This window comes from Pezoporus flaviventris, unplaced genomic scaffold (genome assembly GCF_033815535.1).
Source record: "Pezoporus flaviventris isolate CSIRO_AGI_PZ_B2104156 unplaced genomic scaffold, CSIRO_AGI_Pfla_v1 ptg000036l, whole genome shotgun sequence".
Lineage (NCBI taxonomy): Eukaryota > Metazoa > Chordata > Aves > Psittaciformes > Psittacidae > Pezoporus > Pezoporus flaviventris.
The window spans coordinates 17229997-17501765 of NW_026892584.1; the positions used below are offsets into that span (position 1 = coordinate 17229997).

Consider the following 271769-nt stretch of genomic DNA (forward strand, 5'->3'; position numbering starts at 1 on the left):
CTGATTCTTGTGTCACTGTTAAATATCAGTCTTCTTTCTGGAACAATTGGGAGTATTAACTGCTTTCCTTTTGGTTGTCTTAGACTTGGCATGCTCTGCTGTTTTGTAGACAGTGTAGACGCCAAGTCTGGCCAGCATCAGGCAATTACAAGAAGTTCAAATTAGATAGGGACAGAATTTTAAGTAATACTGTTGTTCAATGTCTGAAGAGTTTGAACTGGGATTTTATTTTAGTGAGATTGCATAATGTTTGTTGTCAAGAAAATATTTCTTAGTAACTTTCAGTAAATAAAGCTACTTTTCTTCTAAGCTAACTGTCCTTAGGAGAAATATGTCAAACTCACATGATCAATTTATGAAGCAGCTCATGTGATTAAATGTTCATTAAATCTGTGTTTTTCCCCTTCCAAATATTTATCGTGTTTGCAGAACAGCTGAATGTGTGATTTCTTTTTTATAATCAGAATAAATTGAGGGGGAAAAAAAAAAACCAAAACAGAGTTAGAAAAGCTGCAACTTTTTTTTTTGTTTGTTTGTTGTTGTTTTTTTGTCCATGTATTACTTTTCTTCTTCTTCCCCACGTTTTATTTCAGACTGCTAGCTCTGAGAAATACTAGTTTTGCATCTTGTTAATTCTACTTAATTGTCACTGTTGCTAAACTGCATTTGATTAAAATGTGTTTAAAGCCTTTGATACAGGTAGAAAGAATATGACATGTTTTTCCGTATTTTTATTTTTTATGCAGAACTGCTGCTGTTTGGTATTAACATTGTTTCATTGAGGTTGTGTTTTTTTTTTTTTTCTTAAGCAAGCATTTGTAAGTGACAATGTATCTATTGAGTATGCTTTTGTTATTTTAGTCTCTTTAGATCCTCTCCTGACTTTTTAAATATTAAACTTTAGCATATACATCAAGTACAAAAATGCTACAGTGGCATAATGGAGACAGACGTCTGGACTGCTTTATAGCTGCTTTTATCTGTATGTAGTTTAGTATGCTGAGAGTGACATGGAAACCAAGACACACTCCATCAGTGTTCTGCACTTTTTTCATTTAGCCTTTATTTTGAATGTACACAATAAATGGGCTTTTAGTTATACCCTTTTTTTAAACATCTCTATGCAGACTGAATCCATTTCTTCTTTGGGAAATGCACCTGTTTGATTCTTTGTTGACTAGGGCTGCAAAATAGCAAATGTATCTGGAAGAAAGAGAGGTAAAAGAGGTAGGAGTGGTATTGAGTTTCTGCTGTCCTAAGACCTTTCTTTTTAACTTAAAATCATTTCTGAGGGGACAATGAGATTGAAAGAAAAAAATAGAAAAACGCTGCACAGTTGCTGAATGTTGGTTGTAACAACTGATTTTATGAATAATGGTGTGGCATAAAATGTAAATGAGTTAATTGTGGCTGCAAATAGCAGGCATTTGCTGTCATACAAAGCAGGAGAAAATTCTGAGGTCTCTGAAATCTCTTATCTGAAGCTCTGTCATTCTGGCAGGCTGATGAGCCAAAGAGAATAAAACCACAGGCATGCAGAGGCAGTAGTCTTGTGCACAGTGCCTTTGATGGTGTGTTGGTGGAATAATTTGGCTAAGTATTGGAAACATACCATGTGAGAGCTAAGCTCTCTTGACTTCGAAGGGGTTCTGTCTGCCTATAGAAGCAGTGCATCTGCTAGTAACTGTTTGTTTTGATTCTTCAGGTATGCATTCAGTGTCTCCACAATCTTTCACCCTGTATAACTGATACATACAGATACATGCATCATGTCATTATATACTAATTATTTTTTTTTTGTCACAACACTCCACTACTAGCCTCACTTAAATGAATGGCTGTATCTAGAGTTATTAGTCTTATAATAGTATTCAATGCCATACACACACATTCTTCTCACAATCTGAGTGTTTAGTTTGCATAAGCAGTCATGCTAATTTTCTTTTTTTCATAAGGGTTTGATGGTGTATTAGCTTAACGTAAATCTGTTAACATGTAGTATATGCCAAACAGTAAACTTTTTAAAATATCATTACAAATAAATGGTCTGTATAAGCATTAGAGAATGCTTGAAATATGCATGCTTGTGTTTTCATACTACAGTATGTGAATCAAGTGATATTTTTTCTTGTATTCCTTATTTTCAAAATTTAATTGCCAGAGGTTCTTTAATTCCCTTCTTATACTCCAGCCTGACAGAGAACCTCAGTATCAACATACTGACAAAACTGATCCTACTAACACCCTTACCATTAGCAGTGTTTAAGTCGTGTAAATGCATGTTCATTTCCAGAGAGATCGTCTGCAGTAAGTTTTTTGTAACATCTTGTCTGCTTTCTGCAAGAGTCCTGATCACGTTCCCTTCCCCTAAAGATAAGTAATTTTTCACCCTGTTCTCAGAAATGTGCTAACACACACTTCTGTTGTAAGATTAGCTTCCTTCTTGTTGAAAATCAGGTCATGTAATAGCAAGAGTTGGCAGCACTGTGAAGCCTTATACATTCAGAATTTTGAAAATTACAAAGCTTTTCTGCTGTCCTTTGCAGTTCTGAATTATTTAATCAGGCAGAAAGCTATTCTGGCCAAAGTTCATCGTTTGGGTGAACTGAAAAATTAGACTTGGTAAAATTTGAAACAGGCAAATTTGTATTTCTGATTAGAATAAAATATTTTATATTGATGCATGACAAATGGATTGCTAATGTAAACTGTACTAGCTTTTTTTGAGGTCAAGATTTATGTATAAACCAAATTAACACAATGCAGTATAATATACGTTGCAGAGACAAAAACCCCACTCTGCTCAAAAAAACTCCATCCAATCAATTTTATAAACACATTCTAATATAGAATCATAGTATCATAGAATAGTTAGGTTTGGAAAGAACCTTAAGATTATCTAGTTCCAACCCCCCTGCCATGGGCAAGGACACCTCACACTAAACCGTGTCACCCAAGGCTCTGTCCAACCTTAGCCTTGAACACTGCCAGGGATGGAGCATTCACAACTTCCCTGGGCAACCCATTCCAGTGCCTCACCACCCTTACGGTAAAGAACTTCTTCCTTATATCCAATCTAAACTTCTCCTGTTTAAGTTTGAGCCCATTACCCCTTGTCCTATCACTACAGTCCCTCATGAAGAGTCCCTCCCCAGCATCCCTATAGTCCCCCTTCAGATCCTGGAAGGCTGCTATGAGGTCTCCACGCAGCCTTCTCTTCTCCAGGCTGAACAGCCCCAACTTTCGCAGCCCGTCTTCATATGGGAGGTGCTCCAGTCCCCTGATTATATATTTGCATTCAGGTTGTTCATAAGTAGTGCTATTGACTTTTTCTTCTGCATGAAGACACAAAGTAATGTAGGTCCTACAGGTCAATTTTTACTTATTTTAATAATATTCAAGAAAACAGTTGGTGTCTTACACTTAACTAGGTGATTTCTCTTTTTTTGTCTATCAATTAAACCAGCATTGCAATTGATCCTGTTAAGGACTCCATAAAATTTCACAATTTATTCTCAGTATTATTGAGAAGAATTTCTACTAAGCTTTAGACATGAGAAGAAAACTGGTGGGGGGACAGAGAAGACATCATGATCTGAAGTAGTAATTGGAGCATGGAATCTCTGGAATTATGAAGCTAATAAGCACATCTCATACTGCTGTTCCAAGGCATAGGGCAGTGTGGATTAAAGAATATGGGATGATGACACAAGGGGGATCTGAGGGACTGTGGGAGTCGGAATTGAAGAATACAGAGCTGGGGGGATCTGGGCATATATACTATGCCATAAACAGATTCAATTCATTCAAACAAGTCAGGAAAAAAAAAACAACAGTTCTTTTGGGTTCAAAACTAGCCATGCAAATATGAGTAGACAATGAATTGTTGAATTGCCTCAGAATTCAGAGTATTAATTTTAAGTTGAGAAAATGAAATCTTATATCCCTGTTACACTGAAGTGTCAGCTCTGACGTGCAATGTTAAGAAAATAAACATATTGAAAGATGGAAACACCTGTTCAGGGATGAGAAATTGGTGCAGTCATGAAAAGAAAGGAAAATGAAGGTGGTTTATACAGGATGGCTTTTTGCTTTTTAGTTCTTCACGTTCAAACAGACTGGTAACAACTACTTTGGCAGCAAGCTGCTGTACCTTTTCTAGTCTCATTTTTGCATCATATACTTTGTGTTTTCCTCATGTACTTCTAGGACTTTACCTGTACATCTCTATGGACATTTTTTCTAACAATAGTGCAAAAAAATATTCATCTTTTGAACATTCCAAAGAATCATAAATATTCAGTTGGCCACCCTGTATTCTCATATTTAGCCCTTAGAAGTTATTTTAGACTCAGATTTCCAGACATCAAAGTCAGTCAGTAGCTCTCCAATTCAGACATTGCATCTGAGAACATTTTTGCTGAAGTGTTTCAGCTGATGATTAGCTATGATTTCTGGTGATACTTTTCAGAATACAGAAGCAGCCTGAATTGGAGGCTGTTACTCATTTCTTTGTTCCATGAAGGTCTTCACTTGTATGAGCCTTCCACACTCAGTTGAACAGAAACTAAAACAAGTAATAATCATACTGGTTCCATGCAACAGCTTGGGTTATTATACTGGAATTTAACAGTTGATAAAAGCTCCCGAGAACTTCAAGCAACAGTTATCATTGCTTACCATCCAAATGCATGGATTAAGACATTAAACTGTAGCTGAAAGTAAGGATTGTTTCATCTAAAGAAGGATCAGTTTGCATACTCGATCTAGTCAATAGCTCTAATTAGTATGTCAATTTAGCAAATAGATGACTTCCAACTTTTAATGTTCCTTTAAAAATTGAATGGTTTCAAGCTCCTTTTTAAATACATTTCTACATAAGCTCTTACCGCTTGCTTCATACAAATCTATACTAGTGTTCTATATAGGGTAAATGAAGCAGAAGGCAGGTTGCATTTATCCTATGACAAGATGAAAAGCTGATTATGCAGATGAGTGCAGATGAAGTGGAAACCTCTTGCAGATTAGGTTTTGCTCTCAGTGTGCCCTACATTGCAGCCTGACATGATCATTTCATGTTGGTTGCTTTTTGTGAACTCTGTCTCCATATACACCATATGCTCATAAAAAGGGCAGTTACTAACAGGGTAATTGTTAATCTTTCTTTGAAAATACTAAGCACCACAGGAGAAAATCTTACTTCCAGCCTTTTTTGTTTTGCCATTCCATAGTCTGCAGACATGTCTCAATATGCAGCGTATGTGCCAGTATTTACGTACAGGCTATCAGTTGATTATGAAACGATGTTGTGAGTGGCCTAAAGGGATAGGAATCTGACAATGCCCCGTGTTTCAAAGGGAGATGGGTGATTTCTGTTAAGATCACATTTGTTTATGAAAGATCTGCAGTGAGCTCATAAAGAATTTAATAAACCTACCACATATTAATGGAGCTCAGCAGAACCAAATATGACAGTTTTAGGAGTATGTAAGTCATGGTGAGAAAGGATATTTCATTGCACTGTTTCAGTATCAAGAAGGGTCTTAAACATCAATGGGAATCACAAGACCGTGTCTTTCTCCCATTTGTCTGTTACTAGTATTTTTACTGTAACTCTGTTACTTCTGAATTGTCTCTATTATTTTCACCTAAGTATGTTGTTCCAAAGACTTTTTGTTTCCTTTACGATGTCTTCCAGAACGGAATACTTTCAGTGAAGAGTAGCAGAAATGGAAGATTACTTGTAAAAAAAAAAAAAAAGTTTACACCAATAAATGAGGTAATTTTCTTGCTCCACCTAGAATCCTGTCCCTTGAAATAGCTAAGTATTTTGTAAGGTCCTTTAGGAAACAAGCTTGTGTTGTGATTTACCTCTTCAAGCAGCGTTAGAAGTAACGGGTAGCAGGATTCCTTGTCCTCTAATGCTGCAGTTCAGAGTTATGTCTGATTTACTTAAGGGCCGATTACAATTTCTGTGGTAAGCGGTAGCTCCATGACTGGCAGTGACGCTCTGCCAGGCGGCGAACAGCTTTGGTGGATTACGCAAAGGCAGTTTATGACAAAAATACGCAGGCAGGAGCCTCGATGCTTTAAGCTCTCCGCAAACCCGCAGTTCGCTGGAGAACCCTTTCCTGACACGTCAAGCGGCAAGAATAAATGGCACAGCGACGGCCCTCGCAGAGAGCCACAGAACCCCTCCGGCCCCTCGCCAGCGCTCCGGAGGCGACGCCAGAGGCCACTCACTGCCCCGCACGCCCTCAGCCCCGGCTCCGCTGCCCCCCGCCGCTCCCCGCCGCCTGCCGTCAGTGCCGGGCGGCCGCGCAGTCCCGCCATTGGTCACTGGCTCCGTCAATCCCTTCGTGTCACCTCCCCCGCCGGCAGGGGCTGCTGAGGCACGCGCACAGCCAGGGGCTCCTGCGTTGGGAATGAGTCTGGCGGCCAGGACCTGGACGAGGACTAGGGCTAGGGCTAGGGCTAGGGCTAGGGCTAGGGCTGGCTGGAGGCGAGCTCCGGGGTCAGGGCTATCTCGGGAGGGCTGCAGTCGCGCAGCCACTCAGCATCGCATGTCCTCCCCTGCACCTCAAGCAGCAGCGGGAGCATCTGAACCCAGGGCTCCGCTTCTCGCAAGGTAATGCCCTTTCGTTTGCTCCTCTACCGCTCTGCCCATCTGCTCGGTTCCTTGCAGTGGCTTCTGTCGCAGTCGAATGGATTAGAAAATAAAACCTCTAACTCAGGACTGCAAAGAAGGGATCTGGTTCGTCCTCATTTGCGTCTCGTCGGCTTCCTCTGTGTTTACTTACAAATAGCTTCTGCGGCATCATAAAAACTGGGATCGCTTAGTTTCTTTTGCGGTCCTAAGGAAGTCCGTGGCTTTCTTCCCTGCCCCCTTCTCTCCCCTTTTCCTGTCAGCGCTGCTAATATAAGTTGTCACTGGATTACTTCATACCGACCCAAAATTACTCTTAAATCTGTATGCTCTTTTTTTATTCTTGATTAATATATGGGATGGGCACAGGGAAGTGGGGGATGCAGCATTTGGCCAGTGCAAATAGCCTCATGCACTCAGGAGGGCAGAGGAGTGGAAAACACGTGATTAATATTTACAAGGTTCAGACAATCTGTTACTCTATATTGTAAATCTTACGGGAGCCACCATTGCAGATGAGGCTACTGAACTGTTATCCAGAGTTAGAATGCGTTTGTGTAATGACATTTCCGAACATCTTCTACAAGTAGGAAAAGGACACATAATGACATTCTGGAGAACTCCTCAAGTGCTGTCTTGCACTGTCTCCTTTCTTCAGTGCAATACTAAATCACATTATAACTGGTCTGGGAACTGTATATACTTAGTCCTTCCGGCTGTCCCACTGTCTTGTCTTGTGATCCTAGTTTTCCCTAGAGTGTAGCAGGAATCATCATGAGTCCTTACTTTCTTAGAGACTCACAGAAAATGAATAATACTTAAAAATTGCTAAGAAATGACAGAAAATATTTTATTATGTTCCTAATTTTAGTTATTTCTATCCATCCTTTGAATTGTTTGTGATGATTTAATGATCATTTTACTTGCAGAAATGCTTTGTGCAAGTGTTATCATTAAACCATTATGTGCACATTTAAGGCTATTTCCACAAGTATATCTGTATATTACTATGAAGTAAATCACTTACACATGATGCTCTGAAACTTTCACCTTTCAGGTAGCTTGGCTTGTGCTTGCAGGTGAATTGTCTTGTTTTGGTAAGTTTCAGCAGAAATAGTTCAGCCGCTTTAGATTAAATGGACAGTGGAAGAGAGAAAGAAGAAGTGCTTTTTGTCTTACTAAAAAAAAAAAAAAAAGAAACTGTCAACCCATAACATCATCAACTTAATTTGAAGGACTGTAGACAGAATATCTAAGGGAGATAATAGAGAGCTGCTATTTGGTACGAAATCAAACTATCTTGTGAAGTGCCTTTTTAACAATGGAAATTAGTTTTGACTTGAGTGCCACCTATCTCATTAAAAGTCAAGTGCCATGAACATGCATGTTTCCTTGTGGGTTTTTATAGATGTATGGGTAAGGTGTACAGCTGCATTGGCCAGGGTGACTTAATCAGGTAGTAAGTAGTGAACAGCAGGTGAATGTTTCCCTAATATTTTGCAACTTGTTAGGATAAGACTGAAGTACTGATCCATTATTCAATCCTTGTTCACTTAATTTAAAAAATAAATTGCTAATTTTTTTCAAAGAAAAAATTAATCTCTTACTGTAAGGTGATGACAAACTGGGTAAAATCTCACTCTGAGAAAGCTTAACAGTTAGGAACTGAAGACCCCTTTTTGCTCTAAGCAAATATCAAATAGAAGATTGAGAAATGGCTACTTTTCAAAGTAAGTACCAAAGTAATGAATGTCAGCTTTATACTGATACCTGTTAGGATGTAAAAATGTGGTGAAGAGCTAGTTCTGTCTGGGACATGAAGAACTGCTGGGGTTTGTGTGTGGATTTTGTTTTGGTTCCTGTGGTTTGTGGGTTTTGTGGTTTTTTTGGTTTTGTTTTGGGGGGGGTTTCTTTGTGGTTTTCATTTTTTTTTTCCCTAACTGGGAAAGGACTTAACAACCTGCTTTTACTCTGGCAGCAAAAAAAGGTAATTTTTCTGCTTTATTAAAGAACAGCTGTTGATGAAATTTGTCTATGTAAAGGCATATGTAATCTTGGGCCTTTACAGCATCATTTAACAAGGTGATCCTTTCTGCGCCTTTGATCCTGTTTTAACTTGCACACATCAAATGTTTGAAAGTGGAACCAAAAGTCAAAAGCAAGCTTTGTAAGTTACCACGACTTATACTCTTCAGAGATGGTCAAGAGTAGGAAAAGGAAACCAAGAATAAACACAGAGGTCTTTGTTAAGGCTCTAGGGTGGGATCACATGCTGCTCTTTACTATACAGTATTTAAGAACTGAATGAGAAAAAATTTCTATGTGCCTCTGTTTTGATGCTTTCAGATATTAGTTTGCAGCCCTTTCTCCTCCTGGCCTCTGAGAACATTTGTCAGCTTTTAATTTTGGTTTAGCTGTTTTGGCATGAAAGAAATTCTTCTAGCGTAGATCTCATAAGATTTTCAAAATATATACTCTGAATGTATATTCCATTAGTTTTAGGTATCATGAAGAGCACCAAAAAGGCAAGACACTGTCTGTCACAGAGTGATCAAATAGAAATAAATCAATGGAATCTGAACCTTAATTGGGTATAAATTGTTTCTACTGTTTCAGCATTTTTCATATATTTATACATTATTCCTTTATGCCCAAGCTCATTTTTGTTATTAATAGCCATGTCTCCTTGTTATCGTTGCTAGTTGGCACCATCCAGGTTTATTTGCACATATTTGAAGACAGTAAGAGGAAAGGCTGCATTAATATTTTAATGACCAAGCACAACAAGTCAGTCCTTGTGATTTTTGTTGATTATTTTTATCTGATTGTATGCCTAATTATCTGTTTAGTTCAACCATTCTCTGTGACAATGGAGCCTGTAAACTGTAGAGCTGCCAGAAAAAGGGAGGCTGAGGGAGGTTTTTGCTTTTTGCCATGATCATTTAAAACCTTATGCAATTTCATAATGCCTTTCCAGTTTAATGTTTGTGATTCTGCTTCCCTGTAAGTTGCCAGAGTAGAGATACAGTATGTATAGTGAGTCTCAGCATTTCCACCTGAGAACAGGGAAAGAAAGTGCACAAATTGTACTGCATGAATTCTTATCCAAGTAACTACCTCCTAGTCCTGCAGATACTGCTGTTTTTTCCCTTTCCATGGAAGGTCGAACCTCTGATCATTATTTTGGGCATTCAGCTTGATTTTCAATACAGTTCTATGTGGTAATAATGGAGGGTTTAGTATCTTCATAATACCATATATATTGTGTTGAGTTGGGCCCTTAGAAAATTATGTAAGACCTGTAAATTCTTAATATTGAATTGCTTCTGTCCTCCATTTAAGGAGTTGTTAAATCTTGTAAATTATTTTAAATGGTATTACTGAAATCTTGAAGTAAAATTAATTAAATACGTTAATTACATCAAGATTTAACTTGACACATTTCTCAAAGCTATTCTTTTTATCTTGCTGTATTTTAAGCTTATTAACTGAAATACTGTGACTTCATGTTTTAATCTTCTTGCTTTTTTCCCATGAGGGTTATCTTGTTGCTAAAGTTAGATCTCTGTGGGGGGGGATCTATGCAACCTGTTCAATCTTGAAAAAAATTGAGTTTTATAAATACTTGTAAACATTATTATTGGTAGAAGTGCATTTGCCTGTTGACACACTTGCAAAATTTAATGAAAATTCCAAGTACCGTCTTCTATGATAGGCCTCAGACCAAGAAAATCACAATGACATTTAAGCAATTATCCATTTTCAAGACTTTAAATGTTAATTAATTTGCATAGGACAGATAAAAAAAGACTAAATATATATATAAAACCCAATACTTAAGTATATATTTGTTTAACAGGCCTTTAACTTATTGTTATCTCTCCTCTCAGACAGATAGCAACTTGGTTTATAATTTTTTTGTTACTTGTAGTCATATGTCAAAAACATTTAGCTATGGATGAAATGCTGCTAGCAAAAAGTTGCACTGAAGAAAACAAATGAAACTGTATTTCTCTGCTTTAACACTTCCTCCTTTGAAGTGTTAATGTGATCATCACAAGTCATTACATTCTATTTCATCCAGTACAGCCAAGACTTTCAAAACATGAATGATAAGTATAATTTTTGCAGCAACCAATATTCCTTAAGGCTAAAGTAATTTGAAGATCACTAAAGTGAAGGGGGAAAAGTTTAAAAGCTTTCTGAGTTTAATCTCAAATTTGCTTTTTTTTTTAAATATTTTACAATATGCATAGTTAAAGATAGATTTGTTAACTCGTCAAATACATTATTTCAAATAATTGTTCTTGATCCCTAAGAACTTAATGTGGACAGCATCTTTGACCTTTCACTACAGAAAGATATATTCAAAGCTTGCTGGACTTAATGGAAGGATTCTTCTAAAGGTATGAAGTGTTTTTATAAGAGGGTTTTCTAATTGCTGTTATTATTCTTTTAAATTTAATTTTTCTTCTGTCTTCACTACTGAAGCTTCCTTGGCATTTACGCCTCCTCTTGCAGTTGGTCCAAACTTTTTGCAGCTGGAAATACTTTCCTTGCTCATGAAATAGCTCAAAGATACAACATAGCCTTTTAGTTTTCTTCTCCTTTGCTTTTTTTAACTACTGAATTGAGTTTAAATTCAGACTATATGGGTATGCCAGATGTGTCTCTGAAATTGAAGTCTGGCAAAAGACCTTTGGTCTGAAAGGCTATGTACTAAATGCTTCATGGGACTAACAAGCATGGACATGCAATAATTAAATAAAAATATGATGTCTTTGTTTAGTGAAACTGAAGATGCTAAGCAATACAAAACAGACCAAGATGCAGCTCTTGCCTTGAGACTCTGCTGTCTGAACAAGCAAAAGTAAAGCTTTTGGACAAAGATTAAAAAGACAATTCTTTTATTTAAAAAATGTTTATTTAATCAAAGTCTGTCTTGTGTTTCAAGTATCATGCAAATTGGAGCTTCTTCCTGTTTCACCTCCCATGTACGTAAGCTTGTTTCCTGATACTCAATTAAAAAAAAAAAACAAAACCAGCAAGGCTGATTACTACCATCTATACTGAATTTGGTCAGGCATGTTTCATTGTAAGACTCTTTTCAGTAACAGCTTTGGGGCATTTAGTTATATCAGCTGCATTCTCCCTGTCAGATATTCCTCTCTGAAATATTTTTCCTTAAAAAATCTTAGTAAAAAACTAAGGCAATTATTTTTGGAAGTAAAACTGGAGGAGTGGGGTGAGAAATGACAAATATAATTTTGATCAGGTTATAATCTATTAAACCTATTTAATATCTTTAAATTCTGTAAGAATTGCTATTGACATTACTTAGAAAAAACTCCCTTATTTATAAGGCTATGAAATTTGGGAATGACCTTTTGCATTAAATCCTGTATGCTGAATGTATCTTTATCTGGAATGCAGTGTTTGCCTCTTCAGCAGTCAGAAAACTGTTCCAGTCCAAAAAAAACTGAAGCAAGATGATTAACTCATCTGTTCTCTCAGTTCTTTCCCTGCTAAGTGCCCAGGAGCAGAAGAATATAAAAACCTGACTGAAGTGCAGAGAGGTTGTTTTTGTTTGTTTAAATGCTGTACTTCTTCAAATATTCTGTTTCAAACAGACTATGTTAACAGTGATTTCTTTGGGATATGTGTTGCCATTGCTTGGTCTTTAATGTTTGCTGGTTTACTACTTATTACATTAAAGACTTTTCATAGTTGTAATATTGCAGAACCTTTTATTAGCAATGTCTTAGTCAAATAGGAGAGTCTGTGCTGGAAATATAATTTGTTAACTTGTTGCAAATTAGTCACCTTTCTCAAACAGATTTGGGCAAGTATGTTCTGGGGTGTGGTTGAACTCTCCCAACAAAATTCTGGTAGTGATGAGGATGTGTGTCATCTTTTTTCTTTTTTCCTTTTTTTTTTTTCTTTTCTTTTAACTTGCTGACATAGTTGTATGTGAAAAAACAACATACTGCTTTACTAAGTTGTTGTAGGCTAAAGAAGGATAACAACTTTCATGTCAGTCTGTTTTTCAAGGGGGAGAGGTCTCATTTCTCTCTGTAACTAAAATTGAAAAGGTGCAATTAGCACAGATAAAATATTAGCAGAAAAACAAACCTCCAACAAACACTTGTACAAATTATTTTGTGTATTTTCAAATTATGGCAGGTTATATTCAGAAAGTACTCTGGATAGAAGAAAAATATATTACTTTCTATCAGAGCTTCCATTAGCATCTGCCAGTGCTTCCAGTGGACGAACTTCTCAGTTTGCTTAGTCGTGTTTTAATCTCCAAGAATCAGCTTATACCTAACTAAGCTCCTTAAAAGAATTCTTTGCTTTTCTTTAATCACTAGTAGTTCCAAATGCAGTTATTTCCTACTTTATACTCCAAGTTCAAAACTAGACCTGGCAGGAAATGGTTTATCTTTTTTTGTAAGTTATTTATTAAAGAAATGATGCATTAGATTTCTTGCTCAACCTGCAGTATAATGGTAAAACTCTTATCTGGATTTTTAAAAATAGACTTTTCAAATATTGTATGCTCTGTTCTTTCTTTCCCATTCTCTTTTTACTGTAAAAGACATCAGTGTCATCCAGATTACTATTTATTTATTTAATTATTTTCCATCTATAACATTTTTCTACTGTTGAAAAAGGCAATTACAAAAATGTAATTCACTGGAATTCTGCAGTACTTTTAAGTTGGGAATATTTGGAACAATTAGAATGCAGGAACAGCCTGTGGAGCTTTTCTTTTTTAAAGTTTGTATTTAGCTATGTCAGAAAATGGGTTTGCGGAATTAGGGGAATAATCCTATCATATTTTAAATATTTCATATCATGTTTCTAGATATGCTCCGTGCTTCTTTTTTCTTCCTTCTCATGTGCTCTCTTCTGTAACAATGCACTAACAAGCAAAATTCAGTTCAAGTCTTTGAACATCTTCATATTTCTGTGAAATTGTAATGTTCTGTTTCAACTGTAATCATCAGCAGAAAATAATGTTCTAAGAGAGATTTCTGTTCTGTGATCTTCATTCCAGCATCATTCTTAAAATATACATCACCTTTTAGATAAAATATAGATATTGTAAAACCTGTAATTGTCATACATTTCAAGGTAATGGCTCTCTGTAATCTTGTGATAGTTTCTTCTTTTGTTAAAATTTACTGTGTGTTATTACAAGAGGTTTCAGTGAGATACTTAGTCTAACTGGAAGACAAAACATTCTGTGAACTTTAATTAGGTGACAAAATTTAATAGGATATCTAAAAGTGCTTATTATCTGGAGATTATATGTCCCTTTTATATGTGTTCCATCTATTCTCATCCATGTAATTGTGGTTGTCATACAGAAAGAGTTCTTTTGTCAGATCGTTACCCTATATCCATTGCTTTGATTCCTGTTGTGTAGATTTGCTGCTACCAAGTGATTTACCAAGGCTGTCTTGTGGCCTTAGACAGATTTGTGAGAAACCAGAAGCATTTGCTTGTGGTTCTTCACATAGACCACTTTCATGAGGAAGTGGAGTGAAAATGAGACTTTGTAGTAGCAGAGCATAAATGTCCTTGTCTGGTCATATCGTGATATTGTACTTTGGAAATCAATAAGAAACCATGAATGTCGTTTGATTAGTGGATGATTAAAAGGATGGTTTACCTCTTTATGGATTAAATTTTGTTGTTCCAAACACTGTATAAACTGCCTGGTCAATCTGTACTGTGCTAGTGGCCATTTAAATGTAGCTTGGAAGATGTATTGTCTCTAATGAATCCGGAGTGCCAGGTAACCCAGAGTTTCTATTAGGGTTACAAGTTCATCTAGTTAGCTGTAGCTTGCCAGTGCTTTGCGAATCAAAAGGTTTTGCCTAATATAATTTCTCACTCTGCTACCTATTTTAACATCTCCTTCATTCTCATTGTTCTGTCATGTCCTTTGACTTTGTACTTTCTGTCATTCTGTCTTAAAAATTCAAAATCATATATAAGAAAGGAGTCAGCACTGAAATATGGATTTTGAGGAGTATATTTTATTATTTATAAGTTTATAGCAGATACTTGGTTTTAAGTAGAGATTGCAACACAATATCAGGCAAACTATTTTTACAGGAAGTGTAATACTGGAAACCTTTTTTTCTTTTATGGGATTATGTATCTACTGTAAAATGGAAGCTACTAACACAAGGGCATACAAGAACTTTTATTGAAGGAATACTATGGTGAGTTAAGCTGTTTTATAAGCAACCAAAAGAAATCCACTGAATAGGAAAGACCAGTTTCAAGAATATCATTGACATTATATACATCTCATTCTGAGGTCTTTGAAAAATAGCGTTCTAAAGATACCCTTATGATGGTTTAGTGGTGGATTTGGCAGTGTCAGGTTTACAGTTGGACTCAGTGATCCTAAAGGTCTTTTCCAACCTAAATGATTCTGTGATATTTATTACCCTTTAAGGCATCCTTTTTAATTTTTTCTGTTTTTGCAATAGCAATTTTTTTATAAGTCCCTGTTCCTTCATTGAAAGGCTTATATAGCTTCTCACCATGTGGCTTTTAGAAAGGGGTCACTAGCAAGTTAGTGCAGATGGGTGGAACTTGTTGGAACTAGAACTACATGGTTGTAATAAGGAAAAATGTAATTCATGCCTGGCATTTAACTTTGATGAATTGTAATGGAGGTCACCTGGCTCAAATCATAGGAGCAAGAATCTGAATAAAGGGACTTCCTTGCTAAGAGTACAACTGAAAATATTAGGCGTTGTGATGTTTTATAGTGAAGAAGGTCACTGTTTTAAAAATACTGTTAACACTTCAGAAACTAAACTATTAGTGAAGTCAGTAATTTCCATATTGTTCTAGTTTTGCAGTGTATGTTTTTCTTAAACAATTTTGGAGACGATGCGATGTGAGTAATATATGTATTTTGTTTGTTTCCCAACCCGACTAGTCAAATGTAATATAAATTTTAAGAATAAATGGTGAGCATTAGTTCTAAACCCCAAAATATCATCATTGCTTTTTTTTTCATCTCCTGTGCACTAGAAAGGTAATAGGCTTATTTAGAACTATTACAAATGAGACAGTGGTCTGTAAAGGACCAGGAACAAGCACAGGGCAGTTTGGCTTCTGAGAATGTATTTGTTTCTAGTGAGATGTCATCATATGATTTAGTCCATTCAGAAACTTAAAACCAATTAACTTTGCATGCCACAAGAGAGTTTAAGCAGGAGAAGGAAATGATGCAGTTTGTCTCTATCAACAAGTTGTGCTCAGTAAATAAATATCATTGCAGTTTCATTTCAGTTTTTTCTAGCTTGTGACATGGATCCTTCTGTCCATTTTTTTACTACCTTTACAATGCTTTTTCTGTTTTGGTATGTAAATTGGGTACATAACCAGCATACTGTGATAACACAGCACAGAAAGTTAGCTATAGCATACTAATGAACAGATTGCCACCTAATAACAATCAGATACCGGGGAGAGATGGGAAAGTACAGAGTTCTAATTCTTGCTTACTTAAAGATCAGGGAAAGGAGGAAGACCATCTGTCATGCTGAGCAATGAATGGTATGTCCTAATAGAGAGAAGAAACTGGCTCCCTAAGAGCACATTTTGAACAGCAAAATGGGTGGATGTGTGGTCCCTAGACTTTGAGAAGCATTAAATCTGGGCCATTTTTTGTCACTAAACTAAAAAAAAAAAAAAAAAAAAAATATTCCTTTAATTTGCAAAAATTCACTCCCTGTAATAAGTTTTGCAAATAGAAGTAGGATTATTAACAGATTGCAAGGTAAACAGAAAAGTAGGGGAAATTAAGTTTGAATGTCCTTAACCAGTTTCTTTTCCTTAACATAACTCTCCTGATAGTTTCTTATAATGCTGCTGCTCATAGAGCAAAGAGTTCACTTTGTTTTCTCATGGCAGATTATTAAAAGACTGAAAAAATGCTGAAGCACTGGAGAGAAAAAGGTTTTCTTAGTAATGATTGTATCTATTAATAGAAATAAGCTTCAAAATACACTAAACAATGCTGCAGTACATGGTATCACATTATCTTTTAAATCAATAGAAAATTTGATAAAGAATATTTTATTGGCCTAGTAACAAAATGTTCCTCTGTTACTGCTATTGTTATTATTACTGGTTTTCTCTAAAACTCACTTTTAATATGATTTAATTTTGAAGTATGTGTAAATTTTCTCATTGTAAGGGGGGTATTATGTTCTCTTCAAAGTGATTGTACATTTTAATGTGTCATCATGTGTGCATCAAACCCAATGTTTAGTTTGGTGTAACTAAGAAGAGATGTAATGGGATGTAACCTGTAAAACAGGTCTAAGCTGGCCTGGCAAGATTTAAAAAAAAAAAAAAATTCTTCAGTAGATTTATTTGCTTGTAACTGAAAAATTGCTTGTAATTGCAATATGATATAAGGGAGAGCCGTAGGTCTCATTTCAGTAATGTAATGACTTGAAGCTCAGATCAGATTAGGGAAACTGCTTGTGTTTTGGGAGGACATAGCCTAGGAAATCTGTGTGGCAGAGGTGAGGGCTAGCTGGTTCTCTCCTTTACACGTTTATTATTTTGTCAAAAAATAAAAAATGTACTCTTCAGAACTGAGCTGAATTTCATCTGCTGATACCACAGAGTCATTTGAGGGTATTAAATTTGGTCATAATGTCTGTGTCTATAGCTACTGGGTCTATATTTTCCACGAGGCTATTTCCTTCTAGTCACTTAATCATATTTCAGTGAGAAAATACAATGTTATTTGAGGTGAAACAAAGGAACACATATAATAATGCAGACTAATTTAACTAAGATTTTTTCCTAGATAAGACTGTGAAATATGAATAATGCAACCTTACTCCATTTATTTAAATAAACCCACAACCAATTCCCTTTTTTGCTACTGCTCCTTTCATTATTTTCTAAATCAATGCATTGTCAAATACTTTTGACGTGATGCATCATCTTCCTTAAGTCAACACTAAGCATAGATTTGGTCTCCTTGGGATATCCACCCTCATCCTCAATTTAGATAGTTTTTTCCCAGTAGCCTATTCTTCTTCCTGGTTTAACAGCTGTATGTTGCCAATGGACCAACTGTGCCATCCCATTTCCTTGCCTAGTAACTCTTGAAATTCTGCTCCTCAATAAACTTCTCCTAAAATGAACTGACTCAGCATGCATTAGCTGGCGCTGCTGAGTATTCATTTACGGAAATGCCCACGTTAACTAGCTCATGTTTCATGGAGCTCACCACAACAGATTACTTGAGGGTCAGTTTGGTGCTTTGGCTAAGGTGATGTACTGACAAACTGCTTTGTAAAGGGTATTCTCTACGGCTTGGGTGAAGAGTGAGCAGGTTCAAGACTGCTCCTGTGATGAAAAAATCTTCTTTGATAGTTATTATTTCTGTATGCAGAACTGCTTAGTTGCATCTGCCAGTGACACACCGTGGCTGCATGATCGCTCAGTTCTACACTAGAAGAACATCAGGCATGCACAGCTGAAGACAGGGAAGACTAAAGTGAGGCTGCTCTTTTAGACAGTACTCAAACTTGTCCATATTTTGAACTCAAAACTCTGGCAATGACTTAAAACAAGAATGCAAGAAGAAACAGTATGGCATAATATTCTCAGAAACTATTGTAGGCCTATGAAACAACAAGCCAGTCTTCAACAGAAGCGTTGACTAAAGGTTTTGCATCTTTCCTACGCCTTCCGATACCTGGATGGGATTCTGAGTCATGCCACGTAGCTATTGACTGCTGGTGAATGGAATTAAGAAGCTTATCTGACCCTAATGGAAGATTGTTCTTGCCGTTAATCTCTCTCCTTAGGATCACTCCTCTGACTTCAAGGATTATGTGTGCAAATTAAGAGTTTTGCTTGCATGAAAAGTGATACTACTCAAAGTAAAAGGAAAGTTTGAAATTATTTAAAGTGCATTATAAACAAATGCAATGCTTTAACAAAACTTAGATCAAAATCACTGTAATAAATGACTACTTGCTGGGAGGATAGGTTTTGCGTAAATGTTGCTTGTTTCTTAAGAGTTAGGATTTGCTGATTACTTATGAAATTATGCCAACAATTTATCGCATCTAACTCCCTGCATAATAAAAACTGATACAATGCTATATATGTAAAAAAAATATAAAACTGAAATATGTGGCATGGTAACGTGACACCTTTCTTTTGACTATTGTTGCCTGAGGCTGAGTTTTACTTTTTGAAATGACAGAAAGTTACCATGTATTTGTGTTTTGAAGCTGAAAACTGAAATTCCTGCATTTTTCAACAAAGAGAAGCCCTGGAAGTCAGCGCTCTTCAGCTTTGCATGCTGCTGGATTAGCTGCTGAGCTTTCTGTCTTTCCCTGATGTTTAGGTGTTTCGTTGTGACTGCAGACTTCTTTACTTGTGGCAATAGAGTTCTTTCTGGATAAAAAGCCAATTTAGTGATCAAAATTAGTAAACCATCTTCTATCATGATGTATCAAATGTAAATAGATCTAATCTGTAGCAAGAAAATACAATGTGATGCAAAGAAAAGGAAATTACAGAGCTCAATAAACTTGCCTGTAGTACAATTACACTCTTTAGTTGAGTCAAAATAGATTTGTATGGTACCTATATGCTAGCCAAGTAAACAGAACCTGATCTTCTTTTTAATTATTTTTTAATTCTTGCAAGTTTTTTTGATGTCACGGCAGTTTCACAGATAAGTGCTAGAAGAAAATGTTCAGCCTTTTATTTTTTTAATGTTTTCTTGGTAAATAGAGCAGTGAGAGCTAATTACATTTTGATGGTGGTGCTGGTTGTGCTGACTGAGAAAAAAGGCAACATACGTGCTTGAATGGTTCTTTTTTACTAAATGTTCAACAGCAAGTTAACTTTTAACAGAGAAAGGGCAACAGGATATAGTATTTAAAAGTAAATTATGTTTCAAATGTGTGGTTCAGTGAACATTTTGTGGCCTTATGGAACAGTTCTCTGAACTGAGAATCCTGGAGACAGAAAAATGATGTATGAGAGATGGATTATGACTCCAACTATGAGTGTTAGCAAAGTCATCCTTTTTGGGTCAGATTTTTCGAGGTAAGAGATTTGTATCAGAAAACACTGAGAGAAGATTGTGCTTCTGCAGGCTTGTTATTTGTCGTATTACATTTGCCATAATCAAGTTTGACAGGCTTCTCTTTATTTTTTTCCGCAGACAATATTATTGCTGAAGATTAGTCAGATGCCTTCCATCCATTCCCTGCCTCACATTCTATGTCATGCAAGCTTTGAAATACTTAGCACATAATTTAAAAGAATGACTAATTTGGCAAGCATAATGGAAGGCACGCATACTGTCCTTCAATTGCACAAACCCATTATGGAGCTTTGTTACATCAGCTTCTATCTTCCAGAAGGCAAAGTCAGAGGATTTACTTACAGGTGCTGTTTAACTCTGGATAGAACCAGTAAACATTTCTGTAGCTGCTATCAAGTAAGACAGAGGTTACAGATACAGTTGAGAGAAAAGCCGTATGAAGACTTTGGAGATATTATTTTCAAGCAAAGTACCACAAAAGACATTCTTATTGAACTGTACAGACTAACTTTCGCAAAGGAAACACTGTTATCCAGTCTTTTGAGATCACACCATATTCTGGACTTCAACATAGGACATCAGCAGAGAAAGCGACAGGATATTTCTGGAGTCCCAAAACTTAAAGGTGACGATTACTTCAGTTTTACACATCAGCAGAAGGTCTTTCTGGATTCCACAAATAGAGACAATTTGAATCACAAAAAAATGAGGAAATATAAAAGGAAAGAGAGCTTTGAGGAGTTCAGACACTGGAAAGGGGGGAAAAAGATACATGAACAACATCTTTCTTTACTGAACGCAAAAACCAAGCAACTGGAAAATAAGAGAATGCTCCCCGCAACATTTCCTACCAAGAGTTTTCCCAGTTCCTTTTCTGCCTCCAGCTGGGTAGCAGTAAAAGGTAAGGATGATTTACCAGTAGACAATAGTATACAGCCAGAAAGGTGGATAAAAGAGGGGTGCCCTCTTGAGAGCAACAAAGCTGTGAAACTGGATGCTGACTTACCAAGTTCTAGCTCAAAAGACGACAACACAGTCACAGCTGAACTAGTGGACAATGGAGAATGCATCCCTGAAGTTATGAAAGTCCAACAGGGTATTGCTTTGATAAAGTCATCTCAGGACAGTCTATCTAACACACTTGAGACATTAAGTAAATCCGCAGCTGCTAAAAGCTTGAAAAGTAGCAAGTGTACTAAGCCAGTATGCAGGGAGAAACCAGAAATCACAGTTGTTGCTGAAGTACAGGATTCAGAAGCTTGTACTAAAAAAGTTGACAAACCCCCTTCAGAGTCTTTAGCTGATTTTCACAGAGATAAAGAAACCATTCCTCCTGTTCTTACAACAGTAAATAAAGAGTTTATATCAAGAACTCATGTATACTCCATAGATGAAGCTGCTGGAGACTCTAAAAATGCTGTGCTGCAGGAAAAGGAGCAAGGCAGCTCTGGTTTGCAGTACAAAGCAGAGAGAGTGCACATTACTGATGAGTCATGCAACCTTGTGGGAGCAGTCAATAAAGCTCTTCTGAAAGTTATTCGGAGCGACAGTTTAGATGAAGCTGCAGAATGGAAGAGACTGCAACAAATTACAAGAGTAGACAGAAACCTGCCAGGCTCAATAGATGAGAAAAGAACCACGCTATCCCGGGGAAGCAACAAGCATTTATTTTTGAACCTGCCTGTAAATGAAAGTTCTGATCTTTCTCAGACAAGTAATAATCTTAAACTGGAAGAGAAAAAGCTGCATTCACCCTCATTAGTATCAGTGAGTAATGTTTTTAATAATTCATATCCGGTATCTAATATACACAAACAAATGTCACCTATTCCTTCTCCGTTATCTTCGAGACTGCCTAGCCCACAGCTGCATCATCGGATTCTCCCATTACCAACACAGAACACCGAGGGCGAATCTGTGTTCCCTGACTATGGCCATGGGAGACATGGGGCTATAAACCTCTCTCTTGGTGATCTGGAGCCACAGTTTTATCTGAAGTTTTCTGAACCTGGAGAATCGGGATTTGCCACCAGACAACGAGGCCTACATCAGAATGCAACTGCAGGGCATTTTGAAAAGCGCGCCGTACAAGAAAAATTAACTACTCAGACACAGCAGAATTTCTGTCCAGGTCAGTCCTATTTCATTTTTTAAACTAACAGTATTGGCCAGCCATGAAAGTATTGGAGTATTTTTTTAATACTAGCCTTCAGTAATAAATGGTATGCTTTCACTACTTAAGGATTGAGTGAAAAGTTGTTTTTATTTTTTTTAAACAAAAGTTACAGCCATATAAGATTTACTTTCAGATGCATTTTTATGTCAGCTTATATTCAGTCCAGTTGTTACTGAATGACCTCTTGACCAAAGCTGGTTAAATGTTTTGCTATATAAAATGAAAAAAGTTTGCATCCTTATTTTCCTGCTTTTCCTGTGCTGTGTTCTAATCTGTCAAAATGTTATTACGAGATTTGTTATCCAAAATGTTCTTTTTAGTTTGTTTGGCTTAACTGATGAACATTGTCTGGGCAAGCTAATTTACATTGCCTTAAGTATGGGACTGGTGCTTTGACCATTTAGCTACAAGAGGTTGATGTAAATTCTGAAAACAACAAAAGGCTGGGTTTTAAAAGGACTGCATGCAGGAGTCATGATACAGTGTTATTTGAGTACAGTGCATGGGTTTATTTATAATTATATACTGTCAATATAAAAATGCATAAATATATGGAATACTGAATAACTGCTTTCTTAGCTAGAACATCAACATCTATACCCTTCATTTTTTTCTCTAGGAAACAGGAAGGCTGGAGAATCTAACCCTACAGTGGTCTAGGTGTGGTTTAGACTAGTCGCTATGTGTTAGAGGGAGGGCTGACAGTGCCAAGTGACATGATTTCACTATAAAAGGGAAAGATGCTAATTTGCAGCCTTGTCGTTTTTCCTGGAAAACAGGATAATTTTCTATAGTCTCAAATTAAAGGAAAACTGAAAAAAAAAAAAGGAAAAACCTGTTGGTAGCTGTATTTGTCAACTATTTACCTTGACTTGAGTGTCTTACATGATAAATATTCCCATTCCTACCCCTGCTTCCCTTCATAGTGCATTTAGGTTTCTTGCCTTACCTTTGGCTGATTCAGCTCACCAAAAAGGCACAAAAATATTTTTTGTTTGGTTGGTTGGTTTTGTAGGAGCTGGGGGGGATGACAGAGGGTAGTCTGCCATTTAGCTACCTAAATTGCCTCTTAAGGTGGCCCAGTGATTGACTACAAGAGCTGGTGCAGGATTCATTACAAGATTCTGCAGACTAAATCATGGAGGAAGACACAGGAAAGGGGGGTTCCAAAAGGGGAGTTGTGTAGGGTTGTGAAACCATTACCTTAGCCAGAGGGTGCTGAATACTGTTTATGAGGCTTGCATTTTTGCCTGCTACTTGTACAAGCTGCTTTGGTTCACCTCAAGACTAAATCAGAGAGAGTTCCTTTTCTGGTTCCTGTTGTTCTGTGATGTCCTACCCCTCTCATTACTTCCTGTACTTTTTGGTGAGCTTGTTTAGCTCATGAAACCAGGCAGAAAATTTCACCCCTTCATAAGACTAAAGTAGGATGCCTGATCTTTTTCTCCCTGTTTTGCATTAGTTTGCATTTTTTAATTAGTTTACCATTTAGGACTGTTGGATGTGGAACTGTACCTATTGTACTACACTCTTATACTGGTTTTGCCTGGGAGAGTTAATTTTCTTCATAGCATCTTGTACGATACTCTGTTTTGTATTTGTGATGGAACGGTGTTGGTAACACACTAATGTTCTACTTTGTGCTGAGCAGTGTTAGCACAGCATCAATGCCTTCTTATTTCTTGCCCTACCAACAAGGGCAACATTAATATAGATAGAAAATATCACTGGAACTTTCTGGAATATGTAATACTATTCTGGGGTAGGTTGTTTGTTGGTTGGTTTGTTGTTTTATTTTTTTTTTTTTCATTTTCATGTATGATTGCATGCCAGCATTATCACTGGTGTGTCAGACAATCTGTAACTTTAAGGAAAAGTTTCCTGCTTTGCTGGCATATACAACACTGTAGGTATGTCTCTGGATCTAGGATAATGCAACATTCCACTTTGCTCTGCACCAGGGGTGGAGTCATACCTATTGACACAGCATTTGGAGTACCACTCTTATATAAACTGACATAAGTAATAACTAACTGACTGTAGTGCAGTGGGATAAATCATGTATCTCCAAATTTAGACAACATAAGTGATGTTAACATTTGCAGACACAAATTTGCAGTCCTGATTTGATCCTTAGCAGATTACTCCCATGTGTGAAAAGCAAAATTCAAGACTATTGTGCAAGTTTGTCTGTAATGGGGTGCTATTGTGAAATGATTTCTTAAATCTTAATTAAATTCTTAATTAGATCTTAATTAAGTTCTTTATTGTGAGGGTGATGAGGCACTAGCACAGGTACCAGTGCAACCACAGTTTGCATTGACTCATTCTGTGAAACATTTGGAAACTTTTATTAGCTGTGTAACTTTGTATTTGAAAAATTTCATGAATGGGTTAAAATGTTTTAGTTTATTGCTTAAATAATGAATTGGACTCATCAGACAGCTCTCCTCATAATTTCAAGTCTCTTTTCTGATTGTGTGAAATAATGATTCTTCATTCCCTTTCTCGGTAATTCGAAACTATTCCTGCAGTCAAAACTAAAACTTTTAGCTAAGGCAGAGTGCCTTTGTTTCTGTACTTCTACTCTTTCTGCAAGTTCAGTTTCTTTACAGCAGATATTTGTGGCACAAATCTCCTAGTTTCACTGCATAAAGTTCTATCAGTAATTCACTTGAAAGTACACTTCTCTGGATCTTCCTGTTGAAGTGCAACTGCTGGCCCTGGGAACAGGTCACAGCTTTTATCTGGGCAAGTTAATAGTTAACTGGGAAGAATTTATAGTTCCGCAATAATTATTTAGCAGTTTTCTCTGTAAGTGGGACTGGGAATTAACATTCCTATATTTGCATTTAATAGTTCTGTTTGAATTATCAAAATTGTAAGTAAAAGCTTTAGAACAAATTAAGACTTTTGAGAAATAAAATGTTCAGCTTCAAACAGCAAAAAAAATCAAAAAAGTATAAACACCACAGTTTCTCGTAAAAAGACATTTATTAAATCCTCAAAACCATACTTCCTTTTCTACTGTAACATAAAATAAATTATGGTTTTATAACCTTGGAGAAGTCAAGCTTGCTTTTGAAATGATCCTCAGTATATCTGAAATTGTTTTGAGGAAAGATTTTCTGAGACCTTTTAGTTTCTGACTGTGCTTCTCTCTCAAGTTGTCCACAGTGGTAGAGAAAAATAGGAAGAAAATTTTCAGACCTGTTTTGTACAGAATAACACCAATATGCTGTTTTAATAAGTCTTATCTGAAAGAGGAGGAAGAAAAGTTATATTTTTAGCAGTTACTGAAGTGAATTTATTCAGAGCAGGAAATTTAATAAGTATCTTTGGTTATGACGTAGCCTCTGTGACTTAGGGCAAGTCAGGCAAGACATCTGATTATTCCACGACAATGACTGGTGACTGTGCTTTGAGTCAGGATGAGACTGGGATGGGCCATCCACCACACTTCATTTTGTATTTTGGTGCTGCTGTGGAAGAAGAATAAAACCTGGCAAGGGGATGGTGAAAGCAAGAAAGAGAACAAATGAAGAGAATGGTGTTACCCTGCCTCCTCTGCCAATGAAGATTGCGCCTTTTTTGATATTTAGTAGTTCTGAAAAAAGAACACAGCCAACAGACACAGAAATCCAAAATGAGCAGGATTACAGATTAAAAAAAAATGAAACGAATGGGAGATAACCAGTATCTGAAGAGAGCCTACATGGATGCTGGGGAGGGACTCTTCATCAGGGACTGTAGTGACAGGACAAGGGGTAATGGGTTAAAACTTAAACAGAGGAAGTTCAGGCTTGATTTAAGGAAGAAGTTCTCTACTGTGAGGGTGGTGAGGCACTGGAACAGGTTGCCCAAGGAAGCTGTGAATGCTCCTGGCAGTGTTCAGTGCCAGGCTGGATGGAATCTTGGGTGACATGGTTAAGTGTGAGGTGTCCCTGCCTTTGTCAGGGGGATTGGAACTAGATGATCTTAAGGTCTTTTCCAACCCTAACTATTCTATGATTCTATGATAGAACTGAGTGAATAAGTCTTGTGCAAGGTAAAATGGCTGAGCCTATGGCACTGAAAGGAACAGGTCCATTCTTGTCTTCCCTTCTCCCAGCAGAGGCCTCCTCTCTCACTATGCCCCCTCTTCTTTGATTCAGATCACTAAGCTAGTTGAAAACTGAGCTGCTAAGGAAGGAGGTGATTAGCTTTTGCTGGTTTAGTGAGCTGAAGAGCTCACTAGTGATCTGATGAAAACCAAAGCTAGGCTGAGGGAGGACATGAAAGTGTGCTGCCAGGAGGTAGAAATGAAAAATGAGCAAGACCAGCCCTGCTTGCATCCAAAGCCTCAGTTGCATCCCAAAACTGAAAGCCAGGAGAAAATAACAGAAGTTGATGTGAGTGGGAGATAAGACGTGGATGAAGTTGGATGAGCATGCAGAGACATTGTGATCTTTTAAGCGAGTGGTATTAGCAGTGAAGCATGAAGAACAAGAGAGGGTGGACAATTAAGAAAAGGGAACTCCAGTGGGCTGGGTGCGGAGTGTGGCCTTGGCTAGGATAGAGAATAGGAGTGGAGTATCACAAAACAAGTGGAGCATGGCAGATTAGAGATAAGAGGTTTTGTTGTTGTTAGTTGGTTGGTTTGGTTTTTGGGGGGGGTTCTTTTTGGTTTTTGTTTTTGTGGGAAAATGTGCAAAAGGATCTGTAACCAGTAGAATGTACATCATGGATGTAAACCAAACAGTCTTGCTGATGATCCATGAAGTCAGTGTGTAATACCAGATGAAATTCTGGAGATGTAGGGAAGAGAAGGGAGAAAGAAAAAGAAAGATGAGGTAATAGGTTTTGGTTTTAAAGCTGTAGAAGTTATAATTATGGAATCATAGAATGGTTTAGGTTGGAAGGGACCTTAGAGAACATATATTTGCAACCCCCCGGCGTTAGCAACACCCCCCATTAGACTAGGTAGCTCAAGGCCCTGTCCAGCCTGGCCTTGAACACTGCCAGGGATGCTGCATCCACAACTTCTCTGGGCAACCTGTTCAGTGCCTCACCACCCTCATATAGTGAGGAATTTTTTCCTAATGGCTAATCTAAACCTCCCTCCTGTCAGCTGAAGGTGTCTTAACTGCTGGAAGAGTTTGGTGAATGCAATTCTTCAGATTATTTCTCAAATAATTTTCTTTAATTTACTATTAAGATACACACCCAAATGTTTCTTGTAACACATTCTGTATGTAATTGTAATTTCATCTATCCCTGCTGATGATTTAGATGGAGAATGTTGTTTGCTTGTTTTGCTGCCAATGAGAGTTTTGTGGCACCAATTCACCTTCTGTTAGAAAGAATTGAAAATGATCATTCTGGCAATTTTGTGAGGTTGTAAAAAATTTGCACTGCTGTTTGAAAACATGGCAACTGCTAATGGCTATTACTGGTAGATCCTTTTTATAGTCTTCAAATATAAGTACTTCAGCCTATAAAGGACTGTTAATAATGTGCATAAATATGTGAATAAGTATTATTGTTAATTGGTCCAAAATCATCAAACCTTGTATTTTAGTCCTCAAAGGCTTTGAAGGGAATGAAAAGCACAAAATGATATTTTTATTTCGGTACTTCACTTGCTGGTGGCTGGAGGAACAGTTTTCATAAATGTGCTCTGAGGGCTGCCCTACTCCTTATAGCTTTTAACTGTCAGTTGAAACTGGGTTTTCACATGTTTCCTGTGTTCCTCTTTGTTTGCTGTGTAAACATAGCTAACTTGCACATGAACAAGAATACTCAGATTCAACAAATATAGACGTTATATAGTCCTAGTTCTACACATCTGTTTAAATTTCTAGCTTTAAAGTAGCAGGTTGAAGCATCCATGTGAAAAACCTTAGGTTTGAATTTGTTTGGATATATTTTCACTTACCACAAGCACTTAATCTATCACAGTTGCTAGAGCTAGAAGACTTCTGATTGAAAAATGGGATACAGGCAATGTTTTATTCTAGATATTTAATGAAGGTAGCAAAAATAATTAAAGTTACTATTTTAAATTTATTTTGTCTTTTCCCTATTTAACTAACTCTTTAAGCTGAAAAGGGGCAAATAAAGTCAGTTAAGAGAAATTCAATAACATGACCTTATGATGTGTTCCTGAACAATGGTTTTAGAAAATGAAGTTTCATATAAACAAAACTCTGTTTGAAGGCTCTTAGAACAGGAGGCAGATGATATTATATTGTTTTTGATGTTCCTTTTATAAGGAAGAGAAAGGTTTATAAATATATTCTCTAATTGAAGTGGTTCAGGGAATTGCTAATTAGCATTTTAAAAGCACTGCAGTGTTCTGTCCATAACAAGTATGCACTTCATGAGGTAAGTCTGCATGTAGATCACATGGAAGCATGATGCGTAGTTTCTCACAGGTAATTCACATGAAAGCAGTATGTATGAGTGTGTTGCTTCACTAAAAGCAGCTTATTCAGAGTGCGTGTTCTTTGAAGATGCTATGGAGTTCAGAATTGAGCAGCAAGGGAAAGAACAGAATTACCAAGAGAAAAAAAAAAAATAGAATCACAGAATCTCAGAATCATTTAGGTTGAAAATCTTAGATCATCTAGTCCAACCCTCTGCTCAAGCAGGGTTGCCTAAAGCAAGCTGCCCAGGCCAGCTTCCAGTAGGGTTTTGAATTTCTCTAAGGATGGGTAACTGAATAACCTCTCCAGGCAATGTGTGTCAATGTTCGGTCACTCTGATGGTGAAAGAGTTTTTTCTCATGTTTACGTGGAATTACATACATTTTAATTTGTGCCCATGATACTGTTGGCTTGCTTTTTTTTTTTTTTTTCTGGCTCATGTTCAACTTGGTGGCCACCAGGACCCCAAGGTCTTTTTCTGCAAAGCTACTTTCTAGCCAGTTGGCCCCCAGCACGTACTGGTGCCTGGGGTTGTTGCTCCCCAGGTGCAGGAATTTGCACTTCCTCATTCTGAACTTCATGAGGTTCCTGTTATCCCAGCCTGTTGAAGTCCCTCTTGTGTATCAGCCACTCCTCCCAGTTTGTCTTATCAGCAGACTTGCTAAGGATGCACTCTGCCCCATTGTCCGGGACAGCATAAAGTTGTTGAACAGTACTGGCTTCAGTATTGTGTCCTGGGATACACCACTAGTTTGTTGCCTAGTTTCAACCACTAGTTTCAACAGGAATTAGTTCCACTTATCACGAACTTCCTGGCCTGGTAGGTCAGCCAGTCTTTAATCCTTTTCCATGTCCGCTTATCTAACACATACTTTGTCAGCTTGTCTGTGATGATGTTATGGGAGACAGCATCAAAGGCTTTACTAAAGTAAACAACATCACCATTCTCAGCTCATCCACCAAGCTAATCACCTCATTGTATAAGGCAGTGAGGTTGATCAAGCATAATTTCTCCTTTGTAAATCCATGCTGACTACTCCAGATCACCTTCTTGTCCTTCATGTATTTAAAAATGCATCCCAGGAGGATTTTTTTCATCACCTTCCTAGGGACTGAGGTGAGAATGACAGGCCTGTAGTTCCTTGGATCTTCCTTTTTGAAGAGAAGAGTGGTATTTGCTCTCTTCCAGTCTCTGCTAATTGCCATGACCATTCAAAGATAATACAGAGTGGACACATAATGATAAAGGCGAGCTCCCACTGCACATTTGGGTGTAACCTGTTTGGTCCCATGGTCCCATGGATTTGTGTACAACCAGTTTATTTAAATGCCCCCTAACCTAGTGCTCTTCCATCAAGGGTAAGTATTCCTTGCTACAGTTTCCCTCTGAACTCAGGAGCCTGGGATTCCTGAAGACAGGTTTTACTGGTAAAGACTAAGGTGAAGAAGTCATTGGTATGTTTGGTCTTCTCTATGTCATTTGTCCCCAGTTACCCTCCTCCATTCATCAATTATTTAGATGATAATTTTTCATGGTTTTTCAAACTTAAATAATTTTATCACAGGTTTTTTTCTAAACAAAGATCCAGCTGATAAGTGCATGAAATTTATAAGGTTAATTATGATACTGATGTTCAAAAGTTTGGAATTCAAACTTGGATCATATAAATCCTGTCAATCTTTTTTAATTATTTAAAGTTATTGCCTTCCTTTTCTGAATATGAAATGATTCTGTAGATTAGAGTCTGGATCTACAATAATGAAATTTTATGTTAAATCTGTTAGTGACTTAACAGAACAAGTGTGCTATACATACTTGCGGGGTAGCAATTATGAGCTCTATTTTCCCTCAGTGTTTTTCCTGTGCATTATCATCTCTGCAAAATTCAGTTACCGTGTCGGTGTTGTCAATGTCATTAACTTTTATTTGGAACTTTTTTTCCCCCCAGTTTAAAATCTCAGTGGGTCTTTAATATCTTGTGGTAATTATTTTACCAAAAGACTCAGTATGGCTAAAAGGAGGTAATTATTTATGAGATCTTTCCAGATACTGGCTTTCTGAATCATCCTGACTGCTATTTGTAAGAGAGATACTTTCTTTGATATGGATTTCTATTGCTCCTTCTGTAGACAATTGCAGACTGTATCTAAAAATTTCCAGTAAAGTCTGCATGACCTTTCTAGATATGTAGTCTTGCAAAGTTTGCTAATAATATGTCTAACTAAAATCACAGTCTGTATATAGCTCTTTAATGGTTCATAGTTTTCCTGTTACATTCTCTGCAGTTACTCATCATACAGTGTATTACGATTTCCTTCATGGACATCATTGACATCATAAGACTCGATTGAGTCTTATGACACATGGTAAAGGTAAAAGATCATTAATACTTCTTTCCAGTGAAGTCAAAATCTTTTTCATTGTACTGTAAAAAAATATAAGGCAATGCTGCATTGAAACTGTAGATTTATAGCAGTTTGAAATGAATGTAGACAGAACTGGAAGTTCATTATGAGTCTGAGTTAAAAAGACCCTCTGAAGACTGACCTTGATAGATGCTGTGAACAAATAGCTCCTGTTTTAGCTGAATGAGTTCCCAGCATGATGCACTTAAGCAACAGTTATATTTTCATCTCTCTTTGTAACATGTGACTCTTCAGTCAAAGGCAATCAGTGAGAGGAAACCAAGTGAATTAAATTGGAATGAAAAACCAGAGGCAGCTTAATGTTTTATGCTGATCATAGATTAACAATTTTCTGTTTCATGGGAAGGGGAAAAGGCCAAAACATTCACTCTGGTTACAGTTTGTGCACGCAGTTTAAAAGACTTACTGTAATGAAATGGGCTTTTTTTTATCAGTGTAAGAAGAATTTCTTGAAGTGACATACTGACATAATGTGGAAGTTGTGATTTCTTAAATCTGTATGTATGCTGTTGGCTATTTAAAACAAGTCAATAGAAATGGTTCAGCTGACATTTTTTTTGATGTATCAGGATGATTTAAAAGTTGAGATCAAGTTAAAGTCTTTACCTCTGTAAGTATTAATTAATAATGTATATAGGATTTTTTAAAAGCTATAATAGCTACTTTTTGGTATTTTGTCTCTGAAAAGGTGATGTTGCACCAAATCCAACTTGTAAAGGTGGTAAAAAATTCTGCATATCCCCTGCTAAAAACGTATCTTAACATGTACGCAGTGAAGATTAATCAAGATGCAAGTTCTGTGTTTCTAGTATACCTTATCAGTAAATAATTTTGAATAATATCTCATTATTTGGATATGAAATTAAATATACAATAATACATTTAAATGATACTTATCAGTATTATTTATGAGTTATAGCATTAAAATACTGCACCTAGTATCTTAATGATGTATTTAATTTTATGTGTCAGAGGAATTTTTCTTTGGGATTAGATTATGATTACTCTTACATTTAGATTACAGAGGCCTCTCATTTGCTTTGAGTGTTTAGGATTTTCCAGAGCAGTGTCAGAGATCTCTTCAGGGTTGTGTGTTACGTTGCTGAGATCAGTGAGGTGAAAATAGGACAGAGAAAACTTGGAGAACTGTGGGATGTGTTTTAGAGGAGACGTTTTAAAGGCTGAGTGAAATTACTCTCTATGAGAACAAGAGGTGAGTAAGGAAGGAAATATAAAGAATTCACAGTCCCTCACCAGAGTGACATTCTCTTCATAGTGCCACTTGTAGGGTCCTGTTTGATAGCACTTTTGATGCTTTGTAATACTCTACCTTTTTCTACATTTATGTTTTGAAAGTGTGAAAATGAAAAGTGCTGTTTTTTCCATCAGGTTTCTTGTTACAATGGAGACGTATATGGGAGACTTTTGTATTTTGAATACAATGAAGTTCTCTGAAATTCTCCTGAGTGATCACGTTTCTTTGCTATCAGTACACAATTTAATGATTTTGCCTTGGATAATTCTAAACTACAAGGTTTAAGAATATAACTGATGAATGGTTTAGCTAACGTGTGACCATGTTTACACTCATTTCTCTTTAGTATGTTGGAAAATTAAGGTGGAAACACTTTGAGTGTGCTAGAAAAGACTGACTTATGGAGAAAGGCATTCTGAGATTTTATTCCGTAACTTCTTCAGTGATTTCTGTATTTGTATGTCTACCTTATGAGTAGAAAATATTTCCTGATTGCTGTCCCCTGTAAATTGGAACCCTTTACTTCACCAAACCTCACTAAATATTTATGAACAGAAGAAAAAACAATTCTTAATATATGTACAAACTCAAGTAGATTGGTTCTTGTTCTCTTAAGCTTCAGTGTTTCTGTTACAGAAACACCAGTAAAAATAACAAAACTGTAGTACCCGGAACTCTGGTGTATAACAAGTTACTACTTCTATGAATGTATGATTTATATGAATATCATTATTTTTGAGGGGGAAGTTGCATAAAGGGTAAATCTGGTTGTTCCTTTTACCCCCTACCACTTCCCCTTTTTCAGCAGCTAGGCTCACAGCCTGACCAGCCCTGGGAGGCCCTGCCAGCTGGAGGAGCACACACACCCTTGGTTCCCAACCTGCTCTCAACAGCTCTAGTTGTTATTATCTGCAAAATACCAGGTGCTTCTGGGCAACCTAAGATGTTAATCAGGCTTACCCCATATACATAATGTGTATGTGGGATCTGGATCATATTGTCAGTGTGTTTATAACAAATAGCTTGATTTCCATGTCCAGAGAAACTGAACACTACAACCATTAAGGCAGATTTGTCTAAAAGCTGCAGAATTTTCTTGAGCATATTATGGTAAATTAGGAATATTAGTCAACAAAAGTAATTCCAAGTTCTTTAGGCAATTACTAAAAAATTGCTTCTTTTATGTAGCAGGGAAGTCCCTTGGCTAGCAATTTGTTAACATATACTTGAGTCCAATAGTTAATGTTGTTATAAAAGTGAAATCTAAAGCTTTGTTTAGTTCTTTGGAGTGAGTAGAAGTTTAGGTTTTTTATTTCCTGTGTTAATTTTATTTAATTTAAGTCATATATAATCTATATATGTGTAAAGCTGTTAGCATTGAGCCAGTTCATCTCATAGTAATTAGAATCCAGAGGTTATTTTCTCTTAAGTTTCTTCTGGAGTATATATTCCTGTCAGTAATATCATTGTCAATACACTGTAAACTTGAACAAATGTTCATTGATTTCTGAATCTTCAAAATGAGATTTGTTTTGTCTTAACTGTAGTAGTTAAGTATGAAAAATGCATTGAAAACATGTTTTTGAAATAAAAACGATCACATTTTGGAGAGTATATATTTCTAAATAAATGCATATTAAAATGTAGTTAGTTAGGTCTAAATTTCAAATAGCCATTACAGTTTAAATTGAGCATGTATCTGATAGGTATACTAATTTGTGCCAGTAATATATATATATATCCTACATATAGAAAGGTAGTAGCCTTCTGAAAATTATGTACTAGAATAGTAAAACCCAATTAATACACCAAGAACATGGCTGTTAATACATATATGCATAGGCAGCATAGTCTTGTATAAGACCTAAGTATTGATTTTTGACGCTTTTGTACCCTAATTTCTTCTCATATGCTTCTTTTGTGTGATATGGACCTAATAATGTTTGTATTAGTTTACTAAAACAGGTTATTCTTTAAATCTGAGACACAGTGAAACTACAGTTTTAAGTATTATGTCTAAGATAAATACCACCATATAAATTCCCAGGAATGGTTTTCACCTTTCATTCTTGGGATTAATTTGTATTCCATTTCTACACTTACTTATGCAACTTATACCTAATTATGAAAAAATGAAAGCTGTCACCCAGAGCTGGGAAGAAAAATGTTAGCACATACTTCTTCATTTTTTAATTTTAGAAAAGAATCTCTTACTTTTAGCATTCAGTGTTCTATCTTGTCATCTAATTTATAATCTGAGGCAGTGTTCCATTTCAATATTTTCTTATATTTTTCCAAGTTATGAAAAAAAAAAAAATCATAACTTTGTTGCTTAGTTTGACAGTCTTAATCCATCCTGAGGGTATTTTTCTAGCATATGGATTAGCAAAAGAGGCCAAACCTAATTAGTCTAAAGAGCCATCTTTTTCATCTCATCAGGCGTTGGATGTTTGGCTTGTCCAGGCTTTTTCATCAACATGGTTGGATAACTTTTAAACTATTTCACCTGTCAATCTAGACAAGAGATTTGTTTCCATTCTATTCAGATTCTGGTGCCAGTAAGATCTTCAAGTTTAAAGTGTTTGCTCAAAGGTTAGCAGAAAATGGGTGATAGTTTGAAGCTATTCCAGATTTCCAGGATGACATGAATTTAGGGAGCGGTATCTCATTTGTTAAAGATATGCTGCATGCTAGTAAGTCCAGCGAGATTACTTTGTTCTGTAACAGCTCCAAAATGAAATGGGTTTTATCCAGAACAGGCAGAAGTCTGGGTTTTGGTTTTTTTTTCCTGTCTTCCATGATATTTCTGACCATACTCATTTACTTTCAAGTCTTACTTTTTCCCCCCTCCGTGTAATTGTATTTTAGTTGGAATAATGTAGATGTTTTGTATGAAAGTAGTCATGTAGGGTGTGTTTGCATTGCATGTCTGGTCCATGCTAGCAACCCACACTGCTTTTGCAGTTTGGCCTATGAGACTCAATGGAGTTTAAAGAGTAGCTTGAGCTTCAACAAGCCTTTCATACTTAGAGTTGCTAGGTCTGCACAGACCTCATGCATCTACCAAAATCTTCACGGCAGGGCTGGCATTACACAGCTTCTCTCACTCTAATGAGTTACAGTCATTCCACCCTTGTGGCACAGAGCAAGGACCTTAAGCTTTCTTCATGTGGGTTAGGTGTGACTATAGGTTCAAAGGAGATTTTGGGCTACAAACAAGGCTGTGACATAGCCTGGGCTTGAGTAATAATGCAGATGGTCAATGAGACAGAGCATAAAAGCAGGTTCAGTTAACTTTGTAAGGTAAGTTGCAGCTCTGTCATCAGAGGGTTGAGGTCTCTTATGTGTAACTCTCATTGAAATTGATATTAAATGTGCAAATTGGGATGACAGCTGGGTGTTCCAGCGGAACAAATGAAAGGTTTCTTGGAATTCAGGTCTGCTTTAGCAGCCTTGGCTGCTAAAAACAACATCTAATGATACTAATATTTAAACAGTCACGGCTTTGAATAGTCACAGAAATGTTTCCACCCATCCTTCTGGTGATGTGGTCATAAACCAGGTGTATAGCATACCGCTTTGCTTTCTTACTCGGCAATCATCCTTACTACACTTCCGCAGCCTGTTTGCACCTCTGCTTTATTCCTATTACTTTTCTCCTTCACGAGACACTTTCATACCTGTACCTTTTGAAAGAAGAAAGCTCATACTTTGTTTATTCACAAGAAATGATCTCTGCTTGCTGTTTGGATACCCTGGGCAACTACCTGTAAGATCATTTTACAAATTAAAGGAAAGAATTCTGAATTACTGTTACCTCCTTATTCCACAAGATCTTTAGGATGGGTGCAAAAGTTTGCAGAATGAAAAAACACAGTTTTAGGTGCCCTAGGGTGTCTGAGGCACAGGCACAGAGTTAGCAAATCTGATCCAGAATTTTCCACACCTTTTGGACTGGGATAAATTAATTTTAGCATCTAAGGTTCATTTAGGCAACTGAATCCAAATAATTGTATGTAAATTATGTGACAGCTTTTTATTTATTTTTATTGTTGTTAATTTTCATCAAGCAAAACTAATCAAAATTGTATTTATTCCTTCAGGGAAAAAATATATAAAAAACCCCAAACCCAGCCCATATCTGGATTTTTGTCTAGAATCTCACCATACATTCTGGCAATTTGTAGTCTGTTCATTGTTCTAAAAATTGAACTCCAGTTCTGCATGCTTTCTTCTGTGAACTACCTGTATTTCTGAATTACATTTCTAATTAAGTATACTTTTGTCATTGTCTTTGTATCAGTGTATTAAGGCACTTCATTTGAATTTTAACCATAAAACTTAACAGACTATACTGGTTTTTTGCTGTTTTTTATGGTTCTCAGTCCACTGAAACAGCATCCCCTTTTTTAAAACCTAGTAGGAAATTTGACCAAGTGAAACTAATATAGTTCCTGGTGACACAAGTATAGGGCTCAGGAGCTGTTCTTGGCTCACAAGTATAGGACAAACCTTAGAGATCTATGGTCAAGGTGCAGAATTTACATAACAGGTTTACTGTTACAACAGAACTGTGAGCAACAGAACTAAAAGAAAGTCACGCCTCTCATTTGGTTCCTTTGGCATCTACATGTTGAAGATGAAAGAATTTTAAAATATAAAGTATTCCTTTTGTATGAATCAGGAATATGACCAAAAGCATTTTGCTGTCACATTCACATAGTGGTATGCTTTAGCATGGCGTTTGTTATCACTGTGGCTTGAAAGAGAAAAACACCCTTTTCAAGAAGAGTATTGAATACACGCCTAACTTGAAGCAAGACTGAGATCAAGTATGTGCTTATAATTGATTTAAATAGGAATGCTTTCCGAAACAAAATTATATGCTACGTGGCTAACAATTGCTAAGTTGTAATTTTATTTTTAAAGTAAATTTAATACTGGCAGCCTTGAGGTTGCTGGCTTGCAGTAATAACTGGTATTTATATCTGGTTCATTAGCATGGCAGTGAAAAATTTCATGTGACAAAAATCCATTTGGTTAATGAACCACCTTTTAATTAGACCTTGAATTTTCAAAAGAATACAGCTTATTTTTTTCCTTAGTAATGTAATATAACTGCATGGAACAGTTGCAAAAATGAACTGAATGACAGAAATATTTTTAAATGAATTAAGCAGGCTACTTGTTAGGTGCTTAGACATCTAAGGATTTTTTCTGCCAGACCTGACTGAGGCAAATAAAAAGGGCAATGTTCCATATGAAGAGTGTTTTCTTCTGTTTCATAATAGAACTCTTTGGGTGCGGAAAGCCTTGATAAAGCAAAGATACTTGTGGCTTCTTCTGGTGGTTTATACAGTTATTTTGATGTACAGGTGTTACTGAACGTGCATGTAGTATCTTGTAGATGTTATACAATCACTCAGCCATACACCAACCCTGGGAAGAAGTCTTTCCAAAAAAGCACTTTAAATAAAATTAATAAGCTGTCCTCAAACTTGACTGGTTTTAACATGTAGCTGTGTGTAGATGAGACTGTGAAATGTTTCTTGTCACAGCAGCAGATACTTGTTAAAATATGACTAAATACAGACTGTATTAAAAAGAATTTTAGGCGGTAGCTGTTAATGTAAAGTTCTAGCTCTTTTTTGCGTCATTACTGGTCAGTAGTTTTAAGATTGCTATAATTAGCCAGTCCTTTGTTGACTCTTACTGTAATACAAAGGAAATGAGTGGTGTTGAGAGGTAAATATTCTAGAGTAGCATATTCCCTCATAACTTCTGAAACCTCCTCCATTGCACCATTCTCTTTCCATTCCCCTATTTTCTACTATCCTAGCAGTCCCACCAGTCCTAGTCAATTTTTACTACTAAATATAAAATACAATGTTGATGTAAATCGTGATACCCAAACTGACCTCTCTGAGGAGCAGGAATACTGCTCTAGCCAATGTGTATCGTATCATGCTATTTGGGGAGAAGTGCTGTGAAGAACTAGAGAAAGCAGTAAAAAGGCAGGTAAAATTCAAGGAAGTAAATATGAAGTTATGCACACACACAAAAAATACAATTTCATACATAAAATGAATCTGACCATCAGGAATGTGATTTTTGAGTCATGACAGATAGTTCCATGTAAATATTTCTTGAAAAATCAGTAACTTTCAAAAAGCAAATTGAATGCTAGGGACTTTCAGAAAAGAAAAATGCCTCCAAAACATTATGCCACTTTACAAGATCTCGTGCTCTCAAGGTTCAAATATCTTGCATTTCTCACTTCTTCATCTCAAAAAGTATATGGTAAAACCGGGTCATGTTCAGGGAAGGACAACAGGATGTTTTAAAGCACAAAAAAAAAAATCGTGAGGAATGAGGAGGAAGTATCGTAAGTGCTTGCATATTCTTACACACTTCCTTAGGCATAGGGCTCTGTTAGATGTAGGATACTCAGCTAGTAGACATTTGAGTCTTGTGTTCTTTTTAATTTTTTTTCTCTGATATTGTAAAAAACTAATGTATTCCCAGCTAAAAACATTGTTTACGCTGATGTTGCCCACTGGCTTGTTGCAGTGATGTAGTGTACCATTTAGGAATGCATTCTGTCCTTGGAAGAAAGAAAAACGAAAAGCTGAGGTGAGGCAGTGTAGCTTACCCTCCTGAACATTTTACTCACTTTGTATTGGAGTAAATACAATGTCAGTCAATATATAGAATTGAACACTTTCCCTTGCTGAGAAGCAACCCTTTTTTTTTCCTCAGGAGCTATGTTTATGCTTCTTGGCATATAGATCAGAAGTAGTTTAGAACTATTTTCTAAAGTTTGGGGATTTTTTCATAGTAACGAGCATATGATCTCTCTTTTTAATGCCTGGCTAACTGATCATGTTTCAGCTACAATGTACTCGAGGCTTCAGTCTAGAAAAGGTCAATAGTGCAATACAAACGTTAAGAATTTTAGTCCTCTTGCAGCTCCTACTTCAGGTAGATATAAAGGGAGGAACCAAACACATTCCTACATTGTGCTTTAGTCTGGAATGACTTTATTTTACATAAATTTGTTAATTTTTATTTCAATTAATAAGCTATGATACGTGATATCATATTACACCCAGCTACTTCCTGAGTTCTGTACAAATATTACCTAGCTTGCAGGAGGTAAATATGATTAATAGTATTTTCTGAATATTTAATGTAGAACTTCTCCACTGCTCCAGTGTAAGAGGAAATTGTGAAGAATGGGGCTACCAAATCATATGTTGAGACAGGATTTGAGCTCTTGAGAGGTTGTCATAAAACATATTTACTTTGGGTGAATATATGTGATTGCTGTATCTGGACACTCAATATTAACCTGATAGGTCACTCATATTCATCTAAATGTTGATGGTAGAATGAATATGTTAACTGTACAGCAGCTTGTCTGAATGCAGAATTTTCAGTTTGCAACCATTTTTAACATTTTAAGAGAAGCCACTCACGGATGTCCCTGTAAATTAATCTTGAGCTCACAGCTGTTACTCATGTAGAGTATATCTCATTACATGTTTACAAAAAACTCCAAGATGACAGGAAAAGGTTAATTGTAAAGGAAATACTTTGAACCTTAAGTTATTCAAGGAAAACTAAAATATTTTAAGCAATCTGTTATCATTTCCACAAGCCCATGTTTTCACAAGGGAAGGTATCTAGGTAAGTGGCATAATTTGTTTTCAGAGGTACTGTTCACCTCTAGCTTCTTGTGAAATCTATGACAGCAGTTAATATTCAGGAGCTGTGAGAATGGAAAAAAGAAATGTCCAGTGGCTGCGTGTAATGATCAAGTCAGAAATGGTACCAAAGAAAAGGAATAAGTAAATGAATGATTTTTATATTTTATTTTTTTAATTAATTGAGAAAGAAGACAGCCTATGGATAGGTTTTTTTGTTTTCATTGTCCTATGTTTAATAGAGCCAGCTAGCTCACGGTCAGCTGAGGCAAGTGGGGCCTTGGAATGCTTTAGATAAAATAAAAGCATGGATAATAATAACAGATAAAATAATGAAAAATAGATCATTCAGTATTACTATTTCAGTTTAGTGGAAAACTAAACTGGGTACCTGGAGAACAACTGATCTTAAAGACTAAAGCAAAAAAAGGCATTAAGTAACTCAGCCTTTTCCTCATCCTTTGTCACTATGTGTCCCCTCCACATCCAATAAAGGATGGAGATTCTCCTTAGCTCTCCTTTTGTTACTAATGTATTTATAGAAACATTATTGTCTTTTACAGCAGTAGCCAAATTAAGTTCTAGTCAGGCTTTGGCCTTTCTAATTTCCTCCCTGCATAGCCTCATAACATCCTTTTAGTCACTTTGAATTGCCTCCCCTTCTAAAGGTCATAAACTCTTTTCACAGTATCACAGTATGCTAGAGATTGGAAGGGACCTCAAAAGATCATCTAGTCCAATCCCCCTGCCGGAGCAGGAACACCTAGATAACGTTACACAGGAATGTGTCCAGGTGAGTTTTGAATGTCTCCAGGGAAGGAGACTCCACAACCTCCCTGGGCAGCCTGTTCCAGTGTTCTGTCACCCTCACTGAGAAGAAGTTTCTTCTCAAGTTTAAGTGGAACCTCTTGTGTTAAGATGGCACCAAGGATAAGGTGTTCCATCACTTTCCCAGGGACGGAGGTGAGGCTGACCGGTCTATAGTTACCCGGGTCCTCCTTCTTGCCCTTTTTGAAGACTGGAGTGACATTTGCTTTCCTCCAGTCCTCAGGCACCTCTCCCGTTTCCCAAGACTTGGTAAAGATGATGGAGAGTGGTCTAGCAATAACTTCCGCCAGTTCCCTCAGCACCCGTGGGTGCATCCCATCTGGACCCATGGATTTATGGATGTCCAGATTGCTCAACTGGTCTCTAACCCATTCCTCATCGACTAAAGCAAACTGCTCCGCTGACCTGACTTCGTCTAAGGTCTCAGGGGTACAGGGCTCTTCAGGACTGCCTGCAGCAGAGTAGACAGAGACAAAGAAGGCATTCAGTAACTCTGCCATCTCTGTATCTTCTGTCACCAGGGCACCCATCCCGTTCATCAGTGGGCCTACATTGCCTCTGGTGTTAGTTTTATCTGCCATGTATTTGAAAAAGCTCTTTTTCTGTCCTTGACCATTCTCGCCAGGTTTAACTTTTTTACCTAAAGGCACAAATTTATCTCAGGTTCATACGCAATTATGTATTAAATAAAAAGTTTCAAAACCAACTGGCTGAGAGTTTGTTTTGGTTGTATCCAAAGCAAAGGGCAATTTGTCAAATCAAGTGAGCTATTCAAAGCCCATTTATTTTGGGAGAAAATAAACACAAACAAACCCACAATATATAAAAGGCTTCTGCATGACAAAACAACTCCATTCAGACTCATAATCCTTGATAATGATCAATACCATCTTTTCAGAGACCTTCAACTTACTATAAATGTTTCTGAGATAACTTAGCAACAATATATACTTCCTCTCTGTTTAACCTCGCTGGACTGGGACTTTAACATTGGTAAAATTCATAACATACTTCTCTCTTAAAATGAAATTTCGTATTTCTCCTCTTATTATACCACCTAGTGGAAGTATTTTACAGAGAGACAATTATCCTAGGTGTTATTTTAAATAAAAAAATCCTCTTACAAATAAAATGTATACTTCCTGCCCAGTATATACTTATATAGCTAATACATTTACCAAGGGTGATCCCACTGTATGACTCTTTGAATAGCTGCCTCCTTTACATCATATGAGCATTATACTATAAGAATTGCATTTAATTTTGATATCTCTGTGGAATTATTTGGAGGACTGAGTCAGAAATAACTAGCTGAGACTAATCCTTCAATTCCTGAAGCACAAGATTTTTATTATTAAAAACTCCAGTTTCAAGACCTCCATATTTACTTTTTATTTTTCAGCAGCACTTTAACTTGGGAGACATTTTAAACACTCATTATCAACACAAAATTTCCATGAGAATATATACAGGACCTCTGAGCCTTGGACTGGAGGATCACTCCAGCAAACTACTATGCCAGTAGCAAGTATGAATTGGGATATTTTAAGTCTCCATTGCTATACCCAGTATGTCAACAGAAAAGTAATACATAAGATTAAATGCCAAGGGGAGATAAAGACAAGTCCTGCACCCATAGCAGTGGGTCGACTTTATCTTTACAGTTTTACAGATGATAGCAGCTGTCTTCATTTAATCTGCAAAAGCCACAACCTTTATTTGGCTGCAGAGTTGATTCATGAGAATCTGGGTTAAAATTTCTGGCACTTTGAATACTCTATCCTATTTCCCACCAATCTGTCTTATTTCAGCCTGTAGTGCAGACCTTTGAACCTCTCTAAGGAGGGTTCAGAAGGACTCCAGAGCAAATTTGAAAAGAGTGAGGACTTCTGTCCCCTACCGCCTAAATTTGCTCCCTACTTTCCCTTAGACAATTTAATGGGGAAGTACTGAGTCTGCATGGCAAGCTTTTGGTAGCAGGGAACTACAGGAGTAGCTTCTGTGAGAAGCTACTGGAAGCTTCCCCTGCGTCCAACAGAGCCAATGCTGGGCATCTCCAAGGCGCTGCCCACCACTGACCAAGACTGAGCCCATCAGTGATGGTAGCAGCACCCCTGGGATAACATATCTAAGAAGGAGAAAAAAAACAAAACAGTGCAATGGCAAATACAGCCAGAGAGGAGTGAGACTATGTGAGGGAACCAACTCTGCAGACACCATGGTGAGTGCAGAAGGAGAGGAGAAGGTGCTCCAGGTGCCAGAGCAGAGATTCCCTTGCAGCCTGTGGTGCAGACATGGTGAGTCAGGCTGGCCCCCTACAGCCCATGGAGGTCCACGGTGGAGCACATATCTATCTGGAGCCCATGGAGGATCCCACACCAGATCAGAGGGGTGCCCAAAAGAGGCTGAGGCTCTGTGGGAATTCTGTGCTGCAGCAGGGTCCTGACAGGACCTGTAGCCTCACGGGGAGAGGAGCCCATACTGGAGGAGGTTTGCTGCAGGACTTGTGACCCCGTGGGGGACCCATGCTGGAGCAGTCTGTTCCTGAAGGACTGCAACCCTGTGGGAGAGACCCATGCTGGAGCAGTTCATGGAGAACTGTCTCCCATGATGCCCAGCCTTCCTGGTCTCCTTTGTCCTTCAAGACTGCTTCCCAAGGGACTCTGTCAACTAATCTCCTGAACAGGCCAAAGTCTGGCTTCTGGAAATCCAAGGTAGCTATTCTGCTGACCCCCTCCATACTTCTCTGAGAACTGAAAACTCTGTCTTATGATTGCTATGCCCAAGATGGCTTCCAACCATCACATCATCCATGAGTCCTTCCCTGTTCACAAATAATAGGTTCAGCCAGGCGCCTTCCCTATTTGGCTTGCTCGCCAGCTGTATCAGGAAGTTTTCTTTCACACACTCCAGGAACCTCCTAAATTTTCATTTCTGCTGTACTGTATTTCCAGCAGACACCTGGTAAGTTGAAGTCCTCTGTGAGAATTAGGGCTAGTGTTTGTGGGACTTCTCCCACCTACTTATAGAGTATTTCATCTGCCTTTTCACCCGACTTGGGTGGTCTATAACAGATTCCTACCATATCTGCCTGGTTGGCCTTCCCCCTCATTCTTACCCATAAACACCATCAGTTAGCTCTAGACAATCAAAACGCTTCCTAATATACAGGGCTACCCCGCCACATGGCAACTATGTCATACTTTTTCTGCTGTACAATGGCTTCTAGCTCCTACTGTTTATGCCAATGCTGTGTATGCTGGTGTAGCTGCACTTCAGCTGGCCTATTGATCCCACCACCTTTTGAGGGGGAGAAGACCTAATTCCGTGTGTCCACTTCAGTAGTTTCTAACAGGTCAATAAACCTGATGTCTTTGCTGCTGCATGGATCTACATCCCCTGCCTCCACTGAGGATCTTGATAATACACCATCCCTCCAAGATCAGCATCATCAAACCATCCATCAAACAGTATCCCTGGGGGTGTGCTGCCCCTAAGGCTTATCTCTAGTGAGACTTGTTTTATCCCTGTCATGGTTTAAGCCCAGCTGGTAACTCAGAACCACGCAGCTGCTCACTCACTTTTTCCCCTTCTCCCCCCCAGCTGCTGGAGGAATAGGGGCGAGAATCGAAAGAATGTAAATCCCACAGGTTGAGATAAGAACAGTCCAGTAACTAAGGTACAATACAAAGCTACTACTACCACAGATTATAATAATGATAAGGGAAATAACAATGGGTGAGAATATAAAACTAAAGGAGAAAAGGAAAAGAAAATAATAAACACAAGTGATGCTCAATACAATTGCTCACCACCCACTGACCAATACCCAGCCCTACCCAAGCAGCGATATGGGCCTTCTGGGTAACTCCCCCCAGTTTACATGCTGGGCATGATGTGCTGTAGTATGGAATACCCCTTTGGCTGGTTTGGGTAAAGTGTTCTGTCTCTGCTTCCTCCCGGCTTCCCGTGCCCCTCCTAGCTGGCAGAGCATGAGATTGAGAAGTCCTTGATCAGAGTAAACATTAGTTAGCAGTAACTAAAACATCAGTGTGTTATCAGCACTGTTCTCAGACTAAAGTTGGAAACACAGTGCTGCACCAGCTACTAAAAAGGGTAAAAATGACTGCTACAGCTGAACCCAAGACATCCCTTTCCTCCTTCACATCTAGTTTAAAGCTCTTTCAATGAGCCCTTCTAATTCCTGTGCAAAGATCCTTTCTCCCTTTTGAGACAGGTGTACCCCAGCAGGCCTGATGTCATGTAAACCAACCCATGATTACATTTTAACTTATATGGAGTGGTAAGTGACAGGCTTGTTGTCTTTCCACTTGACCATTTTCAGTACTCACATGGTTAAATGTGTTGACAAGCAAATTCTTAATATCAGGATTATTTTCTTACTGCTTATGTCTTAAAGGAACCGGCCCTCCCAGATAAATTCAGCTGCTTAAGCTGCTTGATTGTATACTTTGCCAAGAAAATCTTCCTGAGTAGTACTTGTGGTAGTTACAGCGCACTAAATACTTAATTGGAATCCTTTCACAGTCTGTTTCTCCTCCTAAATCTCCATCTGCTTTCTCTCTCACCGTCTTTTGTGTCATAGCTCTCCCTCTCCATCTTCCTCTCATCTTAATCCTTGACCCTGGACAATTTACATCCAGCTCCTCCATTTATTACTTCCTCTGCTTTGTCTCTCTTTTGGCATCTTGACTGGCACAAGCACTGTCATTGCCCCATTTCTTTCTGCCTTCAGTTCACTCACATCTCTCACTCATTATACCCTCAGATATTCTGAGAAGTTTCGGTGTTTCTTTGGAGACAAATAATGTAAATCCTTCACCATTAAAAACAGATTGTTATTCTCTGTCTCTACTGGTCACTAGCTGAGCCTGACCTGCTTTATGTTGTTTGAAGCATGTTTCCTCTTTCTCATTTAGAACTGTTAATTCTTGTGTACTGTGTTATTTTGTTTGTTTAGCATTAAATTCACTGCTAATCACAAAATTTTACTTGATTGTATAGATTAAATCCTTCCACTCATAAGAGCCTGGCATAGCTCTATGTGTTAATTTACAGGATTAGAACATTTAAAGATAGATCTTAAAAAAAGCCCCACAAAACAACAACAACAAAAACAGCAAAAACCCCACTAATGTTTAAATCCTGAAAAAGAAAAAAAAAAAAGTAACCAACCTTTCTCTTGGATATGTCATTTCCTGTGTTAACATTTATTTTATTTTTAAAAATTTAATACAGAAAATGAGCATTTCATCATTAATATTAGTTCTACATCTTTCTTCATTGGACTTATCTGTCATCACTTTTTAGTAAAACATCAAGCTAAAATGCACTACATTTAGTACCTTTTAATTTCTTCTAGATGATTGTGTATTAATCATTGCTTATGGGAGTATATATTGAGGATTGTATCTTTAACTTAATAGATAGCATTCCTGCACATATGAATTTGGCACTGTCTGTAGTAGGGATAGGACAGGTTACACACTGAGATGAAGGTATGTAAGGTGATATTTTGTTAATTAGTAAGTATTAAGTATTGCTATAGGCTACAGTTGGAGCTGTTACTGATGCCCGTCACTGATTCTTTCAGTTCATACAAATTCATCAACCTTTAATAATTTTTGATAATTTTATACAACTTGTGTTCTTATCTTAAATTGAAGGTTTTGAAATGTCCACTGAAATTGTTTACCTACTTGTGAGAAACAGCCTGGAGAAAAAATGTTGGTTTACAACAAAAAAAAAAAAGTTATATTAAAAATATTTGAAGGAAGCTATTGATTTTTTCTGGAAGATAATTTTTGGTAAGAATATATTTTTAACTTTCCATCAAATGTGTCTAAGTAACAGGCATTCAAAAATTAAAATCAGTTGCACATTGCATTGAGTCTTACTGTTGGTATTTCTTGTAAAATACTGGATCTGTAGAGGCCATCCGTCATCCAACCTGCGCTGTTTCTTACCACCACCACAGCCCCAGGCAGTGAACAAGAAGTTGTGACCTCTCTTTAAATGGAAGACAGGTGCTGGAATAAAAGTAAGGAAAGGAGCCAGTGTTCAACTCATTCTTGAATTAAGAGCTTGGTGATTAATTCCCAGAGGATAGATTTACACTGTGTAACAGTGTAGAAATATCCAACTGGTGTGGAGTTCAGCTGGTGCACCTGCATGACGTAGTGCAGAATCAGGAAGAGATATTAGTTTGTGTCTGAAACCAGTACAGCTATATACTACAGCTATATACTATAGTGCAGCTATGGAGGGCTTGTTTAAACAGTAGTACTATTTATTAGTATAATTAGCTATTAGATTAGTAGTTGTGATGCCACTAACTCCGACATCCTTCCAGCTGGATGTAGGAAATTAATGTAACAACAATTTTTGTGAGACATTACAGAAGAAAATAGTCTCTAAAATCTCTATGGAAATGGATTCTCTTAGTTGATTCTGCCACTCCCAGCATGTTATCACTCTCATTGAAGGTAATGTGCATGGCCAGCATTGCTAATGAGGTTATAGAGAACAAGAGACACCAGCTGTCAAGTCCTCACTACGTCACTGGAGTAATTCTAGACTCGAATGGTTTGTCCCCTAAGGATAAAAAAGATTTTTTTACCCGTAGACTCAGCAGTTAGTATGATCTTTTTGCCACAAAAGCTTGGGTATTTTGCCTGTCATGGATGTTAAGCAAGGTTGCTGCCCATTGTCTTTGTTTCACGTTTTTCAGTAACTGTGGCTATTGGCCTGTTGGATAACAGGCAAAAGAATGTAGTGTTTTTCCATGAGGAGGAAGAAGAACAGAACAGGACATGTGGTGTATAACTCTCTTGTCATCCTCCTCCTGTTATTAGAGTGCAGTTTTCCACTGATGAATCATATGCACCATGGTCTACATATAAATAACACGGTGTTAATTAGTTTTGCTGATGTCAGTAGTGTCCCTAGGTATCTGTACAGGCTATTATTTTAATTGTTGCTGCTGGTGCTTTTGCACATTTCTATCCATATTTCATTAATTCAGATCTTAATACTTGTACTGAAAATCTGTATATAAGAACATTTGTGCAATGTAGAAGTGACCTCTGCAAATAGATTCCTCAGTTTTAGAGTTTAGCAGTTTTCAACATTTTTAAGTGTATTGTAAAAGATGTAGATTATTTATAATCAATCTTGTTACACATGTCATGCTTTTTCACTTATCTAATGCCCAAACCAAATCTTACTGGTGCGACTGTCTTTCCAATAGTAAACAGAAGAGTGAGAGCCACTGAGTAAGGGAAAATATTCTATAAAGCACATGAGAAAAGTAATGTAAACACTTTAAGTCATTAAGTAGATTATTAAATTTACTTAACCTACTGACATTGTGGTCAAGGACTCTTGTAGACTCTATTCCTAGCTTGCTGCCTGAAAGATGTTATCTTTCAACTGTGTAGGTTTTTGTCTGGATTTTCTTTGTACTTCTTTATTCTCCTATTGCACGAGCCACAGTTTTCTAATATAAGACTATTGCTTGCATGGTTAAATCTTGCTAAACAAAATAGGGAATAAAGAATTTAAACATCAGTTTCCTCCTCCACATTCTTTCAGCTCACTGGCTAAGGTCACAGATAAGAAAACCACTTATAAGAAGAGACAGTAAAACACTTCCCTCGCGCTAGACAGCAACTGTGGTATTAAGTAAGCTTCAGCTTTGAGTGTAATCCATAAAAAGTATAGTATGTACTGTGATTATACAGAAATATCTTCAGGTAATGAAAGAAACAGTTGTAAACTGGTTTTGGAAAATTACCATTTAGTACATGCTTAATACTAAAAGCATATGTGAATTGTTACATATATGTGTAATATATAATTTTTATATGCCCACTAATTGCTAATTTGGGAAATGTTGTAAAATTAATATATGCTGGTTGGATTTTTAACTAGATTACTTTGGGTATTATCCCAATCTGGAAGTTACTGTGAGAACTAAAATTCTTTGACATTAAAAATGAGCCATTTGCTAAAAGTTCCTTGCATTGCAGCTCAGAACCTTGGTCTCTACATTGACTGTGGGGTTTGGCTGTTGGCATATACAATTCCTGTGAGAACAGTAAGAGATTAAGAATTTGCACTGAAGTGCCAACTGCTTCCCATGTATGTCCTCTTGGGTTTTTTTTTTCTTTGTTTCTTTGCTTATAATGAAAATTGTGAACACTTGGAGAGCATCCCACTTACATCTGAAAACAAGGTATGTCTGGAAAGTGACAAGTCAGGTCCTGCTTGTGATTTGCTCAGTGCAACTAAACTTGTTAAATTTGAGTATGTGCTAAAACAGTATGCTGAATAGGGTCAAACTACACAGTAGCTTGAGGACTGTTATCTTAATTCAGCAAATACATTCTGTACTTGTCAGAGTTCTTGTTCCTCAGGTTTCTTGGGCCCTTGTTGGGTGGTTGCACAGCATTGAAACTTGAATAGGGTTCTCTCATTTTTCTGCTCGTGATTGCACAGCATTGAAACTTGAATAGGGTTCTCTCATTTTTCTGCTCGTGATTGCACAGCATTGAAACTTGAATAGGGTTCTCTCATTTTTCTGCTCGTGATCTTGCTCTTATTTTTCTTTCCTAATCCAAATTTACTAGTTTTTCTACACCAAGTTAGTTGTAAGTATTCTCATTTATGCAATTAGAGTTTGATCAATTAGGGATTAGGATTTTTTTTGTCCAGAGTAAGTAGATGGCGTTGGAGGAAAAAAGCATTATAACGTATATAAATTACTGTAAATGTAAATCTGTAATTAAAAATACCCCGCAATGTCAATAGCCTAATTAGAAAGTTATTTTAATACAAAACCATGAAATTTATGCAAGTAATTTATAGGGTTTGATACATGTTGCTAATCTTTCTCAGGTCTGTGACCAATCTGAAGCATTTTTTAAACATCTTTGAGTTGTATCACATACTTTTAGAGTTGATGCACTCTACACTGAGAAATTGCACATATGTTTTCTGAAAGAAAATAAATATTTTGGATTTCCTTCGCATTCCTGTGTTTAGTAGTTGTACACTCAAATTTTCTAGGCCAGAGAATGTTATCTTCACTGTTTTATGTTAGAAGTTCACATGTCAAGGCTGTGTACAATTTATCTCCTCCTGTGGGAAGATATCCTACTTTGAGTTCACACTTCAGAGTAACACACTAACCTTTACTTGCTAGCTTGAGACAGAGGTCTTAATTTTAGTTGATAATAGATTTCTCAACATTTTTGTTCATTATTAGCAGTAACTAAACTGTATTTATTCTTTGCTGGGAGAAACAGGACACAACCAAAAGACAATGTATTTTTCATTTAGATATTGATACTCCAGGAGCTTCTAGTTCTCTGAGCATTACAAGGACCCCAGTCCTCCACTGCCACTGCAAGGTTTTGCCTCTCCAGAACTTGGATCTTCTGTTCAACACTTTCAGGGATTTGATTTAAAAAAAATGTACTCAGTACTGTGCTATTCAGGCTTCTTTGTTAAAGCAGTCTAGCAAATAGCAGGCCCAGCTTTTTTAAAATCATGATTTGTCATCATGCAAAATGTACTGTAGAAACACAGGCAATCTTCAGCAGGATTTTGCTAAACTGCTTACAGTGTGAATCGCCACATGCTCCAATACAGATCAAACAGAATATAGGAAATAGGAGGAAAGATGACAGAAGTCACATATATCTTCATTCCCAAAGGCAGTATTTAGCATCTTCTTCTAGTTTCTCTAGTCTTGCACTTATCTAGAGATTTTCTTAATGTTAAGAGCATTTATTAGTCTTTGTGCACTTTTCTGTGCAGAAAGCTATGTACTGCTTTACATGCTATTCAATACAATAGAAAAGACTGTACTGATACTAAGATTTTTCTTCAGTCTTCTCGAGTCTCTAGCGAAGCAAACAGGCTTCTTCTATTTGCTTCCTTCCCGTGAAGGAAATCTGGAAAATTAAAAGGGAAGGAGAAGGTCGCCATCTAGACTTTTTAATTCCCTTTCAGCTTTTCATATTTTTCTCCCAAGTTATTCCTATTTCTTCAACTTCAAAAGAGAGTTTAACTCCCCCCAAAAAAATATCTTACTGTCCTCTGCATCAGCTACATACATGGGAATATTGGGTGCAGAATTTATATGTTTAGACAGAATGAATCTCTTTACGTGCTAAAAGATCTGAGATACCACATATGGCATGTGCATGGAGATACGCATAATCTGAAACTGCTGAGACTACTTCCAATGCTATTTTTAAATTGAGATTTATTAAACTGGTGTCTGTAGCAACAAAAAGAAAAGAGAAATTTTAAACCTGAAAAGTCAGGATGCATTTACTACTTGGTTCCTGATTTAGAAAGAAAAAGGCAAGAAGGCTGGATCATAACATTTGAGGCGCACACTGCAAAAAATTAGTTTTGGTGGGATCTGCATATTTTGGATTTCCATATTTTTTAAAAAATGCATTGACTTTTCAGCTGAGGTTACCATCACATTCCACCAATGCTTTCAGTAACATTACTCACGCTTAATGTATTTGGGCAAGGAATTATACCAAAGATTGTTTAACATGCTGGGACTTGCTGATGTAAGATCTTGGAACAGCTAAATCCCTATGGTAATATCACTGTCTTCCAGTAAGTAATATTTTAAGTGCTCTAAATGTAGTTCTGATGTTCAGATCTGCTGTCAAAACAGTGCCTTTAAATAAGTGATTTTGCCACTTAGACTGTTGTACTTTTGTGGTCCATTTACTGTATAAATCTACTTGGTTATTTTGTTTTGTTTGTTTTTCTCTCTAAAATTGAAGACCCCCAAAATCTTAAACGTCCACAAAACTTGGCATTCTGAAACTTGTTCTCAAGAGGTATACAAAAACTTAAATTTTGTTTTATTTACCTTCTTTTCACTCCTTCCAAGAAGCAGTGAACGCAAGTGTCTGAAGCTTTCTTTATTCATGCTTCACATATAAGTGCTTATAGTATTTAACCAAATAGGCAGTAGAATTGTACATGACATATAAATCACAGTACAAAAAGAATAACCATTATATTTTTATCCTGTGTGATACAACAACGCAATCTAGAAATGATGGAGTGCAATTAAAAGATTAATATAATATAGAATGACTAGTGATTGGGAAACAAAAGCTAGAAAAACACAGTGTAAACTTTGGTCTCAGACTTAAGTGTGTTGTGGTTAAGCAAACAATGTTCCCACAGGTTATGCATATTATGACTCATCCTAATTGACTGGACAAACAAAAAAAAATTAATTTGAGAAGCTGATTCTTTTTCCCCAAGTACCTTTCCCAAGACAGCTCGGAAAGTACCAAGAAGCATTCTAGAGACAGACACTACCCAGCGAAAACATACCGTGTCCCATAGCAACTGTAGAACTGTGGATTCCGCAACGGTGACGTAATAAATATATTACATGTTATCTAATATGCCTGTTTGCTAATTTAAGAAATCATGTTTAAAAGACTTTCTATGACAATAATGTGTCATTTGTACAAAAAAACAGACAGGTGTAATGACCTTCTAATTATGTAGGTTCAGCACAGGACTGGAGGGTTTAGGAGATCCTGGATATACTATTTATTATCACAGTCTGATGATATGACCGTGCCTGTATCCCTGAGGTTTCAGTACCTCATTTGTCTTATCTGTACATTGGACAAGATAAGTTCTTTACTTACACTCACGAAGTCTGTGTGGTAAAAATTGCCATAGAAGCATGCAGTACTCAGTCTTCCTGCGTTTACTTTGCTCTGACTTCCATTCCCTTGGGACAACAGGTGGCAGCAGATCTGTATTTAGGCAGTCTTCTTTCTACATTCAGTGTACATAGGAGGCACTACCTAATTGGTGTAAATTGCAAAACGTGGAAGACACTTGGACTCTCTTGGAAGCCCTTTTTTTCCAGAGGAAAACAAACAAATAAAGAAAAAAAATTCTCAAATCTGTTAAGTTGGCTAAAGGATAAGCATATGCATTTTAAAACTTCCTAAATTTAGCCTATCAATGAATGGATATAAACATGTTTGTATATACATGCATTAAATATGTGATCTTTGTTTTAAGCAAACACTCTTGTATTTAAAACATTAAATAATGTAAATTTATATAGAAAATAAACCTAATTCAACAGGAGTCTCTGAAATTATAGAAACAATCTAAATTTCCTTGCAGTGTGTTGCCAATTAAAAAAAAAAAAGTTTCCTGGATAAGTGTAAGTAGCAGTAAAATCCATCTGTTGGAGCTGACAGACTGGTGAACTTAAGGGAAAAATAGGGCTAAGTATATAAAAACTTGCTTAAAATAAAATAGATGATTAAAGTTCCCCTTTCCTATTCCATTGTCTGCTGAAGTGGATAGGTCCTTTAGCAAAGAAGTGGTTGTATGATAATGGTGCATACAGGTGGGAAATGGTTCAGGGAAGAATTTGGTCATCTTGCAGGGTAAACACAGGAAACAGAACATTAAGTAACAACTGGAATAGAAGGTGAATAGAGGTTTGGTAACAGACATAGGAGCAAATTGCTGTCAACAGCAAAAATGCCATAAATTAATATGGTCGTGAGAAAAATTAAATTTGGACAAAACCTGAATCTCTGCAGCTGAGGGAGGTACTAATTTTTTTTTAGTAGCCCAGAAAGCATTTGGCAGGCTGACTGTTCTTAGCTATGTCATGGTTAATTTTGGGAAATAACAGCTGCTGCAAGAAAGAGTTCTGAATGTGGCCCCTCCCCTTGCGACAGCTCTGTATCATCGCTTATGAATCAATGAAAATTATTAGAGTAACCACTTTATGGGTAAAATTCACTGCTACATAGGAGTTTAGCACTTTAGCAGTAGCTGACCTAGAACAGGCATCTTGAAATGGAGGAGATTGAAACTGATTTAAATTGATTGAAATTGATTGCAGAATGCAACTGTAGTCAAGCTTTGAAGTACTAGAGGTAACGCTGTGTGGGGTGGGCAACCAGTGAATAGATAATTACAAAATCAAAACAAATTTGTATTTCTGAACCTAAGTTTTCTAAATATCATAATGACTTTCATAATTAAATAAGGGCCAACAAGAAAAAAAAGTTTGTTAAATGTGTAAAAGTATACAGAAAAGCAATGATTCAGACAGTCAGCAAAGTTCTCTGTACATATGTGATCTTACTAAAGATGGCACATCTGCAGTTGAACACATCCTAAATTATACTGTTTTGTGTTTTAGTATGTTGATACAGTTTCATATTTTATGGACAGCACACTTTCCAAAAGTATAAAGTATGTACAATACACTTTTTGCAAAAATGCTGTCTTTTGATAGGATCTTATGCTGAGATTTTGTGTGAATAGATGATTTTATTCACACAGTAATACCTGATCTTACTTTGGATTGCTGGCCATTTTGCCAAATGTTTTATTTTACTCTGCTTACTGATACAGCGTGGCACCTAAATTATTTGGAGCTGTAAGCTTTCAAAAAGTTTGAAAATCAGCCTATATTTAAGCAAACAGTCCTACAGATTCGATCCTAGTGCCTCTTTTTTTACCATGGTCTTTTAAATTTAGGGAAGATGCAAAAAATTAAAAATAAGTTACAAAACTGTAAGTTCAAGTGCTTGTATAATGCTAAGCCACCATATATAGCAGCGAGGAATTGTGATAGCATCTGAATTTTCCATGAAAATGTTCCAAGATTGATGAGTCTGTGTATATGAAAGAGTGTATATAAATATATACATATTTACAGAATATAAAAAGAGGTGTATATGCCCTATAGCATGTCAGACATATCACATCAGAGAACACACTGACTTAGTGGCATTCACTGGTTTTCTCATTGTTAACATAGAAACTGTGGTGGAGAAAAAGACTTACTACTCCTTTGGGGGACCAGTAATCCAGCAATTCTGTGAATGGGAGAGTGCTGGGTGGTTGCAGTGCATGAGGTAGGGGTGTGTATTGTTGACTATCAGGTTTTGCTCTTATCTCTTGTACTAAATTCACACCTGGTTGTTTGTAGCTAAACTACCCCCCAGCTAGGTTGATGTTATGTTTAAGGCTACTGGATCAAGTGTTAACATACCACTTTTGATTGAAAGACTGCTTTTTATGCATTTGGTGTAATGGACTAATGTGGATTGGCGCAGTCCCCGCTAAGACTGTTTTTAGCTAGTGTTACAAAGTTTGTCTAAACAGTTTGTTGAGCTTCCTTAGCTTAGTTTTATACTTGACAACCACCTCTGAAATATAAATGTGTAACAGGCACATTCAGGAGGACAAGCAAGAGTGCCTTGGCAGGGGAGATGAAATCCCAAGCACCTTACACACAACGTGTATCTGTGTATGAGGGAAAGACAAGCAGCCCACTTTTTTTGCTAGATCTGTCCCACAAATATTAAGTACAAACCCATTTTTTTTCTCAGTGAAAATATGTACCCCATTTATGCCATTATATTTTGTTGTAAATAAGCAGGACTTTAAGTGCGTATGTTGATTGTGTGTACCAGAATTTCAAAAAGATACAGAAGTTTCTATATGCAGGGATTATCTGCAGATGCATACAATTATTTTATTTTTATTATTATTTATTTCATTTTATTTCATTTCATCTCACATTGCATTCCAGCAGATTCAGCTTTAAAGGATCACCTCACTGAACGGCTGACTAATTTGGATGTGGCAAACAGAGATGAAGATACCTGGGGTTTGGATTGCACAGTGGGGCTTTCAAACCCATTTGCTCATTTCAGTGAGAAAGAGAAGATCAATAGAAATATGCTGCATTTGAGCCTGGAACTGAATGTGAGTAGGTTACTATTCATGCTATATGGGATTTCAACAAGCATTTATTATATACAATTACATTTCTGGCATGCATTTTTTTCATAGTGTGTCTAAAACCATGTTCCAAAATATCTGACAAACTCCAAAGTTTTGGATAAAATACAGTTTTCCAGATGGTCTGTGCATCCATATGCCTATGTGCTGCTAAGCCTGAGAGCAATACATACAGAATTTTTTTTTAAATTATACAAATAGATTGATATATGATGTTTTTAAAATCGTGACGGGTGTTTATTTTAAATTAGTTGTTTTCTTGGAAATGGATTGAAGATGCTAGCAACTAAAAGATAACAAGGATAAGAACAGATACCAGGAAGATTAAAATCGGCAAGCAATGTGTGTGAGTACATGTACCATGCGCACGTGCTTGTGTGTGTGCAGAGCCCAGGACTGCTGGGAGCCATGCTATTGCTTCTCAGAGTTTTGGAGCAGTTGAATTAGAACTTAAGTCAGACTGGCCAGGAATTTGATAGGAAAAGTTTCTAAACTTCCTGGGTTATAAGACAATTGATGGCAACCCGAGTCAATCACAATGCAAGATATTTACTCAACATGACCTGGCCTAATCTAGCTGGAGATATGCGTATGCTCCAGGAATGAGCAGTAACTAGCCTACAGATAGCCATGTTTGGCAGTATTTTCAAACTGAAGGGGCAAAGGAACAGAATGTAGTAGAAGAGGAAAGAAACATAAAAAGGATGGAATGGTTGAAAGAAAATGCTTTAAAGACCAGACTACATAAGGCAGTTTGTGTAACAGTGACATCTATTGGTAGAAATACCAGAATTGACTTAGAAGTACATTTTAAACTCTTGTAGCATTCTTTTACTCATTATTCTCTTGAGCTTGTTAAAAAATTGATTTCTTCTAACCTCCTTTCTGAAAATAATTCATTAGAATGTTGTTGTATTACAGTGATGGTACGGGGTTATCCTTGCAATAAAATGTTGAGATGAAAACGAATTACTGGACTGAAAAGTACTGTGACGTAGTTGTCATCACTGCTACAAATATATGCTACAACAGGAATAATCCAGTCCGTGAGGATACTTCTTTTGCATTTACAAAGTCATTGTATAGAGCAGAAGGCCTTTCAAGCTAAAAGCCATTTAAGAACAATAATTTGAGTAAAGTGAGAGGTTTCTAAGACTAATAAGCAGTTTGCTTCCATTTGCTCACGTTTTTTAAAGCCATATTTTCTGTCCAATTAATTAAATTGTGAAAAAGGGAATGACTTCAGTTTCTTGAAGAAAGAATACTTATTTCAGTGTTTCCAAAAGATGCAGAACAAAAGCCTCCATTTCAAAAAAGAGGGGTGCTCAGTATGCGCTAATGGGTTGTTAATGACCCACTAGGACACTTTATCCTGCAGCTTACTCCCTGTGACTCTTGAAAGTCTTTCAGAGCTGAACTCTGGGCTGAATTACTCACAGAGCCCTTGCATTTGGTAGACTATTTTTCTGCTTAAGGATGAGTCCATGTCTAGTTGCGTGACAAAGGTTGAAGGAGGAGCTGCCGAAAGAATGGTAGTGAGAAGGCTGCTGCCGGCGCTGCCATCAGAATCCGTTAGACTGCAGCACTGCTACAACCAGCCTATAAGAAAGATAATGGCCAAAAATAGGTTGCGTGAGTTGGTCTGGTGATGGCAGTCAATTCCCAGGTGTTGTCTTCCCTGTGCACTCCTCAGACTGGACAAGAAGACAACTGTGGTCAAAAAATGTGTCTGTGTCTGAAGAGGAACTCTGAAACAAAGATGATGTTTCCAGGAAATAGAAACTGAAATGGACTAATATATTTCCTCACAGCTGTGCTACACCCACCCATGTGATGATGTTGGAAGAAAAAGTTTAACCTGATTGATCAAAAAGCAGTTACATTCATAATAATGACAATGTGAAACCCCAAGCTTCTTACTGAATGCTTTCTATGGATTAGGATCGTCCTTACAGAAATTTATAATATATTTGTATATGTGCACATATTGATACACTACTGTTTGATAATGTTATTGTAAAGATGTGTCTATGTTTTTGGTAGTTGGGAGAAGGCAAATAAAATAACTGAGTGAGAGAGTGGATGAACTCTGCTCCGACAGGAATTTCAAATGCACAATCTGTATCCGAAGTCTGAAAAAAATTCCTATGTTGGATTTTAAATTTTAGTTGGAGCATGCTGTGTTCTCATTCACAAGCCAGCATAGAAAAGATACGGCGATATGGAAGATAATGAAACAAAATAGAAATGCAGCTCCACCCTATTCTTTATGCAACATTTCTTCTCAGATAAAAAAGCACATAAATGAGATGTGAAATTGCAGCTAATATAACTTAATATGTAGTAATTAAAAAAAAAATTGGTAAATTTACATAACTATGTGGATTTTATTTTATACAGTTTTTTGTTTAATCTTTATTATATCATACTGTAGATTTGGAGCAAAAAGCCTGTTGAAATTAAAAGAAGGTGAAAAGAGAGCAACCTAGAAAAGGAAAGCACAAGGGGAAAAGATTAAAAATTCATCTCCATTCTTTGTTACACTAAGTGCCGGCCTTTGTGCCTTAATGCACAAAGATCTTACTCAGTTTACTTACACAGTTTACAGTGATCTTCTATTCCCTGTCTTTGTTATTTGTATGTCCACTTGTTTTAACTAGGAGATAAGTCAACACATCTTTCTACAAATTCTGTATCAGAATTAGCACTGAGTTTTCATGTGACAGGTTTTACAGGCTAACTGTTCCATACATGTATTGATACAATATGCATTTCTTCATAAGAGTTAGCTTGCTTTCCTAATGTTCTTTCTAGTTTTATAAACATATAACCATTATCATCTTCTTCCAAATTCTCTAAAGTAGTCCATATTTCAGTGTCAGGAAGAATTTTGATGAAGATGATAAAAACCACATTACATTTCTACAGCTCCCTACACCAAGTGTGTCTTGTGCCCACTCATTCTGTTAACATCATGTAATGCTGAATTTTGATAAGAATTATCATATCTATGTTTCTGTTGCTACAGCTAAACTTAATTATTTGCATTTAAAACGATTATGTTGGTGATATCCAGATCCTCAGAGCTCAGGAAAATTGCTCACATAACAGTCCAATGTGAGGTAACAAGGCTGAGAATAATGATGAAAATCCAGGATTTAAAGATTTCCTTCCATCTTCTCTGCCTTTTCTATTTGACAGCATTTAAGGAGTTAAAATACTAAGTACAAAATGAGATAAACACCAGGAGAGACAAACAAGACAGCAGGCAAATGTTAAGATTCATTATCAGTCAGCGCAGTAAGGGTTGGGCCTCGGACAGGGCAGAGGGCAGGACTGTCAGCTGAGCTTCACACAACCACAACCACAGCCTGCAGCTGCACGTGGCTTTTCTGAAGCCTGACACAATTTGTGCATTCTATGATTCTATTATTATTATTTTCAATAAATTATACACATTTTCTTGGTTAAAGCTCTTTGTGCTGAAAAACAGTACAGATGTTTAGCCACTTGGACGTCTTGTAAAATGTCTTCAGGTCCTGTTCTTGTTTCTCTAGTTTGCTATTACAGAGATCTGAAAAGGCAATCTGAATAGATATGGGGTCAGGAAGCCTTGTGTCCTGTCGTATGACAGTCATAGAAATTAGATTACTTTATTCTGGCTTATTGTGTGTTTTCTCAAAGATAGTTTAAAAACCTACTTCAGGGGAGATCTTAAGACACCTCAGAAACAGAACAAGAGTGAGCTGTAGGTGTGACTTCTGTCTGTGATAAAATGTAGGTCAGGAAGGGTGTGGATTATTAAATGTGCTTTAAACTGTAAAGAATGATTGTCCTTTTGTATAATTAGCAAGTTGACTGCTCTGAAAGTTGCTATGACAGGTTTTAGGGGCTTTTCTGAGGCACCAGAGAGTTGTCAGTTTTATTAAGTGACATGAATATCATAACTGATTTTTTTCTAGAGATTTTGAAGTTGTTTCTTCCTTCAGATGCAGTATTACAACCTCTTCAGTGATACTTCCCTTATGAGATAGATCCAGCCAGCATTAAACCACTTCTGCCAGCAAACTGCCTCATTTACACATCAAAATATGATGATCTCCTTCTTGTGTAAAAATATTAACGGCATGTATCGATCTAGGTATTTTACCCAGAAATACTCTACTGGGTAAGTACCAATGTGTATTTCATAATCAGTTATATAGTCCCTCATCAGGGCACTGTCCACTGGGATGATCATCAGACTGTGAGAAATAAGTCCTCACAAAACCATTATTTGAGGTTGGGGGTTTATGGGCTGCATGGTGAATTTGAGAGATCAGCTAGCTTCCAGATTTTGATCATTTCTCCAGAGACAGTTACAGACCCAAGTTTCCTTGTTCATTCTAGTGCTGAAAAAGCTTGAAAGTTTCTTCTCGCTTTCTCAAGTTTATTATCAAAAGTACATATAAAGCAGTATCATTTTCTGCAGGTTTATGAGATTACCTCTGGCTTTATAAGGTATATTTCTGCTTCTGGAGTTCAGTTATTCAGTGTTCAACTCTGTTTTTTCTAGCATCTCAACGCATTGCATAACCTTGGCATGACACTCAAAGCACCATTCTTTTCACTACTCATTTGATCATTGTCTTTTAAGTTTTGTTGGGATGTTGTTTAGATATAAAGTATGGCTTTCCTGGTTTTAAGTCACTTTTAAACTAAACTTTTCATATGTACTGTAATATTAAAATCTTAAATAGTTACATAGTGACTATTTTCAGTAACCTGCCTATGTACAATATTCATAGAACTGTTACAGCTTGATGACTCTAGATTATTACAGTAAAATTTTATTCTAAGTATGGGCTGTCATTAACATAAACAGATAAATATTTGTCATAATCTGAATGTTTAGTTTAAAAGGTACCATGAAGTTGTTCACATATAGTTTTTGTTAGTGAGCAGTGAAACTGTCCATGAAAAATGCGATTTAATGTTTAGCCATCATAAGTTAACCAACCCCCAAACAAATAGGTACATAAGCAGATAAGCAAGGCATAACTATATGCAGTGTAAGGACAATGAACAATTAATCCCATGGTTGAACATAGATGTAAACTTAAATGTAGAAAACTTTGGTTCAGTAGGGTCACTTTGCCCCAGTTGTCACAGAATATCACAGAACAGCTTGGGTTGGAAGGGGCCTTAAAGATTATCTAGTTCCAACCCCTCTGCATGGGCAGGGACACCTTCCACTAAAGCAAGATGCTCAAAGTCCCATCCAACCTGGCCTTGAACACTTCCAGGGATGGGGCATCCACAACTTCTCTGGGCAACCTGTTCCAGTGTCTCCCCATCCCCACAGTAAAGAATTTCTTCCTTATATCTAACCTAAATCTAGTCTAGTTCAGTTTAAACCCATTACCCACTGTCCTCTCACTATATGTAATTTGTCATAAAATTAAATTTGAAAATGCTATAGATTTGCCTTCAAGAATTCTTGTTTTAGAGGGAAATCATGAGTGCTGAGGTAGCTACTTTCCATTTGTTCTACAAACCCTGGGATTGTAAGAGTAGGTTGGTACAGGGAGTGATAAAGATACTGTGTCTCTTTCCTTGAGTAGGGCTTCCTTTTGTGATGTTTATCTAAAGCCTAGAACACAAGGGGAGTTGTGACCTGTCAGTCATTTCTGTCCTTGTCACCAGATGTTTAAGCACAGCGGAGAAGCAAGTCCAGAGCAGGGAGTAAGGCAGAAGATACTGTTCTCTGTTAAATCACAGATAAAGATGGGAATGATTCCAGTGCCCTTTGTCTGTAGGTATGCATGCAAGCCTGTCATTGAAAAGGTGCCTGTAAGCTTCATCAAAGGCCTTAGTGTTACAATCTGTTTTTTGGGGAACTTTCTTCCTGCTGACTTTTGCGGTTGACCTTATGATCTTTTATAATATATTGAAAAGGTAAATACATACTTTTTGTACAATGTACATTTTTTAAACATGAAACCAAAAATTAAATGTGTTGGGATACTTTGTTTTGTAGCTTGTCTGTTAATGTTTAGCTTCTCAATGTTTTTGAGTAATCTGACACGGTGTTGTGATCTGCAGCTGATTTCCCTGTGAATGACAGCTTTCCCCATGCTGCTTGTTTAAGATTACTCATCACAGCTAAACGGCTGACCGTAGAATGACCCTCAGAATTCTGTGGGAAAAAAAAAAAAGAATCGTATCTTTGAATTTCTGAGGTACTAATGTGGAAATTTGACTAAACAAACTTCTTACAGGCCAGGGAATATAAGAGTATCAATTCCTGTAGATTTGCAGTCTGTAGTTCCAAAAATAAAGAACAAAAGTGAAGACTTTTGATGGGAACCTTACCTAAATGTTACTGAATTTCTGAATATCAAAGGTGCTTAAGAGTATTTCGTGCTTGCTTTGTAGGTGTTTTAGGAAAAAAAAAAAATAGTAGTATCCCTGGCAGCTTCTGTTAATACTGAGTTATACAGTCTTGAAGATTTCCTTTAAGTGTTTTTGCCAGTATTAACTAAAACAAATCTCACACATGCAGCATTACCGTGGCAATATATATATAATTATATGAAAGTTACCAAAAAGTGTGTCAGCGGAGATTGTTCTGGTTTGAAATAACCCACGCTTGGTGCTGCGCGGCTGGACAGCCTGCTGATGTCTAAACAGTTAACTCGGCGTTGGGAGAGCTGGCTGTTTACCCTGCCCACCCAAAGAGCTCCTAGTCACTGGGTGTGGCGGGAAAAGCCTTTGATAAGTACCTGTGTACAGTTCACAGAAGTAGCTGTGCAGACTTAGGACAGTAGTAATATGAAACCAGTCTCGTTGGTTTTTGTTCATGGCCCTGGAGGCTGAAATCTGCATTCCAGATGAAACCTGCAGCAAATCGGAAGAGAGCCTCTTTTTTTTTTCCTGCTTTCTTCGGCTTCAAGGGCACTCACGCGAGTTCGCTCTGGCCAGACAGGAGCTGGGGACTCCGCACAGACTCCGGGTGGTGGCATTGGAAGCTTCGGATTTGTTACTTCAGGTTTACATTTGACATTTTTGAGTTGTTACGGATTTATAGAAGAAGATCTTTATTAAAGGGGAAAGACTACGCAAAAGAATTCATCAGGACTTTTCTGCTGAAAACCACTCGCAGCTTCTGTACTGGGATAAGGAAGTAGCAAACTCCAAATGTGCCCAGCTCCGTCCGGGAGGTTTCTTTATATAGCTGCTCTGTGCTTTTAGCACGTAGGAAGCTGCGTGCAGCCAGTAGGATTGCAGGCGTCCCAGCAGTAACCATTGGTTGAATTTTCAGCCGAGATTAGTGCGTTGGCATATTTGCTGTGACAAAAAGCCCTTTGTGTAAAGGAACAAGTTACTGACGCTGCTGAGAACTTTTTTTACGGTGGGTTTTTTTGCTGCTCCTGAAGTAGAGTTGAGAGCCCCGACGACCCCTTCGGCGGTCGGGTGGAGCGCTGGAAGCGGAAGGAGGGGCCCGGTGACCTGGGGGAGGCTGGGTGCGTTCGCAGGGCAGGGGAGCGCTGTCTGTTGCAGTGCCTGTAGTGAGTTCAGCCTGCTGGCTGAGTGCATGCGGTAAATACTTGTTTTGCAGTTAGTGGCAGTAGTAGAAGCAAACTTACTCTGTACTTCATGCAACATGGAAGAAGAAAATGCAGTGCCTGACTGTATTGATCTTTCAGACCTGGAGAATATAGCAGAAAGTGAACCTGATCTTCTTACTACATTTTCAGTGAAAACACTTTTTGGATTTACAACTAAATTTGAATCTGCAGCTTCCAAAGAAGAAACAGTGCTTAAAGCATTTCAACCTTTGCACACCAGTATAAATACTCATGCTAACACCTGGCATGAGAGGAATGATAATGACTGTAATGACGACTCAGAAAATCAGCCTGGCATGAATAGTACCAGTGGCCAAGCTGACCCAGTGTCTGGTAGGCACATGGACCTGGAGCTGGAGTTAGCTGAACAAAATGAATTACTTCTTCACCATTTAAGGTTTGTACAGACTTCTTTGTCTGAATCTGACAATGATGACAAGGATGCTATTCTTGTACAAGGTACTTTGGTTCAGACAATAAGCGATACAGAATCGGACACGGAGAGTAAGGACCTAAACACCAGTGAAAACAGTACAAGCGAATCTGGTCTAGACAATGCTGCTTTGTTTGCTGAGACTTCGGGCAACAACAATCAAAATAAGGAAGAGTCAGAATCAGAAGGACACAGCAACAGTGATGACAATGTGGATTCAGATGACATTGGCTTACACCCACCAATTTCTGAGCGGCTCCCAAAAGAGCTGGATGGTATTCTGGAGCATGACTCCTGTGGAAAAGACAAAATGTTAATGGATGAGCAGTTCAGTGTCTTGCTTGCTACAGGGGAATGCCCTCAAGAACTTCCAGATGAAGAACAAAGACCTTCAGCTGATAATACATTGCTCCAAAAACCAGCACTGGCTGAAAAGACTTTCCAGCTGCCCGCTTTCTTTAGTGGACTACGTGTGAGGAAAAAGGGACTGACCACAGAGGATGGGGAAACTGTTACAGAAATTAAACCAAGGGAGAATGATTTAGCTCTGCTCAAATTACGACAGCCTGTTAAGAAATCCAGTATTACATCAGGTTTGGCCACTAAAAAAAAATCAGCTGAACTTAAAGCAAGTCCTACTTTCCTGGAACAACTCTCGCACTTGTTAAACATAGATGTCTCTAAGAATGAAGATAGAACTGAGGATTCTGGTGAAGGATCTGGGGTGACTGAGAGCAGTGATGAAGCTCAAGAAAACAAAGCCTCCAGCAAAACAGAATCACGATTTCCCTCTGAGGAAATAAAATCAAGCCCTGCTGAATCTGCACTGGATGTCTTTAAAGCTTTATTCACACGGCCTCCAAAAAAAGAAACAACTGCAGATACTTCAGAGCTGGAAGCCATAAAACGCAAAATGAGAAATGAAAAAGAGTCCTTGAAAGCTGTATTTGAAAGGTCAAAATCGAAACCTGGGGATGGACCATCAGACAAATCTGTAGGTTGAATTACTTTTTCTTCCTAAGATCTGGAAATAGATTAAAAAAAATTATTGGTGGGGAATGAAGGTCAAAATGTCAGAATTGTCCTCTTCTTTTGGCAATATCAAATTTTGGATTCCCAACTGAAGAAATGTTGGGGCTAATTTGTCAAAATTCCTGATCTTCAGTTGTAGCAGAGTTCAGTAAGAGCTGATGGTAGTCACAGCCTTTCAATTAGAAGTGACAGCTTAAAAAAACAGTTTTCGATTTTTAAGGAAAGATCACTACCAAACAGTTGTCCGTATAGTAAGTATGGGTTTATATCAGTTTGGTGCTGCAGATATCTACTGTAGTATTATTTCATAGCTTCTCAATCTCACTCTGTTTTTTTTAATTGAGGTTTTTATTTTTAGAAGTAGTTTTTCATTTTACCGTTAGGAATAATTCTATGTTAAGAGCTTGTACAAGAAGTTACGGATGATTTTCAACTCAGTTTGTCCAAGATGTAGAATTTAAAGTAGGTTTGTTTTTTTTTCCTATTTGCATGCATGTGTCTGGCTTTGAAAATATTGATAAGCATTTAGCCTTACCTGCAAATAACTTTGTGATTCCAGTTAGATGGCTCAAGTTATGGAGTAACGTAAGCATTTGTAAGGTTAATATTGTTAAGCATATGGAGATTTAGTTAGTAAATGTTTAAGAAAAAAAAAACAAGCCTTTGCTAAGTTTTCATAGTACCAAAATGATAAATAACTTTGAATGTGATTTGAACTCTTTAGTTAAATGAGTAACCCTTGGGTTGGGGTTCCCTCAACTGAAATTCTTACAGCTACATCTTTGGCAGGTATAATCAGTCGAGAAGATTGTGCTGGATGGCTAAAGGGGGGAATTGTCTTAATGATTAAATTTGCAGGATTGGGCCCTACAGCAGAAGCTATTTAAGTTAATTTGCTGTGTTGGTTGTACTCTCTTTCAAATTTTTATTCTTACATAAAATTAAAAACTTTTAAAATATTTTCAGTGACACCTGCGTAGACTGATAATACTAGTTTGTAGTAAATTACCTATGGGGAGGAGAAAAGAGATACTCATTGGCTGTGGCTCGTACAGCAATTGCAGTCTGTATGTGCTCTTCCCATTCCTGGCTTGCTTCTTCCTGCTTGCACCATTCCCTGCGCTGTGCTGTAGTAAGCATTTGCGAGGCTCACAGCAAACCTCTTTGGGAAGCTGTCCTCATACAGGGTGAGTGAGGAAGTGCAGAATTCAGCAGGAGTGGCTTTTATAAGTGTCTGCTTAATGTCCGGTCTAGTGTAAATGCACATTTTCTCAGAGCAAAGCCAGAGTGAAAGGTCTTGCTTTGTGTGGGCCATTGGGGCCACTTTCATACCGGGTTTTGCTGTGGCTGCAGTTGTGTCTGTGCAGTTGCTTTTAGAAGCATGTTGTAAATCAGACTATAAGAAATGCCATAGATGAAAAAAAAACCCAAATCCTAGACCTGTATGGGAGTGCTTGTTTAGTGGTTTGGGTTTGGGTTTGTTTTTTCCCCATTTAAAGTGTTAATTTAGCATTCCAGTTGACAGTGCTGTCCCATTAACAGCTGCAACAGCATTTTAATGTGACAGTATTACATGGTATGTGGACTGAGCAAGCTGCTGTAGGTGGGGCAGGAATTTCATAAACTAGCTGCTTCCAGAAAATTATATTGTTAAATGATGTCTTAGGTGAATTGCACTAATGTTTACATGTAAGAGGAGCACAGGTGGGTCCTTTCACTCTGAAGAAAAGATACAGGTAAAACTCCTTGGTGTTCTTGACCACCTCTGGTTCACCAAAACACAGACAGCTTCCCACACTGATGTGAACAGTTTCAACATATTATTGTATGTCACACGCATTACGTTATTTTCCTTGTCAAATTATGTTTCTACACTGATTTCTTTGTACCCCTTCCAATCAAGTGAGCACTGTTTCGATTGGTAGAATGAGGCAGATGAGCATTCTGGAGCATACATCTAGAGCTGAGCATGGTGGTTGCTGTTTTGGAATCAATTGACACTGCAGACTTTAATTTTTTCTTGCATCATTTTAACAGCCTGACCTGAGTCCCTCAGAGCAAGATGACAAGACTCCAGGGAGACTCCAGACTGTCTGGCCACCCCCAAAAGCAAAGCATGAAGAAGTAAAAGTAGGATTAAAGTACACAGAAGCAGGTAAAACAGAGGTGAAGCATTTGCAGAAATTAGTTTCTGGTATTTTTAATCTTGTTTAATACGGAGATGGTAATAAGTCATAGTATTATCTGGAAAAACAAGACTTTGTTTTAGATGTGTTGTTTGCTGTTGCTTGTTAAGCATCTGATTTTTAAAAGTAAGCAGTGAAGTCTGCATTGAAACCTAAATGCTTGCCTGTAGAAATTTATGAGGAAAGAAGTGGGTTTCTGATGAATTAGATTATCAATTTTTAACGGGGTTCTGTTCAGTTGAGTGACAGAATAATGAACGAGTGGAAACCTGACTGCCTTAGAATGTGAGGGGCAGTGACCTGCTGGAATGTAGTCTGGCTGCAGTTTTTTTTTCAGGTACTGTCCAGAATAAAGGTAATGGATACAGATTATTGCAACTTGTGTGTAAACAGAGGAATACTTATATCTGCTCAGGTCACTTTTATAACTAGCTATGTATGTTGTCCTATACAAATGTATGAGAGAGTGTGTCCAAAGTGCAATGCTAACGAGTTACCAGATATGCTTTCCACAGAAAAATATTTCTTATTTTTTTGCGTGTGTTGTAGGTAAATATTCACATGACATTCGTACAAGGGAAACAAAAACATTATTGTAGCTACTGCAACTCTGTTTCAAATGTGTATTTTTAAATATAAACAGGAGGCCTTGTTACTCAAATCAGTCAGAAATTCTGGAATTGTCTGAAGTATCAAAAGGAAAGGCCATAGACCATCTGTTCTTTATATACATGGAGATCTTGGAAAATAACCACCTAGAAAGGATTAAGTGCAATTAAATCCCAAGCTTTTATACTACCTTGCTGTGAGAAATCGTACAGGGTAATACTGTATGGTTCTTTCCAGCTCCAGTAGATATCCATTTGGCCTTGCATATGAGAAGGAACAAAAAGGAGTAATGTATCTACTGCTTTGTATTATTTAGTGTATTACTTCTTTCTCCCTCAGTTTTCTCTGCCTCAATCTTCCTTTTTTTGTAAAGGGGGCATAATATTGGAAGTATAAAAGTTGCTGGAAGGTTCATAAACTTCAGTTTTGAGAGGAACAGCATATACACAGAATTGAATTTATGGTGTCTGGGAGTCTGTCAATAGATGACCAGGACAGGGATGCAGCTGTTTACAGAGAGTGCTACAGGCTCTTTCTGTTACTCTTAGGTTCTTGTTATAGACTTGCCATATTTAATTTTACCCAAATAAGTATTTTTTCTGCTAATGACTGTAATCATCTGTGGCAAAAACATAATGATGAAACAAAAAAAGGAAGGGGAACAGAATTAACAAAAGCTGCAGATTCTACTACTTGTAGAGAAATTAGGTCATGTTTTCCTGAAATTTGAATAGGAAGGGCAGACTGGCTTAAAGCCCATGTAAATTGTTGCTCTTTTGTTACTGTGATATTTTGGGTGGCAGTGTCATCAACATGCTAATGGTTAGTTTGCTAAGTCAATTTTTTATACAGACCAGATTCTGCAGTTCATTAGTCACTGCAGTGTCTGGCAGAGAGAGGCATTTGAATCAAAACAAACTGGTGATGATTCAGCTAAGATGAGACAGAAGCAGGAGCTTTTAAAGGAAATTGGGAAAGGCCGTATTTGCAACATATGTTAGGAGTGCAGTGGAGCTATAGGTGTACCTCAGTCGTTAGCAGGTTTATGTTTCTCATGGATGCCCAGAAAGCAGTTGTGGCAGCAAGGACACTGCAAGCAGTTGTAAGTTGCGTATGATGGATCAGTTACATTCTGGTTTTCTGAGTGAAAGGGTGTCTGTTTTAAAGCACTATGCTAAGGAATTAATTTCTGCAGTCTTCTGCAAGTGAAGCAAGGTACTGCTCATGAGTAGTGCTGACACTAAAAAAACAGGAGTTCCTATTCAGTGTTGGTTTTATTGCTGGGGGAGGATGGACAGGTTTTGTGTTTTTTCTTTTAAAGAATTTTAAAGTGGCAATATGGCATTACTTCTAAACTCACTATCTTTTCTCTGACAGTGGTTGGTACCTTCAAAGTGCATGTGTATACGGGCATTTGCTCTCATTAGCCTTTCTATCCAAAATTCCTGCCCAGCCACCAGTGCTTCATAGTGGACTTCTTAAAATATGATACAAAGCAGATTAATGATCACATTTAAACTGACTAGTCTCAAGCAATCTCAACGTGAAACTCTGTTTCTTACCCCAGTGTCTTGTCCTGACAGCTAAGGTCAACTAAAAAAAATCTTGATTTCAGAATAGAGCCCAAAAATTGTGTTTGGCAGGAATATTTGTGATTCCAGTCTTCCTCCACTTATGTTCCTGAACAGGTGATTACCAGTAACATAAGAAATGCTGAAGTGACCTGTTTTACCTTTCAGTCTATGATTTATGTTAGTGTTTTAATTTCTGTGATTAAGAGCTTTATCTACCAAAACAATAGGAATCTGTATACAAACAACAACAGTAGGCTGAATTATTAGGTAAGTATTCATTTAGCACAGCTTTATTTGAAGCTTAAACAAAATGCATCTGTCACAAGTGCGGTCATACTCAAGGGTAAATCTATGGACATAAGTCTTTGCACTTAGAGTACAAGAATATGTACTTATTTTATGAGGTTGCATTTGCCATGAGAAATCAGTGTTTTGAGTAACACTGAAAATTTGAAAGTTGGATTGCTGTAATCTTTCTTACAGTTCTGCACCAAGTCTTTGATTTATTTCCTTCATCCACATTCATTCTTTCCATGCATTACGGCAGCTCTGACAGGAAGGTAGGGACACTGAGGGAGAGGATTCCTGGCTTTTTGATCTCTTCTCGCTTCCTTGCCATGTTTTTCCTCATTGTTCTTGTTGCCTGATGGAAGCAAGAAATTCAGGCTTAATTTGGCCTATGCAGCAGACATCACAGTGACTCATAGCAGCTTGGAGGAGTAGCTAACTCCCTCCTGAAGCTTGTCGTCTGGCTTGTTGTGTGGGAAACCAGCTGAAAAGCAAATGGACCTAACAAGGAACACATGTGTCAAGCTGACTAGGCCTGTTAGGAATATTAGAAGTGAAAGGAGGTAGTGAACAAATATAACTCTGCAATATGTTTTTTTCATGCCTTTGATACCGTCTTGTGTAGTCACAGTATTGTCTACCCCAAGACCCAAATCTTGAGTTGTAAATTTTGAATTAAAAGGATGATATTACTATGTTTTCTTAATCCTTTAATTCCTCTGTTTCCATAAAGCAACTGACTGCATTGTCAACTGGCTCTCTGTAATTAGCACAAGCTGCTTGCACGGTTCTCTAGAGAAACTGGAACTTCTTTGAAGTGTGTCAGTCTAAAATAGATGAAGTCCAGAAAGTCTGTAGTGCTTTACACTGTTTATATCCTGGAAGACTAGAAGAAAAGTATTTTAATTTATAGTTACAGGTTAATTCCATGGGAAACTACCAAGCAGTCAAAGACATTTCTGTGCATATTTCTCTGGTCCTAAAGTTCTGCTTTCATTAAAAGTTTCTTTTTCTTCCATAATTCTTAGAGCGATTTCTCCCATTTTTAAATCATTAAATCTGATACAAGGGTAGATGTGTCAGCCATTAGGTATGGTAAGAGTATCTATCCAGGCAGAGGAGACTGTCTATACTGAGTGAACTCATCTGTGACAGTAGATCACGTAGAATCCACACATAATGAACATCTCAGCTGCTGCATCGGTGTATGTCAGCACTTGCAACCTCTCACATCCAAGACGAGGACTTTAGACATGAGTTCTGCTGCTCATAAAACTATTTGTGTTTGAAGAACAATCTCCATATTAAGGTGGTATAGATATACAGATCCTGTGATTCCTGTTAAAATTGCATTTTAGCCATTAGAATTAACATAGTTTCTTATACAAAACGGAGACAGTTTAGTCTTTTGCTTAAGCAAAAAAGAAATTTCAAGTGATGACAGAAGTATTTGACATTCCTGCTGGAGAAAATGCAATTTTAAAAAAATCAAGTTGAAACATTAATCTATTAGTGCTTTTTTTTTCCATTACATGTTCTCCTGTTAATTCAAATGTCTATATTTAATACTAAAAACCCCTGTTCTCTCACAGTCTGTCTATTCATCATCCTTAAATCTGCAGTGAGGTAATGCTGCTGTAATTTCTGTGACAGCAGTCTGATGCTGTAAGCACATTTCAGGGTAAATAAAATCAGGAGGTGACTGAGAAAGCTTTTGTTAAAAAAATGTGTCTAAGTAAGTGGTGACTTAAATACAAATTAATGGCAGAGTTTTATTACCAAATCCCTTACGCTCTTGGTTCCCATTACGAAGTCACTTTATGCTCATGCTGTAGATGCAGAGAATAACCAGCTTATGTGAGAGAGAGAGGCATAATGGTCTGAACAAAATGATGAGAGATAAGAACATGATTTCTTATCTTTCTTTAACATAAGCGTCCTTTTTAGCCTTGAACAATTTGTCTCTAAAAAAGGCGTAATGCTGATGTTGTTAGTGTTCTGAAGGAAGTTGTTGTAACAGTGGCTGCTAACAGTTGATTTCAGTTTAAAATAAAAACTTGACTTTTTCTAGTACTTTCAATTTATTTGATTTCACTGTGGTATTTGGGGTTTAGTTCTGGGATTCTATTATAGATTTTATTGTCATGAATTAGATAAAGCAGGACTACAGTAAGCAGGATATTATGCATCAGTTGAAGGTAGTGTTTTTCTGGTTTAATGGTCACCGACCAGTTGCATGTAACCTCAGAGTGCAGGTAGACTGCATAAAGGGTTTCTAAATTGTTTTACTATATTTTACTGAATTTATTGTGCAGCATGACAGGTGTATTTGGCCATGTTATGTTAGTGTTTCATATTTGACAAATACCCTAGTTTGTTATTGAGAAGCTGAGTTTTTATTACAAGATTGTTTTAGCCATATCATATTCCTCTAGAGTAACAGCAACATTTTGTCCCCTTACTTATGCCAATGAAAGCTATAATTTTATGGATACGGAAGGTACTGGTCATAGTGCTGCTTGGAAATCCCTGTAGTCTCAGACAAATGTGTTGTGCATATGCTGATCAATGCAGCAGATGCTTTTCTGGGTATCTTGTAGCTCTGTCTCTTAAGATTTACTTTGAAAATATTACCAAAAAACTTCAAAGCCAAGCATGCAACAGAATCTTCCTTTTCTCTCCCCACCTCAGCTGATACAGTCATTCACACTGTGCCTCCTGAGACAGGAACAAAAAGGTAGGCCCCTGTTAATGCTGAAGATTTGTGGTTAAGATGCTTGTATTCCATTTCCAGCCCTTTTGCTGCTTCCTGGAATGACTTCAGGAAAGTTGTGAGACTTTTCTAAGCTTCAATTTACCCATCTGTAAAATTAGGATAAGAGTCCTGACCTATTTTTCAAGCCAAATTCAAGTCCTTTTTTATGTTCATGGGCTATTAGCACTAGATAGAAATGCAGAATTGAAAAGAATACTGACTTCCTAAACTTCAATCTGCAAAAAAGCACACTTATAGTATGGGAACTGTGCCTATGGCCAAGTGGTAAAATGTTCATGGCCTCCTATACACTGAGAATGATATCATATGATGAGGCAGAAGAGTTATGCTCCACTTCTTCAATGAAAATCCCTCCTTTATTCCTCTTATGCATACCACCTATAGAAATGTAGTGATTTTTGCAATGCCTATTGTTTTGGGGTCTGGATGCATCTATTGCAGCAGCTGCCTGACCAAGGCATGTTTTACAGTATTCAAAGCCATATCTGGAATGCATACACAGCTATAGATACCATGCTTAAGAACATAGAGAACAGCTTTGGTCCACTCAAAGTCGAAACTTGATTTTTAAACCCCATTTTTCCTAGTGAGAAGATTAATCTATTATCTGAATATAATAAAGGCAAGTTCTATGAATTGTTTCTTTTATTGTAGATTTTATTTTTAAGTGTAGGGTCCTACCAGTGCAACATGGCAAAGCCCAAAACAGTCACAGGGTTTTGTGAAATGAGTCTTGTTATATAATGGGAACACAGTGAAAGAGCGACTGTGTACAGCACAGGAAGGACAACTTTGTATTTTATTTCCATTCTTCTATTTCAAAATATATGAGGCACTTTGTATAACAGAAATGCCTCTGAGTTTTACTGAATTCACTTTTGTGTTCTCCAGTTTCACTCTTCATGTGATTTGAAGTTCTGGTTGGCCCAGCATTTAAACATGAGAGATGTAGGTGCTGGACTATATGAAACACTGGGCCTCAATACCTGGACACTTTCTGAAAATTTGTACTTGGATTTAGAAATGCATTTTGGGTTTCTTTTTAGTTGACTTCAATACCATTCCTGCCAAGTTTACACCCTCTGCTATGGCACAGACATGTATTCTCTTACCTGTAAAAAGCCCAGCTCCTAGTTTTGTATATATCCATGTGCTAAGTTTGTCAACAGCTCTAAACTTGAGAATTGATGAGAATATGTTAAGTGATGTGCCTATGTGTGTGGATGTGTAGTATGCCTACATTCACCCACATACCCACCCATATTTGAATAAATATAATGCACGTGTAGTAGGCATGCATTCTCAATGTATGCCTACTATATATAGTATACAGCAATTGTGAAGGTGTTATAGATCTAGAATAAGTGCTTTGTATTTTATATTTGTGCTAGATGAAGTAGCTAGAGTCTAGAACTCTTCAAAGAAATTCTTCAATAAATTTGTTCCTTGTGTTTGCTGGTAAGGTGTTTTTTGTTTGCCGTATTGCGTTAGTGAATATCGTCCTAGAATAGACTGGTTTTGTAAAGACAAAGTAGGATATTTATTGAGGAAGAAATCATCTTGTATGTCCCCAGCAGCTGCACCTCTAACGCTGCTTTTCTGGGAGGGTGAAAATGAAAAGTGAAGCTATTTATTTCCCCTATCAGGTAAATGAACTGTAGCTGTAACCTCTCACAGGAGAGGAACGGTCAAGTAGGTAAGTTACTCAGGTGACTGCTTCTGAATAGTGCTTTATGCTGCTTTGCAGTCAGAAAGAGTAAGAACTATTTTCTTCATTTCCATAACGGAGAATTAAGGGGTTGCTGTTTTTTCCTTCTGGAAGCTGCTTTTCTGTGGGCATCATTCTGTTGGTTGCTCTCAGGGAATTCAATGAGTGTTGTAAAATTACTTAATTTTCTATAGTAAGTTAACTTTTGTAATCTTCTCTATTATCTGAATATCTGGACACAATTTAGACAGAATTCTGTCTTGTTTAGGTGTGTTTATTCTCCATGTGTTTCCGTTCCTCACATCTTCCATGTGTCTCCGTTCCTCACATCTTCCATGTTTGTACTGTACCAGGATCTTTAAGGTGCTGAAAATAATTGCAGTTTTAAGTGTGAAAGGTTCTTCCTTCCCTTAAAAGTCTAAATAACTAACTAACTAAATAAGTTGAAGTGAAGGATGTCTGCTCATTTCCTAGTATGGAAGATTGACATCCTTACATGTGTTGAGTTATGGAGCTGGGAAGTAAAGAAAGGAGGACAGATAGTAGATGGAATGGGGTGAGAAGGATTTAGATAACGGGTCGAAAGTGCGTTCAGTATTGTTTTAGCTAATCCCCTATCCCTAAAAAAAATGGTTAATTCTAAGAATTTCTTCAATCACAAATCACTTTTGATTTCCTAAACCTAAAATTAAATGCAAAATTTGTTCAAATTGGCATTCAGAAAGTTGAAGGAAGTCAGTTTTTCATAAACCTAAGCTTTGTGCTGCTACTGACCAATCATCTTCTAAAAAAAATGTGTAGGCCACAATTTGTCTTAAAATGTTGCATTCATGTAGCTTTTCAAATAAATGTTTGTGTTTCTCCCAGTGTAACTTCTGTGTAAAATCATGCATTATAAACACCATTCCAAAACTGAACAAATGCCGTGTTTTGAAAATTGCTCATGACTGTGCTTATTGGATGAAAAGTCTGAAAATTTACTGCTTTTTAGTACTCTAGCCTGAAAAAGGCCGTAAGATCTCATCAATGCGCCTGTAAAAACCAATGTATAAATAATGGAAAAGGTGTAGCTGCGGTGTGTAGATTCCCTTCTGACACCTGGTGGCTGAAGGGGAAAACTACATGGGGAAAGAATGGGGGAGGAAACAGGCTGTTGTAAACGGGAATGCTGAAAACGATGGCTCCAAGGGCTGCCAAGGAGGGAGAAGAAATTAAGAAACCCTCACTGTTCTGAAATTTAATGAATCAGCTAATGATTTCCTTTGTGCTACAGGGTGTGGTACATCTCAAGAGAGGTAGGTTGTACTCGGGTTTCCCAGCTTTTGTTCTCTCATTACTTCTAAACTGTGTTAATATTATTTTGCATGTTTCCACACACTGAGATGAATGTGCAAGACTTTTTACAAAAAAGAATGCACTGACAAGAAGTGGCTATATGGGTAATTTATCTTCGGAGCTTTTACTTTCGGCTTGAAGTTTTGAGATCATGGCAGAGAAGGTTCGTTCCTGAATTGCTTGTGTAAAGTTTGAGGAACAATTAATTTATTTGAAATACGGGTTACGCAGATTTCTGTGTGAAAGGTTTTCATTTGAAATTTTATTTAAAATTATTCAAGTGAGTAAGATGTTTTATTTTGAAAGAAGAAAAGGTATTTTTTGCACAGCAGTTTTGACACAATAATACTGAAAAATATTTGAAAGTGTATACTTGCATTTTGAAACAGTTTTGGAAAATTGCCATTCAAAACATTGTCACCCACTATTCCCATTATTCTCAAAGTTGGAAGGTTAAATTTTCAGGTCAGCAGATTTACGAGTGAATCCTTGTACCTGTTCTTTTAGAAACAGTGATGAGCAGTATAGCTTGCTCAGTGTTATGACAAAGATTTACATGAGCATATATTGTCTATATTTGTAAACGTTATTTCTGCTCTCTATTCAGATAATTTCCGTGTAAATATACAATTGACATATGCTAATCACAGGATGTCCAAAACATCCCAGTGTTATTTCATGCTTAGTTTTCTATGTATTAAGGAAAAGCAGGCATATTATAGTGTGTATTTTCTTTGCGAAACAGTGAAGCATGCATGCTTCAGACTTCACTAATCACTAGTAGTATTTGATATGCTTTATTGCTACCACCCGGTACCATATGTCATACATTAGTCACTGTTACTGCACAGTCTATTTTTTTGTGTGTGTGTTTGTGTTTTAGAAACAACTTAAAAAGCAAAACTAGGCATTCTTGAAAGTTTTCCACCCCTATCTTGCGTCTTCTGCCAGACTCCCTGCTAGAATATGTATTTAATGAGTGTAAAAATAGAAATTCACGGTATGAAGCTTAAATACGGCCTTACTTATGCTTTTGTCTCTAGCTCACCTCAAGCTTTACAAGGAGGGACCACCAGGTGGGTGGAACAGTGTAATGTTGTCCGTCTGTGTCTAGTCTTTGGTCTCTTTTGTTACTGTGAAGGCAATATTTACCTTTCCTTGATGGAGTAAAAATGATCAAGGTGAAGTCCACAGTACCTACCACCGTTTAGGACTAAACATTTGATAAAGGCTACAGAAGTTCTGTAAGATAGATGAGGAACTATTTCCAGAATTCTAGCTTACATTACTTCACTTTCAGTGGCCACCATCCCATTAAAGTGAGTGGAATTTAAGTTGATTTCGTTGACTTCAGATCCATCGCACAATGCTGAGTGTGAAATTTTACAAAGTTAAGATTTGAAGTACGATTAGAGCATCACCATTGAGAACTGGTGTATTACCTTCTCTTTTTTTTTTTTTTTTTTTAATTCTTTCTCGTTTTATCTTGTCTGTGGGCAAACTCCAGGTAAATATGAACCCATTTGAGAGATAATCTGTGTAATAATTGGGCTTGTTATAATCTAGCAGTGCTTACTCTAAAAATCTTTGAATAAAAGACTGGAGATGTAGCAAAAATCGAGCTGGAAAAATGCTTTCTGAGTTGGTGGGCTATGGTACTCCATTGTGAGATGTATCTTGTATAAAACAGTGGTAACAGTTGAATTTAAGCAAAAAGACAAGGTGAAATGAATTGATAAGTAATGAGAAATATTGTAGTAGCATACTTTTACCGCTTTGAATGAATATTGCTCATCAAAAATGCCAGCTGAAGTTTTTTTACAAGAACTAAATTTGCCCTGTGTGCTAGTTTAGTACTAGCCAGTTTGGTGGATGATAGATTTTACTTTTCCATAACCTTATTACTGGACATAACCTTGTATTTGGGTATACACTGGTTTTTATTCAAAAGAAGAGCACATTTAATACTGCCAACAAAATACAATAAAATCCCATGGAAATCCCAAAATACAATAAAATCTCTATAATTGTTTGAGGGTTAGTTAGATACTAACTGATAATATCATTAGCAATGAATCTGTAGAGATGTCTTTTGAAGGAAGATTTAACTGTGCTTTAAGAAAGGAGATGAACAATGTTAACCTGACTCATGGAAGTTTATTTCAGATATAGCACCTACTGTGTCTTTCTGCATTTTCTTGCTCAGTTTTGTATCCCACCAAGAGTAGGACATACAGAGCCCTAGCCATTGTTGGATTTCAAATGAAGCTTAAGGAACTTACTTTGAACAAAACTCTCATGACTTGGAAACTCCTTTGAAGTAGGTCTTTCAAACTATCGAATTATTATTGAATGAGTGATAAGTAACTGAAGCTGAGTTGGAACTTGGTTCATTTTAAAAGAGGATTTTCTGGTAGTATTTCTCTCTTTTTCTACAATGAGTTGTCTTCTGCACTTGCTTGCTGAAGTAACTAACATAACTGAATAAGGCATGTTTCAAAGCATTTGTATTTTTCCATGTATGTGGAAAAGAAAGAAACTGACATCTTCTGTAGGGTCCTTCTGTGACAGTGGAGATAGAAAGTGGGTTTTGTGATATTTTAGTTGAAGACTTGACTAGTTTTATTTTGATGTCATGAAGGTGGTGAACCTGTGTACTTTTTATAAATATGCTGCTTTTTTGATACGTACGAGTTTATGTAATCCATAATGTACAGAAAGTACTCAGGAATTTCCATCTGCCTTTTTTCTAAAATAAATATTTGAATGCAAGCTTCCAGAAGACATTCTGAAATGATGAAGTGCCAACACCTCAGTGATTAAAACACCCATTCCGAAGAACCGGAAGTTGCTTTTGAGTAACCCTCTTAGTGTAATGTATTCCCTCAGTATCTGTAGTCTGTTTTCTCCTTTATTTCTCTAAGTTAAGAAACTGTCATTAGACTGTGTATGGATGATCAGTATTTGTTTATTCATTAAGCAGTTTCCTGTTCTTGTGCTTTTCAAACAATTACGGTATGGCAAACTGCTATAAATTCCAAAGGATTAAGGTTTGTTTTCTTTTTTTTTTTCTTTTTTTTTTTTATCCTTTTTTGTACTTGAGTTAGGAATACTAAACAGGTGTTGTTGGTGAATATTCAATGTGTTTATTTTACAAGACTTATAGACCAAGCTTATGACCAGTATAAACTCTTGATTCATTATTATCACTGAAGAAGTAGTTAGTCCTTAATTGTACCATGAAACACCGTTTAGATGATGATGCAAGTGGACATCATATTAGAAGAAATAAATCCAAAGGACTTTGAAGCCCTGTGCTGTTCCCTTTGAAGTTCCATAATGAAAGTCTGCTCATGTTTGTTACAGCTGCATGAATACTTCTGAGGAAATAAGACAGAGTTCAGATGATTTTTGCATTAATTAAAGCAACTTATATCGGAGTTTGTTATAATTTCCCTGCATATAGATCAGTGATCTTAGCGTAGGAAACTTAAGTTGTCTACAGAAATTGTCATTAAGTGGACTTCCGAAGAGTCTGGTCTTGTTGACAGACTCATCTCTTGCTAACAATTCAATTTCTAGCATTTCCCATTTCCCTCACTTGAAGTAGATCTTACTGTACAGAACTCTGGTGGTGAGGTCTAGAAACACTTAGGCACTAAGAGTTAAACACCATGTGTGTGATTTACTGCTTGCTTGGAGACTGGGCAAATGAGCTAGCTATTACATTTGCCTGTCCCATAGGAATGTCATATTTTTTCCCTCCTTTCCAATGAAACAAAAAAGTAAACAGTATGTTAGAATTGTTTGTGGATCAGAAGAAGAAAATCCTACCACTCATCTCTACCCTAAAAAGCTGGAGTTCTGAGGTGAAGGAATTCTAGCCAATGCAATTTCTTGAACACAGTAAGCAATATTTACTGATCATACATATATACAGTTCAGATTTTGAAAGTGTTCTGAATTTGTAACTAGAAAGATTAGAGGTCTAATTATTTGGAAATTTTGTGTGTTTTAAAGGAGCCAGTTCAAACTAAACGCTCCATTCAATATCCTTAGCACCTCGATGTCCTAGCTCAGCTTTCTTTGTAGAAACCATAGACCCAAACAGGTCCACAGAAGTTACTGGGGTATTGCCTAGAGGCCATGTTTATCCTAGAAGGTCAGGATAAATGCAGAAGCTGAACAGCTGGTGCAATGCGTAGTGATGGACTCTGATATTCAGGTATCAATGGCCAATAATAGAATATGCTGCTGTTTTAGGTATTTGGGTTTTATTATTATTAAAGGTACATTTGAGCAGCTCTGTGTTACACATTTTATTTGCAAGATTAGCAGGGAGGGCAAAAACTTTAGAAAACACAGTGCTGTAAAAATAAGTCCAGTATATTGAGTACATCTTCCTTTGTTTCAGATTATTCTCTGTTAAAGTTTAAAACTGATAAAATACAATAGCTATCAAAAAGTATGTTCTTTTTGTTCAATTTATGTCAGGATAAGCAACTTCTCTCTATTGCCTTCCGTTTTTCCCCATGTATAAATTTTGGTGTTTGGTAACTTTTTCGGTTCCAAGTACTTTTATGTTTAAGTTGTTGTCAAGAAAATGTGACTAAAACTTGTTGTCGTACCTGCACACCCCTAACGTTCTTTAACGTATTTGTCCGTTCTTTGCTCCAGCAGCTGTGGTGTATAAGTGGTTGTAGGCATTTGTCTACTGTTTCACAATATTGTGTTATTTTCACACAGTTGACGTCTATGATTCTGTAATTAATTCAGTTTCTGCACCTTAGAGCATTTTAAGCCCTTTATTCACATCTTGTCCATCTTAATTATTCACCCATTTTTATTTTTCTGTTTTTGCTTTTTCAGCTTTTCTGTTGTGCTTCCACAATAATTCTCTTACCTGTTTACATACTATGCTTGATGTGGTTAAAGGACACAGAGTTGCTTCCTCCTTACAATCATTATCATAGAATCATAGAATAGTTAGGGTTGGAAAGGACCTTAAGATCATCTAGTTACAACCCCCCTGCCATGGGCAGGGACACATCACACTAAACCATGTCACCCAAGGCTTCATCGAGCCTGGCCTTGAACACTGCCAGGGATAGAGCATGCACAACTTCTTTGGGCAGCCCATTCCAGTGCCTCACCACCCTTACAGTAAAGAATTTTTCCTTATATCCAATGTAAACTTCCCCTGTTTAAGTTTGAACCTGTTACCCCTTGTCCTATCACTACAGTCCCTCATGAAGAGTCCCTCGCCAGCATCCTTATAGGCCCCCTTCAGGTACTGGAAGGCTGCTATGAGGTCTCCATGCAGCCTTCTCTTCTCCAGGCTGAACAGCCCCACTTTTCTCTGGCTGTCTTCATACGGGAGGTGCTCCAGTCCCCTGATCATCCTCGTGGCCCTCCTCTAGACTTGTTCCAACAGTTCCATGTCCTTTTTATGTTGAGGACACCAGAACTGCACACAATACTCCAAATGAGATCTCACAAGAGCAGAGTAGAGGGGCAGGATCACCTCCTTCGACCTGCTGGTCACGCTCCTTTTGATACAGCCCAAGATACGGTTGGCATTCTGGGCTGCAAGCGCACACTGCTGGCTCATGTTCATTTTCTCCTCAACCAACACCCCCAAGTCCTTCTCCGCAGGGCTGCTCTGAATCTCTTCTCTGCCCAACCTATAGCTGTGCCTGAGATTGCTCCGACCCAGGCGTAGGACCTTGCACTTGTCATAGTTAAACTTCATAAGGTTGGCATCAGCCCACCTCACAAGCATGTCGAGGTCCCTCTGGATGGCATTCCTTCCCTCCAGGGTATCAACTGAACCACACAGCTTGGTGTCATCGGCAAACTTGCTGAAGGTGCACTCAATCCCACTGTCCATGTCAGTGACAAAGATGTTGAACAAGACCAATCCCAAAACCGATCCCTGAGGGACACCACTCATATTTAGTTGTTTTAACTAAATTCCTTCTTGCAGTCTATTACTTTGCGATAGATACTAATTTCATGCTTTAACTGGAGCATTTTTTTAGTGTTGCAGTACCTTATGATAAAGAAAATGTTACAAAAAATTCTGTGCTTTTAGATCCAGATTTTTTTTCCTTATATACTGATATCTTTTTAGTTAATGTTATCTTTATATGAGCCATATTGCCAACATACTTTCAAATCATGAAGCAGACTGATACCATATCTGGAAGTTAGCTAAGGAAGAATGTTATCAGATTTGCAGTGGCTCTATCTTTGCAATAGTCAATGCTAAAATACTTGTCTAAAATCAGATAAAATACTAATTGTAATTTTTTTTTTCCAGCAGTTGTTTGTAGGCAGGACCAAATATAGTATGACTTTAAGTGAAGTTACAATACTTTCTAATATTGACTATATCTATGGGTGTAAACAGGATCATGACATTAGTCGTGATCAAATGTTCATGTTACTGTCAAAATTTAACAAGATAATCATTAGGAAAAAGACGATGAAAAACTGCATTAAAATAAAAATCTAGATTAAAATCTAATGAGACAAATTCACATGCAGAATAAAAGAAAATTATAGCCATAAATTGGTAAACTATAATTAAAAAAAAAGAAAAGGGTTATTAATGGAGTACAAAACTGCCACCCAGTGGAAGTGGCTAATTTTACATTTTCAAAAAGTCAGAGATCTATTTTCTTGTTACAGGAATGTGTAATATATTTACTAATTATGGAAATTGTTCCCAATGTTCTTGTTTTAATTGTAATTATATCTATCTATAGTAGAGAATAATATTTCAAACTAACAATACAGAAAAGGACACACTACTACTATGAGTGTGGCCGTCACCGGTGCTGGATAGAGGGGAAGGATCACCTACCTCAGCCTGCTGGCAAGAGGGCTCCTGACATAGCCCAGGACACTGTTTGCTGCCTTTTCTGCAAGGACACATTTCTGGCTCGTGTTCAACTTGGTGACCCCCAGGCGTTTTCTGCAAGCCTGTTTTCCAGCCAGTTACTCCCCAGCATGTCCTGGTGGCTGGGGCTTTTCCTCCTGCTGTGCTGGACTTCGCACTTCCCCTTGTTGAACTTCGTAATATTCTTGTCAGCCCCTTTCTCCAGCTTTTTGAGGCCCTTATGAATGGCAGCAAACCCCTCCAGTTTATGAGCCACTCTTTCCAGTTTTGTATCTTCAGGAAACTTGCTGTGGGTGAAGACACTGCAACCCTACACATTTTCATAAATGAACTGGAAAAGTGAGACTTGAGAAGGGGAAGTTTGCAGTTTTTTTTTTCATGAGATTTTTTTTTAAAAGTAAAATCTAAGATTGAGGGGCTATGCAATAAAATGGCAAAGGAAATCCAAAATACAGAGAAAATAAATACTAAATACATATAGAGAATAATGAACTGTGGTCTGATCATTACTCTCTAAAAAACAAGACCTTGATGTTAAAATAAATGGCAGCTCCGTGCTCTGTAGTGATCAAAAAGCAACTGAAGTGATAGGAAGTAGTAGGAAAGAAATAGGAGATAAAAATCTTCTAGATCATCATAATGCCATGGTATAAATGTCCACATTTTGAATTTCATGTGAAACTGTGGTTTTGCCAACTCATAGAGGGTACAGTAGAACTATAAAATGTTCAGGGAAAGATGGCAACTTTAATCAACAACTTGGAACATGTTCCTTATAAGGAAAGCCTGTGTAGACTAATATCCTTTCAACAGGAAAAGAATCAGTCAAGGAAATATATGATAGAGATCTCTAAAATTTTAAGAAACAGCAAATGGGTAATGGTGAACAGTTCTTCACTCTTTCTTCCAGCACAGGAATTGGAGACATCAAATGAACATAACAGGTACAGATTCAGAAGAAATAAAAGGGTCTTTACCTAACCTGCAATTAATTCTTTGCTGCAGGACATTGTCTGCTTGCAGCAGTTTTAAAATCAGCAGTGCACATTCATGGAAGAGGTATCCATTTGCATACTATTAAATATGCAAACAACTTCTGGTTAGGAAGTTCCTGAATTGCAAATCAGGTTGCTGTAAGAGTGTACTGGAAAGAGTGTACTACTACTTTTTTTTCAGGCTTTTAATATTTTACATGTCTGCCTTTTGGCTACTGAGACAGGATACTAGCAAAATAGGCTACGGGGTTTTCTCTACAGAGATTTTGTTCACTATGAAGCAGTATTTTTATTTCACAGTCACTGTGCACTGTTTCACTGTGCACTGTGGCAGGTCCCAGTTCACCTCTTCAGGAGCCTGAAGAAATAGGAACAAAAATAGCCTTTGCATTGTGTCCCCAAACCTATGTAGATTAGGGATATGTGATATGAGTAAGCCTGAAGTAAGATGGTTTTGCTTAATTCACTGCATTTGGGAGGGTTTTCTGGAAAGTTTCTGGTAAGAATTTCAGCTCCTTTTTAGAATCATAGAATTGTTCAGGTTGGAGAAGATCTCTTAAGATGAACTACAACCATTAACCTGGCACTGCTAGGTCCATCGCTAAACCATTCCTGAAGCATCACATATACACATCTTTTAAATACCTCCAGAGATGGTGACACAACCACTTAAATTTTATTATTATGATACTTTATATCATACAAAACTATAATTGTGATGTGATTTCTTTTTCATTATGTTATCGTACACACAAAAATAAATGCTTGAGAGGAATTAAAGGTACTTTGTTGGTTGTCGGCTTTTATCCAATAGATAGTTTCTTCTAGTTAAAAAAGAGACACTGGTAGAATGAAACAGAAGCAGCATATGCTGTAGAATGTCAGATTATGGCACTATTGACAGTCTATAGATATGTTACAGTATATCAATTTATGCAGTAACAGTATTTTAAGTAATTAGGTCTCTTAGTTCTTATAATCTAGTAATTTCCAAGCATATTTTAGAGGAATAAGTAAACCATAAAAGAATTGCTACCCTCTACTTTACCTCTGCTTTAGAACAAGGATTAAGCAAAGCAATTTCTGTAATGTCTTGTTGTTGGATTTTTCCGGCAGAAGTAATGAAAAATGCATGCCAACTTAAATTAAAATCATGGTATGTTGCAGAATGTCACAAAAATGACATATATTTAATAAAAAAAAATTCTTTAACTTTTTATGCTGTTTTAGGCTTCATCCATGGGGGTTCTTCCACCATTCTCTGATTGCACAAACATTTGTGCTAAGATAAGAAAATAAGCAACAGAGGCTGGTAATAGATAGACATGGTGAAAAATCTGCTTTTGATATCAGTACAGGTCTGCATCAGCATATGTGAAGTATGAGTCTCTTACCCAAATCCCAAAGAATCCTAAGCATTGAGCAGTCCCACGGGGAAGGTAAATCTTTTGCTAAGAGAGATCTGTATCCTTCTATTAACCAAACTAAGAACTGATCCTTAGCAGCATTTTCAAAGTCTGTTGTTTCCTTCAGTTCTCACGTGACCTTAAAGACCTAAACTTCAAGTCAAGATGTTCATACGATTCACACCCTGCAAACTGAGTGAGTGCTTAACCAGCTGAGGTGCCAGAAGGGTCTCAGCTTTTTCTGAGGACCTGATCCAGCTGTTTTGTTGAGTCCTGACAGGACTTAACGAAACAGCTTAACATTCACCTGTTAAGCCAGGTGAATGGACAAGCAGAGCCTGTGTCCGGAGGGAATATCAACCAGTCAAAGGAATTAAAAGCAGGAAATCTAAGACTCTGTAGACCTAACAGGTTCTGATTCCAGAAGAGCAGCCAATTTTCTCATGCTGGAAAGCTCTAAGTAAAGGCCTGTTAGAGAAGAAAGAGGAGTCAAGATAGATACTATTAGTAGCTGGAATCACCCAAGTTTTTCAATATACAATATATATACGTGATAAAATATTTATACATTGATATATACAATATCAATCCCTTTTCCTTTTAATTTTGTATATCAGTTCAGCTGCTTGCATATAGCTTCACCTGAGTTTAAAACCAATAGCTTTGTATTGACAGCTTCCGTGTCATACAGATTTCAGAGTGAAGACCAGATTATCTTTCCTTTCCTCTTTTCTCCGTCTTCTCCCAAGAGAAAAAAGAAAGAAAACAAGAAAAAACACCAAAGCACTGGAATATTTTACTGATCTGGTGCTTTGATCCATGTTTTGATGTTCTCATGTTGTTTCATTGATTCTAATGTTCCAGGGACCGTACAAACCCTTTAGTGTTAGAGAACATTCACAGTAAAATTGAAAGACTTTGGACTAATTTCAGTAGTTGTTTGGGTTTTTTTAAAGTTAGCATTTGATTCTTTTCTTAGTCGAGGAAGCAGAAGCCAAGCCAGGGAACTGGAAATACACTTTTGGATGAATTTTGATTTAGAAGCAGATAGAAGTGTGACTTTCACAGTCCAAGGATGAAGTCCAGTTGCTTGTTTGAGAGGACTGTAGCTTCTGGGCCAGTGTCTTACAGGAGAGAAGTTTCTCTTAAATCATTCCACAGGTGTAATGAAAGGTCTTATCTTTCTTCATCTAGCCATATGTAGCCATGGTATGGATTGAGGGAAACCATCGTATGAGACCCAGGTTCCAGAGTTTCATTTGGTAAATCTTCACCTTAACATTACAGCCATCACTAAACCTGTGTAATCAGTGCCTAACTTCCTAATTTTTTCATTGCTGATTTAAATTTCTTTGGCTTTAAGTTTCATGCTTTCAATTTTGTTATATCTTCAGATTTCATTGTATTGTTGCTAAATGGAAGAGCTGTTCAGTACCCTGTGAAGGTACTTGAACTCTGTAATTAATATTCGTCTGATAGAATTAAGGCAAAGAATTATTTGTGTCTCTTGCTCTTGGGTACGTTTCCAGGTCTTCATTTGTATTTGTGATTGCTTTCTTATCCAATTTGACTGTGATAGTGATTGTATGTCTACAGTTGACTTTAAATCATTGTATTTGATGCATGTTTTTTTAGAATTCAGGGGTGGGTATGTGTGCATGCATATGTGCATGCACGTCTTAATATCCTATCAGCTCTACATTTACCTGCAAACCTAAGCAAAACTAAAGTTTCTTCTTGTTATTTGAGTCTGATGTGTCTTCTCTGCACTTTCACCTCCCCGTTTGGAAGACCTATTTGTTTTATCCTCTACTTTCAGAAGCACCATGGAAAATGTGGTCATGGGGCCTTAGAAAATAATGCTGGTTACTGTGTTCAAATGTTCTTTTCCATCACCGTTGTTAAAGGTCTTTTATTTGAGAGCCTACATCTGTATTCTGGGCCCGGTGCTGTTGTATGAAGTACACTGTGCTAAAGATGGCACATTGTTTTCTGACTCTAATGGAATGTACATTTTTTTATTTATTTTTACAGAGTACCAAGCGGCCATTTTACATTTGAAGAGGGAACACAAAGAAGAAATTGAAACATTAAAGGTATACTTTTGTAGTTTGTTGTTTTTTTTTTCTTTCCCTGACTATAGTGCATTTTATGGATTTAAGTAATGCAAATACGTACATTAATATATGGTTTTCATCAAATGGTAAGAACTTGCTTCTTTCTAAAATTTGTTTTCAGTTGACTGCTCAGTTAAAATTAATCTAGTTAAAATCCATAGATGCACTCATATATGATGGCAAAAAGCAGTTTTTACGTGTTTCCCCTTTGTAGTTTTCATTATTGTTGTACTCTTAAATTCTTCCCTCTAACTCATCAGTGAAGTACTTTTACATTTGGTAATTATATTAAGGCTCTGGCATTTAAGTACTGACTTTCTCAGTGAAACATACTTCTGTAGAAGCAGTTTTCTGTCATTGTGAACTTAAAAATAGACACGATAATTCCATTTGTAAGACTCTCCAAAGGCCAGTTGAAGCAAGTATCCTGTCTCCAGCAGTGACCAGCAGTGGGTGCTTAGAAAATGCTTAGAGAATACGTGTAAGAAATATAGAGTGTAAGGGTAATGCCTTCTTCCTGTATACTGTTTTTTAGGTTTGATTTGGGCTGGGGGGGGGGGGCATGTTTAAGTGTCATTATTGTCTCTTCTGTGTTTGTACTACTATCACTGCCTCCATGGCCATTCCTTAGCAGCGTGCTGCTTGATTTTGGACCTCAGCCCAGCCTGGTGGCAGGTATCAGGTTCATTAAAGATGCATAGTGACTAAATTACTGAGAAATCCTGCCCTAGTATGCCATTTCCAGCAATTAGTTTGTCCAGGAATGACAAGGGCAACAAGAAAAGCTTCTATAGGTTCATTAATGTACATAATTCAGCTAATCGTCCACATGTAGATAATGTTTAGAAAGTGTGATAGAGATAAATACTTCGGTTTTACCCATCTTTTTTTAACTACATTTACTAGGTGTTGTGTTCAAAACATTCAATTTTTCACGTGTTATTTACAAACCCCTGAGTTTATATATCTTTAAGGCATTAAAACTATTTCCGTTCTCCACTGCTGATTTTTTTACTTTTCCTTCTCCTGCCGCTAGATGTCAGCTAAGTCTTGCGGAAGAAGTTCCAAAAGCATGTCACGGCTTCTCCCTGTGTTTGCAAATGTCCTATTTCCTTCTTAAACTGTGAGAGGATGTGTGGAGGTAGCATCCTACCCACTATCTGTGGATCTGGCACAGTCTTAGTTTTAGGTCAGAAAAAAGCTAGCACAATAGGTAAGGATCTATTGAGCAACAATAGTATCTATTGAGCAACAATAGTATCTATTGAGCAACAGTAGATTTTCTCTACAGGACCAATTCTATGCTATCTGTAACCAATGAAGTAGACAACAACGACTTAACATTAAATCAAAATATTGTAAATGGACCACTAACTTCTGAGTGGAAAGAATTAACTTGAAAGCAATATTCTGATTGCAGTACTCAGTAGTTAATCCAACAAATAGCTGCAAAAGGGTGCAGCATACTTTTTTTTTTCCCTGTACATTCATTTGATAAAATGAGTAAAAAAGTTATGTTTTCCCCTGACTTTTCCTTCTTCCCTTTCCCTTCCTCTCCAGCTACGTGGAAGTTTAATATTGCTTTTGTAAAATGGAATCAAAGTCCTAAGCTGTCCTATAACTCTGTACCCTATGTATGGATCTCTCTCTCTTGTACAGGTTATTTGGCTTCCACCAACTCACTACATCTTTTACATGTTCCCAAACTGAGAATAATGGTGGATTTAGCCATTACCACATTGTAGTGATACTACTCTGTATTATGCACATTGTGTAATATATGCTTTCAGAAATCGTACTAGATAATTGGTAACAATAACCTATAAAAAATATTATAATCAAATAATATTTCTGCACCTCTCAAAGTAACTCATTGCAAATTTTAGAAAGAAATACCTGTAACAGCATCTAACATATGAACGTAATATCTTATGAACATATTATCAAAACTTAATAAATAGTGAAGAGTAATGCAGTTGATGTATAACTGCCCATGACAGTATGAAAGAATAAGCCTCATTAAGGGGGGGAATGTTGGGTGTTCTGTGACCTTTATGATCTCCCTAGTAATGTTTGCATTTTTGCATTTTTGCAAAGGTTTCAAGAGCTGAAATGTAGAAGTGGGTAGAAAGCAATTTAGTTTTCACTGAGCTTGCTTACCTTTCAAAACAATTTTGTATAATAAATTCACCTTAAAGACTAGTGCCTCAAAGTGCCACAGAAGAAGGTTGAAAAATGTGCAAGAAAAAGTAATGTGAAAGGGAAAGACCTCTTTGGCTAGTTTGGGTCAGGTGTCCTGTCTTTACGTCCTTCTGGCTTTTTGTGCCTCTCCACACTGGCAGAGCATGCGAGACTGAAAAGTTAACAGCATTGTTCTCAGACTAAAGGGGAAACACAGCTCTGTACCAGCTACTAAGAAGGAGACAACTGTTAAGAGCTGAACCCAGGACACTGTTATATGCCAGTGCTTCTCAAAACCCCTTTTTTATGGAAGTGGGTGATTTCACTTTTATTTTGACAATTTAAAATGCCTTTTATTTATATGTAAAAGTGAAATTTCATTTCTGCTTCAGAAAGAACATAATAAATTAGATGCTTTAACACTAAATCAGAGCATTTTAAAACATTTGGATTTGTCTAAATCTTCTCTTTTGTAGATAGTCTAATACAATGAAGTGGATTTTTTTTTTTTTTTTTTAACCGACTCTATTGAAAAATTTCTGACCTGGATGAATAGGTAGGGATCTTTAGCATTCCCTTCTGGAAATGGAAACAAAAAATTTTTAGTTTTTTTTTTTTCTCTTCTTTGTTTTGTGTGTGCATCTGTGAATAGGGATTCCACAATTTAACAGAAGTCACTGTATTTTGAAATCTACTACTGAAATATGGGGGCCAGTGATGGATACTGTTGAAAGCTTTGATATGCCACGGTACTTAACAAAACAACATTTAAGAAATTGACAATATGCTAATAAAACTTTTTGCTTCAGGATGCTGAGATTGTTGTTTTTAACCTTTACACAATGAAATGCGTCCGTCAGGTGCTAGCTGCTTTGTGTGTTCTTTGCTGGATTTTCATGTCCCAGCATGCACAAACAGAAGAAAATCTATATCATGTATGCTTCTGTCTGGTGGAGTTGCAGCTCAAAGCAGCAGCCAAGGTCAGTAAGGGTTTATTAGTCAGTCTTTCCTAATGAGCTGTTCAGGCTTTTCAGAATTTCCATGTGGTGTTACTGATGAAGGTCTCCCAGCTTGTGGTTAATTATTGATACTACTCTTGTGTAACTTGGAATGTTTCAGTCTTTTGTGCTTAGCTGCTAAATGTCTGGTTTCACCACTGTGTGTGAACTGTGTGTCTTTATGTATCTCCTTGGCTACTTTGTCCTCATGAAGGAATCCTCCCTGTTCAGTGTGGAGCCTCTCCACAGTGCAAGACAGAGAAAATAAAGATTGAGAAAAATGCGTAAAAAATACGAGAAAGGAAAATGAAATCCAATAAAATTGTATTAAAATATCAATTTCAGTATTTCTAAGGCTCTCAGATAATGGGAGCAAGATAATCTCTAAAGTATGCATTTCCTGAAATAGAAAAATCCCAGCAGGAGAAAAATCTACCTGTAATGAAAAATTTGTGTTGGCAGTGGTAGAAAAGGTGAGTAGCAGACTAGGGATGATAGCAAAACACAGAAGAAATAACAACTTTCTTCAGGGTGCATACAAGCACACAAAGAGCTAACATGAAGCACTTTAATCCCTTCGGAACCAGTTGATGACAATTGCGTCTTCATTCAGAAAAAGAGGCTGGAATGATTCTTCATGGTGTATGAAAATATTCCCCAGTTCAGTGCTTAATTATGTTTTAAAAACTTGCACATTATAATGCCTATATTCACATCATACATAATTAAATTCTTGATGAAGTTTTAAGTATCTCTGTCATGCTCTGATACTTACTTTAAACAAAATTATTCCCCTTCTCCATTGACTTCCTATTTGCTATGGTTTTGATGCAATGGCTGCTTTTCATCCTCATTTTCTTTTATTTATATGTTTACACTGTGATTAATTTTTTGTTTTATTATATAGCTTGAATATCCGGGAAGGCTATTCTTCCATTGTGTTGGGTTTGTTTTTCACTGCTGCTTGCTGTATCTTACATTGCCATTCTATTATTTTAATCAATACAGTTTCACTGTAAGAACTTGGATTGTTTAGACTTCATGGCAGCTTCAGAATGCTGTTAGTTCCACATGTTGATCCAAGGATTCTCCTTTTTATTTAAGAAGTTACCACAGACCATATTCTGCATATTGAATACAGTGAAAATCTTAACTTTGTTTCAGCACATGAACACAGACGTGGTATTATGCAGTTAAAAATGTGCATAGAGATCAGCAAGATAATTTATAGCCTTGAAAATTCATCAAGACTGAGCTCCTGCTCAAATTTAGATATTCTACACACTGCTTAATTAGGGCTAAAATGAAGCTCTTCTAAAAAATGCATTGTAAACCCCTGTGTTTATCATAGTTTATGAAAGTAAGTTTATCCTGTCATCTTGAGTAAATAAAGTAGAATACATACGGTGAATATGATAACATTTTATTTTGACAGATTTGGAAGACTTCTGTAATGTGGAATAGTTGTCTGCAAGAGAAATTAAGTGACATGTGGTCAAGGAAGTAAAAAAAGGCACTAAAAATTAAGTACTGTCAATGTTATTTTACCATTTTGATTTTGAAAACATGTAGCTCGTGCCTCTGCTTTTTGAAATTTACTACACCAGACATTTATTTGAATCTAATAATTCTAAGCCGTTTCTTTATAAGTCACTAAAGACTTCATATTTTAGCAGCTTCTGACTTTGCAAATTTAGTGCTTACTGGACCTATTGCATCTTCTGGTGCTGACCAGATTTTTAATGTACCATTTGCACAATTCCACCCAAGATACCAAACCCGCCTAAATTGTTATAAAATAACACTGGGGCAAAACTAAGATCCACTGATCAATGGGTGCCATACGTTACTCTTGGTTAGGTTGGAATCATGCTTCCAAAGATGCTTTGAGAGCTAGGAGCCTGGTTCCTGACACATTTTTTGATGGTGAGTCAGTGTGAAAGAAAAGCCACTGGAATCTGAAGCAGACTACAAGAGCTGGAAAGATGTATGGATATATGAGAGGTAGGACGTTAGGTAGAAAATAGTGAGAATGGATATGAGGATGAGACTGGCAAGCTGGAGGGAGAAAGAAGTAGTCTGGAAGGTAATAAGAGATAGATTGCAGAGACTTGGATCTGGGCATCATAATACAGGGGTTTTTAGAAGTGAACAATTCTGCCTGGAATAACAGCCTAGAATTAATGTAGTTTATTCAGTTCTTCATTTTATTTTTGTTAGTCAGTGAGTAGTACTCTCCCCTTTTATGAATCAAAATGTAATCTGAATATAGATAGTTTCATTATGTACTTTCCAGTGTCGCAAGTTTTAATTTGTCAGGTTTTTTTATATGTATAAATTTGATTTTTATAATATGTATTCAGTTTGGCATGTATTATGATTATTATTATTATGCACAGAGACCTAAGATATAAAAAATTTAGTGGGATGCTTATGTTCATATCACTGTTTTTTTTGACTTACTTTGCAGCTGTAAACAGGATCCCAGAATCTTAAGGCAGTTGCTTAGAAAATAAGATGTATCTTTGGTTACCACTTGAGAAACACTGACTAAAATGGCTTTCGACTCATCTTACAGGAACTTTGCAGTTTGAGTAGGTATAGAAACCGTTTTTCCAGGTCAGCATTATCATGCCTTTGTTAAAATATGTTGTTCCTCTTCCTGAGGTTCCATGCTTTGGATGGAGAAAATTAAGGTTGCTCTGGGAACCATACTTGTAGTTTTTGCCTTCTGAATAATTGACCAAGGTAGTTTTTTAACACATTTTTGTGTGAGCAATATTTTCTTCAAATTCTGTAATTATTCAAATTTGATTCAATTTTCTTCAAATTCTATAATTCTATATACACGTGGAATAATGTAATGATGCATAATTAGCTTATAGGATATATTAGCTTAAAGTAGTTATGTGTGTTAAAAAGAAGACTGTTTCTAAACACAAGTTGAGTTTTCTTCTAAATATTACCTGACTGGTGAATTTTTAAAGGCTGTCTTCTGGTTTTACCACTAAATTTTATGATTGTATATGCAGAATTGGAAGCTTCCAAGTTAAACTAAGATAGAAATCATAAAACATAACCATGTGTGTGTAGGATATCCTCATATGCTTTACCTTGACAAAGATATCTACAGCTTAAATCTTCTGTTTAATCACTGTAGTCAAGCCCAGTATTATATTGTCAATGCGAAAAGATCTTTAATTTTGTGAGAAAAAGAATAGATTTTCTTCTTTTTGCTTCCGTAGAAAGTATGTTAACTTACTGAGAACTTCTGTTTTCAGAATGTGAAACTAACCTCTGCCTTCATTCTCTTTGCTATAGAGAAAAAGGTAGTATAATATATTCCATGTTGAAGGAAGGACTGTTTCACCAAGCCATCATTTTTTTTGTGTTGTTGAGGTCCCTCTCTGTAACACGAGGAATGTGATAATTGTAAGCATCAGAGAATTACCTGTCATCTCTTAAGGAACATAGTCATCTAGCAGGTGACTATGTAAAGTCTATTTTACTTAAAGTAAAATAGAATCTCCATTGTTATTTTGCTGTCTGGTGTCAGAAAGGTCCCAGAAAATTAATTTCCATTGTTAACTAGGAAGTCAGTGGTTTGCTACGCCTAAAAATCTTTTAGTTGTTTTCATTGCACATGAGAGCTCTCTATTGGTGGAGAGGCTAGTCATCTCCTCAGTCTGGGTATTCTCAGAATTTTTAGACAAAAATTATGCTCATACAACATAAAAATCTTATAAAAGTGAGGAGTTATTTTATATTTTATATATTTTATATTTTTTATTTTTCTTAAACTATTTGGCTGACTATTTCCTGTTGAAAAGTAGTATTCGCTGTTACCTGATATCCTTCTATAGATGTATAACTTTTTCTCTTCTTTTACCTGTGCTTTACTTACACTCTTTTTTGCTTTGACTTTTGCTTCAACCAAGTAATTGGTTGCAACTTAGCAGAATGTGATTTATATCATTACTTTCCTATACAGTTACAAAGCTGTGTTATAATGGCTTAATCTTGGAGTCTGGTTGCCTAATAAATTAGTTCTTCATACTGTGAAGCAGTGTTGACAGTAAACTCTCCTTTCCTCACCACCCTGTCCCCAAAAGAAAAGGAAGAAAAGAGAAGGAAAACAAGGTTGCATTACAATTCTGGCAACATCAGCCACACTAATAAAATCAAATTCAATGTTGTTTTACGACTTTGAATTTATGTGACTGCACAGGATCAAAGGATTTGTATCCCACTGGATTGCAAGGTCTATAGTTCATGGCAAAAAAACTCATCAAAAAGAACATTTTAGTAGTAAGGCTTTTTATTTTAATCAGCCAGAGTAATAAAAAAGCTGTTAGGTGTCCAAAAACATTCTCCCAAGATCAGAGACAACTTGCTCTCTACTACAATCAGTTTTCTTATTGGATCCATACTGCCTCTGTAGTTTTCGTCACAGAAACTTTTATTTTCAACTTGTTTTCAGGCATTTTTTTTCATTGTTTTCACATTTTACGTGCCAAATCATTATATATATCAGTAAAAGTAATGATTCTTATAATTTCCCTGGCAAATGAGAAATACTGTAACTTCTTGAAAGTAAATTTTCATCAAAACAAGTCTGTTAATTAAAATAGAATTTTAAATGCCTGCCTATATTTTTGTATGTTGTATTTTAAAATATTTAAATAGCAATTTTTTTTTTTTCTCATTGGACATAGCAATTTAAATACCACCACATAACATAGGTGTTAGTACCTTTATACCTATACAGACATAGTAAGCTAGGTAACCTTAAGACTAGGGTAGCAGCTGCAAGTGAGAAACAGAATAGGAAAGTAACTACAATGTTTGTGATGGGAAAGGCTGTTGTTATCATGTTTGTATTCTGCATGTTAGTTGTTCCTGGTCCTAGTTCAACAGAAATTTAAAATGAATTTTCAACATATGATGTGGTTTCATTCTTTAATTAGCTTGGACTCAGAGAAGTTGTATGCGATATATCGTTTACATTTATTGACATGTTGCATGTTGAATTGTCTCATTCTGTTCTGTAGAATTTAAATGTTTAACAGAGCTTAACAATATGTAGAGATATTACCAACTAAATTGTCCATGAAAGTATCAGTTTTACTTGAAACTTCCAAGGTCTCAATTTTGCTGCCTACCCATGTTTTACAAACTGTGTCAGATTTATTTTTCCTAGCATGGCTAGCTTTCATTTAGGAAGAATCAACTCATAGTCACTTTATGCAAGGATTGCTCCCTTTCTGCATGGTATGGCATGCGTTGGGTGTTACACAGAGTCGTAGAATGGTTAGGTTTGGAAAGGACCTGTAGATCATCTAGTTCCAGTCCTCCTGCCCTGGGCAGGGGCACGTCACACTAGACCATGTCACCCAAGTCTCTGTCCAGCCTGGCCTTGAACACTGCCAGGGATGGATCATTTACCCCTTCTTTGGGCAATCTGTTCCAGAGCCTCACCACCCTAACAGTAAAGAACGTTTCCCTTATATCTAACCTGAACTTCCTCTACTTTGGTTTGAACTCATTATCCCTTGTCCTATTGCTCCTGTCCCTAGGAGTCCCTCTTCAGCATCCGTGTAGGCCCCCTTCAGATACTGGAAGGCTGCTATGAGGTCACCACACAGCCTTCTCTTCTCCTAACTTGCAGTCTTCTAGTGAGCATGGTATTCCCTTCTCACTGCTACCTGAGATACATACAGGTTTTTGTTGGTTTTTTTTTGTCAGTTAATTTTTTTCATGGTTTTATTCTTTTTAAAAACATTCATTCAAATGAAGAGAAACTTTAGTATTAGTTGGAATTTTATCTTACCTACCAAAAATATAAAATTACATAAAATGCTAAACTATCTACTTAATATTTACGTATTTATAGCCTGAAATGTACCTCTTTAAGCGCACGTTGTTAACACTTGGCTTTATTAAGTAATATTCAGTCTAGTATTTTAGAGGTGCTATCATTATGTCAAGGGATGACATTGCTTAGCAGATGTGCCTGTGGCGAGAAGTTAATACATCCAAGGCATTAATAATTTTCTGCTTGATATATACATTAGATTCAAGAAGGATTTAGATTCCAGTGAGATTTCTCTGCGGGCACAGAGATGCCACAGGAGAGTACATGGCTTACCAAGTTGACGTAATAGGATATTTTCCCATGTATTTGCATTCATAATGTTTGCAGGATTTTGAGATATTACCAAGAAATTTCAAGGCTGCATCAAGGTGTTTGAATAGAAGTTGTGCAGAGGGGGAGGGATTTACTCTTAGTAAAAGGGTTCATCTGGGTAAAATTATATGTAAATAGGACAGCTGTAGAAAAGCAAGTATTAGAGATGAGCTGTTGTGAGCTATGTATTGTATAACAAAGTTCTCCAAGTGAGTTAACTTGTGCAGTCTAAAATGGTTGGATGGTAGTAAAAGGATTGAGGAGAGGAAATGTATATGTGCAGGAAACAAAACCTAGTTGAATATAATTTCACAGAAACACAGAGCAGACACAAAGCAATCAGGATGAGGGAAGCAAAATTTGAGGCAACTTGGAAATCACTCTGTGAAGAGCATGGAAAAGAGGACAGAACATTTAGAGAGACTGAAGGTCCGCAAGCAGCTGGAAGAGGAAATGCTAAAGCTTAGAAGAATATAGGACTGTCTGCAGTCCATAATGCAAGGGATGGTTGGCATATTGCACAGAATAATACCTTGAAAAACATGGTCCTGTCAGAAAACAGCTACAGAATCCTTGTGTCATAGATCTGCTTTGCATGGCTATTTATTTTCTTCCTGTAGAGAGAAAAATGAAGGTGTGTTTGTTACATTAGACTTACATGATCTCAGAAAGCTTAGCACTAGTGTGAAAGAATGAGCTGATTCAGTTCCTGCTTCCACTATATTCTTTGTCAGCAGACTTAATTGTGGATTTTTTTTTTTTAAACTTGTGATTCATATATATATATTTATTTTTTTTAAACAGCTCTGTCATGTCTTTATAGAGCCGTTAGACTCAGTATGTACAAATGCACTGGCAAAAAGCTTGCAAGTCTTTTGACAGGCACTTCCTGCTGGAGAAAAGTACACAGGCTTTGCAATTGGAAGGATGGTAGCCTGGCTGTTATCTGGGTCCTGGAAAATGGTAAAAAGGAGGAAAAAGAGGGAGAAAACATATGTAAAGAATCATATTGCTGAAGAATGGGGTTTAATTTAGGAGAAGACTCATTTTATATGACAGAAGTGAAGGGTGACAACAATATAATAATTTCATTGACACATTCCCCAAGTAGCATACAGTTGAATATGCATAAAAGATGAATAGAAAGACGAAGAGAAAACCAGCACTGGGAATTGCTAGGAAATGAGTTCAAGGAGCAAAGTAAAGGAGCAGTGCAGCAGTGTGGACATACTGTATAGAGAGAGGACCAGGAAGAGTGGCTGAAGGTGTTAATAAATGTGTTTTCTTGGATGCAGAACTGAGTCTATAGAAGAGAAGTATTCAAAATGTGTTATAAATGCCAGCTATTTCTGAAATGGCCTGAAGAATGTTTTACTGGCTACATTAAGAACAGTTTTGACTGAAAACTGGAACGAGTGGAAGATTATTAGAAACATATAAACATACAAGCAAATGTAAGCATATATTAATTTAAATACAAAAAAAAGTGTCGTGCTTACTTTGAATATTTTTGCAGCAGAGTAGATATTATTATGTTAATATCTTCAGTTTCTCATTGATTTTCTGCATTCTGAGAATTGCTGTTTGCTAGTTTTGGAGTTTTTCTAACAAAGAATAGGAAAATGCCAGAAATAACAGCAGATGGAGTGCGAAGCATAGTACATGTCTCAAAAAAAAATTTTGCTTAGGTTGCCTTCGAATACCTGCTTGTATTGAGTGTATTCCTTTCTCATACATACAGTCAGTTGTTCATATACCTGTTTGCTTTTTTGAAGCTGATCTTGGTTAGATGGTGTTTCTTCCAGACAGGACAAGGAAAAAGATGAAATTAAGTGTATTGTACCAATTATTTCGGTACAATCAAAAAGGTGAGAGAGGGAAGAAGTCCCTTTACACTAGTCTAGAAATGCACGGGATTTTTTTATTTTGTAGACATCTAGATTGGTGACATAGGAAGTAGAAATTCATAAGTGAATTCAGAATTGCAGGCTTATGGCATTACTTTCTTCTTTCTGATGATAATTCACGACTTGTGCAGTTATACTAACAATCCTTTTTTACATTAGTCATTCCTTCATATAGTATAAATATGGGCCTTATAAAGGCTGAACATGTTAACTTCACCAAGCTTTCTGTCTTCTGTTACCCTTTCTGTAACAAATTCCTTAAGCTCACAGTGATATGCATTTATAATGAAACAGAGCTTTTAGCAACTTCACTCATTATGTGAATGCGCATTTTTTAAATATGGCAATCCATCTGTTAAGTATGGCTATAAAATATTAAGGAAGGTATGGAAAATGCCTTCTGAGCCATTCTAAGTGTGTAACTGATATACTCAAATACTGAATTATTAAAATTCTCATGCAGCTTTATATCTACGTTTCCTTTCTGTAAATGGAGATTTTTCGTATTGTGTTTTAAATAGTAATCTAGTAAAGGTCTGCTTTGGTTTGTGGATGTTTAATGATATTTGGCATGTCAAAATGCAGTTCAATTACAGAGTTGAATAGTTGTGCAACTTAGTTCCTGGAAGAATAATGCCTTATTTTTTTAAAGTGTAATCAAATAGCTACATTTTTGGTGTCTATTTGTAGCTTTTACTTAAGTGTAGTTACTTGAGATTGAGGACCTGTTCATACTATATCCTTGTAGAAATGGTAGCTGTTTAATATCAATCTTTACAAGTAATTGCAGGTGTTGTTAAATCAGAAGTTGTATTTCGTAACATGAAATATATATGTGTGTGTGTGAATCAAAATTTTTATGTTTTCACAGTAAATACTTAAATTACAAAACATTACATGAATCAGTGCTTAAAATGTTGCATGAATTTTAAGCTATCTGTAGTCCTGTATGTAAGTAGTCATGCACAGTATGTTTTTTTTTAAAAAAAAAACCTGTATTTTGCAATGTAACTGGGTATATTTTAATGATGTGCTATGCCAATAATTTTATACTCCAGAGTTACTGTCTATAAGGCTGTATTTCTTTCTCAACTACCCAAATGCCAGTAACTGTTAAATAACTGAATATTCAAAAATATCTAGAAAAACAATGTTCTTCATATCCACTATGGTAAAATTTCTTCCCAACTTCTTGTACTATTTTTTAAATTGGAAGGATAATTGCGCTCTGTATACATAGCCTGTACAAATATTTAGAGTTCCTGAATGTTTGAGAATGGTCAATCATTTAGCTTACTTTTTGACTATGAGATGTAAGAACAGTTCTTGCTGCATACCCTTGAAAAAGGTGATGTATCATATGTAACTGATTATATTGGTTGAGGTACTTATTGGAAGGGGATTTTGATTTTTATGTAAATTGGCACAGGTTTAAGGTTTTTTTCATGGAGAAATCCTTTCCTAAATCACTGATTGTTGTTAAAATTTAAAACAAATGATTTTTTTTTTTTTTAAGGACAGAGATTTAACAAAAAAGGACCTCTTTTTTCTTTGTCAACACAATACAAGAATAAAAAGTGTGAGCTCTTCCAAAAGCTGAAGATGAAATTACTTAAACAAAACCAAAAAGTCAGAGGCTGTCTGTGAAAAATTTGGTTTTCCTCTCTTTTCTATGCACAATACTTTGATGGCCACAATACTATAAAGAATAAATTTAAAAAAAGCTATAAAGTCTATGAAAATGTTTTTCACTGCCAACTCAGTAACTTACCTTTCCTTTCTTCTCTTCTGTTTTAATCTCTCTCTCCCCCTTCCCCTCTAGATACCATATGCTTTGATACTTTGTTTCTTCTTTGTTCCCATTTTTTTTCCTTTCCATGGCTTGGCATAAGTAACTGATTAGACGTAGCAATCAGTGTATACAGTCAGAAGGGAATAAAATCGAGCTCACTTTCTCCCTACTACTTTGTTTTTCCCGGCTAATTAAGAGTAAAAACTAGTAAAAGTGTGTGTTTCTCAGTTAAAGAAGAGGTCTGTCTCTGATATACTTAGAACAGCTTTGTTCATTAAAGATGTACCATTTTTACACAGTCGGTTTTTAGAGTAGAATAGCGCTGTAAACACTAGAGAAAAAATATTATGCATTAACAGCGAAGCATTAACTCACTATTTACAAAGCAGAAGTTCTGCATATTGCTAGCTCTAACCAGTGGCTTAAAGATTTTTTTTTTTTTTTAATGTTTTACTGCTCCACGTAGGATTTTTTCGAAACATTTATGGTGCAAATAAGTCTTGACTAATAAGAAGGCAGCAACTGATTTCTGAATGTAGGTTGTTGTAGAGATATATGGTTTCTTCATATTCATGCATACAAATTGTTATAAAATTTTCAATATCAAAGCAATTCTATGTCATGGTTAGAAAGTCTTTGTCCATATAAAATCACATTATATAAAGCAGTAACACAACAAGTACATACTTGAGCTGATTGCATTTAATTGACTATATAGACTATAATTGACTATATTGACTGTATTAAATGAGGCCGTAAACTTTGTCTCCTACCTAAGCACAGAGAAAAGCTGTCATGTTGGCATTTAGATTTGTCTGTGTCAGTCGGCATTATCATGTCAGACAGTGAGACAACCCGTAGGTTATATTATCAGTGGGAGTATTTAGTCTTTTTTTTTCTTTGTTTTGCTTGTTTGTTTGATTGGTTGGTTTGTTGTTTTTTTTTTGTGATAAATTACATGCTTTATCATTAGAGACTTTAATGGTTAATGGAAGTAGACTGCACTGATTCTTTTTTCTTCCTTTGAACATATGCTTTATATGTTCCTGAGCCTCACAGGACCAAGGCTGAGCTGTTGGCATTATTTTGGAAAATATATCAAATATATCTTGTCTTGTGTCAAGTCACTTAGCAGGTGCAAAAATAATGTCACTGGACTCATACAGCAGAGGGGTGTGTGTAAGGAGAAAGGACCTAAAGACATTAGAAAGCCATTCCAGAAACCTCCTCTTGTTTTCCAGGTTATGATATATCAGTATTTTGGATATTTACATAATCACCTTTGTATCATAGCAATAACAATTATTTTAGTAAGACGGGTGTTTTTTTTTTCATAGGGGTGGCTTTTATTTTACCCATAAACAGTATACTTTCAGGAAGAGAGTAATACAGGTCTTCTAAGCTTACATATAACTGTCTATGTTTAAGGGAACTGGGAGTTAGCTGGGATCATTTGCTCTGGAGAGGTGATTTTAGTCAAGGAAAATGGATTGTGCCCATTCCAGTGGCAGATACAAGAGGCTTGGTGAGGCTTGAATAGCAAATGGGCATGGCCTTTATTTAGTCAGAATCAGAAGTGCAAAAACTCTGAAACCTATGTTTCATGAAATGGCAGATTTGGAAGCAAAATAAGATTAATTAGAGGGGTAGACTAAACTGCCTATTTATTCAACCTCTTTAAAATGGATATTGGAAGCAGAGAGCCTTTCAAGAATGGAAAAAGAAGTCATCATCCAGAAAGGCTAGTTTTAGAGGTGAGAAAAGCACAGGATTAAAAGGATAATAGACAACAATCCAGCTGAATTACATCAAGCAAATGTAGGGGTTCAGTGGAACTATTCTTCAACAATAGAAAGAAACTAAGGACGCAAGGAGGGTGTTACCCAGGAAGGGTGAGGTGAAGACAAAGGCAATGTAAATTGAACCTGGAAAATCAATACCGAATGAACTGGCCCAGATTTCAGTATCAGTGATTGTGAACACAGGGAAAGCATTATTCTTAAACTGAACATACACATGACTTTTAGCAGCTGAATAGAGCACAAGGACTGTGGTTTTGCAAATTACATTTGTTTCTATTTATATGTTCTAATATGGAGTTGTTGACTCACGATCCGTTTGTGCTATGCTATCACAGATCCTTTTCCCTAGGAATCACCATATTTTTTCTTCTTTCCCCCCCCCCCCCCCACCTTCTGCTTCAAATAGCTGTGACCAAATTGCAGGTAGCTTTTGGTCATTATTCAATTTAACAGCAGTTTCCAAATACTCTGAGCCTGGTGCATGACGTGCCAAGAAAACAGACTTGGTATATTTCCAACATGATAGTAATAATCGCTGATGTGATTCAGTAACAAGATGCTGAATAATTTTAACTGTATCTATCCAACTGAATAATTTGAACTCTTACCTGTTCAAGTGCCTATAGATTTGAATTCAGCTAAAAATTGGTTCTTCCCACCAGCCACAGGTATTGTTAATGTAGCCATCATAAGCATTTTAAAGGAGTGTTGACAGATGCCTGGAAATAAAACTGTAAGCTTTGGTAGACATATGTATACTAAAGTAAAAAGAACTTTGGTTCCCGTTTAGAGTTAAACAGCATTTTAACTGGAAATGCACAAATGCTTCAAGCACTAATTTCTGTTCAACGAAATGTCTCTCTTTTCACATTATATTTTTAATATTTCAGGATTCTGGTGACAACATATAGTATGAAATTAGTTTTGATTGATTTATTTCCCACTTGAAATTGTGAGGTGGAAGTAGTTTTATTATGCTGCATTTTAGTATGTTGGATTTGTTTAGAATAATGTGAAGTACAATAAGATTCCATTATTCCTATCCTTAGTCTCACTGTAAGAAAGAAAAGATTTTCCTGGATATGTACTGTATCGCCAATTGCTGTAGAAAAATTTAGTGACCATGTAAAATGTTTTAAATTCTACCTGCATGGAATGACTGGATGCTGTTCGATTTCATTTAATTTGTTATAAGATTTTAGAGCATTCCATCTCTCTTGAAGAAATATTTGTCACTAAGCAGACCGTTATTAAGAATACGTGTTATGTGTATATTTAAAAATAGTATCTATATATATTCTTGAAAATTCTGTTGAAAATACTGTCATGGTTACGTAAACTGAAAAGATTTCAATATTATTTAATCTTATTTCAGTGAACAAAATCTGAGGTGTAAGGCAATCAAAAATGTGTTTTATTACTTAATCTTACTTTATTACTTAATCTTACTTACTTCTTCAGTTAGATAAGACTGATTGTTTGCATTGATGAAATTTTCAGAACAGATTCCCAATGTCTCATTTTTGTTGTCTGCATTTGGGTTTTTTTGCTTAGTAATTTCAGCTTTAATTCTTGTTTATGTTTAGCATTTTTATTAACAGAAAATAATTTTGAAAATGTGAAAGAGTAAAAAGCAAGAACAAAGTTTAAAATTATTTCTCAAATCCAATTTTGGATTTGAATCACCAATTTTATATTGTCAATTAAAGATAGAAGATCTGAGATTGAAAATGTACAGAATACTAACACAGTTGCTTTCATGCCCAGTGAGATGAAATAAGTAGTTTTGTTAAATACTGTGCTTGTTTTACAGCGTGTTTTTAAGGTGACTTCAGATTTACTGCTGGAAAAATCTTTAACATTCGAAGTAAATTGTTCTGTCAGGTAGTTTCTGGTGTCCAACAGGGGCAAAATACTATGATAAACAAAATAGCTAAATTCCCTAAGGCAAACCTACTTCAATGCCTCATTTATGAATCAGCATGCCAAATTTAAAAAGAAAGGTGATTGCTCTGGAGCAGTTCAGATGACAGAAAATCTTGTGATAGTCGAACTGAACTAATAATTAAACTGAGTGAAAACAAACTTTGATATAGTAACAGCAAGTAAAGCCAAGTAAACAACGTTCAATTTGTTATACATACTAGTTCTAGTTCTTCGATAAAGCTAATAGAAATTGGGTTATTTCCAATACAAATTGCTGTTCGATTCTCTTTGCAAAACTTTCAATTTCCCACCTTTATGCTTGCCAGTTAAGGGAAGGAGCCTTTTGTATCCAGTATTTTCAGATTGTTTACTTTGGACTTTATCTTAAATGGATTTAGAATGCAAGTTGATTATACTGCTGTAAAAAATAACGTATTTTTTGCATACCTATTGGCGCTTCTTTGTATGATATAAAGTATATTACACTGATCTTCCATACTGAGCTACACATGCATGAGTTAGATGCATAGTAATTAATATTGTGATCTATTAAGTCTGACATAATACTCACGATGAAATGTTAAGTAGGGAGTTCTATGTTGCTGCTTCTGACCAGCACTGCAGGATTTTTTGAAGTGTAAGTTGCTCTGCCTGCAGAAATTTTGGAATATCACAGCTCATTAGCTGCTTCTGTTGAAATGCTGGCTTCCATTTGTACAGAGATCCTGAAAGAACCATGGAATATGCTCTTTCAGGAGTCACTGCTTTAAAAAGAAAGAGCAGCAGTCAGCTGCCTGATAGTAGCATGGCATAACAGAAAATAACTTGTAGGGATTCAGTCATCTGGAAAAGCAGTCTTAGATTAAATTACTTAAAGGAGAGATTTCTGTGTCAAATGTTTTGTATTTTTCTGATATATGGTAAGAAAAGTGTTTTGGTTTTTTCTTTACCTATATATATTCTTGAAAGACTGTTATTTCCTTCTACAACAGTGAAACCCTCTTGATCTTGGTTCTAAGATGTATTTTCCTGAATTTTAGATTAAAATACATGAGGTAGAAATGAAGTTTCAATCTAATAGTAAAGATAAATTTGAAGGAGAATTTGTGTACTTTTGTGAATTTAATAGATGAGAACACTTTTAATGGATTGAGAAAGTATTTTGTTTATTTAATGTTTTCTTTGGGGGGGGGGGGGGGGGAGAGAATTTCAACTTCTGTTATGTTTACTCTATTTTTTACTTCCTAACATGTTAACTATGTATATGGCATATGTATGAAATTAAATAGTCAATAAAATCACGTCATAAGTGCAATACAATTTGAAAAAGTTACATTTCTCCTCATATTTAACCAGTAATTATTTCATTCAGCAATTAGAAACCAGGAAGTCTGCTTAAAGGCAAGGTACAAGTTAGAATTTGCTAAATTGATGTTCCAGAGCTGGAAATACGTTTTGTTGAAACATACACTGATTACACTTGTTTAAAGATTAGTAGTAGTCCATTTATGTAATAGCTTGTAATAAAGCTATTTAGAACTGGGAAAGTAAATTGTGTGTGTCTTGGCTTAAAGTAAGAATGTGGGCTAAATGTGAAGATTTTTAATTACAACAAAATAAACACTTTAGAAAATATTTGCACTAAGGTTTTTTTTTTGTTGTTTTTCTGCAGTCTCAGTTTGAACTCAGGGTATTCCATATTCGTGGAGAACATGCTGTATCAACTGCTCAGCTTGAGGAAACAATTGCATATCTGAAGAATGAACTTGATAATAAATTAAACAGAAGGAGTGAAAAAGCAAAAGATATTGGCATTTCTACTGAAGATGGTAACCCACCAAAGACATACCGAAATGTATGTATACAGACTGACAGAGAAACTTTCATAAAGCCTAGTGAAGAAGAAAACAGAGCTGTGAAAAATAACCAAATAGTACCCAAAAAGCTTAATATTTCTTCTTTGTCACATAATATTTCTGCCCAAAGTGAAAATAAGGACAATTGCAATGTGCAGTCTTCAGAAAGTGTCTTACCTTGTCAACCGAAACAAATGCTGCCTCCTCCACCATTAGCACCACCGCCACCACCACCTCCTCCTCCCCTTCCTGATTCTTCACTACCAGGTTTAGTTCCTCCACCACCACCTTTGCCAGTGTGTACGACTTCACTGACATCTCAGTTTGGATCTGGCCCACCACTGCCACCTCCACCTTCTGAAAGCTGTAGGAATTTTCAAGCACCACCACCACCTCCACCACCCCCGCTTCCAGGGTCAGGACCTCCTGTGCCTCCTCCACTGCCTGGATCTGTCTTACCACCACCCCCTCCACCTCCTGGGCCTGGGTTATTTTTTAACAGCACTTTATCTTCAAACCAAGGTCCTCGAAAGCCTGCCATTGAACCTAGCCGTCCCATGAAGCCTTTGTATTGGACACGGATACAATTACAAGATACCAGGTAAAATATATTTATTTGGACTTGCTATTTATACAGTGTGATACAAGGGCATGTATACCATTTAATACTTAAAAAGTTAACATTCTAGGAATGTATAGCAGAATCAGTGTAGAGACATGGAATTTATGTGTTTGTTCCGACAAGAACAGAGTTTCATTTTTGCTTCCCAGTCACTTCAGGTAATACCATCTTCAGAGCTCTATGATGCTAGTTCTAGAACCAGTTAAACTGGGACCTAACCTCTGTGTTTAATTGTGTCAGAGCAGGAAAATTAAAGCATATGTATAAATATATGCAGCTTGGGAACATGCAGCATGAAGAATCCATTAAGGAGTATCAATACTTACAGACATCTCTGTAGTTAAAAAAAAATAAAATTACCAGTCTTATTGTGATTCAGTGCTGGGATAAAATGCTAGATATGCTTGAGGGAAGGGGTCTTTCCAAAGTGACCTTGAGAGACTTGAGGAGCAGGCCTTTGCAAACTCCATGTCCAACAAGGCCAAGTGCAAGGTCCTTCACCTGAGTTGGGGCAATCCCTAATATCAGTACAGACTAGGGGGTGAATAGATTGAGAGCAGCCTTGCAGAGAAGAACTTGGATATTCTGGCAGATAAAAAAATTGTGCTGGCAAAGCAAGCTTGAAGCCCAGAAAGCCAGCTGTATCCTGGGCTGCCCTAAAGTATGGCCAGCAGGTCGAGGGAGGTGATTCTCCCCCTCTGCTCTGCTCTGGTGTCACCCCACCTGGAGTATTGCATCCAGCTCTAGGACCCGCAGTACTAAAAGACATGGATCTGTTAGATTGGGTCCAGAAGAGGGCCATGAAGATGATGAGAGGGCTGGAACACCTCTCCTATGAAGACATGCTGAGAGAGTTGGGCTTGTTCAGCCTGGAGAAAAGAAGGCTCCGGGGGAGACCTTAGAGCAGCCTTCCAGTACTTAACAGGTGCCTACAAAAAAGCTGGAATGTGACTCAGGGCAACCTGTTCTATGCCTCACCACCCTCACAATAAAGAACATTTTCCTAATGATCTAATCTAATTCTGTCCTCTTTCAGTTTAAATCCATTTCCCCTCATCCTTTCACTACATGCCCTTGGAAAAAGTCCCCCTCCAGATTTCTTGTAGGCCCTCTTGAGGTATTGCAAGGCTGTTTTAACGTCTCCCTTGCACTTATATATAATTATAATAAATTGTAGTTATAAAGTATTTAAGTATAAAAATTATTTATGATTATTCTTAATATTTTATTTTACTTTAGTATATTTAAGCACTGTAAATTGAATATCTGTATTTAAATATATTTAAAATTATTTTTAAATTTAATAGCAATTTATTTGAATTTAATTTTAGTTTACAACTTTTTGATTGAATTTATTTTGGTAAGGAAAAATCATTCTGGTATAAGAAAGCATTTTAGTGTGTTAATATTTTATAATAAATGTTTTACCGGAACAAAGAGTTTAATGAAATATCAGTTATATTCTTTCAGTGATTCAGAATTAAAGGCATTGAATTATTTTGGAGCATGAAATTTGAACATTTTGGTTTTACTTTTCCATAATTGCTAGTGAAAAATGGTTTCGCAGTGAAGAAATCATTGGTCCCTAAATAAGTGTTATTGTAATTCTTTCAATTCACTGAAATCAAAATGCTTGCTCTGAAATGTTGCTGGTTAATTAAGCTTTTGCTGAATGCAAGGTAAGGTCCCATTCATAGCTTTCTGGTGAACTGCTGGTCACCAGGTGTAGTGGTCCAACATTTTCATGGTCTGTACTGGAACTAGAAACTTCTTCAGGGGTCTGCTGCTCAGATCAACAGCCAGCGAAGACTTCAGAGTTCTTCTTTTGGAGCCAGAAAGAATCCTTCATTTTTCTGTGTTGCTGACACGAACTCTGGTATTGGGGAGAGTGAAGCTGTGGAGCTGTAAGCATGTCCTGTGGCACAGAATATGCTGCATCAGTGGATGCTAATGGAGTTCCACAGACATTCACAATAGTAAATGTACAGTTGAGTACCAAGTAAAAAAAATCCTAACTCTGAAATACCCCATAACTTTGGTTTGCCTGAATCTGTAGGTGTTGCATTTTCTGCAAATTACATCTAATAAAAGTATTTTTAGTGACATCAGCCATTCGTATTTTCTAGGGGGTTTCATCACTTCTTTTTTTTCCTCGCAAATAATTTCACTGTCTTGTAGTGACATCTGCTGGAAGAAGTGGGCCCACCTCCTGCTGATAAACAGACAAGAAGAGCACTCAAAGTTTTGTCCAACATATTTTCCAGAAACATTGAAATTTTGAAATAGCTCCTTCAGAAATGAAGTGCTGTGTTTGCAGCACTACATTGTATTTTCTCTAAATCCAGATAATACTAGAGGTTTGTTTAAACAAGTTCCAGACTGTTCCAAAACTAAATCTGGTTTTGGAAGGCAAGGGAAGATAACACACATTTAAAATTTACGGTGGGTTGAATGGAGCGGAACACTGGTTAGTCTCCAAAAATATAGGCCATGTAATTACTCTAGTTTCTCAGAACTGCAACAAGGATAAATATGAACATACAACTGCAGCTAACATGCAGTGAATCAAGTCCTATACAAATGACCTCAAATGCTCTTAAAATATGGTTGAGTAAATTTTGTTCACTGTTTGTTGACATTGTTTATTTTTATAGGTCTAAATAGATTACTGGGAATTTTTTAAAACTGCTGTTGAAATACTCCTAATCCTAGTTGAAGTGGCAGAAATCTCTTGAGACATATTTCATAAGCTGCAGTTATAATATTTGGTTGTTGTACCAAAAGCTGCAATACAAATAATGCATTTTAATAGTCTAGAAGGCATAGATATGGAATAGCTAAACTCTTTGGAACAGCCTTCTATAAAACATTTTGATTCAGTGGAAGGAATAGGGAAAGAATGCTGATTGTGTAGCAGCAGTGCATGTTTCTTTGAGTTTTAAATCTATTGTGAATTTTCATCTGTTGCAGTTAGGTCTGTTGTGGTTCTTCATAAAATTTTATTGGAAATTTGATTATTACCTTTTCCTTTATAGGAAAACTGCTATGCCAACATTATGGGAATCATTAGAAGAACCTGATATACTTGATACTACTGAGTTTGAATATTTATTCTCCAAAGACACCACTCAGGAAAAAAGAAAGCCATTATCAGAGACTTATGAAAAAAAACCCAAGGCCAAAAAGGTATTTATTCTTTCTTTGTAGTTGATTCTTTTGTGTCACTGTTTAGTTTTACATTTTAAGAAAACTCCCTTTTTGTTTATTGTGAACAAACAGATGATAGGTTTCTAAGTCTCATTTCAAAGCAAACTGCTGATTTAATTCTTACTTGAGAATGTGGGGCTCTTATTTACATTGGAAGATCTCTTGCCTTTGAAAATGAAAGTTCCACATCCCAGTGAGGTAGAGAAGATATTGTATAAGAGAACTGAATACAAATTCTATTATGTACGTGAAAGTCCCGATATTTCAGGCTGTGTCTGCCCTTGAACTGATTTATAATTAAAGGCTGTCATTGTTACCCTAGCAAACCTCTCTTCCACTGAGATTAATTTTACTGGAAAAATAAAGTATAAAGCAACACAGGGCTTTATATGTTAGATGTTTTGAATAATGAATGCCAGAAAACTTTTTCCTGGTATAACTGAAGAATCCATTCAGGAATGGGCAGGACAATCATGTCTTTAATGGACAAAAACTTAAGCAGTACTTGTGTCATTACTATAGCACAGATATTGTCTTCCATAGCCAAGATCCATTACAGAGAGAGTATATACTTGTCAATTACTGTGTGTAGAGAGGACAAAGAAAAGGCTTAGCAATATTTGCTGTTTGAAAATTAGGCTAACTAATAATAAATACTGTTATTCTAAACCAGTGTGGATATATATTAGAAACCCATTTAAATATATCATAAATCTCTTAGAGATTACCTGCTTGGAACCACAAGAGGGCACTTTGTATGTAAGTTATGCTGTCTATCTATCTTAATTTTATAATACATATAACATGAAATATACATGCATAGATACGTATCAGTGCAATCAGATCTTTCAAAACATCCTTAATCATAAGCTTCCTGTACTGTGTTTTAGCACAGTATTTAGTGAGAAGTGTTAAATAAGACTATAGAATTGATAAAATTCAAACTTGTGTGATACAAAAAGTGGAAAGGAAAAATAGGGCCAAGATGGAGGCATGCTGGCATTTGTAAATACACCCTAAAGAAATCAGTAATGTTTACAATCCTTAAAATGTTAGACTGAAGTTGAGCATGAACATCTCTGCGAAAAACATTTTGACATACTTTACTTGACAAACTCTTCAAGTGCATATTGCATCTAGTACACAGCTTTTGTACACATTTCATTAATTTACCTCTTTCAGAAAAAAATGTTTAATAGGAAATACAGGTTTTAAAGAACTTTGAAAAAGAATGTAACCAGTGTAATTTTAAGAAATGATATGAACAAATAATTGCATTTCTATTTCAAAATCTCACCAATTATGTGAATATACCTGTTTCTCCAGGTGTATGACAGCAAACCAGGTAGACAATTAAGCCTGTGTTCCGAAAGATGAAATCTCATCATTCTTTTTCTTGTTGTTTTGTAAACTAAATTATTTGCTACATCAGCACATTTTTTAATAATCTCTCTTAACTTTATGCCAAATCAAATTGGAAAATAGTTATTCCATTTCACCATGGAAGATAACGGTAAAATAAGTACTATTTCTTGTGAAAAAAACATTGTGTTTTCTTTCAAAGATATCTATTTATGTCAGTGTTTCAACTCTGTTTTGCTATTAAATGTAAACTTATTAAGACTATTTTAAACTTATAACATATTTACCGAAATAAATGAAATTAAAATGTTGCTTTAAAGTGCTGTGTGAAAATACAAAGACTAAAGAGATAAAGAGTGATATCAATTATTACGTCTTTAATTTGGTAAAAGTCATGGGATTATGATCATGATGTTATAAACCATGGAAATTGTAGGGCTTCTGTGAAAACTTTAAAAACCCGTGGTCAGCAATACTAAGCTTTCCATTATTTGGTCAATTTAAACATTAAAAATAAATCAGTTTTCAGAATTCAGATGAAATTTGAATTTAATTGCATATAGCATTTCCTTATTGCATATCCTGTCTTTCCACCCTTCTCTGCTAAATAATTCATAGTAGCTGCTGACTTTTTACAGACAGTCCTCTTGGATGGTCCTATGTTTTTCTTTGTCACTCTGAAAACCCAGATGTCTGCAAGCTGGCTCCAGTGGATCAGTCTCGGTGGCCTGCAAGTGATACAACAGTAGAGATACATTTTATTTAGATATAGGAGGGTTTATTAGTAGATAGTAACAGAAAGCTCCCATAGATTAATGTAAAACTCTCAGTTCTGCTGGCTTCATTTGTGTTTTCTCATGCTTTTTCTCGGCTCAGCTTTTCTTGCCTTTTTTCTAACAATTTTGTCTACCTACTAGGGTTTTAAAAGAGCAATCTTTTTCTTTGCTTCAGTACAGAAACCTGTGCTTGTCTGGCCTTAAGGATGCTACGAGTGTTGTAGTGTATCATATTCTATAGTCTGTCTTTCTACAGACATTAGGATAGACACGAATCTTGTTCTTCTCTGCAGAAACTGTCATATTTCATACCATTTTATATATACTAAGTTCAGCCTGCTTGGTATTTAGAGAAAAGATAGGCCATCAGGTGGTGCAGGATTGCTTATTAAATCATGATTACTTAATAAATTTCTCCTTGAATGAATTACATCATGAATTACATCACTGCTTAGCAATCAAATTCCTTATGGAATTGAAAGTAAGATTCTCTCAAATTAGAGGGGAATTGTTTCTCATTTAATTGGGTCGACTTTGTAAGACTAAGTCAACTTTAACAATTGGTAGCTTGTCAAATGGTGACGTCTTTACCACCTATTTACAGTTCTCTTGCAGTTCTAAATGAAATAATATTCAATTTATTCTCAGAATTATTATTTTTTTGTGAAACAAGTGAAAATAATCTGGATGCTTAGTCTGTGAAATTAATGCTTCTATGGAAAGAATCACATTAAACCTATAGAAATTTCACTCTGCACTATTCTTACATATTTGTCCACATAGTAGACACCTTACAGCAACACAGATTAAAATATTCACTGTATGCTATGCTTTTCTTGCTTACAGCTGGTAGACATCTACCATTTTCAGCCAGAAATATCTAAATACCTGCATAAATGGAAGGGATGGTGTGTTTTCCAGTACCATTTGGCAAGCTATGCTCAGAAGGGGAACTTCTGAGTGTGTATTTATATTCATATGTATTTATACGCACATATATTTAATGTGCATACAATATAATACATAATTTATAAAATAAATCTTTGTAATATAGAATATATTTGTACTCATATATATACTCAGTGTCAAAATACGAGAATATATTGAGGATTCTCTGGGCATCTATGCTGGGTCTGGTTAGTTGGTATTTTCACATATGACCTGGATAATGGAATATTAACTCTGCAGCCACCACCAAGTTGCAAGAGACTTCAAATGTACTGGAGCAGACCCTTTAGAAATCTTCTGTGTATCAGAGATGTGGTCTAAAAGGTAGGGACTAGCACAAAGCTAATACAATTAACAAGATACCAGTTAACTCTTGGCTCACAAAAGTAACATGAATTGCCAAATCTGGTATTACTTAAAAGTGAAAATGAAACTCTGATAGATTGTAGAAGTATTGCTTGCAAGACAATTTATTCAGCCATGTCTCAGTTAAGAAATGCGTCTAGATTTAGGCACTACAGCCCTTCATTACAAATGTTTAATAACTGTAAAGAGTAAAGAGTGAGAATGATGAAAAGTGTAAAAATCATCTCTGAGAAAAGAATTGCATTATTATGATTGTTTAGTCTAGAAAAGAGAAGGTTGATTGGAACACACAGTAAGTGTCATCAAGTGCATGCAGCTGCTGCAAAGAAAAATTATGAAAAGCTTTCTAAGAATAAGGATACCAGAGGAATGCAGAACAATTTTGGGTAGGGAGATTGTGTTTCTATATTGGAAGATCTTTATAAAAATTTGTTTAGAATGATACACATATAGTTGATACTGTCTTGAAGTGTGTCCTGGGTTCAGCAGTAGCAGTCATTTTCCTCCTCCTTGGTAGCTGGTGCAGTGCAGTGTTTTCACTTTCGGCCTGGGAACAGAGCTGATAACAATGATGTTTTGGTTTGGCCAAGGACTTTGTGAGCCTCATGCTCTGCTAGGGAGGAGGGGAAGCCAGGAGGAAGCAGAGACAGGACACCGGACCCAGGCTAGCCAAAGAGGTATTCCATACCACAGCACGTCATGCCTGGGGTGGGGGGTAACTGGGAGTTACCCAGAAGGACAGGGGCTTCGGGGTCGAAGTCGTTTCTCAGCGGGTGATATTGTATTCTCTTCCCTTGTTATTTTCTCTTATCATTGTTATTATTGGTGGTAGCAGTAGTGATTTGTGTTATACCTTAGTTACTAAACTGTTCTTATCTCAACCCATGGGAGTTGCCTTCTTTTCGATCCTCCTCTCCCTCCCTCCGGGAGTAGGGGGAGGGAAAGAAGGGGGGGGGGGGGTGAGTGAACGAGTTGCCTGACTGGGTTTAAACCACGACAGTTCTGCTGCTACTGTTGAACCCAGGACAAAGTGCATAAATGCTTTAGATGACATCATGATTCCATTAACTTGGTAAAAAACATAAAATCCATTTTCTGTCCATTGTCCTGTGAATGAAAATAGGTAGCTATCCTGTTTTCCAGAGTGGAAGCATTTTCATGATTCACAAATTCTTTGCTTTCATGCCCCCAGAAAATGGCTTATCATGGAATGGTTATTACTTGAGTTACACTAGTTTGTTATTACTTGAGTTACACTAGTTTCTACTGTAACTAGTTACTCTTATTGAGTTACTCTAGTTTCTAGAACCTATCATCCTGACATGAAGATGAAATTACTAGAATTTGAAATGTGGTTATTAAAAAAAAGGTATTCTAACAAGTATGTAGAAAAAAAAAAAGGAAGGCAAGCTAAGAACCTTCCAGCTAATATAAATGTATATAAATTGCTTCAAAGACTGAATAGAGGGTGGTTTATTTTTTGGCATATATTAACTTATTTTGGAAAATATAGTACATTCACTTGATAGTGAAGCAATGTAAGAATAATACAGTTTAAATGAAGGTCAGATGTACCTTTCTGACATACTGGCGTATTGAAGTTTGTTGTGGTCATGCTTATCTGGACTTAGAAGCTCTGCAAAGTGTTTAGCTGCTCATGTTTCTTCAATTGTTCACTCCTTTGGAAAATTTAGGAACTTTGGAAAAAAACTCTTATTTTTTCCCAACTCTACATCCTATGAAATATTTCAGAAAACCCTGAAATGCAATCTTGTAAATGAAAGTTCCAAAGTATTATGTAGATAATGGTCAAAATATTTTTTTTTAATTTTTTTAGGCATTATGTCTGTCTTTTCTGGATGAAGATGATTTACTCTCTAGATAAATATATTAGTTATGTCCCAGTATTGGAGCAAAATATAGTGCAGTATATTTAAGAATTAATAACTATGATTCTTCTTTCATAAAAATGTTCCTGAATTGTAAGACTAAAAGCATTATAATCTTATATGAGGTAAAAAAATGCAGTAGTTTTTTGGATGTGATATTTATGAAATGGAAAATAGACTACTGCTTGCTTGGAGAAGAGACTTTCTAAGAACTCTAGATGGATAAGTAATGTATAGAAGGAGTAGATTTTATTTTGTAGCATAGTTCTGAAATGGTTGAATTTGCAGCAGGCAAAGTTGTAGTTAGTGGACAAAATTAAAGTTTATTAGCACATGAAAATCAGATTTCTCTCTGGTTTTGGTTAATTCAGTTTGTTTACTGTAAACACAGAAGTTACTGGTATGATGAAGCCCGGCAATAAACACTGGATCTAAAAGTATTTATACCATGTAAGATGGTGTTTTCAGAGAAACTTTTTCAAATGCTTGTAGTTTGTCTCACTTGGAAAATTACTTAGAAGTGACACCTTGGAAATCAAGAAAAAAAAGGACTAGATCCGCCAGATTAATTTAGTACATAACTTCAATTTAGGGAATAATTCTATTGGACATTTAGACTTTAAATGCCTTTTAAATATTAATCTTATTTTTAAGTCCTATTTTTAAGGTATCCCTGACATGCTTGTGAAAGGACAGCTGTTAATCTAGACTGTTTTCATCATCGTTTCTATATTTTGTTATGCTTAGATTTCAGGTGTAGCATTCCAAACATATGATTTCTGCACCTATTGTATTATCCACTAACACTCTTATTAAAGCATTCATCTAGGAATGTATGGTTTATTAAAAAAAAAACATACTGAAAGTTACATTTGTCAGGTTGTGAATGGACTTCAGTTATGAAGTTTTATGCATCAACAATGTTCAACTGTAAGTATATTCAGTACAGTGCCATTAAAGCCCTTAGTTGTTCATGAAAACAATGAAAACTGAAATCAATTAGAATATTAAAACTCTAACCTATTTTTGTGAAAACAAAACAAACAAAAACCCAAACCAAAACCAACTGGTTGTTTTTGAAAGAAAAAGAAATCAATAGATTTGAATATAATTTGAAGGATCTAACATCTTTCTCAAGACTCTGAAATTATTCTGCAGATGTTTTCATGTCAGATACAGGACTGAAGTTTACATGTAAGGAATTTTGCTTTCATTCATTCTAAACTGTTAGCATTTCTCATCTGTACATAACCATGAACATTTTTAAGCTGATACGCACATGTAATGGTTTTCAATCCATAGGTTCTCCCTTTCCTGTTAAATTTGCAGAACCAAAATCTGTTCTTGTAATACCAGACAGAATTGTGACATATATTTTGGAATGAAACAAAAGCCATGATTCATTATGTATTAAACTACGATACCCTGTAAGCCTGAAAAAGGTAATTTAGAGAAGAACATTCCCTTATTGTGATTTATTCCAAGTGCATTCTGTAGTGCCATTGCTGGACTTAAACGTATTTTGAAGCTGCATTAGTATTTAGCACTTGTTAGTAATTTATTCTCAAAACCTCAGGTATTTTCTGTACTTTTCATGAAACAGGATAGTTGCATGTTTGTGATGTCACTCTATCTTCATCTTACAAAAAAAAATGAGTAAATGTTAAGTAATTTGTGTCAGGTGTATGCTCCAAATGAAAGTCCATCAATCATTTTTGGCTGTTTAGTGCAATGATTATCATTTCAAAGACACAGGAGGACATTAAAGATAATGACTTTTCTGTTGTCTATTATCTCTAACAGACTTCACATAATTATTAACATGTGTTCTCATTTAAGAAGAGTGTCAATATTTTGAGTGTATTGCATGTTTTTAACTGAAAGGGATATGTCTGTCAGCAAGTTTTTTATCCATCTATCCATCTAACTAAACGAGGAATTACAATTAATGAATTTTGTGTTTCCGCAATAAGGGCAGATATTGCAGAAAATGTTGGAAGCTTTGCAGGGCTGAGACACAATGACTGTCTTCAGCTGTCTGCATAAGATAATAAATAGTGTTCAAACTTGAGTAGAGGTAGTAAATGCTAGTATTTGCTCTTCGGAGGCACTCTCACTTTATTTTTATATTTTATGCTGTATGGAGAAGAATGAATATGACATTTCTTTACTTATAACAAAGCTCTGCAGTCAGGTAGGATATGGAAAGTATTTGTAAAGGGTAAATATCTATTTTGTGCCTTTATCTTATTTTTACAGTTTTGATAGGAATAAAGATCTTGAAATAAGTTCCTTACTAGTTCATTTCTTACCTCCTATTTTATACTGAGAAATTGCTGTTTGCATGTCTTTTAGCAAAAGGCTAAAAATACTATTTTGTTTTCATCCAGTAGGACTGCAAACAGAATGTCTCCTGAAATATTTTTTAAACATTAAATAAAAAAGATAAAACTATGGTTCATCTATATTAAATAAAAAATAGTTAAACTTGGCTCTCCTGTGAAACGACATATAAGAGATAATGTCTAGTCCTAAGCTTCTGAAATTTCATTGGTGCCTCTTGGGCTGTTTATGTAGAATGGCTAGAAGGGCATACTTACTTGCTTCTTGTACAGGATATTCTTCCTTTGCTTGAACACAGTTTCAGCAGACTACTCGTGGGTCCAGGCTGGTGACTTCACCATAAAAGTTAATGAGTGGGAATGGAGGGAAACACTGTGATATGCAAGATAGTTTTTAGCCTATGGTTTCTCTCAGTAAATTTATGATGGAAAGAATCCATGTACCAGCCGGAGGAAGGACTTGGCTTTTAATCACTAAAGTAAACTGAATCTGTTCACATTTTAGCACCAGTAAGTGTCCTGGATAGAATGTAGACATTGCCGTTAGACAAAACAGTGAAGTCTATCCTATAATATTTAATGAAATACATTTCTGGCTACAGTAGAGAAACACCTTCTGGTGGGAATGACAGGGTAATTTATGAATGCATTCAAGCTTCAGTGTGCCTCTGCTTTTAAATTAGATTACAAGTATTTGCAAGATGTAGGAGAGGCACTTGCGTACAGCAAGTCAACCCACTTAATAACATTAAAAAATAGTCAGGGAACACCACACAGAGAAAATAATGTCATGGATCAGTGAATTAAATGAATTAGCACCCGCAGTTACGATTTTGTCACTGAGCCAGAAGATGCTGCATCCATTACACAGATACATTCATAGTCCGGAGGAGCAGCCGGCATCTGGCAAAGCCTGCCAGCTGGCATAGAAGCATCAGCTGGCGTCAGCTGGATTTTAGCTGCTTACCTGTCACTGCCAGCTACAAGCAAGTCCCAGTATGCTGAGAGGTGATCGGTGATTTGTCTTTTAAAAGCATAGACTAAGTAGCTCAGTGCAGTCTTTACAAACTTTTACTTCATTTGCCTTATGTTTTTTTATGAACTGGAAAAGTGCTGATATTTTTTGTGTCTCATTTCTATTTGGAATTCACAGACATGCTTAATTCCCTGTCACAGTGACTTCCCAGAATAACCAGAATTTTTGGGAAAATGAGTATCTCTGAAAATATATTCTGTATTGCAAGATCTTTCAAGTCACACATTGGTTGTAAAAAATGTATTTCAGCATTATAACTGTGTTTTTAGAGTATTTTATGGCCAATTTAAGCTATTCTGTTGTCTTGTTGCTCCATTTTTGCTCTCTAAGGAATAAGGTATTAGCCTTCAGTTACAGATTTCAGTTGGTTGAAACTGTTTCAGGTAGTCTGAGTCTAGTTTGGTGCCTGGTAATTGTGACCATGTGTACATTTGTCTAAAATGCATGTGAACATAGAGTTAGCTGGCCATTTTAAAACATGAATCTCTGGTTTAGGTTTTAAAATTATACAGGGTCATCTTTAAACTTTTTTTCACTAATCTGTGAAGGAAGTCTTGCTTAGCAACGTGAGCTAGTTTGATCATATCTGGAGAATATATTACCACTTAAAAATACTTTAATAGGATAATTTCAAATATGTTGTCTACAACAGCTATAGTCTGGAAAGGTTTTGCCTCAAACTAGGCATGTCTAATGGGTTTATGACAACCTATGAATTTGCCCCTGAACAAGGTCAACTTGGAGGTCAGTGAATGCTATACAAATTGCATACTACTCAAGTCTGTAATTATCCCTGTAAGAAGTTAATGTGCTTGGGAGTTCAGCAAATTCATGTAAAGCTTCAGAAATTACCAAGATAAACTGGGCAGTTACTTTTGCAGTGAAAAAGCACAATCAACAGGATGTGGTGCTTACAGAGTATTCATTTACAGTAACTTGTAGCCACATCATCTTGTCTGCTTGTGTACTCAGAAGATAAAGACCCTGAATTGTTTCTCATTTGAATAAAACACTTTAAATAATATTGCTTTTTTACTATTCAGCATATGTGCTATACATACAGGATGAAAATCCTCTCAGGGTAGATTTTATTTCCAACTTTGGCAGAACATCTACTTTAACATCAGTTCATTAACTGTTTAGTCCCTACAACAGGGACATAAAATATCTGTCAGAACTTTGTTGAAGGCAACATATATACCTGCTTCTTTGTGTATTGTCCAATTTCAGTAGTCTCTAAATAAGAACTAAATTTGCATTTTCAGATGAAAATGTCACTATCATTTCTCTTTTTCCTGTATTTTTCTATTACAAATCTGCATTTCATGTAATTGAATGACTAAGTAGTTGCACAGTTAAATATTCCTAAATCCTATAAAACATATATAGGAAACATTTGCATGGGCTAGTACAAATTTTGTCAGTTAACTATCTGCAATATGAGCATCTAAAAGAATATTACAGGGATAAGGGATAAAAATTACCCAAAGTTTTTAATATTATTAAATATCCAAATATTATTGTCACCCAGCTATTAAAAGTAAATTTTGATATGTAGATTAAGTATTGTTCATATATTATAAATACAAATTTAGGGAAAACTTTGCTGTTAGCTTTCATTTTACTTGTGAGTCAGTATTTTTAATGTTATTTGTTCATCAATACTATAAAGTACGACAACAGCTTGGATATGAACATTTCTTATTTTGAAGAACTTCTGTTTTGAATTTTGTGATGTGCTGCTGTTGTATTTCCTTATGGCATAAATCAAAATCACAAATACCAACAGTCCAATCATTGTGGGAAGTTGGTTTTGGTATTTCTAACATCTGAACTATACTTCTAAAATTCTTGGTTTACATTTCATTATTTATGGACTGATCCACATCAATATCACTAGGTTTAACCAGCCAAAATAATTTCCTCAAGGTTCCCTCCCTCCTTTTCTTCTCCTCCCCCACCCAACATCTGAAAAGATTAAACTCTTAAGTGTCAGTATATTGTACCAACAAGTGTCTGTTACCCAAAATGTGAACAAAATCCTCAAGTCTTTGTGAAGTGTCAAGGGTGTGGAAGAAGCACTTTCATACAAGAGTGAAAAGCATTCTTTCAGTAATCCAGAAATTGTGCTGAGAGGGCTTAAAAAGACAGTTTTTCAATTTTCCTTGTTCAGGAATCAATCCTTTGTCAAAAAGATAGACTTAAATGTGTTCACACTGAAATATAAACTAGCAGACAACCTAAGGAACTTGTGATGTACTCAGGGTGTCTTACATAGTTCTGCTGATCAACTAAAGGAAAAGAGGGAAAAAACAAATTCCAGAATAAATATTTGATGTGTCTTTTTTCCCTTTTTAATAGCATCCTACAAGTAAGAGGTGATGTTCTTTGGTAGACCTGGTAAGAAGTCAAGCTTACATTTATGAGCCATTTGTTAAGGTGAAGAGCATAGAGATAAGATGAATTTCTTACTATCATATTTAGTTAATAAAAAGATTTGATGTTTGGAGAGACATTCAATTCACAAATTAGCTTCTGTCATTAATGTGAATGAATTCTTTATAGAGTGTTCATTTGATCCCAGATCATTTTGCATCATCTTTCTAGATTATCAAATTGTTGGATGGAAAACGGTCTCAAACTGTAGGAATATTAATATCCAGTTTGCACCTGGAGATGAAGGATATTCAACAAGGTAGGTGTTTCTTGCACTTAATGTGTCATATTTGCATGGCTATTTTTTTCTCATAGACCCCTTCAGAGAATTTCATACATTAACAGAATGTGCTTTGAGTATTATCCTCTTTAAGTTATCAGAAGAATCCATTCTTCCAGTATATTCTGGTATATGTAAAAGTTTCCCCTAAATAATCAGAATTGCATTTAGATACAATCCTCTATACTGTTTCAGTTAGCATATCAGTTTCTGTAGTGTTTTCTCAAACACTACTTTCTTGTTTCATATTTCTCCCCTGCAGTTCCCTCCTTTTTTTTTAAGCAAGTCCTCCACTGACAAAAATGAAATCAAATGCTTATATACAAATCTTTTTCCCTCCAAGTGTGTAGCCAGTATTTGTTGAATGTTTAAATTTAAAAAAACACATTCCAAACTGATGCAGCTACCATGTAGCAATCATCAGAAAGATGATTACTGGATGGCATTTTTCAAAGCACAGAGCTACTCAGAGTATAAATTCCATTACTGGTAGAAATTATCTTAGTTTGCCAGTAGGACTGTAGAGAAATACAGAATCTTCAGAACACTAGGGTAATTCAGATTCTGCTTATGTTCTGGATTTTAGAAGATATTGTTTAAGCATATTGTTTATTTCTTTTTCACATTAAAAAAGGAAAATATTCACCATTTAAAACAACTGCTGGAAGAATTCAAGTTGATGTCTCCTTTTTGCTATTGTTTTCCCTCCATCACATGCAAACACTGGGAAGGGTGTTGAGATGCTGCTGGCATTGATTATTATTAATTTCAGAAGAGCCTTTGAGCATCTAGCACTTTGAAAGCACAAAGGCTTACAGATGTCTCTTGGAATGGAGGGAAACAACGAAAAGAAGGAATAATTTTGTGCCTGCCAGTATTGTGTGAAAGGTATCAGAATGAGATGGAAAAAAACTGGTGTTACTAAAGGTCTGAATAATTTCCTGGCAGGAATTACAGCAGCATAAGATAGGATAGAAGCTGTATTATAAAAACTGGGTAGTATTCTTAAGTATCTTTGGAGATGTTTTTGTGATTTTTTATTTTCCATGCCATGATGTTCTACTAAAATGGAACATATCTCTGTCTGTGTCTTTCTCAAGTCATTTGCTGTACTTCTATAGCTTTTGAAACCCTCTGGCCAATTCATAGCAAATTTAAGAGAAAAGAATAAATCAAATGTTTGGTATGTATACAGTAGCATTTTAGGTCAAATCAGCAGTACACTTGTGAGTCAAATCTACCAGTTAGCCCCTTTGCTGTGTTTGCATTGCAGAGCAATGCAGAGCAGTCTCAGAGTGAGCAAACATCATTAAGAATTAAGTTGAATGAAAAGATTTGCTCTAGGAGTGTGCCAGCAGTCTCCACCTACAGCAGGCTTTAAATTTTGCTGGATCAGATCAGAGATGGTTAAAACTCCCCGAAATATGTACAGTGTGAACCCTTGATCCTCAGGACCAGCTGTTGCTGTCTACAAATCTATTTCTAAAGACTACGCTACTTGCAATTGAAGACATAGCTAATGTAGTCCTACAAGTTTAATAAAAAATAGTGTTGGTAGAAGAGAGACACCAAAACAAGTGCTGTCACTAAAGGAAAGTTTATAACTCATCACGCTCTCTATTCTGAGGTAGCAAATGATCGGCCTGTCACCACATATGTTGCTCAAGGCAGCAATAGGGTATGCTGCTTCTGGCTTATGGAAGCAGCTAGGAGATTCAAATGGGACTTGGGAAAACTGTTAATGGAACTTTTTGAAATATATTAACAAAGCAGGATGAGTGATTCCGGTCAAGATTTGTGTTCAGAGACTATCATCTAGGGAAATAAAAAAAAAGGTTTGCCAGACTCAGGGAAAAAGATCTGTTTTGTACAGAGGATCTTTAGAAATGCATGCTACAATGAAGACAACAGTAGAATTATGCTCGTTTCTCTTTTAGTCTTTATCCCCTGGTATGTTGTTTAATTTAAATCTGTGTGCAGTCCTGCTAAACAGCAGACAAATTCTTTGAAGACTGCTATAGTAAATATAATAAATGAAAAATTATCATAATAAGCTAAATAGCTCATGAGAACACCTAACCAAAAACCTGTATGATTGTTGGGTGATGAACATCAAAGGTTTTTTTTTACAAAATGAAGTTACAAAGAACTAGCTCTAGAAAACATGAAAAATAAGCGCTCATCCATTTTTTCAAGCCAATTTCCATTGCATAATTCAGTATGTGAAAGACAGGGAAGAGGAAAGTTCATGGTCTTTGGCAGCTTGCAATAGAGAGTGAAGAAACCAGAAGCAAAAAAAAAGTAAACATGAAAAGAAACGGATATCAAATTTTATTCCAATTTTTTCTGACCATGTTTGTTGAAAAGCCACGTACAGATGAATTTGCTGTCAATGAACAGTGTACTGATTATTGCACCTGAAGTAGCAGTTACAGAAATACTGAGAAGTAGAAAATGTTTCTACTGATAGAAAAGCTATGCGTGCAGATGGGTGCAAACTTGTAGAGAAGGCAAAACAAGAGTAATCACAAGAAAAGCTACATCCTTCTTGAAAGTAGTGTAAGAGTTCTGCATCAGTAGGATTACCCTCTCAAATTAAAGTAAATAGCTTCACAGCATATTCTGTAGATAGCTCACAGTACAAAACAAACAAATGATTATCTCTGGCACCCAGATGTTTCATTTTTGAATTTGATAATGAGCCAGCTGCCATACTTCAGGAAGGGAATCTCCCACACATGTTTGAGAGAGTGAAGTTCATCTTTTGCAGATAAGTTTAAATTCTTACTGTGTATGAGTATGGTTTAGGTAGAAGACAATGAAGAAGTGAATATTTTGGCTATTGTAGGTATTATATGATGCAGAGGGACATTTAAAATTGTCATGCTGTTCCTGTGTAATACTCAGCTTTTTGGTAGTTGGGAGAGGAGGAGAAAACCTAGGTGTTGTAATGTTCTGAGCTCACTGACAAATTTTATCAGTGAATCTGGTGCTGAAGAATGTAATATATTTTCTGATTGGACCACTATTTAATAATAATAATTTCCTGAACAGAGGAAGCAGACAGAAAATCTGTCTCAATATGCTATATAGGATCTGTATTTTTATTTAAAAATGAAATAGCAATAATCAAGTCGTGCATACATTTGAGATTATTTTCAAGGTTGATTCTCTACAGTTTTTAAAAACCTTGATGAAGAAGAGATGAGGGATACTGGAGGTCAGCTGCTAGGTAAAGAACATACTTTAACACACTCAGAGAAGTAATCTCCATTTTGTATCAGTGCACTTTTGTCTTACTTTTCCTGTTATTGTTCAGCTGAAATATTACAGTTTGAGAGACAAACTTGTGGTTCAAGAAAACTTGTGTGGCTTTGCTGCTGAATATTATAACTTGCTTCACAGTGAGGTGTTTCAGTTTTGTTTCAAATGGGAAATAGTGATTATACCTGTATGCAAAGACCCTCGGTGGGCACTGGCCTCAGCTTTTTCCAGGGCAACATTTCAGTCACTCAAGCAGTTCCCAATATAGTAGCTAGCAATAGCAGTATACTCAAAAATGCATAATAATAATTTTTACTGCAGCATACATAATCTGTACTGGCTTCCCATGAGCTACTGAGATCTTTGTTCAAGAGTAAACTGGCAAAATTATGGGGGAGCCCAGATGAAAAATAGTTTTAGTTACAGAAAATGGGATGTATAGAAAATGTAGACACTTATGTCAAGTGGAGTGACTATCCCAAATCCCTCCCTACCTCCACAGTACCTGCATTTTGCCACTAAAATTACGAGGCATCAGAAGTTCTGCTTCTGTACATTGCTAGAAATAGTTCACTGTCTAATTCCCCTGATTTCAATCAGAATGCATTAACTAGATGGTCTTAGATGCTGGTATGTTTTCCTTGGGACCAAATCTGTGAGATGTGATAGTAGATCACACCAGATGCACACTTTATAATCTGTTGTACTATTTGTGGCAATGAAGTGCCATCTTACTCCACACAGAACAGCTGCAGACTTTGCTAGTACATTTACCAGGGCAAGAGTTTAACAGTGTAACACTGCAACACTGATAGAACTTAGCGTATATGGCAAAGTGGGGAGTGTAACGCTGATGCTTAGCATTGAGACTATTTCTAATGCTAATTTAGTATTTTTTTTTTTCTTTCCTAGATGTTAAACAATTAAATATAATGTCTGAGACTCCATTTATTAAATCAGGATGGCACTGGCCAACCTGTAATAGCATGTATGGGGACCTGGTATGTTTATTGTGCATTTGGAACATTCTTTTATTCGCCAACAATGTACATTATCTATTCAGAGACATGCTAAGCTTTGAAAATTAATTAGAAAAATATATTCAATCACACTTAGATGGGTTTTATTAGAATGGATTTTGTTGAAAAGCTTAGGTTATGCCATCTGCTTTTGTAGATCCACCTTCGTTACTGGGTTTTTTTGGTTGCTTCTCAAATGTAGAATATATTTTTATTATAGTGTAACAGATATTCTAATGCTAAGCAATGCAGGCAACTATCATGCCATTCTGCACCAAATTTTTTTCCGTGGCATTGTAAGAGGGGACCAGCTTTCTAGAAAGAACTCTCTTATGTTACTGCTGTACAATGTCAGACAACCAGTTGAAAAGTGTTTGATTGATCTTCTCCAACTTTGTGATTTACCCTCCATTGTCAACATATTGGAGTACATAACTGGGAAAATATGAACATCAGATTAACTCACTCAGACTGATAATCCAATAATCATTCTAATTCCATATTATGCTTCTAATCATCCTGGGATTTCTGTGTGGTCTTCCTCTGATGAGAAGCCACAGAGGTTAAATAAATAGGTTGCATTTACTTAGTGCAATTTATGGTTTATCATATATTATGGCATATCATTGTTAACCAGGCACTTACCATCCAAAAGACTATGTTTTATGTGCATAAAGTAGAGTACTCCAAAGCCACTCTAATCTTCAGACCTCAGTGTGCTCAGAATTTCTGAATCTCAATTTGTGTTTTAACTGTATTGTGCAACACAAATAGGATCACAGTTCCTTTCTCTATTATATTTTGGAAATACTTCTGGCTAAAGATAAATGCTTTGGAATATTTCTTACTTGCACTATGTGAAAATAGTTTTATGGGGGTTTCAACTAAAATATTTTGCAGAATGGAAGTATAGATTATAAATATTTAGAAACTGTTGATCGAAGTTGCTTGATTTTCCTACCTACACAAACTATTACAAGTATGCATTCTCTATATATGTATACTATGAATGAAGTACAGATAGCTGCTGCATACCCATCTCAGAAGTTGGGAAACAATTTTCTTTAAAAGGTTTGGGGTTTTTTTAGAGGGGAACGTTTTTGGTTTTGTTTTTTCTCTGGAAAACTCACAACATATGTTTCTGTGAATCTCTTGGGCATCCAGCCTGAATTGAGTAGGTTAACATTATTGCCAGAATCTTTTGCTCCTGACTTCTTGCAGGAGCTGAGCTTTCTGTCTTCTAAACCTACATTACGCCCATAGTGCTTCTTTGTAATGTGTATTTTAATGGCTTTTGTGTTGCATGATAGTTAAATACAGGTCAAAACCACATCAAGTTGGCAGAAGTAAACCAGAGTGACTTGGGTATTTTAACTGGTTTTCCAAGTAGGGATTTGCATTTAACAGTTGTCATTTTCTAATTGACTAGATCAGTCACTATTTAATTTAAATTTCCATTGATGGGCTTCATGTTCGCATGAAATCAAGCCTAACTCAGCAGAATGTACTACGTTAAACAGTGAAGTACTTCCAGGCCAAGGAAATGTAACTTTGGAAAGCTCTTTTTATTTAAATAACATATTTCTGTTTTATCATTAGGGAGCAGTTAAGATGATTTCGTCATATTTCATACTTTAATCATCACATTAAATGGTTTGATATTGCTGAGTAAATGTAAGCTCTGTCAGCAGGACTTAAATCCTGATTTAACCAAAATATGTTTAGTAAGAGTGAGGCTGTGTATCAGTATCAGCCTTAAGATTGTTGGTATTTAAGCTGGTTAAGGGAAGTATCTTTCTGATATTTAACCTCTAAGTCCTAAAATGTATGTAGGCTGCACACAGTACGCTTTAAATTCTCAGCTTTTCTTTGGTCTACATTTTTGAATTGATAAGGCAGAGTATGTGAAAAATCTGTGTGTAAGGAATCTGTTATTTACAGTTAGATTCATTTTTAAAAAGTGAGTTTGTTAAATAACTTGGTACAAGTTTATATTCAAAGCAATACTCTAAGTATGTGAAATGTAGTTGGCAAGTATTTTTATGTGTGCCTGTTAGTTTGAATGCATGATGCTGATCTGTTTTTTGTCCTAGCTGACGGTTATTATATCCTAATGGGTGCAACCCAGCACTAATGATCCTTGTGTATATAAATTCTTCTTGTTGTGAGCAGACACCATAGGCCACATAAAAATGTTTGCCTCAATTTCCCTGAAAAAAAGGATCTCAGAAACCAGACTTGGCCAAGTAACAGATTTTTTAAAGGTAGAGGAACCCAATAAAATTACCAGCTTTTCACAGCATGAGTCTACTTCCTTTTGACATATTGTGAGGTGTAGGTGAAATATTCTAACTGAACTGACAGTGTAAGGAAGACAGCTAACTAGAAAGCAAGATAAAAGTAAAAACCACTGATAGTGATTGATATCGTAATAGCTAATAATTGTTTTGGAGCCTCTTTTGTAGATTTATGATACTTCACCTATATTACTTATATTTATGTGGGTCTTAATGCAGTGAAGTATCACAGTTAAATTCACTGTATCAGAAAGATCACTTTGAAAAGCTTACCATTTTTTATTCATTTTAATAATGTTAATAAACATATGATTAAAACTGGGTTACATTTTTTGCAGAAAAATTATAAAGCTTTTGTTCCTTTAACTCTTAAGTAAAAGGTAAAATAATTAGATTCTTTGAAGTAGTGTAATGGGTTTTTTTTCAGCAGCCCAAATTCAAGTTAATTTACACAGCACACTGTGAATGTATTACCCATGCTGTATTTTACATGTTTTTGTCTTCTCCAAATGTCTATGGCATAAGATTTAACCAGTCTGAATGAAAAAGACAGAAAGACAAAGATACTAAAATACATAAAGATGAAATAAAGGAGGCTGTGGATTTTGACAGTACTTCCAAGTTTTTGCAAGTCAGGGTCTATATATATTAACATCGTAAGATGACCAGCTGTCACTGAATTGAGTAATATGGCTAGATATTTAACTGCAGCCTGTCTGTATGGACACTGCCAATAATAGCATGGGACAGGTTGTATAGCAAGTAAATCAGAAAGTATTTTCTCTCTTTGTACTTAAATGCAATCACATCCTGCCCAAAAGAGAAAATAATAATGTCGCCAATTATTAATTCTGTTAAAAATATGTTCATTTATCAGACTGTATTTTATTAGTTTAATGTCAAACATTTTTTTGCTTTATCATGTCACTTCAAAATAACACTGATTTCTTTAGAACTGGTATTCAATACAGAAACATAGATAAGAAAATGCAGCATTAAAAGCCACTCTGATTTTGAGGACTTTTTTCTGATAAATCCTTGACTGAAAATTCCAGTTAGATGTGCAAATCTTAAACTTCTTACTAAAGTGTTCTTTTTCCCAAACTACTTCCTGTTACTGTAATAGTTCTGTAGCTAAAAAAAATGTACTATTAGTTAAACATTTTGCATTTCTAGTATGAATTCAGATTGCCTCCAATAAGTTGCTTTTCTAGATAACTCTTGACAAATAAACTTCTCCTTGTAAGCAGATTTTGGAATATTCAAAAATAAGATGAAAGTGAAACTACAAGGGGTTTTGAACTCAATATGCATATTAAAGTCTTAGCAATTACATATATTGAACTATGAAACCAATTTTCCAATAGGTTTTCCAGTCTCTTGGGTTCTTTTGAAATATTGGATAATACAAAATATAATGCAGCTCATGGAACCATCTTGCAAGAGCCAACAGATGATCTCATAGATTGAATCTGTAATGATTTTGGTTATACTCTAAAAGTTTATTTGCGTCTTTTGAATAGGGCAAAAATAGTTGGAGCTATTGATGTTTTTTCACTGATACTGTTTTCTTCTGTGTAAGTCATTACTTCTAGCCAAGGTATAATGTCAACAGATAGAATCATAATTGACAGGCAAAATTTTAAAACATTCTAAATGTCATTGGACCTTTTAATAAAATTAATTAGCCTGCCACAGAGAAAATTTACTGGCCTGCTGGTTAATTTCACAATGTAAAATCGTGGGGTAGGTGGAAGAGCAGGCGAAAGCTTATTACTTTTAAATAATTATTTAAAGATGTGTGCCTTGCCCCTTTCAAACATGAATTGCAAATACATCAAGAGCTTTAAAATCTTCTAAATTCACAGTCAAGTTTCCTTTGAAAAATATAATATAGTTGAAATTAAAATTTATCAGGTACTAGCTACTGATGAGTCACTGGTTACATGGAAAATTGGTAGACCCCTTAAACTTGATTCTTTTAGGATTAATGTTCCCAGTAACATTTAAACACGTCAGGAGTTCAGAAATTGTGCCCAGTCCCATTATGAGTATTGAGGAAAAGCCAGCTTTAAAAAAATTAAACATCCAAAGTTATTTCTGTTCCATTGTGCGTCTCTCAGTTTACTGGAATTTAACATTAGAGAGCATTAGAAATCAACATGAAGTGATACTATTTAGTTTTCAGAAGAGTCCCAATACATTGCCTGAATTGCAATGGGATTTGCAAATGTCAGAAACACCTAACATCATATATTACAAATGTAGTAACATTTGGAACTAAGGAAACATGTTGAGACTTTTCATTTTCGGTAATGAGGCATAATTAATCCCTGAAGAGTATACTTAGGTGTCTCTGTGTGATGTGTAAAAGTATTTCTCTGGAAATTGTCATGTCGGTAGTTTTCAAGAGGATAAAGCTAAATCGAACGTGACCTGATTTATGAAGATACCTTAAAAATCCATAGTACAGTCTTCTATTCCTGCAAATTTGTACCTTGCAAATCTTGCAAGTTTGTCTGTCTGTCTACTTTCCAACATTGCTAGTGCCAAGTCAAGCAGATCTCCCATCGGGAGACCTAAATACTCCAACTCTCAATTCATTCCTATCCATCCTTATAAGCTACCATGAAATCTGTCCGGTATCAGTTGTTCTTATGTTCTGCGTGGCCACCTAGGTAATCAGGTGAACGCCTGGCAGGTCATATCTTTGCTGAGTATACTGGAGAGGAAAAGTAGAACTCCTTTCACCAGAGACTCCTAAGAGTTTATAATAAGTTCTTTCATGAGTGCTGTGACTTGAAATCAAAACAAAAGTAAAATGCTGAAAATATAAAATATTAACTAAATATAAATATGTCAAGGTCAGATCTCCTTAATACGTTTCTCAGGAAGCCAAACTGAACTCTTAAGTTTAAGATGTTCAAGCATCTAATTTGTCATTGTGTTCTATACAGCTATACTGTGTGTTGATGACTCCATAGTAGATCTGGAAACACTGGAAGCACTATATGAAAATGTAAGTAAGTTTGAGTAAAGCTGCGGTTAATCACAATATTTCAGACACAAAATTAAGTAAAGTTTTATTTTTATGTTTAGCCATTTTAGAATACAGACATTATTCCTTCCAGTACCTGAAGGGGGCTTTTAAGGATGCTGGGGAGAGACTCTTCACTGGGGACGGCAGTGATGGAACAAGGAGTAACGGGTTAAAACTTAAACAGGGGAAGTTTAGATTGGATATAAGGAGGAAGTTCTTTACTGTAAGGGTGGTGAGGCAGTGGAATGGGTTGCCTAGGGAAGTTGTGAATGCTCCATCCATCCCTGGTGGTGTTCAAGGCCAGGCTGGACAGAGCCTTGGGTGACATGGTTTAGCGTGAGGTGTCCCTGCCCATGGCAGGGGGGTTGGAACTAGATGATCTTAAGGTCCTTTTCAACCCTAACTATTCTATGATTCTATGATTATTTAGAAAAAGTCTTTAGTGAATTTAACAGTAATAAAATAGGTAACGTAAGAAAATACTCTTGACATGCTTATTTCTCTTGCTGGCATACTTTCTTAAATGTCAGAAATTTAAAACAGTGGGCTGTTTTGGGAATCAGGTTAAACTGTAACAAAAGGCATAATATCTAGCAATTTTCTCTTCTGCCTGAAAAACACTCTCTTTACTTAAGGCCTATTTTGTGCTAACAGTATAAGTGGCTAAAGCAATTAACTTGGGTTAGTGCATTGCTGTCCTTACCTAAGTTGCTTTGTAGATTAGGTATATAGCATTCGTAAACTGTATGACTATGAAGTTGCATGGAAGAATACATTTACACTTGACTGTACCAAAGCTACCTCTCCAACCTAAACTGTGTGAAGTATCCTGTAGCAATACTTGCAGTGCTGTGTTCTACAAGGGTGCTCTGCTTTGTGTCCATCGGTAGTAAATGACACTACAAGGCAATGAATAAATTTATCATAGATCTCTATTCCTCACTCTTTTGCATAGTCTAAATGTTTTCCAATAAAAGTATGGTTGCTACTTGCAGACAAACGGGTAAATAGTATTCTATTCATTTGTTATAAATTAGTTATTAATAAATTTATATTAATTCACCTAGAGAGCACAAAAGGATGAACTGGAGAAAATCAAGCAATATTATCAGACTTCAAAAGAGGAGGAACTGAAGCTTCTGGATAAACCAGAACAGTAAGATTATCTTTCTGTAGTATTTAATTGTTATATAATATAGTTCTTGATGGTATGTTAAAAGGGATCTTGATAGACAATTTTGGGTAGCTAATTTTCAACTTCTTTGTGTAATTCAAGGCATGATGTAAACTTTGCCGTTATCACAACTTTTTTCATATATGACAAATTTTACTACAGCTTCGACCACCAAAACTGATAAATTATGTAGCCTTGAGTCAGAAAAATTCTGTTCCCATTCTCACATTTATAAAAGTCTTATCCTTCCCTTACAGCTTTTAGGGCTAAATTAACATGTCATAAAGCAGGGCCAGATTAATTTTGGTTGTTGATTATTTGAAACAGCTCCATGCACAGAGGGGTTTGGTGGATTCTGTGACAAAGACACATTGTACGCTTTGGTCATGCTAATTGAAGACCTACAAGGCTGATTCCACAGTTCATCTCCTGTAACTGTTCTGGGCACTGACAACTGTTAGGATGAAAAACTTCTTAAGTATTACCCCTTCCGTTGTAATAAACCTTAGCATAATGTGAAAATCACAAGAACCCATAAGCAGAATTGTAATCCTGAATTTTATTTTAGTGTATTAATTTGATATCAGATTTTGGCCTGCTGGTAGTGTTTGTCTTCTGCTACTTTGCTAAATTTCCGTTTGTACTTCCATAATTTTCTTCTAATCACAGTGCAGTTTCCTGCTCTGAGGCCTCTCTGTCATCTTGCTTCTTGCTCTTTTCAGTTGTTGCCTTTTATGCTGTCTTTGCTGTAAGAAGGGGTAGGGCGAGGAAGAACTGAAGTAGCAGAGATAGTATGTGACTGGTCGATGTCAGAAATATTGACTTTTCATACCTTTTTTTCCCCATTAAAATGTTAGTGGTGAAAAGCACATTCTTTCTCCTAATACAAATCAGCTAAATACTCATTTGTGACTGTCCACTGGGGAATAGGTTAATTTTGGAGAGGGGCCTATCATACTTGATTGAATGGCTATCATTCTTAAGTAAGATTTAGAGGACAAATAGCTGTAAAGTGTATATACTAGCTTGTTCTTGCATCCTGTATCCATGGCTTTCATTGCATTGTCTTGGGGCATGAGAATACATTGTGTGACTAGTTAGTGTTTTACAGAGCTTGAATCTTTGGCAGTCAGTTTGCTGTATGTCTCAATGAAACAAATATTAACGCATTTTTTTTGTTCTAGAGAATACAAATCTTGTAGAACTACAGATTTACAAAAGGTTGTCTGTTTTTATAAATTTCAGTGAGTAAATGTTAATCTTAAACACGAAGTTGGATTTACGCTATCATTGTTCCATAATTAAAAGTATTGTAAATATAGCAGTTATGCCTGATCATTCAGAGTCAAATACTACTGTCAAAGACAAAAGAATACTGGAAATACTAGCAATAGGCAGTCATGTAATGAATTCATTGACATGAATTCACTGAAGTCTAAAGGAAACATTTGCCATTTTTAAATGCTTGGATTACAAGACAAGTAGAAAGATTTATTGGTATCACTGATGCTGTCCTGCACATGTGATTTTGATTTGTTTCACTGGCATGTTAAATTTGCTATTGTTGGCACAAATAGTAATTATGACAGCAACATGACAATACCCCCCTAAATTATGCTTTATGATAATAGTTGTTAAAATGCTAATGTTCATTATCATGATAAACATTTATATGCACAATTGACCACAATTTGGGAGTTTGCTAGCAGGATACAGATGCTTTAGCTAGTTTCCAGGAAGACCCTTTTAGTTGTAATATAAACTCTTCGAAGTCCTCTCTGCTATTAAAGAAATACAAATGAAGGAAGTAGCAGCAAAATATGGTATTGAGCTTTCCTGGTTTGTATGTATTATACATATATGTTTGAATTCAGGAATTAGTGTGCTATTGATAATTGCTGTCCAAGTAGTGCCATTTGCTTTCTTTGAAGACTTCTTTCCTTTTACTTCTGTTTAAATTTTACTGGCTTACTTAGAAACTTGCAGAATTAGATATGCCTTTCCCCCCGGAAAAAAATTTACTAATTTTATATTCTTAAAATGTGCGTAAATGTGAACTGATAAATAGTTTGCCTCCAGAGAGTAAGCCTTCCTTGTCTATCTTCAGGAAGAATGTTCTGTTACACTAACAACATGGTAATATGCCTGGCTTGAAAGTACCCTTAAGTCCTTTACTACAGGATTCTGGTAGGATAGAAGAGTTCTTAAGTAAAGGCTTTTTTTTTTTTTTATTACAGTTTCTGCAGGAGAGGAGTAAAATGGACCTCACAATGATGAACAGCAAATTCTGTTTAATTTAGGCCATAAGAAGTGTAGCAGCAAGAAACCTCTCAAAAAGCTGTGTCACAGTCATGCTTACTTTAAGTCAAAATAATACTTTTCTCAGATTAAAATTGCAAAAAATGGCTGAAGTAAAATTGACGGTTTCTCTCCACCTGAACTGATGGTTTATCTTTGATAAACCACCAGTTTTTAGTCTTGGAAGGCAGATGCAGGGACTGTGAGAATGAAGACCTTACGCCCACTGTAGGAGAGGATCTGGTTCGAGACCATCTTAAGAACCTGAACGTGCACAAGTCCACGGGTCCTGATGAAATCCATCTGCGGGTCCTGAAGGAGCTGGCAAATGAATTTGCTAAGCCACTGTCCATCATATTTGAAAAAACATGACAGTCAGGTGAAGTTCCCAGTGACTGGAAAAAGGGAAATATAACCCCCATTTTCAAGAAGGGGAAAATTGATGACCTGGGGAATTACAGACTAGTCAGTCTCACCTCCGTGCCTGGCAAAATCTTGGAGCAGATTCTCCTGGAAGGCATGCTAAGGCACATGAAAAACAACAAGGTGCTTGGTGACAGCCAGCATGGCTTCAGTAAGGGGAAATCCTTTCTGACCAATTTGGTGGCCTTCTGTGATGGGGCTACGGAACTGATGGACAGGGGTAGAGTAGTTGATGTCATCTACCTGGACTTGTGCAAAGCATTCGACAGTGTCCCACATGACATCCTTGTCTCTAAATTGGAGAGACATCAATTTGATAGGTGGACCAGTGGGTGGATAAAGAACTGGCTGGATGGCCGCACACAAAGACCTGTGGTCAATGGCTCAATGTCCAGTTGGCAACCAGTAACGAGTGGTGTCTCTCAGGGATCGGTGTTGGGACCAGTTTAGTTCGGTGTCTTTGTTGGTGACATGGACAATGGGATTGAGTGCGCCTTCAGCAAGTTTGCCAATGACACCAACTGTGTGGTTCGGTTGATACCCTGGAGGGAAGGAATGCCATCCAGAGGGACCTTGACACACTTGTGAGGTGGGCTGATGCCAACCTCATGAGGTTTAACCATGGCATGTGCAAGGTCCTACACCTGGGTCAGAGCAATCCCAGGCACAGCTACAGGTTAGGCAGAGAAGAGATTCAGAGCAGCCCTGCAGAGAAGGACTTGGGGGTGTTGGTTGATGAGGAAATGAACATGAGCTGGCAGTGTGCGCTGGCAGCCTAGAAGGCCAACTGTATCCTGGGGTGCATCAAAAGGAGCGTGACCAGCAGGTCAAAGGAGGTGATCCTGCCCCTCTACTCTGCTCTTGTGAGACCTCACCTGGAGTATTGTGTGCAGTTCTGGTGTCCTCAACATAAAAAGGACATGGAACTGTTGGAACAAGTCCAGAGGAGGGCCAGGATGATCAGGGGACTGGAGCACCTCCTGTATGAAGACAGCCAGAGAAAAGTGGGGCCGTTCATCCTGGAGAAGAGAAGGCTGCATGGAGACCTCATAGCAGCCTTCCAGTATCTGAAGGGGGCCTATAAGGGTGCTGAGGAGGGACTCTTCATTAGGGACTGTAGTGACAGGACAAGGGGTAACAGTTAAAGCTTAAATAGGGGAAGTTTACATTGGGTAAAGGAGGAAGTTCTTTCCTGTTAGGGTGGTGAGGCACTGGAATGGGCTGCCCAGAGAAGTTGTGAATGTTCCATCCTTGGCGGTGTTCAGCGCCAGGCTGGACAAAGCCTTGGGTGGCATGGTTTAGTGTGAGGTGTCTCTGCCCATGGCAGGGGGTTGGAACCAAATGATCTTAAGTTCCTTTCCAACCCTAACTGTTCTATAATTGCATGATTCTATAACTACAGATTCATGCCATGATTTTGTGTTTCATAACTACATTCATAATCACTAAGATTCCTTTTTTGATGGATTTCAATTATAAGAGTTCTGTCTAGATATTTACACTGAATACTTTGAATTCCAAAATCTGGAGATACTTTCTTTTTATGCTGATGCTCTTTTAACTCTTGACACAATTATGTTGTATTCCAATGACCAGCATGTAGAAAATGCTTGCCTTTTCAAAGGAAGAGAAGAATGTGTGTCATTTGGCTTTTTTAATTTAAACTTTTAAAATGTATGTATATTAGAACTTCAGTGAAATAGTTTGGGTTTTTCTTTCTTTTGTTTCTCTCACACAAAGTGCAAAGTATCCTCTTTTTTTTTCTTTTTTTTTTTTTTCCTGGCAATACCATTCATTCCCAATAGGAAGCATTTTTATTAATACCAGCTTGGCATTTCTTTTTTTCCCCACTGCTAAAGTGTAAAAGCCAAGCTGGGCCTCCCCAGTCCTTCTCTCACAATAGATTTTTACATCAGGGAAGAAAGAAAAAGAAGGGAAAAAATATATATGTTCCAATTATAATGTCGTATTTCACACCAGCCGCAAGTGGATTTTGCTGTTAATTTAGACAGCCATTATGTATTCAACAAAGCATTGCATGCAGGAGAAATTTATAAAGCAGATTTGAAGGTGGTGATATTATCTATTATGAAAAAGAAATAATTTGGGGAAATCAGATGTATTGGTTTAAATAATTAAAATAAATTCATTAAAAATGCAAGATAATAATGGTTTCCATAATTTCCCATGATGTAGAAAGATCTTTATGGCATTGTGTTAAGGGGTATCTAGGGATATCTATAGACATGAGATTAGAAGAATGTTCTAAAGTGATACTGGAACAAAAGGCAACTTGTTTCTGGATTTCAAGAAAGCATGTGTATCTCTGAAATCTTGACTCAAAACCCACAAAGCAAATCATGCAACCTCTTTTATTATAAGAAATGCTAAAGTTTCTTTTATTATTTATTTTAAACTGAAGAAAAGTGCGGAATTACTCATGCCTTTGGGATGCTTTCATTTTGTCATAGCCGAACTACAGTTGTTGAATATGCTTCTGTCTATATTTACCAAAGAGTTAAAGGAAGAAGGCTGGAGCAGACTCACAAGGAAAGTGCATATATGAGGACAGATAAAGAACAAATAAAGAGTTAGTAACTATGCTGAACAGTGACTGAAAAGAGATATAATCTGCAAGTATTTTAGAGCTAAATATACGGCTAGGTGCATTACCATAAAACATGCTGCTATATAATTGGAAGTGTGGTGCAAATTAGTAAAAGAAAATTGAGGCTGAGCATCAGAAGAAATTTCTTGGCAGACATTTTATATTATGAAATAACATTGTAGGAATATATTGAGTTCCGTATTGCTGGGCAAATTTTTAGGAGAAACAAAAACACGTGAGTGAAACATTAAATAGTGTTTCTCTAGTTCTTTCCTTTTCCTTTTTTTTTTCTTTTCTTTTTAACCTATGATCTAGGTTTATGTTTCTTCTACTTATTATTCAGGGTTAATGTATTCGTGTGATAATGATTAATATCTTGCCTTTTTCTTGATATTAATAGGATTTCTTAACACATCGAGCATAAGGAATGTAAGAATCATAAATTCTGTCACATTTGATTTGAAGTAGGGAAACTTGCATGTATATTTCATTATACTGCAGCTTTGATCCATTATTGTACCCCACAGAAAAGAAATATAAAGATTCATTTATACTTTTGTTTTTCCTACAGATTTTTATATGAGTTATCTCAGATCCCCAACTTCACAGAACGGGCCCAGTGTATTATCTTCCAGTCAGTTTTTTCTGAAGGGATTACATCAGTGCACCGGAAAGTTGATATCATAACTCGTGTTTCCAAGGTAAGTCATAATGAAAGCTAAATAAAAACAGAAACATACTTCTTTTTTAACATAAATCATGAACCTTAAGGCTGATTATTGGCTACTTAGGAAAATAAAAATATATTAAATTTCTTAGCTGCTTATAAGAACAAAAGGAAGAGGAAAGAAGGAAGATGAGTTCTGTGTGATACCCTATGATCTATGTAGGAAAACTGATTTTTATTCCAGTGGAAGATTTTTATTACTTTGCACTTTAAGTGGAGTAATAGATAATCTCCATTAAATAGAAATTAAATATAAGACTAGATTAGTACAGGGCCTTGTAAGCTTACTTTATTTTTCACATCACTGTTGATGCCATCCACAATAGATGTCTATCACATTCATAAGCTTATTACATTGCCCTGGTATCTGTACATTTCTGTTATCCCTAATATAGTGGATTTTTTTAGTAACTGACAAAGCTGTACCTAAGATTTCTATAGTATGAATGATTAAAGATTTTTAAATTCTAACCAATAAACCATGAAAAGTAGAATGAGTTAGGAGTTCAAAGAGGACTTAAATAGTGACCTAAAGTATAGCATCCTGACTTTTTTTTTTTTCCCTCCAAATTTGGAGCTAGCTTTTGCTGTTTGCCTTCACAAAGTGCCTGTGTTCTGCCTCTTTGGATTCCTTTGCATATTCTAGTGAAAATAGTTAATTAGTGTTTTCTTTAAAAAGGAGACATAAATAAGGATTCAGTTTTGTATGAGGTAGGGGAAGTGGAATTGCTCTCAGTTTCCTTGTGAGGAGCTCACACTACAACTGATTTATCCAGTGTGTAGTATAAGGTGTATTCTAAGGCTGCATATTTAAGAATTAGGCCAGTGGCCTCAGGTTCTCAATTGACAAGATAGATGTCTTTATATGTAAAGTAAAATAATTTATTAGTTCTCCACTGTGTTTCTTTTCCATTTTGAGGTGCAATAATTTAGTCCTCACCCTGGTATGTCTGCATGGATCCAGACATGTGAATTTCCAGAGCACCAGGACCAATGGGAAGCAGACTGACTATGACAGTCTGAGTCTAACCTAGTGGCAGCAAAAATAGCACATCTCCATTTGACTGTGCATCATGCAAACTCATAGAATCATAGAATAGTGATAAACCACCTCATCAGTAAGATTTTTAAAGGCTACTAAGAATGCTTAGTAATCTTCAATTAATGTGTTTTTGTCATCTGCATAGTGTGTGATACCATATAATTTGCTTCATATGGATTAAGTTAAAGATAGTGTCTTAGGCAGGTACAGTCTAATAAATGTTCCTCTTAAATGTTCGACTGTTGTTCCTGTTTTAGCTTCCTTTCCCTAGTGGAATAAAAACACACAAGAAACAAAACTTCTAGCAAAAATAAAGTAAAAAAAAAAGCTTTTTTGTTATATTAGCAATTGGAATTTTTGTGCCAATAGCAGTTACCGACTAGTATCCTTTTTCCAGGCTTTGCTGAACATGACAAGCGTAAAGGAAATTTTAGGTTTGATTCTGGCTTTTGGAAATTATATGAATGGTGGGAATAGGACCCGAGGTCAAGCAGATGGATTTGGATTGGAAATACTCCCCAAACTAAAGGATGTCAAAAGCAGGGTAAGTGCTAATTTTCAATTAACAATATTTTTTTCTCAGGTGATATTCTTGGTCCTTCATCTGTCAAAAGTTAGTATTTTCTTATTTTTTACCATTCTCGCTTGAAGGAACAAGGCACTTTGTACCATTTTCTTGATTTTTTTTTCACCCAACTTTTCACTTTCTTTTTCACATGTGCGTATTTCCATAATCTCCAATTTCTCCTATTCAGTACTACTAAGTCTTCTGGGAGGGCTCTCTCTTACTAGTAGGGATGTAATTACAGTAGGATATAGAGAAGCACAGACTGCTGAAGTCTTCTCCAGTAAATGTGCCCATTCTTTTTTCTTGCTCTTAATGTAGCTCTAGGTGAGTAAAAATATTTTTAAAATCAGGTTTAAAAGCAAAGTATCAGTGAAGGTTCAGTGTAACATGTACACTATGGAATTATACTTAAGGCGTATAAATTTATAATATACAGGATTCTGATCCTCTTCAAAGAGGCACGTCAGACCCAGCAAGATATTTTCAGTCTTTTATTTTTAATTAGCAGTTAAATGGATGTAGGGCATGAAATCTGAATGGCATGCACGAGAAAAATGCTCATAGATGGCAATAAATTTATTTTGTCAAAAATTGAGAGCTAGCACTCATGATTAGTCATGCTAGGATCAGAGTTAGTCTCAAACAAACTTTGGAAACCTTTTGAGAGGAGATTGCTTTGTTCCTTATTTCAGTAGGGCAGAGGAGGAGGTGTTAAATAATGTAGGCAATGGAAACACTGCTTAAAGTCATTCTTTGTCAGAGCATACATAGACACTACATGAATACATGAAGCAGCAATGAAGTGCTCTCTTGAATTACAGGAAATGTAGATTTTAAGCTTTTGTTCCCAGTTATGTTTCATGTATGGAAGAATGTATTCGTGTGACAGCCAATGTCCAGAAATTAGGGAATCTAGGGAGTTTTTTATTTTATTTGTGAATGCAAGCATTAATAATGTGTAAAAACACATTTAATGAATTGTTCAGTTAGCAACTGTATTAATGAAAGTTCTGTAAGTCCTTTGTCTCCTAAAGACATGAGGTGCTGGAGCATGTTCAAAGAGCAATCAAGCTAGTGAAGGGTCTAGACAAAACGTTTTACAAGAAGCAGCTGGGGGAACTGGGGTTGTTTGTCTTGGAGAAAAGGAGGCTCAGGGGAGGCCTTAGCATTCACTCTGTAACTACCTGAACATAAGCTGAAGTGAGAGGGCTGTCAAACTCTTTTTCCCAAGTAGCAAGTGATAGCACAAGAGGTTTAGATTGGATATTAGGAAGAAAAATCTTTACTGAAAGGATTGTCAAGCATTTTAACAGGCTGCCCAGGGAAGTGGTTGAGTCACCATCCCTGGAGGTATTTGAAAGAGGTGGCACTTAGGGACATGATTTAGTGGTGTATTGGCAACGTTAGTTTAACTGTTAGGACTTGATAATCTTAAGGGTCTTTTCCATCCTAAATGATTTTATGATTCTATGTTTCTAATTCTCATTCAGACCACTTTTCTTCCAGTCCTACTCCATGGACAAGACTTGGTACAATCTGCAGCTAAACTAGAACCAGGCCAAGTTTCCTTGTACTCAGGTATTCATTGGTTGGCCAGCTGCCATAAAGAAAAATGTATAACTACTGAGCTTGGCCTGGTTTTTCTCAGTAGAAGTGCTAATTTTAGTCTTGCTCTTGTATCTAACCATAAACTTGTAAGAATTTAATTGTCTCTGTGACTTTCCAATTTGGCTGAATTTAGCCAGTGTGTTCCAAAATTATTAATTATGAAAAGGAGTGACAGATATACAATATAATTGCATAAGACGTGTTCCTTAGCAAAACAAGCTATAAAAATACAGTATTTATAATTCCCTGGTAGCCAAAATAAATATAGTTTTCATTTAGACTAGTCTCCAAAATGCATAAAAGCTTGAAGGGACCAACTGCTACAGGCAGACATGAAACCTCAAAATTAATTGGTAGACCGTATTGCAAGGAAGAAGAATGCAGGGTCTTGTGTAATTGAACACTAAAGTATCCTTCCTGTGTTCCGTTATTCCTTTTTTTGGGAACTGCCAGAAAGAGTATTGCATCTAGGTAAGCTGAATTCCAGGAGCCAAGGTAAAGTGTCAATATTAAATATCTCTTACTATAAAAGTCATTTGTTGTAACGTGAGCCTAGAAAGTTAGTTTATATAGATAGTTAAAATGTGTAGCTCACCACTTCAGAATCTCTGCATTTCATCTTGCACAAATATACTTTAAACCAAAGCAATAGGTTTGACAGTTTAGCAACAGATGTATTTCACTCTAAAGGGCAATTAATGTTCATAGAATCATAGAATAGTTAGAATTGGAAAGGACCTTAAGATCATCTAGTTCCACCCCCACTGCTATAGGCAGGGATGCCTCACCCTAGACCATGTCACCCAAGGTTCTGTCCAGCGTGGCCTTGAACACTGCTAGGGATGGAGCATTTACCACTTCATGATTCACCTCAGTTCCTTTTTGTTGCATGACCTGCATCAATGTCTTCCAAAACTGTTATACAAGCAGAGTGACTTTGTCTGTATGACAGTGATGACTTGCTTAGTTAAGAATATTGCTGTTGTATGACACTAATAAAATATAATGTGCTGCAGACTCTAACATAGGCGAGGCAGATGTGTACAGGAAGTCAGACACTGTTCACATACAAATGTTTGTCCTGATATCTTCTAATATACAATATGAAAATACATCCAAAAAAACCTTCAAGGACATTCCAGATATAATTCCCTATGCTATGATTCTTTTACATTGCTGAACACTACCCTGTAACATGTAAGTCACAGTTTTACACATTTCCTTTAGTTCATCTGGCCTATGCTCACCCAACAACATAACAAAATAAAATGATGTTGTGTACAGTTGTTTTATATGCAAGACCATGGAAATTATGATTCCACAAAGTATTAAAATCCATATTTAGAAGGCAGAAGGGCATGAAATATACTTGTTAGGTACTTGATGTCTGGTTTTGTATTTGGAGTAAAATATGAAAAGTATTTATGCCTCTTTCAGATCCTCATTGTAGATGAATTGAGACTAGAGAAATCAAGAAATTCAGTTCACCTGGATATATCTGAGGTGGCTGTAATATTTAGTTAATATTATATTAAAGAATAATGTTATTAGTTAATATTTTTAATCAAGTTAATATTATTATTCAGTAATGTATTATTTAAAAAATATATGGGGACAGCTTCTCCCAGTGGGTGTTTTCTTAGAACCAAAAGAAGCTGGAGGTCCTATGCTCATACAGTCGTTATGAAAGATTGATTTTTTTGGTCAATAATGCTAGGGCTGATGATGTTGTAAGTCCTATTTGTCATGGCAATATAAAATAATAATAGTAAATATTTATTTACAAATTGAGAAATTTTCATTCATTTGAGCAGTGTTAATAACATACATTTTTAATAATACATTTACTTTTTCCTAGGATAATGGTATTAATCTTGTGGATTATGTTGTCATATATTACCTACGCCACTGTGATAAGGTAAGAGATTTGCTTACTGTATCAGTCTCTCCAAAATTAGATTTCTTTAAGATATTGTAAAAGGGTTTACATTAGCTTTTTAAAAATCTGTACATAGCAGCACTGACAGAAAAATAAAATCCATTTCTTTTGCTTTCATATAATGGATGTGGACCTCAGTAGGTCTGAAATTTGCTACAGGTTTTATGATAAGGCTTTGGAAAATGTTACAGTAATGGTTGAACTGGCAGTTGACTGTGACTGCAGCAGACTGGGCAGGTGATCACTCCAGTCCTGTCTTCTTACATCCTGGTTACTCTAAAGTTGTAAATCTTGTTCTGATGTGGTAATAATGGAAGACAGAAGCATGATTTCTCTTCTCATGACAGAACACTTGGACAGGTTGGTATTCTAAGATAGATGAGTCAGCTCATGGGGATGAAGTTAGGGATTGAAAATATAGGAAGAGGTGTGGCTCCTGCTTTGAGTGTGTTATATTTATGAGGCTTTTTAATAGCTATCAGCAGCAGCCAAAGTATTTAAGTGGAAAATCTGAGCTATTGTCACTATTAATTTAAGTATGTAATTGCTTATTTTTGAACCGTTATCTAATCTTTGAATCTAAGACTAGTGTAATTTTTAACAGCCCTAGGTCTAGTCGAATGCAAATAATTTTTTTTTCCTTTTTTGTTGTTGTTGTTTTCCTTTTTTTTTTTTTTGGTGAAGACTGCCCATGGCAGGGGGATGGACTAGGTGGTCTTTAAAGGTCCCATTCCAACCCAAACCATTCTGTGATTCTATAATTTTTAATGCTGATGGGTCTGTACGTCAGAAGCCTGTGGAAGAGCTCCTTTGGCTGAGGTGTAGAAGAGATAAAAAATTGCAAGCTAGCATATATGTAGATCTGTACTTGTTTTCTTTCTCTTTTTTTTCTTTTTTCTTTTTTTTTTTTTTTTTTGGAGCAGGGAAATAAAGTGTCATTACTTTAACTGAAGTAACTGCCTCATAAAAAGCCTCATAACAAAAGCAGCTTTGTCTAACATTTAATGCTCTAAGTTTTTAGGGTATCGACATATGTATGCTGAAACTAATGTCTCTAATTCATTTATTTTAATATTTTTGCAAACTTTGTACTACAATGTAGTTTTACTTCAGGGAATTTTTTTAAAGCATTTTCCTTGGGAGGAAATGGAAACTGTGTAAATGTCATCAGTTCTACTATTTTTCCCCAAAAAGTCTATATCTTTATAATAATAAAATTATTTTATGCCATGTTCACAAAACAATTAGTTTTCCAACCTATGACAATTTGTCTATTACATTTATCGCATGAAATCCATGCACAGGAGTATTTAAACTCACTAGTATACGTTTATACCCAGCAATGTTACATTAATATCATCGATGTACTTAATTTCCACCGGAGATATTGCTTTGAACCTTGTAAGGTTTTTTATTTTGTTCTATTTTACTCCTGATTTGTTTTTCTTACTGTGCTAAAAATAAGGTATATGTACTTATGAATTCCATACAGACATTAAACCATGGAATTTATTTAGCTGCATAAACCTTCAACTGTATATTTTTAAATGTATAAAATACTCCAGGCAATATATGAATATTGTTTTCCATATATGCTTATAAAGTGTGTGTGTATTTAATGAATCGTGAGAGAATAAAACCACAAACCTTTGGCATAAGATCACTTGTTGCATTAAAATAGGCATTCATGTTATCTGTTTTTAAGAAACTTCTAATCCTTTATCTAAACCTCGATTAACATACAATGAACAGAAATTCGTTGTTGTGAATTGCGAGCTCAATGTTGTTGCATAGTTTAAATTGAGTAAAGTTTGCTTTACAACATCAAAAAGTAATTTTCAACACTCAGAATGATCAGGATTTCATCTTGAATGTTGTTTTAGCATTAATTATTTTAAATATTTTATTTTGCAGTTTTGTGATAGGGTTTCATACATGATGTTTTAAAAAAATAATTTATTTCACTTCAAATGCATTCAATTTTTATAGTGGCATTTTTGTTTGTTTGTTTGTTTAGGAAGCAGGAACAGACAAGAGTATTTTTCCTTTACCAGAACCACAGGATTTTTTCCAGGCCTCCCAAGTTAAATTTGAAGACCTAATAAAAGACTTAAGGAAACTGAAGAGAGATCTAGAAGGTAACTGGGAACTTTCACATTTTTTCTGCTAACAACAAAGTGCCATTTAAAATGTGACCTTTACGAGGTTTTCTTATTGCTAATTAGGTTTATAGTGTTGATTCATTTAGAGTTTTTACACTGTGGCACAAATTACTCACATAAATTAGAAAAAAAAATCAAACTCACAACTTAATAAAAATGTAAGTAAAGGTACTGAATAGTAATTTTCCCTTTTGCAGTCAAAAGGCCCCTAAAGAAATCTTTCTGAAATTTTCTTTAGTTATATGTGAATTTTCCTCTGGCGTCTCTAGAACTGTGTGTTTAACTGTAGATATCTGTTAGTTCCATAATATAAATACTTTCTTCAGTACTCGTATAACAACAACTTAACAGCTACAAAAAAGAGTTGAATACTATTAATGTAGAAATAAAGCACAGCTTGCCAAGGGACAGCAAAGGGAAATAGAAAGCTCCAGTTCAAAATATTTTCACCCTGAGACATAAAATAAACATTTTAAAATGTTTATTATAAAGAGGGGCTCAGAAACCCAACTCATCTATCAGTCAAGGTACTGAGTAGAAATAAAGTAGGAAGGGTTGCTCTCTAAGTATTCCAAGCAGTTTCATTTTTATTTTGTGCTTCATGTAACTTTCTAAAATCCAGCAAATGATGACTGACTATTTTGTGCCTGTCTTTATTGTTAAGGAAAAGCTGCTACTTATACTGAAGCAGTTTTGTGTGGAAAATGGAGTTTAGTGAGAGAATCTGCATGAAAGCCTGTAAAAACTTCTCCATTTATGTTTAAATCTCTGCATCAAAATGAAGAGTACTTTTAGAATCAGAGTTTAACAAGATTATTTTTAATTCTTTTCAATACAAGGCAGTGAAAACCATTACAAAATAATTTATCCTTACAGTTAGAAATTACTGGATTAGGTCACTGCCATCTTTAGGATAATTTCAGAGGTTAACAGTGGTAGGAAAGTATCAGTTGTTGTTTGTTCGACCCAGGCATAAGTAAGTGCTCTATCTCCTCTCATCACCAGGCCCTGTAAACCTCTTGGCCTGCCCTCTTTTGGGCTAGTTTGTGCAGAAACATGATCTGTGTTTGATCTTGCACTTTTTCAGAATGTAGTTTTGCTGTCATGCATCTTAGTCTTGCAAGATTACACTGAGGCTGTGACATTCACATCATATTTGTTCTACACTGCAAAGACACAGACAGCAAGTAGGAAAAGCTAAATACATTTTCTCATAAAATAAAAACTGCATCTTTCTTGCAAACACTGATTTCTAATTCCTAAACCAAATTTTCTTAGATATTTATAGAAAATCTAGAAAAGTTATGTTAATGTTGTTTTCATAATTCTTCTTTGTAAAGATGTATTTGAAACCCAGCCAAACGAATTAACACGTAAACTTAATGACAGCAAAGATTTGAAACAAAAAAGGTTGTGGAAATATTTTCAGAGGTTGGTATTTTATCACTCAGAAATATGCAGCTGAATTCTAACAAGCATTCCTGTGATTAGTTTCTCTTGTATTTAAGCAAAGAAACAATCAGTCATATAAAAATGTTCAATCTCTTTCAAACATTGCCTTTCAAATTTTTTTCTTCAGATGATGCTGCAGTTTATTTTTTAAATCAAAATTTTAATTGAAGAGGTTATAATTTTAACACGTACAACAAAGATTTGATGAGTCTCTGTAGTTTATTGTAGCCATTAAAAAGTTGTGGCTGCTGGCAGAATACCAGTGAAAGTCTAAAGCTGAAACAGATGTGAGTAGCAGAAACCAAGTCCAGAGAAGCGTCGGGCCCAGCTATCCAGACAGGCGCGGCCCTTCAGATGTAAATAATTTGAACAATATTAACTGCGGCTGCCTGTGTTACAGGGTACATTGGGTTTATTTCACAGTTTGGTTGAGTAAGGTTGTCTTAAGCAGATTACCTTGTTGCTTAAGTGGGATGAGACAAAGGTAATAAATGAAGGAGGCTTTTTCTTGTGTGCCATTAGGGAACAAAGTAATGTTCCTGTTAATGAGGTTACTTTTTTTGCCTGAATATTTTTTTTAAAAAGATAAATATCACCTCTTGTGCCTGAAGTGGCAATTTTGATAGACACTTTTCGAAATAGTTGTAATTTAGTATTTAAAAATATTTTTTTCTAGCTTATCGAGGCATTAATTTATCTTTCTATCATGGGTATTAACATAGGAAAGATTGAGTTATCATGAGTGGCATGTCTTAATGGTGTAAACCTCTGGTTTGAAATACCTAGACACTGTGGAACCAAAAGTTCAAATCTAGATGGAGCACAAACCCTTTCATCCTTTTCAGATAAACAGATTGAGTTCCATACAATTTGCTATTTTGAAGTCTTTCAGATTAGAGTTTAAAGGGACAGACTAACTTTAGTCTAAAGGGATTAAAGTTTGGCTTAAAAATTCAATCAAATTTTTGGAAAACCTTAATCTTAGAGGTTTTTAACATATATTCCAGAACAAACTTTGTAATAATGAACATTTTTAAGTTAAAAATAAACAAAAATATGCATTCAATATAGACTTTTAAGGGGAAAGAAGTACAAAAGAATGCAATATTAAATAGTGAGATGAAAGTTTTAGAGTGAAATCTGGTTCCACTTTAAGGTCACAGGAAAAAGAAATGTTTTCTGTAAGCTCACATTTTCACTCCAGGTCTGTATAGTCAGTGTATGTCCAAGGTTTTCAAATATTACGTAGTGAAATAAGCAGATACATTTATTGATTTAACAGGTTTTAGCTTTCTAGTTAATCCAGATGAAAAAAAAAAAAAGGGTTTTGCTTTTTATTAATATTTTTAAACTGTAAAATATCCTATGCGTTGTCTAGGGCAATGTTTTCCACTTTTTCCTTTCCCTGTGACCAAACATGACTTACCTTCTAGTCTGGCCAATGCCACTTGATTGGTGTTCTTCTGGAATAAGAACAGAATGTTTGAAATGTGTAACTGTAAGAAGGTTTTTAGAAAGAAAGTCTCAGTATGATAGACTTGTATAAGTTTTATCATGAAACTTTTATTAATCTCTGTCCAAAGTTGAACATTCTTAATTATTCAAAATTAATTACACTGTAGCTTGAGTCCATCTATCATACTCATTGCTCTTCTTTGCAATACAGTTCATAAAATTTTAAAATGATGTTTAGTTAGTAAAAAGAAAGAAATATTAGGTTCCTTTGATTCTATGATTCTGTGATGTACTGTAATGTTCATTATAACTTTTTGTATTCCTGACCTTAATAATATAATAACTGAAAGAGCAAAGATACTTACTGAATGTTTAAAAATGGAAACCAACATAGGTCCACTCTGAATGCTTTGAAGAGTCATAATTTTACTTCTCATAATGAATTAAATTTCCCAAGAGATTGTAACATTTTGATCCCACTGAATATCCACATACCTTTTGCTTTTACCTTCTTTCATGGGCACCAGTAGAGATATTAGTCACCGTTTTCATACTGATACTTTTTTCAGTACTGTATATATGTTTAAAATATTTACTAACTTAACTGAGTGTGTATGAATATGTAGGTGTTTACACACACACAAACATAACCAAAAGGAAATAATTTATTCTAAAATTCATGGATCTGCAACCTGTAATAATCAGTTTGATATCAGTACTCCAGGAGACATGGTTTCAAGATGGGGGCCCCTTAACCAGTTGGCAGATCTGTATCTTGCATATGTTACCCTCAACTTTTCCATATTTAAGTAGTGTAACTTCATCAACACTTAAGCTTGTGTCAACTACATCTTGTAAAACTGTATAATCCTTACAAAAAGATTAAAAGGGAAGCAAGTAAAACTACGCTGAAAAAATGAGAAATGACAGTGTTAAATTGGCTGTTTTCACATTGTTTTTTATACGGAAGCATTCCAAGCATCTTAAAATTATAGAGAAATGCAGATTGATTGATTGGAAGGTATCTCTAGAAGTCCTGTGGTCCAAAGCCTTTGAGCAGGACTAACTTCATATTTAGATTAGGTTGTGCAGGGCATGAGAAGCTCAGTTTTGAATCTGAGGATGGAAATTCCAACACCTCCCTGCGTACCTGTTCCAATGCTGAATCACTGAATATTTTTCCTTATCCCATGTGAGAATTTCCTGTGCTGCAGCTTGTGACTATTGCTCCTTTTTCTTTAAATGTAATTTATAAGAAGGCTTCATCTTCTATATAGCTATTCATAAGATAGTTGAAACAAAAAACTAGATCCTCAGTTAGCTTTTTCGTCACCAGACTGTACATGCTTGGCTTCTTCTTCCTCTTCAAGTGCTTAATTTTATTTTCATTCTTGAATGGCATGACCACATATATTAGTTTACAGATATGAATATGTGTGTATATATATTCATATATGCATAATCATTAACATAGAAACATAGATTTCATCGAAACAGATACCAACATCATTGCTAATTAATACTGTTTCTTAGTATGGCTGACTGCTCCACTTAGCTGACTAGAGCAGACTAAACTGCTGCATCTGCATTGCTCTCATTCAGTGCCTCTTCAGGGATCTCTTTATCACATTATATTCCAGAGTGGATAAGTATTACATAAATAAGACAAGAATGGGAGGGAATTTAGAAATGAGAAATGATTGGAAATTGAAAAGGGTCAATAATTCTTGATTCTTGCAGCCACAGACACTGTAAATAGAACAATAGAATCACAAAATGGTTTGGATTGGAAATATTATCTAGTTCCAACCCCTCTGCCGTGAGCAGGGACATCTTCCACTAGACCAAGTTGCTCCAAGCCCCGTCCAACCTGGCCTTGAACACTTCTAGGGATGGCGTAGCCACAGCTTCCCTGGTCAACCTGTTACAGTGTCTCAGCACCCTCACCGTAAACGTCTAATCTAAATCTACCCTCTTTCAGTTTAAAACCGTTCCACCTTGTCCTATCACTACATGCCCCTGTAAAAAGTCTCTGTTTGGCTTTGTGATAGGCCCCTTTTAGGTACTGGATACTGTTTATGTTTCCCCTTTTCCAGTCAGTGTTAACCTCACTGCACTGCCACAACTTCTCAGGTCTGGATAGCAGTTTAACCACTCCATCTGCTAGTTCCCCTTCCTTCCATTGCAAGTCACCAGTCATAGGAGCCAATCCCACCATGTCTCTGTGGTGCCTATAAGATCATAGCCCTGCAGGTGTGCACACGTTTCTAACTCCTACTGTTTATTCTCCCTGCTACATGCATTTTCATAAAGGGATTTAAGTTGTTTCCCCAGTGAAGCTGACTTACTGGCTGACCCGGCTGGGATTCCTTTAGAGACAAGGAAAAGGCAGCAAAAATTATAAATAATCAGTTCATGCTCATTTAAGAATGAAATTCTCTGATTTTCCATATTTAAATACTGAGCATTTGTTTTTGTAAAGAATTATAAGGGAATATGTTTACCAATTGGAAAATATACAAAAGGATAAAAGTTTAATCACTATTATTTACAAGAAGGTAATTTGGAATTGTTAAATGTATGTGTTCTCATCAGAGTCCTCAAACTGAGTTAACGATTTTTGCAACGATGTCCACTAATTAACTATAAACCATGTTTGCTCTAAAGATTGATCAATGTTTTCAGCTAATGAATTGAGAAATGTACAGCTTTTGTTGGATTTCTATGTAAGCAGAGGTGGAGAAATTAAGTGTATGAGTTCTTACTTATTCAGGTGGAATTATGTATTTGGTTCATGCATAATATGGCCTTAGATAAAATGTTTTATGGACAAGAGTTTTAGTATAATTATCAATAGGCAATTATTATGATGTTGAGAGGTTTTGTCTATTGTCTGATTTGCTTTATAGACAGTAATGTTACTGGATCATGAAAATTCTAAATGTTATATAATTTTGAGTTTTAAATTCCTAAATAATTTGTTTTATTGATAGACATTTTCAATGAAAGGTGACAGTTTATTCATTACAGGAGGACAGTATTATCCTGGGTTCAGCTGTAGCAGTCATTTTTCTCCTTCTTGGTAGATGGTGGAGGGCTGTGTTTTTGATTTTATTCTGAGAACAACGCTGATAACACCAATGTTTTTAGTTGTTGCTAAGTAATGTTTACTCTGATCAAGGACTCTTCAGTCTCATGCTTTGCCAGTGAGGAGAGGCTGGGAGGAAGCAGAGACAGAACACCTGACCCAAATTAGCCAAAGGGGTATTCCATACCACAGCATGTCATACCCAGTATGTAAACGGGGGAGTTACCCAGAAGGGGGCTGGGCATCAGTAGGTGGGTCGTGAGCAATTGTATTCTCTCTCCTTATTATTTCCCTTTTCATTGTTTTTATTATTGGTGGCAGCAGTAGTGGTTTGTGTTATACCTTAGTTACTGGGCTGGTCTTATCTCAGCCCGTGGGAGTTACATTCTTTTGGTTCTCCTCCCCATCCCTCCAGGAGCAGGGGGAGGAAGAAGGAGGGGAGGTTAGTGAGCAGCCTGCATGTTTCTGAGTTACCAGCTGGGCTTAAACCAAGCAAGTATTCAAAAAAGTATTAGAAGCTCTTTTCTAGAATATTTTAAAATAATTGAAGCTTTATTCTAATTTAAATGACACATTTTAAGTCAATTTCACGGCGGCTTTTGGACATCTAAATCGCATAAATGTTCCTGGAAAAATTTTCCCAGCAGGAGCAGAGAAGTTATATGATACATTCCAGGAGCTTGTCACTTTAATTTTCTTAATAGTAATTATACTTTTAAATTTCAACATTAACCTTAAAATTTTGTAAGTGCAAGCAAATAGCAATTTGAACCTGGTGGTGGGACACAAGAAGCCAGATAGGTGCATGTGTAATTTCTTTAGACATTAGGATAAACAGAGCAGGTTCTTTTTACCTGGTGAGTGTTACTGTAGTTTTGCACTGCCCAGTGTTTACATTATGTATTTTGAGGCATTGAAGAACGGTGGTAAAAGAGCAAAAGACAGCTTTGTACAGAAGTTACTTTGTTTTCAAGGGTTGACAAAATTGCACTGTCCTCAGAGTTTTCTTATCACTATATGAGATATATTGCAGTTTGTTTTAATTCAGCAAAGATAGAACAGAGGCATTAAAAAGCATGCTTGTATATGTGCATTGGATTATATTTTACAATCAAACTAACATTTTGACAGTGTTCCATCAGTAATGTTCATGAGCGAATACATGAAGTGCCAATTTTCCTAAGTGGATCATTTCTTAAAATTCCATTGGATTTTCTAGTTTGTGATATATAGAAAATAGTATGGATGGTCATAATAAAATTCAGAAATAGAGGAGCAAAGAGTTCATTCCCTAGAAGCAGATGTCCACATGTGTGTACAAAAGCAAGAGAGAATGCTTTCTGTTCGTTAAACAATGGCGTGCTGTTAATTTTTTCTTTTATATTTTTTCTTTGTCTGAAGAATCCTTATGAGTTTCATGTTAAAAATCATTCTGCAAATGTTAAGACACTAAAATGAATGCTGGAAATGCCACAGTGATGATTTTCTGTGCACTTTTGTGTGTGCCCTTTTATAAAAATAAATAAATATATGTGTGTGTGTCTGTTAAGCTTTAGTTACATAACTAGGTAGTACACATTTGGGAGCAGGTAGTGTACATCTGTGAACAGGAGGAATATCGTCCCTCTCAATATGTGTGCTGGATAATGAATGATGTAACTTGAAGAGTGTGCAATACCAGTGTTGGGAGGAACATTTATGAGCCTCATCAGCTTTTCCTGTTTGAGGGAGTATGCAGTAGGCAGATTTCTGTTGGAATTGAGGTGGCCGTTTATGTATTTACTGCCAGTGATCAAAGATTGAAAGTACATTAATGCAGACTGTGGGATACAAATTAGTAGTAGTGAGGCTAATTAGCACTTTGAGAAGTGTTCCTGCTAATATTGTAGGTAGTTCATGAATTTACATGATTTTAAATCTAAGCAGGATGCTTTAGCAGAACCAAAGCCATAAACTTGGTAGAAGAATTAATTAGGTGAAACTTTATGATCTGTCTTGCACAGAAAATCAGACATCTAGCAGTACAGAGGTAAACAGGAGATCACTTCTCCAGCCTCTACAATTCTAGCTCATAAACTGTTTCAGCCATTGTCCACAAATTCTCTTCTACGAGATCCCTTGTTCAGTACACTAAGTGAAGGTGTTTGTGTGTTTGAAAGGTCAATTTTTTTCTAGCACTGTGAAAATTTTAGTTTATCTGATAAAAAATTTTTGTCTTCTTCTGAATTAGCCAGACAAGATTCTTCAGTTTCAAAATATTTGACAAAACAAGGAGCAAAAAAACCCCACCCGTTTTCTTCTAGGTTAGTTGAAACTAACATAGGTTTGAGAGTTGCTCTGCATGTCATCACATACTGTAAAAGTTCAAAATGTTGTTAAACTTAAACAAACAAACTGCTTCACAAATCTTAAACCCAAAAGGCCAAGACAGAATACCTATCAAACTTGTGAGAATTCCTAAGATGTCTGACTCGGCTTCCAAAAGCTTCCTAAAAGCTTCCAAAAAATTCATTCAAACAGGTGACCTTTACAGGGTGTTTTGTATGCCGCTACTACAATTATTTCACTTTCCACAGCTTAGGGCTTATCACTGAAGTATTATTCTCTCTCATTTATATGTGAGAGCTTGAGCAGCTTAACAGATATTTGTTTCTGTGTGGCACAAGGAAAATGTATTTCAAACAAAGTTTGAAATACTATTTAAAGTTTTGCTTATTACCTTCTAGCCTCTGAAATGGCTTTTTAAGAAAACTTAATTATTAATGTACATAGAGGCACATTTCTTCTAAATTAGCTGAAAGTAACTTCATAAAATAGCTATGCAAGCAATTAGTAGGTTAGAATGCTGCACCTGGTTTTATGTGTGCTAACACTTTTTTGCATTGCATTGTTGAGTTCATTTCAGACAGTAAAAGCAAAGCTTAAGAATAAAGTAGCACCACAAGTTTTCTACATTCTTCTCAGATACCTTTTTTCTCAGAAAACTCCACACCCCACTTCATGGCATTTCCGTCTCTTACAAGGTTCAAAGGCTTCTGTATTAGTCAATCCAGCCCTGACAAGAGTGTTAGTGTTCGAAATTTCATGTATTGCCGTCATTGAGATATGCATTGATTATCAGTGTGTGTCCAAAAATATGAGTAAAATACTGTCTCTGAAACTGTGTCTCAGTAGCACCGTAACCAGTTGCAGTGGTTAGAAGTTGTCAAAAGGAATCAGGATAAATCTCTTCCCTTCTTATCCACATTTATTTAAAATTCTATCTGAAACACTTACAAAGTTATAAATAAGCACAAGCCACAGATATTATGGATTATAATAAAGCCAACATTACTATGTGTGTACCTGCAGTAAATATGTATCTATATTGCATGGAATAAGAAGAGAATATAACCAAATACTGCAACAGCATCCAACAAGTAAACATGCATCTCCAATAACTTGGAAAATTGTTTGCAAGTTAGAAAATTTTTATATTTAAAACATTAAATTTGCTTTAAAAAAGCAAATCCAAACAAACTAAAACATGAGGAAGTTATATAGCATTTGCTGAATAATTTAGATTTATATATTTTATCTGAAGTGTATTAGATTCTTATTTGGGTAAATAGGGCCAAGTAGTGTATCAGGCTTCTGCACGATAAAAGAATTGTGTATCCTCTGATACAGAAATTTGGGATTATCTAGTGCTACACTGAATTTGCTTGCAGCATGGTTTCAAATCTCCTTTGAAACAGAAGAGGTAAGGGTTCTAAAAAAGAATTATCAAATAGTAACCCTCCTGTCAAAGATAGGCCTGCATTATAACAAGGAAATAAAATAGCAAGCTTGGCAGTCTGACCTGCCAGACTCTGAACAGACAAGAGGATAGTGGTGGTCTAGCAGCTTTCACAATGGCGTAACTCATGGGGCATAGTGTCAGTGACAGGTTTATAGGAATTCATGGTGTTGATACTTGATTTCACTGTCAGGATGATTCCTGTAAATGCTACTGGTGGCTTCTGGTGAGTAAATAGCTAGTAATTTACTGTTATCAACATTAACCTATTTCTGGGTTTGCGTTTACTTTTAAAATGGTGCTTAAAAAATTCCAAATCCTGTCTGATTGACAGTGAAATGCTCTTTACGTGAACGTTTGTTTATGGGCAGTGATTCTTTTGACAGATTTACAAGTGTCTGTGGAGTTTTAAAAGACTATTGCCCAATAGACATTAAGTGAGAGACATTCTATTTTGTAAATATTTTCACTTATATTGGGGATTTTTAAAGAACTTTTTGAGCCAAGTACTGCATTAAATCTGAAGACAGTGGCAAACTGATAATCAGCAGTTTCCAGCTTTTTCTTAATGTTTTGCTGATGGTTTCCATTTCTGTGGCCAAGATTTGCAGTGGGTGAAGCATGATGTACATCCAACAGTTTGTAAGAGCTTTCAAATACTATTGTATGCTTGTATTTTCTTTTTTTTTTTTTTTTTTATTTTGCAATAGCTCATTCAGAAATAAACAGTTTTCAAAGTAGTGGGTTACATTTAATTTCACTAACATGCAACACATACCAAGAAAATGAACCAAAAGTTTATTACAGTAATGGAGAATTTGCATCTGTTTGAACTCAGTAATGCTGAAACAGGTTGTATATTTTTTCAAATGATTCTTTTGGAATGAGATGGTGAGATGAGAAGTGTACTGTCAGATGTCTCAGAATTCCTTCAGATTCCTGAAAATTTCAGAAAGAAATTTATTCAGAAAGAAGCTTTTCAGAATTTATAAATAGGGTCCTTGCCTCAGAATTATTCTAATAAAAACCTTAATAAAATATTTCTTTTAAAAAAAGAGGAAAATGCTGCCATTTTAGTGAATATGAGAACAAAATATTAAAAATTAATGTAATAATCCCTCAATTATGTTATAGCATTTTTAGGAAAGAGAATCACAGCAACTGATGGAACAGGTCTTTTCAGTTTTTTTCTTTAATGTTTGGCATGATGTGGTAATTTAAAAAAAAAACAACAACAACAAACATAAAACAAAAAAAGAACTATATTTCAGGTAAATTTTTGAGGGTTTTTTTGTTAAAAAAAGAACTTATATACCAGGAAATTCAATGACTATTAGTTACCAGAAACTTATGATTATATTGTAGAACTGAGGCAGGTCATAGTGTTGTGTGTTAGCTTTCTGCCAATATTACAGTGACAGAGACAAGCTGAATTAATCTGTAGAATTACAACTGCCATTTTAATTAGAACCTTTGATTTAGCCAAGTGTGCCTTCATAGTAGCTGACTTACGATTCCTTTGAACACACTTCTACCATTTTTTGCTTTATCTATCACCAGGCAAATTTCATGATGTTCCTAAATTCTTATTTCATGTTATATCAAACTTTCAGAGTTTTAATTAGGTCCCCTGATTCACTTAGTGCATGTCATCTGTCTCATTTGCTCTTCTCTTCCATGCCTTTCGTCTTAGTCTTCCTCTTCCATTATGACAGATGTTGATAAGATTGTTAAGGATGTTAGAATTCCTAAGAATTCTAAATCAGATTTTTCTCTATATGCTGGTACTTCTTGTCCATATTTTCCTGTAGCTTTTATTATCTGATTAAGGTTAAATAAAGCAATTTTAATTTAGAAAAAAATTCACCCTAGTCTCGGTCATTTAAATATTTACATGGGACATACCTGAGTAACTTTTCTAAATCTTGTATTATTTAAGCCTGTAGGAAGCATCTAGGAAGCTTTCAATGCTTCAGACAGTGCATTAGTAACACCATATATTTGGGAAAATGCATTTCTATAGTATGTTAGAGTAAGTTTAGATACTACTGTAGCTACAAGCTTATTATAATACATATTCATAGAAATCTACTTCTTTATTGATTTATACAAATTTCGTATAGAAGATTATAATAAAATAATTATTAACTTGCAATAGTTGCAATCTTACATAATTATAATAGTGTGTGTTCTGTTGTTGCTGTGTACCACATGCCTGAACATGTGTACTAATACTTTTACATTTTTGTCACTTTATCTAAAATAATTTCTAAATATTGCCTTATATAATTTTCTACAGATTTGTTTAAACACGAAGAAAAACCACAAACCTCTACTGCTACTTTGTTCAACCTTCCAGTCAGAAACTTGCCAATATTGTTGCTGTTATTCTGCTAGTTTTTCCCCGCCCATACGATTCTAATGTGTCTGTCTTCTTCCAAAGTGTTAAAATTTACTTTATTAGCTGTACAGATCCTCTAATTCTACAAACAAAAATGTTAAGTATACATAAATATTCATTCAGTATATGATAACAGTCATAGAAAGTTCAAATTTTTAATGGTAAGAGGCATGTATCATAAGAAAATAATCTTTAAAAGTCGTATAAACTTCCCTGACCTCCGATTTGTTTTACTTAATTTAGTTTATAAAAGACACATAACTGAACAGCTAATAAAAGTCTTTTTTTCCAATATGCTATGTTTAACATTACGTTCTGACTATTGTCTGGCATAAAAACAAATATTCATTAACTTTACTCTGAACATTTTCAAAGGTCTGTCTTATGCTCCACGTTGCAAAACTAGAGATTAAAGATAAACTTAGACTGTAGCCTAGTCCATTTTACGTAAGCTTTGTAACTCGTAATCCACAACCTGCATGAACTGTGGAGGGATGCTACATTAAAATGTACACATAGATGTAAACGTGTATCTTTCAAAATTTTTGTATCACAACAACTGTGCAGATGATCTCAATTAATTGAAAAGCAGACTTTTTTTCTAAGTCCTGCTGGTCCAATAGCATTGTAGGTACACTACTAGTTATGCAATAAAATGTATGCATCTTTTTTCACCCTTCCATTAACTTTTTTCACTGCACTGTAAACGTATGTTAACATGACATTTGAATTACAAATTCTGAAGTTCTGTTTCCACAGTTCTGTATTAATTTTTGCTGCAGTGAGTTGAAATATATGATGGCGGAAGCAATTTGGTGTGGATATGTTTCATGACACCAAACTGTAACTTGGGTTTAACTCCAAAATAAATTTCCATCTAAATTTAGCTGCTTGGGAATGAAAAGTTGTAGTGAAAAAAAAAATCTTATAGTATAAATTCAGTTAGTTACTAAATGGAAGGTAATGGAAAAATACTAAACAAAATGCAGATAGATGTAAGTTAATTTTCTTACAGTCTTCTACTGTTTCATATCACGGCTTGGAATTTGAATACTTAAGTAAAGCTGAATTCCTGCATCTGTGTTAGGAAAAATGGTTGATTGTGGGATTGGCATTGATTGATTAGTCCTTCCAGTTATGAGACGTCCTCCACTCAGCGCAGAAAATCAGTCTTTAAATACCATCTAGAATTTGTGGAGGCAGGCTGTGTTCCTGGCAGCAATCAGCACACAGGTGGAGTTTTAGAACAAAGTTGTTACTAAAGGCAAATTCCACTGTTTAAACACATATATAATTTTCTGTCTGGTATGCTAGACTAGTACTGGTGGTTTTATTTTAATGTAATTGCTGGATTCCTTAGTGCTTATAGATTTCCATTTCCTCTAATGTAAGTCTAGGTGACTAATTTAGATGTAGGCTTCTACAGTGTTGACATCTACTTCGGTTAGATGAAATATGCCACTAATGTCATAGAATCATCTCAACTTCTTTTTGTAGCCTCTGAAAAGCAAATGAAGTTAGTCTGCCGAGAGTCTTCTGAAGAACATCTCCAGCCCTTCAAGGGGAAACTAGAGGAATTCTTCCAGAAAGGTAATCACATCTTAATACAAAAATAAAATTGGTATATAGTGTAGTATATAGTGTAGTAGTTTGCAAATTTATAAATAATGTAAGCTGCATTAAGTATCTGTTGCCTCTGAAAATTCCTGTGGATTGTGTTCCTGACATGCCTAGTGTATGTAAGAATAATGGTTACATGGATCTTGGACATCACTTGTCAAAGATAATTGTTCCCTTGATCTCACCGATTTCCTACTGATTGTTTTCTGCTTTGTTCTACATGAAGTAGTGGCATCTTTTATTGATAGTATGGGTTTATGAACTGACAAATTCATATCTAATGATTTTGTCTCGTGTGACACAGAAATAGGCATAGGGAAGTGATTTGCCAGGGTAGAGTCTGGAGACAACTGGGGTGAGAGCCAAGTACATTTTGATATCAGTTCAAAACAGTAAACACACCTTGCTGTTGTTGAGAAGAACAGTCCTGCTCTCTCCTCTTTCCCAGACTGTGTTCCTAGTCACCTGTTTCCGCCAACACCATCATCTCCAGAGCTGTGCAGAACACATAAGAGAATAGATTGGGTTTTTCCCCCTCCAGGTTGTAGTAGTACAGACTATTTGGGAAAACAAAGTGTTACATTTCTGATGACATTATGAGGAATTGTTAAGAATGAGGTATTACCAAAGGACTAGTATTTCTCACAGAAATTGTGAGCAGTTTAGCAATTTATTGTTTGAGAAGTCAAATGAACTATCTGAATCTACTAATCCAAGCAGACTGTTTACTTCATTCAGATTATTGTAATAATTTATGAATTAGCTTAATCCTTTTTATAAAGATTGTCCTAATGTCTTTTTAATAACTTTATTTCATGAGACTATCTTATTAAATACTTTGATAAATGAAAAGAGGATATTTTAAAAGTAGCAGACTGTTGTTGTACTGTTAAAGAAACTAATATTCTCCTTCACCCTTCTCCCAGGCCATGGAACTCAATGGATATATTTGATATATTTTTTCTTTTAGTTGCAAATGCATTTAGACAGTATTAAAGATTAAAATTTCTTGCCACAGAACTTGTAAAACAAGAAATCATAATGGAAATGTTAATGTCACTGCAGGACAGCTGTATTGCCTTTCCAATTTATCTAATTGGAAATTATCACCTACAGATTGACAATAAGACTGAGATAGTAATATATGTATTTCTACAGGACCATTGTATCTCCAGCATACTTCTTAATCTTGCTTGCCAAATTATTATAGCAGATGAGTGTAACTGTAACTTGTATGGATTGATTCATTGTACTGTATGAATTACCCTGTTAGAGCAGCTCAGAAAGAAACTGTATTCATTCCACACTACTAGCCAGTCAGAGCAGTCAGAATCATAGACTCATGTGTAAATCTGGACCATAATTCAATTTTGCCTAGGTCTTGCCAAGACCTTAACCAAATGGTGTCTTCCACGACCATATGGCAGATTCTGTTATTACACCCCAGATCTTTTGGGGACTGTTGTGGTTAGTCTGGTAGGCAGCTAAGCACCACATAACTACTCACTCACTCCCCCTTAGTTGGCTGGAAAAGAGGGTCAGAAGGGTAACAGAGGGAAAACTCATGGGTTGAGATAAAGACAATTTAATAACGAAAGCAAAAGCTGCATGTGCAAGCAAAGCAAAACAAGGAATTCATTCACTACTTCCCGTCAGTAGGCAGGTGTTCAACCATCTCCAGGAAAGCAGGACTTCATCATGCATAACCACTACTTGGGGAGACAAACACCGTAACTCTGATCTTCCCCTGCTTCTTCCTTCTTACCCCAGATTTATTGCTGAGCTTGATGTCATATGGTATGGGTTATCCCTTTGGTCAATTTGGCCAGCTGTCTCACCTGTGGACCCTCCCAGCTTCTTCTGAACCTACAGCCTACTGTAGGGGGTCAGTGTTAGAAATAGAGAAGACCCTGATGCTGTGCAAGCAGTGGTCAGCAATAACTCAGTGGTGTGTTACCAATACTGGTTTGGTCAGAAACACAGTACACAGCACCATACCTGTGCTATGAAGAGCTGCTATGCAGAAAGTTGAACTCTACACCAGCTAAAAACAGTAGAAGGAATAACAAATGTGTACCACTACAGCCCCTCCCCATTCAAAGGCAACGCAGTACCTGGTGGGTGGTAGTTTCTGTGGCATTACAATGAAAATCTTACAAAATTCTACCCTGAAGACAAGGAAAAATAACACAGAAACCCATCTTGATTTATGGTACTAGAACAGGCACTGGACAAATGTCAGGCTCCAAGATTCAGTTTAGATAAGTGTCTGCAAACTCAGCTGCTTCTCTGAAATTAGGAGTTAACTGATAATACTGAGCATCAGTTAAGCATCTGCTTTCAGTTTTGTTTGTTTAAAAAAAGTTGTGGCTGTTTTAAGCAAATGTAAGAAAAAAATGTCTGTTATCTTTCTGCCAGCTCACAGCAAGTATCCAAAGCTCAGATGCTTTTCTGAAACTTCTGGCTTGAAAATAGGGCTGGAACTCATAGATACTCAGGTTTTTCTCACACACACATTTTCCCATCATTTCTAGTTGATGCGGAGTTGGAAATAGTGTAATAAAAAAAACCCATCTTGATTTGCTTAAACTGAACTGTTTACATTTCCTAATTACAATTAATACCAATTAAATATAATACTTGCTGTGTTGTAACAAAAAACACTGAGAGAGTGTTATGGAGACTGACATTCTAAAATGCTAGAGGGGATAAACTGTACTTCTGCTGATGTCAGTGCTGTTTTGTGTAACTGGATGTAATGTAGCCTAGTGCCTTCAACAGGGAATTAGGTGCCAGAACCCTTAGGTTCTATTCCCAGTTTAGCTACTTGACATGTGATACTAGTATAGTTGGTTAATCTCTATTTCAGAGAGCACTTCACTATTCTAGTATCACATGTCAAGTAGCTAAACAAAATGTGAAATAATGATTCTTGCTATTTTTGTAATGAAAGATAATCTTTGTCAAGTATTCTGTGATTCCCACATGAAAGACACCATGTGTAAACTGTGTTAATACTTCATTAGCTGTATTTGGTACACCCATGCCTTTTGAAAAGGGCTTTGATTATCCTCAAAGTAGCAGTAGTCTTTAGTAGATTTAATGATGATGTTTTTAACAAATTTTATTAGTTTTACTATAATATGGAAACCTAAGAATTACTATAAATTAATATACATTCACTGTATTTCCAGTGGACTTACTGTATGATTTAGACTTTTTTTTCAGAACTATATTCATAATGTTTTCCATTTAAACTGCCATGGTATGCAAAACGAACTTTGAAATCGTGAAATTAATACTTGGTTTGGAATGGTCCTTAATTTATTAAATTCTTGCTCAGAATTGCTTAGAAGAAAAGTCCTCTTTTGATATGAAGCTGTCTCACACACTGGTTCCAGGTCAGAAAGTATGTAAAAACCTTAATCTGGGCTCAATTTCCTTCCATATAAACTAGAATGTGCAAATGAAAAGGTCTTCCTGCTTCATAGAATTGAGCATAGGAAAAGCACGGCTGCCTCTCTTAATTTCTCTAAGAATAAAGTATCTTGATGGCGAAGACTTTGCTACTGAAGGAATCAATTTACAGCAGATTCTGGGAAGCAAGTAGTCTGATGTCAAGACAACAGTTTTTGAAAATCATTAATGGTGGAAAGCAAAGCTATTTCGTAAAGGCACATGGTACACTGAAGTGTCCAAGGTAACAGGAAGATGGAGAGGGAGGGATTTGTCAAATAGAGTACATCTGTTGAGGTTAATCCTATAGTAAAAGAAATTGTCCTGTGTCTAGAATTCTAGCCTAGCATTTAGGAAACATTGATTAAGTTCATTCTTTGCTACAACTGCTGTATGTCCTATATAGCATAAAAGATAAACACTCTGCAGTTATGGAACTGTACAATAGAAAAACAGAGTTATAGGCCAAGCTACTCACCACAGTGTTATGTCAGGAGGTAGTGCATTTTTCAGAATAGGTTAGCAACCACATGGAAAAATGTCAGTAAATCTGATTTTTACCGCTGGCTGATTTCTTCGTAGTAATTCTAGCCAGGCTGCAGTAGCTACCTGGGAATGTATCTATTGTACTTTTAAAAGTATTTCTGATGCAGAATAGGAGCATTGATCCACATTTACTCATTTGCCTGTTGGAATGCACCATAGAGGATTATTGAGGTAGTACAGTGGGAAAGAAAATAAGAGCTAAATTCTACTAGAAAAGCTATGAAGATGGTGAGAGAGCTGGAACACCTCTTCTATGAAGAAAGGCTGAGAGAGTTGGGTTTGTTCAGCCTAGAGAGGAGACAGCTCCAAGGATACCTTAGAGCAGCCTTCCAGTATCTAAAGTGAGCCTACAATAAAGCTGGGGAGGGACTTTTAACAAGGGCATGTAGGGATAGGACATGGGGGAAATGGCATTAAACTGAAAGATGGCAAGTTTAGATTAGATATTAGGAAGAAATTCTTTACTGTGAGGGTGGTGAGATACTGGAACCTGTTGCCCCAAGAAGCTGTGCCATCCCTGACCGTGTTCAAAGCTGGATCCTGATCAACCTGGATCAAGGTTGAATGGGACTTTGAGCAACCTGCTCTAGTGGAAGATGTCCCTGCCCGTGGTAGTGGGGTTGGAACTAGATGATCTCTAAGGTCCCAAAGATCCAAAGAATTATATAACTCCGTTCTGTAATTCTGTGATTCTATGATTAAGGCTAGCCGCCTTCACTTGCATGCTAACTAGTCTCCGTTTTGTATTATTCTTGGGGAGATTACACCAAGAAATTAAGAAATATAATAATAATAAATCATCTGAATGTACTAGCTAGAAACTCTGATTGAAATTGCTGCTTTCTCTGACATGAAAATAGGGAGGATAAAAAGGGGGACTTGCAGCATTCCATGACATACCTGTCTACCTAAAGAGCATAGAGCATGCTCCTGTCTTTTTCAGGTGTTTGAAGCAATTTCACATTAATTTGTTTGATGTAGGTTACTGCAACTGCATCCAGAATTGTTATTTCCTTTATCGTCCATGTCTTCATGCATCTCTGTCAGTTCTGCTTTCATAACTATATTTCCAGAAAAATAATTTATTCTGTTTAAGTAATAAATTCTCATTGGATACTGCAATTCTGTATTTTCTTACAAACTTGTTCAGCAGTAAAAAAGATGAAATACTGATTCTTTATTAGGAATCACTGGTTTTAGATCACAGTTCTAAGTGAAACCTTGTTGAAATAATTTTGACTTCTTATAACCAAATAATTGAAGTAGTAAATCATTTAGAGCTTGATTTCAAGCTAGCATCCAGGAAGATATTTTTATTATTGTTGGTTTTCATTCCTAATATCCCTACTCGGATAATTTTATTATAACATTACTTGTTGGTATCTTAAACTAATTTTCATCAGGCTTTACTTGTTTCTATTTTATTTGTCAATAATACATAAAATACCATCTTATAATTACTTTCATGTAAGAAATTTATGCACTAACTTCTCTTCAACTCTACTCTAGCATATTTCAGCTGTCAGACTTCCAGTTTCTTGTTGATTATTTCCTACTTGTTCCTGAGTATATAAATATGCCATCTTAAATGCTGTTCTTGGCCTATAGATACTCGTGCATGGTAATTTATTCTCTTTGTCTAATAGCATCTGTTGCATCAACCCAGGGAAAACAACCTTGTTTATAGCCCTTTACCTAGTTTATAGCCCTTTACGTTTTTTGAGTATAGGAAGATGATAATATAATTTCTTATATTACAGCAAAAATGTTTTTCCAACTCAAACCTCTACCACTTTTCAATCAAAGCAGGATGCTAATCTCATTTAATAGTAGTGAATCAGAAGTCAAGAATACTCCAAGACACTACTGTCAGCACCATTTTCAGAATACAATAATACTTCTTGTATCTCTCTTCCTGTCAACAGGATATGCCTTTATAAATTTTAATATTGTCAAAGATTATCAAGAAATACACATTGGCACTTATTTCCTTTAATAGTCTGACAACAGTATATTGCTGGTTTTAAAACAGATAAAAGGACTATGTTTTAAGTCCTAATTCATAGTAGTTTAGTAAAGCTTGCCTGTAATGACTTCCCAAAATGTCAAAAATCCTTAAGAAATAATTTAAATTTTTACTTCTGTGCAGTTTGTGTGCAATAAAAATACAGCTTGTCTCCCCAAAAAGAATCTAACAGAAAGAAAGAAAAATATTCTGAAACTATATATGAAATTATGGCACATACTTGTCTTCCCACTAGTGTACTCCTCTACCTTAAACTACATATTGGATTATGATACTTGTGTTCTATTATATTTGTAAAGCTCTTGAACATTTTAATGCTGAATAAGTGAAGCAGGAAAATAAAGAATAATTTTTAAGAGCATCTCATTTAAGTAACAGCTGCTTGTTAAAATATGGTGTGTAAACAGCAGCAGAAAAGCAATAGCACTTATAATGATCTTACAGTTTTCCAGATTTTTTTTTTAACTGCAATTATGAAGCTGCTTCTATCAACCAAAAATCATATTTCTGTAAAGATAACCAGTTCTATATCAGACAATCTTACAGATTCTGTGACTATCCAGTCTGCATATCAAATACTGATTCTTCCTTTTGTGAATAAACTGTACAAATACAGAGACTTTTCACTTCAAAGCTTTATTTTCTGTACTACTTATCATAACTCTTTTTTCCCCTTCATTTGTTTTCACTGAGATGTTTTATTATCTCTGCCACACATATGCGGTTCTCACATTAAACAGTGTGGGAGGATATTTATGTCCAGTGTCAAACATGAAAAATATGTCATATTTCCTTGCAGTGATAATGTTTGCATAAAACTTTTTATCCTTCCCAGCAATGACATTACAGACCGGGCAAAGTTTGTGTTTAGATCTGGAACGCTGTTTTATATGCCATCAGCAGGATTACTTTAATCTTTCAAACTGTTTGTGACAGTCACAACTGTTTTCATCACTCAAAGATCATTGTATTTAAACAGATGAAAGAGTGATTTACATAAATTGGCATGAATCTGCAACACACAACCTTATTGCTGTGGTACTGAGATTGTATAGTCAGACAATAGCCTCAAGTCCATAACACACCAAATAAGGTGTCCTGGAATGTGATTGTATCCATATGCCTCTAACTAATGCAGTATTGATACTGAGCTGATTCAAAGAACAAGAATTTGCTCTAAAATGAGTGTTTCCTCTTACACTACCAAAAGAATTACCAACATCAAAGTCCTGAAAACTGATGTTAATTAAAACTATGACATTTTAGGAAACTTCCATTTGATCATTTTAGAAATAGATATACATCAAATTGCTATAATCAGTTCTACTATATTATGACTTAGTATAATATGAATATAATTTAGAAGGACTTCAAATTAAAAATGCAATGTCGTCATCTCTTAGAAGACAAGGAAAGAATCTCTTAAAGGCAACAGTTCCTTCCATCTTCTTTTCAATTTGATTGTGTTATACTGAATTACCATGACTGATTTAATACAAAATGAAGATGTATACAGTAGTTATAAGATCTATACCTGGAATTACTGATACCTTTAATATAATCACTATCAGCTGCTGGGAGCTTAGCATTCTCTTTAAATTCTCATTGAACCTTTATTTTCTTTTCAATTCCACTGTATTTCTTCCATTGCCCATATAATAGGCTTACACGTAAACAGAACCATAGGTTACATATTTTGTTTTTTCACAGGGATCCTAGTAGGGTGTTCTTTTAGTCCAGCTGTTTTCTTTGTCTTCACTATATTTTTATGAATTTGCTGGATGATCTCCTGTTTATCTACTTATCTTCTGGTGTCATTATTCTTTGTACTGAAGTCAATTCCACTAGCATAGAGTTTGTCTGCTTTTGCCCTTTTGTTGGCATCCTTGTCTTACCCTATTTGTGCTGATATTCCAAGCCAGTGAGCTAATAGAATTTAAATCCCTGTCAAAGCTTTACTTGCAGGATATCAGGATGATACTGATTTATTACTTTAGATTATATCACCTATGAGCAAGTGCTTGAATATATGGAATATATTACTGCAAGGAAAGAGCAGAGTCAAGAATTGGAAAGGATTGAAGAGATTAATGCACTTGATGAATGATGAGAGGCCCAAACAGACTTGCTCTCAAAGACTTTAATACCTACCATCACACCAGTCACTCTCACCTAATGCTTGTCCCCTGGACTCTGTAATTTCATACCATAATCTTTGGATTAATTTTAGAAATACCCTTCACTGCTATCATAATACAAACTGTTTATGACAGTAACATGCTTAATCTGATATGCATTTCTGTAGAATTTCTCTGTATGTTGATCTTTTTTCTCAATTATGTTTTGTACGTGTGCAAGCACATGAATATTCTGCTTTAATGCTTTTGAGCATGATTGATAAAAATACTACATGCTGAAAATTTCAGGAAATTTGAGCTTTCTGGATTGGGTATAAACTGTATTTGCCTTTTTTAAGCAATGGTAACAGGTAAAACCTGCAGGCCAGACAGGAAACAGCCATCAGAAGGAAGATTCTTTCTAAGAAAAAAAGTTAAAGAAATTTGACACCCAAACTTGTTGAACAGGATGTAGCAGGTTCATCTGTTTTGAGAACAAAAATAACAATCACAGTCTTCATAGGGCAAATCTCAGAAATTCGAAGCTAGTTAAAAGACAAAGCACCAGGTTGCTGCTAGGCTCTCAAAACTGGAAAATGACAGAGTAAAAACATATGGATGATAACCATGTTTTAGGATTACAGCTATGATAAAAGACAGACTCCTCCTAAATTCAAGAAAGTCTGACTTCAGGTCATCATTCAACCTCTCCTGCAACTTATTCTGTGATACCTTTGTGCCTAAAAACTCCAGATGCCAGGGCAAGATATTTAAAAATGTACCTTTGTTCTGCTGCTTTGTGAACACCCTGACAGAGGTGGAGAAATCAGTAGTTTTATTTCTCTTAAGAGATGTATGTATGGAATTAATTGGATCAGTACTTCTTTCATGGCATATAAATCAATTCAGACTTTTTAGCATCAGGATTTTTCAGCCATCTAAACTTTTTTCCCAAGTCAGCTATTTTGAAAATGTCTAAAAAATATTTATCAAAGGACTTCAGCTACTGTATAGTATATTTTAGGATATAACTATTTGTACAAAACATGTGTATAAAGTCTTTCATCTTGAGATTGTCTTGCAATCTGAAAATTCCCTTCACTGTGTTGCTATCTCTGGAACTGAACTTGGTACCAAAGAGGCTCCTAGTGCCCAAGGACAGGCAGGGATAACTGGCACAACAGTGTAGCTTCTTTGGCAAAGCAGAAAACTTTAAATGTTAAAGAGTATAATGCTAAAGGGAAAAAATGCTGAAAAAAAGGTGTATTTGGGTTGTTTATCTATAGAATTCTCAGTACAGTTTATCAGTAAATATTTATAATATGTTTCCTTACCTTGAATTTTGCACCAGATGCATGACCCAGCATTGACATAGAATTGAATGGGAGTTGGATAAGGTGTATTTATGTGTAAGACTGTTTAAGCTTTTCTCATCAGAGCTTCTTTCCTTACATGTAATTGGGTAGTTCTTAGGCAGAGAATCCCCAGGACAGCTGACTGATTGAAATCATGGTAGGGGAACTTTGACTTTCCTGCCTTTTAAGTGCCAGTCCTTTCTCATTTTAATGTAGTTTGACACTAGTTTGGTTTTGAAGTGAATGAAGTAAATTGTTTCAAGAATTAAAATTTCTTTTCAAATAAAAAAAAAAATCCAAACATTTGATAACATTTCTAGAAATGTTGTCAAATAACTCATCCTATTAAATATTTGATGTAAAGAATCTTGTGCCATTATAGATGCAAACACATTAAATTCCAAAGTATATTCTTGGTTTTACACTGAATATAATTTTTAAAGTCCATTCAACACTTTCTTGTTCTAATGAGAAAAAGAAAAAAGGAATTAAGCTCATTATAACTGGGTTGTTGCAGGAGAATGAGTTTACATATAAAGTTTTGTGTTGCCATCCTCAGAAATATTTTTTGTGGGTTTGATAGGTAAGTTTGAATGAAAATGGTAGTCCATTAAAACTCCAACTAATACTCAATTATATTTAACTCCTCTACTAACGGGTCAGTTGAAATTACCTCCATACTTTAGGATTTCAGTTAAATGATCATTATCATGTGTTTCTGTTCTTCTGTCTGCCTTTTTCATGGACATATTATAATACTATTATTATTGCTGAGTAAAAGCCATTTCCAAGAGATAGGAGGTACCTCATTAACAGTAAGGTAATAAAGGCCCAAAGGGACAATGAGCAGAAAGTCTGCAGTCGTGGCTTAGCTACTGCACTCACATTCGCTGGTCCTATTATGTACTACTCATTTTCTTTTATTCCCTTTAAATAAGGTTCGACATGAACATTTAAAAATGTTTACATCCGCTGGGGGGTAGAGGGGAAATCTGGGTATTCCCAGCATAGACTTCAACAGAAAATAAGCAAGCAGTAAAAAAAAAAAAAAACAGAGCAGGTAGGTGCAATAATAATTCTTGTTATCTTTCCAGTGTTAAATTACACTAGTAGGAGATTTTTACTCTTTTGCATACACTCTTTTTCTCTCAGTGCTTTCTAGGAATGAATTAAATGGCCTAATGTGTCACACGTGCTTTATTTCTCCCATCCTCCTTTTCCTATAAGAGGAACAGTAGAGGTTTTATTTGTAAACTTAGAGACACTTTTATTTTTTTAAATACAGTCTTCTATGTGTTTATAGAAAAGAAATCGAGCTCAGAAAAAATGTATTCCTTATACTTAAATGCAGCTTGATGTTTCTTGTAAAATTATTGATTGAAAGAATCCTAACAAAATACTTTCTTAAAGTTAGTATCCTGGATTTTATTTGTGTCATGAAGGAGAAATATTGCAGGTCCAAGCTTGCTTCTTCTTTATATTATGTTTCAAATCACAGGCCTTTCACACTAGCATCTGGATAAATTTTCCTGCATAAATCTAAATTGTAAAATAACTTTCAGTTAAAAATAATATCTAAATATTTGACAAATATTTGTAATTTTGTAAAGGAAATTACTACATTTTTGTTTGGAAAATTGAGCCTATATTACGATATATATATGTATTACTTGCCATCTATCATAACTATTTGTGTGGAATGTATGTAGTCCAACAGAGATGATTTTTCTATTGGTGTATTCTTTAAGTAGAAGTTAAAAAAAGACACGTATGCTTTTTCATAAAAACGTGTGATTTTTAGCGATATAATTTATTTGTATTGTACTTGTTCTTTCTTATTTAATTCTACCTACTCGAATTTCATATTTCTCAAGATAAATCTTAGGGTTTCATGCTAAATAACAATCTATAAACAGGAAGATTGTTGGTTAAAAATTCAGTTTTATTGAAATTTTTTTTTCTCTCCTGTATAAGACATCAATTTCTTTTTTTTTTTTTAATTTTCTTTAACTGCTAGGTGTTCTCCAAATTCAGTTTTGATCCAGGTATGATTAAGACTAAAATATTGAACTTTAGAGACCAAACAATATCAGGTGCAGTGATGTCAATAGATAAATGTGGAGAAGTTTGCTGTCTATCTTGTTATAGCCAGTCTGTAGTTTTATAAGAAATATTCAAAACAAGCAGTGTTTATTTGGCGCATTTCACATCACTAAAATGCAGTTATAGATGCTAAAAAGAAATAGGCAAAAATCCACCTTAATATTTCAGCTTGCTTTTAAATGTGAATATTTAATATCAATACTTAGATTTAATTTGATTTTAATTTTTATTTGATTTACCTGTAAATATGGGTAGCTGTGTACTTGAGAATCAGTTTGGTCTTGGAATTCTCCTCCCCCATCCTGTCTATACATCAGAGCAAAAAGGGGAAGATGACTGTCATACTTCCATGCAGCACATTTTTAGAAGGTCAGAATGATTAAATTCACTCTCAGTAATGTAGTTTTTCTGTTCATGCTTTTTATTGACAGTCTTTGTTTCTTAAAGAACCTTCATTGCATTTTTTATTTAAACAGAAATGCAGCAAAGAAACAGATGTGTCCCATATAAAATATGCAATAAATCTTGTCTCACAAATTCTTTGCTCTGAACTTTCTGACAGAAACTGTCAAATATCCACTTTAATTCTAGTATAAAATGTTCACTTTGTGTCATGGCGCCAACCACCATATGCTGGAATAAAGTCAGTAACCAGCAATAAAAAAAGGCAACATGCACACCTTTGAAACAGTACAAGCAATCAACAGTGAGAAAGGTATATATAAATCTATGGAGAATTAATCTCAGCTTTGCCACTATCCTGCTGAGCGTTTACAATGAGACTTTGCTCCCGACCACCAGAAGTGACTTACTTTGCAGGAGGAGTGTATCCTAATGAGGGGAAAATGTAGGGAAAACAAAGCAGCAACTTTTAACCCTCCACCCCCATCCCTTGGATCACCTAGAAGAGCATGTCCCAGTGTGTTCAAACATGTGGGGCCACTACACATCACGTATTGCTGTACTTTAGCTGATCATGTGAAACCAATATTGACTGAGCTCAATCAGCAGAAATGACTATAGCTTCATAAATCATTGTTATCATTCCACAGGAGGAGGCAATGCTATGGCTTTTCTCTTCTAAAAGTTTTCAGGCCACAGATTTCACAAGCTTTTCTGGAATTAGTTTAATTATATTTGTATAATTCATTATTTACCCACCAGATTAGATGTTGGTTCACCATTAATATATTGTTTTTATATATATATATATATATATATATATATATTCTTCTTAAGTTTTTGACAAGACCTCCTGCTTCCTGTTGGTTTTAATAATCATTCAACTATTAAAAAGTTGGTGGGTTTTTTGTCATAAAAATATGCTGATTCTTAAAGTTTTTACTTCTGCTTACAACAGGAGATTGTAGCTTCAGATAATCTGGATAGTTTTCCTAAACGAACAGATTGGATTTAATCTTGTTCTGTTTGAAAGGATTAGAACTAATTTTTCATCTCCATAAACTGTTTAGATACATTTAATCATCTCAAAGATTAATCTTGGAATTAGACCATAACATTATAACAGTTTATTAAAAAGAAATTAGAATTAGAATATATTTCTATAGTGGTTAAGTATAATAAGCTTTTAAAAATATTTATTCTCTGGAACCACGAATGTGGAAGAATAGGAGATTAATGGCTTGATTGCATTTTAAGAGAATGCAGTTTCAAATAATTTAATTGTAATAAATTATAAAATGTAATGCTAGTTCTTGCTTTGGAATTAAGAACTCCAGATCATGGGAAAATAAGACTAATTCTAGTCTGAATTTTAATGAAGCAATTACCTTTTTATGTAGAAGCTAACTGAAAAAAAATAGTCTAAACTTACAAGTCCACTCTCACAGAATACAGTAGAAGCATCAGACCAAGAAACATAATTTTAAGACATATGGGACTTTATGAAAATAAATATAAAAGTTCTTTTCTTTATAGCTAGCTCTAATGTTCTAGTAAAATGACCTTCAACACTTTTTCTGGCACTTTTATAGACAGCGTTATCACTTTTAAAAGAAAACATAATTTCCTAGGTTTTTTATTACCTATGTTAATAAACACTTTCTCTAATGTGTTGCTTGAATGTGTTCTGCTGGTGTTCTGTGCCTCTGTGTGTGTATAAATGTCTACAATTCGTTATGTTTTGATAACACTAAAAGTATTGAATCTTTTATAATGTTAAAGAATTTCTGTGGTCCGTGTTAATTAGACCTTGCCCAGTACCTAAGATACAGGTTGATAACTAATATTCCTGATTACTTGTGGGCAAACTTGTTTGTTTGTTATGCGGCTTCCCAAGACTGCGCAGGGACTCTTTGTATGAATGAAACATTAGTACATGTTCATCCCTGGATGTGGGTTTCTTAGTTTAAAAAAAAAAAAAATTGTACCACTGCAAAGGAAAATAAACTTGTAAGGACTGTTTCAAGGGAAGCATGATTAAGCCCTCATGGCAGCAAGTGTTCTGAAGATTGTTTTGAAAGGATTTAAGATGTCTATACCATGTTTTAAACAATCTAAAAAAAATTGCATAGCAAAATCCCATGTTAAGAATGTGATATTTTCTAATTTAGAGAAGAGGTAAAGGAAACAAGGCTTATGGGATCCCACTGCCTGTTGATTGCTCCCCTGCCAATAATTTTTAATGCATTGGCCAATTTTGACCAAATGTGACAGAGTTAAGAGATTCTAAGATACTAAGCTCCTAAAAACTTAATAAAAATATGTGGCTAAATAGACAAGAGTGACCCTATTGGCCTTCCAAGGAGAAAAAGGCTGTATCATGAACTCAACCCTTAATTAATCATTAATGAATCCATCTGGGAACTAGCTCTAAAATACCGATTTGGCACAGTAGGCCAAGTTTCATTGATTCCATTGCTCCCAGATCTTGCTTAATGGACACCATGGAAAAAAGATCTCTTGATAGGTGTGACATTGTTTGCTTTGGGGATTTTTTTGTATTCCAGTATACTGGACATGCAGTGAAATATTTACATATTTTTTTATAAGATGAAAATGCTTCTATGTGAGAATAATGGACTCTAGCCATGTGAAATAATTTGCAGTCATATTAGGTATGTATTTTTAAAATTTGAAATTAATACAATACAATAAAAAGCAAATGAATAATGTTTTACACTCTATATATTCTCCTGTTTGCTACTTTTATATATGAAGTCAATTATTAAGTAATAAGAACTATTTTTATAGAGCTAACTTTAATATTATATCTCAAAGCATAGAGTTATGTTAGAAGTAACTCAATATTATAATGTAGAAAAAACAGAACATTCAGATTTTATGTATAGCTCTAGGTAGGTCTATTTTTCTTGAGTATATCTCTGCCTAGAACAGGATACACACCTCCTCTAGAATTTCTGAAACTTTGTAATTTGCTAAAACCTTTTGAGGTTATTTATAAAGCCTATTCAATAATCAGAGTCAAAAGTATAAATGTCTGAAATTGCAAAATTAATTTTTACTGTGTGTACCTAATTTATGAGAACTTCTATACCCTCTGTTGCTATATGCTTTATTGTAAGATGTGTTTTTAAGAAGTAAAACAGTTCTAAATTTGTAATCAGTCTGTATGAAATGTAAGACTTCATTCCAGTAGCATATGAGAGTAGATTAGAAATTAAGTTTCTGTGTCTTTAACAATTCTAAAACACCAATTTCCATACTCAGTACCAAACTTATTCTTGTTAGTTAAGCCATTTTCAAAATGCATTGTATTCCAAGTGAATTATTTGTTTTCTGATTTCACATCTTCTTGCACTAATGTGTATTATTGTGAATACTTGTTTATTTGCACTTGAACTTTATTAATTAGTTTAAAAGATTCTGTTATTTTGATTTCTATTCCTTTGAAATTCACATTTCAAGAAAGTAGATTCTGATAGTGTCAGGTAATGAAATAAATTTTCATGTGTTATGGTACGCAAAGTGTCAATTCATAACGTTTACAATGTATTCTATTCATGGCCTTTTTCTGCAGGGCTCTATCTTTTTCTAGATAGTATGATAACATGAATAATAAAAAGATTAAATTGATGTTGATGATACTTATGAACAATTTGTATAAATTGTTAGCCCCATGAAATTTGCTTTGCTGTCATCAGCGAAACAATAAAATGTCACACTGCATTGGAAACTGCAGATCATTTAACATGATAAATCAAATGTCTGGACATTTTGAAGGTAAAAAACCCTATAGACTTGATTTTCATGCATAAAAACTGTCCAAATGATCCAATTGATCTAAATCTTAGTATTCATCTACAGTGAGTTTCCTGTATAACTATGTGCTGTTGTACTGGGTCCAGCTGGGATGGAGTTAATATTCTTCACAGCAGCCAGTATGGGAGTTGTTTTGGATTTGTGGCTAAGACAGCATTGATAACACAGTAGTGTTTTGGCTATTGTTGAGCAGCACTTACACATTGTCAAGGCTTTCTCTTTTTCTCATTCTGTCCCCTCAGCAAGTAGACCGGGGTGGTCAATAGTTGGAAAGGGACACAACCTGGATAGTTGACTCAGACCAAAAGCATATGCCATGTCTGTCATGTCATGCTCAGCAATGAAGGAGGGGAAAGGATTTTGGGAGAGGTAGGCATTGCTCAAAAAATGGCTGGGCATCAGTCAGTTTGTGGGAGGTAGAGAGTGATTGTCCTGCATCACTTGTTTTTAGTTCCCCTTTTCTTCATGTACTGAACTGTCTTTATCGTGACCTGTAGGTTTGTCTCACTTTTGCTCTTCCTGTTCTCTCCCCATCCCACTGGGGGAGAGGGGACAAAAGAGCAAGTGCTGTGTACTACATAGCTATTGGCTGCCATTACTCTAAAATAACAATCATTAGGAAAGCACACTTTCATTAAATTGCTCATGATAGTTCTTTGTAGCTCAAAAAACTGCCAGGTGCTAGAATGCGCACCGCCATGAAAATTTTGGTTTCCATGTTATTACCTGTAGTCCAGATAGGTTTTTTTAAAGGATTTCGTAAAAATTAAGTCTATTTAGAAAGATTAGTGTTAACAGATCTATTGAAAGCAAAATCAAAGAAGGCTAAATTCATCTCGCTGTTGACCCTTGCTGTTATTTGTACTACTATATGGCATGGGAGCTTAAGCATGTCCAGAATCTTACACAAAACCAGAGAACATCTATATTGCTTTTTACCCACCTAGAAGGCCTTTGAGTTTTTTTCTTCCATTCTACATGGTCTTTGATTAAATAGGGTTATTAAAAAGTTTCCCTTGTATGACAATTGCACTTGAGGATGGATATATATATAGCGTACTCTTACCCATAGAGTCTTCTGAGTTCAGCTTCTGATACCCAAGTATATCAGCAATGGATAATTTCTAAGAATTTAGATCTCTGTTATCAAATACTGGTATGTCTTTATGCTTTAAAAAGACCAGGAAAATAAGGTCTTTTGAGAATAAGATGAGCTTGTTCTCTTCACATAGTAATGTCATAGAATATGGCACTTTGGAAAAAGGCAGCACAACTGAACCTCTCTGGAGGATATACTTTTCTTCCTCAACCCTTGATTAAAGGGCTAGTATGTTTCTAGGATGGGTTTCATCTTATGACTACCTTTCAGCATGCCTTCTTAAGAGGGTTTAGTCTTGACTAATAAGGAGGGTGAATTCCTGTGAGCCTAGAAAATGTCATAATAATCTTTTGTCATTATTTAAACAGCCTCTGTCCAGGCTCTCTAAAGTTCACAGAGGAATGTCATCAGGGGTTTTGATTTGGTTTTGCATGGTTTGGTTTGGCTTTTTGGTTGGCTGTTTTGTTTTCAGGTTTTTTGTTGTTTGTTTTTTTTTTTGTCTATGTCTTATCCTAGATTCTGTCTTAACTGTGGCTGATTGGAAGACATGAGCCAGAAAAGACCTGTTTTCTTCTGCAGGGAAACAAAACCCTTGTTTTAAGGTGTTTTTTTTTTTCCTTCCCCTACAGAAAAGCCTATAATTTACCAGTCTCTAAAAGTTCATGAAGCATAAGTTTTTGAACCACATGAACTCAGTCTTGGAATATAAAACAAAGAGTTCTAATGTCTTCATCCTAACTCTTAGTGGCCTGAGTGTTCTCATTATTCTGAAGATTGTCATTGCTCCAGAATGCTTAGAAAACCTACTGATACGGAGAAAACTCCAGGAACAAACTTGCCAACAAAGTTTTCAAGCTGACAAGCAGGTATTCTTTATTGCGGTGCCGGGAGACATGGGGGATAGCTCCTCCTAACGTGTGTCTCCCCGTTGCCACACAAGCTGTCCTTTTATAGTCACTGGGCATACATACATATTCATGAAGCTACGTATGGATTACATTATTTTCCAGAAAGTTCCCCGCATGCGTACAGAATTGTGGTGGTCGTCTCTGAGGGTCGTTTACTTCTTCCAACAATCTTCATCACTTCTGGCAGCCTTTGAAGCATGCGCAGTAGATGCTCATACCAGTTTAATTGGTTCGTTAGCACCAGAGACATAATAATCCTCCTTATCAGTTAGTTTAACTGTAGCCCATCCTGGACACCTGAGGTTCCCAGATACTCCTTATCCCTGTGTCCTGTTCTTCTAGACTGTTTTTCTTAAAACTATGTCACAACTATAACGATTTATCTTGTGAGAATTCTCAGTATGTTTTCTAGCTGTACTCTGTTTATATTTTTCTCTATGTATCATGCACCTCAGTAATTTTCCATTGCTACTGTTACAAAGCCATCAAACTTAACTTAAATCTAATTCTAAAGGTTTCTATATTCCATTTTGTGATTTTGTGCCTCCTTGTTTCACTACAAAAACTTACAAAAAGTTATGCGCCAGAGCTTTCAATTCTGAAAATAGTAAGATACTGAAAAAATAAAAAAGCTGTTAACGGGTACAACTAGATCAGTAGGCTTCTGTAAACTATCCTTCTTGCATGATTTCATGTATTTAAGGTCAGAGAGAAATAACAGAAAATTTATCTAGTCAGACTCAGTAAGCATTAAAAATTTTCACTAGAGGGGCAGAAGTAACTTAAGTTTTTGTGCCGTTGTGTCTACCCATTTTTTCTTTTTTGTCTTCCCTTCTTAGAGCAAGTAGTTTCACCATTTTGTGCTTGCCTCTGTTAGTTACTGACCTCCAGCTTTCAGTCTGTGCCATCATCCAGTATTTTTTTTCGTTTTTTCAGTAGTCCAATCCATGAAGAGGTCTCAGTTCTGTTGTAAATGGAAGCTGCTATGCATATATTAGACCCATTAAAAATAAATATTTTCTGGTAATTTCTCATTCTGAAATGGTGTTTGGCATGCTGGTCCATCCTCAGCAAATAGAACATGTAGAAGAAATAAGTTAAGGGGAGTTACCATTTCACTCTAGTACTGTTTCACTCAGAATCATTATAAAATGATGACTTCAAACACTTATTTTTGCATTTCAGTAAAAAGAAGTCACCAGAAATATCTAAGGAAAATTCATAGTATCATAGTCCATTTATTCTCTTATTCTTTGAGGTAGCTAGAAAGATTAATAACACTAGGTTTTGGTTGTCGGGGTTTGTATCTATCTCTAGTGGAAAAGAATATTCTTACAGCAAATTAGAACTGCATATTTTGTAAATACCTCTTTTCCTTTCAAAGTTCTTGTCTGTAGAAAGACATAGAAATTCTTAATTGATCCTGGCTTTTGTATCTATATTCAAAGAAGATACATTGATTAAGATTGTCTGCTTGACATAGGACAGGATCTGATACTTTATTCAGGATATGAACTAATCCAAACAGTAGAGCATATTAAGAACTTCCATTTAGATGTGAGACCAGACAGCAAACTCTACATTTCATAGTTTCCTGTCATTTTCAGAGCTAGCTAAGTCTAATGACTCCAACAACAGACAGAAGGGTGTCTCCATACCAGATGCCGCTTATGGGAAGTGATTTTGAAGGGCCTCTATTTAATATGTATGCATGTAATGTAGAATACCTGTGTCTACGTTATGAAATAATTTGGTGCAGTAGGATTGGATCATCAGAGCAGTAGAGGCTGACGCCATTGTGTTTGCAGTAGAGATGTAAGCTTTGAGTTAGATTTAATCTGAGGTGAACATGTCCATCTCACAGGCTTCAAGGCTGCCTGAAGGCTTAAGCATTATTTTTGTCCTTTTGTCCCTATCAAGTAGCGGAGTGTGTTTGCTGTGGACCTTCCTGTTTAGTTTTCTCCTAATGGAAATCAGTTTGCAAGCACCAGAATTTAGCTTCAAACCAAATCAGTGCTCAATTAATGGGGACAGTGAGGAAATTAGCTTATTAAAAAGCTAATGCCAATAGTCACTGTATTTCAGTGTTGATTACAGTCATGCTTTTCTCCAGTATGCAGAACTGAGTGATACCAGGAGTCTATTTCAAAACAAACAATATGTGCTAGATATAGTTAGGCTATAGAGCACTTCCCACAACAATCTGTGGAAGCTAAAAAGCTTATAAAAGCTTAAGCAGAGAATGAGCAAGTTTTTGGGAGAGAATCCATTGAGAATTACATTGAAATGGCATCCAGTGCAGGAAGCATTTTGTATAAACTACAGAGTCAGAGAAACACTCAGGGGAAGAAGGATCATGTGTTTGTCCTGGTCCTTAACTCTGAGTACCTGCTTCAGTATCTGCCAGAGGCAGGATATTAGCCTAGATGAATCCCTATGCCAATATGGTATGGCTGTTATTTCATTCTTAATTTAAGGAAATTGAGGAAACTGAAATCAAACATGTCGTCTCAGATGAAAGAATTATTTGATCCCACTTCAGCAAAAAGGAAATTCTAAGCAAGCAAAGATGGTGTTGCCAGAGAAATAAAAAAGTGCAAGTTCTTTAATTTACATAGTTCATTTTAATTGCCTGCAGTAATTCCATGAATTAAGATGATAATTGATATTTTGACAATGGGGTTTTGAGGGCTCTTGAGGAAAACCAGTTTCATGGAAAACATTACTGGGAGCATTGATAGTGTTATTCACTGCAGGTTGTGGAGAGGAGGAAAAGAGCAGAATTCTGAGTGGAAGGTTACTTAGAAATTGTATGGAAGACTAGAGAATTCCTCTGGTTTCTTGTCTTGAACATTATGTGGTATTTGTAACTCCTATTTACTTAGAATTTGTTGCATAGAGTTGTTAATTTGTTTTCTTAGCAAGTCTTAACATCTAAATTTCAAATAAATGCTTTTAAGCAGTTCCTTAGTAGACTTTTACAGTTAAAAATACGGAAAAGACTGTTATTTTCTTCCTTCTTTTTTTCCCTTATATTGGTACACAAACACACACACTATTATATTCATGTAAACTTTGTGTATTCCTTCCTAGAAGTCACACCTTTTTTCTACTTTCTATAACAAATTAAAAATCTCTTTCCTGTATCTTACCTTATTTTTTTCTTAGAAGAATAAAAGCTAGTAAGTCAGGTCTTATCTTCTAACTATAAATGTATAAGCATACATTAAGTCCTTGTTACTTATTGTGTTCTTGTTCATGTGCAGGGGCCTGAGGATATTCAGTTTCTGTTGTAGCTGTGAATGTTTGGAGATTTGCCTTACCTAATAATTTTTCATTTCCTTAACCAGAAAGGAATTATTAATGGAATCATAAAGTTTTATACACAGTTCAGCTTTTAACCATTCTTGGTTTTCTATATGTAGTTAATTTTGTGTCATGATGAACCATCAGAATTCCAACCCATATTTTTTATTTTTAATGATATAAAAAGAAAGGGATGTGGAAATAATAAATTAAGTACAGTAGGTTAACGTTAGCTGAATTTCTCAGGAGCCTAGGATGAAAGCAGTAAATCAGAGCTGCCTTACCTATTTCAGTTGTAGCTGACTTGCCACCAGGATTTGAGGCGGAGAATTTAATGGTATAGAATTAATCATTTTCCTTGCAAAGGCCACTCAGTGTTCTTTCTAGCTTTTGTCATGCTGAAATAACCTGAATAAGTATCTCCAGAACTCTTGCTCAATATAGGAAAACATATGAGTTGAAATTAATTTCTTTTGCTAACAAGAAATATTCTGAAGTAATCCAGTTTTTAAATTATTTTAACTGTCTCTTTGTACAAACCTGTGTGTCAGTAGCCTTGTAACAAAATGGAAGCTTTCTGGATAAATTTTGCAGTGGCCTTGTCTGTGAACTCAAGTTTGTAACTGTATTTCAGCTAGACAATGCACTCTTATAGACGGGACAGCAAAAAGATACAGTTCTTTATCTTTGTATAAAGAAGTGTCTGAATTCTGTTTATATTAAGATTTGCGCTCACAGGATTCTTCTGATGTGGGGTAGGAATAACTTCTGTGTTAGTATTATTTTACTTGCATGGTATTCTGCCGCAGCTAAAGTTGCTCCACTGTATTAAGAAAAAATGATCAACAGTTTAATAAAAAATAATGCTTTTGCTTAACTACCCAGGTCAGAAAACATTTTCAAAAGTAGAAATGCCCATTCTTTGAAAATCAAATTCTTTTAAGTACTTTGTATGAGGATTCTGTAACAGAGGGTCTCAGATTGACTAATCATATTTCAAACTCTGCTCTGCTTTTTGAAAAAATCATGTACATACCATACACTTAAAACTTAGTACATGTGTTTTCACTTTCCAGCTTCCTGAACAAAATGTGATAGCTATATGGAACAGTTGGTGTTAACTGTGTTTGGTACCTGTTCAATTCCAATTGAACTTCCAATTATTTGGGCTGCAAAACCAGGTTTAAATTTGTAAGTTCTGGTCTGCAACAATAAATAAACATACACAACTTAATGTTCTTTTCTAAAAATCTGAAAGCCAAGTTTAATTATTTGCTTTTTCTTCAGATTAATGTCTACGACTATATTTTATATTATGGATCTTAAATGACTTTTCAAATCCGATACACTTTATTGGTGTGCATTTCATTTGGGTACAAGAAATAAATAAAAATTGAATATTAGCAAACCTTTATCACACTTACTATACTTAGTATACAACCTAACCAGTTTTAAATGTAAAAGATGTTTAATCTGTGGAATCTCTAAAGCAGTAAGGTGGGGATTTATATCTTTTAAATGTTTTTCATTGGCAGCTAAAGAAGAACGTAAAAAAGAAGAGAGTAGTTTGGAAAATGCACAAAAATGGTAAGGTTTTTGCTAGTGCTTTCTAACAGTTTATTTTGGTCAAAGACATTATTGATCTTAGGGATTGCATTAAATATGAAAAAGGATCTGTGCTTCAAAGAAGTAATATGCTTTCTGAAAAATTCTCATATAGTCTTCCAGGAAAAAGTTCAGTTGATTTTTTAGCCAAACAGTGTACTATGTTTGAGGTTTTAATTACTGTCAACATTGAACTGAATCACAGTTTTAACAGAATATAGTAATATCTAATTAACTACTACATGTATTAAAAATGTATTCCATTGTCAATGAACATTTTCAGCCCTTATCCTGCTGAATGCAGTATACTGAGGAATTGGTGAAATCCTAATGTTTTATTACCTGATTATCTGTGCCTTAGTTAGGCCAAAGAGGCGAAAAATGAGGAGAGAAATTGATTTCTAGATAGATAGTAAAATATTTAATAAGTTAGTATTTCTAAACAAATTAGTTTTGTGAGAGTGAAGGATCTGCATTAAATGTTGTGTTAGCTATGGAGCTACTATAAATCAAGCAGGGTAAACTAATTGTTAACTTCTTGTCAGTATTTTGTCTTTGTGGTCGCTAAAGGGAAATTAGTGGTAGTCTGGGTTTTAATGTTACTTTTCTAAACCCAGAGTCATTCCATCTGATTGAGACACCTAGGTTAATCTTCCTGGACAATCAGGAAAGGAGAGATAGGCACTTCCCAAATGCAGTTCAAGTCTTTGGTGAATTGTTGCTATTTGCTTGCAGAAGGTGCCTAAATTGGCTGGAGTCTTCACTGACATGAGCTAGGTCTTTAGCTCTTCATTTCATTTGTCGAGGGTGGCGCCTGGCTTGTTTCCTTTCTACCTAGGTCAAAACTTACCATTTATGGCACAGGCTCTTTCATATCCTGGGTGGTTTGTAGCCTTTCTGGAGCAGAGTAGACTCTCCGAGGTGTGGAGATGCACTTAATTTACAGATGAATTAAGGAATTAATTGTCTGAAATGGAGTTTGGGTTTTTCAGTTGCTAACTAAATGTTCACTTTTTCAAATTACTGCTAAAAATATTTGTGAGTTTTGAAAGTCAGAAAGCAGCCCAGAAAGCCAGATTAAGCAGGTTGAAAGCAGAACAGACCTACTGGGGGAAGGGCTGAAGATGAAACATGAAGAGGGATTGAGGAGTTACATGTCAGGATGAAGGCAGAATGATAGTGTATAGGAATTCAGAATCCTGGAGCAAGCAGGGACAACTGTATCAGCTACAGCTGGGATGGAGAAGGCTTCTGTTAGGAAGAAGAGAGCACGATGTTACCAGGGCTGCTGTTACATGAAGCAAATCTGAGCAGAGATTTCTAGATAAAAGAGATTTCTATATTACTGTTCCTGGATCAGCTATCTTAGTAGAGGGGTATGAACAGATGAAGAATATTTGGCCCATGTGAATGTAGTAGAAATTACATTGCCTAGCGGATATGAACTGTTCTAACTATGTGATTGTCTAAATTATTTTAATTTTTTTAGGGTTGTATCCATCTTTTAAGTAGAAAAAAAAAAACAGAGTATATTGCCTAGTGTGTTCTTTACTTTGTGAAGTACTTTATTATTTTGGGGTATTTCTTCTCTATTTTTTGGTGGCTACTTACATTCTTCAAGCCTAGCTAAAAGCTTGAATCTCAACCTAAGGCAAAAAAAATTGACCGTAACTATGGCAATTCTGTATGAAAACGTGCAATGTGTACTATGCAAATGCAAGTAGAAGTTAAGAAAGAAATATTTTTTGCAGCTTCATCTGTTGCTTAAGTAACATCTGTTGGAATAGTTGGGGACTCCTTACAAGTCTTTAAAATACCTTTTATTTATTTTATTTTCAATATTTACACTGCCTGTGGTCTAGATTTAGAATCTATTGTCAACTGTAAAGAAGAATATAACTTTATTTTGCTTAAATAAAATAAATAATTTTTTAAGTTATTTTGAAAGAGACTGTTCCCTTTTTAAATTATAGCATTATTTTTAGTAACTGTCAATAAATCTTTCAGGATTGGTCCATCTGCTTTGCAGAGAAGAATTATTCAACCTTTGCAAAAGTTAATGTACTTTTGGCTTGTTTCAATAAGTAACTAGTCGTGAATCATTCAATTCTATTTATACAAAGCCATATCACTAAGCTTAAAAATGCACAATCACTAAAAATGCTATTAGAAGTATAATAAGAGACTACTTTGAAAATATCCAGCTTCATAGCAATTCAGTAACCGTGTTATAAAATAAAAAAGCATTAAAATATTGGCAGTGTATTTTCATAAAATTATCTGCTTATTGACACGAGGAAGGATGTGGTTTATTTTCAGTAAAAATTTTGCATACTGACTGCTGCACTGTCTGTGGGCTTTTTTGTCGCTACTCCCAGTTCTCCCTAAGTATTTGAGGGTTATTTTTAACCAAGCCTGGAGACTTTTTCCTGACTTGGCATGTGACTCTTCCATAGTCCTTCAGAAAAGATAAATGGAAGAATAAGATCTTCATAGACTGTTGCAAATTAAAATTAAAGAAGTAGATAAAATATAGCATTTCTTGAAATGCAAGGAGTTATTTTTTTCTCATTAAAATTGAATGTCCATGATTTGCCTGTGTGACGTATCTTTCTGATGGCTCATGCATCGTCAAGTTACTCTCCTGGGAATGACGTAGGTGTTGGAAGGTTAGTTATACTCATCATGAATTGCTGCTAAGATTTCCAAGGCTAAGGGGAAGTTACATTAATTACCAGCCTCTACTACTGAATCAGGAGCCAGATCTCAGAGAAACTGTTTCCCCAGTGGGCTTATGTGTTGACAGTTGTTTTTTTTTTCCCTCCCTTGTAGCTTTGAAGAAATAGTGGGATACTTTGGGATAAAGCCAAAGCCTGGTGAGAAGGAGATCACACCAAACTACGTTTTCATGGTGTGGTATGAATTCTGCAGTGACTTCAAGACCATTTGGAAACGAGAGAGCAAAAGCATTTCTAAGGAACGGTAAGGTTCTAATAAAGTCATTAATACCATTTTAGATGTCTGGGAAACTGTTCCTTCTCAAACCCAACAAATTATACTCCTGTATTTCACAGGCGTCATTGTTTTCTTTCAGATCTAATGGACATCAAGGAAAGATTATTCCCTAAGGGTTTGTAGGAAAATTCACCAAAGGCATGCTGTCCCCACAAAAAGATAAACACGTATAATCTGATAAATTACACTTTTGTAACCCCTTCCAATTACTAGCTAGTAAAATGAAAGGAGAGCTGTGCTAATTTGTAACAGATTGCTTCTCTGTGCATTTTCATGTTGAACTAGCCTAAATGAGGCGATATTGCTGTCGCAGACAGTACAGACAAATAAAAGTGAATGCTTTTCCAGTTAATATACTGCACTTGCATCAAAGGGAAGCCCCAGAGATTCAGGCCACACTTAGCACAGTGTTGAAGCCCCACACTGAATTTACAGCACTACTTCTGACTTTTGGTGTCCTGCTGAGGACATCAAACCACTTGCCGCTAAATCTCACCAGAGTCTCCTGATTTTATTAGTTAGAGTGAAAAAGAAAAAAAAAAGTCAAAAACCTTGTTATTTTAGTGATTTTCTTAAAAATGCTTAAAATCTTTTACAAAGAAAAAAACATTTTCACTGTAAGTGCACCATGCTACCATAGCTCAATTAATTTGAAAAGACCTAAAAAGTGGTAGCATGTTCATGCTTTGGAAGAGAATGGTCTAATCACTTTCAGCATGAAATACAAATCCAGGTGCTTATTCCAAATTGACACAGATTTAGAAAACAATGTGTTGAATAGTATCTGCTAAAGCAGTAAACTCATTTACACTTACATTTTCCATATTTCTCCAAATCAGTAGGGCTTTTAGGTTCATATAGAAGTAGATTTTTAAAGGACAAGATGTAGAAATTATAAATTTCCAATTATCTACATTGTTTTACTGATGTTACAGGTTTTAAACACTTGAAAATTGTAGCTTTTTGTATGGTCTATGTAATGATTAGATTGATTTTAGAAGCTGGTAACTGCAAAACTTACAAAGAATCTGTTATTTCTGTGTGTCTAGATCAATATGCAACTTTGGTTTACACATTAAAAACTGTATAAAGTGAACACTCACAAGTAGATATAATCATGACAAAGATCATCTCAGGGATATATTTTCTGATGAATCATAACTTGGTTTTGTACCAAAAGCAGTTAGGAAGAATAGAATTTAAGTAAGCAAGGAAAGAAAAAATGATTTCCAGACCATACATCCATTCCTTTTTATGTAATTAGGACCTTACTGATAGCATACAGTGATCCCTTCAAAAAAAATTAATATAAAATGCCTTGCAAATGTTTTAACACTACATAACTTTATAACTTTCTTAATACAATATGCAAGAAATTTTTGTTTGGATGTAAACTGCTATATTCTTAGCCTTCCTACATGGAATTTTTCATGGTTTAATCCTTATATAAATAAAATCTACAAATAAAAATGCAGCACTAATAATTTATCAGCTGCTTTGATGAATACTTTTATTCCTATTCGTAAGTGTAAGGCAATACTAGTAGAATGAAGAGCAGCAGTTGCTGTGTTATGTTTTCGGAGTTCACTTCAAATTATTTTTACAAAGTCTTATTAATCTCACAAGAACAATTCATCCTCCTTTACATTCAGAATTTGGGTGATTTGTCAAGACAATGAGCTGCTGAAATAAGGAGCCTTGCATAAGAATTAAATTAGAATGTCAGAAGAGCTGTTTTCATCATTTTAAATTGACCTGTACCGTGCTACTGAAAAGAAGAACATCATGAAATCAGTGGATTAGAGTGATGGAAAAGCTATTTTCATCACCTGAAAATGGTCTGTAAAGCTATGACCATTTCAAGGTTCTGTTTTACAAAGTATGAGACTAGGAGTTGGTGAGCTGCTGTTCATAAAAGCAAACTAAGACTCATTGTGCACATTGGTAACTAAAAACCTTAGTATGACAGGAATGGACAGGTGTCTTCCTTAACTGCTAATTAATTGGATGCACTATTTGTTTTGCATTTTTAAAGATTGCAATTTAATAAAAAATATCTGTTTATCATGAGCCACTTATTTTGTTTTGAAAGAATAAAGACGAAGAATTGGCAGTGTCAGTATTTTCAAACTTGGGTTCTGAAACTGAGGCTTTGATATCCTTATGTGAACATTTTTACAATTGGATTACCCTGCAAATTTCAGGAGATGCATCAATTCAGCATAAAATATGTCTGAATTAGTCACAGAGTTATCTAAAAATGTATTTAATTGTTTGCATTCATATAGGAATGTTAGTATTAGATTATAATTTGTCTCTCAATAATTCCGGCTCTGAAAAGTCAAAATTAAATTTTAATATCCAGAATTATCATTAGGCAAAGGCATAATTAAAAATTTATTAGCTTAAAACTTACTGCAGTAGAAATAGGTCAAAATAAGATTCCAAACTAAAAAATTTATACTAAAAACTAACTACTTTGTGTTGTGTAACAGACAACTTTAAAGTCTCTGAATTTCAGAAAAAAAGAGAATACCGCCTTGAACTAAATGACAGCCTCAGGTGCAAGAGTCTGTTTTGTGTAAAAACTACTAGGCTCCCAAATGTAACACAACTGTAGAAATCTAATTAGACCTCTATGAGACTTTTTCTTAAAGGAGAGGAAACACTTTAACTGAGCTGCCCTGCATTTAACCTACCGTGAAAATAAATCAGCTGCCTGCAAAATATAGTTGAGTCATTGTCTCTTTCCTGGACAAAATTTGCACACCAATTAGGAATGCAAGGCAGCTACAGATAGATAACAAAACTAGATATGATACATAATATGATATATAAATTAGTATAAACATAAAATGAAGAAAATTTTCAATACCATATTCCTGAAAGGTTTTCTTGATGTCATTGTCTTGATTTCTGTCATTCACCGATGACAGTTTTCTTTCAGGCTTAGTATTCCCTTCAATATTAGAATGCAACTGCAATACAATAAAATTTGCTTTGACGGTCACCTCTTCATCTCTGAAAAGCCGCTTAATGGAAACACACTGTAATACTCGCCAAATGTTGGAGACGTGGTTTTGGTTTGCTTTGCATTAAACCCCAGTTTTGTTGTTGACAGCTTTATAATTCAGTATGTCTGTGCATCCAAGTACATAACTCCTTTTATACTTCCTTCTGTTTATAAAACATTGAGATGATAACTGAATTGAAGGCTAAAACAAAGGTGGGTTGGGTTTTTTTTTTGGCAACAAGGGACTTACATCATGGTAGATTGCATTGGCATGTCTGTGAATTGAGAATAAAAACAAATATGTATTTATAAAAACTACATATACGTGAACACCTCTCTAAATCCATTAAAGGATTCAAGGTCTATTAAAGTACGTTTTAAGAGGATATCCTAGACAACTCTGAATATAGGGAAAAATTATAAATTAAGAAAAATACTATAGTTTGCAGTGAGGAGTTTCATCACAAACCGTGACTGTATGTTTTGCAAAAGAAATGTGACAGATATTATCATTAGCTGTTCATTGGTGTTAGCCTTGAAATATGACATAATTAGATATAAAAAGGGATTATTGCTGTTAATTTGACACACTGATTACACTACAAAGCTAAGGTTACTACAATAGTTACCTTATTAGATTAAGCCATCTCTTTCAGATTGAACAGATTTTATGAGTCAGAATTTAGAACAGAAAAAGAGAATCAAAGTTTCTCTCAGTAGTTGGAGAAGACATGATTATTATTTAATGAACAGAATTACATCATCTTAAAAATAGGAGAAAAGTCCTATTTTTTAATGGTACTTTCTATAAAAGGTTCTTTTTTAGAAGTGCTTTCTTTGTTCTGGAATTTAATCTCTAGCACAAAACATATTGATAGCTTCACCTTAACCTGGTGAAAAAAAAGATATGGTGAGGTTTTTTTTTTTTGCCACAAATGCAGTAACAGTTTTGACAAGTAGGAGCTCTAATTGTAGCAGTGCAGGTAGCTAATGGTAAAGATGGAAATGTCATAAAAAAAGAAAAAGCACTGAGCTGTGCTCACCTAATTTTTGTTTATTGTAGTAAATTAAAGGTGGCTATAGCTTTCTACCCAACTCTTCCGTTTATTAAAAACAGAATGAATTGTGCTCATTGCACTCCATTTCTGCGCAGGAAAAGAGTAAGTCTGAAGAACCCTTGTTTGTAACACCACATCATCATAAGAGATAACATGTAAATTGCAGAATCTCTTAGCAGTACTGGCCAGTACAATATTTAATATTTTTAACCATTGATTAAGCTAATTATGAGAATATCTTGTGCCTAACAAATGACTGAATTTTGACAAAAACACTTGCCACATAGGAACTAGAGGATTATATTTTCATTTTCGATATCACAGTGAGCAAGTAGAAGAAGTAATCTTTGCTTCAAGATACTATATTTTTAAAGACCAGATTTTATTTTATGCTTTGATTCAAATAGTTGATTTCTCTACATCTATTGTGCATCATCTATATGTTACCTAAGACAAGGACAGTCAGTAAAAGTCTTTGATTTGCAGCCTATTTGATCAAGATGTACTATGGTAGAACACTGTCCTGAGTTAGTCAAACACTACAGAATAGGGCATCATCCACGTATAAAATCTGCCTGTATTAAAACCAAAAGATGCATGTAACCGACATTGTTTATTTCATTTGATGTTAAACTAATGGTCTAATAAAGCAGACTGGAATCACGGCATAAATGAGTTTTAAGAAAATATTTGAAATATGATCATTAAGAACCTTAGGTAACTTTATGGATTTATGCTGGGAGTTCCTTGTGCTCACAGTTGCAGCATTGGAAAAAGGCAACATATTTGTGAGAAAATTTGATCAATGAGCCCTACAGCATTACCAGGCTGGAGGCTCATGGTTCATGGTCCATATAAAAATGGTGACAGTACAAATTCAGATTAGAAAAATCCATGAAGGACTATTAACATATGAAGAAAGTTTCTACATGTGAACATACTCTGAGAATTATCACTGTATAATTTGGCTGTCCTTATATGCTCCTAGGTATCTGCTAGTGGCTAGCTCAGATGGACTGAATGGATTATTCCAGAATATCAAGAGGTTGAGAAAGAACCATATATTTGGTCCCTGTCTTTGCAAAACAGCAGAGCTTCAAAATACATGAGTAGCAACTGGGTTTTTAGAAGGGATTCTGGTTTTCTTAACTGGGGGCTTTAGAGCATGGATTGTTCCAGCTCATGCCTTCTGTCTGAGCTGAATGGGAAGCAGGGGTGAAAATGATAATGAGTTTATCTGGTTAATCCCTGGCTTGATAATAGTATCTTTTGTGCGAGGACAAAAATTATTTTCATGAGCTTATAAAGGAAACTTATTAATAAATGCAGGCTTATGTTTAGATTTAGTTTCTGTGTACCTAGATACAAAATAAAAATAATAAATTTGAATAAAAAATATCATTATTTTTCACCAATATCTTCTAATTTACAAGGCCTGATTTGCAATTTATAGGGTAAGACAACACCTGTCACATAGAGGCAGGAAAAATCCAGTTATATTCCCATTGCTTATAGTAAAGATCCATATGCAATACTGGACTCATGGTTCTCCTATTTAAAATACATTGTTTTGACAATTTCATTCAATTTTGGTTTCCATGTTATGTGGTAACATGCAATACTACTCAGTATCACAGTTGACACCTCATCTTCTTTATTCATTAAGGGATGTTGACCTCTTTTACTCACTGTTGAAGGAAAGCAACTTTCCTTCTGAGCACATGTTGCAGCTGGTCAGATTTCAAGGCATAATTAACCTGCATTCCTTAATTTTTGGCCTCGTCACTTTGCTAAGTTAGCACCTGCGTATCTTTTATCTCTGTGTTGTGATTCAGCTGTCATACCACCCTTTCTGATCTCTGTCCTCCGCAGTGATCTCTGTTCAAAAGTGTCCTTGACAGTATTTTCCTAGCATGTTTTACTACACACTTGTATCCCTTTTTGCTTTCCTGTTTTAGATACACTTCTGTTGACATTTGTTTCCCTTTCTTCTTCCTTGATTTCACATCTGTTAGATTCAATCCCAGTTTCTCTTCACATCTCTAAAGTGTGGCCAGACTAGTGTGTCCATCCATGCTATTTTATACTGAGATAGGAAGAAAAAAATTTGCTATTTTCAAACTATTTCATTGTACTTATTCCAGGGATAGTATTTCCAAGGGCAGTAGCCAGTCCTAGTACCCTGTCCATGTTTAACAAAGAATAATTTTTAATTATAAGGCACCATTATAGCACAGGTGCTTTACTGGTGTAATTACTGAGCTAACTACTTTATTAAAATTGAGCCATCTGAATTTAAATAATCCCAAAGAATTACATTCCTTTGAAATTATGCACTTATGTTTCTGATGCCTGCTAATCTTATGTTAGCAAAGTGATGGCTTTTTCCCTGAGAGAAAAAAAAATCTGCTGTTTTTATAAGTCAAATATCACATAATTCAAATCATTTTAGTGAGCTGGTTTATTTCTGGTTTGTATTCCAAAGTATGCATTCTATTTTTAAAAAAGTTCTCCAGAAATTGTGAAAATATAGAATAAAACACACACAGCTAGGCCTAAATAAGTGACAGGCAAATTTTTCTTTCAAAGTCTAAAAGTTTACAATCCTCGAATTCTCTGTTCAGATGAAAATATGGACTTTAAACATGTGGTTGAAAAGAAAATGTGGTCAAAAAAGGGAAGAGTTTAGAAAATGATCCCTTAGTGTGATTCTGCTGAACCTGAATACAGTCACTTGAAATACATCATCATCTTTGCATAAACTTTGCAGCTGTGAGGAATAACATGCTGTCCAAAGGGTGCTATCATCCATCACTAAGAAGTAAACTGTGCTGATTAACGAAATTGTAAAAAGATGGAATGGTGTGTTGCTGCTTAGTCGTTTGCCTGTAGAAACAGGGAACACTAATTAAGTTTTAAGAAAACTTTGGATATATTTTAAAATGTACAGAATCGTAATTTCATATTTGTGTACTTGCAGCTTGAATCAATGTTGTAGCTAAACAGTGTTGAAAGTAAGTTTACCTGAAAGTAGTGTAACTGTTTCCTCCTGTTCTTAAGCGCTGGAAGATGAGACACTAATACTACTCAGCTGATAGGTAGCTTTGAGAAGAAATTTTAGTTTCCAGTAGTAAGCACTGATAAACACAATAATGAACTTATGATTGTGTTCTATATTTTTAAAAGAATCTAGTTTGCTGCTAGTGTTACAGCAAGGAAGTACACATCAGTAATTGCAGCTTCTAATCCACTTTCGTTTTTGCTTTTCTTCCAAAATTCCTCAAAAATTGAGTGTGTCGAAAGTGGTTTGAACTGGACATGGTATTTTAAATACTTTTTGCCTGGCCATAGCAATTATTTCTGCCAGTGGAAAAAATTAAATAGGAGAAGAAAGTAGAATTTTCAGTTCAGGAGTGCCAAGAAACGTGTTTTTTCTAGTAAAAGAACAATTTAGCGTGCATTAGAGAAAATTGGTTTGTTGAGTTCTCCTTGTAAAAATTCACTTACAACTTCTTTCCCTCTGCATTTTGCATATGGAATTGTAAAGTAGGTGTTCATAGCATCAGCATTTTAAAGGCACTGATAGCTGAGCAGATCCTGTCTTAGGATTGCCAAGAAAGTGCTTCCCTTTTCTATCACTGTTTAGCACATCATCTTCCCTGCCCTTTCCACTGTTTGTAAGAGGAGAGTCAAGTCCCTTTTTGTTAAATTCTGTTTCTCTTTTTCCTCCTGATTAAACTTCTGGTTGGGTTCTTGTAAAATCTTCACAGGAACAAGGGTTCTGTATGCAACACCCTAAGAGCAAAAGGCAAGAAACAGGAATCAGATCCATGTTCTTCCTACCACTTATCTCAGTAGTGCTTTTGGTAGACTGAACTGTAGCTGCAGACTGGTTTAACTACCCCTAGAAAAGAACCCGCTCTAATTTGCCTCTCCTATTGCTGCATCAGTGCGGCTGGTCAATCAATTCCGTGTAAAGCAACAGGGAAAACATTAAGGAAAAACTGATAAATGCTTTAATTTCAAGGTTTTCAGAGGAATTATAAGGTGTACCCTGGCAAACAGCCTAATAAAATAGTATATTCTCTATATGCAACAGATTGAGCAAGCTAGCTTTTGTTGTTGGTTTTTTTTTTCAGAGGAGTATCTTCTTGTCTTGATACTGTAGCTTTTTTTGGTGGGAAAGATACTCCATAAAACCCAGATACTCCATAAAGCCCAGATCCTGCAAGAGCAGAGAAATCATTTTCAGTGAGGAATACAGGCAGGCCCTCCTTTTGCTTTGCCTTTCTCTGATTAAAAATGTACTTTGATCTACTTCTGGTACTTTATTAAGTGCCATCGGACAGTAATAGTAGTTTGTTCAGCTAATGTGCCTAAAAATCTTAGTTCTTACAGAGTATATACCAGGCAGAGCCAGAACACCTCCAAATTCTTTGAATCTAACAATTTGTTTTCTGTGTATTTTGTTTCAGAATTAAAGTGGCTCAGCAATTAGTAAGCAAGTTAACTGCAGAGAAGAAAGTTGAAACGAAGAAAATCAATCCTACAGCTAGCCTGGTACGATGTGTTCATCAATATGACGTTTCAGAAAGGGGTTTGTGATGCCTATTCTTGTCATTCAGAATGATGGCAGGTTTCTGCTGTTGTTGAAGGGTGATGTACTATGCTTACTTTGAATTTAGCAGAGTGATTTTGTTCCCAATTAGAACTCTTTAAGCTTATGTCCTGTGGTAGTCCAACATGTAAGTTTAAAACTTACTTTAGTTATGCTTATGCATGGCTCTGCTATCTTAGATAAAAAAGTATGATAAGAGCTACTTCTCTGGTTTCTTCCCCCATTTCCACTGAAGTCTCTTGTATTTTCTTTCATGCTCGGTAGTGCATTGAGGCTCACTGCATATACTTGTCTAATGGATAAGTGTGGGTTTTTTCAAAGCCTTACAAAGTCTTTGCTCTATTGAATAGTTGTGGAAGGTATTAAGTCCCCAGTTTGTTCCTTGCCATACCCTCCTTTTTTTTGTCCTTGATACACACAAAAAGAGGACTAGTAATTTGCAGTGTAGCTGAAACCTTTGTCTGTGTGCAAGGCTCATAGGTTACATCAGTATTTCCCTATCTTTAGGAAGCAAGAGTCTAAGGGAAGGAAATGTACATGAAGGAATCAGTGTATTATTTCCATTCCCAGCAGAGCATATCAGTTGCAGGACAGGTGGCAAAGATATGAATGACTGCACTTGCCTGGAGGAGGTCCTTAAACAACATAATCTAGATAATGCTTAATTGGAGATTTCATGTCTGGAGAAGCGGCTCCAGACAAGAGAAGGTATTAAATTCACATGAATTTGAAATGTGTCTGGTTTGCCCTAGCTGCAATGGTCTTCACAGAGCTATGTACTTTTAAAAGTACAAAGTATTTTACAAGTGTGTACCTAAAGCAAGCTCAGTTTTTCCACAGTAAGTAACAAACTGGTTCTGAGCCTTCCTTTAGTGCTCAGGGCATTATTTTTTTCTTAGCTAGAACTCAAATCTACTGTGATTTATTTAGTACTTCTCAGCCTGCTAGACCAAATGATCATGGCAACTTGAGAGGAGGTGGAAAAGTATGAACAAGAATGATAATTAATCTCTTTCTTTAACAGAAAGAAAGACTACGTCAGAAGGAAGCCAATGTGACAGCTAACTGAAAGAAGAAAGATGAAAATTATAGTGGACTTCATACCTTGCATGATGCTTTACTACAGCCATGGCCTGGGGAGCACCTTATGTTAGATACTGAATTCTTTGCTGATCTGTACCAAGACAATCAACTAAAGACTTTTGAGTTCCTTCAGAGGGGTTTGTACATTCCATAGCGGGAATTCTAAGATGGTTTTTACATGGAAAGTATGAATTATTTTCTGTAACACTTCCTTACATTGCTTTAAATGCATCTGGTTGCTGATGGTTATTTGAAGTACTCTGTGCATAATGCATTAATATCAGAGCTAAAAAGAGTGTTTTGGATGCTGAATTAAGTAATGACTAACAACCTGTAGGTTATTTACAGGGCTTTGTGTAGATGAGAGAATATATGCCATTCAGCTTACAAAAGACTATTACATCATATGTTTGTTACTTCAGCGGTAATTGAGGTAAACTTGACTGATTCTAAATAATTTCACAGTGTGTAAGTACTGGATGCATCTTTCTAAAACTGATTAAATGTAATTATAGATTTATGCTGTATTTTACTATAAATATTTTTATAGAAGCTTCAGCTTATGCCATACATGGAAATGAAAACAATGTTTTGCACATGAAAAAGAATAGCTTAAAATTCTTTAGCTTTATGATTGATGGTATAACTGAGTCATTATTTTTATGGTTTTAACCTAACATTTCGTAAATTTTGAGCTTCAAAGAAAAAATATAAAAAATCAATTTTTTATTTCAGTATATATTGAAATTATAAATTCCATAAAATTATGGTTTTATTAATCATTATTTGTTGAACTAAAATACAACAGTATGTCTCCATGAAGTTACATGTTTGCCATTAAATCTCTGGATTTCCATTCTGTTGAAAGCTTTCTTTTAAACTTAGTATCTCACTCGAAAATATATTATACAGCCTGCATTTGCCCCACTATATTTGTATGAAGAATGTGTCCAGCATACATATGTATATATAATTTAATAAGTAAAACTTGAGGAAGAAATAAAAGAGTCTCACTATCTTCCTGTAACATTATAACCATTGCTCATAAAGTGTCAGAGCCTGAAAAAAAAACCCCTACAGAATATCCACTGTTACTCAGAGCTTCTTACTGCATTTTAAGGGTTTGGATTCTTAGGAGAGATCTTGAAGCAGTAGTTAATTTAAGGTAAAACAGAAAAGTGATTTTTAAATACAAGTAGGTAACAACCTATAAATGGGAACAACGAACTTGGATAAAAAACATGTTTCTGCTTGCTGTCCATAAAAGAGAAATCCCCTTCTTTATGTCTGAATTCGATTTAGAAGAGAAATTAGATGAAGCAAAAGAGTACAAAAGGGTAATAGGGGGAAGAAAATAGCTGGGAAGAAAATACAGGAGACAGGCATGGGTTATCCATAGAGTAAATTAGATAGAGAAACTGTGATAAATCTTAAGACAACGTCATAGCTAGAAGTGTACACTTTTCAATGAAAACAGCAGTTGTGGAGCTCCCCCATACATGACTTAACTTGAAGATTTCATATACTGCAGGTTTCTTAAATGAGACTCACTCTTGCATGAACAAAAATAAGGGAACCAAGATTCCCATGTGTGTTTTGAAATTTCTAGCTGCTGCAGATAAACTCAAGATGTGTAAGCATAATTTTTATGAAAAAGTCAATAATATACCAGCTACAATAACCTGATTTGTAATTTGTCTATTCCCATGGCAGAGAAATTCCAGAGATTTAAGTTTAGTATATTCCACCAAATAGGTAAAGTGCATTTTTCCCCAGTATTATTAGGGATAAACAACAGGAGCAATAATGCTTATAAAAGCCAAGAACAACAGCAAGCAAGGAGAATATTTAAGCAAACAAGTTTTGATATGGTTTTCTGTCTATCATGGAGTTAGAGTATGTTGCCATTTAACTTGATCTGGAATTTTTCACTGAAATGTTTTACGTGAACTGTTAGTTAAGAAGGGTAGCACTTTTTGTGAAAAAGTATTGGTCTTGAGAATTCTTATTAAAAATATATTATGAAGAAAAATTTTAAATCATTGAAATATTGTTTCAAAATTTCTAAATGTGAAATTTCATTTTTTAGTTCAAATTGCCTTTTCATTTTGAAAATGAATGTTGAAAATGTTGAAAAATGTATATAAAAAGGGATTAAAATTAAAATTGTTGGTGTAAAGCATTCCTTGATCAGATTTATAATTTTTTTCAGATTATCAGTTTACCAGAGCTTGGATACTGTATGCTATTTTTTTTCAGAAGATTCAGAAACTTACATAGCTCAGAGACATTATTTCTTCCTCATCTTTAATTGCACTGATTTTCCTCCCTAAACAGATTCTGTTTCCAGCTTCACCCAAGACTTAAATCTTCTACTACTAGTTAGACTATTTTTAAGTGAAAAAAAACCAATTCACCCAGACTTTTTGATTCATTCTTTTAATCAAGACTTCAAGAGTCTTGTATGGAATTCATCAGCTAAATATCACACTTACACCCCTAGTGATACCAAGAAGTGTCTTCAGACACTAAAATGTTGTATTAGAAAAGAGATATCAACAGGTATTATATATCTCTGTAAACTGTTAAAATATTATATATATAGACACTACAGACACAACAAGTGTTCATCAATTAGCATTAATCTTGGGGTCACAAAGTGTCACCAAAAGTTATGTTTTAACCTTGCATTTAGTTTGGTGCCTGAGTTTGCCCTGAGCTTTTTAGTTTGGGGGAATTAAAAGGAGAGAAAGAAAATAAAAAGATGGAATGGAACAGAAGTCTCTGCTGCATGTCTACATTGCTGTCAAGGAAGTAAAAGTAAAGAGTAGACTAAATTAAGCTAAGCAGCAATAGCTAGACAGTTACAGTTTTTTGGACTATGCAATTTAAAATACCTCTACACTACACAGAAGTCACTTGAGTGACCACAAAGTAGATGTGGCATGAGAGTGGGGTTTTTTTCTCTTTTTTTTTTTGTTTGTTTTGTTTTCAACTCTTCTGTTATTGCCAAGCAAGCCTCTCAAAGTCTGTAAAGCAAAACACTACTAAACCCCATATTGCTCAGTAGGTGCTTTTTACCCAGGAAAATTATGTATCTTACTGACTTATAAATCAAATTGTTAGGAAGATTTCAGTTTAGATGAGTAAATTTCAATAATTTGTGAAGTGCTCTTTACCTTATTTACAACATTATCACTCACTAAGTTTAAAATTAAAGATCTTTTAGCATCTTTAAATTTTTTAACAATATAAATTATATTTTCGTTAAGTTTTTATCAATCTATAAAAACTACCCAGGTGTTTTGCCATGACTAACCTATGTCAATGCTTTGTCATGTGCTTTATTATAGATTTATAAATGTATAGACTGAATATTATACTTTTTTTATTTAGCTTATTTTTTTCCAGCAAAATAGAAACTGTGATCTGTAGTTCAGAAAATTAGAGTAGAATGGATGGAATATTCAGGAAGCAGAGAGAAAATAATTTAAGGATAAAGTTTACATAGGATATCAACCTTTCTGAATTGCTGAGGATATCTTCTCCAACCGGATATAAACAGCCAGAACATCTCTCATCAATTTATTTTTTTCTACATGAAACATGAAGAAAATATTTAGTTTTCCATATGACGTACAGGGTGCTCATTGCCCTGATTTTCCAGTAAATTGTTAAGAATTTCTTTCTTATATCTAAACATCTTTCCTGGCTGATGAATATGGGGCACTGGACGACTGTGTATTTTCTTACTTAGTCATCTTATTTCTTCATTCCTTCAGGTCATCTTAGAAATGAATGCCTTAATCTTGTGTGGGTGTGGAATTTCAGAAATACCCAAACAACTTAGAAATATTAATCTCATTATAGCATTGATGTGTTTCTAAAATTCCACTTCCCTAATCTGTGTTTAGTCACCAGTCTAAGCTTTTGATTTCAGAAAATCATATCCACCTAGTTTTTTCTTGGCCTTGTCTCAATTTTGTTCAATATTGTTACAGATCTTGCTCTTTTTTTTTTTTTTTTTTTTAATGCCTTTAGAATTTATTAATGCCAATTGCAGTGAATTTCAGGATTTCCAGTCTGGAGAGTTCTCTTTGGCATTCTTCTTTTGGAGATAAGCATATGCATTTGTCTGTGTAAAGATAATAAAATAGAAAGTTAAGAGGTAACTTGATAATAGTCAATAAGTTGACTATTGACAGAAAATACTAGGAAATAAATGGTTCCTTGAAGAAAAATGCAACAAACCAGTATAGAAATTAAAACCAAATAAATTCACATTAGCAATAAAACCCAAACTATCATTAATGAGGCTAGTTAAGCACTGAAAAAGTTTGCAAAGATAGTTGTGATTTCTCCATTTTCTGATGTTTTCAAAATAGGATGGAACGGCTTTCTGAAAAGTTTGTGTAGTCTAATACAGCTTATTAGACTCAGATGTACCTGAGTGGCATCCCATATCCATTGACTCAATAGTTCAAATAGTTCCTCTAGACAGAAAAGTATATCAAAAGAGCTAATCAAATATTTTTCTCAGCTGTAATGAAATATTCTTATACAAGCTAGAAAAGCGGTTGTGATTTTAAATTTAAAATATCACAAATAGCGTGGTTTAAACAACATAATGTAGGAAACCATTGCCAAATTATGGCTATTTCAAATTATTAATTAACATCTGCCTGATGGCTCTTGTTGTATTAACAAGGTAGCAAATTTATATGCTCTGGAATTCAACACCGTTTTAGAGATTCTCAAGTTAGGTATGAGAAAACTGACATTTTGGATTGCACAATGCAAAACCAGGATCACTGAAACACTAGTTCCATAGTGTTTTTTGGAGATCTAAAATTCAACAGTTGTGCAAGCAAAATTGATAGAATTAGTCAAAAATAGTTGGTTTTGCAAATTGGGTTCTTTTTTTCAAAATGTCTGCAAGAACTTTTATTTCTTTTCTTTTTTTTTAAATTAAAAAAATATTCTTAGAAGCATTACTAAAATGAATGATAATTTCTTTCCGCTTGTTGAAAATGTGGCATGCCTAAAGTCTGTAATATTTTCAGTAAGTTGACAAGCTTCAGCTGGCTTTAAATGATTTTTATTTGATACCTCATAGAATTCAAGCTTTTAAATTAGTTCCTCTTTGTAAAATGTAATGGGTATAAAGGAACATTTGTTTTAAAAAGAATGAAATAAAAATGCTGAACTGATAACTTAGACACAGAAAGCACCATGTTCCTGGGATGACATCAGGCATCAGCTTTCCCATCATGTAGAACAGCACTGTGTTTCCTGTGATTTGCTTCTGCTGGATGTCATCTTAGAGCCAGTTAAAGGCAGAGGTTTGGTTGGTTGGTTTATTTATTAGATGCTTCTGGTTAATTTCATTTAATAATTTGTCACCTCAATTTCATCTTCAATAATCTAATATTGAGGTAATACAAAGCCTTTTTAGAGGGGCTGATGTATATATGCAATTACTTTTATTTATATAAGTATTCCTGTGGCCCACACAGTAAAAAATATCCAGAGGACATTATGGCATCATGGGATTGAATAAAATCTCTTTCAGAATCCTGTTACGGAATTTTTCCTGAACTGTCCTAGTATGGGACGTGGATTTCATGGTAACATGGGCCTCTAAAGATTTTGGAGCTCTGGGACCTTTTGGAGCATGGAGACTGAGGCTGTTGGCGTGGCATCTTTGCTTTAGGGATCAGTTTCTAAAAGTATGGCTTCTCTGGAGTTAACACTGCAGTTGAATTCCCTGAGCCCAATCTGTCCCAGGTACTCCTGGAAGGGAGACTGGAAAATACTGTCAACAGCTATGCATTTTCAAAGGGGAAAGAGATCATAGTTACATTTCCAGATTAAAGTAAAAGATAGCAGACTCTTCCAAAATAGCAGAAATTTCAATAATTGTATTTATTCTTTAGGTTATAAAGATTTCAGAAATTCTGCACTCCTGTATGAACTTCATTCTGTGCCTGTGTTCTTGTATTTATTGTTCATGTGATTATTTAATATGAACAGAATCACTGATATATTCCTACTTGTTTATTGTGCTGCAATCACTAAAATGGTGACTACAAAAACTGTTCAAAGACAGATCCGTTAACTGAGTCCCAGCAGGCAGTTGTATTTCAAGTTTTCCAGTGTTGTTCTGCCAGGAACCTTCACATTTTCCTAGAGGTAAGATGAATTCAGCTGTCATGCCGTCTGAGTTCTCAGCCTTTCCTCATCATAAATTCAGATGGCATGACTGGTTGATTGTGTTTCTTTAATCTTTTTTTGAAACTTCAACAAGATGACTTTTGTTATTCTGTGAATTATGCATTTGAAAACTTCAAATGGTGCATTTTCTCTCTGACTTCTGCCAGTGGGACCAGGCTTGTAGTTCAGTATTTTTACTTTCTCATTTGGCATGCTGTAAATACATTGTAGCTGAAAAATGCTCATCCTGAGCAACCATCCACAGAGAGTATGTTATAGAAACTGCAAAAAATATGTAGATATCAAAGAATATAGCGCTATTTCTTATTGCTTGGAGCACTGATAGTCAGCAAATGAAATATATATATTGTATATTGCCTGATGCTTATTTCTTAGTTGTAAAGTATCTTAAGGAACGTATTGCCATAACTAGCTAATCACTGTAAACTGGATAAAAGCCATGTTCTTATAATTCTTACTTTTTTCTCTTTATCAGAATGAGGTTTTGTGGTATTAGTATCTTCTAGATTTTAGGGGGAAAGATACCATTTTGTAATGAATCAAAATGGAACAAGGGCACAGTTCTGTTCTAGAATTCTGTCATATCTGACAGGAAGGTGAAGGAATAAAACTGCTTACATTTCTCATAAAAACAATGTTGTTTTTTTTTCTGATTCCTTTTTTATTCAGTTATTCATTTGGTGTTTCAGTCCACTGTGTTTTAGAAGGGCTGTAAAGAAATTAGAAGGTTCAGCTATGAATCTCATTCCTTAAAGATTTCCTGTAATGTTCAAGTTCAGCAAATTGCCATGCAGAACTCCTCCCCTACCACCACTTTTCCTCAGCAATTCATATAATTCCTCACTCTCCTTCTTTTATTAAAACTAAATTCATGTACTTATCAAACTGGTTGCGAAAGGCCCAAGAAAAGCTCAAATGTTGGGTGAGGAGAGGTCGGTTAACTTCCAAACCACAAGAAAGACTTATGTGTCTTTACTGAGCACAAGTTGAACTTTTTGTAATTGGCCTAAGTTGAACATAATTTAGTTTCAGAAAATTAGATAATTGATAACAGTGGCTTCATGCATTTCTATTACTTATTTTACATCAGGAAAGCTTGTCTCTCTGAGTAGGAGGCAGAACTTGTGTGTTTAGTTATGTTTAGTTATGTAATCGACTTCTACTTGGTTCCAGACCAGATGTATGTGTGATATGGCAGATGTATCTGAGTATTTTGGCATTACGTTCTATATGTATTTTCCATAGCTTATCATGGGGCCAAGCAAAGAGACTCAGTAAAGTACGTAAAATGAAAATGTTGATAAATAATGCAACTGAAACAATATAAAGCTTACTATTTCCTTCTAATGGTTTTTCATTTGAAGAAGTTCATCCTCACATAACTTCCTATTGAAGTGTTTGGTTTTGTTTATTTCAATTAAAAGATTCTATTAAAATAGACAATCAAGCTAGCTTGTCTTGGACAGGCCTCTATGGAGCTCAAGTTCTAGTCAAGTAATATTTTGTATGCATGCTCAACAGGTCCACTTGTAGCTACTGTAGCCTTGAATAACACTGCTTTATCTGCATATGGCTCAGAGAAGGGAGAGACTTGAGAGGGAAATTTAATGGATTTTCAGGTTTCAAGTTCAGAAAAGCTATTCCAAATTAAATACATTCATTTATTGCACTTGGTTTGAAAGTCCAGTGATAGCTGTTTCAAAGAAAAAGTCATGCTCCATGTCAGAAGGGATTGGATAAGGACTTTTTACAGAGAGTTGATAAAAGTACTGGGTTTTGCAGGAGCTCTCAGAAAACATGTGAATGCCCAGCCTGACGACTGAAAATATGTTGCCCAGGAGAAAGAATTATTTTTATAGGTCTTTTAAAATATATATTTATTATAATAATATTTAATTTTGGGTGGTATATCAGAATCAAGAAGAAAAGATGCCCCTGTTACTGTACTTAGCTATTACCCTCTGTACAGGCTAAAAGCTTTGACATACCCAGAAATTACAGGAAGCAAAAATAAAGAAGAAATACTATTTTGGGAAGAATCAGAGTTGGCATCCAGAAAGTGTTTTCAGTAGGATTATAGTATGATTTTCAACTTTCATTTAGTTCTTTGAAATCTTTTTGTTTTCCTTCCCAATCATTTTGAGTTGAATAGTAGTACTGTTGAATGTTATTGTTGTTGGTACGCTTCCCTCTCTTCTGATCATCAAAATACAACTTGTGTTGGCTGTTTAACTTCTCTTTGAAGTTGTAGCAAAATGTCAAATTCTGTTGCAATGTTATTAATATTCTCTGTGTACCTAGCAAGTTTCACAGACATAACAGCGTTTAAGTCTTTCACGTCCAGATGGGATTTGCTTTAATAAAATCATAGTTTTGCTTGAATGTTCACACATAGACTCAGCATATATATTTGCTATTATTTGAATTGAGCTCTACTCTGTATTTTTCATCCCACAAAATGTGCAGCAAAAATAATGTAATATAGTATGGGTTAGGATTTTTGGTTTTCAGGAATTAAACTCCTTTGGGTTGTTCTTGACTAAGTCTGTTATCATTGTCTTAAAAGAATAAGCTAAATAGATTCAGGTGCTTTCCCGCCCTTCCCCTTCACATTGTAATTAAATACGTGTGTGTGTGTTTCTACTATGTATCTGAAAGCTTAATTTTCTCAAACACCAAGATGTGCACATGATTAACTTTGTAAAATTTCTTGTAGTGGAATGGAGTATTTATTTTTAAACTGTATTCTTAAGGAACCATTGACTGTAAATAAAAGACTAAATTTTCCTCCTCTGTATTTTTGTTCATTTTATCAATTGTATTTTTGTATGCAAAATGTATTGTCAAGATACTGTAGGCTTCTGTGTTTAAATAATTCTGTCTAAATAATGGTTTTTATTTACACTGCTTTACTGATCCAGTTAGTATTCCAGCTTCAGTATGCTTTTTAAGAAGATACACAATATTTTGGGGATCCACAAAGAATTCAAATATGTATCTTACTGGTGTAAATTTTTTGAAGGTATCTTAGTAAGTTTTTGGGAGAGGGTTGTATCTGAAATATTTTGCAGACACGTCTGGCTATGTGAATTTCTTTTAGTTCTTAGGCCACTTTGGCAACTTTCCGCATGTCCAAATACCTAATATTCAAAGCTCTTCAGATATTGAAGCATATTGCCCACAAAATTATATATTAAAATAGTATCTCAAATGTATGTATCCATATTTGGGCTCCAATATTGAAGGGGAAAAAAACTATAACTTACAGTACAATTTTATCTATATTTTATCTATATTTTACAGTTACTTGTATTAGTGTAGACTGATAGCCAGGAAACCTTACTATAGATCATTAGAGATATTTTTTCCAGTTTCTCTACAGTCAGAATAGAAAACAATTAAAATATAACTATAACAGTGTGCAGTAATTTCATCCAGCAACTGACCATTGGGAGAGTACAGCAGCTGAACGCATCTTCACCAGGGCGCCCAGCACTCCCCAAAGGCTGGTATAATTTAGGCACTTTTGAGGGAATTTTGGCATCACACATCACATAAATTTAGAATAGAATATGATGTGTTTTCAGATGTTTATGAGAACATCATTAATGTATTTATTATCCTTAGCCAATAAAAGGTTGGAGGGATCATGTCAACAGAGAGTAAGAGCAAAGATACGCTATGAAAGATATTGAAAAACATAAAGTCCTCAGGTTAAAAGAGTGACTCACTGGAGATAGTTGGCAAATCTACAGCAGCATGTTCAAACCCATGGGTTTTGGTTTGAAAAGATGTATTTCTCATCACAGAAGAGACTACTGTGGTGAGTCTGGAGAAGATAAGAACCTGAACAAGGATTTCAGCTACAAAAATGAATTGGAGATGCCAGATAGAGATAATCACCAAGACATAGACATTAACCAAATGTGAAGAATCATTTGCAATTCATTTTCTATAGAAGAGAAGGGAACACAAAGGTATGGGGGAAGATGTGCTTAAATACCACCATGACGAGCATGTTAGAAATATCTAGCTAGGCACTGAACAGTTAAGCAAGCATATAATGAGCCAGATAATCCCAATTAAAATTAGCTAAGACAAAGCAATCTAACTAAGATACATTTGCTGTCTTTTCCTGTTCTTACTGTTTATTGTCTAGTTTCTTGATCCTTTAAGACAATAAAATGGCGTACTGGTGAAGAAATTAATGTTATAAGCTTCTTTGCTTGGAATCCTACTGATATGCGAAGACGTCAGATGACACATTCTTTTTCTTCATCCACATGAACGACTGATATACTGTTTATTAAGAACCTAAATTTGACCCTCAGGCCCTCAGGTCCAAAAGAAGTGTTGGAGTCCCAAAGTTCATGAACTGGCCTTACGGTGGAATGCAGGATTTTTTCAGCAACTGACAAGATCTAGCCAAAGAGCAGTATTTGCTGTAACGCTGTGCCAGTTATTCTGAGGGAGAACTACCACATGCAGGGAAGCAAATACACCAGATAAAGAGCATATACTTCTAAGAATAAGCCAGCATAACATCAAAGTTGAACAGAAATCCAAAATAGTGAGACCAACCTTGAAGTTCTAAATTAAATGCTACTTTTATGAACATATAAATTTCTCACCAGGCATAAACTTTGCTTTCTATGCTGTACAATTCTTCATTATTTGTTAGTGTATTTCAGCTCTAGGGTTACTGAGAAGTGTTGCTTCATAAATACAGGATGAATTTATGATTGACTGCTGTTAAGTACTATAATACGACTTTTCTGCTTGTAATTAATAGGCAGATTACAATTAAATAATTTCAGAGATGCACTGTTTCATATCTGTAGACATTAGAGACATTTATCCAGGGGTTAAAGTTGGAGATAAAAGCAGGCAATCGCTATGTTATTTTATTAATATGTGGATGCATACATACGCGTATGTATATTTCTAATACGCATGTATACACTCATCTCTAATACAAGCTATGCTATTTATATGGCAAAAGAAATTAACCCAGTCATAGATCTATTATATAATGAAATTTTCATACATCATTAATTCAGGAAAGGATAGTTAGCACAAGATCAATACAGCTGGAATACTGCAGTTATTGAAATAATTTAAAAGCAAATTATTGATGACTAATATTTGAGATGCACTTGTCGGAAAGCTTTATTCAAAGCAGACTGGAGATATCTATGTATAACCTCTTTCATGAGACGTATCCCAAGGTGCTTTGCAAAATAATGGAATTAACAATGCAAATATTGATAAATACACTAGGTCAAACAAAGCAATCCTTGGTCTTGAGAGTGCCACCACTATGAGTCAACAAACCAAGGGATTCCAGATGCAAAGAAAAAAAGTACAAGCCGCAAAGCCAGCCAAATAGGATAGCTGCCTTTCAGTCTGTGCTGTGCTTTTGGGAAGGATGAAAAAAATGTTCAAAATGGTTTGCAAGTCTTCATTTTGCTTTCTACATGACTGTTGCATTTCATTGTGTCTATTTGCTCTGGATTTTGTGCATCTTACAAACAATCTTTGACACATTCATAATTGTGCCAAATCTCATCTTCTGCATTAACAGGTGTATGGGCTTCTAAATTTTCTAGTTTCCATATGGGTTATCTTCTGCATGAGCTACTGTTAGAAGAAATACTGTTCTTATATAGGTAATTCCCACCGAATTAAGAAAATTTAGGATTTTCAAGTTTGGTCTTACAGTTCTGTTTTATCTATCCCTGACAAGAGAAACTAAAGCTGCGCAGACCACAGCTGAAGACAGGCTCAAAAGAAATGAGTGGTGATTTAACTTTTACAACTTATTCTTTCTGAGTGAAACTTGTTTAGGCATGCTGGGCCTTCATGAAAACCCTCTGCAGCTTCTTAAAAAGAATGTGAGGGGTGAGTGAGGAGTAATTTTTTCAATCACAGTGTGTTATAAGACTTCTTTCTTTCTTTTCTTTTGCATTGTTTCCTCTTTGTAAATTTTGTCTTACTCTTTCTCCCTCCCTGTTTAAGAAACCATTGCTGGTTCTATGTGCATTCATCTAGCTCCAACATTTGTTCATTGCTAATAATGAATTTATTCAAACTGTAAATTCCAAGACTGGAATGATTAAGCCATTTGAAATGGCTCCATCAACTGATCTCCAAGTTTCTCCGCCAGATTGTTGGTCATACTTGGAAGTATTTGTACTAATACTGACATTTTTTTCTTTCAGACTCTATTAGTCACAGAGGCACAAAAGCTTTCCACGCAGTTCGTAACTAATCAAGATAGTGCCAGTCAACCATTGAGAATTCTGCAATTATGTAATCAGCTGAGTGCTAAAATTTGAAATTAACTTGTTACGATAAGCTTGACCCACAGATGGCCATTTAAAGTGAACTCCAAAGGACTCTGTGTGAGTTAAGGGAAATATTTTTAAATTCTGGTGTCCATATTTTTAATCTTTTGCTTCTCTTATTAACCTCAAAAAATGGCAACATGATGATGTTTGAAAGTGCTCTTTGCCAATCTCACTTGCAGCATGTATAGCAATATTGTGGGCTGTTGATTATGAATCAGAAGTGAGCTGTTCCTGTATTTGGTTTGGTTTTTTTACACTGAGCAGCTTTAATTTTCATTGAAGAACTGACGAAGACTGGCAGTGCTAGTTTTATATGTGATTCAGAACAGTCCTAACAACCCCATATTTGAGCTATGCAGTGGCATGATGGCAGTATTCCAAGGAGGCTGTGCATTCATGATGTGGGATAACAGAATTTTAATTATAGATCACAAAATGCTTTCAGATGTTTGAGGTGTATGCATTCCCAAAACATGCTACCCTTAGGGTCTGAAGTTCAGTAATTTTAGAGTTGAAAGATTTTTAAAGATCCCAGAATTTTAAAGTTGTGATCCCAGAATTTTAAAGTTGTAATCTCTCACTACAGAAATTAGCTCCTTGAGAATGAATAAGAAACAAGAGCTAGAGAAAGTCTCTGAGAGAAGAAGAACACTTTGGGATTTTAGAAGTTTCCCATCTCTTCTGGTCTTAAGTGTCTACTAAAATATCAAACCAAATCCATCTGCAAGCCTAGTGTGAAACTAGAACACTAATAAAAAATGTGAAGGGAAATCAGAATTTCCAGAAGCTGAGAAAAGAGATAAGATTCTTTAAAAGAGAACAATTTGCATGTGAATCTAAAAATCCTATTCAAAACCAGACAGAAAATCTGGATATATTCCAAAAGCAAGACTTAATATAAACTTGCATCACACTGTGATGCTAGCATGTCCTTTAAGCAGCACTGAACAGCTGAGAATCATTCACCTTACTTTAGCAGACATTTTTTGAGAGAAACGGGGAAAGGCAGTACTAATTCTTAAGTAATGTGAGCACAAGGAATCTGATGCTAAACTGCCCTTTTTGTTCCTGGGATTGTGTAGAGCTAATTTCCAAGGCATCCTTCTGAAAATGTATCCTTTGTATTAAAAACAAAAAAACAAAAAAAAACCTGCAAAACCCACCCTCTTGGACCCTGCTGTTTTAGTTCCCTGTGTGAATCTTCGAATCTTCTGGTTTGATTTAGGAATGTGCTGCTTGGTTCCCATGTGCATTGTTGTTGTAGTATTTACTTTGGAAGGAAAAGTGAGTATATGGTTCACGCCTTAACCTTGTCAAGCTTCCCCCTTACCAACTTGAACTGACACGGTACAGATTCTGAAGGGAAAGGCCACAGCCAAAATTAACATTAACCATAAAATACTACTCTTGACCCTACCAAGGGGCAGACCTCTAGGAATGACATCCTGCTCCTTAAGAAAATAACATCCCTTTCCAACCGAGAGGAGCAGACGGTCTTGTCTGTGCATGATGGACATGCTGACCTATGCCTCAGGGAGTAACATCCGATTTCAACTCAGAGGGTAATAAGCACTCCAGGCCTTACATTGTGGAAGTTCTTCCCCAAACACAAGCTTTGGAAGCTTGTGCCATGTGCGTAAAGCAAGTCTTGACCAAGATTGTGCTCTAAGATTAGGCTTTTATGCAAAGTCAAACAGACTAAGGTTGAAGCTATAAAAATTAGAGCTGCCACCCCAGCTTCCAGGCTGTTTTGACCTGAATGAAAACCGTACATATACTTCACATTGTTGTAGCAACAATGAGCCCTGAGGAAAGGCTACGGACTGCAACTCCTTTGTAACATTTCACTTGAACAGACTCTATGCTTAGTTTATTTTTAGAGGTACAATCCACAGATTGGAGAACCTATTTCCATGGCTATCAGGAAGTGTGTTGTTCAGCAGCAAATTGAATTAATCAAGTCTCTGAAATCTGAAAATCCAGGACCAAAATATATTGTCCAATACTAATTTTATTTGGAAAAGAAATAATAGATCAAAGAGCAACTTCGCTGCAAGTCACTGGAGATGAGACTTAGGTGCCTAAATCAAGCAAGACCTGAAACATTGAATGATGCATTTCCTAAATATCACCAAAAAAAAATAAAAATCTGGGCATGAAGCAATAAACCAGATTGATTCCCAGGAGATGTTGGTTGTACTGGCACTCGCAGTGAGAAATTCCAGCAGCAAGCTGCTGTACTTGTGTCAAGGATGCCCTGCAGATATATTTCTGATATTGCACTTCTCCCTTGTCATCAAGGACAAGACGAAAGTAGCACCAAACTCACTTGGCAGGGTTTACCCTCAGCATAAATCCCTATGAGATTTTGGCCTTCCTTTTCCCAGTGTGTCAGTCCCAGATGGAAGCTGAGCTGCTGTTGGAACAGGCAAGTTAAGTGAGAAGAGAACCAGGGAGAAAATAGGGGTCGTTCCTAAATGTTGGTGTGCTCAGCAATGATGTGATATAATAATTATGAAAGATTAAAAGAAAATTTCCCTGATAACCCTTTCTGGGACAGAAAACAGGTTTTTTTCTCACCCATTGAGTGGTACTAATTAAAGAATAAACTTCAAGCTTTTGCAACTAAATTATTGCTGGTAACCATGTCTGTGAGGTTAAAAGTCCTCTGGATTTCTGTGCTGCACTGCAGTGCAGCTATGCCCCCAGTAAGTGAATGTGACAGATTTGCTAAGGATGGCAGAGGTTACTGCAGTGTCATCTGCTGGATAAATGCCTTGAGGTGAGTGAATATTTTCACAGGAATTGATGTGTACTTGACTTGTACTTGTGTAGTCTACTCATATCTAACAAATATAAACTGTAGTCTACACAGATGGCTTATTTCTGACAAAACAATACAAACTGAGTATGCTCCTTCTTTCACACTAATGCATATACATCTCTTCTGTTATTAATAAGCTATTTATACACATTCTGACAGCAGACTAGACCTCATCTTTGAGATCAGTACCTGACGCTCATATTTCTTCCCTCTTGGCCTTTGTTTCTTTCCACCATCCATCACACTGACTCTTACTTCCTATCCTCTCCTATGAAATAGACACTACCTTCTTTTTTCACCAACAGTAAAACAGATCAAGGTGGTTCTGTGTGTTGGTAAAGATAAATGTCAAGGCTAAAACCTTTCTTTGTGTGGCTTCCATTAAATTTCATTGGGTAGTATTTGCACACCTTTCAACTATGATGCACAAAGGCTAGTGTTGCAAAAGTTTTTCAGAGTCTCCTAACATCATGCCTGAATTTCAGGAAACCGGTGCTTCTGCATGCCTCTTAATTGAAATCAAATGCTATTTGAACCTCCCTACGTTTTGTGACTTAATTGTCCAGTCTTTTCAAATAGCCTCTTCTCTAATGGTACAGGTGGTACATTATGTCAAGGACAGGATTCACAAACCATGCCTTGGAATTATGCAAACAGAATTTCAATGTAATTCTGATAAATAAAGATAGCAAACTACCTTAAAGATGTTTTAGCTCAGGAGATGTAGCAAAGATAAGGAAGAAAAGACATGAAGATGCATTTGGACCTAAGGCAATTCTGTTGGGGTGAGGTAACAGGAAGTCTTTTCACTTGTCATTGTTCTGTGATAGGAAGAGCATTTATTACCAAGTCTCTCTGTATAATGTTTTCTTCTTGGAAATGAGCTAAAATGTTTGGTTCTGAAGGAATTTTTCTTTCATTTACAAAGGAGTTTGTTGCAAGAACTAAACTTGGCGGTACAAGAGGAGAGAGGCTGACCACTTCTGATAGTCCATCAACACCACCATTTTAAAAAGCTCTGCCAGGACTGGCTGAGTGATGGCAGTTTCATCAGCAAAGTTCAGAATTTCCTTCAGAGGAAAACTTGAGTCTGACTTTTTGAACTTCCAGGCTACTGGGCTGAGCAGAGTGAAAACAATTGGTTAGAGACATCATGCTTGGACCTAAGGGACAGATGGCTCTGAACTATGCCAGAGAATTATGATAAGACATTCAGGCTGCATACCATGATTATTTTTTTTCTATTTGTTTCTTTTTAATTATTGTTCTTGCTCTACCATTTGTTCTCAGTCTCACTTGCTTTCCATTGTTTCTCAGTAACAGAGGATATACAAGACATTCTGCTGGGGAACCTGGGGCCACTTAATCAGCAGACATAAGCTGAGTTCAACTCACATTCACGGACAATGTCCTCCTAGAACACGAACATACAAACTGAAGGCAAGCTGGATGCCTCTTGGATGTTATGCATTCTCAGAGGCTTTCACTAGTGCCCATTCAATGGCAACTCTCTTTTTAAAGCATATGCTGTACAAAAAAGAATCCTAAAAGCAACTTAACAGCAAAATTAAAAAACTACACAGATTATACTCCTAATGCAAGGGAATGGATTAACTTAACTTTCAACTCCTGCCGCTTAATGTTGATTTAATATATTGACTTGACTTTTAATAAGGTTATTGAAAGATAAAAGCATATAAGGAGCTGTGCTACAGATGCGACACTCAGAACTTCATATGCAAAAATAAAAAGAGACATTATAATAAAATGAAAATTGAATGTTGCTTGTATAAAATCTGGCTTTGTTTTGACGCATAAAACAGCAAACACTGTTCCACACTGAGGTTTTCAAGAATGTCTTAAGTATACAACGCTTCTGATGCCACCCCAGTTGCCTATATATAGATCTGTCTTGTGTAAAGAATTTAAAAAGCATTAGAATGGAGAAATCAAAGAGACAATAAATTTTAAACCAATCTTATTGTCTGCAGCCTAAAGTGTTATTAAGATCAAAGTGGAGCACACATCTGGCATTTGCCTTTCTGCAAAAATTAGATCAAATTACCTACCATAGGGTTTAGAGACATTCAGTAAGTTCTTTCCATTGTACACATAGTTTTCTTTCTCCTTTATATTTGCTACATCTAACTTAACACCCAAATTCTACCCTCTTCATTCATGTGGAGTTGAAACAAATTAACAACAAAAATGGAAATATACGTTCCTCATGAACAGCTGTTTCCTAAGGAACATCCAAGGTCCGTCAGATCCTAAGGAGAGAGATTCAGCTAGCCTTTGTCTTTGCCATCACGTGTAATTGTCTAGAAATAGTTACTGAGTACACACAGCCCTGCCCCCTTCCTTAAAAAACATTTTTTATGCTTATGGCTGCAATTATTTTCATTGTTGACTTTATTCTATGTTAAGCACTCAAAGTCTGTTGTTAAACTATGAACAAACTGGCCCATACTGTTACGTATAAACTTATCAAATGTACTTTTTCAGACTTCTAAATATACCTAATGCATTCCTAGGCTTTTGATACCTTTGTTTAGAGAGATAGCTAAATGTATATTATATCTATATAACACAATCTTTTAATTCTCTAAATAGAAGAATACATTAACACAAAGCTAAGACTAAGAATATGTTGCTTCTTAAAAACACAAAAGACTGCGCCTTTATGCTTTAACAAACTAATTGCAAAACAGAAATTCAGTAAAGTTTAAAGGAAAAAGAATATTAAGGCCTGCAAATTCATCATTAAATAAATCAAACAAACTTAACAGTGCTCTGTAGTGATGCCATGAAGTAACTATAAAATTACGATTAATGAATTTGAGTGTTGCTGTCCCAGATGAGCTGTGACACATTAATTCTTTCCAATTGCTTTCTTGCTGGAATCCATATTGATATCACTGGACAGAAGGATAAGATATAGTTCTCAATTATTCTAGAGAAAGATGGAGAAATTATTTTAACCTTTGTTTTTTGATCTCTTGTAATATGAATTGGAATATGTCTGTTTCCATAAGGCATTCTTTAAAAAAGAAATGCAAACATGGTGATTTCAAATTTGATTTGCAGAACTTTAATTGGGAGTCAGTGTAACTTCTCCATTTGATTCATCCCCAAACTATGTTATTTACATCTGTATCACAGCAAGGAGAAGTTATTGATCATCACAGCTTAGAAGTTTGGGGTCTTTAATGCAATCCCAAACCTTCTTCTTTTATGTCAATATATAATTTGATCTTGCTCCTTGTGCATTTGAAAAAGGCAGATTATTGATTTTGTTTTCAGTATTTTTAGGAAATAATAGGAAAGGGAGCAAGTGACAAAATTTCTGTTCTCTTCTCCTCAGAGCCATAAAAGCTAGAGGAGGAATTCGGGCAGCCAGAAGCCACACATTGTCAAAGGGCACCTTAAAGTCACCAGCTATATTCCCAGGCAGGCGGTGCAGACAGGCTTCAGATATTTTTATGAAGCTGCATTAGAAGGTAGCATCAAAAATCTGCACTGGGCTTTGTTATGAGACCTGTGAGTTGCTCTATATTCCTGATTTCAGTCTCATCTGATAAAAAAATAAAGCAAGGCATCTAAATCTTATTATGGTTAATCTTTTTGATATGTTAAGGCCAAGACTGAATGGTTGTTAAAAATACATACCAGTGATATCTATCTCCAGTGTTTTGGCTAAATCCAAATATACATTAATTTTTTCACTCCCTGAAATCTTAAGTTATGCAGATCTCCCTTTTGGAAGACTTTGTTTAGTGCAACCACACAAGTAAGCAGAATGATTCAGAAGAAAAATTGGGACCTTCTGCCAGTACTGATTTCTATGTTTCAGTAACTAATGAAGTAGTTCCTAAGGCAGGCTTGAGTTACTTCGAGTGAGTAAGATGTATGGTTTTTAAAAAGCAAAGAAAGAATGTATAAGGAGATCATGTAAGGAGATCATTGGGTTAAGCAAGCCAGCATTCTCATCTCAGTCTACCAGTGACTAGGTGCTTCTCCTTTAGGAAATGTTTTAGAACCAACAGCTCTAGGTTTACTCCTGTACACTGGATAGCACACAGAAATACCAGTTCCCAAGGGTGCAGATCTCTGGTGCTCCTTTTATTTTTCTTTTCAGGAGAAGGTAAATTACAAGGTTAAATTACTGCATTATTTTTGCGAATGCATTGTCCCCCTTCCCAGCCAGGCGCTGCTGCTGACAGGCAGCTGGAGATGAGCCACAATGCTGTCTGTTCCACTGACCCATCCAGGATGCACCATACCTACTGTGCGCATGTGTCGCTCAGATGTCTTGCACATGCTCAGCAAAACTGACATGCTATTGATGCCTCAGTCCTATAACGTGTGTGCAAATCAACTGCAGAGCACATGGATGACAGAGCACACACAGAAATCCCAAACAGAAATGTAGCCTACCTCACTGGGGAGGGAGACAAAATAGCCTTATTTCTATCTGTGCCCCTGAAAGCTGATTGAGGTGTGTGAGTTCTCTCACTATCTTCTTCAATCTATAAAGCAGTGATGACTTCACAGTGGATGTATCTTCAATTCAAAGCTGGCATGTAGGCCAAATGTAACTTATAATGAGTATCTGAACTTGTTAGCAGATAAATAGTAAGACCATGGTACTACAGAGTACTAGAAAGGTAAGTCCAGGAGATTTTTCTCTCTGTTTTAAATGTTCAAATAAATATATATGCGCGTCTTCTCAAGGAAATTTATTCTGTTCAACTGTGCCATATCTCAGAACAAAAAATAGACAATTGCCTTCTAAAAATAATTATTTTAATGTTATTATCCTTTCAGTAAGTTTTGGAGGTGTGAAAAAAGCTGGAAGACTAAACAAAAAAATCCCAAACTTTAAAAGACTCCAAAAAGCCAGTACTACTAGAGTGCTCAGCTCCACTGTTGCAAGAAGGAAGAACAGACTGGATCTTACTGGCACCCTGCTTTTCTAAGCTGGAAATGAGACATCTGACCCTATTCTCTGGTTATCTGTGTGCTCCATGGGAAAACCCTACATGCTGTTCACTTATATGACCGTATACATGACTATATCATTCATTCCTTTGAACTGAAAGGTACATGTCTAAAAATTACTGGGCTTATATCACTGCTCAGAGGTTTATGCAAAATCAAAGATCGTACTCAGTCTGGTTCAGTGAGATGGCGCTCCCTGTCAGAGCAGCCTTCTTCAAAAGGGTAGACAATGCCCCTACTACTGCAGATGGCAAGACTGCAATGAGATCTGCAGTGACCAACCAGGTCCCTAATACATCTGACAATATGGCAGGTTGGAAAGGTAAAACTTATACCACTGCTGCCTATCTCCCACCGCTGGGGAGGAAAGTTCGAAGAAACCTGCTTTCTGTGGCTGCAGTCTTTCCTCAGCCCTGACCTTGCTTAAGTGCTGCCAGCAGGGACAAATCTTCCTGTTCTTTTTTGTAACTATTTTAACCTCTGTCCCCGTTTACAGCTTTTAATGTGCTGTATTTGTACGGTGTTCCTTACTCTTTTTTCTAAAAGTGAGAGTAAACCGCTAGCTAGATGTAAAACTGAGCTAAGGTGTAAAGCAGGCGCGCTGACTCCAACTTTAACTCTACAACAATTTCAGGGTGATTTATATCTTGAACTGTCGCTATATGGTTTACAAGGGAAAAGTGTGAGTAAATATTGAGATTTTCCTTCTATAAATTGTGGAAGGGTGAGGGGAAGTGACAGATCTCACTGAAAAACCTTACTGAAGTAGCTGTGTTGAATGATGGTGACATAGCTTGTCTCTGTCTCATTGTCATAATGTAAGCCCTTTTATAATTAGAAGAAACCACAGAAGTCAGAGTAAAGTACAACAGATCCAGACAGAGCTGGTAACTTAAGGAGGAAATGAAAAAAAGTAATGCAACAATAGACATGGGCTGGAGAAGATATTTTATTTATTTGTTACTAGTAGTTAAAATGACGTACAAGATGCTGGGAAGAAAAAACTCCAATTCTATTCAGTTACAAAATAATTAAAACTTCATTTTAAACCAAGTTTTGCTTTGTGAGACCGAGCATGAAAATACTGCAGCCTTAGGTTATATAGTCCATTGTTTTTAGAATAAAGCAGACATTTAAATGGTTGATATTAAATATCTTGTATAATTGTAAGTTAGCAGAACTTTCTTACTCTCAGGCAATAACTAGCAATTCATAGAAGTTCTTTGTATAAAATTTATATACTGGGGGGAGGGAACCTGCCTCAAGGGGAGTTCCATCGTGATCTATGCATGAGCTGTTTTGGAACATAAAACTAAAACTTCTAAAACTTCTACCAATTTTCCTTCAGAATGCTAGCCTAATCTTAAATAAAGGAGTAAGTAATGTCTGAAGCTTTGCTTAGTGGCTAAGGGTTTAGGGGCAAAGTGGTCACTGTAAAAGACAATGGGAGTTTTGCTGTCAACTTCACACGAAGGGAAAAATTCATTCTTAAGGTGTTCCCATTTCTTCAACAGAAACCCTAGCTAGTACAAAACTTTCAGCAATGAAACTTTCATCAACAACTGGGATTGACCCTTTCCCCTGCAAGCCAACTCAAAAAGGTAATTTAAGTATAAACAACCCCTGCCTGTTATCAGTGAAAGAGGATTTGTATCAATAATAACATTAAATAGCCATATCTTTCTGTTTAACTATTCACATTCCACACAGTGGAAATCTACCTCCAATAACTCCAGATTTTAAAACTGGATTTTAAAATCCTTAAAGAAATGTGTCAAACCTGCTGAGTGAGAATACACCAGATGAAATGCATTTTAATAATATCAATCAATGAGTTGCAATCTCTTAATCTTACAAATGCAGACCTCACAGCAGTGAATATTACAATAAACATATATTAAATTCAGAGATGCAGGATATTGCCAATAACTGTGTGATGCACTGTGTAACAGCTGGAGCATCTAATACAATGAGGGCACTCGGGATTCACCTGTGACATGCCACTCAATGTGTATTTTTCCCTTTGAGCATATTAGTAAGAGCAGAATTTTCTTCCTTAGTGTTCAGTGGACAGAAATGGTGTCAAGATAACAAGTGTGGTCGGTGGACAGAAATGGTGTCAAGATAACCACCTTGTGGTTGAGAGAGGCATCTGGTGTAGGAGGACAATTACCCTGACAGTGGATACTAGAGAATATTGCTGCCGACTGGTGAAACTGAGTCCTGGGCTATTCAAGTCCCATCATACAATTAATGTGGACCTAATTCCCATTTCACTCTCCTCCATGATGATGTCAGGACTCCTTTCAGGCCTCGTATTGACTCTGGCATAGGAATATGCCTTTCCTTCGGTATCCTATCAGACAGGACCTGCTGCCAGGGCGCTGCAGGCACAGGCACAGGTACCAACATGGACAGGAGAGTGTGCAGCACCTTGTGACCTCTTCAGCACTTGGCTGGAGAGTGCCCTTGCAAAGCCAGCATGCAGGACAGCATGAGCAGCCTGCACTCATACCATGTGGTATGAGATGTGTCCAGTAAGACACCCCCCAGGCTTCTCATCAAGTGCCCAGCAAAACAAGGGCAACATGCCTCTTGGGTTCAATGGCCCAAGGTCCACCTCACTAAAAACAGCTTCTTTTGCAGGACCTTCTGTGCTCTTGCCAAAACCTACAGCCCTCATCAAGTTTAAGCTTCTAATCCTGAAGGAAAGAGAAGACAGGACAACCTCATAGGTGAGATCCATCAAGCTGTTGGAAGTATTGTGTCCCCTTTTACGTTTTTTTTCCTCCTAAATGAGAGGGGCAGTTAGCCCTTAATTTTCAGGAAATTCTCTTTACTTTGTCCAAATTCAGTTTAAATGCAAGTCTGTGGTAAAAGATATAAAAGAGGATTATTGCTGGCAAAGTTCTGCATCTCTTTTCCAACAAACTGCATGCCTGTGGCAAAGCTAAAATAACAATAACAATGCAATGTTTACTAGTCATGAACGCCGTGTCTTTTGTCTCTTGTGTGGTTATTGCATTTGCAGTCACATGACGCTTGTTTTAATTTTTGCTTTGCTCTTTATGTACTAAATTACTGCCATTTGTACTTGATCTTAATTAGCAAGATTTTTATGCTGTGGTTTATGTATGTTTTTTATGTATGTGTGTGAAAAAGAGGAGAGAGTTCAGTTACACACAATGGAGTATGCATACTCATTGTATGTATGTATAGATATCCATGACTAAAAGATACTGCATGTATATATATGTAGATATGAAGAATAACTGATATCAGAAATACAAGACATCAAATGGATCTAGTGGCACAAGAATGGGTTTTGATCGATTCAGAGAGCCATTAGAATTCAGAAGTGTATTTATAGCCTAGTATATAGATTCTTTTTAATTTATGTAATATATGACTAGGTATATAAATTAAAGCAAAACATAAACAGAAGACTATCTCTTCCTCTGGATATTCCTATTTATGTATCTTTCCTTTTTCTACTCCCTTTTGTACTCTCCCCATCTACTTACTTTGGCCTTTTGCTTTCTAACTTGCTGTAGCTCTGTTTTCCATCCTCCTATAGTGACTTTTCAACACTCCCACATCCCCCATTGTTCTCCAGACATGGCTTTTGGACTACAGATCTTTTTTTGAAGAAGCATGTTACAAACTCTTGATACAGCTGCTATTTTCAGTGATGGTTTTGTTACACTTTAAACTGCTTCTTGCCTACTTTGTATGTAAGAATAGATTTATGCTTTTAAATAAATTGTCCTCTCACTTTGATGTTTCTCTTAATACAATAAAAGCAAGTAGCACGGCAAGTGAACATGAGCAAAAGCCACAGCTCCACTTTCCCAGCAAGCGGCAAAAATGTGAATATACACTAGGAAAGCTAATTCATGACTGCAGGTAAACAGATTTTTTTTAATATTTCCTACCTCTGTTAATTTCTTTTTGTTGTAGTGAACATTCATAGATTTGCTTGCACACATCCATTTTTTCACTTACACACAAACACACACATGCATGCCCTTTCTTTACATTGATATTTTTTTCTTTTTTTGTGTGTGTGTGGTTTTTTCTTACTTGTTTTAGGTAATTTGCTAGGTTGCTCTCAGTTTTGCCAAGCCCTGAAGGCATGCTTGTTCATGGTGTTCACTCTCACACTGGCAATGATTGCTTACAGTCAGAGTGCAATCACTACATTTGTCTCAGTTCAGTCCAAGTCAATAGATATACACCGGCATTCCTTAACTCGGGTGATTCTTTTCTTCTTTCTTGGGGGCTGAAGCTCAGGGCAATTGAGTGTAACAGTCATGGTTGTGAATTTCTTGGGCTTGCAGAAGGAACAAGATTGGAAGGAGCCTTCTTCTTTACGGACATGCCTGGGGATGTAGAAGGAATTGCACTGGCCATAGCAGAACCTGTTGATAATGGTACGACTGTTGCAGCCTTCTTCATGGATAGTTTGTTTGAGGGGTTGAGTTTTACACCAATCCCGTTTTAGGTATTTGCGCTCAGTGATGTGCAATGCCTCCTGACTAGATTCTAGCACCTCTTCTGCAGGCATCGAAGTGCCTTTTCCTCGTTCTCGATGCCTAGAACCCGATGGCTGCTGTGTCTGTATTTGCTCTGAATCATTGGGCTGATCTTTGTCAGGAGGAGGGATAGCACCTTGAGATCCACGGTTCCTCTTTCTCCCTTCTGCTGTTGGTAGCAGAAATCCCATCAGAAGAAACACAGCACCGATGGCGTACAGTGTGCGGACCATCCTATATGGAGGAAGTTGAGGGAATAAAGCACAGTTGTGGATTTCAGATATCAACAGAAGACAGACATGCAGTATATTTTCACTTCCATAAAAGAAATAGGGGGAGGGGGGTGTGGGGTGTGTGTGCAAAACAAAAGATAAGCATTAGCTTTTACCAGCTGGAAAGCAATTTCCAAATTACCAAGTGATAAAAGCTTTCATATACAGTCATCGAAAGTAGGAGGCTAAAGCAAGTCTAAAGAGAATTCTATTTTGTGCATCATGCGCCTTTTTCCATCACTTTTCTCCATGTATACTACTCTAGTTAAGAGTTCTCATTCTCTTCTTGCACCTCATTGACATTAGGAAGGTTACTCCCAACTTAACACTGGTGGAAGAGCAGATTTTATGCTACACGAGGATTTGTATGAAATAGCTATCTACAATACCAGAGAACTAAACACTTTGACTCAGGAGATCTAGTCTAGCTATGTGTTCCTAAGTCAGTCTCAGAAGTTTTGTACAGCTTCTTGCACAATATACATCCAGAAGATAATGTGCATGCTATATCCACCTGTTGTCTGAATTACAGCATCCCAAGCTCAGTCACGCCGCACCTCTGAAATGGTCCAATGTGTCTGAGTGTAATGCTGCTTAAGGTAAGAAATATGCAACAAGACACGCAACTAACATTAATGAACACGTAGATGTGTGTTAAAAGAGATACATCTGTAATTTCAAATTACACAAATTCTCTCACATTACTCTGAATCTTTGACAGAAATTATACAGATGTAGTCACGGTGTTAAGAATTTTTCAGATCTCTGAATTTTATTCATTATATACAGCAAGATATTGAAAGGAACATATGAGGACAACAGAATTCCATATATGACACTAAACGTCATGTAGTTCATGCACTCAAGAAAACCCACTTTGAGAAGTGCAGTAAGTGGAGACTATGAGGTTCTTAAAACTGCACCCCTGCTCCAAACCTAATTAATAGCATAAGAACAGCCTTTCTTTCCTCTCTTATTCCACCATTTCTGCTGCTTCCCAAAGCTCTGAGTTCTTTTGGCTGCTCAGTTAGACACCAACCAGCCAGAAGACTCATCACCTGTCACACTTTTCCCCCTTCCAGAAGTGCCATGGTTTCCATGTTGTTCTGGAAAGCCAGGGTTGTGGCAAGCAAGACAAACAGATCAGGGAAAAAAGCTCGCAAGGGACCCTCCCAGTGGGAGCTTGGAAGAAGCCACCAGAAAAGAACTACTGCTTGCAAAAAAACTGTAAAAAAGGAGACCTGCCAAGAGGCACATGCATTAAAAAGGGAAGAATTGTGAAAAATATACATACATAAAAACAGACAAACAAACATACAAGCCCCAAACAACTTGGGTAGTTTGGGATGTCTTCTACCTGCTTGGAGTGCTGCAGTTATATCCCTTATTTGGCTTGTTTTATCAGTAAGGGCGAAATTAGTGATTGAACTGAAGAGTCCTGCTTGTGCTACTATCCAAGAAACATGGGAAACCAAGGGCACCATGCTGGATGGCTTTACCCGCTCTGCCCAAGACCACACAACTAGGCAGGAAAGCAGCCAAATGCCAATGCTGTAAGGGCCACCTAGAGACTCAGCAGAGGCTCAGGGTGGAGCCTATTTGCTAGAAAAGATATCTGTTAATTTCTCAATTACTAGTCTTCCCAGTCATACGGAGAAAATAAGCATTAGATTATGCTGTTCAAAAAGCATTTCTTACCAAATGGACTGGGAAAGGAATTACTGGAGTGGAAGAGTATCATAGGGAGTTTCCAATGTATTCAGGAATTTGCTTGTGGATTTAATATTTTAAGTGTTTGTCTACAGATTGTTAGAGCACCTAGAGTTAATCATGTGTATGATAAATATATGCTTTTGGTTTATTCATTTATGTTTCTGTACCAGTATGTCCTATGTTTGTCAGAAACTTCAGGCTTCAAGCAAGGGGTGCAAGAATGACACTGCTGCCGACTCCAGTGGACAACTTGGAAGGGCTGCTTTTAATATCTAAATGAAACATGCAATTCTAATAGCCCTAAGGCTCTGAAATAGAACAAGAACAACAAAAAAAAAAAGTTGGGAATTCTAACAGAAGACTAGTGTAACACAATTTCAAGTGTCAGCTTGGACTTCACATTTGCTTTCTTTCCCTATTTCTACGCAACCTGAATGTTATTTAAACATGCTTCTTTTGAAACTTAATTTTCCTTTTTTTTTAAAAAAAAAAAAAAAGTTATTGCATGCAATTGAAAATAGATTGCTAGTTTATAAGCAGTGCCAGCATGCTTCAGGTGTTTGCTTAGTGTCCCATAACTGAGTTGAAGTTCTACCAACAAACATATTCCTGGACTATTTTTATTTTTAAAACTGATGACCTCCACATTGTTTCATCTTTCTCTCTCTACCCCCTGCCATAAACATGCAATTGATGACACAATAAGGTCTAATCATGGGAAAATGAGATGTACTTTGAGATGGGAATTTAGAGGAAATTTGATGGTAACGTTTACTGTTGTAATATCTGTATTGCAGATTCATGAATGATTAATAAGCACGTGCTTAACCCTAAGGAAATGCAAGCATGTGTTTCAGTATAATCCTAAATTTCAGGAGGCAATTTTTCACTGAGTTGGTTTCCAGCGTTAAATGTGGAAGCTATATCACATGCTCATTAAAGAGACTGTGATTCAAATAGAAATTAGCAACTCAGCAAAAACGTTTGTTATGGTCCCTTCCAAAACACACATCTAAAAGTACAAATAATCCAATCATTTAGGGATAAATACAGTTTAAACATAGACCCATCAAAAAGGTTGTGTGAACTTCATGACCCCCACAGCAGCTCAAAAAGGACCTTCTTTTTATAGAGACTTACTAAACATTTATTAACAACAACAACAAAAAAAGGATTATTTTTAAAAAATGGAAAATATGAAGGAGAATGAGGGGGTATGCCTCAGCAAGGAAAGCAGCCACTCTGCACCATCTCTGGTCCCAAGGCAAGCCATTTGCTTGCAAGAGAAGACGACACTTCTATTTGCTTACATTAGGAACTAGAGTGGTCCATCCATCTATGAATTAATGTTTATGAATGTTTCCTTAGCAGGCTTTTATTAGTAAAAAAAAAAATAAAAAAAAAATAGAATGCAGAACAGTACAGGTAGCTAAATCAGTGTTACCATACCCAAAGTTCTACCAAAAAGAAATCTCTCCCTAGCATAATTTTTTTTTTCCTTGTCACAGTCATAACTCTGCAGAAATAATAACTCTGGAGCTTGGGTAGGATCTGTGAGGAATCAGGCTGCAAAAGCTTATATTCCAGATTTCAGCAAAATTTTCAGTACCTGATACTGGCTGTTACACTGGCATAGCCAGAAATCCTTTTGAAGATCCATTTGAGAAGCCTTTGAACAAACAGATGACTATAACCAAAATTATCGATTCCCCCTTACTTTGTTCAGAGAGATCTGATAGAATTAATATTTTTTTAAAGTTACAAAATACTTCAAAAATCTATTTTCTTCATATTTCACTGCTAAAATGAGTTCTACTGTTCATCTGTAAGTTCTTAGTCCTAAAGCCAAAAGAAGTTTTATTGCTGACTTCAAACAGGAGCAGAATTGGGCCCTAACATTCATATCACTTCATATGTGGTTTATCTAGAGCCTGGGATCTCATCATCTAAAACAGATTAGAAATCTGGTGGATTAACACTAGGAACTGTTTCTAGAGAAGTGTAAATGCTTTCAAGTTTATTATTTCATGCAATTAAGCTGTATTTTCTTCATTTATACGTTTTCTGCTATAAATTAAGGATTGCCATGTGTCAGTTCATAAGCAGAATTTCCCTATGAGTTCCCAGGCACAGTCAGAAAGTTATTAGTAAAAGTCTTAGTACACAGCAACTTGTTCAAAAGAACTGGATGGAATCCTGGTTCTGTTGAAATATACAGCAAAATTCTCACAGACGTCAGCAGGCCTGTAATTTCATCTGTGAACCATATTTACTAGGAAAATATTATGATGAATCATGGGCTCATGCACTTCACATGAAGACTAATATGACAAAGACCTAAAAAAAATACATATGTTTGGCGGGCTTCAAATATCAGCCAAAGAAAGAGGCAAAACACAACCATTTGACTACTGAGAAAATTGAAGTGGTTTGTGTCCCAAAGGATCGGAATAATTTTATGCCTGGCTTATTATATATGAATTACAGAAATAGTCTTATGTAATGTTTTCATAGTTTTCAAGGATCTGTATTTTTAAATACACAAAAAGGCATGGCAATGGCAACTCCCAGAGAAACTTTTTTTTTCTTTTCCCTGAGATCAAGACAGCAAAACTATCATCTCTGGTAGTATCTGAGTACATTGACATTTCGGCTAATTTCTTCTTGCAAGTCATGGAGATGCCTTTTCTTGAGAAACGTCATGAGTGGCGGCAGCAATACAAAAAAAGAAAAAAAAAAAAGAACTTTGAAACTCCCCTTTCCGGAGGCATTGCTCTGTAGGACGTTCTAGGGATCACACGGAAGGCGAACATCATGGTGGGCATGGCTGGTAGCAAACCCGAAATACACTCTCCTGATGACACCCGTGAAGCCTGACAGCTCCGCTCACCAGAGCGAAGCTCCCTCCAGACGGATTTGCTCGCGGAGCCCTGGGCCCACCAGGACTGCTCTCCTGCGCACTGCCACGCGTGCTGAAAGGAGAAAGTCTTCGGGAGAAGCTACACGTTTCTGGGTGACATCGCTGAAAGGAAAACTGAACGCTTTAGCACAGACTGAGCCCGAATCCGAAAGAGCAGCAGGAAACTACGGGCACTGGCCCCCTTTAAATTCGACATGAAAGTCTCCACGCCCGCTAGCCGATCACTCCGGAGTTCCCGCACGGTGAGGACGGGCAGGAGACGAGCGGCTGCTCTCCCTCTCCCTGGGCTGGGCTCAGAGCGGCTGCGGCGGGGGGTTCCTGGCGCTCCATCCTAACAGCCTCTCACCAAAGGGGTGACTAAACCCCTTCCAGCTGGCAGGGCGAGCCAAACGCACGTTGGTGTCTGTTCAGAAAGGGGTCTCCCCAGAACTGGGTCTCAGTCCCGATGAGCGAAACGGGCTTCACTCGCGAGACTTTCACTGAGAGGAGCCACGAGCGGGACACCAGGAGAGAAGCCGTTGCAGACAGCCAGGACGGCTCAGGACAGCGGTTCGCCGCCGCAGCCCCGCACCGGACAGAATGGCCCCGCCCGGGACTGGACGGTGCCGCGGCACTGCCCAACCCGCCTAGGTAAGACGGGCTGTCACTGAGCGCAGCGTGGACACGCCGTCGGAGGGGAGAAGCCTTCTGCTCGGTTTGGCATCCTCATCTCAGCCGGGAGCGGCTCAGCCCGGCTCCCGGCGGTCGCGGACGCTTCTCGAGGCAGCTGGAGACACCACCCGGGTCTCCACCAGGGAGGCGGCCGCCGTCTGGGCTTACCCAGCGGAGGACGAGCTCCGTGGCGGTGACTCCCGAGCCGTCGGAGGATGGCATTAAAACGGACAGGGCGAGTGAGCAAACCGCCCTCCCGAAGGGAAAAGCCCAGCGCCAGGTCAGCCCGGGGCCGAGAAGAGCGGGTCAGCACCAGGCCGGCGCACTGCGGGGAGGCCTGTCCGTACGGGGAGGGGGAGCCGTGGCTGACGGATGCCCAGGGCCGTCTGCGCGGCAAAACGCTTCTGGCTCCGAGTCAGGTGGGAGGGCAGGGTGGGGAGGTAGCGGTGGGAAAGGCAGAGAGGTGCCGAGGACAGCGGAGGGGCCGCGGTCCGTCCTGCCCGACGGCTCCCCAGGACGCGCAGCGCTCGCACGCCGCGGGTGCAGACCCTTCTTCGGTGCAGACCCTTCGCGACCCGTCGCCCGACCCCACCGGCACACACGCAGTCCCCCGGGCTGCACAGCCACCGCGGGGAGCTCCTGTAGGCCCAGGGCACGCCGTCCGGGAGGACCCGAGGTTTGCAAAGGCGGCCGGAGCAGAGCCGGGGGCTGAGAGGTCTCGTGGAGGCAGCCCGGCAGGACGGGGCGGGAGGCGCCGGTGCCGGCACATGGGGATCTGCCCCCGCCCCGCTCCGCGAAGAGGCCGGGCCGGGATTTTGCCGTGTGTCGGATGGGCGCCGAATCCAATTTGTCGGGAGTGATGCTGTAGGCGGAGATGAGAGGCAGAGCTAACAGGGCTTTTGCAATCCCTGTGCTTGTCAGGGGACAGGGATGTAACGGCGCCCTAATCCCCAGAACTGCAGCGGAAATGTTGGTGTCCGCCTCGCTGCAGCGGACGGGAGGGACGGGTATCACCCTCTGCAAAGCCGAGGGACCCGGAGTTTTGCTACACACCGACGAACGACCCCTCTCCGAAGGCAGGGTAGATTAGAATTCTGCCTCCCACAGAGACCGGCAGAACTCCGCAGCTGCCTGCCTCGTTTGCGGCCCCGATTGCTCCCCCGCTGTGAGTGCGCGCAGCGCAGCGCGGCCCAGCTCACCTGCGCGGCGGCGGAGGCTCCGCGGCGGGGCCCGGCTCGGCGGCGGCGGATCCTCAGCGGGGTCCGGGGTTCTGTGGGGCTCTGCCCGGCGGCTCACTAGGCGGAGCGGGTGTCGTGGGAGCCCGGAGCTGCCTGGGAGTCCATAGAGAGAGAGTCTCGGATCCTGCCTACAAATTGCAGCAGCGCCGAGCTGTCTCCCATTTAAATGTCTGCCAGCTGAGATCTGCTCTCCAAGCCCCTCCAGATCATTGGACAAGCGCCTCCAAAGCCCGTGTTATCCGCCCCCTTTAACACTTCCATAAACCTCCACCAGGGAAAGCTTTCAGTCATCTAGATAAACATTCGACTGCTTTACTCTCTTAAGAGAATCGGTGCTAAAGGTCACCACCCCGAGGAATTGTTCCTGGAATGCAAAGAAAATTCACATTTTCCATCCCCATTAAAGTATGACATCCAAGAAGAGTTAAACTCCCCCCCCCCCCTCCAGCCCCCCACCTCTGCTGCCCTTCTGGGCGCGCTGCCGGGCCGGGGCTGAGCTGCTGGGAGCTTTCCTGCCCGAGAGCCGGCCAGGCGAGCTGTGCTGCCGTTGGGAGCCCTTCACCGGCCAGCCGGGGCCAGGAGGGAGGCAGCCATCTCTCCGACCGTCCCTGGTACAAATTTGCATTGAGGAGCTTTGCCTTCTGCAGATATGACCGGAGTTACGTATCTTTGGCAAAATCCCCCATAAACCTGTGTGTACGTGTGTGCGCGGGGATGTGTGGAGGGTGGTGTCAAGCCGTGGCTCCCGGTCAGCAGTCGCGCTCATAGCTCTGCATCAGTGAGAGGGTTTTATTTATTTATATTATTTTTATTTATTTATTTTTGTCCCGCAAGAGGCAGGACACCTTGGGTGGCTTTTTCCCCTCCCGTCCCTGCGTATCTCCGAGGGCTCGGGCTCCTCAGGCATCCCGCGGTGGGCAGGACGGAGAGAGGTGCACGTCCCGCTTTGGGCTGAAAGCGGCGGCGGCCGGAGCAGTCCGACCGTCGAGGTGGCGGCGGGGGCAGCTCAGCGCCGCTTCGCAGCCCCTGGGGAAGGCGGCCGCTCTTCCCGGGTCAGCTTCCCCAGGGATCCCAGGGAATTAGGCAAAGACCGGCGGCGATTGAGCGTCGTTGCGTACCAAGCTCTTTGCAGCCGCGAGCGGCGGCCGCCTCTCCTCTCTGCACTGCGGTTGGCCGAATCTTACCCCGAGTCTGCAGGGTGAGGGGCACCGCGGGCACCTCTGTACCACCCACCCGCTCCGGCACCGGGGTTTGTCTTCCACGGGCTTTACCACGGAGTGCGGCAGCGCTACCGAGAGTCGCTACTAACGGGAGCAGCCTCTGAACTACGGGTTGACCTTCAGGCCTGCTAATTAAAAGGAGCCGTTTGTCAGCTGCCACTTCCAGCGGTGGGCATCAGCCCCCGCGGAGCAGAGCGAGGCAAAGCGGCGGTTCCTGCCGCTTTGCTGCAAGCAAACCTCGGCTTACCGCCCGGCAGAAATTGCTGCGGGAGAGGGCAGCCAGCCCTGCACCTCCGCATCCCAGCACTGACAGCACCCTGGGCCTTGAGAGGCCCGATCTCACCTGACAAATAGGGATTTTTATTGTCCCTGGTTTTGCAGATTGGAAGATGAATTCAAACGAAAGTATCTGCTACATTAGGGGTAGCGGGTAGGCAAGATGCCAGGTTTCTGACTTGTCACAGTATTTAGCAGAAACTTGTACTTTGCTAGGGCCAGAGCATGGCTCCACGTGGTGCCAGTTATGTAGGTGAGTGCTCAGCAAGGTAGTAAATCAGGTCCGTTGCTGAAACTGTCATACACATTTAGCGATAGCTTGTTAAAAAACAATCTTTTCAATCACAGGGCAAACAACCATAGTGCAGTGGTAGGTGGCAGCATGAGAGAGAAAATGCATCCATGTGCAGGGGCCACTGAAATTCAAATACAGTGAAGGAGTGAAGGATTACTTGCAAAGAATCACAGCAAATGGCATCTAGTTGGATGGAAGGAGAGGCCTAGGGATTTTTAAAGATTTTTTTTTGTTATTTTACTCAAAAAACAGTGCTACTAAAATCAGTAGATGTTTTTAATTAACTGGGGTCCTTCCTCTGTGAATCCGAAGAAAAAGTCGCAATTCCCATCTCTCAGTATGTTAAAAGACTTTATGCTTCTTTTCTTCTGTGAAGTATCTGTACTAATGCATAGGGAAGAGGTCTATTCACCTCTCTCCTGCCCTTCGAGCCTTCTCTGGCTCTGGTTGCCTGTCCTAGGGCCATCCTGGGTGGTTGGGGAGCTGCTCTGCCGCCCCTTCCCCAGCGCCATGGTCCAGTGTTACACGGGTGCTGGAGGAAGTGGTTTCTGTACTTGCCCTGAGCTCCTGTTGATGCCCGATGATGGCACTGACGCTGGCATTGCTGCAGGCAAGCTGCCCCTCTGCTGTACTTTTCTGGGATGTAGTTTACGTGCCACTCTGGCATTGACTTTCCTAGATGGTGATTCTTCTGGGCATCTATTGCAGAGCAAATATCTCCACTTATTGCTTTACTGCACTCAAACATCTAGCCGGAGTCCCTGATCTGGAATAGATCTCACTCCAACTTAAAGCAAACTAAGAAACCCTTTAGGAAGCATCTCCTGGACTGGAAGATGTGTTCCCTCCTTAAGATCTGTCTTCATTTCTTGCAGTTGAACGTTCTGCACCATATTTTCCCATCTGTTTTCTTTTACTGAGCTTAATCCACAGAGTGTTTTAAGTAAAGTAGGCACTAGCATCTTGGGTCCAGCAAGACAATTTTCCAGATTTCTCTGATGGTTGGAATGTAGGATTATTCCTGTAAGTGTTTGCCTGCTCATTCAGGAAAACAAAGCAGTTGGCTACCAAAAAGGTAAATAATTGTAGCTGTATCTGCTTCCTTGGACTGGATGAAGGTAGAAATAAATAAATAAATTAATTAAAAAAAAAAAAAGGCTTGTCAAAAAAAAAGAAACGTCTATTTTTATTTATTTCTTTGTGGTTGTGGAGGTGGGGTAAAAATATCTCTTTCTTCATTGTTCTTTTAACATCAGGTATCCAGAAGATAATTTCCAGCTTGGAAGTTTGTATTCCTTTACCATTAGATTCTTTAACAAAACATTCCCTAATTTTACTCCAAAATTTCAGTAATGCTGATCAGATCCCAGCCATAGACAAGGTTTTGGTATCTTCTTGCTTGCACCTTACTCACACTTGAAATTCTGTTGATGCTTGTCATTGCTGCTAATTGGAGCTGGAATACTGATTGGGGAATTTTGTGCAATTATTTAGTATAAAAGAGGTCTGTGGGAATCTGCATATATTTGTGGCATAGGTTTGAGATTAAGAGCTTCAATGTCATGGGGTGGTAGTGGCATGTACTATGAACCTGGCTGGATTTTAACTGCTGCTTGCTATTGTTTTGTTGGCTTTTTAAGTTTCGGGTTTGGTTTTGTTTTTTGGTGTTTGGTTTTTTTTTTTTTTAATTTCCTCTTCCATTTCTTGCTGGTTTTCACTGTGTGATTTGTTCTTTGTTTTAGTGGAACAGTAAGAATTGTTTTAAGCTTAAAAGGAGTGCTGTACTTAATTCTTGCAGAGAAAAATGTTACTGGGCTGAGCTCCTGTCTGCTACTGCTAACTTTGAGCGCTTCTCAGTATATCCTCGCTGCCAGGACAGTTGGCGCCTTACTAAAAGCCTTTGCAGAGAAGCCAAAGACTGACAGGGGCCAGATCCTCTTCTTGAGTAAATTAGAATAGCTTATAATAACTTCAGGGAAATGTAACTGATTTATGCCATCTTGAGAATCTGGCCCTAATATACCTGGAAATGCAACATCTCTCACTCCTAGACATGTTCCTCCAGGTCAGAAGTAAGGCAAGCTGTCCAGGAGAGACAGGGCACATCTGAACTGCTTTACTTGGTATTTTGAACTGTTCTGCTAAGGAGAGAAAGAAGCTTAGTTTACAGGGCTGTGAATCTGGCGCTAATTTACGGAGGAAAAACTAACAGGGTACATAAAACTCAGCAGTTGATGACAAAATCGGTAATGTTTTCAGTGCTTTTTGTATGACAGCATCTTGAGAAGTTTCCTTTCTGTTGGAAATATTCAAGAAGAGTAATCTCAAGCCATTTTATTCACATATTTTAAAGCAGAAAATATTAATGTGTGTACTTTACTTACCTCCCTACTTACCTGCCTACCTACCTGTGTGCTTCAGCTTCTTGTTAATATAGAGGTACTGATGTTTTGCAGTGATTTTTTGCCCTTTAAAATTCTAGAGGTGCTCGTGAAAAACTTATGAAAATAAGGGAATGTAGTATTAAGAATTTGTTTCACCAATACAACCATAACTTTTCTTACCAGGCTTGTAATAAGGCTGGAAGCAAGCACTGACTTCCACTGTAGTCTGCTGCTCACCACCTGCTGTCCTAGGGGATATTCAAAGCTGTACAGCAGAGGTGTGAGGCGATGAAGTTTGCCACAGTTGTTAGCTGGTGCCACAAAAGATGTGTGCATTGCAGAGATGTTTGGTTTCAGAAATGAATTTTGCAGGACATGCACTTAGAGAAGAGGGATATCTTTGTGTTATGGGGATTGTCAAGCTTCTTGTGGTGTACGCTGCTGATCTTCCTGACTTGATGGGAAGACAAGCAGTATCTGAGAAGTAATTAATGACTTGGAGCATAAGCAAGATCATGCATAGTGTGTGTTGGATGGACCGGCCCACTGTTACATTCCTGCCCAGGTGTGGGAGCTTCTTTGCTTTACATGGGATAAGAACCCTATGTTTTGCCATAGAAAAGAAGTGATACTCAAAGAATCCAGTTTCCTGGGAGTTTTGGATATGTCCAAAAGTAATGGGTAAAATGCCGTATGATAAACCAAGTAGGAAAAGGATTTTTCACTTTTTATTTCAAACCTAAGTAGGTAGACAGTAATAAATGGCATAAGATGAGGGAAGGAGATGTTGTGGGCTTTGGTTTCAAGATACTCTATTGACAGCCCTATAGTTCTTATTGAAATACTGCACTCTTGATTCTGTTATAGATTATTGTATGAAAAAAAACCTCACTTAAATAGCTTTGTACTTCATATCATGCAGTATAAAGCAATACCAGAAAAGGCTGAGATTAGTCTGAATTGAGTTAAATTTATCACAAAATCTACTAGAAAATCAAGCTTAAGACTGTGCTTCATATTAAAAAATTCTGTTTAATTAAAGAATTTAAATCTTTCTCTTATTTGAGTTTTAGAATTAATGTCCATGTGATGGAGGCCCCACCCCACAGATTGAGAAGAAAAACTTGGATAATGTTGTACTTGGTGAAAAACCAGTATTTTGGATTTAGGTTGATAGAATATAAACGTTTTAATGTATAGATTTCCATCAGCTGAATGAGAGAAAATTGAATAAGGGAAAATATTTATCTTGGGGTTGGGTTTGGTTTTGAAAATGGAATGCTTTTATTTTTTTAGTTTCGAAGTATTACTTCATGTAGGGGTAATTTGCCAGTGTTCAGAAATAGGACATTGGAAATCAGAAGAATAAATAGGTTCAAGATAAAAGCTTTAAGCATGCAAAAACTTTGAAAGTCTGGGATGCCACTCTGAAAAGTATGGTGTCCTGATAGTCTGCAAAGCTTTCTCATTTAGCATCTACTACATGTAGAGTCAGGTTTTGGGCTTGTAATGATCTCTGCAACTGGGAGCCGTGGTCACCCACCAGCATTCCACTCTGCTATGTGCTGCAGACACAGAACAAAAAATATGTTTTCTGGCTTCAAAACGCCTACATATATAATACCATCCATATGTGACTATTTTTCAAAAGTGATTTAGAAAAGCTTAATTTATCAGGATGAAGTTTGACTGCTGGACAAATACAAACTTTTATGCTAAATGAGAAAATATCATTTGTCAAGCTAACCTTTTTATAACAATTTTCACAATTTTTTTCTATGCATCATATGTATTTGATGGCTGTAGAAGAATTTGCCAAGAAAATGAAATGCATAAAATACCCATGAAAAATTCCTCTGCCCTCTTGCATTTGCTTTTCTTTTTTTTTGTGTGTCATGAAGCTGTAGGAGGTGTTTGCTGACATGCTTTGCTTTCAGAGAAGTTCTGGAGCTATGTTATACAAGAGACTCAGCCAAGAAAACTGAGTTTGCATGAGCATAAGAAGCCCTTATAGAATGAAGTCATAACTGGGAATTATGAAAGGAGGCATCTAAGGAGCTCAATGTGTTATTCACTTACTTACATATTTCACTCCAGGGATATGACAGTTATAAAATACAGTTTTGAGTTATGCTGTAAGACTAAGAAACTGCCTTCCCACACCCTACTGCATCCCAACATCTTAGACAGGTTGCACGTACTTTTAAGACATGTATAGATAACTTATACACCATTCTGGAAAAAGAGACCCTTTCAATCCTTTCTTGCTATGATGAAAGGTGGTTTGTTGTGCAGCTACCTGTAACTCAGGCTGTTACCTGGAAGAAGAGTGCTTTCTCCTCCTTGCTGTATGGGATTTTTTGTGCCACACCAGTACAGTGTAAAATTGCAACCAGGCAGGTAAAGTAGATAGCTGGGAGTTAAGAAGTCTAAGCTTTTTTTCCTGACTATGCCTGTAGGGAAAGAAAAAAAAAAAAAAAGGAATGAGAGAGGCAGGAGAACTATTTTATTATGTAAGAGGATTTGCAAGGCTTCTGTTTTGGTTTGGTTGGTGTTTTTCATCCCATTGCTCTCTTTTCAAAATTTAAATCTTATCTGTTCTTTTTGTTTTTCCTGGCAATATCTAGGTAAAAAAATGGAATACCAGATAGCTTTGCAGAAATGAAAGAGCTGAAGCCTGTTTTTGGCTGAAACAACAACTTATCTAGATTGCGTAGAACTTCTGCATTTTATATTTGAAATCCAGTGTCACAAAAATGGTTGCTGTGTTACAGGAAGGAAAGAAGTTTGTTAAACAGTTGTACTGCTGCAGTATCAGTTAGTCCACTTTTCGGGTGAATATTAATGCAAATGTGAAGAAATAGAACTCTTCCTCACTGTCATTTTATATTTAGACAGTCTCTATGTCAAGAAGAAGATGTGTAAGAGGCACAAGTGCACCCACTCCTCACCTTCATCCTTCATCCTGCTTCACATACCCCAGTTTTCTCCATTTCTTCCTCTATAAAACTGCAACAGCACCAGTTTTCAAAGAGGCCAAGATAATTTTGTACTAAATCCTTAAAGCTGCTGTGGTACCAAACTTTCCATTAAATAAGCAGTTAATAAGAGAAGCTGAGAGTTTGATTTAATCTGGAAAGATAAATAATATTTTTTTAACTTCCACCTATTTTGTGTCTACATGCTTGAATGCACTCATTTTAAAATTTCTAAAAAGCTTTTAATGGGGAAGAACGCCTTTTAACTTTTAAGGAAAAAAAAATAGATTTCCAGTGAATAAGCCAAGTTTTCACTGTTGTGGACAGAAAAATCTAAAGGCAGACAAAGAAGTGTTTAACCAGTTGTGGTTATCTAAAATAACTGCTAAAGATAAGGCTTCATTTTAGCAGTCTTTGTTGATTTTAATAGTATTTTATCTATATAAATAAATGCAAACAGATAGTTGAGGGCTTTGGTAAAAAAGGTGGATCTGTGCTCATGTTTTTGCTAAACTTAGATTCGGACCAAAATCCTGCAGGGGTTTGCCAGATGCTTGACTTTGTTTTCAGTGGGATTACTTGGACTGTATAAAATGAAGTGCATAAAACAATCCAAGAGACTTTGAGTCAGGCAAGCCTTTCTAACAGACCCCAAAATAATTTATATATACATCTTTCCCCTGTTACAGGGCATTCTGGTTGATGTGCATATTAGAATACTAACCTTTATGAATTTAAGAATTAAAAGTACAATATAATACTAATAAAGTACAAAAATAGTCTATTTTTTTATCTGTATAGTTACCAAAAATTTACTCTTTCAAAAATTGCCAAAAAAAAAATCACTTCTGGGAAACTACACAGGCGAGCCTAGGGCCAAATCTCTTGTCTTGGTATTTCCAACAACTGTTCTGTTTTCCTTCTTCTGTTTCCTTGTCAAAAGTCTCCTGTTTAGCCTGTTTTGGCCAAGGGCAGTTTGATATTTATTCATTGATCTTTCCCTTTATTACAGTATCTTGAATTATAATTAGCATTTTTCAAGCCCTTTTACTTTATTCTTCAAACATTCAACAGGCATCACTCTCCTCTTTCTGTGAAGCAGTTCAGACCCATGGAAGAGCTGTCATCTCGACATTCTGGACCTAACCACACAGTTCACCAATTCTCCATTAGCTGCTTTCATTGACAGTTTGATTAAATGATTTTTTAATTTTGTTTCCTCCCATAAATAACATGCAATTCAAAGTGCCTGGAAAAGTGTAAAAGCACTTGATGTTAGGAGTGCTTCTGTAAATATGCTCAGGGGCAATTGTCTAGGTGCTTGTAATTAAGCAGGCACCAAACACTTGGAGGTTTTGGATGTACTTTTAAAGTCTAAAAATGTAAACAATGTCCTCTCCCTTCCCCAGGAATTCTTAATGCACTAAAGGCGTAAGCAAAGAAGTTAAATCACAAGTAATCAGCTCAGTTACACTTCAGAGCAGACTGTGGCAGGACTTTTCGGTTCTCAACCAGATGGAATTAGACTCCTTGCAAAGGAGGCAGTGTTATTTCTTGTCAGGGTTTCAAAATAAACAGATAAATATGAAAAAAAAAAAAAAAAAACCAACAAAAAGCAAATACCTATTTTTCCTTTTGAAAAATATAATAGAACATTTAGAGGACAGAATCCTTGAGAGGTGACATCACCAAAAGGTATCAGACACATTTTAAAAAAAGTAAAATCATTGTATCTATTTCATCTTCTGATCTGACCAAAGAGAAAACAGAAATTAACAGGATATTTCCCTGTGTTGTGAGGCAAAGAAGAAATCTTCCTTTTCAATATAGTAAATTCTTGGATTCAAAGTTTAATACAAAGTTTAATGACTTCTTTTTTCTATGCCTTTGCTATAGGCTGAAGTTTTTACATTGAGACAGCCATCATGGTGTAAAAACGTAAGTACAGTGGGTTTTATCTTGATGTAATTGAGATAAATCCAGGTGAGGGCACAGGCGAGCTGGAGGCAGAAAGCACTTTTCTATCCAATGGAGGTAGGAAGATCTGTTTAGAAAGCCTTCGGTGGAAGTGACTACTGCAGTCAGGTATAATAATACCTCCTTCCTAGACAGATTAAGAACACCGTAACCATACATGACTTCTTTGTTTCTAATTTAGAGAAGTTTATAAGACTTTATGGTTTAGTACCTCCAATCAAATTGTTTCTGATTTTGGTTTTGTTTGGGTTTGGTGTTTTTTTGGTGTCCAGATCCCTTTTGATTTGAGTATACTACCACCAACTTCTGGAAAAGCTTTGACAACCCCTTCAGTATTTGGCCCTGCATATTTTAATAGGGAGAATTCCACCTGACATCACCTTGGAAAGAATTATTACTGCTGGCGTGGAGGCAAAGATTGTGTATTAGCTTCAATGCTGAAAATGCTTGTATCGACATGCCTTGCTATAAGGAGATGTCCTACTAGCAACACTGACAGTGTCTCTTAGTATCACTGGAGCTCTTGGTCAGATTCCAAGATCAAATTCATCACTGGAATGCTAATAGTGATTAAGGAAGTAGGGTTTTAAAATACTTCCTTTTCAACAGATGCAAAATGATCTAAAGATATTTTTAAATTTACTAGAATAAAGAATGCACAGTTAAGTAAATGAACTTTCTAATTTCAGTGTCTTGCCAAATGTAACATTCTTCCAATTATTTGCATAGCAGCTAAATGCATCTAAATTTCCTGAAAAAATAATAACATTAAAAGTGATTGAAAGAAGGCCGGTATTGTTTCAGAAGGCAGAAAAGATTGTGGTGCCTATCTGCTCACAGGAGACATTGAAACCTGTATCTCCTGCACCTCCAGGTGTGTAGCCTTGAGGCATTAAGGCTCATAGGGTCATGAGGCTTCCTTAGCCATGAGGCAGGAGCTCATTTGCATGAGAGGACTCTGCAGCTCCCCCGCTGAGGCTGCTCAACAGTTTAGGAAACAGATAAATCAAGATGGGAGCCAAAAGAAGCCATCTATTGGGTAGGACTGAGAAGGGTCCTTGGCTTGTCCCCAGGCTCTAACACTGCTTTTGCATTTTTATCCAGTGCTTGGCTAGCTACCCAAACGGTCCTTGAGGATTAGCTAGAGCCTGGGTGTTCCCCTATCCTTCCTCATGGTCACCTTGCCCTACTAACCCACTAGGTTACAAATTTATGTTCATTCTAGATCCCCTTCTCTGGTGCTGTTAGAGCTTTGATTCTTTTGCCATAGCTCTTCCAGACTTATTTTATTTAATTTTAATTTATTTTTTAAAATTAAACTGTCTACTTCTACTGTGGTATTTTTTGCAATGTCTTGTAGACATGTGTGAGGTGGGTCCCTACCAGGCTGGTTCCCCCAAGGAATACAGGAGAGGAATACAGTTTAGGACTGAGCTATGGAGGTCCACCAAGTTTCAAACAGTCCTTGGTGTGACTATAATTTTAGGTGCCTGAGGTATGTTATTGACAAGAAAGCATAGTTGCACACAGACTTCTGCTGTATAAGGAATCAGGCAAGGGAAGCAAGGTTTGAGGATCATATGCTTGGACTTTGGTATTTGTATTACACAGAAGTGCAACTGTGTGGCACTTAAGCCTTTAGTGGAGCCAGCCCTCAACTTCTTTGCAACTGTTCACTCATCTCTTAATTGGAAGTAATTCTCAGTAATTCTCAATACTTAGTTGGAAGTAATTCTCAGTAATTCTCAGCCTACAGATCAAGAACCTCCAGATACATAGCAAAATAGAACAAAGTGATTTTAACAGGCAACCAATATTTTAACAAGCCACCCACCCACCTGCAGTACCGCATTCAGCTCGGGGGCCCCCAGCATAAGAAGGATGTAGACCTGTTGGAGCAAGTCCAGAGAAGGTCCACAGAAATGATCAGAGGGCTGGAGCACCTCTCCTGTGGAGACAGACTGAGAGAGTTAGGCTTGTTCAGCCTGGAGAATAGAAGGCTCCTGGGAGAACTTGCAGCAGCCTTACAGTACTTAAAAGTGGCCTACAAGAAAGCTGGAGAGGGACTTTTTACAAGGGCAAGTAATGATAGGACAAGAGGGAATGGCTTTAAGCTGAGAGGATAGATTTAGATTAGATATTAGGATGAAATTCTTCACTGTGAGGGTGGAACAGATTGCCCAGAGAAGTTGTGGCTGCCCCATCCCTGGAAGTGTTCAAGGGCAGGTTGAAAGGGGCTTGGAGGAACCTGGCCTAGTGGAAGGTATCCCTACCCATGGCAGAGAGGGTGGAACTAGGTCATCTATAAGGTCCCTTCTTACCTGAACCATTTTATGATTTTGGGGGAAGTCTATGAAGGTCTTCAAGTTTGCAGATAATTCCGGTCCTTTTAACAGCTCATAGGTTCCTGCTGAGAACACAAAACCACAGCAGGAAATAGCCAATATGGTTAGAAATTAGAGTATAGCCTCAATTACTAAAGCAGAAAATAGTTAATACATTTTAAAAGGAGAGAAATGTATATCATTCTGATACACTGCTTGCATGCTGGATAACTTGCACTCACGAGAGCTACTGAAAACAAGTGTTCCAAGACCCCATAACTTCAGACCCATAACCATCTGAAAGGCTGCAGCAGAACTGGAGCCTATGGGAATAGCAGGAGAAAGCTGTAGGGAATCGGAAGCCCTTCTGCTTTTTAAACTGTGTGAACACATTATCTGCACATGCACAGGTTCCTATGGCAGCACAGTTACAGGGTTGTTTGGAAATCTAACTAGTAGCCAGGGTCTATGGATAAACTATGACAGCAATGCTTATCTATTATAACTATGACTTTTAAAGAACTGACTTAAATTAGTTATGGCTGTTGTTTAAATTGATAAATGGCTTATGCAATAATGGTTTATTAAAAATAGGTTTCTTACTTCAGTTGCAGTAACACAGCTTTAAAGCCCATAAATCTCACAGCCGTTGCACTCCCTGTTGGAGTAACTTAAAGTTTTGCAATTGAGTTAGTCACTGGTTGGAGTGTTTGGGGTTTTTTTTGTGTGTGTGTGTTCTGCTTTTTTTTTTTTGGTAAAAAAAAAAAAAGAGAGAAAAGGAAAAATTAACCAATGGTGAATTATGAGTTCCTCTCGGGGTGACCTGACTTTTCCTTCCATGAGTCTGTTTTGTTCATTTAGAAATACAAAATACCACAGTGTGGCATATGTTAGGATGAGGAATCAGGAACCACATTTCTCCATAGGGGCTGTCCCACTTGTATTTCAGCCACTTTTAGAGGACTTTGGAGCATTACAATGTAAATAATGCACTGAAGAACTGCTGGGGATTTTTTTGTTTGTTCATTTTGTTTCTCAGAATAAAGAATTAATTAAAAGAGGCTAAGACCGAATTCAGCCTCAAAGCCATACATGCCTTCTATGATCTAACAAATATTCAGACGCCTGGACCTAAAAAACCCTGTCATCTGTAACAGAGATCTTTGGTGTCTCCCAGGAAAGTTATGTTGCCATGTAGTATTTGGGTTCAGAACAAAGATCATGAATAAAAGTAGCCAGTGTTTATACATTTAAAATCAAAGTTTAATGGTCTGTAAATGAAATGGGAGGGAATGAGGGAGAATTTGAGGCTAGCACATTGTTTTTCTTTGTGCTTTCTCCTTTGCCTCACTCAGTTTACAATGAAATTTAGCCACCAACTCCCACCACTGTTTTTCTTGGAGAACAGGGTAGGATGAAGAAACACAGCGATTAAATATAAAAGACACCCATGCATTGCAATAGGAGCTGAATTCCATGTGTTTGGTAACAGGAACTATAGGAAAAAATAAAAGGAGGTGACTCAGGTCCACCTAATCTTTAAAATCTGAAGCCATTCTCAATTCCTACCATCTCTGATCTCTAACCCACCTCTGCCCCACATATAAAAATAGACTTTGTTAGTCAAACGGGAATTTTTGTTAAGCTCTTTTAGTTCCAATTGGTAATGCTGCTGCCATGACACTCACATCATTTAAAGTTCATTATGCTCCCATGTGTTTAACACATGGCTAGCAGCTCTTCCAACAGTCAGGATCCATGTAATCACAGCAAAGCAGTTAACATCATAAATAAAGCAAACATGAACTGATACTACACGCTTCCTTCTCATGGTGAATTAGGATGATGAACGTGAGTTCAATGCCATTTTTCACCTAACAGCAAAGTTGATAGACTTGGACCATGCAGGTACTTGGAAAATAATGTTTACCGGTTTCTTTGTCTCGTATCTGGCAATCCTGGGCCAGTCAGCCATATTTGTGATTCATGGGGCCCTTCATGATGGCAATTTCACTTTCTTCTTCTACATTTCCTTTTAGGTTTCTTTTTAGTTCGCATGTACGTAGGTCATTGTCAGCAGAGCACTTTAAGGGAGCTTGTCATCTTTGCTCATGGTTGGAATCTCATTTGCTCTAGGCACCACAAAAAGGCAGATCTTTTAAGGGATACAGCCATGCTTTATTTAAAAAGACGCATTATTTGAGGTAATTCCTGACCATGATACTTATTTAACAGTATTTATGGTAACTGCATGACTTCAAACAAAGCTGAATTTTTAAGTGCATGCATATGTATACATGTGGCAATAGAGCCGATATATTGTTTGGTTTTGTTGCTGCTGTTGTTTCTTTAAGGCATATCAGATTGCCGTCCTATTTCTATCAATCATGATGGAAATATAATTCAATTTAATTGTCAAATCCACTAGCCTGAAACTTTGGATTCAGGTGTCTCAGAATTGGAGATAATGTCCTTTGATTCTCTGATTGCCTTGACAGCTTCTGACTTGGATTGAGAGGTGCCTTAAGTATTACTTATAGTGCATGTAGCTATTAAGGCAGTGGCCAGACTTATCTCCTCTATGGGTCACATGAAACTGCACTTTCCCTGTATATTTTAAATTTTTATGTGGTCATAGTAGCATCTCCTGAATCTGCCTATGTATCTTCCCATTCTTCTTCCATACATCTGAGTCTGTGACTTTGGCTGAAAAGTTATCTTTAAACTCTTTGTCCTAATGATCCAGACATTCCAGACTTGCATGTAAAAAAGACGTACTTGCATAAAAAGTCCCAGGGCATGAGTTACAGCATTACAAATGAGGTAAGAGTTGTTTTAGCGAGTTTACCAGCAATAAGGCCAGAAGATTCCAAGTTTGTTTTGGGCTGGTGTTATGGGCTTTTCCTAACAAATTTAAATATTAAAAAATTGGGTTTTGTACAGCATGAAAATGAAAACAAAGCCTTTTCAACACTTTCAAACAGCTACTGGTTAGAGGCCTGATTTGAAGGTATGGACTCAAGTTTGTCTTCTTCATCAAAAAAATAGTCGTCTTCATCCCCAGCTCCTGACATTTGGAAACAAAGGGGCTTGAGAGTTACTTTGTCCACAATGAAGCCAAAAACTTAATTGACTTGGTAGCTGTCTTTCTGCCTGTGTTCTTTCTCCATTTAAGAAATGAAGATACACTTCATCGTAGATTATAAAATAAGCTTCAGATCAGCTTTACTTACAGCCCTGTAAATGACTGTTGGGACTCTGATGTCAGATTCACAGAACTAGTTCCAAGTTTTTTTTTGTTTGCTCATAAGCTGCTGAATAGATTAGCGGCATGGTTTTGTTAGGTGAATGCAAATGTGCCAATAAAAAGAAGCACATTGCCATTTCCCCTCCTAAATAATTCACTAAGCATTTTTATATTACTTTCTTCTGTGGGCTGACAACTTTATATTCTTTACTACCAAGTTTATTATAAGCCTGTATTATCTTTTAAAAAGTGTATATATGTTAGTAGGTATATAAACATGCACCTCCACAGTAAGTTTTGTGTCACAAAGCAAATCCTATAAACTGCTCAGTTGCATAGTATTTTTTTATTTAAACTAGGGTCATAAATACTTCTTTAGCAGACAAAACCAATGTTGCATGGAAATACACTTTATTTTGCATAGGTTCATTCAAGCACATTGTGTCTCAATGTTAGAGGTAATTAACACACTTGCAGACTTTAAAATAATCTAAAAAGGTTTTAATTTAGTGAAAATTCTAAACACAATAGCAATATACATGCTCCTTAATTCACATGCATCATAAATTTAAGAGCGTGATTGCACCTGTAAGAGCTGAGCAGCCATTTACATTCTTGTAAATATTGTTTTGGTGGAGTGAGCTCTTAATAAGGGTTATTAGTAAGTTGGTATCTTTGTTTAGTGATTCTGGAAGACCAGTACTGGTCATCACTGTGATGATTCTCTATAAAAATTCTATATATGTGCACGTTTGGACTGTTGTTGGAGCAGTAGGGAGGGACAACTTCAATGGGTTTTTTTTTGCTTGTTTTTGAATTAATATGGGACTAGCAATCCCAGCACAGAAAGGCAGCTCTATCATGTAGCTGAAATGATAATAATTAATCTAATTATCATGGTGTAATAGCTGTATTTTATTAAAACTTCACAGTAGTGTTGTTGAGTTTTCCTGGTGAAACACTCAAGGCTGCCTTATCGACTCAGCAGATGGCTGCTCACCACTACGCATTTTGATTTCTTCAGCAGGCAGTTCCTGTAAGATGCATCATTGTGTTGTACAGTGTGAGTTTTAAAGACAAAACCATCTCTAAATTGTGCAATTTTTCCTTTGCCTGCTCTGTGCAGAGCTATCATGGACAGAAGGGCAGCTCTTCAGGCCCTGCCAGGATCGCAGCAGCCACCAGGATCCCTGTTGAGGTCAGTTTGCTGTGCTGGATTATCACATCCCCATCCAGGGGGTATAGTGACCTGAAGTGCTTTTAGAAATCAGACATGGGGTTTCTAATACTACTAAGCAAGCAATATTTCTTTGTCCCTCCCTTTTTAAGCCTACTGCTCACTGTACACACGTTTTGTTGTGTGCTGATCCTTGGTGAGAGTTCAAAAGACAAAATGCCTTCATGATTGCTTCATTTTTGTGATTAAAATTGATTTTACTGGAGCTAATAAGGACAGAATATAGCTCAGATTACTTTAAAAGTATTGGTAAGAGTTGAGTGTCTGAAGAAACACATTTCTTAGGAATGGAAGTCAAATCTCTGCCCAACTGGAAGCCTTGTGGCAGCATCCAGGGACTGTCTGGGGGACTAGGTGGAAAGAATGACCATTTTATGGATTCTGAGCCACTGGGCATCAGTGGCTTCTAATTTCAGACTCATGCCATGATATATAGGGGTTTTCCTGGCTTTGGAGACAACCTTTGCAACTCTGTTTAACTCTCAATACCTGTGTGAAGACTAAGCAAGAGTGCAAATAAAAAGAGTAAGCTTAAGAAGCTGAAAGTGCAAGTTCTCTCGTGTGAACAGCTGGATTACTCCCATCCCATTCTAGGCACTGGAAGCAGAAGGAGCTCTATGACTGACATAAACTCCTCAATTTTCTGTCATGTGTGAGTATAAACCCCACTGCATTGCATACTATTTAGTTTTCTTTTCCAGAACTTCTTTAAAGAGGAAATATGATGAAAGACATGATAGTTCAGCCTAGAATGTTACGGAGTTTTGCAATCTACCCATAAATGACGTGAGAGGACCGACTCTCTGCATACCTAATCTATGACAAATTACTAAATGCTGGGATAGAAAAAGCAGATGCCATACGGAGTTGTATTTCTGCCACCCTGTTAACTTTAATCTTATGTAGCTAGGACGTCGAGTTTCTGTTAGTTTCTCATCTGTTTTTTTCTAAGGAGTCATCATCATTTTACTGTGTCTGTCTGTAGGACGGGGAAGGAAACTACATTTTTTTCCCGTAGATCTGAAGTTCAGAGCTGTAAGTGAATACTCTTTTCCATAAGTTCAGTGCCCTATGCACATGGCTTTAAATATTTCATATTCATATTTCAGGTCATTTCATATTCTCATCTTTCAGAAAGAGAGAACTCAGTTTTCTGGAATATAAAAGATTCTTCAGCCTCCAAGGAGCAAAAATGCAATTTAAGCTTCCCAGAGCCACTTCACAAGCAGGGATAGCTACCAGTGATTAGAGTATCGCATTTTTTTCAGAAGAGCATCAACTGTAATGACCTTCATATCCTGGATTTTGGTTCAGAAGATGTCTGTGTTAATAAGGTTGTGTCAACAAGTGTCTCCATCTTCACTTATGATATCCCAGGGACACAGAATTTAAGAACGCTATAGTGCACAAATGCTGCTGTTACTATGACAAAGAACTGTGGGGGGAGATCAATTTCCGCACAACAGTACCACTGATAAGGAAGAAAGATGTGCAAGTGTTCAGGAAAGTTGTGGACATGGAACAATTAAAACTAACAGAAAAATATTCCAGTGGGTAGAGTCAAAAAGCTGTTCTTTAATTTTTAAATTTGCACAGCAATAACAGAGACAAATGAGCCTCTGAAATATTTTGGAAAATGTCACTTTGCAAACCTTGTAGATTGCTTAAATGTTTATTAAAATGGACCAAAAGCCAAAATTCTCTGGGTAAAATAAATACTTTGTCTTTGCTAAGTAACAATATTTGTGAACAAAACATAAAACTATAATTTTCATGTGTCAAACATCGTAGCATTTAAGATTAAATGTTGGAGTCAGACTGGGCATTTTTTTACATCTTCCTATTTACAAGCTGCTCATTAAGACCATTTACCTCACGTTAGCTATTAAAATGACTAACATTTTTAAAGTTTGCTCCATGACTAAAATAAAAACAACAGAAATGTCCTTTTACCATAAATTAACAAAAAGCAGAACCATATTTTTGTTATCTAGGAGAACATACTGTTATAAATACAGCTGTTTTTCATCTACAATTACATAAATAATAAACACGCTGCCATTCACAAGGATTTTAATAGATGATTATATATAAGCAATATTATGTTCTAGCAGAGGATGGCATGAGTTTTCATCATTCATTTTTATTGTACTTATTCAGGACCCTTGTCTTCATCTGAAAACTGTGGAACAGACTTCTTTGCTACAACATTATCCAGTCGCTGTCCTTGCAGATATGGGTTCACACTCTGAAAAAGTTTCAAATTATTTATACTTATTAGAAACAGGGAAACATACAAAAGGTAACTAGGATTCATGGATCTATTTATACATTTCTTATCTGTCAAATACTTGCACACCGAAGAAAAACAAAAAAAAATTACTCCCAGGGAGTAAATCTGAAAGTCAATCAATGATTTGTTTTCTAGTATTTTTTGTGTGCAAGAATTTAATCCTATCCACTAAAAAGCATACAAGTGAAGGAGAACAACTGAGAATAAAGGACAGTTTGAATTAAACACTGTCTTTTTGCTCCACTTCTACTTTCCTCAGCTCAGCAGAGAAGCAGCAGCAACAGATCTCATTCCCTAATTCCTGAGGCAGGACGGAACTTGCTTGAAGAGTACAAGTAAGCTTTAGCTTTTTAGGCTCTGATGAATCTTATGCCGGGAGACGAGTTAGATACCATGATACCATTTCTGACCAAAGTCTCTTCTTTAGCCTATCTCTTCTCCAGGAAACCCCTCCTTGCTTCCTCTCTTGATACCAAGATAAAAAAGTGCTGGCACAGAAGCAGAGCCAAGCAAGGGTTTGGCATAAGGAAAATAGCTCTCATACCACTGCCAGAACAAGGGAAGGCTGGAAAGGATATCCCTGGAGAGGGTTTAACTTCACTTTGCACCATGCAAGCAGCACAACGTGAAACTGAAGATGAACAGATCCTGTCTCAAAACTGTTTGGAGATCATAATACTGTAGAATGTCTATGCTTGAATTTTATCTGTAGCAATGGAATAAAATGCATTTACTGTCATTGCAAGTATCAAGCAGTTTAGTGGAGCTTCAGAATTAACTTAAATATTATTTACACCCACTTTCTGGCTTGTTACAGTGTCAGTGTAAATAAAATTCAAGTATATACTTTCACAGATATAAACAAAAATTCCAGTGTGCTGGGTTTTGATGCCAATAAAATTTGTTTGCTTAAGGACAAACTTTGGAGGAATGCAAATTTGCCTGATTCTTGTCAGGCTGGCTGTATCACAAATATTACTTAGGATATTTCTGTGCTTCTTTCCCCAAAATGTAGGAATTCAAAACTATGGAAAACAAAAGAAAAAATCTCCAGCTTTTAAAATAGGCATGAAATATTTATTTTCAAATATCCTAAGTATTTGCCAAAACTTTGGAAAAGATTTGGGGTTTATCTTGTCTTCAAGCTTAAGACCTTGGGTTTCTCCAGATTTGTAAATGCTATCATTAATACCTAATCATAGCACAGAGCAGCCTTTCTGCTTGCTTCTGTTGTTTTTTGAGTGCTTTGCTTGCTGCAAGTAAAAACATAAAAATATTAAGAACCAAAAATGAATGTGGAAAAATCTTTGAAAACAAAACACTAATTTAATGCTTTAAATTGTTAAAAATAAGACACATGTAAATGATTTGTTTGTGTTTGTTTAAAGAAGTTCTGTTTCATGTTAATTTAGTGAAATTCGTCTGTTGCATAAACTTCTAGGAATTATTTGAAGATTCTTAGGAAGATGAATTGGTCTTTTTTATGGAATGATACTTGCTACTTTTTGAACTAAAGTGGAAGAGAATGAGAATACAGAAAAATTTGAATTCTCAACTGACAAAAGAAAAAACATAATAAAATGCAAAATTTTTGGCTGATTTCGCTAAAAAATGTTTAATCCTACACAGCTGTGCTGAATTCAAAGTAACATGATTCCCAAGCACCTGCGTACTCAGCTCGGAGACCACGGCAATGTGACTCAGTGATTACAGAAGCACTCCTGTCATGTCTGGGATAATAGATTCTGGACAGGGCTATGCTCATGCATAGATATTTTAAAAAGGGGAGAACTGCTAGTTAAACTAGTGGTCCCCATAGGCTTGCTTGTTGGGCACTGCAAATGCTGCCAAAAAAACAGACAGTAGCAAACAGTAAATACGTACCTTTGCTATTTATACTGGTCATTTGTGTGTATGTATGTTAGTATGTGTGTTTATATGCACACAGAATATACGTAGTTTTGTAGACACCAATAGTGCCTCTGTGACTACTCTGTATCTATAGCATTGTATAGATACACCACAGTTATGTCGTACACATTTGGCCAGGACTTTCTTTAAGCTGAAATATGGATATTCTGACCCTAAAGACCAGTCTGTTGCTGGAAGCTAACCTCTCTAACCTCTCTGTCTGTGCAGAAGGGCATGGAGGAGTGGCAGGGACTGCAGAAGGCAGGAGGGGAATCCAGTGATCTTGGTTTCTGGAAAAATACACTCTGATGGTGACAGCTCTCAGTTACCCTTCTGCTGACAAAGCAGAAACTCTGAATTGTTCATTAAAGCATTAGTAATTGTTACAGTACTACTCTCAAAACAATAAAATACTTTAAATTATAATGAATTTACTATTGACATGCCTGTGCTAAGAAAATAAATCTGCTGCTGCTCTAATCCTACTCTAACATGCTGTTCTAGCTATTAATAAATAATCCAAATAACTATTTCCAGAGTAAATTCTACTCACTTCAGAGTGAAAATCAGGTGCCTACTTTTTCCTTTTCTACTAACAAAACTGAAAATCAAACGTAAGTGGGAATCAGATAATAAGCTGAAGATAGATCATTAATTTACAGCTGAACGGTGTTCACTGCCAGCGGTATGTGAATCGGTAAGAAATGAACTCATCTTCTCCCATTCTAGCAAAGACTTTAGGTTTGAGAGTTAAATAAATAAATGTTTCAGTTATTTTAAACCAAATTTACTCCATTTACAATATAAACTGTGCTGTCATATTTTGAAAGGCTACTTTCTGGCAGACAGCTAGGCTTTCTCTTCTTGTAAAAAAAATACATACATATACCAGCGACAAAGCTGAAGATTTGACTCTGCTTGAGAGTGATTTTTGATAAAAGGAAGCTTGACACTACTAAAAAGAGAGAGGCGATAGTGAGGTGGACTGCACAGAGCTTTTATGTGATACATGGATTGCCTTCCTTTTTCAGGGGCTGAGAGATGAGAATGCCTTCATCTTTGTCTTTCATGCAAGTGGGGCACAAAGGCAGGAGTTTAATCTGAGGTAAATCTAAGTACGTAGGTGAATCAAATTACATCAGCTAATTAACCAGTCCCACTGTCATTTACACCCAAAACCATATTCACATGCATGGGTAGTGATAATTAATTTTACCAATATTTTAGTAGGAAACTTAGATTATGTTTTAAAGACATTTAAATAATTTTAAATGGTTTTACGCAAATAGCATAGATTTAAAACACAGCTAATATAATTTTTTTTAAATTAATGCTCTGCATTGAAGTGCATCTTCTGAAAGCAATGAGCTATTTAGAGAAATACATCTTGTACTCCGCAGACAGTCCTGAAGCTTGCTGTAGTAGTTTATCACAGAGATTCCCTGACTTTACACATTATCTAAGGTAAAATGCAGAAGCATTAGACTGACTTTTCAACAGTATGATATTAATTCTTATTAGCTCTCTAAATGATACAGGGGCTGTAAAGCATTTTGATAGTTACCCTCTTTCTTCTTTTTGGACCACCATTAATCTTCTCAAAGAGTAAGTTCTTGCTCTGGAAGGAGAAGAAATGCAGCCATTAAATTTATTACACTTTTATTTAAAAACATATAACTTTTGCTGTTAAATATTACCAAGTTTAGAGGGGTGTGTAATTTTATAGGACCGATAAACCACAAATAAATATTTAGATATTCCTGGTAACATTCTGCAGTTCTTCAGAAGCTGTCACAGTCTTATTGACAATTTAAAAGCCAGTAATTTTCCACTATGTTGCACTATATTATCATCTGTGTTCAGACAGTAAGTGCTTCAAGTACATAACAATATTAACTGGATGCTCCCCATCATGTGATATACGGTATGAAAAAAAAAAAAAGAAAAAAAAAGGGACAGAAAGAAAAAAAGAAAAATAAGAGTGGGAGGGATAGGAAGGAGGAATCCTACCTCTGATGCATCTTTCTATACACTTGAGGTGACACAAGAACAGAAGCAAAAATATTTGCTTTACAAGGGATTTTATAATTCCTTTTAAAATGGCAATTGGCGTCATTCCTACTGTTTTGTTGTCTTAGCTTATTCCATTCCAGATATCAACACTTCCCAGTGCAAAGCTCTGCTGAAAGGAGTTCAGAGCCAGCTCTTCTTTTGTTTAAGTAGTGCCCTCAATAAAGTCTCTAAAAACCATTTGGTCTATAACTTTTTTAATGGCAAACCTTTTGAAAACTGCCAAAAACATCTTGGCAGAAGAGAAAGTTATGATGATTAGAAAAGAAGAAGAAAAAAAATACAACACAAAAAACCCCTCTGACCATAGTTTACATAAGTGCATCCACATATTGTTGTATTTCATACAAGCAGTGAATTCTAATAAAGTCTGGAATAACACACATGCTCAACACATTTTGTTTCAATTGTGTATTATGAAGAAAAACAAAACTCAACCCTAACCTGAAAATGGAAGAAGAGAAGAATTACATGTATAAAAGCAGAACACTGTATAAACAAGGCCATTAATTCTGCTATAAACAACTGACCTAACATTGATTATATAAATAGAAAGTGTAATTCTAGCGCGAGACAAATTCACCAAACACTTCTATCCTCTCTGCAGCCCTGATATGAGAAAAAACAAACATTTTCAAGTGTTACAATGAAATCTGCCAAAATTGTCTATTTTGTACTTCTCATGTTCATTAAACCCCAAATTCACAAAGCCTATCTCTTGCCCGACCTCAGTTATTTTGTCTGAGTTGTTCCAAAAAGGAACAGAGATGAAGTTGGCCAAGGGAGACATTCCTGACTAGTCATTTATGCAAACTGACTTCGGGAAAACTCCAATTTAACATTTTAAACCTTCAGATGTGTAAATTATTCTATTTATGAAACAAAGCACTGCTGAAGCCTCTCTCTGTAAACTATTTGACCTTATACTTTTCACAGAGGAACAGCATTTCTGAAACAGAAAGAATTTCTTGACTACTGCAGCTAAGATTTCTGTCACTCAGGAAAATTCCTTACAATTGAACTGTTCCTGCTCAGAAAGATTGTATTTTGTTTAGTCTCTTTGGGAATGCTTGAAGACTGTAACTACTACTTAAGCGCTATGCGGAGTGCAAAGCAAATGAGGTTATGGAGCATGAGCTAAGAGTATTCTTGTGCGGTAACAGCACTCCTGAAAATATGTTCCACTGCGTAAGGGCCCACGCTCATCAGGCACCAAAATCTGCCCCTGAAGTGCTCACCATTCTCATCCATCACTTAGGAGTTGGTAGGACTGAAGGCAGAATTTCTCCAGTTAAAGATACACCTCATATGGAGATGTGCTGCATATGAATTGCTGCTTTCCCCTCACTCTGGAGCTTCCTTTGCACCCTCCTGGATTAGGCTACTACAGGTTGGGATTTGGGTGGGAAAACCCCAGAAATTAAAATGCTTACAACTAACCAACTAATGTCGGGAGAGTTACCCTTAGATCTTTCAGACTTCGCTGAAGCTTTAAATCACTGATAATTGGCAGCTCTTTAATCTGGACCTGCACAATTATTAAGCAAAACTGAAAAAGAAAACTGCATTAGCAAGCTTGCATCCTTTCAGAAGGGCTTTTTTTCTGGCAATTTAGTCTTATTCGGTATATCAAGCATGACAATTTTTATTACACCAAGCATATTACACTGAATGAAACAAGCTGGACTGTCTGAAATTGAAGACCTTTCCTAATAATCACCCTTGACATCCAGATATTTGGTAAAGAAGAATTAGTGTTACTCACTGTAACTGAAGTTGGACTAAAATTAAATCTGAGTAACTAGTTTCATGTTTCCATTAAAATTAGGAAGACAGAGATGATAACTTCTTTAACAAGAATTTCAACTTTGTCAAATATTTTTATCCCTGTTTCCCATTTGCCTTTCTTTGCAGTGTCTTGTATGCCTCCATGTAGCTGATAAGCAAAACTGTCATTATTTGTACCCTTAAAATTAAGTGTTAGCCATTGCTTCAGTAAAAAGAGGTGTTACTGAAAAACACAGTTGCTTTTAATTTTCCATTTGTACTGATACTGGTGTCAGAAACCACAGTTGAATTGCCCTCCTCTTTTTAACCCCTACATGTAGTAGTAGTTAACACTTTGGGTTTCAATAAATAATTTATATATAAGTGGGGTTTAGATTTGTACTGTAATTTGTATATTGTATGCTATCTTTTTGCAAGTCTTTCTGGATGCCAACAGCACTTTTTCAGACTATCTAAAGAGTCAAATTGTAAGACACGGAAAAGGCAGACTCAAATGGAAAGTACTTGTCTCCTGCAAGGAAAAGTCTGAACTGAAGGTAAGAAAACCCCAAACCAACCAACAAACAACATAAATCTTAAAAACTATAGTTACACAATAGGGTATAAAATTCCAAAAGTTCCTTATCTTACTAGTCCCACTATCCCCTCTAGGCTTTCCATGTATGAGGAGAAAAAAGAAAATAAAAAGAGTCTTTGGGCTAGAGAAGAGTATAAACTAATTATCTCACCATATAAATAACTTGTTTCCAGGACTTCCCACAAGGCAGCATATTGATATTTGGAAAGTTGTCCCAAAGACATGAAAATTCTTCCTCTTTCTTCCCTCTCCTAACCCAGTATACATTTGTTATGATTCATATATTGTATCATCCTATGTATTAGTATTATCTACATGTAATATTTCACATCTACATGGAATCATACACTTTCCTGTATGAGACAGCTTCTAGACTTGTTTTACCCTTATGTGTCTACTATTCACAGGGTACTGCAGAGGTCCCACAGCTTTGCAAGCATGAGAGTCTGTCACCAAAACAAATCAACCAACCTGTTTCTTTGCCATTATTCATGAACGAGCAGGTCTTTTAGTTGTTGTTATTTGTTTTTTTTCCCTGACCTGCTAATGTAATCTGGGTTTTACTGCGGTTACGCTAAGGAATGCATGCTGGCTCCTTGAAAGGACAAGTCAGAGGGAGCTGTAACGCTGCCTCAACCACTCTGTGGCAGGAAAAGGCAGGGGAGAAGCTCCCCCAAGAGCTGTGAGGAGATGCCAGCTCACACGGGTCCAGGAGACACTCTGGCTCCAAGGGCCTCAGACAGTGGTGACAGACTAGTGCATTCACAGCACGCAGGAGTTCGTGGAAATGCAGTCTGTAAATACACAGCCGTTACAGTCCCTGGGGCGTTTGATCCTAGGCTCTGTCACAGGAGAAGCAGGAATGGGCTGCTCGTGGACAGAGGGGATTCTGGTGGCTGGGGGCAGTGGGAGGATGAGGATGCACACAGTCACATGCTGAGCAGCCCGCAAGTTGGCTCTGTTGGTCATTTACAACCTAACCCAGATGACAGTAAGTGATCTAAAAGATCTGATCTACTTTATCTCTCATTTATAAAGCCTCAAACAGCTAATTTTTAGAGTGCTTTTCTGCTCTTATTTTTCTAGAGAGATAAAAATAACAAAACCAGCCATAAAACCAGATATGGTTGTATTTATCTTTTTAATGTGTAATAATATACAATGAGGAGGCAATTGGGGCAATTCTCCTGGATCTCAGCAGAACATTTGCTCATGCACATTACCAGTTGTTTCATCTCTAATTAAAGAGATCTGGAGCTGGCTATGCTGCAGCTAGATATGATTACTGTTTAGTACCTAACAGTCTGTTTTAATCTATGCATGAGTTTTTTCCCCTGAATTAGTAGTGATGGATGGAGAAATGAAAAAGGCCAGTATTCACTAATGATCATCTACAATTTCTTAAGCGTATACATTGCTGATGACAATGCCGTATGTATGCTTGATTCTGAAATATTGCTATAGGCCAAAGATTTACAGAGGTGCTTTTATAGTCTTCAAAATGGTATTATGAAAGTAAATTACTTACGAATAATAAGAAAAATAACAGCATTGTCTGGCATAAATAAGAAAATGCACCATCTGGTGTTTTTAAAATAAAAACCTTTGATGGTAATTACTTAGAATGCAACAAGAGTTTCCAAAATTTGGATATTTGGCATGATTCTCTCTAGAAATTTAGCACTCACATAAGTAATTAAGACTATAAATCTTTGCTGCTTTGATTATGAACGATGAATCATTGTCTCACAATTAAAGCAGGAGTAGAGGCTGCCAAGCATGTCCATTTATCGATATATGCTTAGAGAGCACTGGTTTATGGCAATCTTCAGTTGTTAAAGTGTTATAACAATATAAAATGAGATTTTGTGATTTGTTGTAGAAGCATAAATTATGATCATTGCTACTGTTTTCTTGGTGCCTGAAGATGGATTTGGGATTGGACGTTTGACTGACGTAATCTAAGATTAAGCATCAGACCTCACTTTGGAGCCTTTACCCTTCAGAAATAGTCTAGCTGCAGTTATTAAGGTCCTTGTATGCTCAGAGCAAGATTTTTGACCTTAGTGCAGCTTGCTGTCTTTATTATATGCAATGTGCAAGATGACATGTTTTTAATGTCAGTGCACAACCTGAATAGAGGAAGAAGCAGCATCAGTCCTCCAAAATCCTTAAGCCAGAGAGCTTCCTCAGACCAATTTGTTTGAACCAAGATTTTTTAAGGTGTTCATGCGCTGTTACACTCCATTTCTTTATTTATTTTTTAATATCTAAGTAGCTGAACAGTGAACAGTCACTGAACCTGGATAATCTTTCAAATTAGGGACCTGCTACGTTTTGAAGCCTTGCACTAAAATCTGGACTAATTTCAATTACATGTTTACTGCAGTTTGAAATGTGGTTTGCTGCATTTATCAAGCTCATACACAGTTGTTGTGCTTTGGGACAGGTAACGAGAGACGGATTTCTACTTTCTATTTTTTATGGGCTTTTCACCAATCAATCAGTCATTATTCCTATATTTTTAAGGCCAAGTCCATCTTTTTAAGAAGTTTCCCTTCATTTTTCCAGCAGTAAGCACAATATTCTCCTTGTGGTTTCATAGTATCCCATGCAGCAGACAATACGCAGTTTCACATGCCACAAAAATAATCACGCAGCATGTACTTACCCACTTGCCCATGTTGGGATAGTCATGCTCTGGATCAAAAAGGTGTTGGTGTAATTGGTATTCTCTACTGAACTCTGCTGTGTCTGGGGTGTTTTCTAGACATCCATCATCAACTGCAAAAGTATGTTAGAAAGCACTTATGTACCACATTAATCAACAAACTTCTTTAATGCAACTATGCAATCAAAATAAAAAACAAACCAAAAAACCTGGATGACTAGAAAGCATCCGATTATTTTTTTTTTAAAAAGGAGTTTGTCAGGATATATTTAATTAAAAAAAAAACAACAAAAAGAAAACCAAAACCACAACTTCATGAGACTTCGAAACTGAACAAATTTATTTTCCCAGCTCTCCCACTCTTTTCTAAATTTAAAACAAAAATTCCTTTTAAATTAGTGATTGAACTTGATTTTACATAGAACTGCATGTTATTCTGATTCAGAAAGGATTGGATCCTCTTTTCATTTTTAAATGCCTAAAGGAAGCTTTAGAAATTGTTTAGGCAATACTTTTGAAGCTCATGGTAAAACAATGCTGTGAGCAAAACAGAATTTCCTTCACTGAGCAGCTCTTCATGAATTCCATTTCTGGTTTGCTACTTTGTTCAAAATGGCTGAAAATCATTTATGCATCATAAAAGCTCATAAAAATGCAATGTGGCAGAAGTTTTATGCTGAAGACTCTTCTGCAGATTTGTAAGTATCTGATGGGTCCAGAAACCTCCTTTAATCACAGTGGATGGTTTTGCAGACAGTGTCACTTCAAGGCCAATGCCCTTTCAAAAATTTTTAACCAAAAAAAAGTCATCTTTGGATTAAACAAAGATTCAGTGACTTGAGGCCAGAGTAGCTTTTCGGATACAGTCTTCTTGTGGACCTCCCTCTGCTTTGTCAACATGGGGAGCTTGCAGTCCTAGTTCTTCTCAGACATACCCAAGGAGATCCTACCATGGAGCATGACGCTGGGCATCCAAACAGCTACATCTGCCAGAACGCAGGCACTCTGGAGGGGACACCTGTGAACTTTCTTTTCTGTACTTGTGTGATCATCATGTAAAAAGATCTGCAGATGGATTATCTTTTTTCCCTTAGATGTGGGAAACAGTAGACTTGACTTAAAAATGAGTTGATTTAATGACCTGAGGAGGTTATTCTAAGTGCAAGAGATCCTGCTTTCTCTCCTTTCTCCTTAAAACAGGAGGAAAAAAATTTCCAATAGGAAACAGGGGAAACCTAACCACAGTGGTTAAACAACTCAGAAACCATTAAACTTGGTCACAGTTTCAGTCTCAGCAAGGACAAGGTCATTGCAAGAGAGAAGCAGGTGACAACAGAAATGTGGTAGACTTTCTCAGAGCATCTGTGTCTTTTTGGTAGAAAACACAAAGGGCAGCTGGACATGTGAATCTTCTGTGACTGCTAATTCAAAAGTCTTCAAGCTCAAGTGCTCCAGGCTTACGTATTCCTGCTGTGGAATGTGCGTATGTAGACAGTGACTGGAAAAATTGTTTTCCATTAAGCAAATCCACAGACCTGATTGAGGAAGGCCTCTGGTAATTTGTATGCATAATGCAGTCACCACTTGAATTTCCATTTAAGGCTCTGAAAAACATTTTACTCTAATCCTAGTAGATACTATCTTCACTCCCAGAGTACCTACGACAGAGCCATTTATCCTAGCAGGCAGCACTTCCCTGTGAATTCCCCTTGTGTTCAGATCTGACTGTATTAGCGTAGCTAATAGCTAGTAACTTTTATTTCACCTAAGAAAGAAAAAGTGAAGGGATTTTCAAATACGTTTCTCTGGATGTCAGGTTTCAAATTTATTTATCTGATCACTAACAAGTCTAATGGGCAAGCACAGAACTTACTTAGAAAGTCTCTGTATGTTATGTGTGTGAGAAAACTTAAACCCATCATTTGCCACCTGTCAGGCAACAGCTATATTGAACAAAACGGAAGATTAGATATTTCAGAAGAGATGCAGGCATCATCACCAAATGGGCTGTAATAGAAAACAGCAAAGGAGGACTATTCAAAATCTTGTCATATTTTTGAATGAAATATAAAAACACTGTTTGCAAAACTTTTCATGTCTTTTTTTTTATCAATTCTAAGCTACTTAGAACTTTTTTAAATAAGAATACAGACAACTGGTTTGCATTATCCAAATAACATAAAAGAAGACTAAACAGAAAAGATTTTTAAAGGATCTCTTAGCTCACGAATGAAAAAAAAATGAGAAAAATAGAGTGCTCATTCCCAGTTCAAGCTCCCAAGGCAGCCAATGGGTATTTTACTACTACTTTCAGAACTGGAAGTCATTCCTTGGCTCAAATAACAGGGAAAAGATCAATTCCCTTAGGGTATGCCTTTATCACGCACATGCAGTGCTGCTTTCGACATCCTTCAACACAAGCCACCCAAGCATGGCTTGGAGTATGCACAGGTGCAAGCTGAGGGATGTACTGGTTATCTCCGGTACGATACTGCTCCGCGCTCCAAGGCTGCACTGCTCCTCTGCCAGAGTGACCCTACGTGCAGTGCGCTGGAGTATGTCCACGTCGTTCTGTTTCTTGGCACAGATGCACCCTCAGTGAGCTATAAAGCCACATAGATTGGAGCCAAAGTATCTTAAATATTGACTTATGCTCTGGATTGGAGATCAGGGCAGACAGTTTCATTCCTCTTGGCACAAGGAAAGTCTCTAAAATAAGGGTAAATCTCATCTGTACAGAATGATAACTTTTTTCAGGGGCCAGCATAAAAATGAACTCCCTCAGGAACAAAACACTATAGTAAATCTCACTATCTTCTACTCCAAGATGATTTCTTCCACCTGCCCTTCTCTAGCACTCATACAGCAATACAGAAGGTGCACAAAAAAAAAAAAAGCTTATCTAAAACACCTGGATTGATCAACAGTTCTGCTCCTTGAGAACGGAAGAAAACACCCACTGCTGATCAACTGTTGTACTACTTAGTACAGTGCCAAAAGACTGAAAGAGGTACAGTGAGAAGGCCACAGCAGAATTACCTGTTTTTCCAGTAGGGCAGGGATTTGGAGGGTCAGGATATCCTTGGTCTTCACTGAAATCCTTCGGTACATTATCTCCTGTCAGCTCAGCTACAATGTTTGGGATATTGCCATAAGGACCCAAGTGCTGGAGACCCTCATGTGCACCACCTAGCAAAGATGACATACACACACAGTCTTCTTACAAGATTAAAAGTGTAAGTGCTTTCATAGCTCCAAGTAATCCAAACTTTAAAATACACGTACAATTGTTATAGAGACAGATCCAAGTTCAGATTTCAAACATCTCTTTTAGAAACATAAATCTGTGAACTAAATTGGATAACTTCGGTAATGAAAAATGAAACTAGGAAACAAAATCAGCCAGTTATCATTAATCTTAGGGTTATGTTTCTTCCATAACTATTTATGTTACAGGTAAGAAAATGCAAAGAAAAAGAAACATGAGATGGTAACAGAACTTAACAGATTTACAGCACAGTCATCTCCAGTCACCAATACCTTTACTGTTCATTGTAGCAACTAATAACTGAAGAAGATATGGCAAGACAGCACCATGGCAAAAAGACAGTTAACGACACTAGAAAAATAATGGCCATTTGCACAGCCTAGAAATACATCAATGAAGTCATGTGGGGGACCCAAGGTATATCGAATTTGCTTGTATAAACTACAAAAATTATTTCTAAATCAAATTATTTCTTAAACACCAATTTCAGTTTCCTGCAGTAATGGTGAAAAGTGAGTAAGAGTCCATATTGCTGATTAGAATTCTTGTGCAGGTATACTTACACAGTGGTCATTATGGTATGAAACATCACATGCAGTGAATTTCATACTTTTACTTAACAGATCAGGCCTAGATGCAGGCTTTTGTATTTGCCTGCATATACTTGCATGAAGCACCATCACTGCAGGATTCCGACAACAGCAGGCATGTAATAACATTACATATCACTATATGTGTTATTATAAAACTATGTGCAGGTTTTATAACTCGGTGGTGGAGGACACAATGGGTGATGGGCTTCCTGTTCTTGGGCAAACACACATGGAGGTGGTGTGCAACAGCCTTCTTCCACACATCTCAGCTTGGGCGCCTTGCCTTTGATAAGCAGGGTCTTCCACTAAAGGTTTGGGAACCAAACTCAGGCCATTCTCTTTATATGTCTCTCTACAAATATTTATCTGCTGCAGATCTTTTCTGCACGAATTACTGGCCAAATGCATCGACAGGCTAAAACCCAGCTGCTTGCGGAGTTTTGCAAATACTATTGTACAGTATTCTTTTGAATTCCAGTCAAATAAAAACTTCATTTCAAGCATGCTCTTTTCCTCTGCCATAAGACAGCCACCACACACGTTGCAGAAATAGCTAATATAGTTATTGAGTTCTGAAATGGCTGTGTGACAGCAACATTTTTGAAAAACCTTATATAATGAGGGATAACAACATACAGTCAACATATAAATTCCACAAAAAATGAATGAGAGGAAAAGGAATTTGAATGATTGAAAAATGGGAGTTTAAGAGTGAACACAGACACAACTGTTTGGGTAAATAGGATGATCACCATATTATCACCAAATAGTCTTATTTACATTTCTATAATTTTCATAGGTCCAGAAGATTGGAATAAAGATTCTGAACATGAAAGCTGCTCCAGAAGAAGCATTCAAGTACTCCTGTTCCAACTTACAATAAATACTACCAGTCTAAAGCATCTTTTATACAGCTAGGCACTGTAAGATAACATAATCCCTTTCAAAATTGCTAACATAAGGCAGTTTTGAGAAATTCTGTATTCATTTCTATGTTTAGAAGTAGCAGGTGAATGAAATCATCTAAATTTTGTAAATAATCAGTTGGAAGCTGACATCAAAGTACCAGAAGCAAGATAGTCTATAAACATATGTTTCAATTTTATTTGCACAACGGACTAAAATCTAATCAGCATGCTAATTGTCCCTCCCAAGTACACATTTCTTATTCTGTAATGCAATGTTGAAGGAAATTTTCATAGATATGTAACAAGCATAAAAGTAGCCCTATAAAAAAATTTGCATCTGTCACATGCAGTTTTTCCCTTGTAGCTGATCATGAGACCTGGTACTAAAACCACAATAGTGTTATACACACTATGAACTTTACTATGTATTTACAGTCCATAGTCAACACAAAGATGGTGCTTGTAAGAACTGCGTAGATTCACAATAACACTATGGGGATGAGGCTAAAAAATGTATAACATACATTTAATCTAATGTCATTTAATCTAACATCTAATGTGTACCATAAAATATTTCCTTTGTACTGAGCCCCTTCACATGAAGATTGATTGCATATACGTACTTAAAAGCATCAGGTTATGATTGTGCTGTAAACTACAGAACCACATAATCAATACGTGTTTGAACATCCTGTATACAATGTGGTTCACTATAGGACAATCCATCAGATAGAAGCATATCTATGCTTGTATGTGGTGCAGACCTCTTGGCACCAAAGCTCCATCCATAAAGAAAACAGAGGTACTTAGCAGGCTCCAGTGTGCTATATATACATCTAAGTTTAAACTGACTGCCAAGAATTCCCTTGACTGAGTACAAAACAATCTTTTTATTTTAATATAAAGGATTGTTTCCTTTAGGTATAAATGTCCAGGATCATTTAAGGGTTTTTCCTTTCTTTCCAAGAGTATAGACAATAGCACCTGCTCTGGTGCCATAATTTAGCACACTTTAGTAAAATCACTCAAGTAATAGCATTATACTCAAGTGATGGCATTTGCAAAGCCCATTCCTTATAAAATCTGATAAATAGTGCATTCAGTAAAGACTGCAATAATAGAAAAAAAATGCTATGAATATACCAGATAGGGATATTGTGTACAGTAATTCACAAGCCATATTAGTTTTGGTATGGTAATGTTACTGATTTGAAGAAACATACTAGGATTAAATACGCTGCAGCTACCAGGTCAAAATACTGTGATACAAACATATAGTCAGCTACAAATATGGCACAAAGTGGTTCTCTTGAACATCCTGTCAGAGACTGAAAGAAAAAGATGACTAAGGAACTTCTTGTAATTTGCTATCCAAGGGAAGCATGAGAGACACCATTGTTAAAGTATTTGAAACTGGACTGGCAAAAATACAGAACAGTATAGAGAACATGCCTGTACTGAGAAAGGATGAATAGATAAATCTATTTTTTCCCCATCTCTCCTTACTTCTTCTATGAACTGGCTTTTGTGTGCCACATTTTGGCAAAAAATCCTCCAAACCAATCAGCTCCCTTTCACGTGTGGGACTTCTGTGTGAGAATGTAGTGATTTTACATCTCTACAGGATAAACTAGAAGTTTAAGCCGTTTGGACTGAAATCAGTACTGTCATAAGTAAGATTTGGATTTCATTTAAAATATATGCACCAAGTACATTTAACCATCTTCAGGCACTGGTCTTGAACTGCTGCAGAGTGGAAAACAAAAATGGAACAATGCACCCCTCCCCTTTCCTATAATTCTAGAAAATCATCTAACTAATTGCTGTTATCACCTCAATTAGAGATACCTGGAATGACTAAAAATTTAAAGTGCTCATATTTTAGCTCATTTCCTTGTAGAATCAAGACTGTTTCTATGGGTGGGAGGACAATATGGCAAATGGTTTTGGAGAAAGGGGGGGGGGGGAGATAGAGCAACTAGTTCCCTGCCAGTATTGAACATTCCCCTGATCAAACACATCCAATGGAAATGCTGTTAGTCCACGGAAATTCTAGTTGCTGCTACCCATCTACTGGTAGCATAAAGAACAACTGACACAAATCTGCTCTCAGAAGCAATCCTCCACATCAAATACAAACAGGTAATGCTGCCCCACAAGAAGAGTAATTTTAAGAAAGTCAGTGAAAATAGATTTTCAGAGTGTGAAATTATTGCAGAACATGTAAAGACAAATAATAAGACAAATCTGCCTTTCAGTCTGATTGGAACTGTTTCCCACATCATGGTGTAGATAGGAGAAATTCAGAAAAGAGGTGGTTTGGCCAATGATGGCTAGGAGATACAAAGTAGAATGGAGTATGTGCATATGTTGTGAGTAAATAAATCCCAGATCTCAAATTAAAGCTCTTTTATACATAGTCATGCTAGAAGCCCTAGTTTTCATATTTTTGCTCTTAAACATAATGAAGTGGATTCTTAAGGTGTCTAAGCCCTTTTCAGACGCACAGAGGAACACTCCCCCCAAGTAAGATCTGCACTTCTTATGATCTTGAGCTATACAAACTCTAAGCAAATACGAGCTGCAAGGGAAGCCTGGTATACCTTATCCTATTTGTGTAAGATTCTTGAGGGAGTAAATAGATATTAATCAGAGAAGCAATACCATCTTTGCTGCTTTGCAAAACCTTTTGTTAACCCAGACTCTTAGTTCTTAGCACTGCAAAAAATACATTTGCATTTCATTGGACAATACAAGGAAAAAGTTCTTTACTGTGAGGGTGGTGAGGCACTGGAATGAGTTGCCCAAAGAAGTGGTAAACACTCCATCCCTGGCAGTGTTCAAGGTCAGGCTGGAAGGAGCCTTGGGCAACATGCTCTAGTGTGAGGCGTCCCTGCCCATGGCAGGGGGGTTGGAACGAGATGATCTGAAGGTTGTTTCCAACTGTTCTATGATTCTATGATTTACCTTATATCACTAAAAGCTTTACAGTCCAAATGTGATTTCTCCCATGCGTCTTCAGCTAGCTTCATCCTGGAGTCCTATCCTGGTTGCTGAGATGGATTAAGATTAAGAAATAAGAGGCACTGAAAAAATCATGAATTATCACTTTTCTCTATTCCACAAAAGCTGCTAAATTAGACAGTAGGAAAGGAGAAAGAGCACAGGAGAACCAAGTATGGAAAAATGCAAACCTAGCCAACTTCCTTAACCTTTGAAGATCATGCCTCAGGAAACCCAAGAAAACTACAGCTATACGTACTCAAGCATCCCAGATTCCAGAGTCAGCTTGTCTTCTTAATGACACAGTTTCTTAAACTATAAAGATTAATTTTCTTTTTTCTCTGCAGAAGGACAAATTCTTTTCAATGTGTTTTGTTTTCTAAAGCCTTAAGCACACACATCATACAATTACTGACCTTGTTTTCAGTGAGTAATTCCATTCTATCCCATATTTTAATTACAAACAGTACAAATACGTAAGATATTAAATGCTTTTTTGTGAAATCACAAAGTAATGCCTATGCCTCTCTCACAACAAATTTATAACATTAGCTTATATACCATTATTATTCAAATTGCACACACAAAAAAAGATCCAGCGGCTCACTGTTTTCCTGACACAGCAAAACCAATCTCTTCAGCCTTCCTTGGTTGAGCAGTCCTCTCAGGGACTATATTAGTTTGCCCTTCAGTCTGAGCAGAAAGCTTTTGCACTTCACTGCATGGATAAGCTTACTTTTTACAGACACAGTGCAACGGGCAGCACGCAGCAATAGGCCCCCTCTACCATGCTAACTTCCAGCTGCCATGCATCAGCAGAGTCAAGGGGAAGCGAGTCAAGCACACACATGGTGTGTTATGGTAGCTGCCATAACATTAGCTTTCTAATGACCACGTGTGCAGTGCATGGCTGTATGGAACCAGGCAACAAAAGGAAGCAGGTGACCTACTTTATCCCACATGGGATGGGACACTATTTCAGTCCCATAAATGTAAGTGTGCCAATGAAAGACCGGAGGACTTTATTCACTGTTATTGACACCTGCTACTTGAGGAGTCCAGATGCTCTGTCAATGTCAGCAAACTCACAGTTAAAGAAAAATGCTCCTTTTGCACCTATAACATGAAGCACGGGGGCACCAGAATTGTAAGGAATTGGATCATGTCTTCTATCTACCACTCCACTGAACTTCACAGTTTTCCTGGTCATTTCCCCACTCATATTCATTCAGCTCTATTTCCCATGCAGATGGCTCAAAGTCCCAGCTGGCTCTTCAACAGAAGTGTTTAAAAGCTTTGCATGCCTGTCTGACAGCTGCCACCAGGATGGACTACCCCAGGCAGCCTCACTATGAACAATCCGAGTGTTGGGCTACAAAGCTCCCAAGTCTCTGCTTTGGTGAGTTGGTATAACCTCACAACCCCAAAAGCAGAGTCAAGATGTGGTTTCTTTTGCACTTGAACAAAAACGTTGCCACATGATGAAGACGCAAGAGAATGGTGAGATGAAGAGCTCCGCCAGGTAAGACCAATGCTACTCTTAGGTGGTGCAAGAGGTACTTGGGCCAGCTAACCTGCGGTACTACAGCATCCCAAGGGGAGAAACCAGCTTCTTCCTCCCTTCTGTTCAGTGGCTGAGAACATTCCTCTTCTCATTCATCCTTGCAGCAGCTGTGAGGACACTGCTGAAAGCACGCACGACAGGAAGCACAGAGAGAATAGCTCTGGAAACCTTGGGAGCATGCCAGAGATCCTATCTCCTGCACACAACACCACAATCAAGAAAAGCAAGAATCTCTTCTTTGTCTAGACTTCCAAAATATCTTTTCATAGAACCAAATAAATTTTCAAAGCTTCTCTTACTGTATTTAAAATTCAGATGGAAGCAGGGGAAATGTACGTAAGTTTGAGAACAGTTAGAAAAAGGTACAAATCCTAACTAAGGATTATTTTATACATATGAAAGACAAGCAGGGAAAAAAATCAAGAGCTCATCATAATTTGCCCAATATTCAGTGGCAGATTTTTAAATTCTTATGGACCATATTCCATTGCTAGATAAAATTTTACAGTTTCATTTTAAATTTCTACATAGCATCTGCTAACACTAGAAAACAGAAGTACTAGAAACCATGAGACAATACAGAAGCTATCATATTCCCTCCTCTCCTCAGGTTTCTTACCTCTGTTACCGAATTATTTCCCTCTAGTAACATGTAAAAAATAAATCAAAAATGCTACAAATCCCATTCTAATTGGTTAGCTACCTTTAAGTAAGATAACCTACTTAATTCTAAATCCCTACAGATCGGCCACCTTTCTTCCCTGAAAGGGTTCCATCTCAAATGGCTTTCACCTTTGATGGCATCCTTAAAGATAAGTCCCCCAAGTCAGAACCACATGCAAATAACAGATCTGGACAGAAAGAGGGTTTAATGCACTTTTCTTCTTGCACGTGCCATTGACTGACTTCTCTGACAAGCACATTAGTTTGGAGAAATTTCCCTGCCTCTCCCCAGACACACCAAGGAGACAAGAGCAGTGTCTACGCACTTCCTGAAGCACCAGGGCATTGAGGAAGGCAGTTCCTGAAACTGAGAAGTGGCAGAGATCACAGCGGTAACGACCACTGCCTCCACTGGATCTTGCCCTTGCTCCTCAAGAGGGAAAGCTGTCAAACACCTCGAGGTAACATGATACCACCTCCACATAGCAATACAAACACCCATTTTGCTTTCTTATTATTCACTGCTTGTCATGCTTTATACATTCAAATGGAAGCATTACGGGCCAAATTTTCAATCGCTTCTCCTTGTTAAAGGACAAACAAAGGCATACTGAGTCATTATTTTCCTGGTTTTGGAGTTACAGGTATAATCATTTCATATTTTCTTCACAGAGCTGTGCCATACCACTTAGATAAAGAAAACTCACTGTAAACCACCACAGTTGTTTGGCAGTGTCACCAATTTTTAAATTCAGGGGTTATCATTTGAAGTCACCTCTCTTATGACATGTACCACTGCCTGATACTCAAATTCTGGTTACATTTGGCATTACAGTTTGGGGAATAAAATACAAAGAAAACAATAGGAATTCTTAGTCAGGCCCATACAAATCCAGATGTCTACCGTATTAATGGATGAAAAGTGAGGCTTTACCATTCTCATTTTATGTTACAAATTTGAGATGTTCTATTAAATTTTGAAATAATATTTTCTGGGCTATTTCAGTAATTTGCAAAAAAAAAAAAAAAAAACCAAACCCAAAAACCAACCAACCAACCAAAGACACCCCCCACAACTGAAAGCAGAGACTAGTAGAGTGATATTGTGGTATGATTTTGTTTGTTAAATGTCAGGCCTGTAATGCAGCATTAGACTGAGATCACACGTGCTTCAGCAAAAGCAGTCCCAATGTGCATGTTAATTTACATCCTAAGTACAAGACGACTTTCTCTATAAAACAGGTGCAGTAATCCAAACCCCAAATGATCGTGTGGTCTCTCTGCACTAAATTGACATGACAAAGTGGCCCTGAAGCAGCAGAAGGTCTGCCCAGCCCTATGGCAAGTTGCCAGCCCAGGGACTCCATCACTGCTACCCTAGATGCTGGCACAGCAGATGTAAACTAGAGCAAAGAGGATGCAGCCATCACATTGCCATGCTTGCCGACCCCAAACATTATACTCCCATGTGTCAATGCTTATTACTTCTAGTCACCCAGTGAAGTCCAAATATATTCAGGCATAAGCACAGCACACTCTAGCCCAAAAGCAATGGAGTGCAAACATAATTTCTGTACCACTTTCACTGGGTACATTCATAAGCAAAGTTTTGGCAACTTTCTAATAAGATTTTACTGTTCTTGCAGGAAACAAGTAGCAGTTCTGTAAGTATGTTACAGGCCAGACAGCAAAGTAACCCGGCACTCAGTTTTCTTATTAGGAAAATGGAAACAAAATAGACATTAACACACATGAGTAATTGCATAATTTTACAGGGAGTAAAACTTTCATGCAAAGCGCTATTTGTACAGTCTGCGCTGACAAGTCATTAACTACCAGTTGTTAGAAGAAATATTAGCATAATGTTTCAGCCTCTTTTGACTTTAACAGTCTCAACCAGGCAAACAGTAACTAACTTCTTCTAAATCAATAATCGGATATGTATTTCCTTTCAAAATAATCAAATAAACCTTAGCCTTTTCTCAGCAGCTATAAGCAGGGTCTGAAGGAAAGTCAAAAGCATCCCAAAGAGGCATAATTATTTTCTCATTCCTACAAACAATTAGGATTTAAGACACATCATTTAATGTTGTCACTGAGGCTGACAGCATTACAGCTCTTTTGCAGCTCTGGGCTGTCATGCCAGCACTTTCATCAACCATCATCTTGTTTGAAGTATTTTTAAGAAATAAAAACAAAACAAACAAGCCACCCAAGAGGTTTTCCGTTGTACTGAATTGTACAGAAGACAATGAAAATGTAAGGAGATCATATTTGCAAGAAGAAAATAAGACCACATTTCCCATTAACAAGTGAATTGCTATGAACTGCCCAAGCTGAGCTAAAGGTGCCCCCATGCGTTTAAGTGAGGTTTCACTGTTCTCCCAAGCTTGGCTTAATAGTCCTGAAAGCCGCATTACACATATATTCCTTCGCCCCTCCCCCCAAGAAAACCCTTTAAATATTGAAATACACTTACAAGCATGCAAGGGAAGAAAACAAAAAAACATGTGCTCTCTAACTCAATAAACCCCCTGACAGGCAGAAAAAATAACTTGTATATTTTTGAAATGTTGAAGCTATTTCCTTATGCTATTCCTTTGTTCTCTATTGACACAGATACAGTCTCCTTCGTGTTTATAGAAAATCTGAATGTAGCCCAGTGGTGCTTGTACAGTATTTTAGTGAGTAAACGACTAAAGAGTAACTACAGAAACACAGCTACTCAACAAAAATTCATTTGCTTTTCTATTTTTTCCGCTCTTTTTGTAAGTAGCGCTAAGTTACGCTACAATAGTTTTCTGAAAAGACAAATTAACAAGGAGAGTTAATATCAGAGAAATTAAAGTAGTTAACATGGGTTTATTTTAGGAATCAGGATGTGAAGAAAGAAAATCTATTAACTGGACAGCAAAAACCAGCTGCCTCTAAGATACCACCTCGGGTGTTAAAAACATCCTCACTTGACACTCATCACGAAGGATCTGTTTGGCTTCTGCGTGCTTACATGCCATGCACTATCTGCTGGCTGCGACACCCAAGTGCAGGGAATCAGCCAGCAAACTCCCATTTTTGTGACATATTTATCCCGTGAACTGCTTCCAGACAGCTAACAGAGCCCTGGCAAGGGAGAGGAGCTCAGGCTGCTGCTGCACTTCCCTACAGGCTCTGTCCTCACCAGGCAGCTCTCGTTGCCACCAAGAGAGGGGAAAGCCACACCACTCACACTCCTCTGGACTTCCAACCTCCCCGTGGGTTACACACAGCTTGAACTACATTGGAATTTCTTGGTGGATTAAACTCTTTATCAGGCATTTTCTAGACTCTACTCCTATTTCAGCAGCTTGACCTGAGGTAACAGGTAAATTGACAAATGCAAAGGGAAGGAAAAATAAAAACAAACAAACAAACATGTATTTCTGGATTTCAACACAAGAAAATGCAGCAACTTCTTTCAATTAACAAGCCATACTTTTTCTATCTATCAATAAGAAATCTGGTCACTTAGGAAACAGAACACATGAAAAGTGTTTATCTTTCAGCTGTCTTTGGTACAGAGCAAGTTTGTGACTTCACTTACTACAGCCAAGGCAGCCCTAAGCATATTTTTATTTTTCTGTGGGACCGGGGCAGAATAACCATGTATCATTCTTTGCAAGTTATCCATCATGTGGTTTTTAACATTTTAAAGTCAAAATATGATTAACATCAGAAAAGACATAAATAGCTGAGATGGAAAATGGGCAAATTAAGAAATATGCTTATGAACTAACAGCAACAGTATTTTTTGATATATGGAATTAAGATCTTACTCAGCTGGAAAAGTTTATTATAACAATCACTTAGATTTGCAAACATTTTATTATAACCAGGCTGCTAGTATAAACTTATCTATATTATGTCTCCAAATTCCAAAGCCAGAAGAATTAATTTTTCCCAGCAGCACCTTGTTTGCAAGTGTACATATACAGGTGAAATCTTGGCCTTTTCAAAATCAGTGGTACTTCTGGAGTCCTGGCTTGGCTGAAGCTGTTGTTACCTGCAACTATCAACACTACCAGGTCAACTCTGCTGGGGCAATTTCTGAAGAAAAACATTCTGTTAACTAAACCAGTTTTCTGTAGGAACACACTAAAATTATTAAGCTCTGATTGATAAAGGTTTTTTAATGCTGAGATTAAATAACTGGTCAAAATCAGAAACAGATGTACTCCAGAACAGTCAATGGGTTGATTATGAAGATGCTGGCAAGGGATGAACCAGGTTTTAAACTGTCTGCTTTGGTCACTGCAACCTAGAGTCCAATAAATGGCTGGAAGTCAACCCTCCTAGCAGCTTAGAATTGCTCATAACAGGGAATTTCACACCCAATTTTACTTTCCACTAGTTTCAGGTAAAAATTTCCAATGAAGGCAGCACCTCAGAAGAGTAGCTAGTGATTTATCACTTTGCCATGATGGTATTTGGGATGAAAACTCTATTTTGCCTTGACATATTCCAAATATTGTTAAACTTCTTTCTTCCCTTCCCCTTAGTTTTCCCTTCTATTATCTTGTATATTTTTTAAGGACTTGCACACCGAATTATTAGCCAGTATACACATTGCTGCAGAGTTTAGTAAACCCACTGTTTTGAGGTACTAGAGAGCAAATGCTTCTAAAACAGCAGAATTTCTCTACAAAGCCTGTACATTAAAAAAATACACCATTTCTTCTGCCGAAATCATTACATTATGGAAGGTAAAAGATGGATGATGATTTTAAAATAAAGATCACACAACAAAAATGGTGGAAAAGTCCATGGTTTTAAGCTCAGGATATTTTGCATCTATATGCAAACCAGCAATTATTGCTAAAAAAATATTATTAAATTAGTCATAACTCAAAGCAGAAATTACCTACCTTCAATGCTCTGCGGACCAACCAGATTCATAGCCTGGTGTGCTGGATATTCTACCCGGGGTCTGGCAATGCCCAATTGCTCCATAACACCATGGAGGAGCCTCTGGATATCTGCTTCAGAAACCCTGTCAGGAGCCTAGGGCTGTGCTAAAAGCTGAAGCCAATCCAAATGCCAGCAGAAATACCATGTTACAAAGCAAGGCAGGTGTCATTCTGGCAGCCCACTTTTATCCTGTGAAAAAAGAAAGGAATTTGATTATAAATGATAGTGGGGAAAAAAGTCCAGTACGCATGCTGGAAATAACCTCTGCTCTTACTACCATACACAAATGTATACTACCGCATAGTCTACTACCACAGCTTCTAGGGGCAGCTGAAAATCTAGCCAGGGGAAAACCAGAGGAGGAGCAGGGCTAGCAGGGTGGATGGGTTCTTCTCTTCTAAAAAAAAAAAAAAAAATACAGTAGCAAACCGCAGAAACAGATTTTCTGATCTGTGCTTGCCCACAGCATTCATTTACAGTCACGGCAAACAAAATGGGTCCACTGTTCTATTTAACCACACATGTCCCCTCCCGTTTATTCTGTTTTATAAAGTTCTGAGCTAAAAGCAAAAAACTCTTCATCCTGGAACTGTGTTTTCCAAGCTCTGAAAAATTAATCACTCGAAACTGCTGAACAATCTGGATTATATTTTATTGGTACCTTAAGACAAGGGGCTGTCTGCTTCATATGCATCATCTTCCCCGCCTGCAGCAAATAGCTTTCATTTTTGTCCTTTCACTAAACGGCTGCGCAGTACAGTTTATTTGGGCAAAGAAAAAAAACCAAACATATATATATATATATATCAAGCACCACTTACTATGCTCTTTGAGAAGCTGAATTTTAACCAGAACGCTTGTTTCTTAAAACTCCGTTTCCCCTCGCATCAGAGAATAATTGAAATGCATCACTTCCAATCTCCTGAATAAACAAAAATCCTTGCGGTCCCCCTTGCCTTCCTTAAAAACACACAGCTGCCCGATATCTGCACGCCAGACGTTTAAAGATGCTCCACTGCTCCCGCCACCCCACGTAACGCACCTGAAAAACGTCTTCGAAACAAAAATGGCTGAAAGAGCCAAGGCTGGAAATACTCCCAATACGCCAGTGCACGGCTCCACCAGAGCACGGCACAGCACAGCACAGGACAGCACACCCCACCTCGCCCATCGCGCCCTATCCGCCTGTGCCGCAGAGCGCTGCACGGGAGTCGAGCCGCGTCTTTCTGATGTAGATGGGGAAAAGCCTGCTTTCTACAAAACATCCCCCGTTAACACGCACCCGAGCAGGGCTGCCGCTCCGTTGCCCCCACACCCTGCACCTCCGAGCTGCGTCCGTGGAAAGCTGGGCTGTGTATCCTACCCTTCCCTTCCCCCAGTACCCAGGGTGGCTCAGCCGCCGCAGAAGCCCCCCTTCCCCCCGGGCAGCCCCGCTCCGCCCTAGACCCTGCCGCCCCCAGCGGCTCCGGGAGCGCCGCGCTCACCTCCCCCTCCTGGCGCTACGTTGCGTGTGCGGCGACTCCGCAGCCGCGCATCCTCCGTGCGCAGCCGCTGCCCCACGTCCACGTTCCCCCGGTGCCAGAACGCCGGCAGCAGGTGTGCACCTGGCCGGCCGTGTGCTTGCTGCATGGATCTGTCCAGCCAGGAGATGACGCAAAGCTCGGTGGGATCTTGGAGATCTCCCCTTTCAGCTAAACACAATAGTCTAAAAATAAACTGAAGGGTGTTGATGGATTGACTGTTACAGGAATAAGGCATTACCCCGTGACTGTTCGTATTCCTGCTGTGATTTCTCTCCCGAGAATAATATGATTAATGGTCTACTTGCAGAATGATGCTTTACCTAACCGCAGGTATGCCAGGTAACAATACGGCAGCCATCGCTAAGCGCTTGCAGCAGAGGACTCCAGGTTAAGCACGTGTGTATACCACCCATAGCAAAGGCTGATAAAAAGGCAACTATAAAAAGGAACTTGCTAAATGGAGTCTGTCATTTAATAGCACATGGCAAAACAGTAATTTCTAAAAGCTATTTTATGTCACATCTTCACTGCTACTGACATGAATGTGACACATTTTAGGATAACTACAGAAATGTTCTGAGATTTATACCCCATAAACGAGAACAAATCCACAAACTACACACTCAAATGTAGATTACTGTCTCATTTTGCTCTTACATCTGCAGTTTACAGGATTAAGCAATAGGGACCTCCATTTAGAGTGTCTAATCTCCCTCAAAACCAAAATAAACTTTATATAAATGGATGTGTACTTGAACTGTTCTGTAAAACTAAAAACAGAGCCTCAACTTTGACAGTCTTTCCTGGTGCTTAAGGGACTTGTTTGTCAGACACCTACCACAGTCTCCCTTCCTAAGGTTCAAGTGCACTTGTTCAAGACCAGCTTTCATTGATGATCAAAAATAGGTTACTGCTTTGTCCATGCCAAAGCTACGTTAGCATTCAAAATATTTGGTAAATATTAGCAGAGGAAAAACCCCTCAAGGCTCGCTCTTGCAAACACAAATTGATATCACAACTTGCTATTACAGGACTCAGAATTTATTTTCTTCCTTGTGATATTTCCTTTACCTCTGTACTATTTCCATCTCTACCTCTGTGTGAGCTATGACAGCTGGCAATTGCTTTGTTGAGCCTTATTTACCTCAGTGATATAATACAAAATCTGGTGCTCTGGTGCCTACAGCCAGTCAAAGGCAGAGGGTAGGAGCATGTTCCTGACAATGGCAAGAAGCAGCTGCCTCTTTTGATGGTGGTGAACTATTAACATTGGCTCTTTATTTCATTAAACTGGAGCTTCCAATACTTAACCACAACATCAAACAACCTTGTTAAGGCCCTCTCATAACTGCTTCTCTGGTATTAGATCTGGACAATAATCTAGTAACTAAAGGAGGCAGGCTCAACTAGGCTGATGGGGGCAGGAGGTTTCTATCAGATCACTGAGCTGAACTGATCTGGCTAGGAAGTTGGGGGTATGTGGGGAAGGAGGCAGAGAATAGAAAGCAAGCAAGCAGAACTATTCCTTTCATTAACATATCACAAGAGGCTTAGAAGCCTACTCCTGCTAAATTATGTTGTACCATCCTTATGCTAGTTGTGAGACTTACCAACATGTATCTATTATGAAGAGCCAGAACAGAATCACTTCTGACCCAAGTATTTTCCAACTTACTCCTTTTTGATGTCCACAGTTCACATATGACAACATAATCTAAATTTCCAAGTCATTATAGAAGAACAGGGTCAGAAAAGGGACACCACCAATGGTTTTATTAAAACCGAAATTATGCAGTGTTTTCAACTCTTACATTCTGCCAATAAGCAATTCGCACATACAGAAAGCTAACGAACGGTTTCAAGTGTTTACTCTTAAATAATTTTACAACCGATAACAAACAAACAGTTCTAATTCCAAAAGATGTAAACATTTGCTTGTGCAAATCAACTTTTAACTCTATGGCTTCTTACATTCATCTCTTGCAACATTATCAGCATCTAAACCTGCTTCTGCAACATCTACTTAACACTGTTCTACTGCTCTAAAAATAAGTTAAAACCACCCTGCCATATTAAGATAAAAACATTTCACTGCTCACAACTGAAAATACTTGGTACCTATTGCAGAACACATTGCTGGATGAAGTTTTAAGATTTGTCACTTCTTAAATGACCTGCACATTTATTTTGCCTGTGTTCCCATAATTCTCCAGTGTGTACATATGTCAAAATACATTCTCCCAGTTTACTCCAATAGAAATAAATATACACTGTCTCAAAAGAAGTAGACCTGGTATAAGATCCAAAGTAGTGCTACAATACACTTAAAACTAAGCAGTAGATAAATTTAACTACCAATACACAAGCATCAAGACATTTTCTTTCTCATGTCTGTTAGCTTCGTTTTAAATGTCAGAAATTTTTCAACTTTGTACTTAGTCTAAATACTGCAAAAACTTTGGGAAATGCA

The 271769-nt window shown here is 36.7% G+C and overlaps 3 protein-coding genes across 10 annotated transcripts; 1 reads left to right on the forward strand and 2 right to left on the reverse strand.

Annotated features, from left to right (window-relative positions):
• Positions 1-6477: 6477 nt before the first annotated feature.
• Positions 6478-194481, forward strand: FMN1 (formin 1). Of its 6 annotated transcripts, none has more exons than XM_061463381.1 (20): positions 6478-6628; positions 19893-21906; positions 55237-55412; positions 66561-66678; positions 76043-76075; positions 86339-86400; positions 104887-105671; positions 108728-108878; positions 120226-120313; positions 129872-129933; positions 131022-131110; positions 137029-137158; positions 138624-138770; positions 142261-142320; positions 144359-144479; positions 158175-158267; positions 180991-181042; positions 183893-184042; positions 192622-192706; positions 193789-194481. In XM_061463381.1, exons 2-20 carry the CDS (start codon positions 19995-19997, stop codon positions 193831-193833), a joined length of 4359 nt encoding a protein of 1452 aa, XP_061319365.1. In that variant the 5' UTR covers positions 6478-6628; positions 19893-19994; the 3' UTR covers positions 193834-194481. The 6 variants fall into 6 exon arrangements, with proteins under 6 accessions (XP_061319365.1, XP_061319368.1, XP_061319369.1 ...); XM_061463384.1 differs by having other exon boundaries at positions 55240-55412; XM_061463382.1 differs by lacking the exon at positions 6478-6628 and adding an exon at positions 10976-11052.
• Positions 194482-215187: 20706 nt separating this feature from the next.
• GREM1 (gremlin 1, DAN family BMP antagonist) lies at positions 215188-225916 on the reverse strand. Of its 3 annotated transcripts, none has more exons than XM_061463388.1 (3): positions 225547-225916; positions 216349-219025; positions 215188-216311 (listed from the first exon to the last, which is right to left on the reverse strand). In XM_061463388.1, exon 2 carries the CDS (start codon positions 219022-219024, stop codon positions 218470-218472), a length of 555 nt encoding a protein of 184 aa, XP_061319372.1. In that variant the 5' UTR covers position 219025; positions 225547-225916; the 3' UTR covers positions 215188-216311; positions 216349-218469. The 3 variants fall into 3 exon arrangements, with proteins under 3 accessions (XP_061319372.1, XP_061319374.1, XP_061319373.1); XM_061463390.1 differs by lacking the exon at positions 225547-225916 and adding an exon at positions 223667-224670; XM_061463389.1 differs by lacking the exon at positions 225547-225916 and having other exon boundaries at positions 216349-219122.
• Positions 225917-243078: 17162 nt separating this feature from the next.
• SCG5 (secretogranin V) lies at positions 243079-267957 on the reverse strand. The gene is given in 6 exon segments (XM_061463401.1): positions 243079-243771; positions 247292-247345; positions 252834-252946; positions 255873-256022; positions 267734-267870; positions 267872-267957. Coding segments are annotated over 6 exon segments (624 nt in total). The 5' UTR covers positions 267946-267957; the 3' UTR covers positions 243079-243675.
• Between the last annotated feature and the right edge of the window lie 3812 nt (positions 267958-271769).

What these genes read in the sequence shown, in the direction of transcription:
- FMN1 (XM_061463381.1), top strand. Translation starts at nt 19,995, where the DNA reads ATGACTAATTTGGCAAGCATAATGGAAGGCACGCATACTGTCCTTCAA. An exon ending in TCATAACTCGTGTTTCCAAG is followed by an intron (nt 137,159 to 138,623) that starts GTAAGTCATAAT and finishes TCCTTTTTCCAG; the next exon opens with GCTTTGCTGAACATGACAAG. An exon ending in ACTGAAGAGAGATCTAGAAG is followed by an intron (nt 144,480 to 158,174) that starts GTAACTGGGAAC and finishes TTCTTTTTGTAG; the next exon opens with CCTCTGAAAAGCAAATGAAG.
- GREM1 (XM_061463388.1), bottom strand. Translation starts at nt 219,024, where the DNA reads ATGGTCCGCACACTGTACGCCATCGGTGCTGTGTTTCTTCTGATGGGA.